This window comes from Podarcis bocagei (genome assembly GCF_964188305.1).
Source record: "Podarcis bocagei genome assembly, chromosome: 4".
Taxonomy (NCBI): Eukaryota; Metazoa; Chordata; class Lepidosauria; order Squamata; family Lacertidae; genus Podarcis; species Podarcis bocagei.
In genome coordinates this window covers 26061770-26350127 of record NC_138128.1, presented here as the reverse complement: position 1 = coordinate 26350127, position 288358 = coordinate 26061770, and the positions used below count along the sequence as shown (strand labels likewise).

The 288358-nt window shown below is 44.0% G+C and overlaps 8 protein-coding genes and 2 long non-coding RNA genes across 22 annotated transcripts in view; 5 read left to right on the top strand and 5 right to left on the bottom strand.

Moving 5' to 3' along the window:
• GYG1 (glycogenin 1) overlaps positions 1-18702 on the top strand; it is a 34420-nt gene extending 15718 nt beyond the window's left edge. For 2 of the 5 annotated variants that reach the window (XM_081190519.1, XM_081190516.1), the window contains exons 4-9: positions 855-1017; positions 1413-1466; positions 9656-9782; positions 15830-16049; positions 17585-17635; positions 17859-18702. In XM_081190519.1, coding sequence (XP_081046645.1) covers positions 855-1017; positions 1413-1466; positions 9656-9782; positions 15830-16049; positions 17585-17635; positions 17859-18044 — 801 coding nt within the window. In that variant the 3' untranslated portion in view covers positions 18045-18702. The remainder of the gene's footprint in view (positions 1-854; positions 1018-1412; positions 1467-9655; positions 9783-15829; positions 16050-17584; positions 17636-17858) is intronic. The other 3 variants (XM_081190518.1, XM_081190517.1, XM_081190520.1) reach the window with 3 other exon arrangements.
• A 4440-nt stretch (positions 18703-23142) lies between these two features.
• Positions 23143-51688, bottom strand: HLTF (helicase like transcription factor). Its single transcript, XM_081190091.1, has 25 exons — positions 51529-51688; positions 48801-48996; positions 47384-47550; positions 45918-46051; positions 45619-45716; positions 45433-45507; positions 45105-45296; positions 44215-44319; positions 42953-42986; positions 42498-42585; positions 42104-42180; positions 41958-42002; positions 41385-41468; positions 40795-40889; positions 39596-39739; positions 37191-37329; positions 35015-35150; positions 34586-34765; positions 32854-32978; positions 30549-30727; positions 28904-29023; positions 27970-28082; positions 27145-27325; positions 26104-26184; positions 23143-24569 (listed from the first exon to the last, which is right to left on the bottom strand). The coding sequence occupies exons 1-25, from the start codon at positions 51546-51548 to the stop codon at positions 24429-24431; spliced, it is 2949 nt and encodes a 982-aa protein (XP_081046217.1). The 5' UTR covers positions 51549-51688; the 3' UTR covers positions 23143-24428.
• Positions 51689-54082: 2394 nt separating this feature from the next.
• On the top strand, positions 54083-78083 carry HPS3 (HPS3 biogenesis of lysosomal organelles complex 2 subunit 1). Of its 2 annotated transcripts, XM_081190050.1 has the most exons (17): positions 54088-54378; positions 55164-55658; positions 56481-56655; positions 58148-58236; positions 60148-60340; positions 60938-61019; positions 62279-62433; positions 63602-63710; positions 63842-64023; positions 66064-66244; positions 67646-67876; positions 70499-70684; positions 71933-72121; positions 72949-73056; positions 74347-74553; positions 77415-77505; positions 77774-78083. In XM_081190050.1, exons 1-17 carry the CDS (start codon positions 54156-54158, stop codon positions 77899-77901), a joined length of 3024 nt encoding a protein of 1007 aa, XP_081046176.1. In that variant the 5' UTR covers positions 54088-54155; the 3' UTR covers positions 77902-78083. The 2 variants fall into 2 exon arrangements, with proteins under 2 accessions (XP_081046177.1, XP_081046176.1); XM_081190051.1 differs by lacking the exons at positions 74347-74553; positions 77415-77505; positions 77774-78083 and adding an exon at positions 73921-74338 and having other exon boundaries at positions 54083-54378.
• A 304-nt stretch (positions 78084-78387) lies between these two features.
• CP (ceruloplasmin) lies at positions 78388-107973 on the bottom strand. 4 transcript variants are annotated; one of them, XM_081190047.1, is made up of 19 exons: positions 107792-107973; positions 103671-103915; positions 100941-101153; positions 99172-99342; positions 97626-97880; positions 96284-96449; positions 94605-94744; positions 92828-92968; positions 92481-92692; positions 91011-91161; positions 88932-89144; positions 87433-87640; positions 85661-85800; positions 85065-85193; positions 83877-83983; positions 81770-81989; positions 81315-81454; positions 79866-80029; positions 78388-78511 (listed from the first exon to the last, which is right to left on the bottom strand). In XM_081190047.1, exons 1-19 carry the CDS (start codon positions 107944-107946, stop codon positions 78466-78468), a joined length of 3216 nt encoding a protein of 1071 aa, XP_081046173.1. In that variant the 5' UTR covers positions 107947-107973; the 3' UTR covers positions 78388-78465. The 4 variants fall into 4 exon arrangements, with proteins under 4 accessions (XP_081046173.1, XP_081046172.1, XP_081046174.1 ...); XM_081190046.1 differs by lacking the exon at positions 78388-78511 and adding an exon at positions 78959-79346; XM_081190048.1 differs by lacking the exon at positions 78388-78511 and adding an exon at positions 78959-79114.
• LOC308585222 lies at positions 106519-109438 on the top strand. Its single transcript, XR_014007168.1, has 3 exons — positions 106519-107272; positions 108155-108369; positions 108775-109438. It is a non-coding gene; the product is annotated as an uncharacterized lncRNA (long non-coding RNA).
• Positions 109439-112433: 2995 nt separating this feature from the next.
• LOC308586116 (uncharacterized protein) lies at positions 112434-134249 on the bottom strand. Its single transcript, XM_081192393.1, has 10 exons — positions 133795-134249; positions 130474-130566; positions 129942-130090; positions 128128-128284; positions 127717-127809; positions 121250-121495; positions 119743-119832; positions 118063-118205; positions 116509-116689; positions 112434-115376 (listed from the first exon to the last, which is right to left on the bottom strand). Exons 1-10 carry the CDS (start codon positions 133969-133971, stop codon positions 115362-115364), a joined length of 1344 nt encoding a protein of 447 aa, XP_081048519.1. The 5' UTR covers positions 133972-134249; the 3' UTR covers positions 112434-115361.
• Positions 134250-145644: 11395 nt separating this feature from the next.
• Positions 145645-173582, bottom strand: LOC308584917 (glutathione hydrolase-like YwrD proenzyme). 5 transcript variants are annotated; one of them, XM_081190234.1, is made up of 13 exons: positions 173289-173582; positions 171402-171507; positions 170317-170414; positions 169759-169912; positions 165277-165430; positions 164578-164784; positions 157748-157930; positions 152997-153084; positions 151885-152056; positions 149058-149220; positions 147729-147899; positions 146680-146764; positions 145645-146095 (listed from the first exon to the last, which is right to left on the bottom strand). In XM_081190234.1, the coding sequence occupies exons 1-13, from the start codon at positions 173509-173511 to the stop codon at positions 145857-145859; spliced, it is 2043 nt and encodes a 680-aa protein (XP_081046360.1). In that variant the 5' UTR covers positions 173512-173582; the 3' UTR covers positions 145645-145856. The 5 variants fall into 5 exon arrangements, with proteins under 5 accessions (XP_081046360.1, XP_081046361.1, XP_081046363.1 ...); XM_081190235.1 differs by having other exon boundaries at positions 157748-157900; positions 173289-173581; XM_081190237.1 differs by lacking the exon at positions 171402-171507 and having other exon boundaries at positions 173289-173391.
• Positions 173583-185224: 11642 nt separating this feature from the next.
• Positions 185225-192865, top strand: TM4SF4 (transmembrane 4 L six family member 4). Its single transcript, XM_081190691.1, has 5 exons — positions 185225-185467; positions 186524-186613; positions 187434-187570; positions 189094-189280; positions 191305-192865. The coding sequence occupies exons 1-5, from the start codon at positions 185297-185299 to the stop codon at positions 191320-191322; spliced, it is 603 nt and encodes a 200-aa protein (XP_081046817.1). The 5' UTR covers positions 185225-185296; the 3' UTR covers positions 191323-192865.
• An 8332-nt stretch (positions 192866-201197) lies between these two features.
• On the bottom strand, positions 201198-286476 carry WWTR1 (WW domain containing transcription regulator 1). The gene is made up of 6 exons (XM_081190526.1): positions 284941-286476; positions 231750-231886; positions 215274-215479; positions 204523-204659; positions 202651-202763; positions 201198-201569 (listed from the first exon to the last, which is right to left on the bottom strand). Exons 1-6 carry the CDS (start codon positions 285363-285365, stop codon positions 201385-201387), a joined length of 1203 nt encoding a protein of 400 aa, XP_081046652.1. The 5' UTR covers positions 285366-286476; the 3' UTR covers positions 201198-201384.
• LOC308585516 lies at positions 206302-209126 on the top strand. The gene is made up of 2 exons (XR_014007459.1): positions 206302-206843; positions 208849-209126. It is a non-coding gene; the product is annotated as an uncharacterized lncRNA (long non-coding RNA).
• Positions 286477-288358: the final 1882 nt, after the last annotated feature.

Here is a 288358-nt window from a genome sequence, read left to right as displayed (position 1 = left end):
TTGACTTGAGACCTGTGTGCTCGCCAGCATGCTGCAAGAGAAGCTAAACTTAACCCACAGCATTGAATGCTCCCAGCTCTTTTGTGCCAGCAACATCTCCTTCCTCTGCCAGTATATGGGCAGTGATGTCATCCTAAGAACAGAAGCTAGGTTGCATGAGAAATTCCTAATGTAAGCTGTGGGACAACCTCACAGAATCCCAGAAGGGTCTGCATTGTCTAGAAAGCAGTTTCTTCTCACGATTGCAAAGCTTGGGCAAGTAAGGGCAACATGGTATGTCTGCAGTTGCAAGGAAGAAGTTCTTGGAGCTTGACTGCGTAGAGTGAAATGTACCGTATTTTTCGCTCTATAGGATGCACGTTTTCCCCTCCAAAAATTAAGGGGAAGTGTGTGTGCGTCCTATGGAGCGAATGCAGGCTCCTTGGCTTCAGCGATAGCAACGCGAAGCCTCCAAAGCACAGAGGGAGCGCTCCCTCCGCGCTCCGGAGGCTTCGCGTTGCTTTCGCTGAAGCCTGGAGAGCAAGACTCTCCTGGCTTCAGCAGAGAGGGAGAGCTGCACAGCGCCCCTTCAGCCAAGTCGGAGGAGAAATGGAAGGGTCTTCATTTCTCCTGCCGCTTCACTAAAAGGGCGCTGAGCAGGGAGGGGGAGATTTTTTTCTCTTGTTCTCTCCCTCTAAAACAAGGTGTGTCCTATGGTTGGGTGCATCCTATAGAGCGAAAAATACGGTACTTTTCCCCAGGGAAAAACCATGCCCAGGTATCAAGTGCAGTACTCTGAGAAAGGGGACTTATATCATTGCATTCACGACCGGAATACTAAATTTGTACCCCCAAACTTTCTTCCTGTCTACTAGGTTTTGTCAAATATTGATGAACTTTTTGAAAGAGAAGAGCTTTCAGCAGCGCCAGATCCAGGCTGGCCAGACTGTTTCAATTCAGGAGTTTTTGTCTATCGGCCTTCCATTGAAACATTCAATCAGCTGTTACAACTTGCAACAGAGAAAGGCAGCTTTGATGGTATGTGCCTAACTGGTTCTGAGCAGTTGTGGGAAGAGCTTTCTTTAAAAAAATACTTTGTGAATGTTGTACTGTGACTCAAAAAAAACCACTATGTAGGAAATATTTAATGCTTGAACGACTCTGTGCTTTTTGAAAGCTTTCTATAGATTGGGGTTTTAGTTCAATGGATATATGAAACATTAATAAGATTTCCTTAAATTGACTGAAGTGCAGTCAGAGGGAAGTAGGTAATCTGTCGATAAATCGGCTGTCTGTATTTGATTGAAATAACTACAAGGAGAGAGTCTTTCAAAGCTTCAGATTTTTCCTTTAACTGCCAAGAGCTTTCATATATCTGATAGTGGTTCTTATGGTTCTGTTCCATGTAAAACCAACGCTGCTTTATTTCCTAGTTCTGCCAGCTTTCTTACCGGACATGGAACCCAAGTCATGGCGTGAGCCAACAAGTAAATAATTAAAACAGGAAAATTGATATTTTAAAGCATGGCTACTTTTGGATGGCTTTAACATATAAAAAGTCAGTCGCTCAATAGTCAAATAGGAAGTGTTGCAGATGCTTTGGCAAACAGAAGTAGAAGGGAAATCTCACTGGTTGCTCCTTTGCTGTGCAAGTGCCATTATATATCTGCTGGGAGAATAGCATAATCAAGGGAACCCTCTTTTGACCAGCGCAGAACAGTGTGGAAAAACCAGTTCCAAAACTAGCATGTAGAGAGTTGGGAGTGCCGTAGTGCCTTTTGCATAATGCACCCATAGCAGGAAGTGGGGTACCACATTTTCAAACCCTCTATAGTCACCCAGAATACATTCAGGGGGGAAAGTATTTGATCCCCTGCTAAATTTGCCCGTTTGCCCTCTGAGGAAGAAATGACCAGTCTATAATTTTAATGGTAGGTTTATTGTAGCTATGAGAGACAGAATAACAACTGGAAACCCCCAGAAACCCAGAAGACAAAAGTCAGAGATTGATGTGCACTATAATGAGTGAAATAAGTATTTGATCCCCTATCAACCAGCCAGATGTCAGGCTACTTGGTATCTTCACTATGTAACGAGCTGAGATTAGAAGCACCTGCTGTAAGCGAGAGGTCTTACCTGTAATCCCAGCTCGTTACAGTACCTGTACAAAAGACACCTGTCGACAGAAGCAATCAATCCAGCAGATTCCAAAGTAGCCACCATGAACAAGACCAAAGAGCTGTCCAAGGATGTCAGGGACAAGATTGTAGACCTGCACAAGGCTGGACTGGGCTACAAGACTATTGCCAAGCAGCTTGGTGAGAAGGTGACAACAGCTGGTGCAATAATTCGCAGATGGAAGAAACACAAAATAACTGTCAACCTCCCTCTGTCTGGGGCTCCATGCAAGATCTCATCTCGTGGAGTTGCAATTATCAGGAGAACAGTGATGAAGCAGCCCAGAACTACACGGGGGGAACTTGTCGATCTCAGGACAGCTGGGACCATAGTCACCATGAAAACAGTTGGTAACTGTGCCGTGAAAGACTGAGAGCCCGCAAGGTCCCTTTGCTCAATTCAGCACATGTCTGCAGTTTGCCAATGCACATCTGAATGACCCAGAGAACTGGGTGAAAGTGTTGTGGTCAGATGAGACCAAAATCTTTGGCATCAACTTCAATTCGCCGTGTTTAGAGGAGGAGGAATGCTGCTTACGACCCCAAGAACACAGTCTCCACCGTCAAACATGGAGGGGGGCATGTTATGCTTTGGGGTTGTTTTTCTGCTAAGATGACAGGACACCTTCACCACATCGAAGGGACGGTGGATGGGACCATGTATCGTCAAATCTTGGGTGAGCACCTCCTTCCCTCAGCCAGGGCATTGAAAATGGGTCGAGGATGAGTATTCCAGCATGACAATGACCCAAAACACACGGCCAAGGCAACAAAGGAGTGGCTGAAGAAGAAGCACATTAAGGTCTTAGAGTGGCCTAGCCAGACTCCAGACCTTCATTCCATCGAAAATCTGTGGAGGGAGCTGAAGGTTTGAGTAGCTACACATCAGCCTCGAAATCTTACTGACTTGGAGAGGATCTGCAAAGAGGAGTGAGACAAATCACCTCCTGAGATGTGTTCAAAGCTGGTGGCTACCCACAAGAAATGTCTGACCTCTGTAATTGCCAACAAGGGTTTTGCCACCAAGTAGTAAGTCATATTTTGCAAAGGGATCAAATACTTATTTCAATCATTATAATGCACATCAATCTCTTTTGTCTTCTGGGTTTCTGGGGGTTTTCCTGTTATTCTGTCTCTCACAGCTACAATAAACCTACCATTAAAATTATGGACTGGTCATTTCTTCGTCAAAAGGCAAACAGGCAAATTTATCAGGGGATCAAATACCTTTTTCCCCTCACTGTACCTGCTCATGGAGTTCTTTGCAGTGAATTGTCAGGATTAAGGCTGGAAGGCATTTATGCCAGGCTTCGTCAAACTCTGCCCTCCAGATGTTTTTGGCCTACAATTCCCATGATCCCTAGCTGGCAGGACCAGTGGTCAGACATGATGGGAATTGTAGTCTCAAAACATCTTAGGGGGCCGAGGATGAGGAAGCCTGATTTATGCCTTCCTTATCTCCAAAGATACAGATAAGGAGAAAGATGCAGCTGCCTTGTCAATGGAAGTTGAGCACTGCTGTCTGCAGCTACAACTCAGAGGGGTAGAGCTATGTTATATATAGCTTCAGACAGCTTATTTGAGCAGGGGGAGGTTGCGTTTCAAGTTCACTCCTGCCTTTTGAATACTTGCCCCCTCGTCCCTGGCTAATACATCTAACAAATCACCCGGGATTGACTTGTTGAATCCTGTTGCGGGAATAATATTTCACCATTATAAATACATCAGCCAAGCTTTTAAACAAAATGTTAAAATAGTTTCTGTTATGTGTTTATATCTCCCTTCTCATCATATTGCATGATATCCCATTTTCCTCCAAGAGATTCAAGGTAGCAAACATTGTCCCCACTCCCTATTTTTTTATCTTTACAACAAACCTGTTTAGTAGATTAGCCTGTGGGAAGGTGATGGGCCCAAGGAATCGCAACCAGCTTCCTGGGTGAGTGGAGATATGAATCATGGTCTCCACTGTCGTACTAAATCCCACTAACTCTCAGTGTACATAGTAAGAAGGTTAAAATAATATTCCAGGTCTTCAAAATGCTTCTAAAGGCTTCAGTCATTTATTTATTTATTTTGGAACCAATTCAATCCCTGGCAGAGAAGAGTGGTAGAGATGAAAATTTCCCATTCAGACCACTCTAAAACAAATATCTTCAGCCATGCTACTTAACACAAGGGTTCAAACATCTATTATAGGATTGGATGGACCAAAAGGTAATTACTGCTTCTAAGAGTGAACTTGGGTAGAGAAATGACTGGAGATAATGGGAAACAAGAGGGGAAAGTTACTATTTGTGTTGCCAAGTCAAACATTTGCACACTCCAGCCTTTTCCAGGCAGGTTGTGTTCCAGCTTGAAGTTGCCTCGAGTGCCGTTAGGCAGCCTCTACTGTAAGAGCTGATGGAGAAGGAAGCATAGTAGTAGCTCAAGCAAAGATGTTTGGAGCACCTTCAGGCAGCAGTGACCAAACAGAAAAGGCTGTCGGGGAAGATCAGCTGCCAGTTTCCAGCCCCCAGCTGCCTTGGTTCTGCAACCTTCCTCCCAGCTTTGGACATGGGGAGGTGACCAGGATCACCAAGCAATTGCTAGGACCATCCTTGCTAACTTCCACATTGTAAAGAGTAGGTGGGGAGAGGTTTGTTGTTCATCATGCTTGCCTGATGGTGGCTTCACAATTGCTGTAGTGAACAGAATTATTGTAGAAGGGCAACCCTGACATTTGCAAAAGTTAAAAAGAATGGGGGACCCCCAACGAAAGTCCAATGTGGACTGAGTATGCTCAGAAAGTATGGGATATTGAGTATTTGTTGGAAAAAAGAGAACCTGAACTTGGGGAAGCAGAAGGCTAGCTTAATGTGAAGGTGCACTAGGCTTGCTTGAACCTTGAAGGGAAACCCTTTTGCTAGGAGATAGGCTTATAAATAAATGCATCCTTTTCTAGGATTTTTCTTGCTTAGGCTGGCCACTTGCATGGGCACACCCAACAGGGCCATAATGTATTGCAAGCAAGATAGTGCAGTAGGAAACAGCCTTCAGGGCTCAAGAAGTCACACAAATTAGACATTCCACATTGGGTGACACCCCTGAGCTTGCTTGCTTGCTTGTTTGTATAGCATCATTTTCATTGTTAACAAGGCTAAACTCTGCTGCTTGTGATGGAATGCTTTTGTTCTTTAACAAAATTCTCTGTGTAGGTAATGGTGAAGATGATGGTTGTTCTTTGCTATGATATTGTCTGGTTCAAGTACATGGGAATTCTGCCCAGGGAAAGGCTATTTACACTACTTAGAAGCAAAAGCTTTGCTTCTGTTCATAGCTGCACAGTTGAATTGGCTTCAGTTTGCTATAAAATATACATGCAGACTAGATTCTGACACCACCATGAATGGATTACCATGGGAATGCAATCCTAGCTAGTCTGGAGCAGGGGGGAAAGCATTCTAGGGCTGCATTCTCATAGATTAAACTTGCTACTAAAGTTACTTTCTAACTTTCGGAATTGCTTGCATTGGTCAGTGGAAGCTAAGAGAAAGTCCTAAGAGGCAGTTCTTGTCCTGATTTCAGTTGCTTTCCACTAGATGCATTTGTTCCAATGAATGAAAAATAACAGGGAGTGCAAAATAAAGTACCCATGTCAAATAGCAAGAGTTATTTGGGACTATACTTTTGAATCACTTTACTGTCTGTGCTGTAACTTAAGCACTGGCACCAGTAGAGCTGGCATGGATACGAGAAGGCTTGTAGTAAGAAGAATAGTGATTTCATGGTGTTCTGTCTGGAACAAAACACAAGTAGAAGTGTTGTGTTCTTTCTGACTGTATTTCACTCATTTGGCTTTGGCATAATATAGTTTTGAATTTATCCAGGGGAGGGGGAGAGAGAGAGAAGCAAGTGTGTTGAATTTCATTCGAAGTGGAAACATTATAATGGGTAAACTCTGATTCTAACCATGGCACATTTGAAAGCAAACCTCGAGTGACATATTTCTGCTGTGGGAACTAGAATAGAAATGAAGATGTTATTTCCTTAGAAATGTGTGCAGCATCTGGGGGCTTTTCTTTCCTAGCTTTGTGAAATCCTTGCCAGCAAGTAGCCCTGAATCTAGATTACAAACTTGATACAGGAAAGACTGAACCAGAACTTCAGTAAGAATTTGATAACCTTGTATAAGTAGTAATCCTGAGTCTGTAGAAAGCAATCCTAGTATACTTCAATCTTCCTCTTTGAAAAGATGCATATGGAAAGAATTCCGTTTCACAAATCTTTCTCCTGCTAATGAGAAAGAACAATGCAATGCACCTCTTTAGAGGAATAGTTCAGCTACATAAAAGGGCACTGGGCTTAAAACTTGAAACACCAAACAGTAGGATATGCTTGCTACTACAGAGTTCAGAAATGACATTATTTCCAGCAGGCATACAGCTGACAAAGTCAGAATTTATGGGTTAAGTGTCCAGAACCAATATATCCAATAACTTATAGGTGGTGGTGGTGGTTCTTATTAAAAATTATATTCTGTCCTGCACCCAAGGATCACAAGGTGGTTTACAATATAAAAACACAAAAATACTTAGCAACAAACAAACAAAAAATACCCCCCCCCACACACACATACACACACAGAGAGAGAAAGTGAGTTTAAAACAAGGGTAGGCAACCTAAGGCCCATGGACCAGATGCGGCCCAATCGCCTTCTCAATCCAGCCCACAGATGGTCCGGGAATCAGCGTGTTTCTACATGAGTAGAATGTGTGCTTTTATTTAAAATGCATCTCTGGGTTATTTATGGGGTGTAGGAATTTGTTCATCCCCCCCCCAAAAAAAAATATTCGTCCGGCCCCTAACATGGTCTGAGGGATGGTGGACTGGCCCACAGCTGAAAAAGGTTGCTGGCCCCTGGTTTAAAAGGTCATAGATTGTCTGATTAGACAAAGGCCTGGGAGAAGAGGAATGTTTTTGCCTGGTGTCTAAAGATATGTAGTGAAGGCGTCAAGCAAGCCTCTCCCTATGGAGAACATTCCACAAAGGGGGAGCCATTGCAGAAAAGGCCCGTTCTTGTGTTGCCACCCTCCAGACCTCTTGTGAAGGAGGCACACGAAGAAGGGCCTCAGGTGATGATCGCAAGGTGCAGGTTGGTTCAGATGGAGAGAGGCAGTCCTTGAAGTATTGGAGTCCTGAGCTTCTAAGTAGTGTGGACAGTTTGTCTCTCCTTGTGTAAATGAAATGTTAAAAGCTACTATCAGTCTTATGTAATTGTTCCTACATTTAGTTATTGTAAAACACATGTTGAGAATGTTTTTGCTTATCTAGAATTCCTGCTGCCTTAAACTGAAATGGATCTGAGCAGTTGTCATTTGATGTGGAGTGGGGAACCTGTGGCCCTCCATAAGTCATTAGATTACAACTTTCATCATCCCTGACCATTGACTAATAATAATAATAATAATAATAATAATAATAATAATAATATTAATAATAATAGCTGTCTGCCAGTATATTATTGATCCAAATAGTCACAACTGTTGTAACGATTATGGATGCCTGAAGAGCCATGAACTTCATTTTTCCCAGGCTACACCTAAAACCCAGACGTTTCTGTTCTAGCTCTGTCTCAGGCATACAAAATCTGCTTGGGTCTGCCAAGTTTTGCTGTGGCTTTGGCTCTAGTTCTGAACACAGTCATTAATTGGGTCACTGGAGCAACTGCATTAAGTATTTGGGACCTGTTTACCTGAGGGACTGCTTGGTCCCATTTGTGCCTATCTGACAGCTTCTTTGATCTGTTGAACATGTGCTCTTTAGAAATGTCATATAATGCTCATTCTACGTTTGCAAAGAGTTGAGCTTTCAGCATGGTAACACCTATGTTTTGGAACTCTCTGCTTAGTAACATTATGTAGACGTCTCCAGGTGTTTTTTATGCCTGCTGGAATCTCTTTCCTTTCACCAGATCTCTGATTTGTATGTTTCTAAAAGTGTGTTTCTGACTTTTATCTGCTTTATTGATTTTCTTACATACTCCTCTTGAGATAGTGTTTCAATTAAAAAAAAATTATAGATTTTTCTAACTAATTAAAAGTTGGTGTCCATAACTCTTGTACAGCAATATGTCACACATGGAGCTGCCTCTGAAGACGGTTTGGAAACTTCAGCTGGTGCAAAATGCAATGGCCAGATTGCTCACCAGAATAAGACAGTTTGAGCATATAGCACCAATCCTGACACAACTGCACTGGCTGCCAATTAGTTTCTGGACTCAATTCAAAGTGCTGGTGTTGACCTATAAAGCCTTACAGAGCTCAGGACCTCAATATCTTAAGGATCACCTTGCCTTGTATGAACTGACCCAGACCCTGCACTTGTCATCTGAGGCCCATTTCTATGTCCCCCAACCTAGAGAGGTTCAGAGGGATACAACAATGGAACTGGCCTTTTCTGTGGTGGCTCCCAGATTGTGGAATGCTCTCCCCAGAGAGGCTCACCTGGTGCCATTACAACATGTCTGTATGTACCAGGCAAAAACATTCTCTTTACCCAGGCTATTAAATAATCAATGGCCTGGGGGGGGGGAGGACTGTTGTTATGACTATTTTATTATTAGACTGTCAGTATGTTTTTTATTACGTTTTTATCATTGATGTTCTGTGATGTGTTTATCAGAAGATCCCAGGGCGGTGTACAATATTATAAAGGGTGGCATATAAATTGAATGAATGAATACATAAATAAAACCCCTCACTTAAGGGCAATACACCACTTTGACAATACAGTGGTACCTTGGGTTACAAACACTTCAGGTTACAGACTCCGCTAACCTGGAAGTTGTACCTCGGGCTTTGCCCCAGGATGAGAACAGAAATCATGCGCTGGCGGGAGACCCCATTAGCTAAAGTGGTACCTCAGGTTAAGAACTGTTTCGGGTTGGCAGTCATTCTTTAATTGTTTTTATTTTTCTGTTTTTTATTGTGATGTATTGGTTTTGTAATTGTTATTGTTTAATTTGGTGTTTTTTCTTTTGTCTTTTTGTAAACTTAAAACTTTAATAAATACTATTTTTTAAAAAAATAATAAATCATATTTCTTAAAGCTAAAAAAAAAACTGTTTCGGGTTAAGAACGGACCTCTGGAACCAATTAAGTTCATAACCAGAGGTACCACCGTATCATAGTTGCTGCCTTGCTTCTCTCCAGAATTGGCTAGGCTGAGTTGCACAACACACAAGGCCCTGTGACATCTATCTATTGCTTTCCACACTGCAAAATAATGTGAAGGCGTACTGTATGACACACACAACCCCTTCTCAGGTCACTGAAGCAATTGCCTTGGGTAAAATGCCAGCAGTTTGGAGGCAAGAATACAAACTCATGAGTCACTGGTGCTTGCACACATCTTGATTAGACAAGGGGACAACTAGCACTTAAGAGTTGTTGTTATTGGGTTGCTCAATTATGCATTGTCATGGCCCCTGTTAAACTCTTATCATGTCTCTCTTTCAGGTGGGGACCAGGGTTTATTAAACACTTTCTTCAGCAGCTGGGCAACTACAGACATCAGCAAGCACCTGCCATTTATTTATAACTTAAGCAGTATTTCGATCTACTCCTATCTCCCAGCATTTAAAGCGTAAGTGGACAAAATGTATAAAATCAACTTACATAGGTGGTTTCTCCTGTTCATGTTATGTGAAGGCCATTTCCAAAGTGGAGACCAGTCTGGTCTGTGCTTTTTCTTGCAAGGTGCCACCAAGCAAGAGCAAATATAGTTGAAACAAGAGATTATGACCTGTTGATATGAAAGTGTTCATACCTCATTTAGGACAGGAAGTTATTTGTAAGTCTGACTTTGCTAGTAGACTTCAATCTGTTCTAAATTAAATACCTAAGCTATGTTGATTACAGCTGGGGGTGGATTGTGTGAGGTCTTTTCCACTCCTTTATCTTGCAACAGCCATCTGGGCCAACTGTGTTTACAACAAATATAATGTCTTAACTTTAAAGGCAGGACTGGGGAACCATTGGCCACAGCCAGCCTAGCCCAGTGGCCAGGAAGAACAGGAGTTGTAAGACGGCTTCACCTAGCTTCCTGATCTTTGTTCTGAGCACTTGTCCTGATGTTCCTCCATAGCATGGAGGTCCTGCAGTGTGGCTGCTTTACATCCATGACATGGAATGTTGAAACCCCTGGTCCATGTGGGAGGTGCCCGTGACCCTGCTCCTTCCAAAGCTGCTAATACCCATCCTAAAACTGCATCCCATGTGACCCAGGGATGGTCACCCCACCCATAGTATAGGAGCTCTCCTACTGTCGCAGTACAGAAAGGACCGCTAATGCAAGACATAAGCCCAATTGTCTAAAACCTCCACAAATGTAGTCCACATTTGCTTGAGAATGAGTGCCAACATGACTGTTGGAGAGGCCTGCTTTCAAACCCCCACCCCCACCCCAGCCACTGCTGGGAGAGAAATAGGCTAGAACAACAAATGGCTCTGTTCAGTTGCCACGTCTGATCGTGCGGGCAAGTGGGCATTGCAGTGTCCATGCAGAAATGCAATACGGGTACTCTGTAGAATCCTTTGGAAAAGGAATGAGAATGCCTTCTTAAAAAGGTAATATTAAGACAGTCTAGGACTTCAGGATATACAGTGGTATCTCTGGTTGCGGACAGGATCCATTCCAGAGCTCGGGTTGGATCCCGAGGTTTCCACAACCGGAGGAACTGTTTCTGCGCATACATGCACACACGGCGAAACCCGGAAAAATACTTCTGGGTTTGCTGTGTTCATATCCTGAAGGATATGCAACCGGAGATGTTCGTATCCAGAGGTACCACTGTATTGTGAGCTGTTGGACACTGAGGTACTGTGTGTGTGTGTGTTTCCTTTGAGTAGACATAATGCACAATACAGTCACATCCTACACTTGAAACTTACAGTGCCAGCCTCTATGGGTCTATTCAGAAGTAAGCCCTGTTAGTTCAATTGATTTACTCTCAGGTAAATGAGTATAGGATCGTAGCCTTAAGTCCCTTTGACGAGAGCCACAGACCATACAGTCTTAGTCAAAAACATATACAGCATAGTGTATCTATTTCCCAACCCTGATGTAGCCTAAATTATTTCTTTATGATGCCAGGCATCAAGAGTCCAGATTTAAATTCTCCCTGGAAATTGTTAGGTTTAAGTAAATATCTTAACCCATGCCACTCATATATCCAGAAGTTAATGAGCGATTTGTATGAGCAAGTCTCCAGGCAACATCAAGTAACTAGAGTTCTGTGGAGCAGCTAACGTAAGCAGTGTGTTCGGTGGCTCAGGTTCAAAATGTCTTGTGATCGCAGCATCATATGAAGCACTGTCAAGTTAAAATTAGAAGACTTATTCTTGGAAGTCCATGCAAACTGGAATGAATACATAGTACTGAGTGGATGGTGGAGAGAATATCTGGCTCAGTGTATGGTATTGTGGTGTTGTGTCTTTAAGCTGTTGACTTACTTGAATCATGTGATACCTGGTTCCTACGATTCACCTCCTTTCTGTTTTGAGGTCAGGTTTGTTGTCTCTGCTTTTGGTGGACCCAAGGCCATTCCTCTGCCCGTTCAAGTGACAGCTTGAAAGCCTGAGTCTCTGGGAAACTTGTGGCTTTCAGGGAGAATGAATCTGAACACAAGATGTCCCCACCCAGGGGATTCAAGCTGTGCCAAGCAGTTACAGCTCACGGAATGAATGACATTTTAAACCCTGTTATGATCACATCTAATCTGCTGGCTTTTTAGAATGGAAAAGGGGATTTATCAAAAACAGGTGCAAACCTCAGCCTCTTAAATAAAATCCTTCAAGCAGTGATGTCAGGGTTCCAAATAGGTTCAGGTAGCTAACTTAGCATTTTGCTCAGGCGAAAAGGCAGTTGGCAGTGGGCAAATGGGATCAAATTACTATACGGCAGGCCTAGAATGCATGTTAACTTGGCAAATGAGTTGCCCATTAGAATCCTACTAAGTTGACCTGATGTATTACCTAACAGCTCATTCAATCTTCCCACATACCCCAAATAGGCTGCCTTTCTAGTTCGGCCTCTGCCCCTCCATTGCTCTAAGCTTGACTTTGGCTAGTCAGTGTACACACACACAGAGAGAGAGACTGACAGACAGACAGATTGTCCAAATCATTCTATAACTCTGCTAGAAGTCAACAAGGGAGGGGATAATAATTTCATCCAGAATCTACAACCAGCTGCAGGCCTAACTCCCTATAGTAAAATTATTTAAGTATCTCCTAGACTAGTGAACTGTATAAATCACCCAGATGCAAACTGTCATGTGAAACGACCAAAGCAACTTAGAGATGAGAAGTCAAAATTGAAAAGCCTTTTTAAATAACATTTCTTTTCTTCTTTTTCGGTACTTTAACCTGGAAAAGGTGCCCTATATAGTACTGTACGGGGTTTGCAGAGGACATCTTTTCCCTTCCATCTAGCCTAAACCTTTCCTCATTATCCTTTAGAGCAAAAGCACTCAGGAACAAGCCTCTCAGCTTGTATTGTTGCTACATTGCTGAGGGAAAGAGTGTTAACCTTGGAATATGCATTCTTCTTCCCATGCTTGCCTCCCGTGATACTATAAGCAGTCATGGGCTCAAGCAGGCAAATTCCTTCCATTCTCTCTCCTTCTTTTTTTTTTTACGTTCAACCGAAAGCTTCAGCATTCAGTGGCTTAACTGCTCTTGACCCTAGACTTGACCTCCAGACTTGCTCTGCCTGACTTCAGTTCCATTGAACATCTTGTTTCCTTCCCAAAGGGCAGGCATCGGGATAGGTATTTTTGTACTTTTCTGCTGCTAACTGCTGTAAGATCTTCAGACACAAATTTATATGGATAAATACATTTGCTCACAAAAAATAGTATTTTTCTTACCTCCATATCCTCAATATTCTGTAGATCTTGGAAACTCTCCAAGCCCTATAAAACCTGTATTTTTGAACACCTAGGACGTCATCTGATTTTATGTAGAAATCATCACCTCTTTTCTGGGTGGCCTTGTTTTGCTTCCAAGCAGGCAATTTACCCACCCAGCTTTGCTAGTAGAAAGGAAAAGTTGGGGACCTCCGTCAGATCATTGCAATAATAGCAGTGACCATTTTGCGTGGGGGGTCCATTATTCCGTGTTCTATAAAAGGACCCATGTGTCGATGATCGTGTGTCAATGAGACACACCTAAAATTTCAGTCTGTAATGGGTGTTGCCTCTTTGGCCTGCAATAAAATAACAACATTTTAGAGGTCCCAGGTCGCAAGGTAGTTATATTGGTCTCAACTAGGGCCAGGGCCTTTTCAGTACTGGCCCCGACTTGATGGAATGCTCTGTCACAAGAGACTAGGGCCCTGCGGGACTTGACATCTTTCCGCAGGGCCTGCAAAACAGAGCTGTTCCGCCTGGCCTTTGCTTTGGACTCAGTCTGACCCTTATGTTTCCCTCCCCTTATGGTTTTGATCTATGGGCTACTTTTAAAATGAGGCTGCATTTTAAATTGCATTTTAACCTGTATTTTAAATTGGGTTTTTTTCCTATTATGTTTTTACTGTAATTTTACTGGTGTTAGCCGCCCTGAGCCCGGCTCTGGCCAGGGAGGGCGGGGTATAAATAAAAATTATTATTATTATTATTATTATTATTATTATTATTATTATTATTATTATTAACAATATTTAGAACTCATAGTGGATTGACAGGGAGAGACAAGACAGATCCATTCCCCCCCCCCCAATCTTCTATGAAGGCTTTGTCCTGTTGAGGACTTAGGTTTGGGACTGGCCGTCAGGATTTTGTATTACAGGCACGGGGATTGTGTTCTGGGTCATTGCGCACTGCGGTGGTCACACGTAAGCCCGTTTCACCCAACTTCTGGAGTCAAAAGTGGCACGCGCATCTGCAGCCCCCCAGAAAATAGTTGTTCCCTCTACATTGAAACCGGGAGGTTTTGAGAAAGAGGAAAAATATGGTTTTCCTTCCTTCCCTCTGAAACTTTCCCATTTAGATGGGAGGTTTCCTAGCTTGGTGGCACACATTTGTCGCCCAGTGTCTCCCAAGATACTTGCCGTAAAATTGCTTGAGCAAGCCAGTTGTCCTTTCAGCTGACACCTTCAGCAGGGCAAAATTCTAAAATGCTTTAAACCTGCCAGTAAATGCCAATAACTATCACGTACCCTCATATTGGAGGTTAGAGATGTGGCTAAACCTGGTTTGGATTTTTGCCCCCAAATCCACTTGTCAAGACTCTCTACCAGACCAAATTCAGCACTTGGTTGCATGCATGAGCTTTGTGCTATATTGGCTAGCATGCAGTTGCAGTGCTTGAACCTCTGTCTCAATGGACATGCTACTGTCCATTTAGCACAGTAACTGCTGTGCTAAAATGCTACATTCCTCCATTGTTTTTGATGGGCAGCTCTCACTTCCAACTTAGGGGAGGGGGAAAAATAAGTCTATAGGGACCGGGTATTTTCCACATCCTTACAATGGGGCATACAGTGGTACCTCGGGTTACATACGCTTGAGGTTACACACTCCCAGAAATAGTGCTTCAGGTTAAGAACTTTGCTTCAGGATAAGAACAGAAATCGGGCTCCAGTGGCGCGGCGGCAGCAGGAGGCCCCATTAGCTAAAGTGGTGCTTCAGGTTAAGAACAGACTTCTGGAACCAATTAAGTACTTAACCTGAGGTACCACTGTACTAGAATTCTCTCTAGTCTAAACCAAATGAAAATTGTGTTAAGTTCTGGAAGCTCACAGATAGATCCTTGCTGGTCCCCTTACACTTTAGTGTCTTTGAACTACTACTACCTAACTAGGGAGCCACAGACTTGCAAAAAAACAACCACCCAACCCATGTTATTTCAGGGTGTTTCAGTTTTGCTTATGAATAGATAAACTGTTAATCACTCATATATTTGTATATATGGTAAAGATGGAGTTCTATTGTGTAATGCTGTGGAAGCACAGGAACTGTGCAAAATTTGGCATAAAATCCAGCATTTTAGGGATTTAATGCTCTGGTTATTTAAAAAATGTTCTAGTCCTAAGGCTGCAAATCAGTATTGCCGTGCTATACGGTGTGAACACTAGCAAAATGTTTAGATGCTAGAATGGGGCCGATTGAAGGCTTGGTTGTCCAAGTTGTCCTAATGACTTGCATACCTCTTTGCTATTCACATGACAAATTGAAGCAGAATGAATTATGCAGACTAGGTGCTACTTAATACAGGGCATAGAACAGTGTTTCTATTGGCACTGAATTGTTGCCTCGGTGCAAAATTTCACGTTTCAAATGGTGATATGCAGCCTCTTGCTTCATATGGGGTTTCCTGCTGAGCAATTGCTCTAATACTTGTATGAAATCCCTGTAGTGGTGGCTTTCTGGTGTTCTTGCAACAGCTACTATTGTTTGTTGTATTTAATGCATACAAAATGAAGTTCTAGTCTTGGTATACTTTTTTAAAAAAAATCAAATCAGTTTAAAGCAGCTTACAAAGGTTAGTTGCTTTTTTGTAGAATGAATTAGGTATGCTTACTCCTGTGTGGAGGAGCCATGACAAAGTGCTCCCTTCTGCAGCCCACCCATCAAGCAGAGCTTCTCCAGACAGGTGCCTTCCAACTCTTAAAATACTATGATTTTGTAGGTTTGGGACAAATGCTAAAGTGGTTCACTTCCTGGGAAGACTGAAACCGTGGAACTACGCGTATGACTCCAAAGCAAAAAGTGTCAAAGAAGATGCTCAAGATCCCACAGCGATTCATCCAGAGTTTCTCAATATGTGGTGGGACATCTTCGTCACAAACATCTTGCCATTGCTACATCAACATGGTGTCGTTAAAGATACAGCTACTGGTGTAAAGGCGGTAGGTCTCCTTAATGTATTTAACCTGCCTTAACTGGAGAATTGTGTTGTGGGGGGTAGGAGGATCACGTTCTTTGCGCTTGTGAGAAAGCCATTACTTGGCCTGAAACTAGCATGGTTGCTACAAAAACAGCTTGCAGTCCTGCAATCACAAGGCTACTTAGGGATAATGACCTCAGCCGAAATGGGTTAGCTTTTTCCTTAATTAATGCAGCACACTGGCTTGGAGCTGCAACTGTTAACTAGTGGTTGGATACCAGAATAAGTTTAACACTTCTGGACTGTGCTAACGGGCAAACTAAACAGTAACTGGGCCAGGCCTAGCTATATTAAGAGATTAGTAACCAGATTCTTTAAACGTTTCTCCCATACATCCCTAAATTGTATTACTAGATATTACAGTTGAATACTAGTTTTTGCTAACACGGTTGTTAAAGTAAAGGGGGTCAGGAAGCATGCACATAAAGTAGATTGAATGTTAATATAGTAAGCCTTGAATCTTCAAAATTCAGCTGTATTATTTTTGGACTGTGTAGACAAATTGGTGTAGATCGGATGGCTGCAACCGCTGTCTTCACACTGCATTATTGCAATTTGGAGAGGTCTTATATGGTGACTGGCCTGAACCATATGAAACTCACTAGACTGAATTGTTTGGCATGGATCATTCCAAAATGCTTACTGAAAACTCTGTTAATCATACATGCACAGTGCTTGGTGGTAATACTTTCTAACTGCTACTTAACATCCTGTAAGCAAGTGGTCCAGAGCACTATGGGTTGTATCTAATTAGGTTGTACTCAATGGTAGACCCTTTGAAACAAATGGACCCAAGTTAAGTCATGGCCATTAATTTCAATAGGCATACCTGGAATGTGAATTAATGGTGGATACAGCCCTGCATCTCCAGTAGTCGTCATTTGATGCTGTATACCAATGGATTTTTCTCTTCAACTTCAGATCTAGCAGGTTTTCTGCCTCTTAACACTCATTTGTGTACTTTGGAAGTGAAATTAGTAGATACCCAAATTGCCATTTAAACATCCAGATTCGGCAAGATTCAAACTTAGACGGCTTAGGACTTGTGCGTGAAACCTCCAGACACTTCATGTTCTGTTTGCAGTGCTTGGCAGCACCACATATGCAAACTTGTCAAAAATTGATTTTCATGCGGATGTGCTTGCAATTTTTTATCAGCTCCCTTATGCAAACAGAAGTGGCAGTTGATCTGCTTATCTCTAATGGTGGGGTTGTACCTGCCATCTTGGATTTTTGTATTGTAAGAAAACTAGAAAGGTGTACCTACAGATTCTCGATAATGATAAGCCAGAACTGTCATGACTCTAGCCTTTCCCTGTCTTAGCTAGCCAAAACTACTTGGCTTTAGCTTCTCGTGCATGCAGTGCAGCTTTGAACACTTAAGCTTGGTATACAGAAAACATTAGTTAAGTGCAGTACCTTTGGGTTGCAGAAAGATCTGTTCTTTAGCTATGCTTTCTGTTTCCCCTATTTCACCTTTCTAATGAACTGTTGCAGCTATCGGGCTTGGTCTATACACTGGCTTTCTCTTGTGGCTTCTGCAGAGAGGTATGAAGAACTTACACCTGTTGCTAAACTACCCATCTGCTGTCTCGTTGACTTGGATATGCCCTTCATTATTTTACAGCTCCTTCATTGTGTAAATGGTGCTTGCTGCTTTGCATGGGAATCTCTCGTTGGTTTTCCTACTCGCTGCTCTGTCGCTTTACGCCTTACCCCTTCTTACAACAATGCAATGGTACCTCTCCCACTCATTCTTCTCTCTTTTCAGGAAGAGGTAGCGGAGGCCGTGTCCCACTTGTCACTTTCATCTGCAGCCGTGCCAAACTCGCCGCCGTCACCACCAGCTATATCCTCAGAAGAGCGCAAAGAGAGATGGGAGCAGGGACAGGCTGACTACATGGGAGCAGACAGCTTTGACAACATCAAGAAAAAACTTGACACCTACCTCCAGTAGAGACGCACTTGTATCTGCTCTACAGACAACAGCAATACAAGGACGTGTTTCACAGCTATAGCAACTAGGAAAGTCAGATAGGGTCAAATTAAACTTGCTAGCAGCTTTGCCCACTGCTCAGCTGAAGGCTGTTGGCAGTACCGCAGGTAAGAACTGAGCAAAAGCTGTTGTTCTAAGTATGAATCCTTATCCTTGTGCCAATCATGTGTCCAGTAGCCAGATCTTCTCCTCTTGCACAAAACCTGTAAAAGAACTTGTTGGGAACAGGACACTGGACTGGCGTGATACTCCAGGCTTACACCTATAGGACTGTTGTGCTTTACTCTTCCTTTCACCCCCCCCCCAAAAAAAAACCCCAACCACCATGTTTTGCTTGCTATGTAAAAATAAAGACTAGAGGTTAAGGCAGCTACAGTGAAAGGGGCCTTACAGTAAGGACATCAAAATAACATGCAGCAGCAATCTGTGTAAAAACATTGCTTTTCTGTCGATTCCAGCCTTATGGAAGACTTCTGACCAGACTTCTATGCACAGTACCTATAGCATGGCAGATACTTTTGTTCAGTTCTGTGTACTTCTGGGACTAGCAAACCTTTGAACTGTTAACCTGTAAAATGGCACTGAACATGCACAATAAAAGAAATCATGGTAAAACCTATAGCACTACTCAACTTTTGTCAAGTGGCAGTAAAAACTGCCCCCTCAAGCCTACTGCTCAACATCTGCAGGCTGTGACATCAGCATAAGCTTTCAGAGCAGAGCCTGTGAAAGAGATTTGCTCACATATTACTGAAAAGCATCTGCTGTAGGGGCTGTTCCAGCATTACATTTTTGCTGGGCTAAAACTGGTTCTGTGTTCCACTTAAGTATGGTAAAGAGTAATGGTAAGATCATAGGTGTGGCATATGGTACAAAGGAGAATGGGAAATGTATGTGTCTTCGAGTTCCATTGGGTTCTCTTCTGTAGTTCATCTAAAACGGAACTAAATTTCTGGTTTAAGAAAACAATAGCTGCCATAAAGGTGTGGTCAAAGTGCTTACACAAATGCTGTCGGACACCTAGCCAACGAAGGGCCTGTCTAACAGCCATCTTTTCATGAAAGTGACTATATTTCTCTCAGTATACTCCTCACCCATGTCAACAGAGTAGTGGTGCAAACAAGGCTTTATGAAGCATGTATATATAAATGAAACAGATTTGTTTCTGTTCTGTGGGCTGTTAGCCTGGGTTAATTTTAGTGCACCATTAAAATGCCTTATATAATTAAAAATAAGTGTTTAACTACATGAATGGCTCAGAAGGGTGATCATATGTAAAGCTGACTTTAGAACTCATATCTATTCAATAAAAATCAACCCTTGCCTGCTGCAGCACTCTGAACTACATTCATCCAGTTATAACATGTCCCTGTACATTATTGCAAAGTGCATAGTGTTTCCAGAAAGCTACTCTAATATAGATGAGTTGCCAAATACAGAAAAGTGCAAGTTATTTTATAGTACTTCCCACTAGCAGGCTGTTTGCTCATTCTGAAAGTGTTCAGGTTCAGAAATACCATACATTCCTGAGGTAGGAAGAAGCTCTCTCTCAATAGTGAGAAGCCATCAAGCACCATATTAAGGACTCGAGTTCTAATTTTGCTTTTTCTCCTAGTAGCATTATTCAAGAGGCATGTTGTTTTAAGGCAGGGAAGGAATCTGTTGAACTCCAGGACAAAACTATAACTACTATAAATACACGTTCAGGCATTTAAATGAAACAGGAACAGTACTCCCCTGTAACTGCCTTACCAGTTCAAATGTATTAAGTTTAGAAATACTTTTTGTTAGGAAAAAATGTCCTTGCTTGGGTTGGTATGAGTGACTCCTCAACAAAAACAAAATTGGAACTGGTTTCCCCTGCATTATGGTCCATGTGCATTTAGCAATTTCCTCATAGCTGTAGTGTGGTAAAGGTAAAGGGACCCCTGACCATTAGGTCCAGTCGTGGCTGACTCTGGGGTTGCGGCGCTCATCTCGCTTTATTGGCCGAGGGAGTCGGCGTACAGCTTCCGGGTCATGTGGCCAGCATGACTAAGCCGCTTCTGGTGAACCAGAGCAGCGCACGGAAACGCCATTTACCTTCCCGCTGGAGCAGTACCTATTTATCTACTTGCACTTTGACGTGCTTTCGAACTGCTAGGTAGTGTGGTAGGGCTATTCGAATGATGCCCGCAGCTGAAAGAGCAGAGATTGTTGTAGGTGGCTGCAGAAAAGGCAGTGTGTGTGTAGTCTACCTTTCTTTCAAATCAGAACCAGTGAAGGCGGTGACAGTCCTGTGTGAGTGTCTGGAGGCGGTTGGAGGATGGATGGCGGCAAACAGATTGAGATTGAATCCTGACAAGACAGAAGTACTGTTTCTGGGGGACAGGAGGCGGGCAGGTGTGGGGGATTCCCTGGTCCTGAATGGGGTAACCGTGCCCCTGAAGGACCAGGTGCGCAGCCTGGGAGTCATTTTGGACTCACAGCTGTCCATGGAGGCACAGGTTAAATCCGTGTCCAGGGCAGCTGTGTACCAGCTCCATCTGGTACGTAGGCTGAGACCCTATCTGCCCGCGGACTGCCTCGCCAGAGTGGTGCATGCTCTGGTTATCTCCCGCTTGGACTACTGCAATGCGCTCTACGTGGGGCTACCTTTGAAGGTGACCCGGAAACTACAACTAATCCAGAATGCAGCAGCCAGACTGGTGACTGGGAACGGCCGCCGAGACCATATAACACCGGTCTTGAAAGACTTACATTGGCTCCCAGTACGTTTCCGAGCACAATTCAAAGTGTTGGTGCTGACCTTTAAAGCCCTAAACGGCCTTGGTCCAGTATACCTGAAGGAGCGTCTCCACCTCCATCGTTCTACCCGGACACTGAGGTCCAGCACCGAGGGCCTTCTGGCGGTTCCCTCACTGCGAGAAGCCAAGTTACAGGGAACCAGGCAGAGGGCCTTCTCGGTAGTGGCGCCCTCCCTGTGGAACGCCCTCCCACCAGATGTCAAAGAGAACAATAACTACCAGACTTTTAGAAGACATCTGAAGGCAGCCCTGTTTAGGGAAGCTTTTAATGTGTGATGTATCATAGTATTTTAATATTCTTTTGGAAGCCGCCCAGAGTGGCTGGGGAAACCCAGCCAGATGGGCGGGGTATAAATAATAAATTATTATTATTATTATTATTATTATTATTATTATTATTATTATTATTATTATTATTGTGTTTAAGCAAGCAGACTGCAGGGTAACTCTGCCAAGCAGAGGGATGCAAACACCTTTGGTAAAAGAAGCAATGATTCAGTAAATAGGAGCTAAAAATAGCCTTTGAAGCTACCTTCTGTATTTAAGTAGTTTGAGAGTGATGTATGTCCAAACAGGGGCAAGCAAACTTGTCACAAAACTGTAAACAACCACTGCTATCCTTTATAGATTAAGAAGGCGGGAAGGTGGCTAATTCAATTTTTTAAACACAAATAGCAAAATCACAATGGATGGTGGTAGTTTTAAACTAGAAAGCACTTCCGAGCTCCTACTTCTACATTAAATCCTTTCAGAAGCGGCCTATTTCTGCCACACCTGCAATCACCGATGGTAAAAATAAAGCAGGAGAACTATGGTATTAGTAGTAGTTAGAAATCATGCAGCTAAACAACTGTTTGTGCCTGTTGCTTAAATGGGCTATCAAGTGCAGATTTACCGCTGCTCGTCACCTTTATATTGGATACTTGTTTCTGCCAGACCTCTGTTGTATATCTATACTAAGCTCTATTGACAGCCCATGTTTCTTCTCTACATTCATTAAAGTATTTGGTATTTATCTTAGGCCACCAACACCAAATCATTCTGCTTCATATTTAACTACCACTCCTACAGCCTAACTACTGTTGTGACACACTATAGTGTTCAGTCTTCAGTTTTCTCATTCCTAGCTTTTAGCAATGCTTCCTTTTTTTAATGAAAGCTTGGACCAGGCATAGGCAACCTCGGCCCTCCAGATGTTTTGGGACTACAACTCCCACGATCCCTAGCTAACAGGACCAGTGGTCAGGGATGATGGGAATTGTAGTCCCAAAAAAACATCTTGAGGGCTGAGGTTGCCTATGCCTGGCTTAGACAGAGCAAATTGAATGAGACGTACAGATTTGTAACATCCAATCGCCACATACAAGTTGTGAAAGTGAAGAATTCACAAGTTCTGGTCTATTGGGCCAAAACGTTTTCCCAGCTTACCTGAGGCCACTTAGTAAATTCAGGAGTAGGGGAGATGAGCCATGTCACTATGACAACACTAAATTATTTTGGCTACTTGCTGTATGCGTGCATATCCACTAGCATAGTTGAATTTCCCCATTTCTGTGGTGTCCATAGAAGACTGCCACAATAAACAACTGCCATCATAATTTAATAGTATCTCAGCAAGGGCAGGGGAGCTATAGAGATGCTGGTCTCAAGCTCCCATCTTCTCCACCCAGTAAGGCCAATGATCAGGGATGACAGGAGCTGTGGTCCAGTGATGATAACCTGCCTGATGTACTATCAAGGGAAAATTGTGTTCCTGTCTTGTTAAGACGCTACAGGGAAAACAGGGCAAAGTTACTTACTCTTAATTATAGTTAGTTCATGTTACCCTTTGTGCACTGAAAGCACTCATCCATCAAATGATATCCTACATGCTAATCCTTATGAAGCCAAACAAACAAAGCTTTAAGAAAAAATGAAAGGATGGAAAAATCTCAAATGGCACAATGATGAGAGGAAGTGAGTGGCTTGCTGGTTACAGAATACACCACACCTCAATGTGTTTTCTTCCTTGTTCCACTAGTTTTAACTACTTGCTAAGAGTGACCAGCATAGAATGGAGACAGCAGGGGAATGTTTATCAGCACTAGAGATTTTGATTTCTGATTAGCAGATAAACTAAGCGATGGGTGAGAAGCTCATGGATATAAAGTTTATTAGATTCTTGTGCATTTTTACAAGATCTGTCAGGAGCTTATGCCTCAGTTGCTGTTTACAGGTCATACTGTGTAGATAAACAAAAAGCATGATAAAATGTTATTGATTACAGGCATGAGTCTGCATAAGCCACAATTTTATTTACCTAGAAATAAAACTTCCACCGAATTACTGAGGTTTTACTATTTCAAACAATGCTATTTCTTGAATGACTTTGCAGCAAGAGAATGGAGGCAGAGTATCAACTCAGACAAAAGTTTACTTGTTTGCAGTAAACATGATTTCCTAAATCCGGATTCTAGCTGTACAAGATAGTAGAAAACTCAGTATATAGTGGACAACAATCTATAGACCGTTTAAAGTCATATCACTGTAAAATTAAGAGTGTGCAATTAACTAAAAATTATTTTACTTTTAGGAGTTAAGATTGTTTGGATATAGTCTAGCAAAAAATAAGAAGGAACTTAATTCTGGTCATACACATCCTCATTTTACAATCCTTTTCTACTGATGTAGATAGTTACAGGAGTACATGAACTAGGTTATCTAACTGGCATTCACCGCAGAGGCAAAAGCATGTTGGTGTTTGTCATTGTCAATCTGCCCAACACACAAATAAAATATGACACTGCTAGGTGGCTCATTTAACTCTAAAGAATAGTATTCTTTATTAGTAATATCTGCCCTTTGTACACTAAACACAATTCAATGAAATTTGATAAAAGGGCACCAGTACATTTAAAGAACATGGTGATAAAGAACTGTTTTAACGGTGTTTTGAAGCCCAGGTGATCAGGATAGTTACCATCTTAAATCCTATGCCTGCAGTCCCAGGCAATATAGGATACATTGGTTCTCCCCCTGTACTTCAGCAAAGGAGATCTGATGTTGGTCCCCCCACAACCACTGCTGCAGAAACTTCTGTGGCTATGGCCCTACCAATGTCAGTTCTGATGCCAAGTGGGGAAGATTTTGGGAGATTTGGGACATGCAGGAGAGGCTTGGATCCAAAGAATCCTGCTCCTACCCAGTCCCCCAACACTAGAAAAAAAAAATACTCCACCTGAGGAGCTAACAAAAATCTTTTTTTATTATTTCCCAGGGAAATGGTGGCCAGGAGGGAAGTGTGGATAGAAAGAAAAATGAAAGTAATTAAAGTTCTCATCTGTCCTAAAATTGAGAGCCAACGTGCCTTAGGAATGCAGCCTAAAATAAAATAAAATTAATAATAATAATAATAATAATAATAATAATAATAATAATAATGGTAGCTGCATCAGCCTGCTTGTTACATGGCACATCTTATGCCAATGATGATTTAACAGAGTAATTCTAAAGCTATGTACACACTGATTGAACAAGTAACATCAGGTCGACTGTCTTTAGCTGGGCCTAACATCTCAACTTATAAATCCATCAAAGTCTTGATTTCGTTAATTTTTGTTTCACTAGAAGATTTCTTGTTTCCAAAGGCTCCAGTCGCAAGTTCTTTCTTCTTCTCCTGGATTTTCAGCATGTTTTCCTCTACTGAGTTCTTCACAATGAACTAAATGTGGGTTTTTTAAAGAAAATGTCAAACAAAAGAAAAATGGAAATTCACTGCTATCGTATTACTTTTCCAAAGGTACTTTAAATATATTACTGAAAACGTGCTATCCTAAAGTGTGATTCATTTACTATGATGTGAAGAAGTAAAAATAGCAAGGAGACAAATACTAGAGCATGGGGAACGGGGGGGGGGCGGCTATGGCCCTCCAGATGTGAACTCTCAAATCCCATCTTCCACCCTTAGCCACGCTAATGAGACTTGGGAGTCCAACAAGAGCCGCAGGTCCATAGGTTCCCCATTCTAGGATAAAGGTTCTCAAACACTGGTTCACCAACAACAGTCAAACAGTATTTGTACTTGGCCCCATAGTGATTTAAAAACTGATACACTCAGCCTCACAGAACCATACTCACAAAACACATGCACATCCATTATCTAAATATCATTAATGTATGCTAGGATAGCTCAGTTGGTAGAGCATGAGACTCTGAATCTCAGGTTTGTGAGTGCAAGCCCCACGATGGGCAAGTTTCCTGCATTGCAGGGGTTTGGACTATACGATCCTCAAGGTCCTTCCAACTCTATGGTTCTATGTGCTTTGATTTGTAGAACAAAAACCATGATGTTAAGTGGTCCTCCATGAACTTTGGCAAACTAAGAGTTCAGGAAAAAATATTTATGGAAAGTACAGTCCTAGAACTTGCAGCAACAAGAAGAAAGTAGTGCCTTCATTTCTATTTGCAACTGCTCATATAACAAGGAGCCTTATGTGTTGGGAAGCTGTCTTACATTACAATACCGACTTAGACTGAAAACTATCTGCGGACCCCACTCAAACATCAGAGGCCATTTTACAAAACTGAAATCATGTCAGTGAGGGAAGCAAGATTCAGTCTGTTTCCCATCTTTGTGCCAAATAGTTAACTGGCAAAAGTTCATCTTTTTAACGCTCTTCACATACACCCTTAGCTACTCTATGCGCACTGTTGTTTCAAAGGCCACATGTTTGCAATACAGAAAATGCAATTTAATTCCTTGCTATAGGTAAAGGGACCCCTGACCATTAGGTCCAGTCATGACCGACTCTGGGGTTGCACGCTCATCTCGTTCTATAGGCTGTGGGAGCCGGCGTTTGTCCGCAGACAGCTTCCGGGTCATGTGGCCAGCATGACTTAAGCCGCTTCTGGCGAACCAGAGCAGCAGACGGAAACGCCGTTTACCTTCCCGCTGGAGTGGTACCTATTTATCTACTTGCACTCTGAAATGCTTTTGAACTGCTAGGTTGGCAGGAGCAGGGACCGAGCAACAGGAGCTCATCCCGTCATGGGGATTCGAACCGCCAACCTTCTGATCGGCAAGTCCTAGGCTCTGTGGTTTAACCCACAACGCCACCCACGTCCCTTAATTCCTTGCTAGTCCCTCTTTTATTATACTGCATCCCTAAGCACAACTGCAGACTCTGGGTTGAGGCGTGCTCGAATTAAAAGCAACTTCTTATAACTACAGGTGCTTAAGATAATCGCCAGCTCACCTTGGTGATGACAACATCCTGCTTCTGCCCAAGTCTGTGACATCTGTCAAAGCACTGGTCCTCTGCAGCAGGATTCCAAGCCTATCAGAGATATTCAGTAGTCATGCTAAGCCTTGCCAAAAGTAATGTCCTTTCACATTTCAGATTTCTAAGCTATGATCACTATAGCACCGTGGGACTTTAGTGTTTTACTAGTATGGCGTTGGAAGACTTGAGAATAACATATTCCATTTTCTATTAGTTATATACATGACACATCAAGTCCACCAGCCCATTTCTTGGTGACAAACTGCCTATCCCATCAAGCTGCCTGGACTAAAGAGTATTCTTGAAAAACGGATTTCTGATTATAGTTAAGCTAGAATACAAAGGCTCTCCAGGAGAGCACATTCATTTCCATAAAGCCTTTAAAGATAACTGGGGGAGGAATGAACTGATACAATTTCACTTTTTCTTATAAGGATGATAGCAGGCACACAAACTCCTGATCTTGAAGGGGTATGGATGGAACGATTATGTCCCCCTGCTCAGCCTCCACCAGCAAGGAGCACCTCAACATACATATCCCAAATGCCAGGTAGATAGCATTTCCGACAGCAGTAACCAGCAGAAATCCCTGAGAGGAGAGGCTGTACAAACCTGCTGTCATCATGTTAAAAGAGGCCCAATTTGGGCCTTTCCGCTGAACCAACTTTGGAGCTGGGACAGCAAAGGGACTTTTTTCCTCCCCGCTCCACAACTTCTACTCCTGAAAATGCACGCGCATCAAACCACACCTCTGCCAGCCAGAGGTTAGGATCGCTCCCTTAGCTTTTCAAGTTAACTTATGCACATTTGAAATCAGTAACTTTATTACAGGTTTTCTACCACAGCTAACCTGATGGGGGAAGACCTGTGTTTTTTGCTGCAGTTAACAGCACCATTATCACTTTCTTTTGCCATTATCTAGCTGCTAAAAATGAGTTTCTCATTCCTTCTTTTATTTCTAGGATGTGTTGCAGAGCCAGTAAATATCACACTGATTGACTTGTTTATACTTACTGGATCCATTAAAAATACTTGTGAAGCTGCTGTGAGATTCAAACCAACACCACCAGCTTTTAGAGATAAAAGCATTATAGTTGGGGACCCTTCTGCATTACTTTGGAACTGCTGAATTGCCTGTACTCTTTGTTTCCGTGTCATAGACCCATCCAAACGAGCAAAAGCAAACCCAGATTCCCTGAATCAGAAGAAGTACAACAGTTAGTCAATTTGAGAGTTCTGACCTCATATTGTGGCATGCTGAATTTTTCAACTTCCAAATTCCTAAAATGAAGGGTGCTAAAAAGTTATAACTTGACTTCGGTTATCAAAAGATATTTTGGTTAGTATTTTGCTGCTAAGTAAAACGTGTGTAAAATTGCATAGAAATCATTAAAAATGATTGCCAAGTACTTGCAGTTATATTATTAATTATAATTATTATCTGACACTTTCAGAAGGTAAAATTTAAAATTCTTTGGTTTTCCAAAAGCAGCTTATGTGCTTCTTCATCAAATGTACACTTATCAAGCTAAATGTTGTCCAGCCATAAAAATAATAGCAGATTTGATTTATTCACACCCAAAAACATCTTTTTAAGATGCCTCACTGAAGAAATTTGCAAAAACTAAGTTTCACACCCCCTAAAATGAAAAACCCTACTTTGATATGAAGTTTTGATTTTTTTCATGAGAAATTTTTGGTTTTTTTTGTTTTTTTTTTTTTTGTTTGTCTGTTTTTTGGAGGGGCAGGAATGCACGCAGCACAGCAGATTAGATAGCAAGTATTTACATTTTTCAGTTCTTTGTTGAAGAAACTTAGCAAGCACATATTTCTACTTACTTTAGTGGAATCTCTATTAGAGTCAGGAACTTTGTGAACTGAGAAACTATTAAACTCTTAACAGCAGGATTTTGCTTCCTTAGTTTTATCAAGGCATGCATCAATGCATTGACCTGAAACACAAAGTAGTTATTTTCAGTTTTACTAACAACGAATCTCTTCATTTTCCTGAGGTTAGTTTTATTGTTACAAAGGAAAGCATGCATGTTCTCAGAGTCCTGTGTGCTAGACTGACCAATTGTTTCTCTCATTTCTTACCACCACATACCAAAAATAATTGGCCTAACAGAAATGAAATAAAATCGGTGAATCTGGAACTAATATCACAGGTTACAAGAATTGGGAAGAAAACATAATTTCCTATATAAAATGTCATTACTTAGGAGACCTAGAATCTCAGTTTTGGAAAGCAACAGGAACTGTTAGCACATACATGAAAGTAATGTATGAATTTTAGGAAGTAGCAACCTAAGTCACATTGATAAATGGAATTAAATGTAGGAAGATATCAGGAATTCACAAATGTGCAAGCCATGTATTTTCCATAGGTAACAATTCTTTCCACTTATGGCCTCACCTCCCACTGCTTTCAGTGGCATAAAGCAGCGAAGATGGCTAAAGCCAAGGACAAGGTAATAGAAAATAATATGGAGAAAGCAGAGTTCTTGCAAAAGTCTAGATGAATTGCTTAAATCCTTAATGAGGGCACAGAGGAAAAAGACCAAAAATCAGTAAGGAAGAAGGAAGAAGTAGGACCAAGAAAACTGAACATAAAGAGTGGTTAACTCATGCCCTTTCCTGTTACTAAGCACAATCCATGTATCAAAATCTAGCCAGTGTGGTAAATATCTAAAGTGTAATATTTTGGTGCAAAAATGCAAAACAAATTAAGAACATATTTTGCATACCACAGAATAAAGACAATGACATTTACCTTTGAACTAGATACCCATTCTTGGCCAGGCTTTTTTTCACTATCCAGTTCCTCTGAAGGACATTCTAGTAAATTTTCTAATCCAACCTCTTTCCTGCAAAGAGGACATTTGGCATTTGTCTGAAAAAGACAACACAAGTTTATAGTTCTGAGAAATACACCGTTGTGATCTGCATGTTTAAAGGCTAGCTTTTGTATTATGCTTCGGTTAGTAGTTCAGCGGTTTTTTGAAGAGGGTAAGGTTTCACATAAAGCAATATACAAAGTGACTACTACAAAGAATTAAAGAACCCTAACCCTTTACAAAGTATTTGAAGACGCAACAAAGTGAACTGGACTCCTTGGCTGGCTTTGAATAAACATTCACAAACTTTTTATTGATAATAATCAGCTAAATAGTTTGAGGATCTATACAACTTTGTAACATGCAGAAATCAGCATTCTTAGAGAAATCAAAGAATGGAACTGAGGGAAGTCGGGGGTGGGGGTGGGTAGGTTTTGTGTGGGAGGGTGGGGGGAGGGAGGAAAAATGTGGGAAAAGTAAGGATGATATGTTTCTGGATATTATGTTTTGTTTTAATTTTGAATAAAAAAATAAAAAAGAATTAATCAGGTCTCTTTGGAGGTAACATTCTACCATGAACAAATTAAACAATACTGCCATACTGTGTACAGTACAATTGACATCGGAGTCCCCTTCCCTTTTTTCCTAGATACAGTTTGGCTTACTGGCACCATTAATTGTATTGCTGTGGGCTAGAGTCCTATTTAGATGAAGGTTGGTTTGACAGCGGCTTTATACAGCAGACGGGTTATTCAGATCAGGCTGAGTATGTGTCGGCTTAGCGCGTTAAGTTTCCACACATTGTTTTTCTTCCGTCATGAATATTCTTTGCTTGCCCACTGCTTGCCTCCACCCCAATGGGTGGAACTTGATGGAATGTACCTGGGCTGTGTCCCTCTCTGCAATCACTCGTCCCCAACCTCCACTGCCTTTTCCTGCTCCGGGCATTCATAGCTTTTCAAAACAAAATAATTTGCCAGAAGTGCGTAACAGCAAATATTACCAGCCCATAGTTACGTCTCACTACAGACAAAATGGAGATGGGAAGCAATGTGCATTTGGGTTTCTTAAAAAAAAAAAATAACGAGGTCTTGCACAGGAGTGATATTTACCAATTTTGATCTGCTATTTGGTTTGACATGATGTGGGTGGCAATACACCCCTATGAAAGAATTAAGAATGCCACGTAGGACCTGTTAACCATTATTAGCATAATTATGCATTTTCCCTCCTCTCACCAAAAAACATGCAACAGCAATGAAATTATGACAAAATGGTGTTGAGCAAAACCTTGAAATTAAACAAGTTAAAGTTGTCCAATGTACCATTTCAGTCTAATGTGAAGCCATCATAAACACATGCAAAAAAAAACACAAAAAAACCGTGCAGGTCAATACAATCAAAAGGTCAGAATCAAGAGGAATACATGCAGTAGAATGTAGAAAAGCCAGTAGATTAGTTTCGATGGCAATAAATTAAAATAAAATATAAGGAGTATTAACCAGTTTTCTCAAAACAGTAGCCCTACTGGCCACTGATATAAACTGCCTTCACTACAGTTTCGTAAAGGTAATAACTAACCTTCTCTCTCTGGATGACTTCACAGATACATGGTTTACAGAACACATGGGCACAGTGTGTTATCACAGGAAAGTTCAGGGACTCTAAGCAAATGGCACATTCTTCATCTGATCCAGAGCTGAGCACGAACTTCATTTTTTCTATTAATTTCTTACGCAATTCTTCAGGGGTACCATTAGCTGTCCAAACACATACACAAAAAAATTTAAAAGAGCAATGTTACACGGTTAAAGTATCACAGTGCACGATAACCACAAAAGTGCATCTATTTCAGCAGGATCTACAACAAAATGTTGCAGTGTATTTCATCTTCTAGTAGGATTTATCCTGTTGAAGGTTCCAGATAGCCATTCCCCTAACTAGCAGGTTATTTCATCTCTCTCTCCCAGCCTCCTGATTTTCCCTTTTTTATTTTCCAGTTGATTCTCAACATTCTGTGGGTGGTGACCATAGTTAGTCCTCACTGGGCTGGACTGGTGGCATTTAGGTTTTTTCGTGGAAGATGTCCCTAAAGGATTGGAATGTTTTGGAACTTTTATTATCCCCCAAGGATGTCAGTGCCCCTTTTATTTCACAATAGCAACATTTTGGTTCCACTTCTGTCAACCCCTAAGTTTGCTTTTAGATAATAGATACCATATCGCAATTCATATTGGAACAATATACTTATCCACTGTACTCAAATGCTTATTAGTTATCAGTATTTAAGGGGAAGAGCTACCACTACAGTGATATTTACTAGCATTTAAAAAGAATTATCTTTTCCCCATGAGATAACAAACGTCATTTTCCAAGTATCTGTTTTGAGACTATGCATTTGAACATTTCACATTCTAGTTGTCTCAGATAAGATATTTACAGAAATATCTTTTTACATACACAAAATTATTCTCGCCAAGCATGAAGCTAAAATTCTCCAACAGCTTACTCAGCAGATTCACTATGTAGACCACAAGTTCAAGTCCTGTGTAGTGCCCACTAGTCACAAACTGACTTTTTCTAGCAAATATTTTCTTTTTGACAACAAGTAGTTTGTTTTTCTTGTCAGACCGAAATATACTGTATTTTTCCATGTATAAGACACCCCCTATTTTTTTAAACCCGAAATTAAGTTGTTTAGCTTTTGGGGGGGTCACTTTCACCAATCACTCACCCGCCTGCCCTCCACTGCCAATCGCTTGCCACTGCCGATCACACACCTCGCCACAGCAACCAATCGCTGCTGCCAATCTCCGCTTGCTGCTGCCATTAATTGCACGCCCCCCCCCCAATTCACTATCCGTGTATAAGACGATACCCAATTTTTTGAAGCAAAAAGCATTGTCTTATACACGGGAAAATACGGTAAGTGTAGGCCCCTGCCTCCCTCATCTCGCTTCAACGATGGTCAAAGTAAGAGAGGCTAGGAGGCTAGGAGACCCAAAGAACAGATTGCAGGAAGAACTATTAGACCATGCAGTACATGAAGTTGTCCTATGTTGAGCCAACACTTATCAAGCAAAATGCATCTTGGGGGAAATCAGACTGTATTTCCCATCATCCCTGACAACCAGTCATGCTGACTGAAGCTGATGAAAGCTGTAGTCCAAAACATGTGGAGGGCAACTGGTTGGTACTCTAGCCATACCGGTCTCCTGAGTATTCACTTACCATATATACTCGAGTATAAGCCGACCCAAATATAAGCCGAGGCACCTAATTTTACCACAAAAAACTGGGAAAACCTATTGACTTGAGTATAAGCCGGTTCACCACACCACAAACCTCCTGGTGGGCCAGAGTGCGTGTGTGCGCATGCGTACACGGCAGAGGGGGCTTCTCTCTCCCCCCAGCCCCTCCCGTCCCCCTGCCTACCTAGGGTGCTGCCAAGAGGCAGAGGCTGGTGGCAGCAGTGGCGGAGGAAGAACAAGCAGCCCGAAAGGGTTGCTTTTGGGCTGCTCATTCCGCGGCCGCCGACAGCAGCAAAGGCAGAGGAGGAGGAAGGAGCAGCCCGAAAGGAGCCTCATTCGAGTATAAGGCGAGGGGGGCTTTTTCAGCATAAAAAATGTGCTAAAAAAGTCAGCTTATACTCAAGTATATACGGTACACAGATCTGAACACTAAACAACTGGCAGGTGTGCATTAATAGAAGCAAGGATGACACACAACTTTTTACTGTGGAGTTCTTTGCTCTCTTGCCTTCAGTCACGTGCAGAGAGATACTACCCAACCCATTTGGATCATCAGCAACCGCCGTAAACCAAGAAGTGTAAGCACCTGAGATTAAAGGTCTCCTATGTTTTTAAAAGAACATAGGAATACTTACCTTCTGTATCACTGGATGAGGACACACTTGTACAGAGCCATGGATGACAACACAACTGTCTCAGCCTGAGCAATACACCAAGAACATCTGCATAGTGGGTCAGGACACTTCTATCACTGAAATACCTGCAGGATAATTTTGACATTAAATAAATCAAGTGTTACAGTTTAAATACTTGAGCTGTGATCCACAAATCCTCCGAATTCTGGCCCAATTCTCTCTTGTGCCATAATTAGAGAACTTTGCAGGATCTGTTAGGTCATATTTACCATACCATTAGTGTTGGAAACAGTAACTTAACCAAGGATTACAATCCAGGCTATCAAATGAGGCACCTCAGTGTAAGGGGTGTGTAAATGTATGTGTATCCACTTTGCTTCCCATGTCATTTAACCCTCCATAATGGACTGAAAAACAATGGCATTATCAGGAGCCACTTAGTTAAAATCTCATGCCCTGTTTTGAGAACAGTATTCTGCCTGACAATGCAGTTTTATTTGTATATAACAGACCAAGCAGTCACTGAACAGTTGTAGAAAATGTTCCCGTTTTCTCAACCATCCTTTTAACAATCCATGTTGCGAGTGATGAGTACTAATCTGATTAGTTTGTTAGTACTATTCCAGCTGCAACAAAAACAGCTAATGTACTGGCCACTGAAGGAAGAATAGTTAAATTTCTACATAATCCAAAAACTTGGGAGTCTTAATATTGTGCACGCACGCACGCACGCACGCACACATATAAATAAAAGAGTGGGGATCATTTGTGTAATATTGGAAAAATCATGGCATGCAATTAAATGCATTAGTAGAGTTACCTTAAATCAAGCAGTTAAAAGCATTATCAAGATAATAACTTAAAAAAGGAGTAATGTGAAAAATGCAGTTAAAAAATTCAAGTAAGACACAAAAGGGGGGAAAGGGAAGTCTAATATGTATATGAAAACTGAAAATAAAATTTATAAAAATAAATATATAAATTTGGGAGTCTTAATATTGCATTGCATGGAGTTTTATTATAATGGAATCTACAGAGCTGCAATCCTATACAGTGGTACCTTGGTTTAACAACAGCTTAGTTTATGAACAACTTGGATTAAGAATGCTGCAAACCCAGAAGTAGGTGCTTTGGTTTGTGAACTTTTCTTTGGAATAAGAACATGTTTTGCTTTCTGTTGAGTGTGTTCCATTTGTAAATTGAGTCCCCCACTGCTATGGGAAAGCACGCCTCGGTTTAAGAATGCTTTGGTTTAAGAACGGACTTCCAGAACAGATTAAGTTCATAAACCAAGGTACCACTGTATACATTTACCTTGGAGTTACCGTATTTTTTGCTCTACAAGACTCACTTTTTCCCTCCTAAAAAGTAAGGGGAAATGTGTGTGCGTCTTATGGAGCGAATGCAGGCTGCACAGCTATCCCAGAAGCCAGAACAGCAAGAGGGATCGCTGCTTTCACTGTGCAGCGATCCCTCTTGCTGTTCTGGCTTCTGAGATTCAGAATATATTTTTTCTTGTTTTCCTCCTCCAAAAACTAGGTGCGTCTTGTGGTCTGGTGCGTCTTATAGAGCAAAAAATACGGTAAGTCCTACTGAATCCAACAGGGTTTATTTCTGAGTAGATGTATTTAGTATTGCATTATAAGACATGCAAGATAAAAAATCAGACTACAATTACTGAATGCAACCTAATGGAATTCTGTTCTTCCACTTAACAGCTGGCACTATTTACCTCTTAACAGCAGCAATGCTCTCGTTTTTCACAGAATGATACATTTGGCTCTCTTCATCTGTAAGTGTAATATGCTGAATGAATACTTTGCGTTCCGGGAGCTTCAAAACTGGCTTCCCTTTAACTTTGCTTGTTTTAGTTCTTCGAAGTGTAATGCTGTTAATTAGGGATTGTAAACGCCTAGCAAGACAAAAGAAGCACACGTGAGGCTTTAACATCAGATATATTTTATATCTCAGTCGCTCAGTCTTGTATACCCAGTGAAAACTGAAAATTTTCTGTATTTTACTAAAAGAACTTTAAATGAAGTCTATATTCTTCACACATCATTCAGTTTATGTATAATCCACTGATCTTTGTACTGATCTTTACAAAATGTACTTATCAAGAATATGTATTAGAAAACAAGAAACTAGAAATATTTTATACTTAAGCCCTCCTTGATCTCCCATAGTGACAGGACGCTGGATTGTTCTGTGCCACCAGTCTCTATCTGTAAAAGGCTTCAGCTTTAGAAAGGAAAGAAGAGACCACAAATCCTTTAAGGAATTCTGAATAGGTGTGCCTAAAAGGAAGAAGAAAGACAAAACAAAAACATGCTGCACATTATGATTACACCACATAAAATTCACTCAAAAACAAAAGTAAAGACTGGGTAAACAAAAAATATCCATGTACAAGTATAAAAAACTTGCCAAAAATTATTTTGGCATTTGTATCATTGTATCAGCTTGAATTCTTAGGTAAATATTATTATGTATTATTTAAAAAAAACACACCAAAATATTGCTAAGTACCACTCTACCATTAGTAGTTAGCTTCTGCTAGGCAAGTTTTTTAAAAATCAATTTCACATATTAAAACATTTGCTAATTTCCTATAAAGTTACATTTACATGAACCTGCCTTAAGATGATTGGCTGACTTGCAGGCTGATGGAAACCCACACATCGTTGAAAGACTGTATCATCGATTATTGTTTTGGATCAACACATTCTGGCACTAGATCCTGAGGATTTTATTTCATGAATTAAAAATGGTTTTTTAAAAGCAGTGCCTCCTGGTAAATAATGAAGTCCCTCACTACTGCAAAATGCAACAGTTCTGGCATCTACTTTGCTTAGCTTTCGAAACATCTTTAGTCAGGTACAGTCATTACCTAAAAGACATAGAGCCTGATCAAAATAAGAGTTTACACTGAAAATAAATATTCCTGGGCTTAAACTGCATTGATGCATTTGTTTACAACGCTGCATTTTCATTTTAATATTAATGTCAACCTCAGTACTCCACTATAATCAGCAAGTTAAAAATGGGCTGGATCTCTGGATCATCAGCCCATATAACAGGGCTGGCAGAAGCTGACTTTTCAGCCTACTGTTTTTCCCACCAGTCCCGGAGTCCTCAATAAATGCTTCCCCGAGGGTCGGAGACGCTGTGGCACAAGAAAAGGGTGTGATGGCCGGCATTTCTTAGCCTAGGTGTCCCGGTTCAAACTATTATTCAATTGTATAATTAAGTGAAAATTTAAACTTTAAGGCCAGGAACAATTGCTGTCCTGGGAGAGATGCTTTCTTTAATCTAAGTTTATGGGTTTGATCCCAGTAGTCCATTAAAACTAAACAGTGATAAGAGTTTGAATCTAGTCCAACCATGGCTTCAAATCGGGTTTTAACAGTAACACCATCAGTTCATGTACTAATTTCGTCCCTGTTTGATGAGCAATTGAACTGTTCAGAACAGGAAGCAGCCACTTCAGCTGCATTTTTGCAGCTGGAATTTATGACTGGAAAAGTAAAAGCAGTGCTGGAGGCAAGCAGAAAAATACAGTCGAAAAGGTGCTTGCTCTCAGAGAGTTATCAATCTGAAAGTGAGAAAATGTCTGCATATGCACTACAAATGCAGTTTTTTCCAGCAAAGACATTCATACCGCCCCCTGAGCAACATCAGGCACTCAAAGCAGAAACAGCACTTCCATTGGAATAGGACAGTAGTTTTGGCTGCTTCTCTGGGTGGCTCCAATGCCAAGCAGCTAGTATGATCAGAAGGGAAGCAAATACAGATGTTGCATCCCTAGCAGAACTGCTCTTGCATCTCTTACATGCTGCTAAATTCCACATGCTCAGGAGCAGCTTAGACAGGGTGCTGCTGCACTGCCACCCTTCCAAAAGTGGGGTCTCTACTGTTTGCCAGGATGGTGCAGGAGCAGTTCAGAGTGGCAGCCCAGGGTGCCACATTGGCTCTGCTGATCTGTCCATACAAGCCCTGACCTTGCTACTGCCCTGCCCCATCCTGCTAAGTAGAAGCAACAGTGCTGTCAATAGGGTGGTGCAGTACTATCCCACTGCACTGATTGCTCCTGCCTGGGCTGAAATTTGCTAACTGAATGCTCCCTGGAGGGAGGAGTGCATACACACATGCCCCAAAGCAAGTAGCAAGCTACAATCTTAACTAAAGCAATTTTACAGAGTGCAAAACAAACTAAGAGACATAATGCATCACAGTACTGTTGAAAAATCTTACTGAAATCAGTAAGCTGTTCAACAAGCATAACTCTTATAGTCAATTAACACATTGCTGCAGTGTTCTCCCTTTGGCATAATTACCTGTCAAAATCCATCTTCTTTGTGCATCTAGGTCCAGTACAGCTTTTGTCTGTTGAGCATTTGGATTTCGTATTGTGTGTCCTTCATCCAACACCACTCTCAGCCATTTTAATTTGTGTAAAGGGCTGTTACCTCTGGCCTAGAACAAAATTTTAATAATGGCTGTAGTACTTTAAGGATATAAGTAAACTCTGTAAAATAAGCAGTGACTTAAAAAAATTAAAAGAAACCATTTTCCTTTCATTCTCTATTCCAGAAGAATATATGTAACCTTTATGAAGATGAATAGAGGAAGTCAGCTACATCAAGCGTGCATGAAGGCCTCAAAGCCAAATCACTTTTGCAGCTTCACTGAAAATCCAACCCAATTAATGCAAGAGGCATTACAAGGACAATTTCAACCAATAAAAATACTCAAGGAAGGTGCAAGTGCAGAGGGTGTGTGGCCTAGAAAGAACCCCACGAGCCAGATAGAGGGACCTGGAGGGCCACACTTGCCCCCAGATCACAGGTGTGTATATGTACACACACACACACACACACACACAGTGTAAGATATGGGGAATTATTTGAATGGCTTAAATATAGCATGCTCTACTTACAGTTCACATCTAAAGCAGATACTACACAGATTTCTTAAATTTATTCCCATGACAGTCATCAGAACGTATCAATAGAACTGTTAGTCATATGATTTAAAATAAAGCAGCAGCTAAGCAACTGGAGTTTTGTCTTTAAGGGACAGAGAAAATGGAAGTGTAATACAGGCCCTATTTCACTCCAGAAAGAGCTTTTGTTTATTTAACAGGATTACAATCGCTAAACCTCTAAGCCGTTTACATAACATATAAAGTTGACCAAAAATAAAATCAAAACATAAACAGAATATGTAGTTTCAAATTTATATATATAACACACACATTACAAAATAAAATTGCATAATAAATTACACATCCAATTTACATGACTGGACATGCTTGCCTAAACAAAATCATTTTTAGCAGGTGCCAAAACAGCTCAGTATTTTACAAGTGTTTCCATTGGAGCTGTATGAGAAAAACCAAAGTTTTCTACTCTATTTCCAAGGGTGAGCACCCACATCAAGATGCAATTAATAACATCACCTAAGAAATGGGCAGAGGAAGGCAAGATTGTGTCAGCTGCTTAAACAGACAAAAAAGTCACAGCCAGCAGGCACTGCACCACCACACATAGTCCCAGTATTACTATCCAGTCTGAGCTGTATTCTCTCCACCGCAATCACCCCCACACTCCAAACATCAGTTGCAACTTAAAACTGCTGTAAAAGATTTGCTACTTGAGCATGTGCTTTTAAACCTCTATACTGCTACTTAAGGCATGCACACCCACTGCACAGTGGATCTGTTTTTAAATGCCCACACCTACATTTACAAAGATCAGTCTCCACTGAACATCCTTAAAAGGTATGCAATTCTCAGAACTGATATCATTTTCAAGCTCTAAGAGCAGGAACCAAATGTTTATCTTTCTGTTGCCCAGCTGGAAACATAAAAGCCTTGAGAGCTTCCAGGTACAGAATTTCACTTATTTTTACTACTCCTTCTGCAACAGCTGACTTAGAATAACATCCGAGTTATTTCCAAGCTATCCATTACAGTAATTTAAGCACTTAATGCCAGGTAGAACAAGACTCCAAGAGTTGTAGCCAGCTAAGTTGTACTCAGAGGAGACCCACTGAAATCAATGAACTCAAGTTAGTCACGTCCATCAATTTCAGTGGGTCTGCTCTGAATATGACTTAGTTGGATAGAATCCCAAAAAAACTTGCAGTATAATAAAATATAACAGCCTATATGAAAGTGCATCATAGTGCAGCTGGAGTATAATGAACACCTCAAATATACAACATTAAACTGTTTCAAGATAAAAGCATAGAAACCATTAGTGACTGGAAGCCATTAGAAACTAAAACACCTGGGCAGGAGTAAAAAAGAACATTTGCCATCTCATCCCACTTTCTACCAACTGGAGACACCAGAAAATATTAATGCCTATTTTCTCTGTGCATCTGCTTAGAACTGCAGATTCACAGAGGAACCCTGCCCCTGTAGCTGTCAGCGCTCATCTGGGGAAAGAGGTCATGGGTGATGATAGGAGATGAGCGACGGCAGTTTATGTTTGAGGACACCCTTCTACAAGACAAAAACCTCCTTCGTATATATATGCTTGTTCTTAACTAAAGACTCATACAATGGGAAAAGAAGATTACATGTTTTAAAAAAACAAAAGGAATACAATGGAGCATTTGGCATTGATTTGAAAAAAGCTTAAGACTACTAGGTTGTATTTTAGAACAAAAGTCAAATATTTGTGATGTATAAACTGCTTTTCTTTATCTTGCTGCAACTTTTCACCATACTTACTCCATAGTCACTAGCTAAAATGTTGTAAGTTGTTAATACAACATCCTGTCTTGAAAGTACCGCTGGATCTTTGCTCCGCTCCGAGCCATAGTAAACGTAAATGTTCAAGTGAACACCCGGATCCACATGTTGTTCAAACTGATCCTGAAATAAAAATTAACCAGATGGTTGCGATTAACTGATGGCTCAACAACTGACATCTGTCAAGAGATTTCTAAGCTATACTACAGTCAGGAACATAGGAATCATAACCCTTGGTGCATCTAAAAAAAGGTATAGGGACCCCTGACCATTAGGTCCAGTCGTGGCCGACTCTGGGGTTGCAGCGCTCATCTTGCTTCATTGGCCGAGGCAGCCGGCGTACAGCTTCCAGGTCATGTGGCCAGCATTACTAAGCCGCTTCTGGCGAACCAGAGCAGCACACGGAAACACCGTTTACCTTCCCGCCAGAGCTGTACCTATTTATCTACTTGCACTTTTTGATGTGCTTTCGAACTGCTAGGTTGGCAGGAGCAGGGACCGAGTAACGGGAGCTCACCCCATCGCGGGGATTCGAACCGCCGACCTTCTGATCAGCAAGTCCTAGGCTCTGTGGTTTAACCCACAGCGCCACCCGTGTCCCCTTGGGGCATCTAGCTCAGTACTATATTCACTGACTGGCAGTGGCTCTGCATCTTTCAGAAAGGAGGCACTCCCAGCTCTACCTGGAAATGCTAGGGATCGAACCTGAGACCTTCTGCAGGCAAAGCAGATGCTCTACCACTAAGCCATAGCCCTTCCTGATAAAGCACAGTAAGAGTAAGCCTAATTCAGATTTATTGTGACTACAATGGAAGTTGTTCTGCTGAAAAAAAATGGGAGCAACTTGCATACTATAGTTTCAAGGCTGGAGGCACAGTCAACATTAGAAATACCCAACCCATTCGGTTCATCATCAACCGTCTTAAATTATATTACTCTGGCTGCAATTCTATGTTTACCTTAGAATAAGCCCCAATGAATTCAATAGAATATATGAATAAATATGATTACGCTTTAAATCTTGGTTATGAACATTTAGGCTGTATTAAAATTCTAATCCCCATATATCTTCATTTTAACATTCTTTTTAGAAGTTAAGATGCCATATTTTTATCTTAGAAGTTAAGATGCCATATTTTTATCTTAGAAAAGCACAATTGTTTAAATTTAACACCTACAATCCAGTTACTTAGGACAGAAAGTGGACAAATGATCAGTGTTGTCCCCAGTGTCTCTTCACCTTCATTTTTCTTATGCTGAATAGTAACAACACCTTTGAAGAGGAAAAACAACAATTAGCAATGTAACTGCACAGTGATTACTTCCATGTAGTCCTCTTTAGATGTATCCAGTCAATTTGCAATTATTTACTATCATTTCTAATCCTAAGTTTGTATTATTCCCATTTTTGCTTTAACTACTGCATAGGAATCCAATCATTTACACCAGTAGTTCCCAATTAGCTAAGTATTGCAGACCCCCCTGTTTTTCAAAAGCCAAGCCATGGACCCCTTACTTCTGAAAATTTTGATACCTCTATGATAGTTTTTGTTATATTAATGGTGCCACAGAGCCCCTGGGTGGGTTACATAAAGCCCCTGGGGTCTGCATACCACCAGCTAGGAATCATTGCTTTACATGGTTCAATCAGTCCAGAAGTTTCAGGTGTCTTCCTTTCCTTCCCAACTATAGGCTTGTTAAAAAGTATACTGTGTAGCATTTCGTGTTAAGTGGCATTGTAAAAGGAAAAGCTTAATAGTTTGGATACCTTTTTTCTTTGTCTTTTTTGAAGAAATGGCTGGTTCCTCAAGAGCAGAAGCAAATGCTTTATCCTCTTGAATATCACAAGAAGCTGTGAAAATGTTTTATAACCAAATAGTCACATACATTTGAAAAATGAAAGTTCCTGTTTAAATTAGTTAAAATAATCTGTTTATACAATCACGTGAGAACTCATACACATACTATCCGTGCACTGTCTTCTAGGTATAAAGAAGATGAGACCTATAGGTTTAGCCACCACAATTAATACAGATATTACAGTTCATAGATCAAAGATTATTCTTCCTAGCTTAGAGCCAGTCCTGATTCAACTAGACCACAGGCCAGTTAATTCAAATACCTAAAGCAGCGCATCCATAAGAATGATGACAATGTGCAAACACACATTCACTTGCACCATGCCAACAACCATGTGTTATGCACATATGGTTAAGTTTTGCAAAAAGTCACACACACTCTCTGTTAGAAAGGTCTCATTAGGGTACTGTTATCAGGTTTTATTGGGAAGGGGGAACAATAAATTTTTGACAGTAGTATTTTTTAAGTACTAGCATCATACCTTTTCTTCTCTTTCTTGTTGCCGGAGGCATTTTTTGCACTTTGGCTGGGAAAACAAGAAAAGTGTTAACACAGTGTGGAAATCAATAAAGTTGTTAAAACAAATGTAATGACCCCCCCCCAAAAAAAATAATAAGTGAAGCTCACTTTCCATTATTTCTGTGTTCTGCTCTTCGGGCTCTGAGTCACTGCTTACTGTATACTTTGGCTTTTTGCCCATAGCTCTAAAGCATTTAGAAAGCAAAAGGATTACAATGAATAGAGGATTTCACAAGCGTTTAACTGATCATTTAGATTGATAGGGTATAGAGATAAATTTACCAAACAGTAGCATTGAAGAGAAATTACGCTAGTCACCAAATGGGCCAGAATAAAGATAACCTTGCAACATGTTTCGCACATCTAAAAAACTCATTTGATTTCACTCCAGAAAGCAACCTCTCTCCCAAGAAACACCTCCTCTCACACACAGGGGAGGGGGAAGAGAACAGCTCAGAAGTAGTTTGCAATTGACTTATAAGAACAGATAAAATCTGCTTACCTCTTTGGATGGGTTCTGGATGACTGAGATGGAAGAGACTCACTCTCCTTTGTATCAGAAGCATTCAGCTGCAGGCCAATTCTGGGTGCTTAACAATAAGTATTAAAAATCAAAACAAAAAAAACACTCCATGATTTCTCTAACAACTTATTATTAGTTAATTAATTTAATTAATTAATGTTGCATACCACCCTATTCACTAGATCTCAGGGCAGTTCACAACATTAAAATCATGGTGTAAGAAACAGAAAATACATAATAAAAATAATTACAAAATAAAAGCAAAGACAAAGGCAAGCCAATAATTCCCCCTTCCACAACACGTCATAAATTTAAGCTATTGGTGATCAATTAGGATATTTAATGTAAAAAAAAAAAATTAAATTAATTTGTACTGAAAGTTGTCATCTGACTGAATTCAAAACAAATGTGATTAGTTTCTAGATCAAAATTACCTTCTTGGTCTTTTTTCACAGCAGGAACACATTTCTAAAAGAAAAATAAACACACTGAAATGGCATCTAAAATTTAGTTTAAAAACAAAACAAATCTTATGGAAACATACTTGAAAGAACACGTGGCTAGCACAGCTCTTCAAAGTACCAGTTACTACATTTTCCACTACTTCAGACAGTTCCAGTTATTCAGATAATACACTCACCTCAATCAATCAATCTAGGTTTCCCAAAATTTACAACAATAAGCTGTAATTTCTAAAACACTGTATATTTTAGATCCTCCCTGTAAATTAAGAATACAGTTTGTTTGTTTGAATTTGTTCCTTGTTTTCTAATTGGCTGCTGTTGTCCCATCTTCTCCAGAAGATTGCAACATTCGGACCATTTTCTCTGAGATTTTAAGTCTCTTTCTTGTAGTACAGTACAGGGTTGGTACATGGTGTCTACTTAGGAAGCACCCTCTAGTGGCCTTATGGATTTATACTGAATGCATCAGACATGTTGCCCAGAAACATAGCATTTTTAGGGCATTACAATATTTTTTGTTCAGAAATGCAACAAAACAATTCCAATATGCCCCAAATGTTAACTAATCTAAGCCAACTAGCAACTAGGTAAATTTATACATCTATGTACTTTTGAGAACAACCTGTAAGAAAAAAGATTACTGAAGATGGCACTTGCTGCTAGAGACACTTTCTACTTTGCTAGAATTTCTGACAAAATGTGGCGCTTATCCTACAGAATAATTTAGGCTGCAATCCTATACTTGCTAAGTTGCACCGAAATCAGGACACACAGAATTGTGAGGCATGGCTATTTATATCTGCTCTCTCTTATTCTCGACAGAAGTGATCCATATCTACACAAATACCTCCTTCTGGAAAACTGCCAAATCCTGAACCTTCTGAAGAGCCTTTTCTTTGGGGCTGCTTTTGGTAGTCTGGATAAAACTTACTGCACAAGAGGTGATAGAACACATTTTATTTACAGTTTTTATTTTGGTATTTTTGTTTTTTTTAAGAAACTGAGTCATAGGGATGGCTTGGCTAAAAGTCCAAGTAACATGTAGAATTCAAATAAATTAAATTCACATATATACTGTATATAGAGAACAAGACCAAATATTCTACAAGAACATCAGTGACATATCATTCCTTCTTTCTTGCTTTACATATCTGCATTATTTTTGTCTTATAAATATGAGAAGTTGGAACTGATACAATTCAAGCAGGGGTCTGATATTAACAGTAAATTACCTTAATAGGAAATATCTTCAGTTGATCACTTTTCTGTCTAACAGGAAGAGGTTTGCCACCATGGAAGTTGCTAAGTATCACAGCTATCATAGTAAGTGTTTTACCCTAAAATACATTGAACAATTTATTAATATTGTTTCATATGATAAGTTTGTATTATTTATTTCTTTTTTATACTGCCTTCCTCAAAGGAGCTGAAGGAAGCATACATGCTTCTTCCCACTTTTATTGTCATAATAAACCTGTGAATTAGGTCAAGTGAGACGCAGTGACTGCCCCAAAGTCACCCACCGAGTTTTGCAGTTGAGTAGGGATTTGGATCCTGCCAACCTAGCAGTTCGAAAGCACGTCAAAGTGCAAGTAGATAAATAGGTACCGCTCCGGCGGGAAGGTAAACGGCATTTCCGTGTGCTGCTCTGGTTCGCCAGAGGCTTAGTCATGCTGGCCACATGACCCAGAAGCTTTATACGCCGGCTCCCTCGGCCAGTAAAGCGATACGAGTGCCGCAACCCCAGAGTCAGTCACGACGGGACCTAATTGTCAGGGGTCCCTTTACCTTTACCTAGGGATTTGAACCTGTATCTCCTCAGTTACAGTCTGACACTCTAGCCCAGGGGTAGGCAACCTAAGGCCCGGGGGCCGGATGTGGCCCAATCGCCTTCTTAATACAGCGTGTTTTTACATGAATAGAATGTGTCATTTTATTTAAAATGCATCTCTGGGTTATTTGTGGGGAAAAGGAATTCATTCTTTTTTTCTTAATATAACCTGACCCACCACATGGTCTGAGGGACGGTGGACCGGCCCACAGCTGAAAAAGGTTGCTGACCCCTGCTCTAACCACTACACCACACTGGCTCCCAGAGGCAACATTCTAATATGACAATTACCAAGCCCATGTCATCTGCCAATATTCCTCCAAGAACATTTTCTGGCCGCGTTTTTTCAGCAAAGTTGGTAATTGTATTGTAGAAGTAGTTTTCCCTCTCTTCCCAAAATGGAGGCAACTCCTTGTTGTTCTCACGTGAAATCATCCAAGCCAAAGCTTGCTTCTGATGTGGAAGTAATGGAGTTACAACAGCCTGAAAAATTAAGGTGTCATATTATACAAATTTTCGAAACAGAAACCACAACCTGTAGCTGAGAACTTACTAGCATTTTGCCAGTGTTTAACGTGTGCACTAACACACTATCAATGTGACATGCTGGATATATTACCTTTGCTGCTTCTACTTCACGTGTTTTATCACCTTCCTTCAGATCTTCAAAGAGTTTGTCAAATTCAGTCTTGAGCTAGAATTGTACAGAGAAGTTAGACGAGGTAATATACCCCAAAGCTCTACTCCTATTAAAAGGAGTTTAAAGTTCAGCAACTCAAATTCTAACAACAAACATGCATTGTACCTGTTCAGTTGTCATTTGTACAGCAGCATGGACCGGAGCACTGTAACTTCTTCCAGCTTTGCCATATTTCTTGCTAGTCCCAACGCTAAATTCTGAAACTGAGTATCATTTTTAAAAGGGGGGGGGGACTAATCAATGACTGCAAATGCTCTCCCATCATCAGTAGACCAAAACTGCTTTATATTTACAGAGATTGATGTGATCCAAAAGAAGAGAAGTTTAATAAGCTAAGAAATGCTTCATGTTTTGATTAAAGGAATTTCTATTAAGTATATGTATAAAATATTTATTTAACTTACTTTTTCCTGGAGGAGCTAATTTAAAGCCCTGCATTGTTAGTCGATCAAGAACCGCTTGCTTATTTTCTGCTTTCCCCCAAAAACTCAACTGTACTGGCATAGTGAAAGTATTCTTTGCTCCAGAAGGAACAACCCTAGACAAAAGGAAAAACATTACATTATTACATTTATACCCTGCCCTTCCTTTTAAAAAACCAAAACACTGGGACAGCATAAAGTGCGCACAAATAGCTGGGTTTTTTTTATCTTCACAACAAACGTGTGAGGTATGTTCGACTGAGACACTGACCAAAGTTGCCAAGTAAGCATCATACTTGGGTGGAATTTGAATCTCAGCCTCATCAGTTCTAGTTTTACCTATAACTACCACAATCCTAAAATGAACTATAAAAGGAGCCTAGAATGCAATGGAAAGGGAATGAAGGGGTAAGGGGGGGGGCTGATTTTAAGAGTGGAGAGAATTAAGCGAACCACCTGTTTCTACTATTTACATATACAATACTACTGCAGAATCAATATGTTAGTGTTGTTGTTGTTTAGTCGTGTCCGACTCTTCATGACCCCATGGACCAGAGCACGCCAGGCACTCCTGTCTTCCACTGCCTCCCGCAGTTTGGTCAAACTCATGTTCGTAGCTTTGAGAACACGGTCCAACCATCTCATCCTCTGTCGTCCCCTTCTTCTTTCCCAACATCAGGATCTTTTCCAGGGAGTCTTCTCTTCTCATGAGGTGGCCAAAGTATTGGAGCCTCAGCTTCAGGATGTGTCCTTCCAGTGAGCACTCAGGGCTGATTTCCTTAAGAATGGATAGGTTTGATCTTCTTGCAGTCCATGGGACCCTCAAAAGTCTCCTCCAGCACCATAATTCAAAAGCATCGATTCTTTGGTGATCAGCTTTCTTTATGGTCCAGTTCTCACTTCCATACATCACTACTGGGAAAGCCATGGCTTTAACTATAGGGACCTTTGTCGGCTTGTTAGTAGTACGCTTCAAAAAGGTATGGAAATTCAGTGGCAAAAATTAATTAAATTCAAAGGTAGGGAAAACCTTGGTCTTTAAAACCTAACCTTAATTCTGCAATGCTTCAAGAGATAGTAGAATAACTATTACTTATATATCTGGTCTCAGTTCTAAACCTCAATGAACTTATCAATCTGTGACAGATTCAGTAAACCACTTCATGTTTGCGAGTTTGTTTACACTATACTATACCTGTTCAACATAAGCCACCAGCACAACCAGCAATCAGATACTGAGACTTCTTAGTTTATAGAGTTTGCTTCCTGTAAATTGTGATTCTACTTCCAGATACCCCACTTTATTTATTAGAAACTAGTTTTAGTGGCACAATCAGAATGATTCACATCATGTAAACAGTAGCAAACATTTATTTTTACTAACTACTACCAATGGACTGCTGTTCAAGAAAACAACAGGGGAAATAGCCCTACATTTACATACTTACCCTTCCACCACTGCCAACTTGTTGTCCATGATGTATGCCAATGATGCTGCCAGCTCTTTTTTGATGTGGCCTACCTGGTCTCCATTCGCATTATTTACTTTTACAGCATTCTTGTCATATGCGTTGTTAGGCTCTCTCTGGAGTGCAACCATTTCATTATTATTGACCTGCAAAATTAGCCTTCACGTTATTTAAAATGTAGAAAATACACAATAAAATACACAAAATACAAAATACAACCAAAATATGTTTAAAACACTGTTAAGGCAGTTTTACCTTTACACCATATATTTTTTGCTTCCAATGTTTTTTACAGTAATATTAAACACAATGAAATTTCAAAGTAATAAAATCGTCCATATGCCATTGCTCAGAGAGCAGCTGAAATTTCTTTAACGTTGCAAAAGAATTTGAATATGACAGCCTGACTTGAAGTGAAGGTGGAAACTGTTCAATTCATTTTGGAGAAAAATGCAAAAGCCCTTGTTCTAACAGGAAGTTTTTACAGTACTAGAAACATTCTATATATAAGCTAAAGAAGGATTGAGGATTTCCCTCAACATTTCAGGTAGGTACATTAAACTTCAGAGCAGTCTTTAGCCTCAGTACCCAAGTGTATAATCAAAGTTGGAACATTATAATATGCTACAATGCTTCAACTTAAAGAAATACACTTCTTTGTACAATTAACACATTGGGAATCTGATATAAGATACACACACAGTGGAAGTGTGGATCTTGCTTGCAATACCAGTCACCTCGCAGAAGTAGAGTAAGGTCCAAATCTGTTGTAGAATAGGCTCAGTGAACAGCTCTGGATGAAGTTATACACACAAAAATAAGTTCCACCTTGAAGATTTTTATATTACAAACCACCCTGCAATCTACAGATGAAGGGTGCTATAGAAATTTAATTACCTCACCTCAACTGAATTTGAGACAGAGGGGAATTCCCTAATCAAGGCACCACCATCAAGAACATCTATTTACAGCCTTAACCCATCATATGATGTGACTACTTGCAATCATACTTTAAATTTGGGTTTGCCCAGTTCACATGTAAAACAGGAGTGGGGCTATTTAAAAGGCAAACAATATAAATACCCCCATCGGTGCCATCACTCTTCCCCTTTCCTACATAATCCTATTCACAAGTAATGGCTAATGGTCAGGGATGATGGGATTTGTGAGTCCAACAACCTTTGATGGACACTACATTGTCAAAGCTTAGCCATCCCTGAATTACCCCCCACCTCGGAATTACAATTAAAGTGCAAATTACTTAATGCTTCAGTCGCCTCTGCTCATTACTGGGAGTACAAACAACCTGGTTATCTAGAATTTATATAACATACCTAGTTTTTCCTTTCAAGCAATCTAGTTCTCAGTTACTAATTTGTATTCCTCCTGTACTTACCACTCCTGTATAATACCGCAATCCAACCACATTGCCTCTCAGAGTTCCAAATAAGATAGCTGAATCCGTATCTTCTTCAGTCACCATAGTAGCATCTGATCCCATAAGGTCTTCTAGGCTGGGATAAAATTCTCGAGTAAAAGCATTGTAATGCCGATCTCCATATATATCAGGATCCAATTCCCATTCAAAATTGCTGGGGGGGAAAAAGAATTTTTAAAGAACTTCATTTGGAATTGTTTGTTATTGGAGGCAGGGTGTTCAATTGATAGGTCACTTCCTAGTTCACACATATGAGCTCTTTTGAAATACCTTCATGGGCAGAAATGAAAGCTGCTCAAAGACATTGCTGGAGAAATGTTTTGATTCAGCTGGGATTAGGCTTAAATCTATTTCAACCTACCCCAAATGACTGGCTGTTGCAGGGTGAGGAATTAAGAAGGGGATATGGAGAGGCCAATACCCTGACCAGGAGCTGCACACTGTAACATTTTGTTGTTTAATCTGTACTACCTTTTGGTTTGTACATGTTTAGCAACGTTTAGCTACCTTTGGTTTGTGCACGTTTAACAACCAATACTGCAATCTTTGTTTGACATCTTTGAAGTTGGCACTTTTTAAGCAATTCAAAAAAAGGGGGGAAATCTCCCACACACATGCACACATGTGGGAGAAAGTGTCTAAGTGAGTTCAAAGTCTCCCCCCACCCCACCCCCAAATGTGGGGAGAACACAAATTAAACAGAACACAAAGAAACCTTTAGCACAAGCAGTTCAGATAACCACCATCGCTACTACTGTCTCAACAAGGTAAACTTGTCAACAGTTAGCCAACCCACTAGCAATTAACCTACCCATCAAACTTCCAATCAGTTATGAATTCAAAACGTGTAGACCTTAGGCAAATCTCTCTCGCCATCTGCTACCCATTTATGGAACAAAAATGTTAAAAAACCTAAAACATTTTTCGCCCTATAGGATGCACTTTTCCCCCTCCAAAAATGAAGGGGAAATGTGTGTGCGTCCTATGGGGCGAATGCAGGCTTTCGCTGAAGCCTGGAGAGCGAGAGGGGTCGGTGCGCACCGACCCCTCTCGCTCTCCAGGCTTCAGGAAGCTCTCCGCAAGCTGTGGGAGAGCTGCGCGACTTCGTGCAGCCCTCCCACGGCTTGTGGAGAGCTGCCTGTTCTGGGGGCTGAGGCCGGGGGAAACTTGGGCTTCCCCCGACCCAGCCCCGCGCCTGGGGGGGGGGGACTAGGTGCGCCCTATGGGCCGAAAAATACGGTACTTCAAGACAGTACTGAAAGAATGAGGAGTTCAAAGAAAGGAATATAATATGTTCCACATTAGACAATAATCTTGGGACTGTGAGACCAAATAAGCTTGTTACCGGAAATGGTGACTCTTTCCAAAAATTACACTATCCTATGCTTATGATCCCCTTTCTGAATGCCTTAAGTCTACTATACAGACCAAACTAGACATGACAAAGATATTCTATCCCAATTCAGTATAAAATGTGGGTCGCAATTCTTTTTAAAGCAAAAGGGGTGTGCATATGTGCAGTAAACACTTTTCTCCTCAGCTGAGTGTTGATACCAAGAAGCACACTTGGGAGAAATACACTGGATGATAGAGTAGCAGCAGCTATAAGAAGGTAAGTGCCAAGAATGTGATGAAGGGTTTGCTCCCTCTCATGTTCTGAAAATCAAACTACACACATCCTGCTTTTATAAGCAATTAGGGCAAACACAGGTATGAAGAAATGGGCCTGTCAGCGCTGAATCAATGTTACTTCCAAGATGTAGTTGCTGCAGCACCAAACATACTTGGACAAGGGTGCCAAGTTGAATAAAATATTGGGGGGCGGCAGGTAAGCACCACCCCATATTACTGACCACATGATGCGGCTCACCCACCCCATTTGAATGGCAAGGTCCACCAACTTGGGGGGGCAACCCTCTCAAATATTTTATTGGGGGAGCAAAGGGACCATGGCCCCTAGGAGTTGGCTCCTGTGTACTGTACTTGAAGAAGAAATGTGAGAAAGAAAGAAATTATTAGGCCAGAGCGAAGAGGTGGATCAAACCGGAAATGCAAGGGCCAGGAATGAGAACAAAGTCCTTGATGATATAAACAGAGTCCCGGGAAACACCATCCTTGCGCACATATATCGGTCGAGGTTAAGTTTCTGTGACACAGACCTTTCCTTTACCCTAGCTTAGTAACACAGCACTTAACCAAATTCATTTTCTTCCTTTTTCTTCTTTTTTAGGGGGAAGGCGGCTCTTGGACGCTTGTTAGCATTTTTGAAATATTTATTGCCCTGATTAGCAATATTATTATTAAATAATAATTAAACAATAATAATAATAATAATAATGCAAAACCAAATTACAGGCTAAGACCGCAGCACAAGGCACCGCTCCCAACACCCCGCCAGGCAGCCGAAGAGCTTCTCCACCAGTCCCCAACCAGCAGGACAAGTCTTGCCTAAAGAGGCAGAAGGAGCACGACCGGTCCCGGCCCCATAACCCGAGAGGCCTAGTGCAAAAGCGGCAGGGGAGGCGGAGGCAGAAACGGCTGGGAATTGCAGCCCCTTCAAGTCAAGGCCTCCTTTCGGGGAGTGGACGCGGGAAGACCCCCCCTCCCCTCCCCGCTTCGTACCATTTATAATTCTTCCCTGCCTAGGCCCTCAGGGACCCGCCCCCCCCCCCACAAAAAACCCCACCTCATGAACCTCCAAGCCATGACGCGGCCGCCGGACTCCTAAAAGCCGCTCTGGCAACGCCCCGCAACAGCGAGAGGACCGAAAAAGCCCGCCACGCGAACGTCGCCGAGAGAAGAACCTGCACATCCGCCTCAGAGCTTCCAGAGTCAGCCAACCCGGTTAAAGCGAGAAGCCGCAGCTCCCAATCCGCGAAGAAGCTGGGCGGGCCGACCTAGAACGCCCGCTGCCGAATGGCTGCTCTTACCCGTCACTCGCTTCCGCGCGTCCAATGAAGCAGGCCGGGAAGGATGGGCCCGCCGCGCGAGAGGGGTTATGGGGGCGGGGCAGCTCGGGTTTCCGAAACCAAAAGAGCATGCGCCCTGAAAGCATAATAAGGAACGCACGTGACTAAGTAATTGCCGAAGGATGGATTTCGCGCCTTCTGCGTCTTTTACTTTTGCTAAGGCGCTTGAGTTACTGCTTCTCATAGCATGCCCGGTTGTGTTGAATATGTTATATTTGGCATGGAAATCTGATGAGTGTTGTAGTTGTGTGCATGTTTTTTCAATATACAATGATAATCCACAAGTGTGTGTGATAGGAATCTTGAGGTCTTAGCTATATGTTCATAAGTGTACCAACCAATCACATACATAGATAAGCACAGGAAAACCGACCTGGAACCATTTTTGATTCCTACACTGTCCCAAACTGACCAAATGTTTTCTCTGCAAGGTCAAAGGAAAATGGAAAAGCCTCCCCATTGTCTTTTCCTTCAATGTCTTAAGGGTATGTCTGTGTTTGAATGGAGTGTGAGCCGGTGACATGGCCCAGGAACTAAGTATTTATCATTACAAAAGACTGGCCAGGCTCCCCAGGCAATCCAATCAAGTAACCTGCCAGACAGGACATAAACAACGACAGGAGAAAAACAACATTCAAATTTCTGTTTCAGACCGCCTTTTCTGTGATGTGGGTTTGACGTATGTGGGAGGGGTCTTAGGTTACACCCCTTCTGTGATGTATGTATGATGTTTCTGGGGGTGGTCTTGATCTACAGGGTGGCAATTTCAAAAGTCCATATAAGGCCTTGCGTGCCATTGTTCTCGGTTCCTCCTTTCCTGCGTGTGAGGGGAGCAACCTGTTGCAACAGATCAATAAAGATTAGGCTTACTAGCTGCTTTGCTTCTCAATATTCTCTGGTTGGCCTCTGTTATTTTCCCCTACCAATAAGGAACCTATGTAAGGACTCTATATCGGCTCTTGGATACCCCATAAGGGAAAAAGAGCAGATTTTTGTTTACAACATATGTATATACACACACTTTTTATATGTATAAAAAAGTGCGTGTGTCTGTCTGTCTCACACAAACATAAAAGCGTGTAACGGTAAAGGAGTCACTTATGGTTCATTTGGGCAGCATTCCTAATCCCATTTTGTTGGGACGACTAAACAACAACAACAAGCCCCATTGCCCCTTCACGGATCACTGCCTTGCCGTAGGTGAAGGGGCTTGAATAACTCAGAGAAGCTATGAACTATACTGAACAGGGCACCCAAGATGGACAGGTCATAGTGGAGAGTTTTGACCAAACGTGATCCACCTGGAGGAGGAACCGGCAAGCCATTCCAGTATCCCTGCCAAGAAAACTCCATGGACAAAGATTTGACCAAACTGCGGGAGGCAGTGGAAGACAGAAGTGCCTGGCATGCTTTGGTCCATGGGGTCACGAAGAGTCGGACACGACTAAACGACTAAACAACAACAAGCCCCATTGACCTCAACAGGGCAACACCGCTGGCCAGAATTGATTTGATCTCCTTTCTTGGTTGTTAGCTGTTTTGGGCACCAAAGGCATGGGCGTAGCCTGGAAGTGCCGGAGGGCAGCTCCGCCCCCCAATAAGTCAAGTAAATAAACAAAAATACATAACTAACTGACCAATCGCTTCGCAGAGCTCAGTTCTGTCTCTCTCCCCCCCCCCCCAGCATAAATTTTGGCTACGCCCATGACCAAAGGTGTTAAAATGTGAGATATAAATTTAAATAATACTGTAAACTGCAATTGGTTCGATGTAACTAACTTCTCCGTAAACACAGAAGAGTGGCGCGCGGGCAAATTTTAACCCTCTTTTGCTAAAACCATGCTGGTACTGCGTGTCTCTCGAGTTCTATCTTGCGTGTACAAAGCCTTTCCCACACTGCTGCTTAAGAGTCGTCTATTCACAAGTGCAGCCCGATCCCAGCTAAGTAACCGATGGAGCTGAAAAGCAAATATTCCTTGCAAGTATGTGCGCCTAGGGGCTCTGATCCTGCGGGTCTCGATGAAGAAAAGGGGGGGGGGGGTTTCTTCCAATGGTGCTTGTGTAAGATTGCGCTGCTTGGCACCAGAACCAGTGCTTTCCCCAGGTTTGGGACCCCGCACCTTTCTGCGTACGCGGACATTAACCACGGGTATAAATGGGCCTCCGCCCAGGGCCGCTGCACAGCGCTACGATGCTGCCTTTGTGGGAAGCCGTAGCAAGGATCGGGGGCGCGGCTGACGCCTCCTTCCAGCTGACCGACGTGGGGCGGTGCCTGCCGCGGAAGCTGCAGTTCTGCCAACAGCAGCGGCCGGAGGCGGAGAGGCGGCCTGGGCGATCGGGAGCCATGGTGCAGCTGTACAACTTGCACCCTTTCGGCTCGCAGCAAGTGGTGCCCGCCAAGCAGGAGCCGGCGCTCTTCTGCTGCGGCCGAGACACGCTGCTGGTGGCTTGTGCGCCGGGCGCCTGCAAGGTGGAGGTGTTCGCCGCCGGCCGGCCGGAGCTCTGCGAGCCCCTCGGCTCTTTCTGCACCCTGGGGCGGGTGCTGCGCATGGCGTACAGCGAAGTGGGTAAGTGTCAAGCTGGGCAAAGCGTCCGTGAAGAGGGCAGGATCTGCTTCGTTCGTTGTAGGCCAGCCCCTCTTCCTCTTTCTCCGGAAGAGCTCGAGGCTGCACGTGCAGGATCGTTTCCCCCGCCTCCCTAAGCCCATGCCAGTTTGTGCTCGCAACGATCCTGCGAGGTAGGATCGCCTAGTAAACCTTCGTGGACTAGATACGATTCTGTGCTGTTGCTTGTGTGGCGTGAGCATCCGATGACATTGCCGACTAATTCAAGAAGTGTACACATTTTATAATGCAAATGTAACTTCATTTGGAAATTCCCAAAGGTGTGCCCGTGTTAATCTCCAGCAAGATAAACAACAGTCCTTTGGCACCTTTTGAAGACTGAACAAATTCGTTATGGAGTACGCTTGCATGGACTACAATCTCTTGCGTATTTGCCACTCAGGGCAACAAATCAGATGAAGTTGCTCTTAAAGGTGACACCATACAGTGGTACCTCGGGTTAAGTACTTAATTCGTTCCGGAGGTCTGTTCTTAACCTGAAACTGTTCTTAACCTGAAGCACCACTTTAGCTAATGGGGCCTCCAGCTGCTGCCGCGCCTTCTGTTCTTAACCTGAGGTACTATTTCTGGGTTAGCAGAGTCTATAACCTGAAGCATATGTAACCTGAAACGTATGTAACCCGAGGTACCACTGTATTGCTATTTTTCACTTGGTAACTCCTCAGCTTATGTATGGTGTACATATTGATTCTGTGTTTCAAAAATGCTTCTGTTTTTTCCCTCCGCAGGAGACTACGTGGTCACCGTTGAGGAAAAAAACGAGAGCCTCTTCTTGCGAGCTTATGTAAACTGGAGATGCATGTCAACTGGGAACTCCCGCGTCTGTGTGCGGATGATAGGCCATAACCTGGAGGCATCCTATTCTGAAGCGTCTAAGAACCAAATTACAATTGTAGAATTGCCCCTTTCGGACCCCCCATTGTGTTTTTCCTGTTGTCCTTTAACTGGAGACCTGCTTGTTGGCTGTAAGAATAAATTGATCTTGTTCTCCCTGAAGCATCTTGTCAGGAGTCAGAATGTGACTGTGCTGGACTTCGAACGCTTGTTAATTTTGCACATTGATAACATCACTCCTTCAGAAGTTGTGTTTTGTGCTGGATATATAGCCATAACAACAGAACTAGAGGTCCTAATCCTTCACCTGGAAGCTGGTGTGGAAGCAGCAGGCAGCAGTAGACAGCAGGCCTGTGACTCTGTAGAGTCTGAAAGGTTGTTCAACAAAGGTTGGTACAGTACGGCACTTAAAATCTCCAGAGCAAGGCTTTGTAGTCCTTGACTTATGTTTGTTGGTGTTTTTAAAAAAAGTCTTTGGGATGGAAGCAGAGGCTGGACAAGCTGATAAAACGCTTCCTTCTGTGTAAAACTAGCCATCATGATAGTTGAGAAAAGATTTATTTTCAAAGGCACTGCAAGCTGTGGATAGTTAGAAAACACAAGAAGTTGAATTAATATTTTAAGGTTGGATCGAGAGCATGGAAGCTGCTATTGAATTTATGTGTAATGGCACATCACAAATCCTCTGGATCAAGTCTTTGCAGGTCAGCACAAACAAAACTTTAGTTCTCTCGATCCAGCCCAATGTTTGTGTATGTGTTTTAAAAAACCAAAAGAAAAACCAATCAGGTCATGCAAAAGAAAAAGTAAAATTGCACTTAACTTGAAATAGTTCCATCTTGGCATATGTTTATTATGCACAGATCAAAATGCTACAGTCTCTTTTCAGGCATGCTGAATCTTTTGAGAGCAGCAGGAACATTGGTTGCAAAAATTTGAATTTCCATTCATCTCAGTTGTTCGTTTTTTCGCCATCCGTGGTTAAAAATGCTTTTTAGGCTTTGCAATTCCAAATTCCTGAACTTGTTGTATAGTCCTAATTTTAATGCTTTCATGAATATGAACTTTTCTCCATACTGTTAGTTATACTGTAAGTAGCAGTTGTTTAAGTAAGGCTGCTTTTATTCTTAGGACACTGAGCATGTCATAAGTTCCTAACCATTCCCCCCCCCCCGGGTTGTAAACCTGATTCTTTGCTCCATTTATTAAAGGTGTAAAAGAAGAACCTGATTCAACTCCATTTGAGTCGGATGACTTTGTTATCTGTCAGCAGCCTGTGGAGCTCTTTGGGGAAGAAAGCAGGCAGTGTGGAATATCTGTTACTCTGGAGTCAACAGGCTTAGTCGGTGAAGAGTCAAACTTCCAGATGCAATATGTTCTGTACAGGTAGTCAATTTTATTTAAAAATTTAAACGAAGCCATATTTATCTATCTATCTCTATATCTAGATAGATAGATAGATAGATAGATAGATAGTTATTGTTGGCATCCATCTGTCTTGAGAGACGATGGAGTGTGGACTCTGGGGCGGAAGTCAAACCGCTACGTTAGCAACACCGAAGTGACCTTCATAGGCACAAGCCTGGGCAGAGTGTGTCACTGCCCAGACAAGACCCCCTCTCAGCCTCGTTGATGTGGTCCAAAGAAAAGCAGAGCAGTATATTTGGTACCAGTTTGGCTGCAGGACTTGCAAGAAAGAGGCATAACAAGCTGTCTTAAGGGCTCCATTCTGGATTTGTGTAGAGTTTACTCTTTAACATTTTCTTCTCCAGGATATATCTCCATGGCAGTGGAGATTTAGGATCAGAGTTTTCCTTCTCCTAGATGGGCTACATTCCCAGGTTGACAAGCCCCATCTGCCCCTTACTTCCCTCTACAGCATGTGCAGAAACTGCTTTCTTAACTATTAGTCCCACTATTGGATCCATATCCAATAGTACATATATAACTGTTAGATCATTGGTCATTGTTCCACTCTAGCTTAGAACAGAGACCAGTGAGACAGTTTGGACAATTACATTTTGACTTAATATGCTGAGAAATGAACAACTCTTTTCTCACTGAAACACAGCCTGTTCCTTTTTTTTTTTTTGCTTTGCATGAGGCATATTTAAACCAAGATGCCTTTAACCATACAGTCATACCTCTGGTTGCATTCGCTTCATGTTGCGGATATTTGGGTTGCGAACGCGGCAAACCCGGAAGTGTATATTTCTGGGTTTCGCCGCGCACGCACAGAAGTGATCTGCGTGCTTCACACATGCGCAGAAGAGATCTGCACGCTTTGCACATGCACAGAAGCGATCTATCTCGCACGCACAGTAGTGGCGCTCTACTTATGGACTTTTCTGGGTGCAAATGGATTGCGTACGTAAGTAGAGGTACCACTGTATATTCAATGTTTTGGTCCAACCGTGTAGCTATAGCTGTCATTTTGGCAAGCTCAGGGACAACTTGTCCCCTTGTCTTCAAGCTTAGAAAGTGGGACAGGACCATGGCAAGCAAAACAACCTTACATGAACTGGGCTGTACATGATGGAGCTGCATGTGGCAATAGAGATTATGTAGCCCAGCACCTTTGGCTCCCTAGGAGTTGTGCATATCATGCACACTTAGTAAGTGGGCTCAGTCATAGGACAATAGCCAGTTGTATCTCTGTTGGAGACCATTTTAGCTGTTGGATATTCATATTGTCGTCATTGCAACCTATTGCCTTGGTCCCATGGGTTTCTGTGTACTTGCCCATGCACTGAGATGCAAGTTTCTGCCTCACAGCAGTGCTTCAGAATATCCTTACAACATTCTGCCAGAAGTTTTGTGAGCAGCTCATGCCTATATGTTGGCTTGGAATTGTTTCACCCGCCATGTTTCTTTTTAGACGTTTTGCTCTAGACATATCCTCCTTTGCCTTCTCTGGCGACGATGCCAAGCTGCACTCTCTCCAGCTGCTGCCTGTGTATGTAACAGGTAGGTTTATGACATCTGCATTTCTTTGTGGGCATCCACCACAATCTTTCTGGGGGAAACGGCCAAGTAAAGCATTGGGAGCAAATGAAAACGGGAATATGGTTCACTGGGGAGCAGCCCCCCTCCCCCCCGAAAAAAACCCCATATTAATTATGCAAGGTGTGGGAAAGCTAGAGATTATGAATCTGGGTGTGAAATTTGTTTTTATATAAGTTGTCAATTTTTATTGTAGAATTGCTTTGAGCTCTTTCATGGGAGGTGACTTATAAATGAAATTAAAGGAATAAATAAAGGGGATTTCAATTAAATACATTCATTCAAAGCATAGCTCTCTAGAGTGTTTTACAGAACTTCTATGACATAAAAATCCTCTTCCTAAAAATCACATTGTCTTTAAATAACATTAGGAGTAATTTAATCACAAGAGTAGTAGCTGACTCTGATTAGATGTTTATATATAATCTTAAATGGCATAAATCTTTAAAAGTACATTATTTTGAATTTAGCTTTGAATGCCTAAATGTCAGAAGTAAAAGAGAGCTTTCTTCTGTATGGAATTAAGGATTGAATTTCCTTTATAAAATACTGGTATTATCTTAAAGTTTTCTCTTGGCTTTTAACACTTTTTATAATCTGCCGGTGCTTCACAACATTAATCATACTCTGAGTAGACTTTAGATCTATCACTGTCTCTTTTTCCTTTGCTTTTTTGTGGCGCTACTGTATGATCGAACAAGTCAGCATAGTCTATATTGCTGATGTATAAAGCAGGGGATGATGAAAATGGGACAGGAGGAGGGGGGCTTCTTGGATCTTATTGATGCTGGAATGGGTGTTAGGCAGGAAAGCAATTACATTGTAAGAAGAGTGTGCATTAGTAAAGGTAAAGGGACCCCTGACCATTAGGTCCAGTCGTGGCCGACTCTGGGGTTGTGGTGCTCATCTTGCTTTATTGGCCGAGGGAGCTGGCGTACAGCTTCCGGGTCATGTGGCCAGCATGACTAAGCCGCTTCTGGCGAACCAGAGCAGCGCACGGAAATGCCGTTTACCTATTTATCTACTTGCACTTTGATGTGCTTTTGAACTGCTAGGTTGGCAGGAGCAGGGACCGAGCAATGGGAGCTCACCCCGTTGCAGGGATTCGAACCACCAACCATCTGATCAGCAAGTCCTAGGCTCTGCGGTTTAACCCACAGCACCACCCACGTCCCTAGAGTGTGCATTAAATGTAGGCTAAAATTTAGTCAAATATTAAGTTTATAAATTTATTTATAGAAGAATTTATATACCACTAAGTCAGCAAACCTACCAAAGCTGTTTACAACAGTAAAAGGATAAAAAAAAACACACTTCATACTAAGGAGTAAGTGTAAGTGATGATTTCCTACGAATGCCAGCATTCCAACAGAGCACTGCCTCATAACCAAAATGGCTTAGGGTATCCCTCTTTATCCTTTGACAATTTGTCAGTAACCCCGAGAACTACTTGATCAAATCAAGAGTTAATAAACGTTCCCATTATTATTACGTTTTGGTTTGCTTTCACTCTTGCAGAATAATACTCTAGTTCAGGCATCCCCAAACTCAGCCCTCCAGATGTTTTGGGACTATAACTCCCATCATCCCTAGCTAAAAGGACCAAGTGGTCAGGGATGATGGGAATTGTAGTCCCAAAACATCTGGAGGGTCAAGTTTGGGGGTGCCTGCTCTAGTGCTTATAGGCTACAGAGTGAAATAGTTTTATCTCAGAATTCCTAACTCGAAAACAGAGACCCAAGTGAATGTAGCGTGGGCTGCTCTCTTCAATCACAGCTAAATATATTTCTAAAACATTCTGCAGGATGTCTGAGAGCTGATGCCTCCCTAAAGAAAGGGAGCCTGGGGAGTAATTGCTTTCTTCCTTTCATCTAGAGAATTCTGCAACAACTGGCAGAGCTGAACCAGCTAAGCGAGAACTGCTGAGTCTGTTCTGCTTTTTTTCTCTGCCTCACATTGGATACCTCTACACAGTGGGCAACTTAGTGGAGCTGATTTCCACCTACCAGTATTCAGAGAGATCCCAACAGGCGGTACTCACCCCGCAATTCCTACATGTTATCACAAGGTATTATAGCCATTGTTAAATTTAAATACTGCATTTTCCACACACAAAATTGTGCTCAAAGCAGTTTTTAAAAAAATCAGTTGAAATACAATAATAGCACAACACATTGTTGGCATTTGTCCATCTCGAGAAACAATGCAGTGTGCATCTGAGGGTGAAGCCAAACCACTGCGTTATCAGCGCCAAAGTGATCTCCCTGGGGCGCAAGCCTGGGCAGTGTTTGTGAGAATGTTCTGGGCTGGCCAGACACAAGGCCCTTCTCTTAGCCTTCCTGATGTGGTCCAAAGAAAAGGAGAGCAATACATTTGGCACCAGCTTGGCTGCAGTAGTTGCTGGAAGAAGGCACACAAGGTGCTTGGATAGGAACTCCACTCAGATTTGTTTACTCCTTTGCCTTCTCAAACATATCCCTAAAAGCAGCAGAGATTTAGGATCAGAGCTGTCATGCATAATGGGTGTTGTATCCATCACAGACCTGTTGAAATCAATGGGTTTAAGTTCAGTAAGCATCTAGATATTGCAGCATTGGCATGGGTACTTTATAACCACGGAGCGATGCAAAACCATCTATCCAATGGCTTTCTTTTTCTTCCCTAGCAACAACCTGCAGTGCTTTACTGTGAGATGCAGTGCAGCAGCAGCTCGTGATGAAGATCCATACATTGATACAACACTAAAAGTGAGTGGATTCAACCCTCAGATTGGCTCTTCATCCCCACAGGTCACATCTGCATCTTTGCAAAGCAGCGGCAAATGACTTGCAACAATCCTGAGTTTCCTTTTGTTTTAGTCCTTGTTGCTTCCATCTGGTCAGATAGTTTGGCAAGGGGATATTTTGCAGGAGTTGGGGATTACTGTCCTGTAGGCCTTAAGCCTAGGTTGGAGGACCCTGTTCACCTTTTCAGGTGCTGTTGGGCTCAACTCCCATCACCCACAGCCAGATAAACATGTGTGAAGGCATTGTAACAGTGGGATGTGGGTGGCGCTGTGGGTTGAACTACAGAGCCTAGGACTTGCCGATCAGAAGGTCGGCGGTTCAAATCCCCACGACGGGGTGAGCTCCCGTTGCTTGGTCCCTGCTCCTGCCAACCTAGCAGTTCGAAAGCACGTCAAAGTGCAAGTAGATAAATAGGTACCGCTCTGGCGGGAAGGTAAACGGCATTTCTGTGCGCTGCTCTGGTTCGCCAGAAGCGGCTTAGTCATGCTGGCCACATGACCCGGAAGCTGTACGCCGGCTCCCTCGGCCAATAAAGCGAGATGAGTGCACGACTCAACCTAATGGTTAGGGGTCCCTTTAAGAGTCACCAAATGAAAAGCAGGTATTAAAAACCTGTCTCAAATTTATGCTGGGCGGATTTCAGTAAACATACAGAGAAGCTTTACCTAGTTTTCTTCAGCACTCTGTTGGGACTAGAGGAGGAGATGGAAACCTTTCTCTTCCACTGAAGAGAATGGAGAAATTCTGAGCTGTTGCCAATTCCACGTTTCAGCATGTGAAAAAGATATGCAACTTACATACCTCTGTTAAACCTGTAGACCTTTAGTCCACATACCGCAGTGACTGAACCATGAAAGGGCTTATGTCAAATCAAATCAAAATAAGCTTTATTATACTAGCCAAAGGCCATGACAAAACCATACAAACTCTGTCAGGAAAAGTGGGGAGGGGGGACTTATATAACACTGTAACTATGTAAAAAGCAGAGCCACCGCCTGAACGCTCAAGATCATAAAATGCAGGTGCACATGTAGATTGAGAACTTCACACAGCATGCAATATTTTCCTATTTAGACCCCTGAATCTCCCTTACAGGGGGTTTATGTCCTTTTTTTATGTCAGTCAGCTTGGAAATGATCAGCATGCCACTCTGGACCCTGTAAGAAACTTGAACCTTTGATAAGCTTGCTCAAGATAACTAAAGAACCATTTCTTCACAGGCTTGCCCCCCTGTGTCCCTGGGTGTCTGTGCCTTGAGGATGCAGCTGTTTATAGGGCTGAAAGCTATTTCTCACTTCAAGAACCACGTCATAGTTTTGACAAAAGCAGAGACCGAAGACATTACGGAGAGAAAAAAGCCTTCAAGGAGACTCCTGTGAGTACGGTAGTTCATATGTTCAAACAGAGGCTAGCTTGGGACATGTCTGGTGGCATCAGTAGACGTGACGGGGGTACATGCACCCAACTTTACCCTATTGTAAACATTGTAAGCGTTACAATTGGGATGACATAAACATGTATGAAAGTGGATTTCAGGGACACCCTTTTCACTGTTCTTGTCACCTTTTGTATCTGTAGAAGCCCTCCATGCATCTTAGAGCCAGGATTTCTCAGGATCCTAAAATGCATGGAGATGCTTCATAGATGCAAAAGGCTCCCCCTTCAGACTTTGTCACCTTCCAACTCCAAGGAAGTCAGGGCTATCCCACTTGTCAGCCCCACCCTTAAAAAAAAAAGTTTACTTTAAACTAGTTTTAATGTCTCAAGAAGGCTCTTGATAGCATAAATACAGTGGTACCTCTGGATGCGAATGGAATCCGTTCCGGAGCCCCGTTCGCATCCTGAAGCGAACGCAACCCACGTCTGCACGTACGCGGGTAGCGATTTGCCGCTTCCGCGCATGCGTGTGATGTCATTTTGGGTGTCTGCGCATGTGCGAGTGGTGAAACCCGGAAGTAACGCGTTCCATTACTTCCGGGTCGCCGCCAAGCGTAACCTGAAAATGCTCAACCCGAAGCTACTTCAACCTGAGTCATGACTGTAACTGAAATACCTAAAAGACATAATTATGGGTACACGTGTATTTTAACAGCCAGTGTGGTATAGTGGTTTAGTGTGTTGGACTAGGGCCTGGGGGTGCCAGAGTTCAACTACCCTACTTTGCCATGAAGCTGACTGGGTCATCTTGGGCCAGTTACTACCTCTCAGCCTAACCTACCTCACAGGGTTGTTGGGTGTGTTAAACGAGGAGGGTGAGAACCATGTATACCACCTTGAACTCCTTGGAAGAAAAAGTGGGACATAAATGCAAAAACAAAGAAACATAGACTCAAGAGTTGGAAGGGACCTTGAGGGTCATCTGGTGCAGCCCTCTGCAATGGAGGAATCTCAACTAAAGCATCCATGGCAGGTGGCCGTCCAACCTCTGCTTCAAAACCACAATTGAAGGAGACTCCATAGCCTCTTACTGTCAGAAAGCTCTTCCTCATGTTTAGTAGGAATCGCCTTTCTTGTAACTTGAGTCTACGTCCTACTTCTTTCAGCTCCCGGAAGTCAGATAGCATCAAACCCAAGGTTTCTCCAGAATCTGAACCTGGCTGGAATTTATACATCGTGAACACAACTTCAACTCTCCTGCTTTACAGAGAAATGGTACTATACGCTGCTTTAGGGGTTTTTTATATATAGAAAATAGCATATTGTAACTTGAATGCGTTTGCTAACTTCACATAAGGTCTGCAAACGTTCCCCCCCCCTTATGGTGTGCCCTGTTTCTGCCCTAGGTAGAGTACAGCAAGACCTATGAAAATGTAAGAACGGAGAGTTGTATCCACCTTCTAAGTGAGGCTCACTTATTAGTCAGAGCAGCACTAATGGACCCTGATCTGAAGGAATCTGCAGAGAAGGAAGACCTCCTAGCAGCATTACAGGAAAGCTGTGCTCTCCTAGGAGACTGTTACAGCAGGTTTGAATTTCTTAGATGTCATATCCATAAATACTTACACTTGGATGACTCCTGATGTTTAAACATCTTTATATAATCTTCTTTCAGCCTTCATATATAAAACAAAGATGTATGCATGGAAAAGCAACAACGTGCTCTTTTTTTCCTGCTTCCATCAATGATGGACATGCAGTCTCTGCTTTCTGGCCCAGTCATAATTTACATAGGCTATAGATCAAAGCACTTCCATTGTCGGCTGCCTGCACTTCTGTAAAAGCAGGTGTGGTGAACCTTTGGCCTTCCAGATGTTCCTGAACTACAACTCCAATAATCACTGGCCATGCTTGCTGGGACTGATTGGAGTTGTAGTGCAATTTTGTTTTGACAAGCAGCTTTTACATACTCACTCCCAGTGAATGAAAGTGTAGCACTATTGTAATTTTGTTGGCTGCTTGCAGATGAATGGGATCATTAGCAGCTTTTCAGGGTCTACTGCATTGACACTATTCTGAAAAGGGGGGCGGGAATCCACCAAAGAATTGAGGGAATGAAGATTCCTTAGCTGCCATCCATCCATGCTCTTCATTGCTTGAAGAAGCGTGAAACAAGGTTTAATCCTGCAAATCTTGTTCCATATTTATTGGAGAGCTGCTTTGTGGTCTGTAGTGTACTGTTTGGATAATTCCAGTGTTTTCAACATTATGAAACTTCTCAGTTATTATATACAGGCGTGCCTTGTTTTTCGAACAGAATGCATTCCGGAAGTCCGCTTGACTTCTGAAACGTTTGGAAACCAAGGTGCAGCTTCCGATTGGCTTCCAATTGTGCAGGCATGCCGGAAACAATTGCAAAAGCCGCATCGGATGTTCGGCTTCCAAAAAAAGTTCGAAAACCGGAACACTCACTTCCAGGTTTCGATCATTCGGAAGCCAAAACATACAAGTACCAAGGTGTTTGACAACCAAGGTACGACTGTAGTTACCTTGGTATGTTTTGTTTGTTCCTTCCTTCCTCTACTCTATTCCAAACTTAAAAATGGAAAGGTAATGCTGGTGGTCAACAAAAGAGGTTTAAAGACTGTCTCAAGGCAAATCATAAAAAATGTAGTCTAAACACTGACAACTGGGAAACACTGGCCTACGAGCGCTCCAGTTGGAGAACAGCCTTTACCAAAGGTGCCATGGGCTTTAAAGACACTTGGACTCAGGACACAAGGGAGAAACGTGCTAAGAGGAAGGCACGCTTGGCAAATCCACACCGTGATCAACTCCCGCCCAGAAACCAATGTCCCCACTGTGGAAGGACATATAGATCCAGAATTGGGCTCCACAGTCACTTACGGACTCACTGTTAAACCGGTGTTTATGGAAGACAATCTTACTCAGCTACAAGTGATCGTAGAAGAAGAAGAAGAATGTTTTGTTTCTATTTGTTTGTTCACACAAAACAGCAACAGGTTCCTGTAACTCTTATTTGTTACTTTTTTTTAGAACCGCTCCTTGGTTTAATTCAGCAGCAGCTGGAGGGCCAAATGCCCCTTACACCTCTGTCATAGGGATCGTGTCCTACATGCGGAAGCAATACTCCATTGTGGGAACAGGTTGGCTTGCACAAAGTTGGATCTCACTTTGATAGTGGTCCTTCCTTGTGACTCTTCCTTGAACATTCCATGATGTATTCCCCCATCCAGGTTATTTCCTCCCCATCCATTAGGCTGTGCTTAGAAGTCATCTTGGTTTGGTTGCTACTCATTGAAAAAGATGAGCTAATATCAGCCTGTCAGTATTGGGAGTATAAACCTTACAAGTTGCAGACACAGCCTTAATCCTGAACATAACACTGAGACATGGCCTAATATGAAAAGCTTTTTATTGGAAGTATCTTGTTAATGCAAAGAGAGGGACTCTTCAGCTCTCTGGATGTTACTGGATGACAACTCATGTCATGCGAGGCGGAGTCCCAAAGGGAGCCAGGTTTTCCATCCCTATGCTGAAGTATTTCTGTTAAAATATATGACCCTTCATGTAGGTTTGTCGTGTTTAGTAGTTTCTGTACTTTCAGGTTTAACACCAAAGACTTCCACCTTGCTCTGCCTTACTACAAGATGTCTGGTCTGTCCGTGACAGATGTACTGAAGAGAGTAGACCCAACGTTTGAAGATAAAACTCATAAGTACGAAAAGGGGATTATTTTTTACTTGTATCATTCCCTTTGTGAAGACACAGACGAGGAGCTGAGTGAAGTAAGACTATGGTTCCTTTTGTTGTTGCTGTTTCTCTTTCTCTGTAGAAGATGGATTATTCTATGTTCATTTGTGACAGATCATTTGTGACCAACCTCCAGAATGTACCTTTTGATGTCATATCTGTATGCCACTTTTCTTTAAAGCAGCTCATAACCATTGATTGGGGAGAAAGCAAACAGTTCCATTAATGAAATTTCCTCTTGGCTTAGTCAATAAGCCTCTGGCTGGCTTGTCAAATGACTATCATGTGAATAACTTTCCTTTTATGAGAGTGAAAAGTATCCAAAAGTATAATGTGAGCCAGCCTTTGTAAAAGGAGCTGTTGTGAATCTCAGAAAGCTACACTGTTGCTTGCTTTTCTTTTATGAGATGTAAAAACTGTGTTGATATTTAGATCGATTTGGGGAAAGGTGTTACTGGTGGGGTATCTTCTTAATAAGAAGTTCCTTTTCTGGAAAAAAGAGGTGACTTGTTGTTTGTGCTTAGTTAAGTGGTATAATGCAGGTTGGAAGCTCTTTGCTCAAAATCTCTCTCCCTTGCACTGAGAGGCCTTAGGCTAGCCTCCCATCCTCAGTGGTCCTCTATATAAAATGGAATGATAATACAGTCGTAACTCAGAAGTCGAACGGAATCTGTTCCGGAAGTCCATTCGACTTCCAAAATGTTCAGAAACAAAGGCATGGCTTCCGATTGGCTGCAGGAAGTTCCTGCAGCCAATCAGAAGCCTCAGAACCTGCATCAGACATTCGGGTTCCAAAGAACGTTTGCAAACCGGAACACTCTCTTACAGGTTTGCGGCATTTGGGAGCCAAAGCGTTCAACTCGCAAGGCATTCAACTTCCGAAGTATGACTGTACTGTCCTGCTTTAACCATTATTGAGGAAATTATGCAAAGTTCTAGAAGCACTTAGAAAAAGCCGTATAACTATGTGAAACTTTAGCACGTTGCTATGCTAATTGGGATCTGGGGATGAATGAATACTACACACCTATAACTCCCTAGGATATACATCAGGGATAAGAAACCTGTGGTCCACCAGATATTGTTGGACTGCAACTTTCATCACCCCTGACCACTGACCATGCTGGAGGGCACACAGCAATTTGTGGAGGGCCACAGGCTGTACACGGTGGAAGTGGATTTGAAATGGATGTCCCAAACCAAGATGCTTGTGTGTGACCCTGAGATTACCTGCAACCTTCTCAGGAACGAAATAATGGCTTCAGCTGCTCTGCATTTAAAAACAAACAAACACTTGAAACAGATAAATTAGTACTTGTTCCCCTGGCACCCCTGATGATTTCTGGGCGAATTCATGGGTAGAAAGAGGCCTTGTATTAAAAACAAAGCACAGCTGTTGGTTTGCTTTTTAAAAACACGTATCTTTCATTTACCAGGAACTGGCAGCCAAGGTACTCCATATATTCCACCCTGCCGAGTCAAACCAAATACCCCAGGTACTCTGCAGCCCTTGCATGAGAAAAGTGTCTCCTGAGATAGCCATCGAATATCTGCAGAAAGTAGAAGAGGTTGTGCCGTCTGTTGTGGTGACGCTAACCAAAGCTTCTATGGCTCTGAAAATGGGAGACCGCGATGGATGTAAAAGTGAGCTGGACAGCTACGCGGAGGTACACCCTGCTGGCTATGTATCAACATTTGTGTCAAGGTTGTTGTCTTCCGTACCGTTATGTGCAGTGGGAGTGAGCAGAGAACCAGGGTTGTTGCGAATGTTCTGTTTCACCTTCAGATATACTAGGGGTGGCCAACTCCCAAGAGACTGCGATCTACTCACAGAGTTAAAAACTGGGGGTTCAGGTCAAAGTTGTTGGGAGCCAAAGTAGTTGGGGGGAGCCAGTGATTCACGAACTACTATACGACATGCTTCTAGGTGGCACGGGGTTGTGCATGCCTTGCTTCTCATGCATTCAGGGTTTTTTGCAGCATCCAGTCCATGTCATTGGCATCAAAATGGCAGTCCTATATCTCTACCCATCCACCCAATTTAATTCAGATTTTCTCTTTTATTGGCAAAATCCAATAATATATATTTTTTAAAGCAACAGCAACACCACCTGTTGCCAGTGGCATTTGCAATATCTCAGCAACCCATTAGCTACAGACTAGGAGCAACTACCGTTGGTTGTAGTTATCTGAAGCTTTTTTCCATGTGGACACGTGAACTTGTTCCCTGCTTTGGGGGAGAACAGAAAGTCAGCAGTAGAGCAGGTTTTATATGCAGGGGGTTCCAGCTTCAATTCCCAGCATCTTCATTTTGTTTTGTTTTTAAAGTGGAGCTAGTAGGTGATAGAGCGAAAAGCCGTTCCTGGGATCTGCTTCCTTTCAGAGCAAACATTTCGGGGCTGAATAGGCCAGTGAACTGACTGCAGTATAAGGCACCTTCCTGTGTTCTTGCTTGTGGCATTTGGGAAGGTGGAAGTGGTTAACATTAACTTCTGCTCTCCATTTGCTTGAATGGCAGGGATTTGGAGCCAATGGCTCTATGGTCCTTTCCACATCTATGTGTCCTTTTGGGACATGTGAACAGAGAGAAGGGAATGTGGCAAAGAAAGTAGACTAGTGGAGGCAGGGAAAATAGGCCTAGTGTTTATGGACAATTTGGTAGAAGATAGTCATTGTGGATCAACAGCATCTTTCTCTTACACAGGTATATGCATGCATTCCCCCTTCTCCTTAATCCAGTGTTCCTCAAACTTTGGTTCCTGCTAGCTAGGGATGATGGGAGTTGTAGTCCAACAACAGTGGGGGAAACCCAAATTTGAGAAACACTGCCTTAATCCCTCAGTTTCCTTGCATATTAAGTCAGTGTGTAGGAAGACAATTCAGAATTGATACATGTTTGTAATCCCATTTCCTATAATATTGTAGTGGCACCTCTCATATCCTGATCTGTTTTCACCTTCCCTTTGCATATAATTCTCCTCTGCATTATTGTGGCGTGATTCTAGTGTGTGGAACTCAAGGTTCTCTTCCTGTCTCATGACCGCTCCTGACGTTTTAGGACACGGGTAGGCAAACTAAAGCCAGGGGGCCAGATCCAGCCCAATCGCCTTCTAAATCGGGCCCACAGACGGTCTGGGAATCAGCATGTTTTTACATGAGTAGAATGTGTCCTTTTATTTAAAATGCATCTCTGGGTTATTTGTGGGGCCTGTCTGGTGATTTTACATGAGTAGAATGTGTGCTTTTATTTAAAATGCATCTCTGGGTGATTTGTGGGGCAAACAAATTCATTCATTTCCCCCCAAAAAATATAGTCCGGCCCCACACAAGGTCTGAGGGATAGTGGGCCGGCCCCCTGCTGAAAAAGTTAGCTGACCCGTGTTTTAGGAGAATAGTGCACCTATTTCCAGAGTTACCTGAAAGTTACAGGTAATAGGCTTCCTGCTAAACGACAAGGAACTGGCCCTGGGATCTTCCTCACCTTCCTCCTCTGAAATGGGAACTGTTTCCCACTGGGGATTATTAGTTAACCGTTATATTTGCACCAAGCTGTAAGTGGGAGAAACCAGCTTTTATTTCCTGGCTTCAGTGAGAGTCTAATTGGCTGTAAAGGTAAAGGTACCCCTGCCCGAACGGGCCAGTCTTGACAGACTCTGGGGTTTGTGCGCCCATCTCACTTTATCGGCCGTGGGCCAGCGCTGTCCGGAGACACTTCCGGGTCACGTGGCCAGCGTGACAAAGCTGCATCTGGCGAGCCAGCGCAGCACACGGAATGCCGTTTACCTTCCCGCTGGTAAGCGGTACCTATTTATCTACTTGCACCCAGGGGTGCTTTCAAACTGCTAGGTTGGCAGGCGCTGGGACCGAGCAGCGGGAGCGCACCCCGCCGCGGGGATTCGAACCGCCGACCTTTCGATCGGCAAGTCCTAGGCGCTGAGGCTTTTACCCACAGCGCCACCCGCGTCCCTGCTGTACGAGTTCTTAATATTGCTGCCAATGCAACAGTTAACCACAGTTAGACAACTTGTGCTCTGTAGGAGGGGGGCGGGGAGGACAAGGGAACATGCAGTCCTGTTGATTCCTCCTATGAGTAAGCCATCAAGAACATTATCTCTGCCCTGGTCTGTAGAGATGGGTAGGATTTAAATGTTCACCTTTGCCTTGGGCTGTGTTTGTACCAGAGCTCAAAAAAGTGAAACTGAATCAGCCCTCTTTCAGAGTAGAGTGGGGAGGAATGCCAACATCTAAATCTTCTCTCACCTTTTTTGTTGTTGTTTTTTGGTCTGCAGATGATGCTGGTGTGTGGTTTTATTGTGGAGCCGAGACTCCTGAGACAGCTAATTAAAGGGCAAGTTGTCCCGACTGAGCTTGCGGTTTATCTTAGGGAGACGAGGCCTGGATTCCTTGTGGCTTCAGTGTTGGCTTTACACGAGAATAGCAAAATTGAGCTGGAAGAAGCAGACGCATACATCAAGGTTTGACATTTAGCTTTTATTAATAGTTTGTTTATTTGGAACTTCCGGAGCAGTCTGTGTCCCATCATTAAACAAAGGAAGGACAAACTGAAACTTCAGTTCCCATCTGTGGGAAGAAAGTTAGAGTCAGACTTCTCATACAGCTCCATAAACAGCAAGAGGAGAGTACAGTGGTACCTCAGGTTAAGTACTTAATTCGTTCCGGAGGTCCGTTCTTAACCTGAAACTGTTCTTAAACTGAAGCACCACTTTGGCTAATGGGGCCTCCTGCTGCCACTGCACCGCCTCCGTACGATTTCTGTTCTCATCCTGAAGCAAAGTTCTTAACCTGAGGTAATATTTCTGAGTTAGCGGAGTCTGTAACCTGAAGCGTATGTAACTCTAGGTACCACTGTATAGTAAATTCAACAGCTCCCTTCCTCTTTGTTGGCTATGGGGCATAACCAAAGCAGCTGTTGTTGTTGATGATGATAATAATAAAAATTAATAAATAATTTATTATTTATACCCCGCCGATCTGGCTGGGTTTCCCCAGCCACTCTGGGTGGCTTCCAACCGAATATTAAAAACACAACACAGCACAAACATTAAAAAACTTCCCTAAACAGGGCTGCCTTCAGATGTCTTTTAAAAGTAAGATAGTTGCTTATTGCCTTGACATCTGGGGGGGCTGGGGGGGTGTTCCACAGGGTGGGTGCCACTGCCGAGAAGGCCCTATGCCTGGTTCCCTGTAACCTCACTTCTCTCAGGGAGGGAACCGCCGGAAGGCCCTCGGAGCTGGACCTCAGTGTCCGGGCTGAACGATGGGGGTGATTCTCTTGGGTACATCATTTTTTTGCATTGCACCCACACATTGAATACTGATGCATCTGGAGATGTCTCCCCCGCTTAACGTTTCTGATTATCCCTCCTTGCTTAAAGGATATTTGCTTAAATGACTGCTCCCCACATTAAATGGGGGGTGCCCTTTGCAGCCCCCTGGACCCTTTGCGGCACCATTAGCATAGGCTTGGCTTCGTCTTCCCCAGGTGGGATACCTGGAGGTCTCCGCCTACCTCAGCCAGTTGCCCAATCCCGCCTGGGGAGGCGTTGCCAAGGTGATCAGGCCAAGGTAGGGGGAGGGACCACCCTGCCCACACAATAGGGGGAGAATCTTACCTGGGAATCCTCAGTTAGCTCTGCATCAAATCGGCTACATTTTGTGTTTGTGTGTGAGTGGCTCTTTCCCTTAATATTTCGGAAGAACAGATGCTGAGTGCTGAGGAGGAAGATGCCATCCCCCAGCTCTTAGTGGACTTCTGGGAAGCCCTTCTTGTTGCATGCAGTCAGAAAGAAGTGGTTCAAGAGTTGCATTTCAAACTTGCTGAGCAGTATATTTGGCGGCTCTCCAGGAAGCAGTTGCCCCATACTAAGCCGCTGAAAACCACTGAAGATCTGGTAAACAGAGTTTGTACCCTACTCTCGTGTGTGTGTGTGTGTGTGAGGAGGGCTGCACCGAGGAAGAATGGCGGGAGCCACTCCCACCTCCTGATCCGGATCCTGAATCTTCCCAGGAGCAGGAGGACAGTATAGATTTGGAACAGTTTGCAGAGGGGCATAGTTCAGAAGGCAGAAGCTGGGAAATATTGGATGGGGAACAACTAGCAGAAGAAACACTAGAAGAGAGCAAGAGTTAACAGATTCACAGTCTCTGGATAGTACCTACACATACACACACCCTTCCCCAAAGTCACGGAGAGCTCAGAAAGTGTCAGAAAAGAAAGCACAGAGGCTACAAGCTCAGATTACAAGATGTAGGAGTGATGTAGATTAATAGGGACGGAAGAGGGAGCGACCCTTAATTGGGAGCACCGCCATTCTGGGAAGATGCTTTCTTTAGTTCTTCGCTGTGTTTATTAAAGAAACTAACTGGTAAGAATTCCCTTTTGTTTGATCTGCTCATTTACAGCCACGGGGGAGGAAGCTAATTCCCTGAAGCCTGACAGTATGTATGTGTACAAACACGTTTGAATGGAACTGCATCAGTTTGGTTCTAGATGAATTGGAGACTTTTATAATATCGGGGGGGGGATAATTCTTTCAGGAGTACTACATATTTCAAAACAAATGACTTACAACCGTAATTTAGTCTACAAATAAACTGGGAGTGTGCTTTTGTTTTCACCCCCTAAAATGAGGAAATCTTAAATGAGGACTTGGAAATTAGACATAAAAATACTTAGAATTCTAATGGCTTTTTCTTATTTATTTTTGCACTTGTTCAGATAAATTCCTGTGGTCATTATGGACTTATTTTTCCTTGGGTTACGTTCATGATGTCATTAATTCCTCCTTCTGACCAGAAGGCTTCTGATGACCTTTCAAAATTACAGGTATAAAATGTTTTCCCTCTCCTGCATCTATTCTTTCCTATAGCCCTATAGGGTAAATAACATGGTGCAGAGCTGTAGCTATGTGGGGGCTAGATGGGATTTATTGCCCCAGGTGAAGCCTCCAGAGGGGTGCCATTGAGACTCTCAGTGCGTGTGTGTGCTTGCTTGCTTGCTTGCACAAATGCACATGGTGTGTGTGCCAAACTGGGTCTTTGACCTGGGTGAATTAAAGCCTAGTTTCACCCCTGCATGATGCTTTCCAGATGTTGTGGGCTGCCATTCTCATCACCCTCAGCCAGCATGACCAAAGATCAGGAGCTGTATGAGTTGTAGTTCAAAACATCTGGAAGACACCCCACAGCAACCCTGGGCCCTAGCCTCTGTAGGTTAAAAACCACCTGTTGTTTGATCTCCTTTAAGGTGTGTGCAGGAACATGGTTTATTTTAAAGAGATGCAGTACACAAGGCTTTAGCTAGCTTAAAAGACGGAGAAGCTGTGGTGCTCAATATGCAGCCAGTTTCCAACTCCCGTCAGCTCCAGCCAGCATGGCAATTGGTCAGGAGTGATGGAACTTACAGTCAAACCATATCCGGAAAAATAAAATAAAAAAATTCCTTCCAGTAGCACCTTAAAGACCAACTAAGTTAGTTCTTGGTATGAGCTTTCGTGTGCATGCACACTTCTTCAGATACCAAGTATCTGAAGAAGTGTGCATGCACACGAAAGCTCATATCAAGAACTAACTTAGTTGGTCTTTAAGGTGCTACTGGAAGGAATTTTTTTATTTTGACTATGGCAGACCAACACGGCTACCTATCTGTAACCATATCCGGAAAGTCACAGGTTCCCCATTCCCGTCCTAGGCTTTTCTGAACCATTTCTTCAGCCTTGAAGACACTGGGGCTGAATAGAAGACCCACTGCCTACAGTTAGACTGAATGCCTTGAATGCACGTCTCAGGTCAGGCCGGAAATATCCCAATACGCAACAGAGGCATTGTTCGTTCAAAGCAAGAATGACTCCAAAAAAGGAATGGGCATACAAGTGAGGATAGCAAACATGGGTCTTAATCTAAATAAGGCAATTAAAAATTGCATTTGCTTCCGTTTTCCCTGGCTCACCTGGTCTGCCAAGCTGTTCTTAATGATGAAAACATTGGGGGTGAGAGGTTTTTTTTTTTTAATTTTAAAAATGGTTGGTGTCTTCCAGTCCATGCCTACATTGGTATGGCTTGGTTTTTTCATTGTGTCTTAAATTCTAGAGGTAATGTTTCTGCCCCCACCCTTCAGTCTCTCTTATGTAGTCCATACTTCAATATACCTTCCATTCTGCCACTGCTGGAGGCCCTTCCAGAAGAAACTCTTCCTGGCCTGAGCATCCACATTCTTTGCGATACTCGGTTAGGGCAGTATGAGAGATCCATTGACAAACTTCTGGAAAGATGCCCTCAAGCCGTCATACCCTACGCCCAACATGAATTGAAGCATGAATGTCGGGTGAGCTTTATTTATTACCTTCATTCAGTCTTAGCTCTGTTTTTTTTTCTCTCCTTTAAACCCATGAACAAAAAAAAAGCACTGCTAGAAAATCATACAAGTATTTGTACTGCTAACCTTTCCTTAACCAGATCAGCTTTCCATGCATTTGTTAAACGTGATTAACATAGCACAATTATTCAATACTTTGTTCAGGCATTCTTTTAAAAAACGCTCACAGTTGAAATGTACTTCAGTGGAGGAGTTTGGATTTGATATCCCGCTTTATCACTACCTGAAGGAGTCTCAAAGCGGCTAACATTCTCCTTTCCCTTCCTCCCCCACAACAAACACTCTGTGAGGTGAGCGGGGCTGAGAGACTTCAGAGAAGTGTGACTAGCCCAAGGTCACCCAGCAGCTGCATCTGGAGGAAGCGAACCCGGTTCCCCAGATTACGAGACTACCGCTCTTAACCACTACACCACACTGGCTCTTGTGTGAAATGCTTGTGAAGTGCTTGTGTGAAATGCTCACAAGGCTTGCTTTATTCTGCTGGATATAGAAAACTGGTGTTCTTTCGAGAAGACACACCTTGGAGGCTGTTTGTTGCTTTCCTGCTACGGTTTCCTCAGCTGCCTTTTCACCATCACACTTGGTGTTACAAAGCTTCTGCTGTCCTGAAATGTCATGTACGTTCTGATGGCGTGTACATTGTTATTGATGAGCATTGCTCCATCCACCATATAGTGATCCCATTAGTGCACAAATATAAAGCATGGTTAAACGCTGCGTTGCCAACATTCAGCAAGTCTAAGCAAAGCTTTGGGCTTGTGTATTGAACACACATTAGGGACGCGGGTGGCGCTGTGGGTAAAACCTCAGTGCCTAGGACTTGCTGATCGTATGGTCGGCAGTTCGAATCCCCGCGGCGGGGTGAGCTCCCGTCTTTCGGTCCCAGCTCCTGCCCACCTAGCAGTTTGAAAGCACTCTTAAGTGCAAGTAGATAAATAGGGACCGCTTTATAGCAGGAAGCTAAACGGCGTTTCCGTGTGCTGCGCCGGTGCTGGCTCGCCAGAGCAGCTTCGTCACGCTGGCCACGTGACCCGGAAGTGTCTTTGGACGGCACCGGCTCACGGCCTCTAGAGCGAGATGAGCACGCAACCCTAGAGTCGGACACGACTGGCCTGTACGGGCAGGGGTACCTTTACCTTACCTATTGAACACACACATATACATACATACATACATACATGTATACATGGTCCCCTGTGGAGATGGTAATCTGGAAAGAGTGGCTCATGTTCTCCTGTCCTGTCCCCTTAATAAAGATCTGAGGAATGAGATCATTACCCCACTCTTACTTACCATCCCAGGCCGCCCATCTGAGGCCACATTGTTCTTTCTTTTATCAGATCAAAATGATCAGACAACAGCAAAGGTTGCTAGGTTTATTGAGGGTGCAGTGAGATTAAGGGGCACGATCTGAACGATAATCTTGGTCATTTGATTGCCCTTTTTACCCATTGCTGTCTTTTTAATTTGTATGTATTTTATTTGTATATATTGCTTGTTTTATGTTGCTATGGCCGTTGGCTAATGCGAATAAAGTTTATCTTATCTTATCATGTATACATGAGGACTTTTACAAAGCTTAGTTTCTCTTTTATTAAATCTTGGATTAGCATTTGCATTCAAGCAAGGGAGCGTAGTTATAAAACTCTGGCCAGTCTCATAATAAGCCAGCTCACACCATGGGTTGTGAAGCTCAGTTGTATAACCGTTGCTGCAATTCATGATCCTAATGTGTACAATGTGCTAAACTGAGATTCCTAAAATGCAAGGCCAAACATGGTAGAAGTCCTCCTGGAGAGCAAGTCCAACACTTGGACTTGTTTGCATTGTGCTAAACCGTGGTTTGGTGTTACTTGCAAATACAGCTGTTATGTAAGTTACACCGATGTAATATTGTGGAAGTCAAGATTGTGTTGGGGTGCTAAATTGTGTGTGTGTGTGTGTGAGAGAGAGAGAGAGAGAGACAGAGAGAGAGACAGAGAGAGAGAATGAGAAAAAGCTTCTAGTCTGCAAAGAAAAGCTTCAAATACAGTGGTGCCCCGCAAGACGAATGCCTCACAAGACGGAAAACTCGCTAGACGAAAGAGTTTTCCGTTTTGGAGGTGCTTCGCAAAACGAATTTCCTATGGGCTTGCTTCGCAAGACGACAATGTCTTGCGAGTTCCTGCTGGTTTTTCCCCCCCCCTTTTTCTAAGCCGCTTATCAGCTGATCCGATCAGCAGATAAGCCGCTAAAAGCCGCTAATAGCGCTAATCCGCTAATCCTTCAATGGGCTTGCTTCGCAAGACGAAAAAACTGCTAGACGAAGAGAATCACAGAACGGATTCTTTTCGTCTTGCGAGGCACCACTGTATAATTTGAAAGTTATAGGCAATGCTTGCTTAAATCTGACACTTAGGAGTGGGGCAGCATTTTCAATGTCTTTCTTTCTTTCCCCTGTAACAGTGGAAGGGAACGCATTGTATAAAGTATATATAATTTTGTATGATTTCTGCAGGTCACAGAATGCAGCTTTCCTTGGCACTGTTAGGCATTTTATCACTTCTTTCATCTCGGCTTGTACTTTGCCCTGAATTCTTAGTATCACAAGAGGGAGCCATTGCTCTTGTTTGTTGATAAGTTTAAGAAGAACCCTGACAAGCTATACTTCACAGATATAAGAGTGACAAATATAAATATATATTGTATTTAAAGGTGCTCCTTTAAGACAGAAAGTGTGTGTGTGTGTTAAGAAACAAAGAGGTTGTATTCCATTAGGAACATCATAGCACTCTTGATATTTTTTCCCTCTCTCCTTGGGTCTTGCTTAGGCTCTGTGGTGGAACAAACTCCTTCCTGAGCTCTGTAAACGAATCAGAGATCCTGGAGACAACTATTCTGTACTCCTGTCATCCCTAACAGGTAAAGAAATGTGCTTCTTGTCAGTTTGTGGATGTGCAGAGTCTTTGCAGTGTGGGTTTTTTTTTAAGCTTTTAGATGCATAGATGGCTGCCATGGGGGGGGGCGGAGCTTTTAATGACTATATTAAAGAACTGGATTCAGAGCAGATGCTAAGTGAGCTCATTTCTGCACCAATCGCAACACTTTCAAGGCTAAACATAATTAGGCAAAGTAAGAATTGATGGCTAAAGAGGATCTTGTTTAAACATGGTGTATCTTCCCTGCCCAGAAACGTTATCTGTCATTGCCATGGAACTGGAATTGAGGGACTTCCTTAATGTCTTACCAGAGGATGGGAACGCAGCATTCTTCCTGCCACATCTGCTTCAGTGCAGCAGAAGGAAACTAGTGACCTAAGCACAAGAAAGAAGGGCTGGGTGATCTCTGAGAAACGTTTTGCAAGAGAAAGTACTCAAATGGACGAAAGCTCACTCTGCAACTATAAATTCAATACTGTAGATATGAGGGGCCTTTAGCATTTCCCTATGTGCGTGAGAAGATTGGTTGACACATTAAAATATAAATATTGGCACATTAAAGTAAGGCTGTGTGTGCAATTTTTAAGATTTTGCCTACTTCAGCTGTGGCCTGAAATCCTATCCTAACCATCTCACTCCCCTTTCTTGTGATAGTTTTATGATGCTAAACACTGGTGTTATAAGTGAGCTAGACATATACTATGTGGAGAAAGTTGGGCTAAATGCCAGTACATTCCAAGGATAGCTTTACTATGAGTATAATTCAGTTTTATTCTCCTTATAATCACCTGTGTCAGATGGGGTGTCCAGCAAACAGAACAGCTGAAAATCTCATGTGAATAATAATAAAATTCTCTGCACCAAAAGCCAGTTCTTGGATTTCCTTTTGGATCTGTAGTAGCCTCTTTGTTCAAGCAGCTTCTGTAACGGGACTTCACTGAAATCAGATGCTGGAGCTGTTCTTATAAGCTGGTCCTATCACGGATTTTCTGCACAAACAATAACACGTGCTATTTAATCTGCCTTGAGTTTCTCCCTGGTCTCTATTTACAACTGTCTGGAAGTACCAAAAAATACTAAGATTTATAAATGTGTAAAGGTAAAGGGACCCCTGACCATTAGGTCCAGTCGTGACCAACTCTGGGGTTGCGGCGCTCATCTCGCTTTACTGGCCGAGGGAGCCGGTGAACAGCTTCTGGGTCATGTGGCCAGTATGACTAAGCCGCTTCCCTTCCCGCCAGAGTGGTACCTATTTATCTACTTGCACTTGAAATGCAGCTGTCTAATAACAGCTGGGTGAGTGAGATGTACACGTCAACAGAAGTGAGATTCAAAATGACAGAGTGAATATAGCTTGGATTTTGTCCACCCCACCCCACCCCACCCCCTAAGGCTGGCAACACACATTATTCATAGAAAGAAGAACCGAAACAGTCTTGAGTAGATTGGCTGTCTTTTATTTAGTGTGTGTGTTGCTTAAATGTTGTTGCTGGCAGTTCCCCCTACCACGGTTTCATTTATAGCGGGAGGCAGTGGAAGACAGGCGTGCCTGGCGTGCTCTGGTCCATGGGGTCACGAAGAGTCAGACATGACTAAACAACAACAATAAGCATAGCACAGTGGAAGAGATTAGCAGGTGAATCCCTTCCTGATGTGGAAATAAGCAATAGAAAAATAGGCTCAGGGGATGTTAAAAGTCCAGGGGTAGGAACTTGAGTGGCGGATGGAAGCAGCAGTACTTGGTGGAATCATAGAAATGCTACACAAAACAACAGAATCATGGAGGTGAGGTAGAGGGTGGGATCCTTGCTGCTGGACTTATTTCTGAAAAGAGAGGAAGTAGGGCCACTTGAAGAATGCAACAGTTGGGTATATGTGGTCACTGTTAATGGGCAGGGAGCAGATCTTAAGCTTCGTCTGCTGTAGGTTGATATTCTTAGTTTGCCTCTTGTTATCCTTGGCTCCATCTATCATGATCTATCCTGCCTTACTTACCCAATGTTCTTAGCTGCCACTGAGTCAGCCTCAATTGTGCAACTGGCAGCAGATAACATCAGTTAGCTCTTCTGATGTGGGGAGCAGCACAAGATTGCTGTAGCTCAGGGATGTGGAATCTTTCTAGGCTGATGATTTCATTTCCCCACCCTTCACGGGCTAAGTTTTGACGGGTTATGATGGTGTCAGGTGAACTTCTGTTTTGCCCTGAGGTCTTCAGAAGAGCCCCTTCCCAAATTCTATTTTGCACATCCCTTCAGCCTCCTTCCCATTTCTTAAATCTCCCCAGTTAGTGGTAGGCCTTGCAAGTGCAACGTATTTCCTCGAACACATTTGGTGACTGCTTACCTTTCTTCTGGGAGCACAGTGTAGGTGGTCTCCATGCCAGCATGGATGTGGTCGGTCACATGACAGTGCAATAACCAAGTCCCAGGATACTTGGGCAACATTTCAACAGTTTGAAAAGTCCCAGGAAACAGATCAAAGACATCGGCCCGGTAGGTTCTGGTGTTCTTTTAGGGCAAGCATAAAAAAACAACCACCTTACATCAGTAAACATTTTTGCAGCGTCTTTGAAGTAATTAATTGGAAGACATAAAATGAGTTAAGAATATTGTGGCAGAACTTTGAATGTATTTGTGCTGGAAACCTAAACAATTGGAAGAAAAATGCAGGCAACTTAATTTTTTAAAAAATAAGTAAGAGCCATCTATGCCTACTTCCCCTTTATTGCATGAGGGAGAAATTGGTTTCAGCTTATAACTCTTTTGAATTTGCACTTCTCTGAATTTTGCAATGCAGTTCTTTACCCAAGTAATGTGTGCAAATATGTGTATATTAGGGTAAAGTGTGCATTAAAATGCATATACTGGTGAAAATAACAAGCAAAAATGCATTATATTATGGGGAATTGTTTTGTAAAAATGTGTATATTAGGCAACATTGCATACAAAAAGGAGAAATTTACACTAAATGCAAATTTTATTATAATTTTACTACTTATACCCCAACCATCTGACTGGGTTACCCCAGCCATTTCAACATATTGATGTCTAAATGTGAAGAACTAAACTTAACAATGGGAACGGAGAGAAACAAAAAACAACAGATTTGCCCACCCCTCATTTTATGTATTAGAAATAGCAACTTCGCCCAATCCGGTCCTGCTACTACCACCAGTTAAAACCAAAATCTGAAAAAACAGTGTGGGTTGTGGCAGTGGGGTAGCTGTTAGGACACTGGGCAGTGGAGCTGGGTACTGTAGCCCTTTTTGTATCGTTGCTTTCTTAAAGAGTTGCCTTTCCATTGAATTAGGATAGAAATTGCTGGTCTGTAATTATTTCCAGACCTGCCAGCTTGGAGACAGATAGGATGTTAAAGTAACTTATTGTAATCACAAAGTGCACATTTAAAAATTTCCCCTGCAAAAAAATCCTGAAAACTATAGTTTCCCCCTCGCACAGCTTCAATTTCAAGCATTCTTAATGAACTACAGTTTCCAGAATTCTTTTGGGGAAGTCATGTGCTTTAAATGCCTGCTGTGGATCTGCTCAAACCCTATTCCCAAACCACCCACCAAGGCGCCCTTGTTGTTTGCCACCAATAACATTACATCAGGTAGAAGATGGCAGGCAGTATTGTCAGCTGAAAGCTGTGCCAGTCAGAATAGAAAACACTGGGACAGTTGAGCATAAAGCAGGTTTGTATATTCAGTTGACTAAGAGCATTCTCCAAAAAACGCATTATCATTCCTCCAACACTAAGTTTAAAATTAAAGGCAGGAACCAATCATCTTACCTTATAGTCGAAGCTGTGGCCATGGAAGTGTGCTGTGTGCATATCCACTTCGTTCCCCATCCCCATTAAGTACCAGCTGACTTTATCTCCAACGTGCATTGTAAGGCCATGCAAGTTTCCAAACACCTTTCCGTTAATGGCTAAGGAAAGAGAAGTTTATCATGAACGCAGAAACTCTTTGATGGAACGTGAATTTAAATATAGTGAAGCCAATGGTAGGGCCGGTCCTCAAATGCGCTCTGCCTACTGAATTACAGGAGGCCAACTGTGAAGGAAACAAAGCGAGCAGGATGTTTGGAGCCCAGCTTCCAAAAGAGAAAAGGACCCAAGAGCTGCAATACAACCCTATGCCATACAGTTTGGCATGTATGTGGCAAATGTAATGAACACAGAATGTCTGATTAATGACTGGCAATTGTGGGTGTTGGAAATATCCCATCGCCATAGAAACGTACCGTGCATCTTATTGCTTTCAATAAACTCCTCGTCTTCTTTGTTCACGCCTTCTGGGTTGACAACATAAGTGTTGATATTTTCATCCAGGTACCAAGACAGGTTTTCGTCAAACACCAAAAAAAGAACATTAAATTGTATCGGCTGTGCAGATGTGGAAAGTAATTGTATATGCTCCCTGCGACAGACTAGCAGTGTCCCAATTAATCCACTGTAGAGGTCCTGAAAGCCAAAAAAAGGGATATAATTACCTATCGCCATTACTAAAATAATGGAGATGGGGAAATAGCATCTGACGAAATATTGTCCTATATTGAGTACTTGGGATTAAGTCTAAGCTTCTGGCCAAGGGGCTGCTGGATCCTGCAGATGCCCTTCACAGATGGAGACCTCTGGAAGTCTCCTTCTAGAGGCCTCCTACTTGCAGCAATGGAAAGCTCTGCTGCCACTGTTGCAAGGATTTTTAAAGTACCTGTGGCCCACTCAAATTGTGTCCAGGAATTGACAGATTCAGCAATGGAGAAAGAGAAAGTGGTATTTTATTGCTGAGCAATAATGACCCAGTGGAATGGTTTCCAAAGACTGGGCACCGAAGCTCTAGCGCCCTTAGGCTTTATACCTGAGTACATACGCCATAAAACATGAGATAATCGTATATAATCGCATATGGCAGCAAAAATCAAACCAGTGAGCGCATGCATAAACCTTGCCCCTGACCATGTAAAGAATCCTCCCCAACTTCTGCTTTCCTAACGGTACATCAGCCTGACCTTTCCCCTGAATTATAGTAAGAAAGGAGAAAAGAAACTTATTTGCCCGTTACAATGTTGGTAACCCTCCTACACGCCATCTGTTATAAACGGGGACATTGTGGTTAGCATTTTCCTGCTGAGGGGCTTCCTGGACGGAGGAAAGTGCCGGCACATCAGATTTCTTGCTTCCTACTATGTTGGCGAGCCATTGAGTGCATTAGAAGAACAAGGGGGAAGAAATGGGGCAGAGGTCATTTTGGATTTCTAAAATCTAAGCATTTAGCTCTGCAGAAGCCTTCATGATTCAAACACCCTTCGTATATATAGATATATAGAAATCATCATAAAGATATATGGTTATATATGGATAGATGATTATATAGAAATCATAAGGGTAAAATTCTTCCAGGTGGTCCTGCTTCACCACCTTAGTTATTGGTGCTGCAGTGGCAGTAAGCCACGGGAAAATCAGGTGTGGCACGGACAGATTGAGGGAGACCTTGGATCTAAAGCCGTCCCATTTCCCAGACAAGGGCAAAAAAATGATAATAAGCCAGTCCTGGAGCTGCCATAGTTATTTCCCCTCCCACTGAAACCAACGACAGGAAAAATAAAATCTGGAAACCAAGTACATAAAAGGAGAGGGGAATCTGCCCCACAACCTTCTAACCCTGGTTGGCAAGGCTTCAGAAATGGTAGCTCCACCACCATGACTCCGTATTTTTCTGGCCTATGTTTCTATATATTAGTCACATTTAGGTCCCATTGAGATCAATGAGATTTAAATCATGACTAAATTTTCAGATGGATTTAAATGGGACCTAACCTAGTCTGGATCCAACCCCTTCTATACACATCCATTATAGATGAAAGTTGGCTTGCCACTTCCAAAGTACTTTGAAAACAGATTCTGCCTCTACCTTTTCCTCCCCGCCGCTCTTAAAAGCTCTGCTTCCAGAAGAGTTTGAAGAAGAGGAGTTTGGATTTGATATCCTGCTTTATCACTACCCGAAGGAGTCTCAAAGCGGCTAACAATCTCCTTTCCCCTCCTCCCCCACAACAAACACTCTGTGGGGTGAGTGAGGCTGAGACACGTCAGAGAAGTCACCCAGCAGCTGCATGTGGAGGAGCGGAGACACGAACCCGGTTCACCAGATTACGAGTCTACCGCTCTCAACCACTACACCACACTACACCCAGATTACATGGGGCCAATCCCATTGTCTCCATCAAGATTTCAACAAAGTCAGATGACTCGTTGTTTAGTAAGGAATGAAGCCAATGTAGGGGGTCTGGTGAAGAAGTGTTCTGTGCCCAGGTAAGGGAACGGATTTGGTAACTGCCTTTAAAAACACACCTTAACTTTATCCACAGCTGAGTAATATGCCCAAGGGATACAGTCGGAATCCCCTTCAGCAGGACCAGATCTCTTTGGTATTTTCCAGACATACTCTCTGACTGCACCTGCATGAAACAGATATTTAAAATTGATAAAATCATGCATAGCATGGAGTAATAGTAATAATAATTTATTATTTATACCCCACCCATCTGGCTGGGTTTCCCCAGCCACTCTGGGCAGCTTCCAACAAATATTAAATACAATAGTCTGTTAAACATTAAAAGTTTCCCTAAACAGGGCTGCCTTCAGATGTCTTCTAAAAGTCTGATAGTTGTTCTTCTCTTTGACATCTGGTGGAAGGGCGTTCCACAGGGCGGGTGCCACTACCAAGAAGGCCCTCTGCCTGGTTCCCTGTAACTTGGCTTCTCGCAGTGAGGGAACTGCCAGAAGGCCCTTGGCGCTGGACCTCAGTGTCCAGCAGAACAATGGGGGTGGAGAAAGGGGAATAGAGGAAACTTTTTTCTCACTCTCTCATAACACTAAAACGCATGGGCATCTAGTGAAGCTGCCCCTCTGCCAACATTGGCAGGGAAGCCCTGACAGCGAGGAGCACCCCAATGCACCCATCCAAATCGCAAGTGGGTGGAAGCTACTACTGATGGCATCCCTGCTGGCAGGTGACAGGCAGAAAGCCCCGAAGAGCAGCATTTCATGGGCAGGACTCAATCCTGTGCTGACCCACCATGTGACAAGAATGCACCTCCTCTAGGCCTATGTAGTGCAGTGGCCTGAAAACTGGTGTAGCACAGGGATATTTTTTCTGCTCTCCACCTTCTGCCCTGGCTGGTGTGAGCAGTTGGGCTGTGGACGCAGAACTGCCTGCACTGGTGGCTTAGGGTAAAGGTCAATCCCTACCACTGGTGGCCTAGGGTTAGGATTGTGTCCTATGATAAGAGACACAAGATAGGCATTCTTGGTGGTTGCACGCCCTTCCCCTTCAGATTCACCAACACTAAATCGTATCATCTTCCAAACGTTTTTGCAAAAAACTGAACAGGAGGAATTAAGCCCTTGTGAATTTTCACCAGCTCCACATTCTCTGCTTCTTTTGTCCTTTTGTTATTATTATCCCCATTCTACAGACCTTGAGGCAAGGAAAACAAGATTTTAAAAAGTGAGAGAAATAATTAATGAGACTATTACCTGAACTGGTTTCGGCTGCGTCCGCAAAGTCAGTTTTCACTCCTTGTGCATGAATAGAATAAGGTCTGGAGGCCATGTTTTTAAAAATAATTGTGATTTTATCCCCAACATTTGCAACAAGTAGTGGACCTTGGAGAGATTAAAAACAAATATGTTCTCTAAGACACAGCATTAAAGGAAATTACAAAGTGCTTTGGAAAACAAAACTACAAAGATTAATCAGTGCAAAGGAAACCTACAGGCGCTTAAGGCTCAAATTAAATTGCTAGGGCTCTTAAGCACTTAACAGTGTACTTAAATTCAATTGACTTTAATTATATGTAAGCGGGTTTAATTTTCTCTGGATTAAATCCAGTGTTAAGTCTTAAACTTTATCTACAAGACATTGATCTGGTTCAAGCATAATGCTAACCCACAGTTTAATGCAGTGGTGAGGAACCTGTAGCCCTGCAGATGTAGCCCATCAAAAAAAGTGCTAATTGTGACATACAGAAGCTGCTGCCTCCTTTCATCCTTACTTGAGACCCACACAGCAAAATTCAGTTCATGCCAATATAACGTTCAATAGCTGTTCTTTCAGTTTATAAAGCCAGTACCTAGAATTCCCAGGTGCTCTTCTTCTTCCTTCCTTTTTTTGGCGGTGCTGAATGATTTGTCAGTATATTCTCGATAAACAACCTTCTTGTATTTTGACCCAATGAACTTATCATTTTTATTTAAGAATGAATTCCCTGGGCTGAAGGGGGGAAAGTGAAGGATACATTTGAATATGAGAACCAATAAAGTTAAGAGGCACTGGTCAAGAACTCCAGGTATCATTTATGTAACTGCAAATGTGAAAATGTGTTTTACACAAACACATAGACCATCCATCTTCCATCTTCCAACCAGGTAGGCAGAAGGCATTATCAGAGTTCAAGGACAAATTTCAGTCAGGCAAAAATGCTAAAGGAGAGTGCAAATTCCTGAGGACTAGATAGACAGGCTTCAAAAGGCACCTTTGGTCACTGGGCCTAAGATTCCCCACTCTTGAGTTAAAGGAAGGAACTAATGAGACACCATTCTGCTTATGGCTGGTTGACATCTCCATGTTATGGTTAGGAAAGTCACACACAGTGTGACTGTGTGTGAGGTGTCTTGCCCCATCTACTTTGGGGGTTGGCCCCATCCACTGCTGAAAAGTGGGCTGGGACAACTTTCCACTATGCCTGCAAACAAGACTGAAGCTCGGGAGGGAGCAAACACAGGGAAGAGGTGCTCCACGTCTGACTTTCCAAAGGCCCTGTCTACCTGAGAGGTCCCGATCTTGGCCTCCAGCAGGCCTACCTGACCTGTTAAATTGCAGCCACACTATCTCAGTAAGTCATGTTGGAAAAGTCCATAGCTATTCTGGAGCAACAATCCACCTGCCTGTGATGAGAGTTTAACCAGAGACTGGTAGAGATAAGTGCCTGCAGCCCCGTGCTTAAAAGCAAGGGTTGGGTTGCATGAGTCATTGCATGCCTTGCCAGGTTTAGCAGATCTTACAACTCCAACCATTTCTGACCACTGGTCATGTATCTGAGTTGTATCCAGTTGGAGAAGGCTGCTTTACAGAATGGCAGACCTTATCAGCAAAACAGTGGGTGGAAACTTAAACAGAGGAATAAAGGTAAACTTAAAATCCTGTTGCATCTTAAGCGCTTTGGCATTGTAAAACCCTAGGTCTGGAGTCAACAGTGCCCTTTACTACACTCTGTGAATGTGGCTTTGTGTTAATCAAAGGGTTTGCCTGTCCTCGGAGATGATATGGAGATGTGCCAGTCCTAAATATTTTTTGCACTCTACATAAAAAAGAAACTCATCCCTTGTGCATTCATAAAATAATCCACACAGGGAAGCCGGAAGCAGGGAAAAAATGCTCCCTATGAAATCTGCTACATGAAATGCATAATTCATAGTAGAATCAGGAACACAAGTAGATAAATAGGTACCACTGCGGTGGGAAGGTAAACAGCATTTCCTTGCGCTCTAGTATCACCACTAGTGATACTAGACACCACCTAATTATTGTTTGCCATGCATTCATTACATTTTACATTTAAATATGTCAGAGAAGTATTGTTTTATTTTTCCCACCATTCCTCCAAAGAGCTTAAGGATAGCTATGTGGTCCCCTGCCCCATCCTTGCACATTTTATTCTCACAACAAATTTGTGAGGTAGGTTAGGCTAATAGCTGGTGACTAGGCTGGTGAGGATTTTGACTTGGGTCTCACCGAGCCTAGACCAACCACTTGGGATCCATGTCTGCTACAAAAGGATGGAAAGGAAAAGTGAGCAATCTCAGATATGCTTTTCTAGGAATTTATTGTTTGATCTGGCCTTACCTTTCATCATGGAAGTGATGCCTCTCCTGCTCCCAGGTCCTGCTGGGGGAATAGTCCCATTCTATTTCTACTGCTGCAATGTAATAGGTCTTTTCATGGGTATATACCTCATTATCCTCTGGTGATGAAGCACACTTCCTCACTTCATAGTTTTGTCTCATACCCCCTGTGAAATGATCTGTAGTCATGCAGGCCACTTCAAATACCCCTGGAGAAACAAAGAGAGGGAGCAAACAAATGAATCCAAACCAAGCACACCCAGGAAATATGATGGCCTGGCCTGCGTTGCAGGAACTAAAATAATGGAGGAGCCTCATTAGACTACGTACACATCAAGCATTTGAAAAAGCAAAGGATCCTGGAAACCCTTCAGAGCTACGGTCCCTAACACCCTTAGTAAACTATAGTCTCTTGCAGCAAAAACAACAAAGTGCATTGTGGCGTGTTAAAGACTAAAACACTTATTATGGTATCAGCTTTCCTGAAGTGGGTGTCAGCTCACTTCTTCAAATGAAGGAAGTGTTATCCCGAGCTGCAGAGATGTGTAATATATAAATTGGTCAAGATGAAGAAGCAGGTCAAGTGGAATATTTTTCAATGTAACACACTGAGGATTCAGAGACAAGTACAATTTTAAAAAATAAATAAAAATAAACCAGCTATCTTTTTGTCCCAAGCAAAGGGGCAACTGAAGGGGTCAGCAAACTTTTTCAGCAGGGGGCCGGTCCACTGTCCCTCAGACCTGGGGGGGGGTGGACTATATTTGGGGGGGGGGGAATGAACGAATTCCTATGCCCCACAAATAACCCAGAGATGCATTTTAAATAAAAGGACACATTCCACTCATGTAAAAATACACTGATTCCCAGACCATTCATGGGCTGGATTTAGAAGACGATTGGGCCGGATCCGGCCCCCAGGCCTTAGTTTGCTTACCCATGGGTCACACTCAACAGAAAAGAGAAGGACCAGAATACTATTTACTCATTATGCAATTGAAGGTTCTCAAGAGAAGGATACAAGAGAGAAAAAACAACTCCACTAATTCTTAGCATTTCCAGCAGGAGTGCACACTAGACCACCTCCTAGACTTGAGCTAGAGCAGGGGTTTTCCAAGCTTTTTACACATATGGCTGACTTGAGAAGGCTGAAAATTACCAAGGCCCACCAGTCACAAAATGGTGCTGCAGGGGTAGAGCCAGCTACAGAACAGTGTCGGATGGAGGCAGAGTTTTGCATAATCAGCTAGCAGTTACTGGTATAATTTTCCATTGATATCTAACCTCGCTTTGAAAATTGCTCAACTCTGCCACAGAAATTTCATTGGGGTGCGAGTTCCATAGTTAAGTTTTCTTCAAACTAAGTACAGGACTAAGGAGAGATGGCGACTCAGTTTCCCCCTTTTAGAAATAATTTGCTGGTCCAGAGACTGTAAACTGAGAAGTTCATATAACCAAATGGATGGTTTAAAATTAGTAAGTACAATTGTCGTCATTCACCTTCTGAGTCAAGCTTCATAAGAGCTGTGAGAGAGCTATGTGGAAAGAGATTAGCTGTAGCCTTTGTTCCTCCTTTAGTCAAAAAGGTATTTCCTGAAAAATGTATTCCATGAATGTCAACCTCTGAACCCAAGCCAATCAAATGCCATGAAACTGTGTCTCCACTACACATCTCAAGGCCTTCCTGGCTTCCGTACATGTATCCATTTAAGGCTGCAAAAGAAAGGTGCAAATTGATGTTTAAACACATTCAGGTTCAAAATCCCACAACTAACATAATATAGTTCAATAGCAAAAAGGAAAGATGCATACTATGTGCTTACAGTTTTTGCAAATTAAACAAGCCATCATCTTCCATCTATTTGAAATATTTAATAACACATGTAGTCCAATCCTATGTATCTTTATTCAGACATAAATTTCACCCTGCTAATAGGGCTTACATCTAATTAAACATGCATCTATGCACATATTTGCTGTCTTATCTGGATTCTGCTCCAAGTCACACAGGAGTGAACTGTAGAATCTTAGGATCGGATTCAGCTAAGTCCTACTCAAACTCACTGGAATAAATGAATCTAACAAAGTAAGGAAAGCCAGTTGGATCAGGTCAGTTGCCCATGTGGTCCAGCATCATGTTCCACAGTGGCCACAGGAAACCCATAAGCAGGATCTGACCACAATAGCATTCTTCCTTCCTGGGGTTTCCAGCAACTAATATTCAGAAGTGTGGCTTCCTCTGACTGCAGCCATCATGGCTAGTATTCACTGATAGCTCTCTCCTCTGTGAATTTGCCTAATTCTCTGTTAAAGCCATCCAAGCTGGTGACCATCACTGCTTCCTGTGGGAGTGTGTGCCATAGTTTATGTGCTGAATGAATAATTATTTCATGGAACAGTGGCTTCTTGATTGAAAGCACCCAAGTCTCCGAAACTATTTCTCCTATTGCCCAAGGAATGAGAGAATGATAGACTGCAATCTCATTCCCCATTACTCGCTGAGAAACACAGAGCAATTCTTGTTAGGACATTTCCGTTCCACCTTAAAAGGGAGCAGGCTTTGTGAGTCACAGAGTCTGCGCATTTCCTGTTCACAGGATGTTTATGTTTTCTATTGCTTTCGTTTCTCTCTCTGTGTCAGAGACACTGAAGCAGGCAGTCATGTTTTTCTTTGTTCTGACCAACGCTGAATAAACTTGTAAATATGCTCTCCTGCGTGCAACTTCTGCTGTGAATTATCTGCTGATAGAGTGTGCATCAGCTCTGGAATGTCACAAGCTATTTTCTGGAGCTCGTGCCGCTAATTGCTGATACTGTATCTACGGGAGATCGATGGATCGTCCGGAGACGACGTGGGGGCCATGATGGGCTTTATCTCCCTGGCAGTATCCCAACAATTCTAACTATAGAAATTCTAACTAAGCTCCTTTCAGGAGGAATTTGACCCCACACTTTTGCTGGTTAAGTTCCTGGTGGCTGTATCATGTGACTGAGCATAAGGAAGTTTTGAATAGGCGTCGGTCTCTCCTTGTTCTGGGCATGCTCCCAGAATGTCTCTCCTTGTTCTGGGCATGCTCCCAGAATGCCCATTTTGGGGTCTTGAACCTATGTAAGTTCCAATTGCTTACGTTCTATGGGCTGATCCCCAGATGTAGGGCTGGGCCGCAGCTGCCTTGGGTGGCAGAACTTCAGTGGAGAATAGCCCCAGCCACCACTGCTGGAGAAGCAAAGAGAAGGGGCTGCAGCATTGGCTTCTGGGTACTGGCGGGATCTTGCCAGAAACTGGAAGCCATTGCCACATCTCATTGGGGGAGGGGGCACTGCCAGAACCTGGAAGCTGTACAACCCCAGTTAGCGAGGTGGGCAGGGGCAGCAGCTGGGGAAGACGGCACTTTACCATTTTGCCTCAGGCGGCAAAATGGGACAGGCCGCCCCTGCCCATCTGAGCCAGGGTGAAAGACCTTCCCCAGAGACCTTCTCTGAATAAGTGTTTGTTTGGGGAGGTGATTGGGGTGGGGGAGATGGGGTAAAGAATTTGGCATCGTCATTTCAATAAACAAAACAAAACAATAAACTTACAATGCATCTTGTTGGATTCCTGGAAATCTTCATCCTCCTTATTAATCTGCATAGGATTTCCTCCAGATAGCGCAATATTGTCATCCAGATACCAGCTCAGATTCTCATCGAATACTGTGGCGAGGAGGAAAAACTCCTTGTCTACATTTTTCTGTGGAAAAGAGCAAGTGTAAAAGTGTGGGGGTGGGGACACATGTGGGAAAACACTATTAAACTGGCTGGGGCTAGCTACAGTGGTACCTCGGGTTAAGAACTTAATTCATTCCAGAGGTCTGTTCTTAACTTGAAACTGTTCTTAACCTGAAGCACCACTTTAGCTAATGGGGCCTCCTGCTGCCACCGTGCCACCAGAGCACGATTTCTGTTCTCATCCTGAAGCAAAGTTCTTAACCAAGGTACTATTTCTGGGTTAGCAGAGTAAGTAACCTGAAGCGTCTGTAACCCGAGGTACCACTGTATCTGTAAAACAATGTGCAGCTCCTTATCCAACATCCTTACAAACGCCTTTCAGGTTCTGGGGTGCTTTTTTTCAAATCACCCAGCAAATGACTTCCTATGCTGCTGGAGATTAGAAAGTCAGGGCTCACCCACACCTCTGCTTGCCGCCTTCCCTCAGGAAAACTCACTGTTTACCGCTGAACTGGAGCAAACATCAATCGAGTCTTCTATGTAAAGGAGCCAACTCCTAGGGGCTGAGGTCCCTTTGCCCTGCCCCCAATAAAATATTTGAGGAGGCAGACGCCCCTAAGTTGATGGGCATTGTCATTCAAATGGTGTGCGTGTGTCACATCTTGTGATCTATTGGGGAGGGGGCTTCTCTGGGAGCCCCCAATATTTTGTCTAAGTTGGCACCCCTGATGTTTGCTCCAACATAGCACTAAAAAAAAAAAAAGGGTTTTCTGGAGGATAGCAGTGGGCAAAGGCCATAGCTGTCAACGTTTCCCTTTTTTAAGGGAAATTCCCTTATTCCGAATAGGATTCCTCGCAAGAAAAGGGAAAAGTTGACAGCTATGGTAAAGGCAATGAGTCAATGTGGTGCCCACAGGAACCAGTGTGCCCCCAGTATGGCAGCCAAGAAAAGATCTCAGTAAGTATCTTCTCAAAAATCAATAAATCCTTGCTCACCTCCTTTTTTCAGTCTCTACTACATTGAACACATCCCCTTAAAAATGACCACACCTCATTCGATGCCAGAATTTGACACCTATCCTCTCTTCTGCTCCTCTGTTCAGAACAGAAGCACTTCTATCTGTGAGGGTGGGTGGTGGTGGCTGATGTAGGTGCCGTTGGGGTGGGGAGAGGTATGCCCACACCATTTTGTCTTTAAGATGTGGCGGCCATTATGCTATGCCCCTGAAGCAGCCATTTTGTGACCAACACTCACCAGAGTTTCTCAAAATCCCAAATGTGCGGCTGGCACCAAAAAGGTAGGTGATACAAAGAGGAGGATTTCAATTATTCCTGCATTACCTGTTTCCCTGAAGGAAGCAGCGATCCTTTCCTGCACACCAAGAATGTGCCCACTAGGCCAGAGCTGCTGTCCTTGACTGAATCCGATGCTGAATAATAAATCCAAGTAAGGCAATCTGGATCGTCCGGAGTAGGACCCACGGTTTCAGGAACCTCCCACTCATAAGTGAATTTTTCTCCAGGATTCACATGCGAGGATGGGCTTGCAGGTCCTACATTAAGTTCATCATCAAGAAAGAAATGCCCCTAAGTAGTTGTATCATGGGAAGCATGTTAAGAAAGTTGGTTTACCTCGTCCAATGGATGCAACGGAAGATTTACATCATTCCCTTAAGATAAATATTCACCTCCAGAGATGGTGTTGTAGAAGGCACCCTCATTGCCTTTGTTGTAGCTCAGCCCATGCGGCTGAATGCTGAAAGGGTGTGTTGCCCTGTTAAGAAACGTCACCTGGATGGTCTCACCAACTTCTGCCCTCATGACAGGTCCTAGTTAAAAATCACACAAACCCAACAACACAAATTAAAACTATTATATCTTAATCACGGTTGCAGCTCAAACACACTTGCCTCTCAGCAAAAACACTTGAATAAGGTGTGGTACAAAGCTTGTATGGAGATGTGGCTTAGGAAGGGTCCCAAGCGTCAGCTGGCAAGCTGCTCTCATGACCCCCCATGGAAACATCTTGGTGGGAGTGGTCAGACGGGAAGGAAGAGGTCAAGGAACTGCAGGAATCTGGCCCATGGGAGGAGCCCAGTAGAGTGGGAGGTGATCCACAGGACCGGGTGGAGGACTTTGGCCCCAGGGAGAGGTCCAGCAGATCGGGAGGTGGGGACCTAGACCTGGGAGGAGGGCCAAATGGGTTGTCAGGAAAATGGCCTGCCTCAGTGTCATTGGATGGGGTATCCCAGCCAGTCAATGTGCTGCCCCTGGCAGCGCTCTCTGACAACATAGATCTACTGTCCTCAGGGGAGGCGTGGAGGGATAAACCTGACCGTGAGTCAGCCCTATCGTCTCTACCGCCATCACCAAAAATGCAGAAGTGACTGTACTGGTGTGAACAGACTCCACATGCCCAGCCTACTTGCTTTCCCAGAGTAGAAAAACACTATAGATAAGTGAGAACTTAGATCGTTTTTTAAAAAGGATAAAAAAATCCTGTGGGAAATGTCGTTTTAAACAATTCTTGCTCTCTGTCACCATCTAGTGTTACATGTTTAAAATACATTCAATTTGTTATTTCTTTACTAATGTAGCTGAGTCCCCAGTTTTGAGTCTTCATACCTCAGCCACATGAATGAAGGTGCCCACCCTGCTCTTCGAAGGGAATGCTCAGGTATAGGTTAAGGGACCCCTGACCATTAGGTCCAGTCGTGACCGACTCTGGGGTTGCGGCACTCATCTCACTTTATTGGCTGAGTGAGCCGGTGTACAGCTTCCGAGTCATGTGGCCAGCATGTCTAAGCCGCTTCTGGTGAACCAGAGCAGCGCACGGAAACACCGTTTACCTTCCCGCCAGAGCGGTACCTATTTATCTACTTGCACTTTGACATGCTTTCAAACTGCTAGGTTGGCAAGAGCAGGGACTGAGCAACGGGAGCTCACCCCGTCGCGGGGATTCGAACCGCCGACCTTCTGATCGGCAAGCCCTAGGCTCAGTAGTTTAACCCACAGCGCCACCCACGAGGGTGTGTCAAATGTTGTGTCAATGTCTTTTTTCTGCCTATCTGCCATGCTTCCTGACTTTGTAAGTCTACTTACGTTTGGGTGCTGTAGAGAATTTTGGAATAAAACTTTTAATGCCAACAACTGACTCAAGAGCCCGAGCACAGGGTGTGCTAGTGGGGGCCACAACAGTAACATTTTGACTCTGGGCATGATGTTCCCCACTCCTGTATTAAAGGACTGTTTTGGTTTCTTTAGTGTCAAGTCTCAGGCTCCTATCCACAGTCACTTTGGGTAAAACCACATTGCCAGACCCCTTTGCAGTACTCAGACACCAAACAAGTGACACCATTGCTTTTACCTCTCAGAAGGTGTATTGTCTTCAGCCTTGAAAGACTCAGCCTAGGAAACTGAAAATCTCCTCTGCTTTTGATTGCCAGAGGCTAAAAACAGTCTTACCTAAAAGCCCAAGATGTTCTTCACTAGGGAGCCTCTTCCGGCGCTGTGAAAATTCACTGCTGGTATACTCAACGAAAAGAGCTTTTTTGTAAGATCCACCAATCCTTTGTTCGCTTTTTTCAAAAAATGTCTTGGACTCCCTGTGCAGCAACACGAATTATTTTCAAGAGCTGCATTCAGTTAACGGCTAAGAGAAAGACCTTCTGCATCATACTAAAATTGTTTAGTCCTCATCTCATTCTAATTTCTTCTGTTGTTTGGCTTTGAATGGCATAACTTGGGATAAAAGTGATTTGGATAGTTGGACTCCACCTGGAGGCCCAAATGGTCAGTCTTACTGGCAGTATGGAAGAACTACAATGAAGGGATTTTAAAGGAGCAAAAGCTAACAACATTTGCTTCCACACTGGGAATTTGCTATGGACTATGTCCTCTTGTGCTGCTGTTCCAGCTAGTCATGACCTGTATCAATTGCTCTATTTCCTAGATTGCTGGTGACATTCCCTTCCCTGTCTCTCCTCTCTAGGAATCAATTCTATCACATTAACCTTCCTCTTTCCAAATCACATCACCTTTTCAGTCAGTGGCCTGAAGGAGAAGAAGGAGGAGGGCCGACCAGACTCTCACATTCCACACCCTCCAACAAGTCCAGGCCTAAAGCCAGGATGTGCGTCTTCTGGGTCACGTGACCCGCAAGAAAGCACAGAGCTCAAAAAACGGGGTGTCCTGATTTAATTGGGGCACTTGAGGGGTATGACGTTCCCATCCACCACTGAGGCAACTGATAGGTAAAGGTAAAGAACCTCTGGACAGTTAAGTCCAGTCAAAGGCGACTATGGGGTTGCGGCGCTCATCTCGCTTTCAGGCCGAGGGAGCCAGCATTTGTCCAGACAGCTTTCTGGGTCATGTGGCCAGCACAACTATACCGTTTCTGGCGCAACGAAACACTGTGACAGAAACGCACGGGAACACTGTTTACCTTCCCACCTATTTATCTACTTGCACTGGTGTGCTTTTGAACTGCTAGGTTGGCAGAAAGTGTGACAGAGCAATGGAAGCTCACCCCATCATGGGGATTCAAACCGCTGACCTTCTGACTGGCAAGCTCAAAAGGCTCAGTGGTTTAGACCATAGCGTCACCCGTGTCCCTGAGGCAACTGATATGCACAAGGCAAAGGGTAGGGCCAGGACAGTGACCCCTCTTACATTAATGGGCTTCCCCATAGCTGCAGCAATGGGAACCCAAGAACGCCTGGGAGCTGCCATTTTAATTTCCCACAATACCACAGAGTGCCTAATGTAGTGTCATGCCTTGTAGGTAATTGAAGCTCACAAGCCTAGCTGCACGATGTTGAGAACCCAAGGTAAGTATAAGCCCTGGTGGGTCCTTTGGGGGCACTGGGTCCCCAGCAGCTGCCCTAGGATGCCAGGGGCTGGTACCAGACCAGGTCCACATCTTCCTGTGCAGACTTGACTCTATACTTCCCTCCCTGCTAAAAAAAATCTGAACATACAAACAAAGGAAAGGCACTGCTGGATTGGATTGCTCCACACACCCCTCCCAGACAGCTGCTTATGAAGACTGAACAGCTCTGCTGGTGAGTGCATTGGAAGCACACATTTTTTTCATGCAATCATCTGGCTGCTGTTTGCTTGATAGCTTAAAAGGCAATACTTACTCATCCAGAATTAATGGTTCCCCTGTGAAGTTATTTATTCCAGATGGGCCATAGTTCCACACATGTTCCTCTGCTGCAATGTAATAGTGCCTTGCTATGGTGCTCTTCTTGGGAGAGGGGATATGGCTATTACAGTTTTTCACTTCAAAAATGGCCTGCATGCCGCCTGAAGAAAAGAAAGACAGAACACATGGCGTTAGGATACTTCAAATTCTGGGAATCTCTGCAAACAGATTGAAGACTCTTTAAAGTTAAAGGTTTGCTTTAATAAGCCCCAGGTCCATATTTCCTCATGAAGAATCACCTTAACATGAAGCACTATAAAAGCTATGAGCATTCACTTGCTTGTGTTGATCAGCAAGAATCTGCAGCAGCTTTCTACAACCTGGTGGTCTCCAGATTTTTTTGACTACAACTCCCAACATCCCCAGGAAGCAGCTGTGCTGGCTTAGACTAATGGGAGACGTAATCAAAAACATCTGGGAGCCACAAAATTGGAGAAGGGTGTCTTTCATGAGTTATCAGAACCTTATAATTTTATTCAGTATATCTGAGCGGCTCAGTTAAGCAAATTTGTTAGAGAAAGTGAAATGAATTGCTCCCTAGCGCAGACTTGTTTTCTCCTGTTCAATTCCCCCTGAAAGCAATGAAATATCATCAAGGCCCATCACTCTCAAGGGGACTTCCTATATTGAATTTAAAGAATGCAGCGACAAAGAGCCCCATTTGTGGAGCTTCACCTGCCAGCTGTTCCAGGCTCTGGGCAGCTGTATTGCCTGTTTTCCCCCCAAGAGGATTAAAAGCCAGAAACACCTTTTTCAGGAACAGAGGCAGCAACCTTGTAAAGGATTCTGCGGGGCTGTGGATTCTGTAGACCCCTGATCCAACCCAGCTCATGGTCTGCCCAGATCTGATTATTTGCAATTTGAGTTTGATGAATTCCTTCCCGATCCCCAACCACACCCACTGCTTGCATGTGGGCCCCAGTGGGTTGGTCAAGGATGAAGCTGGCCCATTTGACAAAAAAGGGAGCCACCCCAGATTTACAGGTGTGGGGAAACTTTGGGCTTCCAGATGTTGCTGAACTACAATGCACACCAGCTCTAGCAAGCATGGCTAATGCCCAGGGATAATGGGAGCCTGTAGTGCAGCAACATCTGGAAGGCCAGAGGTTCTCCAACCCTGATCTAAAGTCTCTGTCCTTTTGCCTGTCTCAATCTTATTACTTTCTTAAGGAGTGAACCCTGTGCTGTGAACTCTAGGCTTCAATAGAACACACCTTTCGGAACCTAGAAAATATTTATAATTCTTTGGTATGCAAAAAGAGACCCTTGGTTTGTACCTTCTATATGATCATTGACTTGACAGCTAAGCAGCCACTGCCCATCATTCTTTGGCACCATGAGAGCATCCACGAAGGTAGCCGGGAAGAGGCTGATCGTGTCAATTCGATGGTTCCTTTCTGTCAAGACTTGCCCATGGAAATAGGCTGAATGGATATCGGCTTCATTACCCATTCCAAAAAGATACCACTTCACATTTTCTTCCGCACACATTGTGACATTGGGAAGATACCCATACATATATCCATTGATTGCTTTAAAAGAAAAGTTAAAAGATTATTTCAAACTACCATGGTGCCCTCCCCCAAAAAACAGAGTACATTCAAATTAATATGTTAGCAATATCTATTTACGGATTGCAGCAGCACAAATTGAATTGAACCAGTGAAAGTTAATTAACCAAAGGCCTTTTTAAAAAGCCAAGTCTTCAATAACTGCCTGAAGAAACATGGTGATGGGGACCTCACTTAGGAAGGCCCTACCCCTGGTTAACACCATCCTCACCTCCTGAGACTGATGGCTTTGGAACAAATAGGTCATTCCAAAAGTATCCAGGTCTCAAACCATTCATGGCTTTAAAGATTAACACCAGCATCTTGGATTGAGCCCAAAAAAACCTATCGCCATCAATCATGATGAGGTGGAATCAACAAAACTCTACCTCTGAAACAGGCTTTCTTTTTGCAGAACCCACTTTAGATCTAGAACATGGATGTCGTAGATTTCACTTAATTGATTATTATACCTAATATCTTGACCCCAGGCATGACATCAGAAGTTAGTGTTGTTGCACACCTGCCAATAGTTCAGAGATTTATAAGGGCCCATCACCAATCTGCCATTGCTGGTCTGGGTCTGTTAGTGGAAACTTGCAAGAGACCCACTGAACTTTGATGCCCACTCTATATCTTGTACTTGTTTTTAGAATCTTCAGAGTGACTAACTTGGGGCATTTAAGCAGTCTGCCATTCAGCTACGGATCAGCTACTTAGCTTCTAAACAGGTGCTATATATATATATTTTTTTAAAAAAGTACAATCTAGAGTAACTCATACACCATATAGATATTTGTGTGGAGCAATATAAAAACGATTCACTATGGCAGAAACATCTATGTTCAGGGAGAATATATCTCTTGACTGCCTGCTGCTGTGGATAACTTTCAATATCTTGCCTAAGTTGTGAATATCTATGGAACTTACTTGTAATGTTATACGCACATATACCGTATTTTTTGCTCTATAAGACTCACTTTTTCCCTCCTAAAAAGTAAGGGGAAATGTGTGTGCGTCTTATGGAGCGAATGCAGGCTGCGCAGCTATCCCAGAAGCCAGAACAGCAAGAGGGATTGCTGCTTTCACTGCGTAGCGATCCCTCTTGCTGTTCTGGCTTCTGAGATTCAGAATATTTTTTTTCTTGTTTTCCTCCTCCCAAAACTAGGTGCGTCTTGTGGTCTGGTGCGTCTTATAGAGCGAAAAATACGGTACATGTTGCAAAGAAGTTTCTTAAAAGAATGAAACAATTTGTTCTGAAAGGTAATCTTACAGTGCATTTTATTGCTCTCTTGGAAGTCCTCATTCCTGTCAACTTTGTCAGGTTCAGAGCAGTATTTCTTGATATTATCATTTAAGTACCAGCTGAAGTTTTCGTCTACCACAGCAAACATCAGGATGAATTCTCGGTCGACATCCTTATCTTTTCCACCCTGCAGTGTACCTAAGGTAAACAAAGGACACATTTTGCACATTTACCTGCTGAAATTCTTGTCTCCCAGCTATTTGTTACCAGAAAAATGCCCACCAGTGGTGTATGATAGAGAGGCCAACCCATTTTCTGCTACAGTGTCTGAAAATGCAGCTCTTTTGTTTTTCTCCATGTGCATGAATAGTGGGCATTCACTCAGGCAGGAAAATGCCAAGAGAGACATTTGAGGTTATTTATTTGAAATACTTTATAGCAAACCCTTCAATGTGAAATAAAAATGCTCAAGGCAGCTAACACACACACACACACACACACACACACACACACACACACACACAACCATGTTAAAGATCATGGCTAAAACAGCAGCACACCCTGAATGGATCAGCAACATCAAACAAATCTAAAATCACAAAACTAGAACTTGAGGCCATCAAATGAACTGGAATGGTGGTGGAACTAGATGGGCTTTTCTGATCAAATAAGGCTCTTTTCCAGTTCTGAGATGCAGCCTTCTGTTGTTGGATGTGATGTTGCTATTGAAAAGGAATTTCCCCCAGTGGTCACCCACTCTCTTTATCTAAAGGTCTCCAAAGACAATCTCAACATTTGGGCAAGTTCACATGGGAGTGATGCTCCTTTAGATTCCCAGATCCTAAGCTTGAAAGGTCTTGAAAGGATTAAACCAAAACCTTTGAACTGTGATCAGAAACAGACCAGCAGACAGTACAGAGCAGACCAGAAGTCAGCTGTTTAAGAACCGGTGGGATGTGTTTTAGGGTTGCCATATTTTGGAGAGCAAAAAAGAGGACACTATGATGACCATTCAAAGCAAATAAATGCAATGTGTCCCAAATTTTATTGCTGAAAAAGAGGACACATGGCAACCCTAATGCGTTTGCTGGTCAACTATCTAGGAGTGTTGTTGTTGTTATTTTTTTAACCAATTAAAGTTTCCTAATAGTTCAAATAATCTCTAAAGGTAACTCCTCATGCAGTGCATAGCAGCTGAGTCATCTGGAGGTTCCTACAGTATGAATAACAGTGGTCAGTCTATTGCTATCCAGGACAGTTGTGTTGGGTGCAACACACACACACACACACACACACACACACACACACACCACACTGCAATTGTGAGAAAAAGGCTTGTGTAAGATGTTCGTGTGTTTGAAGAGCCATAAGAAGCAGCAGTTTGGGGACAGAGAGAAAGAGAAGCAGGAAGAAACAGAATTGGTTGATGGCTATAGAAACATCAGAGGATGCAGGGTGACTCAGTCTGCAGATCTCATGTGAAGCAGTGGTTTCCGTTTGGCAGGAACACACATCCTGTTTGCTTCCGTCTACTCTCTGCTTGTATATTCATAAATAAAGTCATGACCTTCCAGTGCTCTCTCCTTCAAAGGAAACCCAGACCTGTGCTGTATTTGCTCCTTGAAACTACTCACCTCTCAGAGAAATGAGGAGCACATGTGACTCACACAGATAAACTTCAGATAAATTCTCAAAAACACAACTCATGAACTGCAAACAGATAAGATTCTCTGACTCTCGTTTCTTGGGGGGTGGGGAAGGAAGCAGCACTCGGTCATTTTCCATATTCCCCTTACCTTTCTTGCAAATGAGCAGAGGTCCAACAAGCCCAGAAGCAACATCCTTTGGGGCATCTATATGTGAGTGATAAATTCTGGTCACACAGTTATTATCTCCTGCTGCTGGACCATGATCTTCAGTTACCTCCCATCTATACACATACTGTTCTCCTGGTTCCACGGCATCATCTTTCTTTTGCAAACCTGAGGTGTTGTCAGGATAAAGTGCACCTAGGAAATGCAACAAATAGTGAACGTGGTATTATATATCACAGTACTGGTACAAGTGCCTCTGTGTCCGGGGCAGCTGTCTACCAGCTCCATTGGGTAAGCCGGCTGAGACCCTATGTGCCCGCAGACTGTCTCACCAGAGTGGTGCATGCTCTGGTTATCTCCTGCTTGGACTACTGCAATGCACTCTATTTGGGGCTACCTTTGAAGGTGACCCGGAAGCTACAATTAATCCAGAATGTGGCAGCTTGACTGGTGACTCGGAGTGGCCACTGGAGACCATATAACACTGGTCCTGAAAGACCTACATTGGCTCCCAGTACGTTTCCGAGCACAATTAAAAGTGTTGGTGCAGACCTTTAAAGCCACTTCACTAACATATGCAGTTTGAGTCCACTTGCCCCTAATATATGCCTGTTTGCGTACATTTCTTGGTTGCAGAATTGTATTGCAAAATAATAATAATATAAGAATTTATTATTTATACCCCGCCCATCTGGCTGGATTTCTCCAGCCACTCTGGGCAGCTTCCAGCAGAATATTAAAAACATGATAAAACATCAAACATTAAAAACTTCCCTAAACAGGGCTGCCTTCAGATGTCTTCTAAAAGTCAGATAGTTGTTTATTTCTTTGACATCTGTTGGGAGGGCGTTCCACAGAGCGGGCACCACTACTGAGAAGGCCTTCTGCCTGGTTCCCTGTAACCTCACTTCTCGCAGTGAGGGAATCGCCAGAAGGCCCTCGGCGCTGGACCTCAGTGTCAGGGCTGAATGATGGGGATGGAGACGTTCCTTCAGGTATGCTGGGCCAAGGCCATTTAGGGCTTTCAAGGTCAGCATCAACATTTTCAATTGTGCTCAGAAATGTACTGGGAGACAGTTGCCCCTCAGTTCACATACTTATTTGTAGCCAATTAAGTTCAACCAATTGCAAGTATTGGACCTAAGGTAGTCATGTCCATTAATTTTGGTGGGTCTCCTCTGAGTATGACTATCATTGGGCACAATCCATTAGCTAGGGAAATGCAGTTTTGGACTCATTCACATTTCCTTTTGTGCCATGTTTCTAGACACAGGTTCAGATTTGGCACAACTACTCTATTCCGAACTTAAAAATGGCAAGCAAAATGCCGTTGGTCAACAAAAAGGGATTAAAGACTGTCTCAAGGCAAATCTTTAAAAATGTAGTTTAAACACTGACAACTGGGAAACACTGGCCTGCGAGCGCTCCAGTTGGAGAACAGCCTTTACCAAAGGTGTCATGGACTTTGAAGACACTCGAACTCAGGACGCAAGGGAGAAACGTGCTAAGAGGAAGGCACGCTTGGCAAATCCTCACTGTGATCAACTCCCGCCCGGAAACCAGTGTCCCCACTGTGGAAGGACATGTGGATCCAGAATTGGCCTCCACAGTCACTTACGGACTCATTGTTAAAACCCTGTTTATGGAAGACAATCTTACTCGGCTACGAGTGATCGCCAATGAAGAAGACAGATTTGAGTGGTGGGGTTTTTTTGTCCCATTGCTTTCCCTGGGAAAGCAAACATTTTACTGATGAATCGGAACAAACAGCAATTGGGTTTTCTGCAGATTGGCATTCGCTCTGATCCAGGGGTATAATCTGGGTTTCCCTGGGGAAAACTCTGGAGGAAAAAAAACAACTGCTCAGACACAGATTTGGGAAACTCAGAATTTTGCCTAGAAAGCACAGACCAAAGTTAAGTGTGGCTGAGCAGGTTGGGATTAAAATGTGAAGCAAACGAATTTCTCCTGCATCTCAAAATTGAAGGTGTTGGGGGGGCAGATTTCCTAGCTGCAGAAAAAGAACCCTACACCCATAGGTAAGGTAAAAGGTAAAGGACCCCTGGACAGTTAAGTCCAGTCAAAGACAACTATAGGGTTGCGGCGCTCTTCTTGCTTTCAGGCTGAGGGAGCCGGCTTTTGTCCACAGACAGCTTTCCTGGTCATGTGTCCAGCATGACTAAACCACTACTGGTGCACAGAGGACTGTGATGGAAACCAGAGCGAATGGAAACACCGTTTACCTTCCTGCCACAGCAGTACCTATTTATCTACTTGCATTGGCATGCTTTCGAACTGCTGGGTTGACAGGAGCTGGGACAGAGTAACGGGAGCTCACCCCATCACGGGGATTTGAACCGCTGACCTTCTCATCGGCAAACCCAAGAGGCTCAGTGGTTTAGACCACAGCGCTACCCGCATCCTATCCTACACGCATAGGGTTGTATGCCTGTGGGGAGTTGGATCGAGTCAGACATTAATATCAGCACAAAAATGTCAGAGATGCAGCTGCCCCCTCAGTCTTGCCAACTATACTAGATTTGTCCAGTTGATTTACCCAGTCAGTTGGCTACCCTGACTGTAATTCAAGGTGTTCATCACAGCACTAGGTGGGTGTCTACAGGCATAATGATGCAATTCTGTTACAAAACAGGAAAGGTATGGAATCAGTTGGTATTCCTGAAGACTGTTGAAACATGAATGGAAGTTTACCTTCGTTTTCTTTTGTGTATTTGACACCATGGGGGTGGAGTGTGTAGGCCCTTGTCGCAAAATTCTTTACATGGATGATGAGTGTGTCTCCAACTTCTGCTTTAAGAATGGGACCCAGGAAGCCCAGCCACGGTGGTTTTGCAATAATATGGCTGTATGAGTTGTCTGTGAACTGCATGTACACAGCTTTTTTGTATGTGCTTCCTATCCGGTCTGGGCCTTGTTGGAGAAAGACAGCAGCTTGTCTAAAGGATCAACACACAATCATGTTAGCGTAAGTCCATTAAAAAAATACTGGGTACACTGGGATAGCTCAGTCAGTAGAACATGAGACTCTTAAGCTCAGGCTTGTGGGGTTTTGCCCCACACTGGGCAAAAGATCCCTGCATTGCAGGGGGTCGTCCCCTCCACCTCTACAATTCTGCGGTCCTATGATTACTGCTTCTGCACAGCATATGTTTTGTCTCAAATTAACTATTATTATCATTCCTTCTATTTCCGAAGTTTGGAGGCGAGTGCCATTGCTTACATAGACAAAATGGCGTCATCCATGCACAAGAGGGAGATGTCATCTGGCTTGAGTAAATCCCAAGATTTACAGAGGTACAAGATGTTAAAAACAGCTAATGATATCAATAAATAATGATAATTAGAGCACCAGTCCTGGCCTGACTGCACTGGCTGCCAATTGGTTTCCGGGCCCAATTCAACGTGATGATTTTGACCTATAAAGCCTTAAATGGCTCAGGACCGCAATATCTCAAGGACTGCCTCTCCACATATGAACTGACACGGACCCTGTGATCATCATCTGAGGCCCTTCTTCATGTGCCTGCTCCATGAGAAGCTGGCAACATGAGAATGGGCTTTTTTCAGCAGGGTGCAGCAACAGAGGAGACCCACTGAAATGTCAACACACATTTGGCAAACTCCCCATCCAAGCTTCCCCACCTAGGACTGGTTGCCAATGTGCAACGGGTAGTTTCTCCTTATTGGGTTTTTCTCTGCAAGGAGGAGATTTCCAAAGGAGACCAGTGTTGCTGCAAAGGCTCAGGCTATGAGCCTGTTTACAAGAAGCTCTGTGAGTCACAAATTAAATCGGATGTGCATGTCATGGCTCTCCTTGGACTGTCCAAATAATTCATATTTAATTGGAAGGTCTCCTTCTCTTCCTCTGCAAAGATAATAGCTTTCATTAAAACTCCACCTCATAGCTAAGATTCCTGAGGGCTAAAGGGTTTAAGTAGAGGTTAAAAGTGAAACATCAAGCGTCATAGACCAAAAGCAACCCCACAGTGCAACTTCGCTGTTCTCAGTGAATTTACACCAAGAAAGAAATTGGACCCTATGCCTCTGTGCTTTGTCAGAGAGCTAATAGAGTTGCCGACACACCATGGCAGTGAAGGTCTGTTGTATGTCTCTTGTTGGTGTCGCCCAGCCTTTTCCCTTTGCTTTGCTCTTCAGAAATACTCTGTGTGTCTGGTTATTGCTAGCCCCTGAGAGGCACTGTTTCTCAGTCCTTTGAATTTCTTTCCTCATTCTTGCCCAGCTGCTTTCAACAAAGACAAGGAGACTGGTGTTGGTAAGATGCCTAGATTAAGCAAAGGGAGGGGCAAAGGCCAGGATCAGCTTTGTTGATTTTGAGTGCTCATTGTGTCATGTCATTGTCCTCAAACGCATCTCACATGAGAGCCCTTGAGGAAGGATTAACAGATTTTTCTCTTTGACCATCTTCTGCTTTTGCTTCCTGTTTCAACACTTCTCCAGCAGAGATTACCATCTCTGCATTTCCACATCCATCTCGAACACAGAACCCGTGGCCACAACCTCACTTCTTATCAAACCACTCCTCTCTCCTCAGAATGACTGTTTGTTTATAACTGGTTTATTTTAAACCACAAGAACCACTGCACACAATGGGGCATGCATCTGAGTAGACATGAATAGGATTGCACTGTAAAAATAACTCTAAATTAATTTAGATGTATAGACTGTCTCACCACAACATTTTGGGGTGCCTCCAGAGCGCCAGTATTTTGTGGGAGGGAATCAAAACTCAGGGAAACTTTAGATTCATGCAGTGACGGCAGCTTAAAAGGATCTGTCGGCTTTAAGAAAATATTTGGACCGTTTATGATTTGGAAAGTGACAGTGAAATGCATTGAAAAGTGTGAGGTGGAGGTAGGGCTGTCTTAAGCGTATGCGGTGCTGGGGTGCAAAGATCCGGCCTGTGCCCCCCTCCCCAGGTTGCCCAGTCCCAGGCGCGCAGGAGGGCGGAGCCAGCCGGTCACCTCAGCGCCTCACTGTCTCGGTCACTCCCAAACTCGCAGCTCAGAACCGCCCACAACAGAAGAGCCAGCCGTGGCACTCAAACCGACAGGCGGGCTCTTCCCCGGACTCAACTCTCAGGCCCCAGACTCTCGGCCTGGCGCCCCTGAGAGCCTGGCGCCCGGGGGCCCCGCGCCCCTAGCGCCTATGGGTAAGGTGGCCCTGGGTGGAGGAATTGCCCACATGAACACATATAAACATATCACAAGCAAATCAGGATGGGTGCAGGAGGTTCAGTGTTGTGTAACCACCGCACAAACAAATCAGAACAAGCGCTCAATAGACACAGGACATTAGCTAAACTCCTCATAAGCCAAGTAAATTAAGCTGAACGCTCAGGCTGGTTGGAGGAGAACATAAGATGACCCTGCTGAATCATCTAGTCCATCATCCTGTTCTCACAGTAGCCAGCCAGACGCCTGTGGGAAGCCTACAAGCAGTAACAAAGAGCACTCTCCCCTCCTGTGGTATTCAGAAGTATTACTGCCTCTGAATGGAGGCAGAGCATAGACATCATGGCTAGTGGCCTTCGACATCCCTCTTCTCCATGAATTTGTTGATTCCTCTTTTAAAGCCACCTAGGTTAGTGGCCATCGCTGCATTCCTGTAGGAACCGCATGAGCCACTTTTCCTTTCCATACAAATCAACTTTTTTTCTTAAGTAGTCCTTAAGCAGCCAGTATACTTCGATAGAAGCAAATCTGTACAGTGGTACCTCGGGTTACAGACGCTTCAGGTTACAGATGCTTCAGGTTAAAGCATAGCTGTCAAGTGTCCCTTATTTGAAGGGACAGTCCCTTATTCCAGCGCCATGTCCCGCTGCTGTCCCTTATTGATAGATGTCCCTTAAATGTCCCTTAAATGATGTCCCTTAAATTTCAAAGGAAACAGCTCCTCTCCCTCCCTCCCTGCCGGCCAGGGAGGAGGGAGGCTCCAACTGTGTTGCTTGGCTGTGTTGCTCACCCAATAAGAAGTCTAAGAACGACTGGCGGGTGGAGCTTGCATGCCTTGTGTGTGGCTAGTTAATGCAAGCTGAGGGGGGTTTTGAATGCTGGGCGCCATTTTGTTGCACGTGCTGCTGCAAACTTTACAGTGCAAAGCCAGGCCGGGGAGCCATCTTAAGTTGAGGCTGCATAGGCCTTGTGGTGCGTGTGATTCAGATTCTATTCAGTTGAACCTCTGGTTACAAAGTTGGTTGGACAGTGTTCTCGAAGCTACCAGCATGAGTTTGACCAGACTGCAGAAGGACAGGAAGACTGGAGTGCCTGGAACAGGTGAGGCTGCAGGTCCCTTATTTTGGCTGCTGGTCCCTTATTTTCAAGGCTGCTGGTCCCTTATTTTCAAATCTGTAAGTTGACAGCTATGGGTTAAAGACTCCGCTAACCCAGAAGTAGTACCTCAGGATAAGAACTTTGCTTCAGGATGAGAACAGAAATCGTGTAGCGGCAGCGGGAGGCCCCATTAGCTAAAGTGGTACCTCAGGTTAAGAACAGTTTCAGGTTAAGAACAGACCTCCAGAACAAATTACGTTCTTAACCCAAGGTACCACTGTATACTAATGTGACAATAAAGAAAAGAAGCCACGTATACAATTTTTGCAGGCATAGCTTGAAGAAAACTGCATCGGCTGAAATTTGTTGTTGCAAGTACCAGAGTCTCATCCTTCTTTGCATCAGGCTGTACTACAACATGCATTTACTGAGCACCCATTAAAATCAACAGAGATAAATCGTCTATACTAAAAGGCGAAAGCTTGTTTTCAATACAGTTAGCCCAAAGCGAGTATCACTTACTCATCTTCTGAAAACGGATTTCCAGATATGATGTTCTTTGTCCCGGGAGCATAATTCCAATCCGTTTCTGTAATCCCAATGTAATATTCCCTATCTGCTGCCCAGGCCTGTAAGAAGCAGCAAGCCAGCAAGTGGCTTAGTACGAACAGCTCCATTTTCTGTTGCTGCCAGTGTAATAGAAGATTGTGTTCCCTTTATAAGATCAGGATTTCCCCTACGCACCCGCCCCCATGGTTGCTGTTGCATAGTTCAGTAGACTAAAAGATTGCACAATGCTTGCTAGAATAAACAGCCAGATTTGATGCCAGTAACTCGGGCAGCTGACGGATTAGTATTTTTAGAAAAACTTCCTTTTGATTTCAGCCAACCTCCTTCAAATGCAAATAAGACCTTCTGTAAAAGAAACTTTCCCCCATCAAAAGGGTTTAAAGGATTAAAGCTCCCCGTGATTTTTTTTTGGAGTTTCCCCGGTGTGAAAGCAATGCCCATCTACTTTCTTGGACATGGTCCTAGTGGATTTTCCTGCATTCTACGACATAAGGTTTCAAGCAGCAAGACAGTGACGTGGATTCCATGTGGTCAGTAATATTAAAGTTGTCAAATTTCGAAAGAGGTCTCCTTTTCTTTTTCTTTATTCACCCTAGTAAGTACTGAGGGATTTTACAAATGGTTTGTTCGACATTCATGCTTGTTTGGTCTTCCTCATTGCTCATCCAGTTGATAAAGTCCATATAAATTTAGCAGCCTGATAGCAGAGTGCCAAAGACTAAATTCAATGCCTTTTAGTATAGGAAGAGTCATGCGCAATTTTAAGAATGACTAGTTTTTTATGCACGCAGATGAATCTGTCTATTCAGTCAGTTCCGCTACTCTCTCCAAATTTTATCTGTTAAAAAGACTGATACATCGCAGAATAGGAAAATAATTTTTGGGAAGCACAGACATTTTAATTATATTTATTAAATTATATTTATCCCTTCCAGGTTTCAAGTCAGACCAACATTTCCTGCCTGATTTTTTTCTCTCCACCCAAGGCCGCCTTTTTATCTAACCATGTGGTTACTTATTAGGTATGGAATGCAAATAGGATCTAACAGTCTATCATCAACCACTCAGTAGTGGTGCCCTCCCTGTAGAACGCCCTCCTTTCAGATGTCAAGGAGATAAAGAACTACATAACTTTTATTCGTCATCTGAAGGCAGCCCTGTATCAGGAGGTAAGCAATGACAAACCTAGACAGCATCTTAAAAAGTAGAGACATCACCTTGCCAACAAAGGTCCGTATAGTAAAAGCTATGGTTTTCCCAGTAGTGATGTATGGAAGTGAGAGCTGGACCATAAAGAAGGCTGATCACCAAAGAATTGATGCTTTTGAATTATGGTGCTGGAGGAGACTCTTGAGAGTCCCATGGACTGCAAGAAGATCAAACCTATCCATTCTTAAGGAAATCAGCCCTGAGTGCTCACTGGAAGGACAGATCGTGAAGCTGAGGCTCCAATACTTTGGCCACCTCATGAGAAGAGAAGACTCCCTGGAAAAGACCCTGATGTTGGGAAAGATGGAGGGCACAAGGAGAAGGGGATGACAGAGGACGAGATGGTTGGACAGTGTTCTCGAAGCTATCAGCATGAGTTTGACCAAACTGCGGGAGGCAGTGGAAGACAGAAGTGCCTGGCGTGCTCTGTGTTCATAGGCGCCGACTCCATGGGGCTTGAGGGGGCTCGAGCCCCCTCAAAAAAATTTTTGGGGGGGCTCAGCCCCCCCAATAATCTCGGGCGGGCGCCCTTCCAGCAGAGCGCCGCCGCCGTCCCCCGCCTCCTCCCCACCTGCTCCTTCGTCAGCCAGCCAGCCGCGCGCCCTAATCGGAGAGCCCCGGCCGTCCCCCGCGAGATTAGGGAATCCCCGGGGGCGGGGGCTCCTGCCTCGCTGCTTCGCAGCACCACCGCCACTGCCAAGGCACTGCCGGAAATCCCGCGAGAACAGGGGAATCCCGACTGGCCACACCTCCCAGCCAGCCAATCGGCTGGCTGGGGGGCGTGGCTTGCCCTATTTAGGGCCGGAGCCACTTTATTTGCATATTCATGAGCTTATTTATTATTCATGAGCTTTCCCGGCCCCCCCCCCCAATATTTTTTCTAAGTCCGCGTCCCTGTCTGTGTTAGTTTATTCAGCTCCGGTCCATCTGGAGCTGATATGGCTCATTTTGTCCTGAGCCCAGCAGTGTGTAATCTCGTAGTCCGCAACGAAAGGATGAGGAAGGTATGGCTACATTGCTATTTTATTTCGCTATACGGAGAAACACACAAATTTACATCTTTCCTCTGTGAGAGCAGAGAGCAACTCTCTCAACAAAGAAACGACAGAACAAAGAAACAGGAAACCAGTCTGCATCACATCCAGTCTCCCTTACCCGTGGGAACCCAACAGTAACTTGAACTGTGGAATGAAAACATAGTCTTGTGACTACCAGCTGCAGCTCAGTGAGGGTAACAGAAACCAACACTCTGGTCCATGGGGTCACGAAGAGTCGGACACGACTAAACGACTAAACAACAACAACAATGTTTGATGTTTTACTATGGGCTAGGGTGCTAGGGGAGGGACCTTCTGGTTGCATGGGAAAGAACGGATTGGAAAACTTTCCTTTTGTGAACTTCCTTAGGTGATCTTGCAGTACAATCCCAACACCCTGATCTTTGCTGTTGAAGGGGGTAGGATAAGGACTCCACTGCAGAAACCCCATCTGCACAGAGTGAGAGAAGAAGCTTCTGGGAGTGGTAAGTCCCCATATGGGGCATTTGGGGTTGGGGCCAGCAGTTTGGATCTGCTGATCCCTCAAGATCATCCTCGGAGTCCTCATTTGCAGCCACCTGGACCTGGAACTGGCACGGCAAAAAGTAAAACAAACAGCATCCCTACCTTCTGCCCTGGTTAGCACGAGGGGCAGGGCTTCAGATGTCGCAATGTGTCCAGCCAGATGTTAGGATTGCTCTGCCCAGATCTAAACCCATGTCTCAAAATAACAGTTTGCTGAAAATAATGTCTGCATGATCCAAATGACATTTTCAGTGGTTTCTGCTCTCTTCCTATAGCTGCACAACTGGGTTTGTGTTGATTGCCATAATCAACTGGCCTGCTGCAAAGATGTTGTTGTTGTTTAGTCGTTTAGTCGTTTAGTCATGTCCAACTCTTCGTGACCCCATGGACCAGAGCACGCCAGGCACTCCTGTCTTCCACTGCCTCCCGCAGTTTGGTCAAACTCTTGCTGGTAGCTTCGAGAACACTGTCCAGCCATCTCGTCCTCTGTCATCCCCTTCTCCTTGTGCCCTCCATCTTTCCCAACATCAGGGTCTTTTCCAGGGAGTCTTCTCTTCTCAAGAGGTGGCCAAAGTACTGGAGCCTCAGCTTCACGATCTGTCCTTGCAGTGAGCACTCAGGGCTGATTTCCTTAAGAATGGATAGTTTTGATCTTCTTGCAGTCCATGGGACTCTCAAGAGTCTCCTCCAGCACCATAATTCAAAAGCATCAATTCTTCGGTGATCAGCCTTCTTTATGTTCCAGCTCTCACTTCCATACATCACTACTGGGAAAACCATGCATTAACTATACGGACCTTTGTTGGCAAGGTGATGTCTCTGCTCTGCTGCAAAGATATCTGAAGCTTTTAGATAGTTGACATAAGACTATAAGAAGAGGGCTCTGCTGGATCAGGCCAAAGGCTCATCTAGTCTAGCAGCTTGTTCTCATGATGGCCAATGAGATGCCTATGAAAGGCATATTTTCACTGGGGACATCCTGTTGACTGCATAAAACTCCCTTTTCAAAAACAGCATCTGCCTAAATTACCTCACAGAACATCTTGAACTTCATGTAATTATAGCTTATTCTGATATATGGCTTCATCTTTTGTTTTAGAATTGACCACAGAACAATACAGTTGGCCTAATCTGGGTTTTCTATTTTAAAAAACACACATTTAAAGGCACTATTAATATGTGTTTCCTGCAATGTAAGAACATTTTTCTTCTGTAATTTGACAAGAAAAATTGTGCTTAATTGCTTCATTAAGTTCATTTGCATTCACTGAAATGCAATTAATAAAAGTCTTATTAAATTTTACAAGCCATTGTGCAGGAAACAAAAAGAAGGATATGCAATTAATCCCAGAATTAAGTTTACACAGTAGGATTGCTATTATTGAGTTTTTATTACAGTAGTTTGTAAAACTTCGCCTATGACTAATGTGTGTAGGTTCATTATTAGAACTAAAATTCCCTACAGGCAAAGCATGTCAAGATTAGGGTCCTGATGCCCCCAAGCGCTACGATTCTCCAGCAGTTTGATTTCAAACCCGGTGACACTCCATTGTCTCTCAAGGCAGATAGATCCCAAGAATACATATGGTCAAAAGTTCTGCTTCAACCTTAGCTAAGCCACTTCCTTTATGCATATATTAGTGTCTGGTTTTTCTTATGTAGCTTCTACTGTTTTTTGTATTTGCTTTATTTCAGTTAGATATTAGCAATTTCATCCAATTTTGCTCTCAGTTGACCTTCAGTAGCAATACCATTTCTAGGGAGAGGAAAATTTATGAAATATAGGGGGTAAAGACAGATAAGATACAGACTGAATCAAGCCACACTCTGCATTGCTTTATTTGATAACCAGAATCTTGAAACAACAGTGGCTTAGTTTCAAAATATGGCTGTGCACTCAGTTATCGTCTGTAAACAACTCTTCGAAGTCTGTCGTTATAGTCAAATAATTTTTTCGCTGTGGCTGTTGAGATGTCTCTTCCATGCTTACCCAAGCTGATGCCTGAACAAAAACTGATGTTTTCCGCCTTCCTGTCCCTCCCCAATCCCCTGCCCCTGAAGCCTGAGACAAAGAAGCCATTCACTAAACAGAGGCTGTGAAATTCTGAAAGTCTTTTTCTTTCTTTTATTTTTGTTTCTTGGACACAAATTGGAAATGTGACCTTGCTTCTCCCCGCCTCCCCAAATAATTGCTAATGTACAGTTTCAGAGCTAGGAATCCTAACGATAAAGGCACTGGTCAATTAAGCAGGCGCTCCACTTCACTCTGCCACTTAAAACTAATGATAGGCGTCGCCTCCATAGGGCAACAAGTTGGGGGAATGACAAGAGATCAGTCAGCAGAGAAAATATCTAGGTCAATTTAGAGCGCTGTGTGAGTGTAACTTGAGAAAAGAGCACTGAGTCTGCAGTGAAATGATATGTGGAATGTGAGCAAATGCCAGTGTGGTGTAGTGGTTAAGAGCAGTGGACTCGTAATCTGGGGAACCGGGTCCGCGTCTCCGCTCCTCCACCTGCAGCTGCTGGGTGACCTTGGGCCAGTCACACTTCTCTGAAGTCTCTCAGCCCCACTCACCTCACAGAGTGTTTGTTGTGGGGGAGGAAGGGAAAGGAGAATGTTAGCCGCTTTGAGACTCCTTCGGGTAGTGATAAAGCGGGATATCAAATCCAAACTCCTCCACTGAAGTACATTTCAACTGTGAGCGTTTTTTAAAAGAATGCCTGAGCAAAGTATTGAATAATTGTGCTATGTTAATCACGTTTAACAAATGCATGGAAAGCTGATCAGCTTAAGGAAAGGTTAGCAGTACAAATACTTGTACGATTTTCTAGCAGCACTTTTTTTGTTCATGGGTTTAAAGGAGAGGGGGGAAAACCAGAGCTAAGACTCAATGAAGGTAATAAATAAAGCTCACCCGACATTCATGCTTCAATTCATGTTGGGCGTAGGGTAAGACGGCTTGAGGGCATCTTTCCAGAAGTTTGTCAATGGATCTCTCATACTGCCCTAACCGAGTATCGCAAAGAATGTGGATGCTCAGGCCAGGAAGAGTCTCTTCTGGAAGGGCCTCCAGCAGTGGCAGAATGGGAGGTATATTGAAGTGTGGACTACATAAGAGAGACTGAAGGGTGGGGGCAGAAACTTTGAGACTCCTTAAGGGGAGTGAAAGGCGGGATATCAAATCCAAACTCTTCTTCTTCTTCTACTTACTAGGCAGCATTTGTGAGGGGGTGGGAGGCTTATTCTCCCCCCCCCCCATCCCACTGCAGCAGCCTCCCTCTCCTCTGCTTTCTGCCTTGGCACCTGCAGCAATTTTTTCTTTAAAAAGAGCCACTCCTTAGAATTATACGGAACCACAAGGCCCATCTCGTCCAACCCCTTGCAACGCAGGAATATTTTGCCCAACGGAGGGCTCAAACCCATGACCCTGAGAATAAGTGTCTTGTGCTCTACTGACTGAGCTATCCACCAATTCTCCAGCAAAATAGCAAACCAGTTTGACTACCCAGGAAAAATCGAACCCTATGCCACTCACCACCAATGGGGTGTGTCAGTACATAACAGGGTGGCTGAGCGAGATACAGTCAATTTGATGCAGCCCCAAAGTGAACATAACCTCAACAGGACATAATTTCTCAGAAAGTTTCCTACACAGTGGTACCTCGGGTTACATACGCTTCAGGTTACATACGCTTCAGGTTACAGACTCCATTAACCCAGAAATAGTACCTCGGGTTAAGAACTTTGCTTCAGGATGAAAACAGAAATCGTGTTCCTGCGGCACGGCAGCAGCAGGAGGCCCCATTAGCTAAAGTGGTGCTTCAGGTTAAGAACAGTTTCAGGTTAAGAACGGACCTCCAGAACGAATTAAGTTCTTAACCCAAGGTACCTCTGTACAGGGTATCTTTGGCACCCTTTTGCAGTTCTCTCTCTCAATCTCTCTCTCTCTCTATCTCTGCTGACTTGGATCCATATATAATTCACATATAAGGCCGATCTGATGGAGTCGCCATGTAAATATTCTGTTGCACTTCCTCTTCAGTTATTTCAGCAAGTGTCCCTCAAGTTAAGCTGATATTTCACTCCAAGAGCACAGCACACTTGCGCTTCCTGTTGCCTGACCGAAAGTCCACTTGTATATGCAAATACAAAGGGGGGCTTGAAAGGTAAACAGATTAGAAAAGGAGGAGGAAGGGATGAAAACAGGGAGCAAGAACATGTGGATATGCCAAACATTGCACACCTGCAAAGAAGGGTGTGCCGCATCATAAATCACATGCTGGGGAAATAGGGAGTTGAACCCCATGTAACATATAAATATTTAGTTTGTTTCATACAGGCTTCTTCGAGGGCAAGTGTCTAAATGAATCCGGTTGTAGAATGTGACATTATATCCATAGATTTCTGAATGCATTCACTACAGGTTAGTGTCACTTTTTTAAAAGTAATGAGTTTATCACGGCAGAAAAGGGGGGGAGATGTACTTTGAGTATACGGTATTGTTGCTGTCTGGATGGGTTTTTTTTCTTGTTTGGGGTTCTTTTCTTTGTGTTGTTAATTGATAATTTCATGTATCAATATTTTGAAAAGGAATAAAAATAATGATTAAGGCATGGAAACGTGCGTGTGTGTGTAAAAAAAGGAATGCAGCAAAACAGAAGGAGCACTCCAAGACATTATCAAGCAAGTCAAAAGGTGTGATCAAAGACATGATGACATGCTAGCGTCTGTGCTTCTTTTCTCATGAATGTTAGATCAGTGCAGGCTGTGGGAAAGAACAGAAAGAGGTCAAATTTTAACTTACAAGTTAAACCAGAACTTGGAAGTTTTCACTTATATCCTATGCAGCTTCGCAGACAAGCGCTATTTATTCATTTACCATACTTACCATATTCATAAAAGGTAAAGGTAAAGGTACCCCTTCCCATACGGGCCAGTCGTGTCCGACTCTAGGGTTGTGCGCTCATCTCACTTAAGAGGCTGGGAGCCAGCGCTGTCCGAAGACACTTCCGGGTCACGTGGCCAGCGTGACGAAGTTGCTCTGGCAAGCCAGCACCAGCGCAGCACACGGAAACGCTATTTACCTTCCCACTATAAAGCGGTACCTATTTATCTACTTGCACTTAGGGGTGCTTTCGAACTGCTAGGTGGGCAGGATCTGGGACCGAAAGACGGGAGCTCACCCCGCTGCGGGGATTCGAACCGCCGACCATACGATTGGCAAGTCCTAGGCACTGAGGTTTTACCCACAGCGCCACCCGCGACCATATTCATAGCCCTGCCTATACCACAGAGCCTATACCACAAAGCCAATCAGAAGGTCAGCAGTTCGAATCCCCGCAATGGGGTGAGCTCCCGTTGCTTGGTCCCTGCTCCTGCCCACCTAGCAGTTCGAAAGCACCTCAAAGTGCAAGTAGCACCTTCCGGCGGGAAGGTAAACGGCGTTTCCGTGCGCTGCTCTGGTTCACCAGAAGCGGCTTAGTCATGCTGGCCAGATGACCCGGAAGCTGTACGCTGGCTCCCTCGGCCAGTAAAGCGAAATGAGCGCCGCAACCCCAGAGTCGTCCGCGACTGGACCTAACAGTCAGGGGTCCCTTTACCTTTATACCCAAATATTCCAGGGCAGAAACGCATAGTGGGAGCACTGCATTTTCCCCCAGGGGGTACTCAAGACTAGGGGTTACCTAGTTTCTGGCACCTCTGTTTTTTTGTCAAAAAGTGTGGCACTTAGTGTAACAACTTCATAGTGAGTACCGGCACCTACTTTTCTACAAAAGGAAGCACTGGGTGGAACTCAAATCCTTCACAGAAGAGCATTTAGCCATAGAGCTATGACTATAAGAACGGGTTTGTTTCTTTGCTGTTTTTTAAAGCAGCTTCTGGAATGATTCTCTTACCTGAACAAAGACAGAATAGGTCCCACAAAGTATCCTCTTTAGCTCCGCAATCACTTTCAGAAAGCAGATCAACATTTGGAGGCCGCTAAGAGCTATCAGAATAGAAAACAAAATGATGTTCCACTCCACTACATAGGCAGGTTCGGAGCATTCGGACCAGGAGGCGTGATCCGTGAGGTAGCTATCAGAGAAACAGCAGCATAAAGAAGTTAGAAGCTATTATTGTAGATTTACCTCAAGGCCTGTCGAGTTTGGCAGGCAGGGGAAGTTTCGGTCCCCATTCAGAGCTATAGCCACATGACTCCTCATCTTCTCATCCATCTTTGAGGCTATTTCAAAGAAGGAAACTGAGCCAGACTTCCTTTTCTAAATCTAACCATGCTTCTAGCCCTGTGAACTAGCCATGGTGACAATACTGCTTCCTTCCGCCTCAGTTCCTCTCCCAAATATGGCTCCTGTGAAACATGTTGCCTTTGTCCCCTGCATTTCTGGAGCTGCTTTCTAGAGATGTGAGGGATGTTACTCCCCATTAGAGTTTCTGCATCAATATTGAGTGGTCAGGGCCAGCTCTAGCATTAGGCAGAATGTGGGCAATTGCCTAAGGTGGCAGTTGCTGGGGAGTCAATCTGCTCTGTTGGAGATCAGAGCTATGTGTGGTACAGGCTTGGCCTACACTCCTCAAACTAGCCTGCTGATCTCAGGTGCACTGGAAGTCATTATCCCATTGCTGGTGATGAAGTAGGATTCAACTACCAGCTTTTGTCCATGGGAAGGGAGGTACCATCTCCTTTGCCTCAGGCAGCCAGACGTCTTGCACTGACTCTGTGGATGGGCTACCAGGGACAGAAGTGTCCCCATTGTAATGTTGCCTCAAAGCACAGTTTCTCCCCATGTGACCAGATAGCAGCCATTCATTTCTATGGGAAGACATGCAGGCATGCACTAAGGGCACCATTAGTGCATGGGCTAAACCCCCACATGCACTGAAGGAGAAGTAGGTTTTGCCTTTTCAGATTGTCTTCACCTCATTCCATCAAACTCCATGGGACATACTGAAAACTAACCTGGATCCTAACTGCAGGCCCCTACACCTCGTGCAAAGGCACCAGCATTTTACTGCGAATTTCTACTAAGATACACGTTTTTGCAAGCAATTTGCCCTAGTAGAAGGCATATTCCTTTGTTACTTTTACTAATATATATGCACATTTGACTCTATATTTCAAAAGATGGGTGTTTGGATTTGATATCCCGCTTTATCACTACCCGAAGGAGTCTCAAAGCGGCTAACATTCTCCTTTCCCTTCGTCCCCCACAACAAACACTCTGTGAGGTGAGTGGGGCTGAGAGACTTCAGAGAAGTGTGACTGGCCCAAGGTCACCCAGCAGCTGCATGTGGAGGAGTGGGGACGCGAACCCGGTTCACCAGATTACGAGTCCACCACTCTTAACCACTACACCACACTGGCTCTCTCTGTGTTTTGTTCTGGTGTTTTGGAGGCTGGTTCAAAGCTGTCCCTTAGAGACCGCAATCTTTCTTTCTTTCTTTCTTACCGTCCTGCAGTGTCTTTGAAGGCATACTCCCAGCCAGCGGAGGTTCTGCAGTATGGGCCCTGCACTAAACCCAAAGTAGATATGATCAGGCTGTATCCAGAGAAAGCGATGCCTAGCAGGGCAAGCACAACTGAAATGAAGCGCTGCATTAAAGAGAGCACAGTGTTATCTTTATGACAGTGAAGGAATTCCATCACTTCCTTTATGACAGTGAAGGAATTCCATCGCAATAATTTTTAGCACAGATTAAGAATGAATGTTGTTGGCAGGCAATGTCTCAAAATAGCATAGTCTGTTATAATAATACACTTCTACTTTGTTGGAACTGGTGGAGGAATGCTATCGCTACAATAGAAGCAAGCTGCAAGAAAGGGGGCATTGTCTGAACAAAGTTTGCTGGGGGGGAGTTACGCTGATAGCCTCTGTAATAAACAAATTAAGGTCATATATATATATATATATATATATATATATATATATATATATATATATATATATATATATAATGTTCATAAATGTGCCAACCAAGCACGTACATAGATATGTGGACCACATGTCTGGAGCAGCACAGGAAGACCGTCCTGAAACCGTTTTGACTCCCAAACTGACCAAATATTTTCTCTGCAAGGAGGGAGGGGGTGAGGGAACCTTCCCATTGCCTCAGGAATTGGGTAATCACCATTACAAAGGAATGGCCAGACTACCAGGAAAGGCAATCAGATAAGACATTATCAGTTAACCTGGCAGATAGGAAAAACAACAACATTCAGATTTCTGTTGTAGACCACCTTTTCTATGATATAGGTATGATGTTTGTGGGGGGTGGTCTTGGGTTACACCCCTTCTGTGATGTATGTATGGAGGGGTGGTCTTGAGCTCCAGGGCAGGGAATTTAAAATGTCTATATAAGGGCAGGCACACCTTTGTTCTGGGTCCTCCTTCTGCGTGTGAGGGGAGCACCCTGTTGCAACAGCTTTAATAAAAATCAGGCTTACTAGCTGCTTTGCTTCTCAATATTCTCTGGTTGGCCCCTGTTATTTTCTCCTACCAATGGAGAACCTACAAAGGATTCTATAAAGGGCTCTTGTATGCCCCATAAGGGAATAAGGGCAGATTTTGTTTGCAACACCTCTCAGTTGGATTCGCTGTCAACATTCTCAATATGGGTGCTGGTTTTAGGGGGGGAGCAGGAGTGTAGCGTGGGGGGGGGAGACAGCTGCCAGGCCAATTGCTGGGCTGGGATCAAAGGGCGCATGGCTGCTGCATCCAGCTCACTCTGCCCTCCCCACAGCCTCGCAGATCAGAATGAATGCTCAATAAATATCCAATGCCATCTAATCTCCCAGCAAGCTTTGTGCAAACAAGTCAGGATGAATGCTCAATAAAACAGGTTGTCTGGAAGCAACGTGTGATTCACCCCACAGTGATGAGCGTTTGAGGCAGGAAGAAATTGGCCGGAATCCCAGAGTATCTCATACAAAAACAGAAAACGTTTCCGTCAATTTGAGAGCAGTGGGAGCACTTCTTCCTGTTGTTGTTTTTCACCCCAGGAGGAGCTGTGGAGATCAGAGGTAGCCTCTTTCTTTTCCTCTCCGGTACAGAATAAGGAAGGAGATGGGAGCAGAAGGGGTCAAAGGAAGTTTGCGGCACAAATGCCATGTGTGGAAGCAAGATACGCACCCTGTAGGTCCTGGTGCAGCTTTCACTTGGGCAGCATTTTTGGAAGGTGTCTCGGTCCAGGAATATTAAAAGTGCTGCCAGCATAAGCATCTGGAAAGGCAGGAGTGGAAGTCACAGAGGATACGGGATCCAATAATATCACATTCTTATAGACTCTATAAAGAGGGACGCAGGTGGCACTGTGGGTTAAATCACAGAGCCTAGGACTTGCCGATCAGAAGGTCAGCGGTTTGAATCCCCGTGACAGGGTGAGCTCCCATTCCTCGGTCCCTGCTCCTGCCAACCTAGCAGTTCAAAAGCACGTCAAGTGCAAGTAGATAAATAGGTAGATAAAAAGGGTAAACGGTGTTCCCTTGCGCTGCTCTGGTTCGCCAGAAGCGGCTTAGTCATGCTGGCCACATGACCCAGAAGCTGTACGCCAGCTCCCTTGGCCAGTAAAGTGAGATGAGCGCCGCAACCCCAGAGTCGGCCACGACTGGACCTAATAGTCAGGAGTCCTTTTACCTTTTACCTCCTCTATATTGAGGGGAATACAAAGGATAGTCACCATGAAGTCCCATTGAAATCCATTTGACTTAATTTAACAACCTAACTCCTGATCTTACTTACTTAGAAGGCAGTCCTGCTAATTTCAAAGGGGCGTGTTTTCCAATAAGCACAGTTGCCTTATGTAACTCTACACTGAGCTACTCTGATTTTGAATTCAATGGTATAAACACTTTGAAATACATAAATGAATAAAGGAAGCACTTTGTTTGGTATTCAGTCCAACAAACAGTGGCTACCATAGTCATATCACCTGCTAGTTCTCATTAGTTCAAGCCCATGTCATACATATTGAGATCACACTTATATTACTCTAGAGTAGGATGGAAGGCTCTGCCAATTTTGGTTTTCTCAGTTTTCCATTTTTTCCCCAGTTTAAAGTTAAATTCTCCACATTTCTGCCACCATTCGCAGAGTGATGGTGGTTTTTCCTTTTTTTGTTTTTAAAAATCCTTATAAAAATGATCAGCATTTTAACATACCCTTTTTTGCAAGCAATTTCCCCTGATATAATGCATTTTGTAAGTTATGTTCACTGACATATGCACACTTTCCCCTAATATATTTGTAAAAATATTAGTTTACAAATGTTTCACAAAATTCAAATAAGTGAGAATTTTGGAAGGCTTTCGGTTTCGGTTCTCATATTGTTCTAGAAAATGCAGATTTGATCGATTCGGCTTTAAATGTGAAATGAATCCCCCCCCATCCCTCCTCTGTAGTAAATGCTTTTGTATGTTGTTGGCAAACAAGCCTATATTAAAAAGCACTTTCTTTTGGGTGGCTGTCGCCCTTGATTTCAGGCTCCCAATTACATTTCCTGTCTCTAAAATAAAGTCACTTCTCTTTTCTTCCCCCCATCTGCCCCTTCTGACATTGCAAGATCACACAGCAGATTATCACCTTGTTGCAGGCATCCCTAGAGAAGCGATGGAAAAAAGAAAGCAGAAACCGCACTTACCATAATACCAGAGAAACAGATTCCTTCAAAATACCACACATAGTTGGTGAGATTGTTGCTGGAAGCATACAGAGCTTTCCCATCAGGAAAATAGAGCAGGATATTTATAACAATGCTCCAAAGTGCTAGGGGGATTAACAGGCAACTGAGGCAGCCCCCACACTTTTGTAACCCCATCTCAAAAGGGCAGAGAAGGTGGTGGCCAATCCTTCCTGCCAAGCTGTCAAACATCTCAACTTTCTTGTTTCAACTGAGTCATTTCGCATTGACAAGAACCCGGTTGCTGGGATATGATTCTTCTCAAACAAGCTCAGTGCCCAGCAAATAAAAACTTTGCGGTTCGTAGAACAAAAGGCAAGGGCCACTGGCTGGAGTTCTTGTCATATCCTTGAGAGGAGGGGAGGGTGTTCCTCTGAGGAAATTCACCTCTAAAGGGAATTCCGACTCAAACCTCAGTCGCTCTTCGGAAGACTCAGTAAAGAAAAAGTGCTTTATATGAATTATAACACTATGACACCAGATGGTGCTGTGGAGTCCTGTCTTTCGCCAATGGGATTTCCCTTTACAGTGGTACCTCAGGTTACATACGCTTCAGGTTACAGACTCCACTAACCCAGAAATAGTACCTCGGGTTAAAAACTTTGCTTCAGGATGAGAACAGAAATCGTGCAGCGGCAGTGGGAGGCCCCATTAGCTAAAGTGGTGCTTCAGGTTAAGAACAGTTTCAGGTTAAGAACAGACCTCCGGAACAAATTAAGTACTTAACCTGAGGTACCACTGTATGAAGTTTACAATGCATTTAACTGAATCGCTTTTTTTGATGTGTCTAGATCCAGCCAGGGGCATAGGAAGGGGGGTGCGGGGCGGTACGACCCTGGTGTCATCCTTGAGAGGGGGTGACAAAATCTCCTCTGGGCACTGATCGCCTTGCCGATCACACACACACATCCCGGCAGCTCACCCCACCCCCTGGGTGCATGGCATGTGCACCGCTCTGGGCATAGCTGTCAACATTTCCCTTTTTTTTAAGGGAAATACCCTTATTCCGATTAGGATTCCTCGCAAGAAAAGGGAAAAGTTGACAGCTATGGCTCTGGGTGCCCCATTGGCTAGTTCCACCGCTGGATCCAGCCAGGGTTTCTCCAAAAATAAAAGAAAAACAAGACAGGGTTATGTAGGTATGACCAATTGACTGCCTGCTTTTTATTTTCCATAAAGGTAAAGGTAAAGGTACCCCTGCCCGTACGGGCCAGTCTTGCCAGACTCTAGGGTTGTGTGCCCATCTCACTCAAGAGGCCGGGGGCCAGCGCTGTCCGCAGACACTTCCGGGTCACGTGGCCAGCGTGACATCGCTGCTCTGGCGAACCAGAGCCGCACACGGAAACACCGTTTACCTTCCCGCTTGTAAGCGGTCCCTATTTATCTACTTGCACCCGGGGGTGCTTTCGAACTGCTAGGTTGGCAGGCGCTGGGACCGAACGACGGGAGCGCACCCCGCCGCAGGGATTCGAACCGCCGACCTTTCAATCGGCAAGCCCTAGGTGCTGAGGCTTTTACCCACAGCGCCACCTGCGTCCCAGTTTTCCATAGCAGCATACAATTGAGTTGGCATTTAACTGAGTTTGGAGTCTCAAGCTCACCCGGAAAACATGCCCTCTTGCCAGATGCGCCAACGCTGTATGAGGTACAGTTGATTAGGACGCCAAACCAATTCTCTTCTTTACCTTGGTGCTGCTTTGCGAGGATGAGGCTCCAAGTTGGCTCCAAGTTTCCAGAGAGCTGGATGAGCACCCGGAATAAGGAGTTGATGTTTACATGCCTCTGCATCCCAAAAGAAGTCTTAGCCCATCCCCAATCATTCGCTCACCTTCCCACTCGAAGTGACTGTCCCAGTTAAGATGCAGTAGAATTTGTCTCCATTTCAAAGAGGTTTGGGTTTTTTTGTACTTTAATATGTGATACCCATAAGAACAAACAGGCATAACTGTTAAAAGCAGGTGATGGGTAATACTGTATTGGTCTGAATATAGGCTGCACTCCCCCCCCCCAAAAAAAAAATCTGGCTTGTATAAAACCTGAGTGAGGTTTATAATCATGTACTTCTAGGTAGATATTTAAAATGAGATATGGGACCCACGTAGGGCTTTGGGATACTTCAGAAGGGGTTTTTTTGTAAAAGGATCACCTATCCTTCTCAACAGGTATCACTCGTTGCTTTGGTGAGTTATTTCATTGCTGGACAGGACTACAGGCTGAATGTACTGTACCTTTTAGATTGTAAAAAAGCACTGGGTGGTATCAGACATAGCTGTCAACGTTTCCCTTTTTTAAAAGGAAATTCCCTTATTCTGAATAGGATTTCCCTTTAAAAAAGGGAAAAGTTGGCAGCTATGATGCCAGAGCTTTATGGTACATGTTTTCCTTTCAAAAAGATCTTGTTTTGGGGGGTGCAGCCTATATTTGGACGTGGCTTATATTTGGACCAATTTGGTCCCTCTTCCTGAAACCCTGTCATTCAGAGCCAAATAGACAACACTAGGTTAGGTGAACAACTAGTTTGACCAAAGGCTGGGTCTTCCATGCACCAGGGTGTGGCAACCTGTTTCAGGTGGCATCATGAGGAAAGGATAGCTGCAGACAAGAATTCGTGTGTGAAAAGTACAACAAGACTTTTTACTGGCTCCAGCATTTGGGCTCAACTTTAGGCAACAAAAATTATCTCATACCTGGTAGAAAGCATCTTTCTATGTTCTTCCTAACCTGTTTTCACAAAAACGTAGAACAATTTCAATTCCAGTATCGAAATATAGGATGAACTTTTTTTCTTGAAAACAACAACAACAGAATTCAGTGTATACTGCAGTTCTAAATGCAGATGTGTGGGAATAAGTTGAGGGAGGGCTATCATTTAACTGAGTAAGTTCCTTTTCTTAGTGGGGATTCAGTTTTGTTTGTTGAAATGTGACTACTGATTTCAGACTGCATGCAGGCGCTAGTAACATTATGTTTATCAAATAGGATTATGGTATATACAACTCTCTGGCAGGGCTCTAAATGTAGGCCTGCAGCAGGGTTTCTCCCACCCCAGAAAGAAGTTGTAAGGAGGGAGTTTGGGTTGTACTTGGTATGCAATGTCTGAAGACCACACCATTTGTGTGCTGTTTTTCCACAGCTCAAAGTGGCTTTCCACAGGCAAAAAATTTTAATCATAGATTGTGCATGCCAAACAGAAGAAATGTCTTCTGCTTTTGTTGGATTGCTAATTAACAGACAGTTTCTCAACTGTTGCTTAGTGTTGCAATAGTTACAGCTACATTCCCATAAATGACAAGTTTCCTAGTTGTTGTTGCTTGCCGAGAGAGTTGAATAACCTACCTGCCGACTAAAACCAAATTTGATCAAAAGCAATTCATTTGCCAGACATAAGGTTTTTGTTCTGAAAGGATTTAGAACTCATCGGTAGGCGTTATGTCATTGCCATCATTTCATGTTAGTCTCTGCTTGCATAAGAAAGCCGAAAAGATTTTTGTCATGAGTGTAAAGATCACTTCCAGTTTTGCACTAAGTGCAAATCAAGTGTGCAAGAGGATATCTTCTTACAATGAGGAGAGATGAAAGACAAGGGACACATGTACACTACAAGCATAAGATGGTTTTATACCACTTAACTACAAAGGTTTCTTCAAAGAATGCTGGGAGTTGTAGTTTGGTAGTTATTTCAGAAGTGGAACCGTCCCCCTCGGGAGGTTGTGGGCTCTCCTTTCTTGGAGGCGTTTGATGGTCATCTGTCATGGATGCTTTAGTTGAGATTCCTGCGTTGCAGGGGGTTGGACTAGATGACCCGCAAGGTCCCCTTCCAACTCTGCAGTTCTTTTTTATTTCACTTACTACAGAGATGCAATAGCTTCTAATTTTAGCGCACGAGTTTCCTTTCTCTTTAGCGATTTCCTTGCAGCGCTTCATGTGGTCTATTTCCGGTGCCAATTCATTCATAACCTTCTCAGATCTGTATATTTAACTGTGAATTTTGTTCGGCAGTGAAATGAATCTCTATGAAAGACGTGAAAAGAAAGAAAACACACGTGGGGGTTGTGGGGGTTTTTTATTGTTACTGTTATGGATTACCGTCATCTTAATTTTCAACCCAATCTTTTTTAAGTCGAATCTCCTTCACTCCTTCCCACCTTGACGTCATCTTACTTCCTTCTTCTATAGGAGGATACAATGTTCAAGGAAGCAGCCTCTCTGCTCCTTAGGTATGCACTTCCCAAATATATCTATATATCCAGAAAGGATAAATAATACAACTCCAGCCCTAATCAGGCATTCCATGGAATGTGTGAAGACAGAGACTGAGGGAGGAAGGTGGAGAATGCACACCAGCCCTGACCTCAACTCCACTTCTGACTTCAACACACCAAGCGCAAAGGTCTGAAGTTTATTCTAAGTGCATTTGGCTAAACATACTCAGAATCTTCCCCATGCTTGAGAATGCAAGCAAGGCAAGGGTCTCAATCTCAGGAAGACTTCTATGTGGGTTCAGCTTAGAATCACACTTCAAGACCTTTGCATCTGAAATTTGCTCCCATGGTGGTGGGATGTGGAGCTAATGTACTCAACTCTGCTCCCTCCCCAGGTACATTCAAACACCTGAAGGAGGAGATATATGACGCGCCCCTAACATGGGCATAGGCAAGGGGGCAGGGGGGCACTTGCCCCCCTCCTAAATGAAGTAAATAAATAAAAATACTTTACTAAAAATAGAAACCGTAGAAAGATTGACAGGTTTTTCTGAGCACTTGGGGTAAAAACAAAAAGTAATTTAAAACAACATTTCATTCCGAATCTGCTAGACAGAGCCAGACAGAGGACGGTGACAGGTGTCCTGCCCCTCCCTAATATAAATCCTGGTTACGCCCATGATCCCTAATAAAATGAGTCCAAGCTTTTACTGGTACCATTACTCAGCTACAGCTCCTAGTGCTGTCATTTGAAGCAATAAACATCTTGTTGGGGAAAATCAATTTATGCATGAAAAATAGAACATTGAAAATCATCCGATTAACGATGGAAAACTGTATAATATATGCTAACAACGCAATCCTATACATGTCTACTCAGATGTAAATTTCACTGAGTTCAGTAGGGCTTACTCCCAGTTACGTGGGTTCAAGGTTGCAGCCTAAATGATCCATCGGTCTGTGCTTACACAGCTAACAATATAGTTACATTTCTGTAACATAAGAGAGCTCAAAGGGGATCTGACGCAATATACTTTTTTTAATTGCTGAGCTACGTGCTAGAAGTTTTTAAACAATGCTATTCGGGAACAATGTATGTGACATGAACAGAGTACATATGCTATATAAAACGAGTGCTAAGAATATGAGTTTTGTCTCAGTTCAAAAAAATACAGGAATAATTACAGTGAAGTATGAGAAGTTTTCAACCCATTTCCAAGTCCAAGCGCTTTAGCAAGGGCAGGTCTGTAAAAGATTAAAAACACACATTTGATAAATACATGAGAGCAATAGCCCAGAATCCAAAACCCTTATCCATTTATACAATATAGGCAGCCCAATGCAGAGTTCACTGAATTCAAGGTCAATTTCAATGGATCATGACTCATTTTCAGAGCTGATGCACTGATCTGAATGGGGGAAACTCCCCTTTGCTAGATCGCCTGTTGTGATACCAATTTTAGTGTTGGCATCCTTTGGTAGAGTCTGTCATTCACACAGAAAATACTGGGGCTTCTTCCTTGTGTGATGTTTCTCACTCCTATACAACAAGATTTCAGTTGACTGACCATCCGATGTTCCCATGACAAAGAGAAAATGATAGTCACTCAAGGACCAAAGGAACAATGTTTGGAAGTAAAATGGTTGGTAGATACTCCTTATGAGACCAGAAGATTATAAAACTAAATATGGCACCAGTAAAAGCTCTGGTGGTCAAATCATTTAGAAAGTTTGGGAGGAAATTAACACCATGGGACACTTGCACACATTCTCATATTTTCATATGAGCAAATCCCACTGATGTAACATTATGCAACATTTGGGAAAGGCATACTGTCATGCAGTGTTCTCCAACCTTGGGTCCCCAGATGTTCTTTGACTACAACTCCCATCATCACCAGCCAGCTTGGACCAGAGATCAGGGATGATGGGAATTGTAGTCCAACAACATCTGGGGACCTAAGGTTGAAGAACACTGCTCTAATGCCAAAGCTAAGAGCCACAATCCAAGATAGCACTGAAAATACATCATTGCGCTGAAATCTATGGGTTGTGTCCAGATATGTCACACTCAGAGTAGAGTCATTGGTACAAATGGTCATGACCGACAGAAGTCAATTGTATTCAGTGTGTCTACTCCAAACATCATTTATTCAGATGCAACCCTATAAACATGAATGCACTCACCTCTATTTTGGATTGTGGCCAAGCATTTTTAAGTCACACTGAAGCCGCTTGGGAGTGTTTTAAGCACATGCCCAGCTCTCTTGAGCAGCAACACTCATTTGGTTGGGGCCCACAAGTTGGATCGATTCTGTGCTGCAAAACCAATTAGTAGTGTTTGGTTCTTTTTGATGTCTGTTTCGCTGCGTTGTAATTGCTAACATTTTATTGGATTTACATTTTTATGGTACGGCTGCTTTGAGGGCATTGCCCAAAAGGGACCTATAAATGCAATAAATATAGAAATATACTTTGTATTCGCTTGTCCAGGCACGAATTTCCTAATGACACAGACATAATGGCCATCCTTGGCTTGCTGAATCAGCTCGTAAAGCGTCATGGGCAGTTTCTGTGTGATCAAATAACCCCAAAAATACTTGTTGAAAGCTTTGGGTAGCCTTTAAACACACTTACCTCTTTGTGAACGTGGCACACGGCACATGCACCTCCGAGACAGCCCCTTATTATGTGAATGGTACAGATAATTATTTCGATCCCACTCAGAACAAGCAGGATGGCAAACAGGGTCACGTTCCAGGTAACAATGTGCCTTGGCTCATGGCACAGGTACCTATTGAAAACAATCACAAATATTAATTTGTAGCTGTGGACGTGGGGGGAAGGTGTCACAAGAACAACAACAAATTGTTCTAATAAATTTAATAGCCTTTGTCCCCGCTTAATATTTTGAAGATATTTGCTCCCTATTCCTGCGCTGCCGTGAATATACGCTGCTTTTTCAGACAGGGAGGAAGGGAGAGAGAAAAACAGCAGTCAGAAAATCTCCTCACAACACGGTTTTTCCTCCCTGGAGAGGGACTGTCTGCATCTAGAAATAGACAAATCTGTCACTTTTTATTTCTTTCCGTTTCTTATTTTTTCAGACTTAAGTTCAGTTCTTCACATTTCTGCATCAGTTTGCAATTTCTAAGAAAAGTCCTCCTGAAAATTCATCCGAATTTTAGTACTCAAACAGTGGCACCTTGGTACTTGAACGGCTTGGCTCCCGAACAAATCGGCTCCCAAATGCCACAAACCCGGAAGTAAGTGTTCCAATTTGTGAATGTTTTTCGGAAGCCGAATGTCCGACACGGCTTCTGCGGCTTCCGATTGAGTGCAGGAAGCTCCTTCAGCCAATCAGAAGCCGCACCTTGGTTTTCAAACAGTTTCAGGAGTCGAACGGACTCCTGGAATGGATTAAGTTTGAGAACCAAGGTACCACTTGGTATATACATTTTTGTAGGCTCCCCCCCCCCCGATACACATTCTTGGAAGCAATCTTCCCCAATGCATTCTCGTACCCAAGTTTATTCATTTGTGTGCACCAGGGTTTCCCAAACTTGGGTCTCCAGCTGTTTGGGGACTACAAGTCCCATCATCCCTAGCTAGCAGGACCAGTGGTCAGGGATGGTGATGAATGACAGGATGTAATATATACTACTTCAGTGGTTCTCAAAGGGTGTGGCAGGAGAATATGGCAAGAGGGGTGGGAAGATTCAAGGGCAATCACAGAAACACTTAAACAATTCATTTGTGTTGATGAGGATATGAAAGTTTGTTTATCTCAAATTAGACTTAATATAAAAGATTACCCAGCAAAAGCCAAGTCACATCTCTCATTGAATCTGTATGCATACTTAAAGCATGCATACACACACACACACACACACACACACACACACACACACACACACACACACCGTATTTTCCTGTGAATAAGACGCCCCCTATTTTTTGGGACTCGAAATTAAGAAAATACACTATGCACTATCCGTGTATAAGACAATCGCTTATTTTAAGCTTCAAAAATTTAGGAAAATATATATTCTTATACACGGAAAAATATGGTGTGGAAACAGAAAGAGATTTTCCTTTTTCAGTGTATTTCTCATCAATAAAAATTTCAGTGTGGCGCAAGCAAATTTTCATTCTGAAAGTGTGGCTCAGGAAAAAAAACTTTGAGAATCACTGTACTACTTAATAATCAAAACCTCCAGGCAGTTTACATAAAATATACCTTTAAAATGCCAATATAATCAGACAAGATAGTCTTAAAAAATCAAAATAAAACCAGCAACAGAGACATAATAGACTCTGATGCCTGGGCAGTATGCAAAGGTGTTTGAGCTCATCATTCTCAGTCCACACGGCTGGTTGCCCAAGATGATGAGTGTTGCAGTCAAAAAGGCACCCTGCCCCTGCAGTCTGCCACAGGAAAGCTTACATACCCTCCATGAGTGTTTAAGAACGGATAGCACCCGCTGTGGTCATCAGTGCAATAACAGTAAGGTCTTTCGGCCAAAGCCAAAGCTGAAATGATGAAGCAGTATCCAGCACCGAGAATCCCAACAGCGGCCACCACGACTGATGCCAGCAGCTACAATAAGAAAGTAGAAAGAATGGAGTCAGGGGAGGCTGGTCTGTTAAGGCAAATGGGGTATTGCCCCACCACTCCAGTCTGCCCTCAGCCAGTCCCATCTCCTTGCCTTCTTGCTTAAGAAATAGTCTGGGGTGTGGTTCTGGTTGTCAGGTTCCTCCTAATCAGTCCAAGTGTAGAACTCAGTAGGGAAGAGGACAACATTAGAAATGGTTGGCTCTGCCTGCCATTGGCTCTGGCGCCACCTAGTGTTGGCCTCCCTGCCTTCCACCCAACCAGCTGCGATGGGTACCCACCACCAACGAAAGGAATGCACAGCCTCCTCTGAGTTTCTGATTAGGTCTTATATTTAAATGGCTGGCAAAGGGAAAAGGCTCACTTACTGCGCAGTTTCTCCCATAGTGCTCATGGGGAAAGCATCCATGGAAACACCCCTCATTTTCGAGTCCAATGAGCACAAATGCCGGGATCAACACCTAGGTTTAATTTAAAAACAAACAGTTGTATTGCAAACAATTATATTAGATCAGTGATTGTACAGTGGTACATCGGGTTAAGAACTTAATTCGTTCTGGAGGTCCGTTCTTAACCTGAAACTGTTCTCAACCTTTAGCTAATGGGGCCTCCCGCTGCTGCCGTGATGCCGCTGTGCGATTTCTGTTCTCATCCTGAAGCAAAGTTCTTAACCTGAGGTACTATTTCTGGGTGAGCGGAGTCTGTAACCTGAAGTGTCTGTAACCCAAGGTACCACTGTAACTGCACCCCACATCTCAGTATGAGTTTCTGATTAGTTTCGATCATGCCTACTGATGTGCCTCAGCTTACATCTTGTATCACATTTATGTCCAATTTCTTCTAGCTAATTAAACCGAAAGATTTTCTTGCAGTTACCCAATATCAGACCACCATAATTAATGGATTAGACTTCATCTCCTGAGTCAAACCATTGGTCCATCTAGTTCAGTGCTGTCAACACTGACCGGCAGCTGCGCTCCAAGGCTTCAGGCAGAAGTTTCTCCCAGCCCTACCTGAAGCTCCCAGCGATTGAATTTTGGACCTGCTGCCAAGGCTTTGCCACCAAGCTGCAACCCTCCCTGTGTCATGTATAGTACTTCTGTTTCCATTGTAAAGACAGGTAACCGGTTGTATTTATTTAAAAGTGCCAACGTACCAATTCAAGCTTGTTAGCCAATGGGCTACAGGCTAAATCAAATCTGGCCTAATTTGAAATTAAACTATGCCACTTCTTCCACCTCCTTCATTTGCCCCTCCCCATCGCTGCACAAGGGAGAGGTGGCTGCTGAAAAAACTATCAGCCTGAATCAGATGAGGGGATGTTTAGGTCTTGTCATAATGATGTCATGAACCACAGTAGGAGAAGGGATTATTAGCCGACACCTTCCTAGGCACCTATAATTCTAGGACTGGCCAGCAGGGAGGGGTGCCACCACAGACCTGGCATCTTGGCAGCAGCGTCACCACCAGGGACAGTGGGAGGGCAAGGTCAGGGAGGTTCAGGTAGATCAACAGGAGCATTGGTTTGCCTCTTTTTTTTGCCATGCCCAAACAGCCTTGACCTTGCTACTGCCCCATTCCCTGACTGCTCGAGCCCGCAGCAGCTACACAGCTGCCCAGAGGCCATATCTGCAGGTGTATTCTTCCCCATTGCCAGCTCCTATAGCAAACGAAGGTGGCATATCCTCCTCCAAGCATCCCGATTTTCCAGGAACAGAACAGTCCCAGAATGGTGAAAGCTTCCATTTTGATCCTGGAATGTCCCTATTTCCCCCGGCTGTGCTGCCGCATTCGAGCTCAGGCTGGTGTTTGCCCTGAATGGCAGCAGCAGTGGCAGTGGCAGCTGCGAGGGAGTGCCCCACTGCCTCTCCATGGCCGCTGCGGCCGGCCTCCTCCCTTGGGTAGCTGGTAGCTGCTGCCACCAAGATGTGCCAGCTCTGAGGGGCAGGCAGAGGGCAGGGTCTTCCTGGGTGGGAAGAAAGGGGGAGCGGAACAAAGGGGGAGAAAGGAGTCTTGATTTATTTATTTTTAATGCTTTTAATAAATAATAATAATAATAATAATAATAATAATAATAATAATAATAATAATACTACAGTGGTACCTCAGGTTAAGAACTTAATTCGTTCTGGAGGTCCGTTCTTAACCTGAAACTGTTCTTAACCTGAAGCACCACTTTAGCTAATGGGGCCTCCTGCTGCTGCCGTGCCACTGCCGCACAATTTCTGTTCTCATCCTGAAGCAAAGTTCTTAACCCGAGGTACTATTTCTGGGCTAGCGGAGTCTGTAACCTGAAGCGTCTGTAACCTGAGGTACCACTGTAATTTCTTACTTATACCCCACCCATCTGGCTGGGTTTCTCCAGCCACTCTGGGCGGCTTCCAACAAGAGATTAAAAATACATTTTTTAAAAAATGCTTTGTCTGTCTGCATCTAATCTCGCCCCTTTCTAAAATTTCATTATTGGTGTGTGGTTTGTCTTTTTGTAAATTTACCAAAGAAGAAAATAAAATAAAATCAGGATTAAGGGGTTTCCTCAGGACAGTGTGTTGTGTCCTGTTCGTGTAATGACGGTGGCACTTATTCTTTCTCTGATAGGAAATGTTCTGTGGTGGGGCGGAGAAGCAACAAAAAATGGGGGGTTGAGGTGGGTCAGTTGTGGAGGGAGAGAGAAAAATGCCCCAATTTTCACCTGAGGAAAGTTGGAGGATATGAGATGGTTGAGGACTGATCAGTTTTGAAGTGAAACAGAGACACCCGAAACCAAGGTAATGGCTTCTACTGTTCAGGAGGCACCCTCAGTAACACACACATTTGTAAATTTTAAAATAATGCCATATTTGAAACCAAGAAACTGCCCGACATGAAACTATGATCGTTTAGGAAATTGTTGACAATTGACTCTAGAAAGGCACTGTGTGTGTGTGTGTGTGTGTGTGTGTGTGTGTGTGTCTAAAAGACATCACTTTTGAGATTTGGAATATTTACGTGTCAGTTTTGAAAGCGAAATGAAAGCAGGGGGGAAATGGGAGAACAGAGGAAAAGAGCAACTTAATCTTCTCAATACTCTGACAATATATAGTAAGTATATAGTAAGTTTTACTATATCACCATAAAATAGAATTCGTGCTCAGCAGGAGAAGGTGGGTGAAATATCTTTTATTCCATTCCTTATTTCTGAATCTCCCACAACCACCTCACAGAGGCCTTCAAGGATCCTGTTCTAGGCTGTCTGGAGCTCTGAATAAGAGTGCTCCTCTCAGGAGGTGGGGATATACTGCAACATTTTGTTGCAGGCCCCACTAGTATCATTCTGGTTAAACTTTCTGGTTTAACTTCAATTCTTCAGCAGATGTCTTGGTGGCTTCCAAGGGATGCCAGCCAAGACACTTTGGTCTTGACTAGAGCAACATCAGTTTAGGACTCTGAAAGGACAGATCGTCCCACAAGGTCAATTTTGAAAAGGGAAAAAAAACCTTGCAGTTCATTTTGTTGGCTTTTTGTTCTGCACAACTCTGAATTTTTGAAACTTAAAAAAGTAAACATAAACAATAAAAATATGGCAAAGATTCCAAATCCAGTGAGGCCATGTGGAAATTTTTCTGAAACATGAAATTCAGCAGCTGAGGGAAGAGAAACATAAGAACACCCATTGTGAGAAAGGAAACATACAGTGATTTGTTACTCACCAAAATACCTCCTCCTACAATGCCATGAAGACAGCCAACGTATCTGCTGAGGTGGTTGTGCGAAGCGTATCCTATTTCTCCATTGGGAAAATAAAGCAGGATGTTTGCTACGATGCAGAGCACAGCAAGAATCAACAGCTTGTACCCAACATATTTAATGCATCTCCCGTAACACATGTTGCTTGCAGTTTTGTAAATGTTCTGTCAGTCGGTAGAGCCAAGGATCTGCCTGCATGTACCTATCCAAGAGCGAAAAGGGGGAGAGAGAGCTGTGCTCATTCCTTCTTAAATACCTTGGGCTACCTAGTTACCTGGATGATTATTACACATAAGCGATGAATGGACTGAAGAATGTAGGACCTGGGAGAAGCACAGTCTCATTGGCCATTTCCAATCAAGCAGTTGCCAAATTGCTACAGCGCTTCAGCTGGCCTGAATTTTAACCTTATAGGAATGAATAATGGCATAGGCAATCCCACATGAAGAACAGGTTTCTAGACATAAAGGCAGCTAAAAAAATAATGGAAAGGGATGAGAGGAATACAGAAGAAATGCAATGCTCTGCCAGGAATAATATAAAATGGTTGCTTTTCCAAATATGTCAAAGTGGTTTACGCAGTGCTTTTTTCTGGGGAGATGCAGACCCCTAAACATTTTGTGAATCTAAGTGTGGCCTCATTGAGGGGCAGTATTTCAATACGAGTAGAAAAATGAGAGTACCCATAAACATATTTTTTTTAAAAAAAAAAAAAAGCACTGGGTTTACGACACAAAGAGGCTGGAATTGTAAAAATGCCACCAAATAAACCCGTTGCTGAATTTTAAAACTACAGGTGAGTGAGAAACCTTTCAGAAGGAGGACATTTATAGAGCATTGGATAACTAAATTTAAATGAAGACTAATCACATTGATTTCAGCTGGGTTTATGCTGTCAAAGAGTTAAGGACCACAGGTTGCCTTGCTTGGATCAGACCAAAGGTCAAGCACTCTGGCTCCTACAGTTGCTACTATTCCCCTTGGAAACCCGAGCAGAACATAGTGAATAATGTCATCTGCTGTCGTTTCTCTCAAACATTATTTTATTAGATTTTTTTAGTCTACCCTTCATCACTAGGTTACAGTAAATAAAAGTTATTGTCAGACGATGGAGTCCTGTCATTATTACACTTAAGATTTTGCCTTTCCTTCAAGGAGCTCAGGGGTGGCATACATTGCTCTCCTCCTCTCCATTTTATCTTCATAACAAAGTTTTCATTTGGTCAGGTTGAAACAGACTGTGACTGACCTAAGGCCACCTGGTAGCTTCATGGCTGAGTGGGGGATTTGAACTCTGGTCTCCCAAGTCCTAATCTAGAGCTCCAACCATTATATCACACTGGGTTTAGGCAGAGGAGGCCCAGAATGACTACAAACGTTCTGTCGTGGCAGCAAAGCTTCCAGGCTCACCTTCTGCTAAAGAAGTGACAAGAAAATGACCCAAGAAGGCTTGCCAATGACTCATCCTTATGCCCACGGCGGCAGCCAGAGAGCGGGCAGGAAACTAGGTGCGAGTGGGAAAACAAGAGAAGCATTTTAGGACTTTGTAGTCACGAAATAGGCAGCTTTAGTTTGTACTAAAATAAATTTATGGCTTTAATTAAAGGTAAATGGGCTCTTGTAATGGGGAACACCAGGACATGAAAAAAAAGCCAATGGCCCATCTACTCCAGCATCTTCCTCTCACAGTGGCCAACCAGTGGAAACCCCCAAGCAGACCATGAATGCAACAGAAATCTCCCCACTTGGGATTTTCAGCAAGTGGCCTTCCAATGACATAGGTAGGAGATAGTCACCATGTCTAGTAGCCATGAACAGCCTTATGCTCTGTGAATTAGTCTAAGCTTGCTTAAAGCCATCCAAGTTGGCCATCTCTACATCTTATGGGGGTCAATGCTGTAGTTTAACCATGCACTGCATAAAGAAGTCCTTTCTTTTGTAGGTCCTGAATCTTCCAACATTCAGCTTCATTCAGTATTCGGAGTTGCTCCATCCCCCTGATCATTTTAGCTGCTCTTTTCTGAAACCTTTTTTAAAACTCCGCAATATCCTGTTTTGGGATGAGGCAACCAGAACTGTGCAGGAAGAGTTGTAGGCCAACGGCCAAAAAAGACAACCTAACTACCCAAACCAATGGAACCATTTGAAGTAAAAGTGTGGTAAGGAACCTGTGACCCTCTAGCCTTGTTGGACTACAGCTCCCATCATCCCTGACTTGTTGACCGCACTGGCTGGGGCTGATGGGAGTTGGGGGTCCAGCAATATCTGCTGAGAACACAGTTTCTCCCTTCTCTGAAGTTAAAAAAAAACAACCTCAAAAGAAATACAGGCAGAACAATCCTTTGCAGGGTGCGGCAGGGTGTGGGTGTGCGATCAATGATGGATCAAATGCCAGCTCCCAAGCCAGCTGGCTGCATCCTGGTGGGAAGGTAGAATGCACTGGCTTTTAAAATAATCATTCCCCCCCCCCCTTCTGCTTTAGTTTCTTCTACCGTACCCGACCACTCCCATAGATTGTATCGGGGGGGGGGGGGGCTACACCAGCTCCAGGACAGGCATGGCACTCAAGTTCTTTCAAAATCACTAATATCATAGCTGTTGGGTGGGGGCACTGTCTAGAAAAGACCCTGAAAACCTGCAGCCAGACTAGTAAGACAGAACTAGATGGACCAATGATCTGACTCATTATAAAGCCTCTTTGCATGAATATACATCCTCACCTCTTTAGTATGAGCCATCATTGTGAGTCAATATAGGCTTGCCCTATATAGCCCTGATATATTGTTCTGCAGTCTGATTTACATTTACTCAAGTACAAGCTCAACTACAGTGGTACCTCAGTTACAGACGCTTCAAGTTACAGACTCCACTAACCCAGAAATAGAACTTCGGGTTAAGAACTTTGCTTCAGGATGAGAACAGAATTCGTGCAGCGGCAGCAGGAGGCCCCATTGGCTAAAGTGGTGCTTCAGGTTAAGAACAGTTTCAGGTTAAGAACAGACTTCCAGAATGAATTAAGTTCTTAACCCGAGGTACCACTGTACGTTTAAAGGACTGCCATTTTTAAGTTTGGCAGAACTTTAAAAATGGAAAGCATAATGCTGGTGGTCAACAAAAGAAGTTTAAAGACTCTCTCAAGGCAAATCAAAAAAATGTAGTATAAACACTGACAACTGGGAAACACTGGCCTGCGAGTGCTCCAATTGGAGAACAGCCTTTACCAAAGGTGTCGTGGGCTTTGAAGATGTTCAAACTCAGCGTGAAAGGGGAAAATGCACTAAGAGGAAGGCACGGTTGACGAATCCTCACCGTGATCAACTCCCACCCGGAAACCTTTGTCCCCACTGTGGAAGGACGTGTGGATCCAGAATTGGGCTCCACAGTCACTTACGGACTCACTGTTAAAACTGTGTTTATGGAAGACAATCTTACTCGGCTACGAGTGAAAAGAAAAGCTCCGCCTTCCAAAATGTGCTTAGAATGGCAGCCTTCATTGGAAAAGGGTTTATTTTATTTGAAGTCAGGTTTTGATCTTTCACCAAATGTTACAACAACACTTAGGAACATTTGTGCAGGGCCCTCCCGAGTTCTGTAGCTGTTGGCCTCGGCGATTTCCTCCAGAACATGACCATATCCTCCCAACCTTATCTGATTAAGCAGGATTTAAGTGACAGGGTTTGGGCTTTGATGAATTTAAGTCAAATGTAAACATAGCCACCGAGTTTCCTCCACAGAAGTGGAAGCTGATATCCTATCCAGCTGAACATCCAATTGGCGAGAATTTCCTTTATTATATTGTTTGTGTGCATTTTTTTAAAAAAAACAATCCCTTCAATAGCTGACATCAGAAATAACTTGCTTCAGTATAAGATTTCAGTGACGTCTAAACATCAGAACTGGTTTTGTTTAGCTAGGCCATCAGCTATAACAAGATCTGACTTCAGTTACGTTGAATGAGGTGAAAACAGTGAAATGATTAGTTGTAAAAACAGATGAGAAACTGCAAGTTTTTGGTGGCTACCTACCTCTCATCCACTGCAAAGACAATGCATGGTGAAATTTCAGGATGCTATGTGGGAAGGGAATTCTGAGCGGGATTTCTAATATGCAGGGCTTCTACATATAAGTAGCAGAAACTATAAATCATGCTCAATAAGAAAAATATATGGAAATAATTTATACAGGTTGCAGACTCTTGCATTTCTTGGTTAACAATTAAAAGTATAATGTACTGTGCTATATTGTTTTCATTGGGACTTACTTTCAGGTACGGTGTGCATAGAAGTTCAGCCTAGATCATGGGTAGTCAAACTAAGGCCCGGGGGCTTCATCCGGCCCAATGGCCTTCTAAATCCAGCCCGCGGAAAGCCCAGGAATCGGCATGTTTTTACATGAGTAGAATGTGTCCTTTTATTTAAAATGTATCTCTGGGTTATTTGTGGGGCATAGGGATTGTTCACTTTCCTTCCTCAAAATATGGTCCCGTCCCCCCAAGGTCTGAGGGACAGTGGACCGGCCCCCTGCTGAAAAAGTTTGCTGACCCCTGGCCTAAATGTATAATATTGTTAGGCATTCGGCAGTAGCTGCCTGTTTTGTAAATCTTACTTTTACTTTGTGACAGCAGAGGGCACTCAGTCTGTGTAAAAAAATAAAAGTCCTATAGACTCATTGCAGCATCACAAAATAAAAGCCAGAGCCAAGAAAAAAAAGATCGATTGGAAAATGCAAGTAATAATAATAGTTCATTTTCTTGGCTAATTGGACATTAAAATCTCAATAGGACTATTTATTTATTGCAAGGTATTTTGAAGCCACTTTTCTGGGCAAGCCCATCCAAAGAGACTTACAATATTTAAACCCTCCTACAAAGGGACACGGGTGGCGCTGTGGGTTAAACCACAGAGCCTAGGACTTGCCTATCAGAAGGTCGGCGGTTCAAATCCCTGCAACGGGGTGAGCTCCCGTTGCTCGGTCCCGGCTCCTGCCAACCTAGCAGTTCAAAAGCACATCAAAGTGCAAGTAGATAAATAGGTACCACTCCGGCGGGAAGGTAAACGGCGTTTCCGTGCACTGCTCTGGTTCGCCAGAAGCGGCTTAGTCATGCTGGCCACATGACCCGGAAGCTGTATGCCAGCTCCTCGGCCAGTAAAGCGAGATGAGCGCCGCAACCCCAGAGTTGGTCACGACTGGACATAACGGTCAGGGGTCCCTTTACCTTTACCTTTTTACAACCTAAGCGTAGGATGGAAGGGTTGCCTCCCTGTTAGGTTTCTCAGTGAAGCTCCAAACTCAGCTTTGGCTTCACCAAAGAGCAAGACATGTCTCTTGTCTTTCTGGCTTCCAGCATCAGCAAAAACGCCCATACAAAACTCCCTGGCTATTGTTCTGCTACCTTGCAAGTTGATGTTGCTTCCAACTGGGCGAGTGGAGGTACCCTCACTTGCTTCTATTGCAACAGGGCCACTTCTTTCTAATGTAAATGTCAGTAATTAAGTGGCCAGCTAAGGCCATTACCTTAGTAAAGGAACTGGTTTGTCTGGTTTCCTCTTACCGTATTTTTCGCCCTATAGGATGCACTTTTCCCCCTCCAAAAATGAAGAGGAAATGTGTGTGTGTCCTATGGGGCGAATGCAGGCTTCAGGAGAGCCCCAGCACCAGCCCCACAAGGTTGGGGGACAGAGGGAGGCGGAACGCCGCCATCCCGCTGTCTCCCGAAGTGGTTTTTAGGCTGACGGCGGGGAGACCCCACCGCCAGCCCCGCAAGCTCTGGGGACAGTGGGGAGGCGCAGCGCGTCTTCCCGCTGTCCCCGTACCTGATCTGAAGGCGGGCGGCGGGGAGAAGAACGCTTCTCCCTGCTGCCAGCCCCACAAGCACCTGGGGGGGAAATAAAATATTTTTTATTTATTTCCCCCCAAAAAAACTTGGTGCGTCCTATGAGCCGGTGCATCCTATGGGGTGAAAAATACGGTATATATTGTGTCTTCACCTACAGAGGATCATGGAAGGGACTCCTGTGTATCATCCAGACCAGCCCCCCCCCCCATATTTTGACAGCATAACCCCCTTTTTTGTTTTCTGGGTTTGACAACAACCAGCACCAAGTTAATGGAGTCAAAAGAAAACCAGGGTGCTGTGATGAAGAACATTTTATCTGGACCATAGAAACCTGGGTTTGAATTCCTGCACAGCGCTACTGTATTTTTGCATGTGTTTGCACATCTCCATACAAACCCTGGGTCCAGCGCATCCCAACTCTAAGGAAACAATGTTTTATCCAGTTGTGAATAATGGCTTGGGAATTGTCAGTGCTGTTGTGGGAAGAGGATCTTTGCTACTGCTCAAACATCTGTTTTACTTTTTTTATAAAAAAGCTGGATGGTTGCTCTCCAGCAGACAAGAAGCCCATCGTTCATTTGCCAAATGAGATTTGCACAGGAGATGGAAATTAATTAGTGTCAAGGCAGTCTGGAATAGTTCCTTTCCAGTTCCTTCTTGGCAGCAACCTCTACTAAAGTGTGGAGTCCTATGAGCCTGGTACCATGTCTGCAATGCACCCGATAACCAAACAATAGCTCAAACAATCAAGGTTCCTTCAGAGACTTCAGCCATGTAATAGACGGATGTAGCAGTCAATACAGATTTTTTTTTTTTAATAAATACAATAAAATAAAAATACTAGTTTCTCCCATGACACATCTTAAGGAGTTTTTGACAGAGTTGTTCATATTTTGCAGTTCTGCGCAAGCAGCAATATTAGACTTGGAGGCATAATTCAGCATCCTGAGAACCTCATGTTTCATTATTTACTTGTTGTTGTTGTTTAGTTGTTTAGTTGTGTCCAACTCTTCGTGACCCCATGGACCAGAGCACGCCAGGCACTCCTGTCTTCCACTGCCTCCCGCAGTTTGGTCAAACTCATGCTGGTAGCTTTGAGAACACTGTCCAACCATCTCGTCCTCTGTCGTCCCCTTCTCCTTATGCCCTCCATCTTTCCCAACATCAGGGTCTTTTCCAGGGAGTCTTCTCTTCTCATGAGGTGGCCAAAGTATTGGAGCCTCAGCTTCACGATCTGTCCTTCCAGTGAGCACTCAGGGCTGATTTCCTTAAGAATGGGTAGGTTTGATCTTCTTGCAGTCCATGGGGCTCTCAAGAGTCTCCTCCAGCACCATAATTCAAAAGCATCAATTCTTCGGCGGTCAGCCTTCTTTATGGTCCAGCTCTCACTTCCATACATCACTACTGGGAAAACCATAGCTTTGACTATACGGACCTTTGTTGGCAAGGTGATGTCTCTGCTTTTTAAGATGCTGTCTAGATTATTTACTTACATTAAATTAGTTTCTAGCTCTTCATAAACCACATTCCCTTGGAGATAACGTGTTGGGGGCCTGCACCGTCATGGGCAGGGCCAGGGTTATGCTAATCATAATTTAGAGCACCAGTAGTAATAGTCATAGTTCTTGCAGCAGCGTAGCATTGGTTGCTGTTGCCCAGAACAGACCAGCTGCCAATGCCACCAGAGCCACACACCCCTGAGTCAAGCAGGGCCATGCTGTGCTGTGTTGCCTTCCTGGATAGGGGGGGGAGCCTGGCTGGCTGACGCAGTCCTTAGCAAGTGATTTCCCGCAGTGCCTGCACTGGGGTCACCCTTTGTTTCCTTCCCTCCCTGCCCACTCACTGTGCACCCGAACTGCTCTGCCACCTTCACCAGGGCAGAGTGGGGATCCTGTGGAAGCCAGCTCCTGCCTGGGGGCACCTGGTTGAACCCCCTCAGAATTTTGTGCCTGGAGCCATGCCCGACTGCCCCCCATGATACCCCATTATGTCCTTGCTCTCTTTCCATCCTCCCCACTCCTGAAAGCCTTTTGGCAATGCCTGCTTTTTGCTGCTGTGCTTTGACTTTATATGGATTTATTTATTTCCCTAGCTGTTCCATGATTTTGCCTTCTGGTGTTAATGGCTAACTGCGATCTACCTTAAGTTTCAGAAAGGTGCTGTAGAAATAGTTTACATAAACAAATGGAACCCTATGCAAATAGTATGGGCAGGAGGTGGGGCTCAATAGCAACTGATGCTCTTCGGTGACTGCAGCAGTCTTATCATCTGGACCACCTGGGGTTGGATGCTGTACATGCCACATCTGGGCATAGAAAAGAAGGAGGATCAGGCAAATTAGTGGCAAATCCAGAATATGGTCCATTGAAATAGACAACTCCTCAGCCCCAAATTCTTGGGAGCGTGCTACTCATTGCTCAATAAGATATTATTGAGGTCAAAAACATAAGCAAGAAGTAATTATAATAACAGGTCAAATGAATAAGCAGCTCTCTCTAGTTCATAGAGAGAGCCTATACCCCCTATAAAAAAGGGAAGAAGCTAAATATAACCAATTCAGCAATTGACTAATTATTCCACAATTGCCCATCATAATACCAGCCTTTTAAGCATCTTTAAGTATGGACTAGCACCTATAAAACAATGATAGGATAATGATCGTGGGACTCAGTTGCTGACAGCTTGCAGTGGCTGGATGAATTTTGATCCTGAAAAAGTAATTGATGCAGCCTAGGTGTAAACAGAAACAGAAAACAGAAACCAATACTGTGCAGCGAAGCCAATAAATCAAACTCCCTATAAACCTGATGCACTCACCTTTATTATTGATCGTTTTTCACCACTGGCCTGCCCAATGGGAGTTAAGGCTACATTTCCGCGTACATGTATTTGGTGTACACATAATTACAGTGAAACATATTTCCATGTAAACAAACATAGGACCAGTTTGCAGATGTGTTTAGGAGGGTTCCCCCACCGCACCACACCAGGATCTGTTTCCTAAAAAGCTCCTAATGAAAATGTTAAAATGACTGGCTTGTACTATGCGTTAAAAAAGGAGATCCTGTTGCAGCTGCAGGCTAGCTACCTCAGTCAAGAGCTGAAATGCCACAATAATGGCCACAAAGGGCTCTGAAACCAGATTGACTTTCCCATATACAGCGGTACCTCGGCTTACAGATGCTTCAGGTTACAGACACTTCGGGTTACAAACTCCACTAACCAGAAAGTGGTTGCTACAGATTAAGAACTTTGCCCCAGGATAAGAACGGAAATCACACGACAGCAGTGCAGCAGCAGCGGAAGGCCCCATTAGCGAAAGCGCGCCTCAGGTTAAGAACCGTTTCAGGTTAAGAATGGACCTCTAGAACAAATTAAGTTCTTAACCCATGGTACCACTGTATATTCAAATAATCTCCATTATGGATCCATTAGATCACTGAGATATTGGAGCAAGCCTTCTTAGTTGTGCCATGAGACCAGCAAAAAGCTACCAGTTAAATGTGCACTAATAACATTTTACACCTGTATCCAGAGACATTCATTTTTGCACACTTGTGGGGAAGTTATACATCACATTGAACAGTTGTTATCCCACACTTTCCAGCTAATTGTCCCATCACTTTCCTTGATGGAAAAAGTCCCATTTTTTGAGGGAGTTACATTTATTGTACAAGTGCACCAAATCAACTGTAATTTCACAACCTGAATTTGTCAGGTGACTGAATACCACTCAAAAGTACTGACAATCTGGAAGCACCCTCTGATATAGTGTAGCTCAGAGAGAGAGAGAGAGAGAGAGAGAGAGAGAGAGAGAGAGAGAGAGAGAGAGAGAGAGATTCTTTCAGGCTAATGCAACACTGTATTTTTTCCATGCACTTACACCGATTTAAATAAATCTGTTCTTTTATTTCAATGTTTTTGTCTAGCCACAGTATCTGCAACCTAGCCATTTTCCCAGGCTCACAACTGAAAAGGAAATGACAGTTGGACAGTTATAAACAAGTAGTTGTTTACAAAGACTCTTTCCACTCTTGTATATTGCGAAGGCAAAAATGAAATAAATAAATGTACAAATAAGGTGCTTTTAAAAGGGGAAGTGGTGGTGTCACTACCTAGGTGTAAATCATTTGAAAGGTTCCCTCCCAGCTTCAACTTCCTCAAAAGCAGCCCACAGTTGTTGATTTTAAAAATAAATAAAACTGGATTTTAACCCTACTGGTGCCAAAGGCAGATAATTTCTGTGTCCATTAGTTTATTAAATTTATATCTCACCTTTTGTGGAGCTCTAGGGGGCATACACCTCATGAGAAGAGAAGACTCCCTGGAAAAGACCCTGATGTTGGGAAAGATGGAGGGCACAAGGAGAAGGGGACAACAGAGAATGAGATGGTTGGATGGTGTTCTTGAAGCTACCAGCATGAGTTTGATCAAACTGCGGGAGGCAGTGGAGGACAGAAGTGCCTGGCGTGCTCTGGTCCATGGGGTCACGAAGAGTGAGACACGACTAAATGACTAAACAACAACAACTGGGGGCATACATAAAGTTCCCAGGCAATTTCCCATCTTGACACTGCTTAGTTTCAACAAAATTGTTGCACCGTGTGCCTTCAGACATGGGAATACTTAATTATATTAAGTATTATATAATTAATTATTTATTATTTACTTAATTATATTATTATTATTATGGTTTGGGGGAAGGTTCCTACTGTGGATGGTTGCTGCTCGAGAATTTCAGGCCCCACACTCCTGTGGGTGCACAAAGCTGGTTAAGCCATTCCGTTGTCGTCATCCACACAAGGCCAATAAACTGCTTATTGCAATAATAACTAGATACACGCAGCACTATTAATAGAACGTTCTTTATTAGGAAACAATTGTACCAAAATATGCTATGAAACAGAAAGGTTACATTAAGAATCATGGACAAATCAATGCAGAAAGGTTTTGTAGCAGATTCATTAGTATTATTTTTTGACTGATTGGATGTTCCTTAGATATTAAAATTCATTAAATTCATTAGGTTAAAGCAGAACAAAACAAGGAGGGCTGTGTAATAATCAACAATACCAAAATTGTCTCAAAATGCAATAGAAGTGCATGAGCTGTTCAACCGTGTAATGGACTCGCTCAGGAGGTTGGGGACTGTCCTTCAATGGAGAGGCTGGATGGCCATCTGTCATGGACGCTTTAGCTGAGATCCCTGCATTGCAGGGGGTTGGACTAGATGACCCTTGGGGTCCCTTCCAACTCTGATTCTATGAAATACATACAAGCTGTAAACATGATTTTTAAAAGTTTAAGAGGTCGGGGGAAGAAATTGCCAGTCAGTATTAATAATGTTGGTATCGGTTGCCCTTCCTCCTGTCTTTATTAAAAAGTTTACACATTTGCCACGATGGCAAAAACTCGGGACTATTGTAAAAAAAAAACAAAAAAAACATTAAACTTTCTGCCCTAATTTTAGGCATCCTTTTTAGCTGCCAGAGCAAACCGTGCCAGAACAGGCACTTTCATAGCCTGCCTGCCCAAAGTACTTTGTTCTGCAGGAAGGTCAATCTTTTGGCCCTTCCTGGAGCTAGGGAGAAGGTGGGCAGGCAGCAGAACAGCCGGGTGATGGGAGGGCTGGGGGGGGGGGTGTCAGCAATTCACTGCCACCCATGCCAACCATCGGACTGCCTCTGTTTGCCTAATGGTAGGAGCAGCCCTGGTTCCAGAGCTGTGTGACTGAGAGCCGGAATATAGACACCTGTAGTTGTCCCATCCATAGCACCTTCACCTCTGGCCAATCAGCTCCCCTGGAAGGCTGCCTATAAGGGAATGCAGACCTTGGCTACATCCCCCACCCTTCATCCAACTTGATTGGCAGCTGAACCCTCTTCCACAGTCACAGGTATAGATGCCTCTGACTATCCCTGAGATTCACCAGATTACAAATCTGGTTCACCAGATTACACCAGACTACAAATTCACCAGATTACAAGTCTACCACTCCTAACCACCACACCACACTGGCTCTCTACATGCAAAGAATTTGCTCTATTACCAAGCTATGGCTCAAGCAGATTTTGATCCGTTTCCCCCTTACCCATATTGTCATTGTTTATACCCTTTCAGATTTGAGTTTCGATTTGGACGTTGATTTTTTTTAACCCACTTAAAACACAGCCAATTCTTTCTTCCGTGCTAATATCCTAATGCACAGCCATCACCTCGGGGATCAGACCCTGCCCAGAATACATTGCTAGAAGAAGGCAGGATTCTCCAGTTCCTCCACCAGTCTCCTTTGGTGATAATTTGGCCCCGTCCAAACATGCTCCTGTTGTGCCCAGTTACGGGTGCCATGACCCTATGACCCTTGGCTATCAGTGCTTCCGTGATGTGCTGAGGGATGCCATCTTCCAAGGACACGAGCCATGCGTCCACTGTATAAAAGAAATGCATTCAAGCAATTGGGCAAGCAATACTGCAGGAATACTAATCAATTTCACAAATGCCATTCAACCCAAAAGACTTGGATTGAACGAAAGCATTAATTCATAGCTCTAAATCAGGCTTCCTCAACCTCGGCCCTCCAGATGTTTTTGGCCTACAACTCCCATCATCCCTAGCTAGCAGGACCAGTGGTCAGGGATGATGGGAATTGTAGTCTCAAAACATCTGGAGGGCCGAGTCTGAGGAAGACTGCTCTAAATCATGACCCCTTGAAAGGCAAAGAGAATATTCCAACCCATTTCCACAGGATGCAAAAAAATAAATAAATGTATCTATGTGTGAGAAAGAAAGAAAGAAAGAAAGAAAGAAAGAAAGAAAGAAAGACCTTAGTGTGGCATTTGTTATTTGTTGCATCTCTGTCAATGTGTGTACCAAACTTGATGCAGAATAAGGCACTTCCCTGTGTTCCTGCATCTGATGAACTACATATTTTAGATTTCCCACAGCTATTAAAATAAGATGAGGTTGTACGGTGTCTGTATGCTCATTATGTGCGTTTAAAAGCATGTCTTACCCTTTTTGTCATATTCGACACAGAAACGAGGCACATCCAAAGCCTGTTGTGGATTCATTCCAAATTCCAACATGTTGAGCAGTACCTACAAGGGGTACAGAATGGGGTAAGATGAACAAGGAAAGACAAGTTTCTTACATAAATTTGATACATCCTTAGGAAGTCATCAATTCACAGAGCAGCAACAGCCTGGGCAAAATAGGGGTTTTTTTAATGTCTTCACATAAATGGTGGAAATCACAACATGACTGACAAAGCAACTGAAGATGAGTAATATTTTAGCTTCATTATGAAAAACAAAGACGGTTTCACCGTACTGAAGCAGCACTGCAAGCTGGATCAGATGATACATACCCAATCATGGGGGAAGACAGCAACAGAACACTTGCCTTCTTCAACATGACAGATGCCCATTCATTGGCATAACATTTCAGTAGGGCACAATTGCATGAAATCAAACATGAGTACACCCAGATAGAATCATAGAATCATAGAGTTGGAAGAGACCACAAGGGCCATCGAGTCCAACCCCCTGCCAAGCAGGAAACACCATCAGAGCACTCCTGACATATGGTTGTCAAGCCTCTGCTTAAAGACCTCCAAAAAAGGAGACTCCACCACACTCCTTGGCAGCAAATTCCACTGTCGAACAGCTCTTACTGTCAGGAAGTTCTTCCTAATGTTTAGGTGGAATCTTCTTTCTTGTAGTTTGGATCCATTGCTCCGTGTCCGCTTCTCTGGAGCAGCTGACTTCATCTAGGATGTCGATTGTGAAGTTCACTGGATTTTATGCCAGATATGCTGTATTCAGGTATTACTGCATACCCACGTACGGGTCTCAGAGGTGAGACAGGTGTGCCAAGTGGAAAGGAAGGCATGCAGTCAGGCAAGCCGACAACAACAACCAAGCAAATCCCAAACCCTGAAACAGCCTCAAACACATGAATTCTAAATGTTTGCAAACACGCGTCTTAGACTGCAAAGGATCTTCTGTAGGGTTTGCAAATGACACGCTTACAGAGAAGTAGTTGAAAGATGCAGAGGCTCACCTGAACATGCCCTTGTGGCTGCATGAATCCACCCATTACTCCAAAGGAGCACAGAAGCTCCCCTGAATCAGCATCAGTAGCCAGAGCGGGTATAATTGTGTGATATGGCCTCTTCCTAGGTGCCAAGCAGTTTGGGTGACCAGGCTGTAGTGAAAAATTGGCTCCTCTGTTCTAAAAAACAAGTCAGTACAGTAAAAGGCAGAGGTTGGCAAAACTGCCCTGTGGGCATTAACAGGACAATTCCCTAACAATTTATGTAGTTACCTAAGGCTGTTAATAATGGCAATAGCAAAACAAACCCACATACACTGCTAAAATAGCAGCCAGTTACAAATTATGAAGACGCTACTGCAAAATGTACCAAATATACAGTTTTAAAATTAAGGTGAAAAATTGCCAAACTCTGAACCACCTCCCTAGTGTAACCTCCTAGGTAAATATACCTCCCCAAACTACTGCACAGCAAATAAATAAATGACTCCCTCCATTAATGTAGGGACAACCCTTCCCATATTCAACTTATTGTAACAAGATCTGATCTGATTTGATTTAATTTAATGTAAATAACATTTTAAAGGATATGAAATAGCATACTGGATAGCACTGTGTGCCAATTAATATTAAAGCAATCTTCTCTCTCTCTCCACTATGGATGGAGGAGAAATTCATTTCAATATGTATCTCAAGATGAATCTATCTACTTTGTACTTTCTGAAACAATGTGCAAACCGAAACATAGCTATTGTTTGATATTTGTACTCATCTCTATTTTTCAATGCAGCTCTCCATTTAATGCAGCTCTATTTAAAATGCATATACAGTGGTACCTTACAAACGTTTTGGGTTATGAACTCCACAAACCCGTAAGTAAGTGTCCCGGGTTGCGAACTTTGCCCCGGGATACGAACGCAATCTGCTTCCGGGGCCACGGGAGGCCGGTGTAGGCAATGCGCGCCTCAGGTTAAGAACGCTTCAGGTTAAGAACAGACTTCCGGAACAAATTAAGTTCATAACCCGAGGTACCACTGCATCAGGGGCAAATGTGTATTAGTAAAAATTACATACAAAGTGCATGGTATTAGGGGGAATTGCTTGTAAACATGTGTACATTAGACAAAACAGCATATAAAAATATGTTTATTATGAGAAATTCACGTTAAAATGCTCATGAACTTTCATGAGGATCGTTAAAAAAAAATATTTGCAGTTTGCTGCAAAATGTGGAGAACTGAATTTAAGAGGGGGAGAAGCAAAAGTGACAGATCTTTCTATTCCTGCTCTCCACACGTGTGTACATGCATGCACACACGCTTGAAAGTATTTTCTCACTTGTAATGTAAATCCACAGCCATCTGGTACCAGCCCTGTGCCAAATCCCATATAGTTGCTGTTAATGAAAGAGCAGGCATTGCCTTGGGTATCCACCACTGTGAAGTAAACAGTGTCACTTCCAACCGGGAAAGGATTTCCTTGATTATATTTGGCAGTTGCCCTGAAGGAAACAATAACAACTCAATAACTTCACACAGAAAAAAAGTCATAAACCCAAATATCTGATTTCATAGGGGGTTTTTTCTGAGAAGACCCTCCCCAGAGCCCAAAGAGGATGTCAGTGAGGGTGGAGGAAGCCCCAAAAAGACGGGAGGCGCAGCGGGGCTTTGTTTCAGTTGCTCAGCCTCCCCACCTAACAGCTGACACGTGGGGTAGCGCAGCCGCAGCCGCAGCCGCCGCCGCCACTTCCTTGTGCTGCCTCCAGCTGGCCACAGAGCTTCCATTTTGGTTTGGATTGAAGACACAGCAGCAGGGGACGTGTTTAGAGGGTGCTCCCCATTTCACATAATTTTACTTATGCGTACGGGGGCCAGAACATTAACCCCTGCACAAGTGGGGAGTTTGCCTGTAAGCCGGGTTAAACAAGGTGTGCTTATTTATCAAGTGTACATTGCATCCCGTTGTGCTCATGTCGTGTTTGTGGGCTTCACTTTCGAGCATCTTGTTGGCCTTTGTGAGAACAGAGGATGCTTCTCCTTACTTTCTTAATGAGCCCAGATGCAGTAATGCCTGCGACCGTGCAAGTTTTACGTTAGTAGGATAGAGATTGTAGCTTCACGCACAAGCAGGCTTGCAGCAAGTTCTTAGCAAAGTTCCCTGCTCCCTCCCCCTGGAAACAGCAATTGGCATGTCACAGAAAGATAAGGCAAAAGCGACACAGGAAAGGAACAGTGCCTGTAAGTCTTTTTATGGTCAGGTAATACCCGATCTAATAAGGGGTTACCGCATTATTTTATGAGGTGAAACCCAAACACAACGCTGCCAACAAATTTAAACAAACATTTTTATCTAAAGTACACAATAGGAGGCTAACACACATGGGTACTTTAAAAATGCCACATACATATAATCAGGTATGCCCTACTCTAGGTACTTAGTTCCTTGGGTTTTCAAGGCCTGTTGTTTTCTAAGTATATGACTGAAGACATGGCGGGACTTAGCTATACAGCTGCAAATAAAACGTTTTAAGTGTGTTTTAAGTGCAATATACAATGTGACACTAGACGGCAATGGTGAGCCTTATGGAAAATTCAATGTATTTTTTAAATCACTATATATATATATATATATATATATATATATATATATATATATCACTATTTTGCTTTCGTAGATTTTCACGGGTACAGGAATGCAGGTTTTGGTGTCTTCGGGTGTCTTCCCGTGTAAGAGTTGGGGTGTCTAGGCGACGTTTCGACGAGGTCTCACTCGTCATCTTCAGGCTGGTGCTTTCGGCTTCTTGTTACTAGAACTAGTAACAAGAAGCCGAAAGCACCAGCCTGAAGATGACGAGTGAGACCTCGTCGAAACGTCGCCTAGACACCCCAACTCTTACACGGGAAGACACCCGAAGACACCAAAACCTGCATATCACTATTTTATATATATATATATAAATAAAAGCATTTTCTGAACTTTTTTATATGTGTGTAGATTCCACCTTGGTGTTGTGGGCATGAAGGCTCACCAGTTTACAACTGTGAGAAGTTTGTTTATCTAACATTAATCTCAGGGTCGTGGGTTTGAGCCCTGTCTTGGAATACCATCCTAGCAACATTTTTTGCATGGATTTCTCAATAGGCATTCCTGCTTACAACAGCATACTCAAGTGGTGAGTGCCAATATTTATGTAGCCAGGGTCACTGAGAAGCAAGAAGTAGGTTTTAGTATGCTTCATGGAAGAAGTAAAGAAAACGAAAAGAAATGACCTAGAAGAGGCATAAAACCCCAAACAGCCCAATGAAGATAGTGCATGTGCAATAACTCTGTGAAATAACCACAGAACGTTGAGTGTTGGTTGGAAAGGGAAAATGGTGGTATTTAGAGTGGAATGCACAAGTTGGGAGGTAATAAATAGCAGGCTTGAACCCTGATCAGAAGCAATTCTCCCCTCACACGTACATACACACTTCCACTTGCTTCCATACAAATAAACAAATGCGCACAAGCATTCTGCAGTTTTTGTCAGGCTCTCCTATAATAATTTATCTTTCGCCTGAATGCCTCACCCGAACTAGGTAATCCATGGCCATGACTTCATAGGCTGGGGTCCAAAGAACTGTGCAACTATTTCTGGATGCTTACAAAAGTTTGGGCTCGAGTTCCCCATTCCACAAAAGCCACTTTCAAACTGAACGGGTTTTCAAAAGCAAGCTTTTGATATTGTGTTGCAGCCTGCTGTTCAAAGAAAAATGTCAAAAATCCCATTGGGCATGCCCAAATGCCTGAACTAACTCTTTGGATCCTGGCCACTGCAAATAAAAGAGGGCTATAATCTGATGTGTAAACATCAAGAAGACAGCAGCTACTTTGAAAGAAAGCCAAGGCCAAAGAAAACAACTGTTCCATATTTCAGGATCAGAACACTATAGAAGTATACAGATTAGAGCTTCGGTTTCTGACCGTGGAGACCAGTGTTCAAATCCCCGCTCAGTCATGAAGCTCACTGGATAACACTGGGCCAGTCACCAACCCTCAGCTGAAGTTACCTCACTGAGTAGCTGTGAGGGTAGAGCCATTTAAGTCATCTTGAATGCCTTGGAGGGGAGGTGGAAGATCAGTGCAATAAGAAATAAATACAAGCAGTCAAGAGATGACCCCTTACCTCTGTAAATCTATCAGCTTCAAACGGTCTCTGGCATAAGGTTTGGAAAGGAGCTTTGTTGTGGGTACAGCTACCTTTTCTGGGTCTGCACAGAACCATAAAGTATCGGCAAAGCTAACTTTGACAGCTTCGATGAGGATGTGCAAATAGTGAGCAGTATTATGGCCCATTTCTAGAAAAGTAAATCAGGTCAAAAGAATCACTCACCCATGAAAACTACAATTGACTACACAAGTAATAATTGCACTGAATTCATTCACAGATTATGTTCTAGATATAGGGGCCTAAGAGAAATTGCAGTATGTGGAGTGCGCCAAAGGGAGAAATATAACTTTTTTCCCCCTCCCTCTGTTCTCTTCCTCCTTCATCATCCACATTTGGCTATGTACACATTATTGGTTTAAAGCGCAGTGAGGCAATTTTTTCACCTGTGTTTCTAATCACTTTTGCACATTGTTGTGCATATTTGGCTGGATGTGCCTCCAAGTCGTCCACTGTCTGTTCATGTGGGTTTTGAAATCTAATAGAACACACCAAAACGCAGTATTCCTCAAGAAACTGCAGGATAGATGTGGATTGTGGCAAATGTCATGTGCAAAGTAAATGTGAGTGTGTACACAACCGCTGCCTTGCCCTCCCTCCCCCTGCCCCCCCCCCCACTCCTTTTCCTCCCCTAGCCAGTCTCCTTTCTGCACCCTGAACATGTTTCATCTCATGTGCTCCTGAGCAATGCCACCTCCAAGGCACTGCCAGCAGCCAGCGCTTCAAGCTAGAGGGCATGCACTGGAACAATTGTTTGAGGGCTATTGTGTGACAAGTTTGCAGAGTTTGGATTGCTTGGCTAAAAGTGTCTTGAGACAAAATGGTGATGCAGAGTGAACACAAAACATTCACACTTCCTACCCTGTTATTTATTTTGGTACATAAAAAAGGTAAAGTCACCTGCAATTTAAAAAACAACAACAATTAACAATTAGTGCAGTGACTAACAGTAGCTTTAGTTTCGAATGGAGGCTTTTCTTCACCTAAAGCTGAAACAATTGGAAAGTTTCTTCCCTATTCTTCCCCCCCCCCCAAATAAGTAATAGGACTTTTTAAGATGCTGGTCATACCTTTCAAGTTGAAATTTTCTAAAATGTTCAGGGCTAATAGCGCTGTTATTCCTTGCCCATTCGGAGGGATCTCCCATACATTCAGACCCTGGAGAAGAAATAGTGGTCACTTCCCACATACTGTACCCCAGAAAAGGAACAATAAAGAAAAGGAAAACTTTCCACGCAAGACACTGATGATTTTCAGTATAAAAGTCTTTCCTGCGTTGCTGAATCAAGACCAAGACTGTGTACACACAAAACATTTAAAGCACCGTACATTTAAAGTTTGTTAAGGGTGCTGGGAGTTGTAGCTCTGTGAGGGGTCAGTGACTGTTCTCAGAATTCTTTTTTGGGGGTTATGATTTAAAAGTTAAAGGGACCCCTGACCATTAGGTCCAGTTGTGGCCGACTCTGGGGTTACGGCGCTCATCTCGCTTTATTGGCAGAGGGAGCCGGCGTACAGCTTCCGGGTCATGTGGCCTGCATGACTAAGCCGCTTCTGGTGAACCAGAGCAGCGCACGGAAACGCCGTTTACCTTCCCGCTGGAGTAGTACCAATTTATCTACTTGCACTTTGATGTGCTTTCGAACTGCTAGGTTGGCAGGAGCAGGGACCGAGCAACAGGAGCTCACCCCGTTGCAGGGATTCAAACTGCCTACCTTCTGATCGGCAAGTCCTAGGCTCTGTGGTTTAACCCACAGCGCCACCTGCGTCCCTTGGGGTATGATTTCAATGCATGTAAATGAAGTAGCATATAGCAGAGGTGACTTCTGTAATTTGGCAAGCAACTTCACTTAAGTATGCAGTCGTTCAAACCTCGATTCCCGAATGCCTTCGTTATTGTATGTTTCGGCTCCCGAATGCTGAAAACCCGGAAGTAAATGCTCCGGTTTTCAACCATTTTTCGGAACCCGAACATCTGACACGGCTTCCGCTTGAGTGCAAGAAGCTCTTGCAACCAATGAGAAGCCGTGTCTCGGTTGTCGAACATTTTGGAAGCTGAATGGCCTTCCAGAACAGATTATGTTCGGCAACCGAGGTTTGACTATATGCTATTTTAAATAAGTTTGATTTGCTCCCATATCTTCACCACACAAATGCTTTCTTATAACAACTGCCCTCATCTACATCCAATTCTTAAAGCTAAAAAAACAATTCCAGACCATTTCATATGCATAGTATATTTGCTGGTGGGAAACAATAAGGGAAAAGTCATAGTTCAGTGATCAGGCATCTGTTTTGCATAAAGAAGAGACCCAGGTTCAAATCCTGCCCCAGAACTGAAATCTACTGCTGCCAGTCACGGTTGACAAAGGCAGATCAATGGCCTGACTCAGCATATGGCAGCTTCCTAAATTCCTAATATATCTTTCAAAAAACGTTTCAGAAATACTTAACTAGAGTGAAAACAATGACACAAGATTTTCAGAGGACTATGGGTCTGAGTGAAGATACATAAATAACGCATGTATATTTAACTTTTGCTTCTTTGTTTAAACACATTACTCATTGTTCTCTTTGTGTGTGTGTACACATCCAACATGACTAATAGGTTTATTAGTAAGTATGGGCTTAGAAAGGTACTATTATTGGCAGTACTGGAATGGCACGAGTGCAAAACATGACACACCTTCACTAATAATATGGTATCTGAGCTTCTCCTTTTCTTGTGTGGGAACTCTGGCATCACAAGTTCCTCAGGCACAGACACTCTCAGAACTGCCCTGAGATTATTTGACACTCATGAGTGTCACACAGGTATCCATACCTGATGACGTTTTACTTGCAGTGTGATGAGCTTTGACCAGGCTATATAAATGCTGGATTGAAATCTCTCTCCTTTCCCCGCTACCCAGTCAGAAAGGGGTTCCAGAGCTTTTGCCACTCAGTGATGTATGTCTATATGCAAACATCTCTTGTTTGATTCATGCTCTCTTTCCATACCGCCGCTCACCTGTACTGTGTGTTAAGAGATGGACTTCTTAACAACCAGGTGGAGGCTTGATGAGGGTTAAACACCAGCTTCTGAATACTATGGGAGTTTTAGACTGCAATCATCTGCTACAAACCTATCGGGAAGTAAAGACCCATTGAACTCAACATTTCACTTAAGTGGGTTGCCTTGGACTATACCAATTTTCTGAGCCCTGGGTCATGTGGCAGTGCTCTATTTACAGTGGTACCTCGGGTTAAGTACTTAATTAGTCCCAGAGGTCCGTTATTAACCTGAAACTGTTCTTAACCTGAAGCACCACTTTAGCTAATGGGACCTCCTGCTGCTGCCGCGCTGCCAGAGCATGATTTCTGTTCTCAGCCTGAAGCAAAGTTCTTAACCCGAGGTACTATTTCTGGGTTAGCGGAGTCTGTAACCTGAAGCATATGTAACCTGAAGCGTATGTAACCCGAGGTACCACTGTATTTCAATTTCAACAGCAAGCATCAACCAGTTTTCCACATTTCTGCAGCAATTTGGTGTTTGTTTTTTTTAAAAAAATTCATTGGCATTTTGGTGCATTTTTCTCATAATAAACACATTTCTGTCTGCAGTTTTAACTAATATACATTTAGTATATCTGTCTGTAGTTTTAACTAATATACAACTAATTTCACATTTTTGGAAGCAATTTTCCAAATACTGTAGAATGCTTTTTTGTATATTATTTCCCCCAATATTTACATTTTATGTGCATTTCCCTTTAATATATGATTTTTTTGTAAACACTGCTTGGTTGGAGAACTGCATCGCAAAATCTGAATAAGTGAAAATTTCAAAGGATAGATTTGCATCTTCTTTTGGAAAGTGTGGGTTTGACTTTAAATGTGAACAGAACTGAAATTCTCCCTCCCTCCTAGTGCAGAGTATCTACAGAACTAACTAATTAAGCTTGTATTGGGGAAGCACATGTTTCTATTGGTAGAAGCTACTGAAATTTGGCAATCTCCCAAATCAAGCAGCTAGCAAGGGGTTTTTTTTTGGGGGGGGGGGACGATAATTGCCAGAGGAAAAGTTAAGCATTGGTTTCCTTTCTCTATTCCAATTCAGCTTGTCTTCTCCTTCCCACCCTCTCTCCAGTGCAAATGGCTCCCTTTCAAAGGAGTTTTGCAATAGTGAAAGGGCTTCGGTATAATGTGAACTTGTTTCCTTTGCATTTTAGGATGTACAGATGTAAAATAATCCAAAACTTTCTTTTTTGTAATTGGGGTGCCTTGGACCATGATCGCTCCCAGACAGTATTTTGTGGCAAGGATTCACACAAGTACTGGAAATTTAGGTTTGTGCAACTTAAGTGGATCTGTTGCCCTTGCACAGCAGCAAATCCCCTTTTTTAAAAATGAACTCTTTGCAGTTAGGAAAGTGATGGGAAAATGCGCTGAAAAGCAGGAGATGAACAGATGATTAACAGGGGGGTGTATAACTACTGCACAAGCAAATCAAGATGTATTCAAGATGAACATTCTTATCATATAACTCCCTGAAAAGAAATCAGAACAAATGCTTAATAAGGACAGGACATAGTCCACATAAGCAAATCGAGAAAAAGGTTGCCTGTATGAACCAAATTTCAGAGGCCTAGCTCTCTGGGAAATATCATGAATTTTAATAGACCTGTGATTCAGTCAACAAGTCCTAGGTGCCTTCATATTACCTACTGACTAGAAAAAAGAGGGGCAAAATTCACATGGTATGCCACCAGATTATACGGCACTTAAATTGAATTTGTTGAGGGTACACATAAAGAAAGTAACCACCTCATCAGATATTTCAATCGTGAGCCCAATATGTTAGAAACACAAATTAGTGTTTAAGTCCACCTCTCACGAACACTTCAATTGACCTCTTCTCTCTCGCTCTCTGCACACATTCCCTCAAAAAACTGGACACCCCTCAATGTATTTCCCATTATTTTCAAAGGAAACAACCACAGCCAAGTTCAGTTTTGATGGCATGGGTGGGTCTGGGAGGAAGGTAAGAGTCTGCCAGGCAATTTTATTACCGTATGAAAATTACAGGATGAAAAACAGAGGCTTCAAAACAAAGGGGAGGGGGGAAATCCCAAGAATGACCTGGCAAGGAAACCCCATTTTCTTTCCAACCTTGGCTGTGCCACTGGAAAGTACCGCTTTGAAGTATAAAGAGAAACACATTAAGTAAAAAGGCATTCCTGTTCACAGAAAATTCTGTGGGAGGGACAGAGAATGCAAAAGCTGGAACACCATTGTAGTGGATACTCCCAATTCTTCCATTACTGGAAGAATTCAGCTGTGCGGCTGGACATGTGTCCAATTTTTAATATAAGCATTAGATATCAAAGGCTCAAAGCTTGTTAAAAGGTACTTTCAGAGGCACTGGGGAATGGAACAGAGGCTTCTCAGCCATTGTTCGCTAGTTATGGGATGCTTTGTTATGAAGGCTGCTGGAGCCTGGTTCTTTTTTTAAATAAGGAGACTTAGGCTCAAGTAGCAGTTGTAAGGTGTGTGTGTGTGTGTTGTTTCTTTTTAAGGTGGGCATTTCCAGTGTGAGGTTGGACAGCAAGACAGGAATACTTCTATGGTTCAGATTGAAACTCAGAGAAGAATTCAGAGTTCCTAATTATCACACTGAGGTGAGCATTACAAACCTCGGAGGCTCTGAGCTCTCTGTATCTAGGTACCGTGTACCCAAGTTTCACCAATATCTCTGTTAGTGACTCACGAGACTGTGCTCTAGTTGCCCGTGATTAATTCTACAAACGCCATTCATTTTGGAACATTGCTATCACCGCCTTACCTTGTAATTTGTGACAATAGGTTTGACTTCTTCAGTGGCGTGGCTTTTCAGGTCCTCCAAATCCATCACTCCACCATTGCTCTGAATAACATCCACAACAGCTTTGGCCACACGGCCTTCATAGAAGCCTTGTTTGCCAAGTTCTGCCAACTCCTGGAAGAAGAAAATAATCTGGATTGGAAACTGCAAAAAAAGAAAAGTGTGTTTTTGGTGGGGGCAGAAATACTATGCAATGTGACCTTGGATTCTGACAGTGACGCTTGCTTGCCTGGGTGGAGGGCAGAGCGGGGACGGGGCGTCTATGAGTGTATATATAAACCAGGAAACATGAACAAAGATAAAATTTACATTAGTTGTACTGTGCCATTTGCTGGTTGTTAGCTGGGTAATTTGGCTCTCAGGTGTCTGGTTTGCTGAAGGAATGCACTACAGACCTGAACATCATCTTAGGTCACAGTTCAGTAGCGGAGGTTAATCAAAATAGTCGAGGCTTAGAAGAAATTCTGACGAAAGAAAAATGGCAGACAAAATTAATAAACTGTGCAGAATTAGATAAAATGACAGGAAGGATTTGAAACCTGTGGGACCAGAGATTTACAGAAGATTGGAAGAAATATACGAACTATTTGGAGAGCAACTGCAATCAACAAATTACGCTAGTAGGACTACAAGAAGTTTTGTAAGGAGAAATGTATGAAGCATTGCAAAGTAGAGAAAGAATAGAGATATTAGTTATGAGTTAAATGTAATTGTGGAAGTAAGAAATGTATATTTAGTGAATAGATTGGAAAATTTTCAGATGTGATTGATGGAAGTCAAAAAAATGGTATAAGATATGAAAGTATGTTTAATTACTGTTGAAAATGATATGTTGAAAAACTACTAAAAAAATTATATAAAAAAAACAAAAACACAAACAAAATAGTTGAGGCTTGAATCCACAAATAATTTGAGCCATTATTTAAGTAACCGAATGGAAAGCTTTGGTAGTTAAGAACATAAGAGTAGCCTGCTGGATCAGGCCAAGGGCCCATCTAGTCCAGAATCCTGTTCTCACAGTGGTCAACCAGATGCCCGAGGGAAACCAGGACAACAGAACATGAGGACAAGAGCCCTGTCCCCTCCCAGGACTTCCAGCCACTGTCTTTCAGAAGCATCGATGCATCCAGTTGTAGATACAGATAGGTAGCCGTGTTGGTCTGCCATAGTCAAAATAAAAAAATTCCTTCCAGTAGCACCTTAAAGACCAACTAAGTTAGTTCTTGGTATGAGCTTTCGTGTGCATGCACACTTCTTCAGATACACTGAAACAGAAGTTGCCAGATCCTTCTATATAGTGAGAAGGTGGGGAGGGGTATTACTCAGAAGGGTGGTGGGAATGGGAGATTGGCAGATAGCTGAGATGAGCCTGTTGATGACTCTTAACGACTGTAATAGGTCTTACAGGAAAAGGCAAGGGGTGAGATTGTAGAGGTAGAGCACAGTCATCATGGCTAGTAGCCAGGTTTTTTTTAAAAGCAATGTAGAAATAAGCAGAGGAATAAATAAGCCTCAAAATATTGCTTATGCACTCCTTTGTAGTCTTTTGGCAAAAGACAGCAAGAAGTTAACGGTGGTAGTATTGGTATCATAATTATTTCAAGAGTGTTTTCTGAAAAATCAATTGGTTTCATTAAAAGAGGGCAATGACTAACCAAGAATCTATGTAGATGGAAGCGGGAATTAGTAATCCTGATAGTGGAAAGGAGGGAGAAATCATTTTTCTCGATCCTTGTGCATTGTGTGTGTGTGTGTGCACGCACATGTACGGCTGTTTCAGTTAGGCGCTTAAATAACTATGGCTACCAAAATGAGATGTTCAAAAAGGGTGCCATGACTGTCTCAGCAAAGCCTTGGTCACTTGTAACACACATCAGCTGCACATTACACTCACAGACTGCAAGTATATTCCTGCATTGTAGGGGATTGGACTAGAGGGCCCTCAGGGTTAAGCAATTTGCACACCATGGAGCTACAATTCTCAGAGTTGTTTACCAATCAACCCCTCTTCCCAGGAAACCCTGGAAACCGAGAATAGAAGCTCTGTGAGGGGAATAGGGGTCTCCAAACAACTCTCAGCACCCTTAACAGCTTCCAGAAATCTTTGGGAGAAGCCGTAACTACAAAAGTAGTATCTCAGGGTGGAATTCAACGCCACGTTATTATGGAAGTTCCATCTGCACAAGTGTTACAGACTGCCAGACAGAACAATCATCCTCCCCACCCTGTTCTCCCTCCCACAAGCTGATCCTGGCCACCCCACCCCACCCCCACCCCCACAATTTGGAGGGGCACAGGGAACATGGCAGAGGAGAAGGGCGAAGTCTTTGAGGTGATGGGCTGCATTAAATGAATGCTGCCCATTGTGCTCTGAACGTTTGCTGCAGTGGTGGTCCAAGCCATAGCTGGTAAGACCAACTATTCCAGAACCGTCTTTTCATGTGGCGGTAAAATGTAGTAACTTTATTAAATATTACAGCATTTTTATATTTGTTTGAAGGGTGTATGTAGAAAGCAAGGGTGAGCTGTCGCTTTAAAATTATAGCATGCACAGTAAATGAGTAGCTTCAGAAGTAAAGAGAGCACAATTAGGCACTTATGTACACAAAAGGAAACTGCCTGTCACTCCTGACGCGATTTCAAAGAAGAGCAACTTCAACGCCAGTCACTCAAAGGGGATATTAAGTTGTTGGTACCAGGCACCAACAAGACAAAAGGGCATGTGTCATTCCCCGTGTTTAAGCAAATAGTGTACCATCCTCTACGTACCAGGTTACCACCTGGCACCAATTTGTTAAATATTAACAGATTAAATTGGCAGGTCAAGAAAGGCTCATTCCTCAAGTGAGATAAATCATGTAGGAGAAGGATCTCTCTCATCTAACACACTAACTCTTGAAAGTCATATATCCTTTGTTGTTTACGTGTCATTTGTGCACTTATTAAAGGTTTGTCTTTCGTTGTACTCAAGAGCCATGGTTTCCAAAATTCACAACAACAACATTGCTTATGTAGCAAAGAAATGCACTGTATTCCCTGCTGCACTTTTGAAACATCACCTCCTGCGACAGAAAGTAGATGCCTAAGACATTGTTGTTTACGCACACAACACCCCCTAGGGAAACAGAAATACCTGAAGTTATTGGCTGGAAACAAAGAGTTCTCTGCAGACTGCTTTGTATAATTATCTATTTCAGCATGCATAGACAATATGTTCAACACACATCACAATGCACAGTTTGTGTACTCCCAGCTTCATTTGGGAGGAAATTATCTCATGTGAAGTGTATCCAACAGAGGCTAATTTCATCATTTCTATACAGTTCTCTGTAAGAGATCCAAAATCGGCCTCGAAGATATTCAACAACAAGGATGGAGGCCTGGACTCCCTTAGGTGACAGCTGACTTTTTCAGATGAAAACAGGGTTGTATACCAGGTTGCTCACTGTTCACAGCTTTCATCCTTTTGTGAGTGAATAGCAATTCTGAATTCAAGCAGTATCAAGCACCGCACACATCGATCTAAGCAAATGTGACCAAGGCAAACAAGAAGCTCACAATTCATTTGCCATGGCAACAGCAATGTTGAACTTCTAGTTCACATTTAGTTTCCAAAGGAGACTGTAACATGGAATTCTATTCGAAGAGAAAATATCCCCCCCCCCAAAAAAAAAAAATCTCACTGGACATGCTCTTTGGATCTATGTCAATTCTCTTCACACATTCACTGTTTTAGGGTCATACATCTGTGGGATTTGAGTTTTTATTGAGCATAAGATTTCATCTATCTGCTGGGTGACTCTGCTCACTGTAAGGCTCTGCAATGAACTGGAATATTTGTACCAAGAACAAATAATTCAAGGCCCATATGCGGTTTAAATCTGCTGAACGTAGAATTTAAATGCTAAGATCTTTTCATTTCCCCTTTGTGTTCAGCTACCTGCCCCAGATCCCTCCCACTTCTCCATGCCATCACAGCAGCTAAGTCAATAACAGCTACTGGGGCCATTTGCTATCACCAGTGAAAGCCCAAGGCGACATCACAGTAGCTCAGCCAATGGCATCAAGAGATACAGAAAGACAGAGGGGACTGTCTTTTGAAGGAGTGAACAGTTTTGAGAAGAGGACCAAATATACCTGCAACCCATGGTCTGTGCATATGTTAATCGTATATTAAATTATATTTGCATGTTTTAAATGCGGATAAATGTTATCCACAACTCTTGAGTGTAGGGAAATGAATACATGTGGGTGGAGGAAACAACCCAAATTGGTTATGAAGAATAGGTTAAATGTGTTACATTAATCCAAGATGAACAATGAATTAAGCATGACAAGGAATTAGTTTGAATCCATCTTCTCAGCCTATAGTGTTCTGTTTACTGATTTCTGTGAGATTGGACTCTGAACAGCTTCTCAGCCTTACATTAGCTCCTCAGTAAGGTTAAGAGGCAGTATTTGTTAGCCTGCAACATACTGACATTTATAACTATCAGAAAAAATGAAAAAGGGAGATGTGTTGCTGAAGAATATTCAGATACAGCCTCCAAATCCCTTATGCTTAGTGGAAACCAAGTTAACCTGGAAGCAAATTCAATTGCTGCAGAAATAAAATTAAATTTGATGTACATTACTGTCATTCCCCACTAACTTCCTTACACAGCATGAAACATTTCTCTTCGGATAAATACCAGCCTTCATCATTCCCATGGACAAAACATCTCACTTCCTCTCTAAAAGCACAGATGGAGCCGGGGGGGCAGGGGAAGGAGTATGGGGTCTAATTCCACAATGACTGCTGCCCTGATCTGATCCTTTCTCTGTTCAACATGTCAGCAAAATACCACTTCCTAGATGGCATGCTCCCAACATCCCTTCAAGATCAGAGCAGGAAAAGGATATGAGTCAATTACCTGCACCAGGGCAGAAACGAAGGGTCAAAGAAGACACAACATGAAATGCATCATTAGAAAGATTGTATAGAATCATAGATACGTACAGTTAGAAGGGACCAACGAGGGTCATCTAGTCCAACCCCCTGCAATGAAGGAATCCTTTTGTCCTCGAACCCACAACCCTGAGATGAAGAGCCTCATGCGCTACCAACTGAGCTATCACATTAGGATTTAAAAAGAAAAATAGTAATAGGTGCCAGAAGAGACTGGTTCTTATTGGGGATGCAAGGTATGAGGAAGGGAGAATTAAACATCAATTTAACTGAGACCACAGAATGCACGGAGGGGAGATTTAGTCCTTCCCTCACCCCCTTACTGCTCTTACCCATTCTAGTGGGGAGGCCCCACCAGTGTCAGCTACAGCTTTCTTTCTAAGGCTAATAGCAGCGTGGGTGGGGTGGTTTTCCCCTTAGAATCATGGTTGGAGAAGAAAGGGTTGAATCTCACCTTGTGTGTTGCAGTCCCAATAAAACTGGCCCCTTTGCGCCAATCATATATATATATGGTGTTTTCTAATTATAAACCACTTTTAGGTGTTTTTTGTTTTTACAATCAATCAGTAGATGCATTTGGTATAACACCTAGTTTGACCCTTGATTCTCTCCTCCTTTTTTGAACCAATCGTGCACTGAAAATACTGAGATTTGAGGCAGCGCACCTTTTGGCTTAAGTACCACGACACCAAACAGCTTTATTCCCTCTACACCACACTGAATTATATGGAATTTAAATTGCCATACAGTAAAAAAAAAGTATATGTGAAACAGAAGAAGGAGTAATGATACAATTAGAATTCATACGGCATCTAGCAAAGCACATTTTCAAAAGATCTGGGGTGGGGAGGAGGCAGTTTGGAAATCACTGTTCTAGAAGAGCTTTGAAGAAAAGCTTCTTCGTGAGCCCTGAAATCTGTCAAGAGATTGACCAAGAAATACTTCAGGCACCAAGAGTTCATCCACCAGCAGTTCCACACTTGCAAAGGGTTGCCAGTATAGTATCGTAATATCAGCCAGCCAGCACTGACATCAGAAGTTTCCACACTGCATGGCACCTGATACAGTGGTACCTCAGGTTAAGTACTTAATTCGTTCCGGAGGTCCGTTCTTAACCTGAAACTATTCTTAACCTGAAGCACCACTTTAGCTAATGGGGCCTCCCACTGCTGCCGCACCGCTGGAGCACAATTTCTGTTCTCATCCTGAAGCAAAGTTCTTAACCCGAGGTAGTATTTCTGGGTTAGCGGAGTCTGTAACCTGAAGCGTATGTAAGCTGAAGCTTATGTAACCCGAGGTACAACTGTATCTCCTTAGAACACATTTGCAGGAAGTACAGCAATACGCATCCCATCTCATCCATGGATGCAGAGTCACCTGAAAACAATTCCTGAGATTGCAAAAGCTGTAAAAATGGGCTGCTGCCATTGCATTGGTTGCTACCAGGATTTCTGCGATTATGGCACTCAGGCTACATGTACACAGCCATTTATTCCATTTCCCTGACATTTCCCTACCTGTTAATTTCTGAATTATATTTGAGTTTCTGCACGACGTTAAAAACGACTTCTGGAAATATAGTGGAACATAGGTCTGGCTTGGAACTCGTTTCCATGTTATTTGTGAACAGATCTTTTTCTGGAAGCAAATAACATGAAAACGAACGCTGAATTTGTGCTACATTCCGCTGTATTTCTATAAGCAGCTTTTACACCGTGCGAAAGCTCAAATATAATGCAGAAATGAACGGCTGGGGAAATGTCGAGGAAACTAAATAAACTGCTGTTTGAATGCAGCCATAGTTCTGAGCTGAGGACACTGGGCTCAAGACAGTTCAGCTCACCTTAAAAGTGTCTGCCAAAAGGGGATTGCAGAAGACTTGTCCGTGATCAGGTGCTTGGCCATCTATCAGCAGGTCCTTCCCGTGTGGGTTGCCAGGCGTCTGAAGAGCATGAGCATTTTTCTTCCAGCAGTAGGAAGCAATCTCTGAGACTGGAAAGCCCTTCTCAGCCAGGTCTATAGCTGGCTGCATAATTTGCCGCATGGAAAGCTGGACCGGGAAAGATCGCGCAATTACTTTTCCATCTAGATGCAACATTTGAAATGTACGTGTGTCTGATTAAAAACATTCCCAAGGCCCTCCTCTTTACAAAAATTAACCCTATGAACCAAGACGTTCAATAGACTATCAATAAATGGTAAAGTGGGAGAAAATATTAAGCGACCAAAACACTCCCAGGTCTCTATGACTGTGAATATACGCTTGAAAATAAGCTGACAATCTGGCGAAATCTCAGAAGTCAGGTGGGGTAACATTTCTAGTGGAAGGAGATTCCGTGGCCTGTATTTCTCCTTGCATTTCCGTATATCTGGAAGGAGGGGAAGAAACTGTGCATAATAAACTAAATTAGCAAATTCAGATTTATTTGTTGTTTTTTTAAAGTGCAAAATATAGTTGCTTTAAAAGAACAAAAAATCTGCCAAAAATAAACAGTTTTGGTTATGCTATATTCCTGAATCTGCATGTTCATTTGGGGTTCACCTTTTTGCTTCCATGCAGAGCAACGGCATCGCACCAGCCAGCTGCCGCACCAGGTACAGTGACATTGTGTGCATGTAGTGGAGGGGGACGATTTGCCTCGCTGAAGCCATGCTCTTTTAGCAGCTCAAGGGTCAGGGCCTGCGGAGACCGACCGCTGCAAAGCAAACAGAGATCCACATGGAAACCGAATTACAAGCATACTAAATAGATAAAAGGGGGAAAAGAGCATCCATTTGACCTTATTTAAAAAAAAAAGTTTGATGATGGTGCTACAGTTTCTCGGCACGGCACTGTAACAGTGCTTAGAAGCCTCCTGGCAACAACCTGAAATAATGTTGAACATTTTCCATGGCATTTTCACAGAAATGATTCATCAAAGGCTGAAATTCTGCCATCTTTATTTCCAGAAACTCTTCTTAGATACACCAACCAATTGCTCTTCTTAAAATGGTCTGTTTCAAACCACTATTCTCAACATATTACATTAATTCAGCAACACAGAAACAGATGTTCTTAACCCATACGATGCTCTTAACCCTATGAACTAGAATTGTTAGGTCCAAACCTTCGAAGAGCTTCTGTACCAGTAATATACGGGTCAGGAACTGCCAGCCTGTGGGCCAGACATTGCCCCTGGGACCTCCCAGTGTCCCCTCTAGACTTGAAAAAAGAAGTCTTTGGCTGGAGCCAATAGATATTTTTAAGCGCATGGAGGCATTTTCAGATTGTGTGTCACAGCTGGAAGGGGGAAAGGTAATCCTCTCCATATTACTCACGCTGCCAACAATGCCCCACCAAGTCCACAAATGCCCTGTTGGCCTGAAAACAAATCTATTGGCTCCGATGGGCGGCTGCCTCCCCATGCCTCATTGTTGTGGGTTATGGGTGGTTAAGTCTCCCTTCCGCAGCTACAGTCTCCAGGAAGACCACCCCTTCCCCATGAAATAAGACTTGGGAATGAAACAAAACGACTTTCCCCCAAAACCTAATTGCTGGGGGAGAAACGGTATTTACTTATGTATGCATGTGAGTTAAAGTGCAATGTGTATGCCCACCACTTGCATGAGGCTCCCAGAAGGTTGGTCAAGATAGAATGCAGCCCTTGAGCTGACCTGCTTTAAAAGCTACTCAAAAGGGAACACTCTGCCAATGGTAGTATCTTCTGTCATCGTAGTCCTTTGATCTGGCAACTGTGGCTATTGGCTGACTATTCCTGTGTTAGGCACATAGCCCAGTTTCGATGGCTGATAGAAGGCGGTTTGCTGATAAGTGGGAAATCTCTCCCATGTGTTTGAATGAGAAGACTTGGCAATACACATACACACACACACTCCAGCTAGCAGAGAGGAAGAGTATGTATGAGCTTTGAATAGAAAATGTGTCTGCCCCTGATGCACAGATCCCCACAAGGCTTCTCTGCCCTTCACTGCCCCACCTTATGGCTCCTGTATACATTCAAAAAGCCACAATATGGCTTGTTGCACTACCCAAAGCCAGATCGTGGTTTGTTTCAAACAAATCATGAGCAATAAGCCAGAAATAAACCAAGAAACGAACCTTCAGTTGAAGGTTCAGTTGAAACAAACAAGCCATGGTCTGGGTTCGGACAACATGACAAGCCAAACTATGGCTTGTTTGAGGTGCGTGAGTGCTGTGGGAGGAGGGAGAATTTGCATAGGGCCTGTGCGGCAGCAGTGAGACACACTCATATTTGAAACATGGCTTAATACAGAAACTGTCACAGCACACAAACCAAGGGTGGGAGTCAACTAAGTTATTGCATTTGCAAAATGAGGTCCACTCACGCAACAAGACTTCTCCCTGCACCACCTAAATCTGTTCTGCAAGTTTGAGGGAACCACCAGAACAGGTTTAGGGGTCATGTGGGGGAGAAGAGGGTGGAAAAGTCTTGTTGCACAAGTTGACCTTGTTCCCCACATGCATGCGCCACTTAGTGCAATGTTGCTCTAAGGAGTTTCCTGTTTTTTGTGAAAGGTTCCTGGGAGGAAAAAAATAATCAGAGGAATTTCAGCATGTCCTGCTCTCTGCCCTTGGACTACAGCAACAGGAACTAAAGAGCACCTGGACCCGATGCTATCCTTTTATAGCATCTTCCTATTAATATTCAACTTAGACCTAAAGGGCAGCTATTCCTCTGCAGCGGCGAAAAGTAGAATAGCATATGAATGTAGGAAAATCAGAACAAAACGAAAAGGAAATGAGGTGCAAAGCTGGATTCTGACCTCCTGGTTAAAATGAAAGTCTTCCCCATATGAAACCAGAACTGCAGACACTCTGTCCACCAGGATGTTTGCACAAAATCATTATCAAGTTCAGCTTAAAAACAAAGTGACATTATGCACACAAGCCTGAAGGCACACACTAAAACTGGACAAACACCATTTGTATACATTGCAAACAGGCTCGTGATAAGTGTGGCAAGCCTGAACAAAACCACTAAACTGAGCCCCGTTATATACGTGGAATTCCATTGAGAAATTCTGTCCAAGTAATCTGTATCTGCTTATTTTACAGCAGTCGAGCTAGTAGCAACAAGCTGGTTTGCTGTGCTTTAATGGCTCTCCATTTGCCGCAGTTTCCAGCCACTCCCCTTCCCAAGCTTCCCATCGTTGCCAGTGTGATCCAGAAGATAGAAGGTTGAGCTTCAGTCCGGAAAACCTGAATTCAGACCTGTGCTTTGAATTCATTGTGTGTCATGAAGCAAGTCACATAATCTTGGCTGGCCAACTATCCTACTTCAGTGGGACGTAACCCCAGGAAAGAGTACACAGGACTGCAGGCCTAGTCTAGCATTCTGTTTCCTGTAGTAGTATCACCTACAATAAAATGTATGATGTCAGAAAAGGAAGTGGCATCTCTTCACTCAACAACCTGGCTGCCATTCACAGAGGAGTTTTCTTAGGACAGTGATGGTGTACCTTTTAGAGACCGAGTGCCCAAACTGCAACCCAAAACTTACTTCTTCATCACAAAGTGCCAACAGAGCAATTTTACCTGTATATCTCATTTTTTCCTGTGTGTTTCACGCTTCTTCTTTACGACTAATGTTGTAATAAATAATCCTTCAAAAAAGTTATTGCATTACATTGTTCATTAAATTATCTTTCCATTGATATATAATTTTATGGTATAACTCAGTGCTTTTTTCTAAAAAAAAAAATGTTTAGGGATACTCTCATTTTGACTCAAGAAAATCACCACCGGGGGGGGAAATAAATACAGTTCAAACTGGGAAAAATAAATACAGTAAATTTCTTCTCCCGTTAACTTCACAAAATGTTTAGGAGTATGCGTCCCACTGCATCCCCACAGAAAAAAAGGACTAGTATTACTCCAAAACAAAGTGGTGTTATGAGCCATCAAACCTCGGAAATACATTTTTTTCTAGAAGGTTCCATAATTTTGGGCACTAGTGTACACTGGAGGGCTATACTAAGAGCCACACTCTCCCAATTTTTAATATGAGAAAATAATGGTTGTCTGCATGTGCACATACAAATAAATAAATAAACCCAGCCAGATGGGCAGGGTATAAATTATTATTATTATTATTATTATTATTATATTTTGCCTTTTCTTCGGATGCCGTTTGATTGCAGTCTCCACAGAATGAATTTCTCTGTTGGCTTCTGTGGGAAAGCCCAGCAAACATGTAAACCCAGCAGCCCCTTCTTTAGGCTGCCGTCTTTATATGCTTACTGACCCAGGGAATTAAGCCCTGCTGAACTCAAGGCGGCTTACTCCCGAGTAGGAAAAACAGACTGGCGGGAGGCCCGGGCGCATCAAGAGTCAATGTCTGCTTAGCCCCTCACTCACTTGCCAGGCCCTGGTGCCGCAGACTTTGAATGGTGCGAGCCTATTCTCCTCCTCCCCCCGCTCTGGCACAGAAGCTATGGCCCTGGTGCCACAGGCTTTGGACAGTGCGCATAAGCCCTCCTCTCCTCCTCCTCCCCTACCCCCGGCACAGAAGCGACGGCCCTGCATGCCCAGAGAGAGGGCTCTGAGTGTCCTCTCTGGCACACATGCCATAGGTTCGCCACCACTGTCTTAGGACTCAGCTACGTTAGGGGTGTTTTTTAAGCATTTTAAATACTGTATGTCATAACACTGTTGACACCAGATGGCGCTGTGGAGTTCCATCTTTTGGCAATTATGAGGTTACAACACGTTTTCCTGAAATGTTTTTTTGATGCGTCTAGATCCAGCCTTAGTCCTCTCATTTCTCGGCCCCTACTCTCAAACCAGCAGCAAAAAGGTGGTTTCGGAGGGTGGGTGGGGGAGCAGAAATTACAAAGAGAGAAATCCTAGATACACAGCTTACCCCAGCATGTAACTGAATACAACTATATTTTCTAATACGTAACAGAATACAACAACTCTCTGCCCTAGTACATAGCAGAATACAACAACTGCTCATGTGCGTGCTCTCTCTCGCTCTCTCTTTCTCTCTCTGGTACTTACCTTCCATTGAGACCATGTACCTGTTTTGTGCTTGCGTCATAATAGAGGCAGAAGCAGTCTCCACCTATGCCAGTACTGCATGGTTCAGTCACGTTTAAAGCAGCTGCTACTGCTACAGCAGCATCTGCCGCATTGCCACCATTCTTTAAGATATCTGCAACAGAGATACGCTCATTAAAAAGAACAACCAACAACAACAACAACTCTAAACTAATAGTGACATGCAAACCGAATCAGGGAATGCCACTTTAGGAAGCGTTAGAACCACAGGATCCTAAGAATTAAAGAAAGACATGGCAATGCTGATTTTCAACTGTAATTGAAATGATTTGAGAATGGTTTTGTAAGCCAGAAGAGAGGAAGCACGAGTGAGTTACACTTCCTAAATTGTGGAAACCTCAGCCAGGAGATCTTCAGTATAGCGCTGCACCCCAGATTAGTCACAGGGGTCTAAAGAGGCACTGACTTAAGTCTGGAGCCAACCCACTGAATGTCATATACGACCCACAAAGGAAAAACCAACATTTCACCCATTAAAATAACAGCGGAACTAATTACCGAGGCCTATATTTGTTGCGAGAGTCTGGCTTGACGCAACGCAAGCGCTACTGCAAACCACCGGGGACCTCCGAGAACAGAAATTAAGATGTGGCATCCTTTTCGGAAGAATATACAACACACACAAAAAGAAATGCGTATTAAAAGGAAAATCTGAACTAATGTACAAAAATTAATGCGAACCCCAAAATAAAATGGATGTAAATGGACCCATATAAAACTTCACAGAGTTCTGCAAAACTCAAATTGTTGTGTCCAATATAGCTTACACTTATATATACTGAAGTTACATCATGTTACCATATTTTATGTAAATCTCTCGTTTTCATTTGGCAAGTGAAATGGAACTCCCCAAAAAATATCATTCTTACTCCCAAATTCCCTTGTCTTCAACAATAAAACAACTGTTAATTAAATGTGTGTAATTTTTCCCCCAGGTTCAAAATTCAAGTTGAGGAACAAACTTGATCCACAATTTCACACACACGATTTTCACCAACCGAAGTTAGGCTGTGTAAGATTCAAAGCCATCCTGATGGCTTCTTATTCAAACCTGAGAACTCCGAATACGGGAATGCTGTGTTCCGTCTACCTAAATTGGGCTTTAGCAGTAACACAGTGCAAACACAGTTGCTTATATGTGCTGACCCAAAGGCTCGGATTGTGGTTCTGTTGCTTGATATAGTGCAGCACAATCTGTCCATGCAGAGGGAAAGCTCAGTGGGTACAGGATGAGACTCTTAATCTCAGGGTCAGCGTTTTGAGCCCCATGTTGGGTAGAAGATTTCTATATTCCAAGGGGTTGGCTTAGATGACCCTCATCGTCCCTTCCAACTCTACACTTCTACAATTCTGATTCTATGCAAATGATAATAACAACAACAACTCCCATTGCAACAGTTTGTTAGAGCAGGCCCCACTTGTTCTGTAATAATGTGTGTATCCAAAGTGCCTTTCTTTCAGGGAACCACAGGGATCCAGCAGAAAGGTGCAGGTACTTGTTGAGAAGCAATTGCAACCCCACCACTCCAAAAATCATTCATTTCAGGACAAGGAAGGTATCAGTGGTGCCATAAGGACAGGACCTTGGGGGCAGATGTCCACAGTCCCACTCAGCAGAATAAGGAAGGGGTCCCAAACACAGCACGGAGGATTGAACACATTTTGAAGTGACGTAATGCACATTATTACCTAAAGAGGAGAGAGGAGAATTATTATTATTATTATTATTATTATTATTATTATTATTAAAAAAAAATTTATTATTTATACCCCACTCATCTGGCTGGGTTTCCCCAGCCACTCTGGGTGGCTCCCAACAGAACACGAAAAACAGAATAAAACTTCAAACATTAAAAACTTCCCTAAACAGGGCTGCCTTCAGATGTCTTTTAAAAGTAGGTTAGTTGTTTATTTCCTTGACATCTGATGGGAGGGTGTTCCACAGGGCAGGCCCCACTACTGAGAAGGCCCTCTGCCTGGTTCCCTGTAGCTTTGCTTCTTGCAGCGAGGGAACTGCCAGAAGGCCCTTGGAGCTGGACCTCAGTGTCCGGGTAGAACAATGGGGGTGGAGACGCTCCTTTAGGTATACTGGACCGAGGCAGTTTAGGGCTTTCAAGGTCAGCACCAACACTTTGAATTGTGCTCGGAAATGTACTGGGAAATGTACTGGGAGCCAATGTACTGGGAGCCAACGTTGGTTATGTGGTCTCGGCAGCCACTCCCAGTCACCAGTCTAGCTGTCGCATTCTGGATTAATTGCAGTTTCCGAGTCACCTTCAAAGGTAGCCCCACACAAAGTGAATTGCAGTAGTCCAAGCAGGAGGTAACCAGAGCATGCACCACTCTGGCAAGACAGTCTGCAGGCAGGTAGGGTCTCAGCCTGTGTACCAGATGGTCCAGAGTCTACACACCACTCTTAGAAATTAGTCACTAGTGATTACGCTCACAGGTGTGGGGAACCTTTGGTCCTCCAGATGTTGCTCAATAGAAACTCTAATCATCCCTAACCCTTGACTCATGGGAGTTGTAGCCTGGCAGCATCTGTGGCACCAAAGCTTCTCTTGCCCTGAAACAGTACCGCCTCCCTACTAGACAGTTCAGCAGCTCAGTTGGACGGTACAACATGAATACAGTGGTACTTCAGGTTAAGTACTTAATTCGTTCTGGAGGTCTGTTTTTAACCTGAAACTATTCTTAACCTGAAGCACCACTTTAACTAATGGGGTCTCCCACTGCTGCCACGCCGCCGGAGCACTATTTCTGTTCTCATCCTGAAGCAAAGTTCTTAACCCGAGGTACTATTTGTGGGTTAGCGGAGTCTGTAACCTGAAGCGTATGTAACCCGACGTACCACTGTACTCTTAATCTCAGGGTCATGGGTTGAAGCCCCACGTTGGGCAAAATATATATATATTAAAAACATCCTATACATTGCAGGAAGTTGATGATCTTCGTGATCCTTTCCAACTCTGCAATTCTGCAAAGCGTTTTCGTTTTTGAAACTTCTCCGGCTTAAATAGCAGCTGCCCATCGCCTTGCGGGCACAGATGGGGGGGGGCGCGAAGGCAGCATCCCCCCACAGGCTATATACTCAGTTGGGTATGTTTTCCCGTCAGGGAAGGGAGGTGCTGCTTTGGGGTTTTCTTTCTGGAGCTGAGGAGAAGCCTCAGGAACGGGGCGGCGAGGAAGCGGAGGCGAGCAGCGCTCGGGTTTCCAAGGCGTGGCTCAGCCGAGCCCTGCCAGCTGCTGCCGCGGCTTAGCCGCTTCTCGCGCCCCGAGGGCAAAGGTTGCCCCTCCTTCTGTGCCTCGACGCCCAGGCAGCCCCAGCCACGCGCCCGTCTCCTTTAACTTCTCCAGCAGGAGACAGAAAACAGAAGGGGGTGAAAACAAAAACAAAAACGGAGCCAGCCGCTAGGGGTGCCTTTCATGCGCGCGCGCGCTCTCCTCGCCCTCCCAGACGCCCCTCCTACCTGGCGCGCGCTTGGAGAGGAGCAGCAGCAGCAACGTTGTTCTTAGGGAGCCGAAGAAGCAGCGCTTTGGGTTCGCCTCACGTGACCGCGGAGCACGTGACTCAGAAGCCAAGGTCCCTTCGCACCTATGGTACCCTACGAGGAGAGGAGTGACGTTCTGAATCCCTTTGGTCCCTTCGCTAGATATGATTTGGGCGCAGGAATAAACGCTGCTTTGCAACATTTAGGGCTATTTGTGGGGTGGGGGCAGGGCCGGATTTAGATGAAGAAAGGCCCAAGGTAGGCTGCTCCACTTGTGAGGCCTCTCCCAATCCCCCACCCTCACGACTCCAAGTAAATGAAACAAAGCCAGAGATGATGATGGGTATTTAAAATTCTACGATTCTCAATTTCTCCTCTAAAGGACGTAAGATGTTATTGTTAAATACCATGGTGATTTTAAAAAATGCATAAAATTAACACTGAGAAACTTTTGCAATAACTGAGCTTTGTAAACCTTTTGTGGAATAAGCATTACTTTTTAGGGGAATGAAGTTGTAATGTTATTCTTTAAAAAAAAAAACCCACACATTGAGTTTACAAATTATATTGCCTGGGAAGTGTAAATAACATGACCATGATTACCTGGCAGTGTGGCACTTTTAGAATCTACGCTGTCATTAAAAAGTCAGTTTTAAAATACATATTAAGAAGTAAACTACAACCATCAAATACAATACAGTGGTACCTCGCAAGACAAATGCCTCGCAAGACGGAAAACTCGCTAGACGAAAGGGTTTTTGGTTTTTTGAGTTGCTTCGCAAGACGATTTTCCCTATGGGCTTGCTTCGCAAGACGGAAACGTCTTGCAAGTTTGTTTCTTTTTTTAAAAAACCGTTAATACAGTTGCGACTTGACTTCGAGGAGCAACTCATAGCACGCGGTGTGGTAGCCTTTTTTGAGTTTTTTGAAGACTTTGGTATTTTTGAAGCTTTTCCAAAACTTTTCCAACACCGTGCTTCGCAAGACGACAAAACTCGCGGAACGAATTAATTTCGTCTTGCGAGGCACCACTGTAAGGCTAAAATGTTTTGTTTTCCTAGCCTTCCTCATATCAAAATCATCCACAGCTTCATCACAATTCGTTTGTCTCAGTTTGTCACTTTCAGTGTACAGAATGCTCAGTGCAGACAACCTCTCTTGAGACATTGTGGCCCTTAATTCATTTTTAATTCTTTTGAGTCTTGAAAAACTCCTCTCTCCGAGCAGTTAGTGACCATAAGACTATGGGGTGTGGCGCTCATCTCATATTTCAGGCCAAGGGAGCCGGTGTTTGTCCATGTTCAGGTTGTGTGGCCAGCATGACTAAACTGCTTCTGGTGCACAGAGGACCATAATACATCTCTACAGTTCTATGATCAGTCCAGAGTGTGTGCTTGTGGCAGGGAGAGGGTGTCTGAAAGGAGCATAGTTAAAAGGCACAGCTATGGCAATGGCTAACCTCTCCAAAAGCATACGGGTGAATGTGATGTTAACATCCAAGAACAAGATGAAGGTCTACCAGGCTTTCATGTTGAGCACACTACTTAGTCATGGGCAGCTTGCAGCTGTCAAGAGTAACACCTCAATGCCTTCCACTTGTTCTATATCATGTGGGCATCGCATGACAGGACAGTCTCAAACAAAGATATGCTCTCCCAAGCCCACATTCCATGTTCACACTCCTGTCTCAGCGAAGTCTACGATGACTTGCTGATGTCCACAGAATGGAAGATGACAGGATCCCCAAGGATGTGTTCTTTGGGATGATGGCTTCAGGCACCAGGCCCGTTGGCAGACCAACTCTGCATTACAAAGACGTGTGCAAACGTGACATGAAGGCTGGCAACATCAACCCCACCATGTGGGAATCGCTTGCAGACAACCACATCACCTGGAGACAATGCGTCAGGTTGTGTATCTACAGCAGTGGCCAGAGGAGGAACAATGGCTGGGAAGAGTGCAGAAAGAAGTAACGTCACGGTACACCTACATCAGCACAACTGGATGCCTTCATTTACCCCAGCTGCAATGAAACACGCCTCTCCTTTATTGGTCTCTACAACCATGGCAGGCGCTGCAACTCTCCCAACTGCTTGACTTCACCCCCAAAGGCGCACTCTTCCACTGTCTCCTGAGACAGATGGATACCAACCAAGTATAAGAAGCAGGGGCCTGAGAAGAAGAATGGACAGGAGAGACAGAGAAAAGGGTGGTGAAGTAAAAGAGGATCTAAAGAGAACGTAGGAATAAGGGTTCACACAGGAGCAAAGAACAGAGGACAATGTGTTCTTTTGGCAGCTTTGCCGTGAGTTTGTGGGGAGGACCACTCCCCCTGGAAGCCCATTTTCCACCTTGGGCCTGGGGGCGGACCCCATACTCCACCACAGCATATAAGGCTCCAAGGAAGCCCAGGACATTGCTGCTGCCACTCTGCCTATGGGTCTTGGGGAGGACCCCTCCCCCTGGAAGCCCTTTTTCCACCTTGGGCCTGGGGGTGGGCCCCATACTCCCCTCTGCAGCCTATGGGGCTCCAGGGAGGCCTCGGGTGTGTGGGGTGGGGTGCGTGTTCAGTTGGGTGTGGGAATTTGTTTAATTTAATTATGTTGTGTTTGTAACTTTGTTTTTTGTTTTTATAGTTTTATTGTTCTGTTAGTTTGTTTTTTGTATAGGCTTTAATTTGATTTTAAGGGGAGGGGTCAGGGGTGCCTGGTAGTGGGTCCCAGCAAACAAAATGGCTGGGGCAGGTTCCACAGGGGGGGATGCACTGGGACAACCGATCTCAGTGATCATGGGTAGGAGGAGGAGTTACGCTAAGACCAGACCATGTCATTACCGAGGAAGCAGGCTTATTCGTTGTCTGAGGACTATCCCTGCCTCCAGGTCTGGTCCTGACCGGAAGAATACTGGAATCAGCAAGGGAAACCCACATGACCTGAAAGTGTTGCTGTGCAATGCCAGGTCAATGATGAATAAAACCACTGCCATCCACGACTTGATCGTGGATGGAGGATTTGACCTGGCATGTGTGACAGAGACCTGGTTGGATGAAGCAGATGGGCCTGTCCTTGCCGCTGCTTGTCCACCAGGTTTCTCTTACGCACAGCAACCCAGGCCTTGTGGGCGGGGAGGGGGGGTTGCAGTGATTTTTAAGAAGTCATTAGTTTGCACCAGGCGTCCTATTGGAAAGACCCAGTTCTCTGAGTGCATGTTCTGGAAGTTGGGCAATAGGGGCAGTACAGGATTCCTATTGGTGTACCGACCTCCCCGCTGCACCAAGGATTCCCTGCCCGAGCTGCTTCAGGTCGTGGCGGATGTCCTCCTGGAGACACCTAGTTTGGTTGTCCTAGGGGATTTTAACATCCATGCCGACACGACCTTACAAGGGACCGCTCGGACTACGTAGAAAGCATGGCCTCCATGGGGCTGTCCCTGAATAAGTCTGGCCCAACTCATAGCCACGGGCATGCCTTAGACCTGGTGTTCACCTCTATGGATGTTGGTGATCTGACACTAAGTAAAAGCGAAACCAAAGAAGTGCCATGGTCAGATCACTTCCTGGTGCAACTGGACTTCTCTGCGACCCTTCCCCTCTGCAGGGAGGTGGGACCGATTCAGATGGTCCGCCCCCGCCACTTAATGGATCCAAATGGTTTCCAGAGAGTGGTAGGGGATGTTTTATCCCATGTTGATGGCCTTTCAGCTGATTCCCTGGTGGTGCGCTGGAATGTGGAGTTAACCAGGGCTATTGACTGTTTGGCTCCAAAGCGCCCTCTCCGATTGCATGGAGCCTGGACGGCCCCGTGGTTTTCCACGGATCTGAGGGCAATGAAACAATCGTTGAGACTGCTAGAGCGCCGGTGGCGGATAACCCATTCTGAATCTGACCGGACACGGGTTAGAGCTCAATGTCGAGCCTACCAAGTGGCGATAGCGACAGCGAAGAAGACTTTCTTCACCGCCTCTATTGCATCTGCGGAAAACAGCAGCAGGAGACTCTTTCAGGTGGTTTGCAATTTAGCGGAACCACCTGCTCCATCAGGGCCCAGTAGGGGCCACATGATCTCCTGCAATGACTTTGCAAATTTTTTTGCAGATAGTCGCTCAGATTCGAGAAGAGTTAGACTCCATTGTGGGAGCAGGGCCGGGGCGGGAGAGTGCTAGAGTCCTGTCTAGTCAAGTTGTGTGGGATCAATTCCAATCTGTTACCCCCGAGGATGTGGACAGGCTGCTTGGACGAGTGAAACCAACCACTGTTACCATAAAGCACCAATGCTGCAGCAAGCAAAGGCTCCAGCAGCTCAGTCAGCTGCTTGTGGCTGGAAAGCCAGACAGGATGTTTGTGACTGTTGCCATGGGAACAAAGGGGCAGTTCATTCTGTACTGAGCACCGGATGTTAGCTCAGTGTGTGTGTCATATGACCTGTACTGGAAGTACATGGGTGGAGTTTCTTCTTGCTGTTGTCGAGTGCAGACGTGTTTCTCTGTACTGATATGAGAGACAGAAATAAAAGATGTAAATAGTTTTCTGTCTGCTTCTTTCCCCTCTTGGGGGACACCAAAGGGGAGAGAGGGTGATCGGTGTGTTCCTCTCACACATCTGAGATGAATCGCCGGGACCTCGCCTGCTTATCAGCAGAGTGCAGACGCGGGGAGGTCGACAGGAATATCTGCCGGTGCCTACGCTGTGGCACATTCCTCTGACCCAGGCAGAATTCCAACAACCACTTGTCTCCTTGATCCTTGCCCATCCTGGCTTATAAAAGCTAGCCGGGAAGGACTGGGCTTCGTGGGGTGGTGAATGCTTCCCTCCATGAGGGAGCCTTCCCAGACCCGCTGAAAGAGGCGGTTATTAAACCGCTTCTTAAAAAACCATCTTTAGATGCGGCCACGATAGCCATTTATTGCCCATTCTCAAATCTTCCATTCTTGGGCAAGGTGATTGAGCGAGTGGTTGCTGAACAACTCCAGGCACGCCTGGAAGAAGCGGACCATTTGGATCCCTTCCAGTTGGGATTCAGGCCTCATCGTGGGACTAAAACTGCCTTGGTCGGGCATGAGACCCTCCTGGACAGCAGAGTTATGGAGCTTTTCTTTACGGTGCATCGAAAAATTAGAGAAGACACAGATATGGCACAAGACTCGCTGCAGTGCCTAGCTCAGCTAGCCTCTCTCCATGGGCCAGTTTTTCCAGACGAAAGTTCTCAAGTCGATTACTTAGCTCACTTCATTGAGGGATTGCTCAACACTATCAATGGAATTGAGATAGAGGACTCTGAAGCAGTGGGAATATCAAGTATAATCAGCAACTTGATCACTGTATTTCCTCGCAATATACTAACAGCCATTCCAAATGAACTTTTTTCTTCGTTCGTTAACTGCCTCACACACCTCACTTGCTCTTTTGGGAGAAGTGCTGCCTTGGAAGAAGTGCTTGACAAAGACGACATGGTATACATGGAGGCATATGACAAGCTCTTGGAATCCTGGCTTACGTTGGTACAAGATGACAAACATTTCCATAAAGGCTTCTTTACCCAACATGCTGTTCAAGTTTTTAATTCTTACATCCAGTGCCACTTAGCTGCTCCTGATGGTACAAGGAATTTGACTGCCAATGGTGTTGCCTCCAGAGAAGAGGAAGAAATAAGTGAGCTTCAGGAGGATGACAGAGAGCAGTTCTGTGACCAGCTGGCCAGTGTAGGCATGTTAGGAAGAATTGCTGCCGAACACTGTATACCTCTTCTTACAAGCTTATTAGAAGACAGAGTGACGAGGCTTCATGGCCAGTTGCAAAGGCATCAGCAGTTAATTGGCTCAGCCGGGTCAGCCTCTATTGACAATAAAGCGCTTGATGACCTATACGAGGACATTCATTGGCTCATCCTAGTCACAGGTCCTTCAACCGCTTCAGCAGCAATGGATGGACTATATGGAACTGGCCGAAATGACTGGCAGAATCCGTGATTTGGGAGAAGAGACAATGGAGGAGGACTGGAAAAAATTCAAGGACTATTTACAAAAATATTATAAGTTATATGAATGCTAATAATTTGCATGAATTGAAAAATTAAGCTCCAGCAATAAGATTTTGTATATTGGAAATTAAGATATGACTATGAAAGGACTAACGTTTAAAATAATATGGTGTTTATTTTAGGGCAAAAGTAAATTGATAATAAGTATTTTGAACCCAAAAGAGAATTATTTGAAAGTATTAATAACACATGAAACAAGCTATTAATTTGCTGATATTTTTATTGTAAAGAAAGCAGGGTGAGGGAGACGTGGGGAAGTCCAGTTGGTTATGGAAAGATGTAATGGAAAGTTGGATTTCTTTTGTTTTTCTTTTCTTCTTTTTTCTTTCGTTATCTGACTTTATATTTATATCTGGAAAAAAGCAATAAAAATATTTTTAAAAAAAAAAAAAAACTGCCTTGGTCGCACTGGTTGATGATCTCCGGCAGGCTAGGGACAAAGGTGAGAGCTGTTTCCTAGTTCTGCTGGATCTCTCAGCGGCGTTTGGTACCATCGACCATAACATCCTTCTGGACCGTTTTGAGGGGCTGGGAGCTGGGGGCACTGTTATACAGTGGTTCCGCTCCTTCCTCCTGGGCCGTGTTCAGAAAGTGGTGGTGGGGGATGAGTGCTCAGACCCCTGGGCTCTCACTTGTGGGGTGCCTCAGGGTTCTGTCCTCTCCCCCATGCTTTTCAACATCTACATGAAGCCGCTGGGAGAGATCATCAGGGGATTTGGGCTGGGTGTTCATCAGTATGCGGATGATACCCAGCTCTACCTCTCTTTCAAATCAGAACCAGTGAAGGTCCTGTGTGAGTGCCTGGAGGCGGTTGGAGGTTGGATGGCGGCTAACAGATTGAGGTTGAATCCTGACAAGACAGAAGTACTGTTTTGGGGGGACAGGAGGCAGGCAGGTGTGGAGGATTTCCTGGTCCTGAATGGGGTAACTGTGCCCCTGAAGGACCAGGTGCGCAGCCTGGGAGTCATTTTGGACTCACAGCTGTCCATGGAGGCACAGGTCAAATCTGTGTCCAGGGCAGCTGTTTACCAGCTCCATCTGGTAGGCAGGCTGAGACCCTATCTGCCTGCGGACTCCCTCACCAGAGTGGTGCATGCTCTGGTTATCTCCTGCTTGGATTACTGCAATGCGCTCTACGTGGGGCTACCTTTGAAGGTGACCCAGAAACTGCAATTAATCCAGAACGCGGCAGCTAGACTGGTGACTGGGAGCAGCCGCAGAGACCACATAACACCGGTCTTGAAAGAACTACATTGGCTCCCAGTACGTTTCCGAGCACAATTCAAAGTGTTGGTGCTGACCTTTAAAGCCCTAAACGGCCTTGGTCCAGTATATCTGAAGGAGCGTCTCCACCCCCATTGTTCTACCTGGACACTGAGGTCCAGCACTGAGGGCCTTCTGGCGGTTCCCTCACTGTGAGAAGCCAAGTTACAGGGAACCAGGCAGAGGGCCTTCTCGGTAGTGGCGCCTTCCCTGTGGAACACCCTCCCACCAGATGTTAAAGAGAACAACAACTACCAGGCTTTCAGAAGACATCTGAAGGCAGCCCTGTCTCGGGAAGCTTTTAATGTTTGATGTATTATAGTATTTTAATATTCTTTTGGAAGCTGCCCAGAGTGGCTAGGGAAGCCCAGCCAGATGGGCGGGGTATAAATAAATTATTATTATTATTATTATTATTATTATTATTATTATTATTATTATTATTAGAAATTGTGAGCCATAGGGATGAAGAAAGCCACCATTATAACATAACCCACATTGGTGGTGTGGCTACTACCCTAGATAAAAGGTAAAGGGACCCCTGACCATTAGGTCCAGTTGTGGCCGACTCTGGGGTTGCAGCACTCATCTTGCTTTATTGGCCGAGGGAGCCGGCGTACAGCTTCCAGGTCATGTGGCCAGCATGACTAAGCCGCTTCTGGCGAAGCAGAGCAGCGCATGGAAATGCTGTTTACCTTACGCCTAGGACTTGCCGATCAGAAGGTTGGTGGTTCGAATCCCCGCAACGGGGTGAGCTCCTGTTGCTCGGTCCCTGCTCCTGCCAACCTAGCAGTTTGAAAGCACGTCAAAGTGCAAGTAGATAAATAGGTATCGCTCCGGCGGGAAGGTAAACGGTGTTTCCATGTGCTGCTCTGGTTTCACCAGAAACGGCTTAGTCATGCTGGCCACATGACCTGGAAGCTGTACGCCAGCTCCCTCGGCCAATAAAGCGAGATGAGCACCGCAACCCCAGAGTCGGTCACGACTGGACCTAATGGTCAGGGGTCCCCTTACCTTTATCTTTAACGTTTTTAGTATAAACGTATCTGCTAATCTACTTTCCAAACCTCAGGAAAGTCTCCTGGGGCTTTGTTGCAGTGAGGCCTGTGACCTTAAAAAAATGGTTGTATTCTTGGGAGCAAACACAATAAAATGGGAATCAACCGATGATATTTCCCTGTACATTAAAGTACATTTCCCCCATGTGTGTAAACATTGGTTGGAGTACTGCATCACAAAATTCGGATATGTGCAAATTTCAAAGGATAACTCTTGTTTCTGCATGCAGTTTTGGAAAGTGCAAGTCTGATAAATTTGCTTTTAAACACGAACTGGAACAAATTTCTCCCCCATCTCAACCAGCACAGCCATTGGTGAAAGGTGACTTAGAAAGTTCACCCAACCATTATTTAATGTTACCTAAAGAGCACTGATCTTCGACTTTCACTGGCGCTTGTTTGCTATCTTTTGAAGATACCTTTCTGCTTTATCAGAAAGCACTTATCCTTATCAGAGTATATATGCTTCATGCATTAATCAGTGGGTGTTTTCCATTTTGTCCTTATCTAATGTTTATAGTGGGTCACTATCCAGTATCATGTAACAAGGCCTTGGGTTTTAATATTCCACACATTTCATACAGCCAGTGGAATTGATTCCCAAGTACATGCAAGCGGTGCTTTTTTTTCTAAAAAAAAATGTTTAGGAGTACTCTCATTTTCCTACTCACATTGAAATACTGCCCCTCAATGAGGCCAAACTTAGATTCACAAAATGTTAAGAGGTATGCATACCCCTGCGTCATTGTCCCCTCCCCAGAAAAAAACACTGCATGCAAGAGATAAAACCTTGCATAGATTGAAACAACACATTGTTACCTCCCAATAATCACATTATGATTATGATTTACAGCAGACCCTTCCCCACACTGTTCCGAGACAGCAGAACTGATCGATATTGTCAGCTAGTATACAAAAAGGGAGACCTCTAACTTAAGGTTACCAGATGTCCCCATTTCCCGGGGACAGTCCCCAGATTTACAAATCAGGCCCCATACAAAATCCATTGAAGTTGAAAAGTGTCCCTGGATTCATTGAAAAAAATCTGGCAACCTTACTCTAACTACCGTATATATGGTGATGTTTTGCTCTTTTCACATATCAAGGTGGTGAGAACAGCATTGAGGGAGGGTGTGAAAGATAGGATGCAATTTGCTACTTTTGCCCCCAGAGAATTGAAGCATGTATGAAATGGCCATCATTTTTCATGGGGTGTATGCATTCAACCAGCCCTCATCTCTAGAAAACAGGTTTCACAGATCTCTGTATTGCTTCAAACACCTGTGGAACCCTTGACGAGGTGGCAGTGGAACAAAGTAATGTAGCATGTACGCCGCAGGTGGTGATTTTTCTGTCTTTGCCCCATCAAGTCTGCTAAAAGCTATCATCTGAAAGATTCACTACAGATTAGTCCACAGAATACCATGTCATGTCATGGGTGGGCAGCCTGTGGCCAGATGCAAAAGAGAGCAAGGTCTCTACACCTTTAATTTCAGCAGGTGTCATTTGTGAAGGTGCCCCATGCTTCCATCCTATCATAGAATCATAGAATCGTAGAGTTGGAAGGGTCCCTGGGGGTCATCTAGTCCAATCCCCTACAATGCAGGAATCTCAGCTATAGCATCCATGACAGAAGGCCATCCAACCTCTGCTTAAAAATAATCAATGAAGGAGAGTCCACCACCTTACAAGGGAATCTGTTCCACAGTCAAACAGCTCTTCCTGATGTTTAATCGGAATCTCCTTTCTTGTAATCATACCCCCCAGAGCAGAAGAAAACAAGCTGGTTCCATCTGACAACACTTCAGAGTTTTTAAGAGGGCTATCATATCCCCTCTCAGTCTCCTCTTTTTCAAGCTGAACATACCCAACTCCCTCAACTGTTCCTCATAAGGTATGATTTCCAGACCCTTGATCAATTTGGTCGCCCTCCTCGGCACACATCCCAGCTTGTCAATGTCCATCTTAAGTTGTGGTGTCCAGAACTGGACACAGCACTTCAGGTGTAGTCTGACCAAGGCAGAAACAAGTGGGACTATGACTTCCATTGATCAGGTCACGATACTTCTGTTGATGGAGCCTAGAATAGCATTAGCTTTTTTGCTGTTGCATCACATTGTTGATGCATATGTAAATTTGATTAGCATTTCCTCAATTCCTCCATCCAAGTTGTTTCTAAAGTCTGAACAACAACAGGCCTGGGGCAGAACTCTGTGGCACCCCACTTGTCACTTTTTCCAGGATGATGAGGAACCATTAATGAGCACTCTTTGGGTTCAGTCAACCAGTTACAAATCAATCTAACACTTACCTCATCCACCCCACATTTTGCCAGCTTCTTCCCAAGAATATAGGGACGCGGGTAGCACTGTGGGTTAAACCACAGAGCCCAGGACTTGCCGATCAGAAGGTCAGCGGTTCAAATCCCAGTGATGGGGTGAGCTCCTGTTGCTCAGTCCCTGCTGCTGCCAACCTAGCAGTTCGAAAGCACGTCAAAGTGCAAGTAAATTAATAAGTACCACTCTGGCGGGAAGGTAAATGGCGTCTCCATGCACTGCTCTGGTTTGCCAGAAGCAGCTTAGTCATGCTGGCCACATGACCCGGAAGCTGTACGCCGGCTCCCTCGGCCAATAAAGCGAGATGAGCGCCGCAACCCCAGAGTTGGTCACGACTGGACCTAATGGTCAGGGGTCCCTTTACCTTTACCTCCCAATAATATAATGGGTGACTTTGGCAAAAGCCTTGCTGAAATCAAGATACACTACATCTGCAGCATTCCCCTGATCCACCAAGCATGTAACCCTATCCCTATCAAAAAAAAGAAACTTGGCATGACTTTTTTTTGAGAAACCTATGCTGGGTTTTAGTAATCACAGCATCCTTTTCTGAATTAGTTATACCAGAATAGTGTTGTGCCTGGTTCTATCCATTGCCCCTAGCAGGTTGCCCTTGAGCGAATCCGTTCCAATAGAAAATGGCTATTGTACCCTGCAGAGATGATGATGACCAAACTTTGCTCTGCTTACACAGTTTCCATGGTTCATCTGAAAGTCATGCATTGTTTGATTTACAGCTTTTATCTTGTTTTTACTTTCAAGGTAGCATAGATTCATTATCAGGGCACTCACCCATGCAAACTTATTGGGGACTCCCTATGAAATCACCTAGGCTGGGTGATGCAATGAAACACCGATGAATTGTTCGTTTTATTTCTGCCATGACTAGGCATTTAAAGGAGGGGGCGGAGGGTCAAAGTACATCACCCAAAATAAGTCTGCATCCCTGGAAAGGGCATTTTCCAATAATCAAGCTCCAAACCACTGGCTGTCTTGTCCATGCTAGTAAAATATTAACAGAGGTATCTGGTTGTCATGGCAAGATGAGAGGTGGTTCTGGACGTAATCTCATTTGGGGGGTGGAGGGGAGATGCAGAAAAATGAGATCATGACAATGTCAGCATATAAATGATCAGAGCACGAGTTAGCTGGCAGACTGCAACCTCTGTGAAGGAGACCGTACCAAGTGGGAATTGGAGACACAAGCGGATTGGGTTAAAATAAAGGGATCCGGGGAAAGTTTTATTTCTTTGCTCATTCTTCCCTAGTGGTGCCTGCGCTATAGTTTTGGAAACATGTGTTGTGGAGGGTGTGCAAAGTGCCTTGGAGGTACTCTCATTCCTCTGGCCGTGCTATGTACCCTTGCTAATATTTTGCTGTTTTTCCCCGGAGGAGAGGTCGAAACCAGTGACCATATTTCAGATGAAGTTTGGTACTTTGGAGGGATCTTGGGTTCTGGTGTACTGGTGAGTAGGACAACGCACTATGTTCTTCTCCTTTTTATTATTGCCTTGAGCTTTACAGTGAGCAGAAATCCGACTACACTATAGGTGTGGTGGACAGTCTGTGTTGGAAATTAGATTGCCAATGCGTTGACTATGCAAGCTGGAAATTCAAACAGATTAACTTGAAAACGAATTGAATGGTCTATTACGAAAGTAGACCACTTGCCTATTATGTTAAAAACAAGACAGACATGTACTGCTGGATTGTCTCTGATAAGTCCATAAGCATTGCTCTGTGAGATTAGACCAGTGTTTCGATTGATGAATGGATATTGATTGATTGATTGATTGATTGATTGATTGAAAGCTTTTATATGCTAATATTTTAAAGATCTTTCTAAGTGATGGAAAACATAAAAAACAATAAACAATATCATTAAAAGAAAAATACAAAATAAAACCAGTAAAAGAGTAGTATAACAGCACATGAAAATAAATAAAAGCAAGAAATTGGGGTATTCAAATGCAAATATCAGGGTCTGATCTTATGGGTCAGACAAAAATATATGTCTTTCCTAGAGGTTTGAAGCAACGAATGGTTGTTTCTTTGTCTATGGCAGAGGGAAGGGCATTCCATAGTACAGGGACAATGACAGAAAATGCCTGTTTTTGGGTCACCACCCTACAATATTCTTGGGCACAGAGTTGAATTTCCTGAGACAGTCTTTCAGGTGACCTGGTCTTACATTCCTACCAGTCCACTAGCATTACTTAGTTTACAGCAGTAGCCAATACAGCTGAGGTTTCTTAATTAAAATTACTTCTTTGGGTGCTAGGAGACATTTGCAGCTGAGCTTTGTACCTTGTAAAATTTGGAAGTAAGTCCCATGGCACCAATACCTAAATGAAATTTGGTGAGGATTCCACTGTTGCGCGACAGTGATCCTGCTGCTGCCTCTGAGAGTAGACCTGCCAGATGCAAATGCTGGGTCTGGAAAAAGAAGGTAGACATTTTAGAAGAAATACAGGGATCTTAGGAACGACCGAGCCTCAAAGTGCATTTTCTGTTGTCATCAGATGGTATTTCCTGCTTTAGTCTTCCTGGGTCTTAAGAATAACGATTGCTGCGGGTGCTGTGGTAATGAAGGTTGTGGAAAGAGGTTTGCGGTAAGTATAAAAGCAATGCCCTCCAACATCTCGCTGTCATTCCTCACCCCACCCCTAGCATTTGCCTCCTGAGGCGGCTGCCTTACTCTTATCTAATGATAGGGCTGGCCCTTAGAGAGCCAGTGTGGTGTAGTGGTTAAGAGCGGTAGATTCGTAATCTGGGGAACCGGGTTCGCGCCTCCGCTCCTCCACATGCAGCTGCTGGGTCACCTTGGGCTAGTCACACTTCTCTGAAGTCTCTCAGCCTCACTCACCTCACAGAGTGTTTGTTGTGGGGGAGGAAGGGAAAGGAGAATGTTAGCCGCTTTGAGACTCCTTCGGGTAGTGATAAAGCGGGATATCAAATCCAAACTCTTAACATCACTGAAGCGACTCTCTCAAGGCCAAAGGGTTGAGAACCTCACTTGTGACTTCTGCCAGTGTAGGATTCGCAAGGGGCAGAAGGTGGTCTGGTGAGGTGGAAACACACAGCAACAGGACTGGCACAAATGCCACTTACTGAGGGGGTGGGGGGAGCAGGGGTAAGTTCAGGGTTGTGCGTGTGCACAGGTGGTGCCAGTCCTTTCATTCCACTCGCATAGTCCTGGCCCCGACACCATTTATCTCCTGATAAGCAGGAGAGACGTTGGTGTTCCTGGTGCCAGGAGGTTGGTGCTTCAGCCACTCCTGCCCACAGGATTAGGAGAAGTCTGTGGATTTGGATAAGGTGACTCTCTGATGCACTTCCCTGTGCGCCATCTGTGAGTCATCGAAACTGCAAACATGCCAGATGGATTTTTAGGATGGACTTTGGCTTTGACCTTTTGCTCGTTCTTGGCAGATGTTTACTTCCGTAATATTTGCGGCAGTTGGAGTTGTGGGGGCTGGATACAGCTTTGTTGTGTCGGCTGTCGCCATGAACAGAGGCCCTAAGTGTCAGGTAGCAAACAGCACCTGGATGTATCCCTTTGAGAACGGGTAAGATTTTTTTTCAACCTCTGGATAGATTCTCCATCTCTACTGGAAGGGTTGTTGCTTTCTCGTCTTGATCTATAAATTCTGCAGCAAAGTGCTTACCAAATATTATGAGCCGCTGGATGGCCTCCGACCATCAGTGTTTCAAAGAGCAACTTGTAAGGCTGAGCAATCACATTTCTGACTGGCGGTAGGAGTTTTCCTCATAGTCTGGGTGGATAAAGTCAGCAGAGCCTTTTCAGTGGTGGCACTCAAGATTATGAAATGCCTTGCAGCTGGCCCCCACCTTCACTTCTCCCCACACCGGTTAGTTACTAAAGACTATTTTATTCCACCTGGCTTGTATTTTAAGAAGCAGACAATGGGCGGCATCCATAAAATGGTTCCACTAGATGTTTACTTGCACAGTGGAACTTCTCCTCTCCTGTCCCCATCTGCCCTCTTTTCCCCCTCCCCATCAGTCTGCTCCAGAAGGTTGAGGAACATACTGAAAGGGCACATGAGGAGAGGAAGGGAAAGTTCTGTCATGGGCTACTTTGTTAGAGACCACCCAATGCTTTTAAACATTTTAAGACAGCAAAACCTGTGTTTCTTCCATCCTTGTTTCATAAATTGTAGTGTTTGAAGTTGTAAGGCACCTTGAGTGGCGTTTTTACAGTGCAAGGGTGAAACGAGCCATTCCTACAGGTGGCAAGGAGTTCCAGAGGAGCACAGCTTACCCAGCTTTGGATACCTATGAGAGGAAATCATTGGAGCATTACTCCCAATTAATATATATATATTGTTTTCATTTACAAGTGTACTGCTTGAGTATAGTTGAGGCACAGCTTAAACAGCCAAAGTTCACTGCTCCCATGTCAGAGAGAGACAGCCAGCACCCCAAATCCTTCCAGAATCCAGAACTCACTTATTTGCATGTCTCTCAGTCTCCGTTAGAAGTGCAACCTGCCTCTTATTTCCTTTAACCTACCTGAGACACGTGACACACCACTGAATATTACAGGATAACAATTTGCTTGTATTTTAATGAGAAACTACTTAATTCTGCATTTCCTGAAACAATATGCAAACTTCAAAATTCGCACTTCTCTCTCTCTCTTTTTGCAGCACACTTCTCCAAGGCAAACAATGTGTACAAAAATGCATATTTTACAGGGAAGCGTGCATAAAAAGCATACGTGCTTGAAAATAGCATATAGGAATGCATTATGGTACGGAAAGCGTATTGCCAAAATGTGTATGTTAGGAGAAACTGAATACTGTACAAAGATGTGTTTATCAGGGAAAATTTGCACTGAAACGCTGAAGGAGTTTCATGGGGATTAAGAAAAAATTGCTGCAGAAATGTGGAGTGCTGAATTAAAGATTGACCGGGGGGGGGGCAGGGGCGGGGAATATGAGAAACTGGCAGTTAAATTGAGAGGTTTGTCCATTTCTGAAAGTGCTGGCCAGGTGTTCCCTCACAATGATAGCCTTACTGACAGAAATATAATAGAAAATCAATAAAGCTTCTTTTTCGGGCACAGGGAGTATCTGACGAACCATAAGTTATGGGAAGACTGCACATTTCCAGAGTCCATCGTGCCCTGGAACTTGACTCTGTTCTCTCTACTGCTGATAATGAGCGGAGCTCAACTGGTGCTGTGTGGCATCCAAGTTATCAACGGACTCCTCGGAACGCTGTGCGGCGACTGTAAATGCGGGTGCTGTGGGGTAAGATGCTTTCGTTGGTAGCAACATGTATGAGCATTCCTGGTTCCTTTCCCCCTTTGCCAATTGGGTTAACCAGCTGCTTACAGTCAAGGCCATCCTAAGACATTTTGCTGCCCGAGGCAAAGTAGACATACTGAAGCTGACCCAACCAACCGTTTGACCTTACTTCGCACTTCCCCCGAGGTAGGGAAACTCTAGCTTGCAGGCCAGTCTTGACCCACACGGATCCCAGTTTCACCTGCAGTGCCTTTCCCCCCTTCAAAACATCACCCACTTGTCAATCAGCTGGCATCACTCTGAATGATGACAGTCAACGGGCAGAGGATGAGATTCAATTCTTAAGTTGTGCATGCCAGTTCCACACAAGGAATTGACTCATGCAGCCAAGGCACCAGGATTTAACTCCCCCCCCCCTTAGCAGCTGATGAATGGGGGGATTAAATCCTGCTTCCTGGTTGGGGTGGTGGTGGTTTACATCCTGCTCAGTTCAACCAGGATTTAGTGAAACCCTTTTCCTGAAGCAGGACGTTGTTTAATTCAGAGCCCGTGATAAAACAATTTTCCTTCCTCCATTTTAGTGACATGTGATTGATGGCCCTGCGAAACTGTCCAATATGGCCCGCAAGGCCAATCTTGATTAAAATATGGATCATGGAGCAAAAAATAAAATAAAATAAAATGGGGTTTCCCCACCCCTTTCTACTAATGATAGAGCCGGCCCTACCTATGGTGTTTGTTAGTATTAACCATGCATTTTCCAATACAAACAAATGCACAAAATGTTCCCCATACGTCCCCCATTGCCTTGAAATTGCAAGGAAGAAGGGGATGAACAAGCTGTTCTCTAATACCCAGCATACTGTGGACCTTTATATGGGAAGCAGACTTATCCGTCATTTAACAGTTGGAGGGGGTCTTGTCTATGTAGTCCAACCCCTTGTTTGATGGAGAAAACCCAGAGCTAGAGCCTCCCTAAGAGGCATTTGCCTGTCCTGTGCTTGAAGACCTCAAGCAACCACCTTGCTAGGAAATTTGTTCCAGTGTCACACGGCTCTTACTGTCGAGATGTTTCTCCCTTGATGAAGTCAATATGCATTCAGATAGAGGTCATCCATTAGATACACTGTATACTTAAGATTTGGGCTGTGTACACATGGCTGGCTGGTTTAGGGGGAAACTCATCAAAATACAGAATTTTCATAAGGAACAACAGAAAAGATACGGAATAAATATGCACCAATGTCATGTGTACACCACTTTCCAAATTAACTATGGGAGCATAGAGTAACCCCCACCCAAAGAAAGCTTTAAATTAAAAAGCTATAAATTTTAAGGCAACCTAGCATAAGAGCCCAAACTATGGACAAGCTGGGAGCTTCAGCTGATGGATTCTCATCCTGAGTAAACTTAGCAGTCATGGAATAAGAAGCAAGGTCCTCTTATGGAGCAGTAAGTGGTTAAAGATCAAGAAGCAGAGAGCAGGAACATATGGGAAAGTTCTCCCAAAGGAGAGAAGTGGGGTCCTCCAAGGATCAGTATTTGCAGCCATGCTTTTTCACCTTGTTTCTAAATGACTTGGTGCTAGGGGTGAGCATTGAGATGGCCCCTGTTTGCTAATGGCACTAAAGTGTCCCAAGGTGGTAAGGACTAAAAAGGGATTGCAAGGAGCTCCAAAAGGATCTTTCTAAAACGGTTGAATAGGCATTAAAATGCAAGTGTGGTTTAGTCTCACTGTAAGCAAGCATAAAGTGTAAGCTGGGGAGGAATAGCAAATATGCACAAGCAGATTTGTTGCAAACTCTCAACGGTCATTTAAACAAAAAACAAAACTCTGCCGGAAGACTTAACAGCATGGGAGCATAGCTGGAGGCTGACTGAGAAGTGTCAAAATAAGGCTCCTTCTAGCTTTGCCAAATAGAGGATGAAAGATATGACCAAATATCATGATGAGGATGAGGATGATTAGCCTTTACTCTTGTCAACCAATGTATAAGAATTCATTTCCCTCTTATCTTTTCTTTTAGGGAGATGGAGCAGTTTAAATATACAGAGACTGCAAAAATCACCTCTTACAAGGCCGAAAATGCCCTGCCAGACCTTGATATGATGGGCCAAGCCAAGTACACACTAAGCACATCTAGAATGAAGGGTGTTAGAAAGAGCCCTGATGGCATTTTCCCTTCACATCTCCCAATGAGTTTTGCAACTGTTTGGGCTATATAGCAGGGGTGAGAAGAAAATGTCCAGCCCAAGGACCTCGTTCCCTCTTGGCCAACCCTACCAAACCACACACACATGCATGCAGACACATCAGTTGTCCGCCTGACCCTAAAAAGACATTTTAGCCTGTTCCAGTTCTCATTGCTGGACCCGTGGTAGAAATCTTCCTGGAGACCGCAGCTGGGGAAAGAGGTTTAATCTTTCCCAGCTGCCCCCAACTATGCCCTCCATACTGCAAGAAGGCTTTGTCCAAGCCTAACTGCAGTGAGGGAGAGGCAGTGGGAACGGGGGGGGGGGCTGGGGGGGCTTGCAAGAGCAGTGGCCTAATTAGGGTTGCCGTGTAAGGACCTGGGCAGCCTTTTTAAAAAATGAAAAGCCAGCCAGTTGATTTTTGTCTACTTCAATACAACCCCAAAATTAGAATTTCTGGCCTTGAAATGTTGGCAACCCAGAAGCATCTCCCTGTTCCTCTTTCTCCCCAGCTGGGGGAGTTACTTTTACATGAATACTGACCTCCCTATCACCACTTATAATATAAATCTGGGATGGGGAACATTGTTCAGCCTGAGGGCCATGTGTAACCTTTGTGAGGGCCAAACGACAGTGGATTGAGGGCCAGAGGCAAAAGTGGGTGGGGTCAAGAATGTAAATGTCATCTTTGTACAGTTTCTACAGCCACCCCTCTGTCCTCTACTCAGGCGAGTAAGAGGCCTTGTCAAAGGTCCAGGGCACGTTCCAGCCAGGCACAAACAGTAAAGGAGAGTGTGAAGCTGGCCCAGTGAAGGTTGTGGCCTGCAGAGTCCCAAGGGCCAGAGAAAGAGGTCTGAAGGGTCATGTTTGCCTCCTAGATCTGAGATTTCCCACCTCTGCTATAATTATGCTGAGTCTTGTTTGCCATGTGGAAAGATGACAACCCCCATGCTTCCAGAACTGAAGCATAACTGTAGACTTCCTGACTGGACTTGGGGTGGCCAAGAGAGCCAATATTTGTATACACCGCATCCCAATGAGGCTTTTGTGCTCCTGATTGCTACATGTCAGGAGAAGTTTAGCAGAGGCAGCTGTATTGCAGTGAGAAAAGCTGCTGCTGCTCCTCCCTTCTTTTGGACATGTCTGTTATAGGCACAGAACCTTCCTTTGAATTGATTTTTTGCTCATAAGGGTTGCCAGATAATTTCTGGGTTTGCTCCTGGGCTTTTAAAAGCAGCGTTGCAAAGAACTTCTAGAAATAGCACAGGGATTGGAAAGCTATGGTCCTTTGTTGTCTTCCCTGGTCATGGTCCATGCTGCCAGAAGTTGATGGGAGTAGCAGTCCAACAACATCTGGAGGGTCATAGGTTCCCCAATCCTAAAGCAGAGGTCTTCTTTGGCATGAGGGTTTAAGTGCTGAAGGACACGGGAGCAAAACCAAGGGGGAAAGCTGTCAGCTCTGGCCAAGCATATCTGTGAGCTTCTGCTGATTATTAGCAGCTAATACAAATTCTGGTGTTATTTTCATGATTGCCCCTGATTTATTTTATGCTCATGGAATTACAATTCTGTGACACAAATATTTCACTGTATATATTAAGACCTTTGTGCTGGGGTGGGGTTGTGTGCATGATATGCAAATAATTAAAGTGTTTTCCAATTTTCTTTTTCGGTATAAACTTTGTGTGTGTTCTGAATGTTGCGACTCGGGTTTCTTTTTCGCTGACATTCGGTATCCGTCTTTCTGAGAGCACCCCATACCTATGCATGTTTACTTGCAAGTCCCAGTGTCTTCATGGGATGATGACTTTGAGTCTGAAGTTCCATCAACCCTGGTTTCCCATTCAAATTGGTCAGTGTAGACAATACAGAACTAGCTGGTCCAATGATCTGAATCAGTGTAAGGTAGCTGCCTCTGTTCCTGGGTCCCTAATTTTGTTGGCACCACAGGCTCACTGAGCATGGAAAGTTCAATACAGATGTATTGCCAGCTCTGTTTCTCTCCATGGTAGGTCCCCAAACTGGCTGATCTTGGAGTAGATTGGAGGTGGCCTTGCTGGATCTGAAGCCCCTTCATTCACTCAAAAGGCTCCAGGGCTGAACCCACCATCTATGCCAAACCAGAGCTGGGATAGTTACTTTCCTCACACTGGTTTCATTGGGGGGTGTAGTGTTTAAAACAAGTATCTGCTAGACCTTTTCCTGGGACAACACACACACACACACACACACACAATATTCTTGCCCTGCCTGGTGCATGGATGGATGGGAGCATGGATTTGGGAGTAATGGGACTCTCTGTCACTTCACGCACATCCCCCCAACATGGGATTGCTCAGCCTAACATCAAAGTGGACCACAGAGATCTGATATCTGGAGAAAGCCCATCCTCCTTGTCTAGGGCTCAAGCATGAATATCCAACATCTTCTACAGAAGAATGGGGAAAAGCAACCCATTTTTTAATCTGTTCCAGCATTCGTGTTATTTGGGCAGCTATCCAAGTTGGCAAGCAAAGCACAGAAACAGACCTGAACAGGAAGGTGAAAGCCCGTTGCCTTCAAAAGCAGATTCCGTCAGGTCTCAGGTTTTCTTTGCATGGTTAAGAACCGGGTTATCTGAGGCCACGAACGTCTGTAGTCAGAGACTTCTGTCAAGTTCTCAAATCACAAAGGCAGCTAGCAAAACCATTTACAACAACAGTGCCACAAGGCAAATAACCTAGAGCCACCGATATGCTCTCAGAAATATCATCTGAGCAACAATGATCTCAGAAATGCCATATTTTGAACATTTAATTGCAATACAGCTGGGAAGGAAGAAATGTACTGCCCTCTTGTGATAAATAAAAATGAAGTCAATTTTAGCTTGGCAGCATCTTCTGGTGCTTTTTGCTTTCCTGAGTGTTTTACCGCTGGGAATGTACCTTGTTGAGGGCACACGGAAGTCGTTCCAGCTTGAACAAAGCCATCTCCAGGCATGTCTTGATGCATTAGGGAAACAGAAAATAGTATGAACAAGTTCTTTAAGTACATATTAGGTTGCCAACTCTCCTCTCCCAGTCCCATTTTCTGTGCCTTTATAATAGCAACCCATCACGTACAAATTAACGAGATGCTTTCCCCCTCTGCCAGGAGAAACTTCAGACAATTGTTTTAATCGTCATGCTCTTGTTGCTAAAACAGAGGTAGCAGACCTAGCTTCATGCCAAATGAAAGAACCATTATCTTCGTCTTCTTTCTAGTCACAATATACAAGCTCAATTAGAGGAAGGAAGGACTGGACCTCGTTGGCTTTGCATGCCGGACATCTCTGGTAGGCATCGCTAGGTAGTTAAGAAATAAACCTGCCTGTAGCAATAGACAGCAGCAGCTGCCGGTCAGGGTAGGGCAATACCAAGATAAATGAGCCAATGGTCTGATTTGATAGAAGGGAGTTTCCTATGAAGTTCTACCCCCATCCCCAAGAGTGACTGGACGCCATTACATTAACAAGTACATAGATTGGAATTTTAAATCCATTTCTATTTTATTTTATTTTTTTTCTTGTACAATATTAAAAGAAATATTTTTTTTTTTAAAAAAAGAAAAACCAGAACCAAACTCTGGATACAACCGTTTGATCTGATTGAATTTTGAAGCATACGCTATGTATGCAAATAATTCTACATTGAAAAACAAATGCTCACACAAGATGGCATATAGCATAACAAACTGATGTAAATAAAATAAAAAAGTATTAAAGTATTAGCACATAACATGGATGTAGTGTATTAAGAAAACCGAAACGTGTTTCACCACCCATTTCCCTTACTGAAAACAGAGACTTAGTCCCTCCCACCCAACTCTTAAAAAAACAACACAAAAAACCGCATTTGTTTTCATGAAGCCTTCTTTCCCAATAGTTACCTTCTAGTACAGCGGTTTTCAAACTTCTGCCTTTAGGGAATCCTTTTTACGTTGGCTGAGGGACTCTGGCAAACCTGCTACATAACCCCTAGTTGCTGCAGAGGATTTTGGGGAAACATTCTAGGGTGTAAACTCAGTGAACACGGGGCACAGACTAGGCCTGTTGGACCTCATTGCCACTTAACATGACCTGAGAACAAACCCTAGAACTCATCCAATACCCCTCTGTTACAGGGGGAGGGAAACGGAGGATTGAATTTTTGACTACCCTTCCATCCCAGTTGTCTTTCAAGAAGCTTCCCTCATAATGACCCTGAGATGTAGGTTAGGCTGGCCTAAGGCCACCCATGGTGCTTCACAGCTCACCAAAGACTCCTGAGCAAGCTTAGCAGTCAAGGAATAAGACGGAAAATCCCCTTGTGGATCAGGAATTGGTTAAGTAACAGGAAGCTACTAGCCATGATGTCTGGGCTTTCTATCTGCACAGTCGGGAGGCAGCAATGCTTCTGAATACCAGTTGTCGGAAACCACAGGAAAGGAGAAGGCTCTTGTTCTACTCCCTGGTTTCTCATAAGCACCTGGTCGGCCACTGTGAGAACAAGATGCTGGACTAGATGGGCCACTGACCCGATCCAGATGGCTATTATTAAGCTCTTATGAAGCAGGGAGAAAGAATAGATGGACAAGTTTTCCATATGGAAGGATGTAGGAAGTGGTGTCCTCCAAAGATCATATACAATCTAGAGTTAGGAGTGAGCAAGGGAGATGGCCTAGTTTGCTGATGATATTTAAGTGTTCAGGGTGGTTAAAAAAGGTGTGTGTGTGAAGAACTCCAAAAGGACCACTCCACACCAGTGTGGTGTAGTGGTTAAGAGCGGTAGACTCGTAATCTGGTGAACCAGGTTTGGGTCTCCGCTCCTCCACATTCAGCTGCTGGGTGACCTTGGGCTAGTCACACTTCTCTGAAGTCTCTCAGCCCCACTCACCTCACAGAGTGTTTGTTGTGGGGGAGGAAGGGAAAGGAGAATGTTAGCCGCTTTGAGACTCCTTCGGGTAGTGATAAGGTGGGATATCAGATCCAAACTCCTCCTCTGTGGTAAGATGCCAAATGCAATTCAATGTAAACAAGTGGAAAGGCATAAAAACGTATTAATTTCACGCATTTCCTCATAGGGTCTGAACTGGAGCAGGACTATGGATTCATAGTGCATAGCTCCATGAAAATGTTGACCCAGTGTGTGACAGCTGTGAAGAAAGCAAATTCCATGCCAATAGGTCAATAGGAAATGAAATGAGACCTGCCATTATAATAGTGCTGCTACCTCAAAAAGGTTGGGAAAAGTTCGAAAGCCTTGGAAAAAGTTCAGAAAAGGGCAGCCGGTATGATCAAGATGATGGAGCAACGTCCCACCAGGAAAGGTTACAGCATTAGAGACTTTTTAGTTTGCAAGTAAGAGGTGACATGATAGAAGTGCGCAGTATGGAGAAAGTAGATGGGGTCAAGGGTTTCTCCCTGTCTCCTAACACTTGTGGACATACAACAAAGATGAATGTTGAAAGATAAGAGAAAGTTAAAACTATAAAACCCGCTCCCACATGAGGCAGTGATATCCATCAACGTGGATGGCTTTAAAAATTTAGGCAAATTCATGGATAAAACTATCAGTGGCTACAAACCCCGATGTTCTGCCTCCGAATACCAGTTGCTGGAAATCGCTGGAGGGGAGAGTACTGTTGCTCTCAAGATTTTGCTTTCCTGTGGACATCTGGTTGGCCACTGTGAAAACAGCTTTCTGGACAACATGGTCAACTGGCCTGATCCAGTAGGACAATTCTTCAGTTCTTATGGCTGAGTGGGGGTTTGAACCTTGGTCTCCCGAGTCCTAGTCCAACACTCTAACCTCTACGCTGCGTTGGCTCTACACGCAAGGTGGCAGGCCTTCTCTCTTTCATGCTGGGTCATCCACCATTACTTATGGTCTCATTGAGGAGCTCCCCAGGCTTCCCTTTAGCGCCGTTTGAAAACCACTGCTTTTAATAGCACAACTGGGTGACAAATTATAATCAGCACCTCACAATCTGCATATAAATCAGCATTTACATATGAAGTCACTCGACCTTTCGGATCGACTCGGTGCCACTCGCATATCCGTTCATTGTCGATACAAGTAGTGTAGCGTAAAAAAAATTTAAAATTGGGTTTCACAAGCCAAAAGTCACATGTCAACGTTTTGTCAAATAATTAACAATAGATTCCCCTAGAAACAAGGCTGCCTGTGTCTGCAAGCCTTTTTTAAAGTTAAAAAAAAAGTATTTGAAAAGAGGGCTTCAATGAAAGCCCCTGTTCTCTCCCCCATCCCTAAAACACACACACACACACACTTCTCTGAATATTAGAACAACACCGCCCTCAAAATCTTCACTATCGTTTGGTTCGTTACTTAATTTTTTTTTAAAAAAAACAAGTTTCTGGCAGTTGTTTTACAATAGTAGTTAATGTTTTAACTGCAGCTTTCACCATAGCATAACACACACTGCCTTTTTAAATCACAGTCACAGGAAACCAGAGGTTGTAGAAGCCCAGAAGGTCCCCCTCTCAGGCCTGATTCTCAGCTCTCACAGTATAGCTCTGAATGAGACTCCCCCACCCACTGGTGGCCTCCAGACATTGCAGGTCTCCAGCTCCCATCAGCCTCAACCAGCCTGGCTGATGCTCAGGGATGACTGGAACAAACATCTGGCAGCCCCGAGGATGGAGAAGGTTGCTCTAAACTCTCCAGTGGAGATACTCCTTATTCTACAATCCTAAGCGTGTCTACTGGAAAGTAAATAAGCCCCACTGAGTTCCACAGGACTTGCTTCCAGGTAAGTGTGCTTAGAACTGCAAACTTAAACCAAGCATACTTTCCTAATCAAAATGTGCCCCTCTTCACTTTCAGCTGCTTCAGACAAGAGGGAAGTGGAGCAAAGAACAGCATAATTCCTTTCTCCCAGGTTTTCCCATGTTCACAGCCCCCTGTCCAAAGATCTGGAGGTGCTCCAATAATAAAATGAACATCTCCATCGACTTCTATGGAGGAGTTCGCTCTGCTGGGTCAAAGGGATGCAGGGATGGAGATGTCCCTTCCACAGAAATGAATGGGAAAGACCTTGGTGCATACCATGTGATTCACATACAGGATATGCTGCTTTTAAATGAGGTTTGTTCTAGAAATGGCACCACTTGTCCTGAATTTTGCCTCCCTTATAATCTTTGGGATGGTATCCATGGCACAAAGCAATACATTAATTATCCTTGCTGTTGCAACCTCTGACCCGGAATTTCTTGAGGACCTCCTCTGCCACCAAGTTCCTTCTCTAACCTGACCCCCGCTTTATACAGATGTGAACACTTTCTGGGAAATGAGCGAAGGGGATTTCCATAGCTTGTACTCCCTGAAACAAATTGTCGGTGGGTATTTTGGATGTACAAACCGGCACGTGAAGTCCTTTCCCCTTTTCCTATGGCCAATGAAAATTTGGAGCTGGTCTTTCAAGTCTAAACATATGTGGTCAGATCCCCACCCCCATGGATAAGCCAGCCCCCAGATCTTATCTTGGATGCAGCAGGGAACCATGGGGTTGTTTTCACATATTGTAAGTGAGCACGAAGCCCCTAACTGGAGAACAATGATTTACATTAGATTTGGAGCTTGCCCTGGATATTGTCTGCTTTCTGAGCATTTTTAGCCCCCCCCAAAAAAAAATACTAAGAGAATAAACACCTTAGGACTGCCTGATTTGCATTTTATGGCCGATATCTATAAATAATAGGAAAACCCAGGGTCAGTGTTTGAAGATGTGCTTTCTACTTTGTTAATAACCAACTATATATGGTTAGCCAGCCAAGGAGAGAAAAGCCCTTTGAAAGAAGGGCACAGGGAATGCCCATTACCTGAAAATATACTCTGTGGGTGCAACGATCTGCTAAAAGGAACGAAACTCACAAATGCCTATCTTTCTACCTGTCTTCTCACCCACCCTGGCTCTATGAGTCAAATAATGAACTTTTTACCTTTCATCATCCACATCTTAAAATATTTATAATAATAATAATAGTAATAATAAACCTAACCAGCCTGGTGCTGTCAGATCAGCTACCTTCAAGCAACAATTCTCCCATAAGGTAGTATTCACAGGTATTGATTTGATCAGTGGTGGTTCCACATATAGTCAGTTTCCCCGACCTGCACTTCTAAACACTCCAGCACTGCTATTTCCCGTTACAACCATTCTCCTTCCAAGCCCAAATTCTGACGACTTCAACCTCCCCACCCATTTCACCTGCCTTTTTTCTTCAACTAGTCCAAAGAGAGGGGTGGGCAGAGGGGACCCATCCACTGTCCAACGTTGTGCTATAGCATCCCTTCGCCAAGCCGGTGCCCGCCAGGTGTTTTAGACTAGAATTCCCATCGGCCTCAGACAGCATGAGCTGGCAAAGGTTAGTATGCTACAGCAATGGTTTCTTACTCTTAAAACTAATGCACAGCAAAGTGCTATGCCTCTTGCCTGCCCTGCCTATTGCGTATTAAGAGGCTTGCACGAATTATAATGCCTTCTATAAAAAGATGATTTTTTTTCAATATAAAAAAAGCTTAAAATTCATAATTATAAATAATATCAGTTAAAAATACTTAAGGATCTCAGGACGTCATTTGCATTTCAGGGGAAGTGGAGATTGAAGTCCTTGATGCATTCTCAGTCCCACATATCAAGCTGTTTTTAATAAAGCAACCCTATATATGAATATTATAGGTATGGAGTACAACATGTATAGTGCCTTGTGTCCCATTAAGTCAAGAATAAAAAAAGCCATTGGGTAAAGAATCCTCAGCAACTTTGCCAGGCTGACAAATAGATGCTGACTTATCACCTATGTGATAACGTGAGACTCCTGTTTCTAGCTTCTTTAAAATTTCAACGACAAAATAATTACTAAAAATAAAGAGAAGATAATGAGGCTTTACAAAATTAATTCTTACTGCATCCAGAAGTGTCAAACTTGTGCCGTATTTTTGTCCTGAATTTTGGAGGGGGAGAGGGAAGGTGTTCTGTTGAGTGTCCGCTTTGTGCAGACTAAAAGCTGCAAGAAAACCATGTTCTGTTGCAGAATTGTAGTGAATATTAAGTAGCTACATATAAAGTGTACTTCTTAGGAGGGAAAACACTTTCATAATCACATTTTTAGTGTTATATATATATATATATGTCTGTGCGTGTGTATATATAAAATGGCAGCAATTAGTACCAAACTGGTCTATTTTACAATATTGTAGTAGTGTAAAAAAAAATTGTAATTAAAACATTTCACCTACAAACCATTCAATAATATATTGTGGGGGTGAGGTGGGGAGGAAATGCAAATAGTACTGTTTGTGTATTTGCAAAAAAAAATAAAAATGTTTTCCATACAGCACAAGTTCACTTTTAAAAATGCAATGATTTTTAAAGCTCAAGTTATATAAGATGAGAAGCATTTGGTAGTATTGTCATAAATACAGCTGTAGCACTGCACTCAACTTGATAACGTGCAGGATTTTTGGAACTAAGCTGCCTTCTTACAATCTAAAGCTTCTTCTGGTCAGATTTATTTTCTTTTCTTATTATTTGCTAAACTTTGTTGTGTGTAACTGATGGCTGTTAAGTTCAGCTATGCGCCAAAAGACAAAGAGAACCGCTCATATGTAACTAAAGAGGAAAGGTTATAGATGCGTATATAAGCAGCTCTACATATATATATATATTTTATATATATATATATATATATATATATATATATATATATATATATATATATATATATATATCATACTTAAGTTACTGTCAGTGAAATCTAGACCGAGATTCACTGATTAAAAGGGTCTCGCAGACGTCGGTAAGGCACCAAGGATGGTTAACTGAGAGGCTTGAAGATGCTCTGGCCTTATTTTTTGTTTTGCTAGGAGGAAAAGAAAACGTTGCATTATCAGTTACAGCCAGGTGAGAAAGGGCTCGTTTTTGTTGAGGACCGATTCTACATCGTTGAGGATGGGGATCAGGTCTTCAGATTCCAATGTCCCAAGGTCAACGTTTGTTCCTGGAAGACAGTCAAGGAAGTCGGGGAAACGGGTCTGTGGTGGGTTGATATTCAGGGGAGTCTGTGCTACATTATCTCCTGCAAAAGAAGAGAAGGAATCAGTGAGGTGGGAGCTTCTTAACCAGGAAATTATTCGGCCTTTGATGCCAAATCAGCCGCTGTTAGCTACTGGTAGACTTTGTTGCTCTCTCAGCTTCCATCTCCTAATCCAGACTCCCTGGGGACTTTAGTGTGGCTTAGTGGTCACAGTGTACGACCTGGGAGACCTCTGCTCAAATCCCCACTAGGCCATGAAGCTCACTGGGTGATCATGTAGCTCAGACGACCTCACAGGGTTGTTGTGAGGATAAAATGGGGAGGGGGAGAACCATGTATGTCACCTTGAGTTCTTTGGAGAAAAGGTGAAGTGGCAATGTAATAATAATAATAATAATGAAATATTTGGCGGGGCTCAACTTTCAAAACAATATAGCTCACACCCTAATCAGTGCTTGGATGGCAAAACCACACTTCACTTCTCACAAACACCAAATGTAACTACAGGACAGAGGTTTCCCTGTGTCGGTATCTGTGAAGACCCGTCTGGGATCACATTTCCGTAAGACCATCACAACTTTTGATTTCTAGTAGGCTGGAAAATACCTTCCAGAGGCAAACCCTCAAATCTGTTTCAGAAGTTCTTGTTGAACATGGAATCAGGTTCTCTCATGTAAACGACCAGCTGGAGAAGAGAGCACCTCTGATCATGTGCAGACTACCTGTTCTGCACTCCTGTGTCGCCAGTGCCACCCCACCCATGCCAAGGGGTTAATGGAAGGACTGATAGCTCGAATTACAGGTGGGGTCAGAATAGGGTTCCTTCACCTTTGCAATGGGCCCCTTTGCTCTCAGTTTTAGAAGGGTGTAGGGAGCTATGGTTTGGTTAAAACTGGAGGGAGTCAAGGAGGGACACTTGTGGGTTTTATTAAGGGCCTCCCTACCTCCCCCCCAATAATGTATAGGAAAGTTTGAACCCCAGAACCCCACTCTTCTTGTGCCCACACAAAAGCATGTGCTCTGCGCAAATGCAAAAGTAACATTGACAGTCAAGCGGATCTCTTAGGGCGTTACTAAGAAGTATATTTTTTCCCCAAAACATCAAAATGCTTCTCATTCCTACCTGTGTCCATCTCATCTACATTGCTGAGGTAGTCTTCAGGTGTAGTTGGTATGCTGTAACATCCTAAGCCTAGGCCACTGTCTGTGCTCTGCTCCCTGGAATGGTATGGCCCACTATGAATCGAAACATGAAGAAACCTCAGTCAAGGATGCGCTCATCAGATATATGTCACCAGAATGGCTTTAGGGAAGGACAGCCTGCAGCTAGGCCTGAATGCCCTAGATAGGCTTGAATGTACTCCCATTTGTTTGTGGGTTCCAGCTTACCAGCCTAAAATCTGCTACCTAGCGCAGAATAGGGCGATAAAAGCAAAGCTTCTAACCCCTGTGGTTTAGGCAGGTGAGCAGAACGTGGCGAGAGCTCAAAAGCCAAAAGGAGCTACTGTAAGTATGCGTTAAGGAGAAGGGTCGTAACTCGGTGCTTTGCATGCAAAAGGTTCCAGGTCTGATCCCTGAAATCTCTCTCGTTCCCGGCTCTCATCAGCCTTTGCCAGCACGGTCAAAGGTCAGGGATGATGGGAGAGGCAGCCCAACGATGTCTGGAGTGCCACGGGAGAGCCCCATCTCTGCAGTAGGCCATTCTGGGCCAGATGGACCTATATCCTGACCTGGCATAAGGAAGCTTCATATATTCATATACTGTACTCTGTGCACTGCACAGCTCCCTCTCCATACCTGCACTGTCCCAATTGCTCTGGCCAGGCTCCCTCCTTCCCATCTGACCCCCCTCCACCCCACTCTTTGCCAAGAATTCCAAATTCATCAATAGCCAGATTCTTGGGAGAAAGCTTATGCACCAAATAAGTAGGCATTGCAAGCAGAAGTGCATGGTGATTTGCAAATAACCAAATCTGTTCCCAGCCATTCTCCTCTTGGCAGCAACAAAGGATTTTTTTTTTGGGGGGGGGAATGTCACACCCAGTACTTTAACTGGGAGTCAATAGCAATGATTTCCATGCTAGGGAATCACACCTCCACAAATACAAAATGATGCCAACTGTTGGTCTGCCATGTTGGTCTGCTAAAGCAAAGTTCCCAGCAAGCTTATTAGGACCAGGCAAGGTTCTTAATACGATGTACATGCTCCCCAGTTACATCAAAGTTGTCATCAGAACGGATACCAGTCCTGTCCTGCCACACTGGAATGTACCCAGATCACAAGGATCTTTGGCCAGTTTCCATCTGATATACATTTATAAGGTGCGAGTCATATACAGTAAGATCAGAATTGGTCATAGAGGCCTGGTTTGTACGTAACGTTAAACCATAGTTAAAACTAAACTATGGTTTATTGTGAATGTGCAGCATGGTTGTAGACGCTGCTGAAAAGATCTCGCACACTCCTCCCTTGCTGCTGGGGAAAATGTCAGCCTGGCATCTTGTGATGCCAAAACGGTGGCTCATGGTTTGTATATTTCCAAACAAACCTTAAGTACTAAGCCAAGAACAAACCTTAGCTACTGCTTGTGATTTGTTTGGAGAAGAACAGACCACAAACCCAGGTTTGAATGTCATGACACAAGCCGGACTCTGGCTTGCTTCTCAGTGGCGTGGCTGCAACAGGAGCGGGGAAGGATTAGAGCGGGAACTTTTCAGCACTGAGCACGAGCACACTGCACTGCCACATTAAACCATGGTTTGCTTTTAACTATGGCTTAATGTGGCGTGGGAACTGGATCAGAAGGATCAAACACCTGCTTTATTAAAGGGTTTGCATCTTACAAGCAAAGCTGGTGGCTTCTGTCTCAGTCTACAACCCGAAAAGCTAAATGCCTTTGCTTAGAAATCACATGCCTTAGCAGGTATGAGAATTTCAAATGCGGCCTACACTGCAGAATATAAAAAAATGTTTGTGAGCAAACAGTGTACTTGCCTGTTCAGGAAGGGATCCGACCCATTATTTGTAACAGACCTCATGTCTTGTGTCATGTTAGGAGGTGTGCTCACAGCAGTCTGAACTGGAGCCATGTTCTCAGACTCCATGGGAAGTTGTCTGTACAAATCAGCTTCCTAAAGTAGAAAACGAATACATAACTGTCAGTGCTGGGGCCGGGGGGGCCTGGAAAACAGGTTTCTAGAGGTATGAGTCCCACGTATGCCCCATCCATCCCTATTTACCAGGGATGGTGCCTATTTCCTGCAGCCTGGTCTGGTTTGCTTTGGGGAGACATTTTGTGCATGTCTTTAAACAAAAAAATTTAAAAACCGCAGGCAGACACACATGTGCCGTAGAATTCTGTAGGGTTCGGCTTGCCCCACATCTCCAACCTCTAGATGATAAAATGTCTAAGTCAGGAACCAAGGCATCTTAGCTCTAGCGCAGGTGGTCTGTGGATCACCAGTGGTCCACAAACTTCTTTCAGGTGTTCAGTGGCATTGTCTGCAAAAGCACCATTTAAAATCATACAGGATCTAGCACTGCACCTTGCAATTGCTACAACAGGCAAAAAAAAAAATCAGTAAGTGGTCCATTAGAAATGTTCCAAGTGATCTGTGGGGACAGGGGGAGTTTGGGAACGACCACTCAAGTGTATAAGGCATACACATGCATAGACACAAAATTGCAGTGACTTACTAACAGCCTGCAGATCACAAATGTTACAAGGCGTTGCAAATATTTTAAGCGGCGATCTTAACAGAATTTAATGGGCCCACTGAATTCAATGGGCCTTAATCCCACATAAACTGTGTTTAATGTTGCATTTTAAATCGTTGTGACCTTCCCTGGGACGGTGTGGCAAAAGGCGGGTAATATATCAAATTAATAACAACAAACAAACATGCAACAACAAAATGAGGTTAGGATTGCTGGATCTGCCCTGTTTCTTTTTCCAAACCCTGGCCCCTTTTGCTGGAAACAAATACCCTCCGTTATTTCACAGACTAGAAAAGGAAGGCAGAGGGGTTGGGGAAAGAGGTGATTCATTACATTACAGAATTTCACTAACACAGACATAAGCTTCTCAGCAGGCAGTCCCAAAGTAGCCATTAAAAAATGTCCACATACTGATCTCAGTAGGTGCATCATTATTTCCTGGAGCGACTTCTGATTTGCAGTGATGCAAGACAATGCAGGAAGCCCATGATACGAAAGTTAAGACAGCATGCATGCATCAATTGATTCAATACGTGGAGTTTGCCGCTCATACCCAGGAGCTAGCAAGTGGGTACAATTTGTGCCAGGATGACCTACAGTTAATGTGCAGCAGCACACCTTGTTTCCTTTCCTTTATTCGGAATATAATAACTGACTAAGGAGGAAGTAAGGATGCAAAACTTCTATACAGGAAGTACATGAGAGAATGCCAGGAATGTCTGTGTTGTTGTTGTTTTCTGTAGTGTGACAGTGACACCAAGTGGGCGAAAAGATGATGACACAGGGTGTGTTCCCATTTGTACTTGTATTCCCTAAGGAAAAATACAAAAGGAACTTCTATTACAGTGGTACCTCAGGTTAAGTACTTAATTCGTTCTGGAGGTCCGTTCTTAACCTGAAACTGTTCTTAACCTGAAGCACCACTTTAGCTAATGGGGCCTCCTGCTGCCGCTGCGCTGCAGCAGCACGATTTCTGTTCTCATCCTGAAGCAAAGTTCTTAACCTGAGGTAATATTTCTGGGTTAGCGGAGTCTGTAACCTGAAGCATGTATGTAACCCGAGGTACCACTGTAATAGGAAAGAGCAGAGAATCCCTATTTCTCTTGAGAGTCATCTACACAACTGATTGCATACTGATCCAACTACAGATTGTAGCAAAAAAAATATGAAAAGTTAAAAAATATAGCACATTGCAATTCTAAATTTACAGGTCTGCAAGTATGTCTGTGGGCATAATCCACTGGGAATTTCTCCTGCATAAACTCACAGGGCAACAATTCCCAGAGTTCCCTGTGAATGTATGATGGGAATGTGGGCAATTGAATACTTGTTATTGCTTCACTCCATATATAATCTTACGCTTGCACCCGTTGACTAACAGCAGCAACAGTCATGTAATAACACAAAACCTGCCATGGGGTGGGGGGCGTTGCATGTGTCTCTGTACCTTTACATTCAAGCTCTTTGCCACTTCAGGACAAGGTAACTATCAAACAATTAAAACCCGCTTCCCCCTTCTTTTCTCCCAGCACAAATGAATATCAGACGGCTCACATTTGCTCAAACCTGCTGTGTGTACTACACCTAAGTGGCAGTAAGTATCACAGTATGTATATGAAATATAATATCACTGGCTATTTCCTGTTGTCCAGCCGGGCAGATTTAATTACCTCTCACCCTGGAAATCTAATGACGCTGCTTCTGGAATGCAAATGGGAACCAAACCTAGTTTGGGATGCTGACGCGGTACATCTGGCACCCTCCTCTCGGATTGCTAAATTCAAACTGTGCCTTTGAGACCTCAGAGAAACCTGTCGTTTTCATGCTTTCACCAAAATCACTTAATGTATGTCAATAAGTGCTTGTGTTTTAATGGAAGGGCACTAGGTAATATATCTGCTTTTGAATTATGGTGCTGGAGGAGACTCTTGAGAGTCCCATGGACTGCAAGAAGATCAAACCTATCCATTTTTAAGGAAATCAGCCCTGAGTGCTCACTGGAAGGACAGATCCTGAAGCTGAGGCTCCAATACTTTGGCCACCTCATGAGAAGCCTTGACTCCCTGGAAAAGACCCTGATGTTGGGAAAGATGGAGGGCACAAGGAGAAGGGGACGACAGAGGATGTGATGGTTGGACAGTGTTCTCGAAGCTACCAGCATGAGTTTGACCAAACTGCGGGAGGCAGTGGAAGACAGGAGTGCCTGGCGTGCTCTGGTCCATGGGGTCACAAAGAGTCGGACACGACTAAACGACTAAACAACAACATCCAAACTGGTTTGAAGTCCATATCATGATATCGGTTTCATATTTTTTTGACCTGGCAATATATTGCAAATCATGGTGTGTGTGTGTGCACGTGCTATGCAAAAATTGCAATGTGGGAAAAACCATGAAGCCAGCCAATGCCTCTCCCCGCCACCCCCAACCCACACATTGATTTTCCCTTCCTTTGCTCTTCTCAGCTCTTGGGGAAGCTGTGGCCTAGGATCTATGAGCAGGGCTGTTGCCTCCGTTGCGCAGATTTGCAAAATTGGAGAACACACAAATAATTTGCAACTGAACACGTGGAATGTGGTGTAGGGCTGGGTTACTCGCTTGCATCGCTGGCAAGGCTAGTCTGCTTGCCTGAGGCTGCTTCACACAATGATGTTCAAAGGCTGCCACCTAAATTTCAGCTGGCAGACTTCCTTATTACGTGCTCCCCATTTAAAGTAAGGGTGGGAAACCTTTTTCCCTGCCAGTGGCCGCATTCTCTCAGGCGGTGATGTTTCAGGGGGTGGGCACATGCCGGAGATGGGTGGGGGCAGAGGAGAAAATAGGGCAGGGCAGCCCCCTTCTGCTAACCTTTCCCCCCTCCTCAACTGCCCACATGGAATTAGGTCATGGGCCACAGGTTGCCCACCCCCGTGGCTATAAAGCTCAGGTACCTTCTGTAATACAAGCAGTGGAAGCTTTGTGGCACTCTTGAACTAGGCCGAAAGCCTTGCCTTATAGTAGCATCCTTCAATCTTCTGCCTCCAGATGTTGTTGGACTACCTTTCATCATCCGCTGGCTATGCAGGCTGGTGCTGGTGGGGGTCAGAGTCCAGCAACATCTGGGGAGCCAAGGTCGAAGAACTCTGGCCACAGGGCAACTTTTGTCATTCCAGAGGTTGCTGGACTACAACTCCCATCAGCCTGAGCAAACGCAACCAACAGCGAGGGATTGTGGGAGTTGTAGTCCAAAGCATCTTGTTGGGAGAAGGGTGAGTTAGACTAGGATTCAAGTGACCAGACTTCGAAATTCCCAGTTTGTTAAGGAGTTGTTAGGAGACCCCAGGATTCTTTGGGGGAAGTTGTGGTGGTACGATGCTCCTTTAAATGCAAGGCCTCACTCTGCCTCGTGGTAGGGCTAGTCAACATCAGAGTTTACAGCACGTATGGGAAAACCTCAAGCCTTCAAGAGTGTTTCTCTGCCTGTGTGGACTGTACACCTGAAGTCTGATTCAGGAGAGAGAGAGATTGAGAGAGAGAGAGAGAGAGAGAGAGAGAGAGAAGAAACTAGCCTACTGTACAGAAGGTAGAACTCAAATTCATTCCTCTACCCTCTTTTGCACCGCAGGAATGTGTCCCACCTACTATTCTGGAAGGGAATGTGTCCCTCAGGTGAAAAGCCTTCTTCACTCCTGCTTTGCAGCAAATGAGGGGTGTTTCAGGTCTGCTACGGCAGTGCCAAGCAGATGACAGGTCTGTGAGCACACAGAACCAGACATGACACTTCTGGGAGAGCAGCAAGTCATCTGGCAAAAGGAGTCCCTCCTGCAGGCCAATCATGACATGCTCAATCATTGACACCTTCTTTTCTTTCTTTCTTTTTTTAAAAAATGACCTTTGGCAGCCGCTGCAGTCTGTTCTCTTTGGTGGTGGTGCTGTGAGTACAACCATCTTCCAGAAAGCAAAGGGGAGAGGAGTCAGGAAAAAAAGAGAAAGGGGAGATCAAGGCAGCTGTGTGATATTGCTGCAGCATGCTCAAATGTTCACTGTCTCTACACACACACACACACACACACACACACACACACACACACACACACACACAACTATTTCTTTAGACACACACACACAGAGAGAGAGAAGGAACAGGTGCCTTATACTGAGTTAGACCATTGGGCCATGTAGTTTAGTATTGTCTACACTGGCAGAGACGTGGGTGGCGCTGTGGGTTAAACCACAGAGCCTAGGGCTTGCCGATCAGAAGGTCGGCGGTTCAAATCCCCGTGACAGGGGTGAGCTCCCATTGCTCGGTCCCTGCTCCTGCCAACCTAGCAGTTCGAAAGCACGTCAAGTGCAAGTAGATAAATAGGTACCACTCTGGCGGGAAGGTAAACTGCGTTTCCATGCGCTGCTCTGGTTCGCCAGAAGCGGCTTAGTCATGCTGGCCACATGACCCGGAAGATGTACGCCGGCTCCCTCGGCCAATAAAGCGAGATGAGCATCGCAACCCCAGAGTCGGTCACAACTGGACCTAATGGTCAGGGGTCCCTTTAGCTTTACTACACTGACTGGCAGCAGTTCTCCAGGTTTTCATGCAGGATTCTCTCCCAACCCTGTCTGAAGATGCCAGGGATTGAACCTGGGACCTTCTGCTTGCAAGACAAGATGCTCTACCCCTGAGCTACAGCCCTTCCCTGGCATAATTTACTCTGTGCAAAATGATTCTGGAAATCTCCAGCCACATTTCCTGTAACCTTTCCCTGCAGAAATAGCTGCAGATGCGCCAGCCGCTGAATTGCCCCTTTGAGAATGTGGGAAGAGTCTGGTTTCATGCTGCTCCTCACTGTACTTCCGTCTCACCCGGTCCTCTGATGGAGGGCAACAACAAAAAATATCCAGATTACACCCCACCTCCCCTGGCATTTCTATTCCTCAAATTCCCCTGTTCTGTAGTGCAGCACTCTAAGTCACACCCACATCCTACATTTGAAACTCATTCAGCACATATTTATAGCAAATGGCTTACCCCAAAGAATGCTGGGAGGTGTAGTTTGCATGGGGTGCTGGGAACTGCTGCTCTGTTATGAAGTAAACTACAGTCCCCAGGATTCTTTTTTGTGAGGGTATGTGCTTTAACTGCAAACCATTCTTATGCTGCAATCCTACAGTCCCTGGACAGGGTCTGGGGAGCCCTAAGATAAACCAGATCTTTGATGCCAGAGAAAGAGAGACTGGATACCATTTTCCCCCTCCTTGCCTGCTACTACAAAAATATTTGATGCTCTGACCTAGCCAACATTGGAGCTGCGATAGCTGTACAGATGAAAGTGGTGGTGGTGTGGATTGTCAGGGTAGTATTGGGAAACTGATTGGAGCCAAAGGATGCAAACTATTTATGGTCCAGCAACACCCCACCATTACCACCACTGAACTGGGGAGAAAATTATACCAGCTGAGGAGCTGATCTGAATGTCTCCCTCAGATTTCCCTCCTGTTACTCCTAATGGGAGGGGGAAAGTCATTTAATATTAGAAACCCTGATGGGTTTTGGCTGGGTGGTTAAGCCATCCTTCTGATTTACTCCAGACTTAGGACTGCATGGTGAGATGACGATCTAGGAACATAGGAAGCTGCCTTATACCGAGCCAGACCATTGGTCCCTCGAGCTCAGTATTGTCCACACTGGTTGGCAGGGACTCTCCAGGGCTTCAAGCAGGGGGCATTCTGGGAATCACACCTGAGATCTTTGGCATGCAAAGGAAGCAGACGCTCTTCCCATTGCGAGCTTCATCAAGGAAACTGTTTGAAGCCCGTTTGCCCATTTTAGATCATATTGGCTGCTGTCCTCAATGTACTTACTAGGGAGTAAACCCCATGAAATAAAGGAAGTCTTAAAATTCAGGGTAGACGTTCATGGGATGACACTGTTCATTTCCGAAACAGACAGGGGGAGCGCAGAAATCAAATTAAGTTACAACTATGCACATGAAATATGAATCACATGCTAACTGACGAAACTAAGGCAGCTCTCTCAGCTCACCAAACCTCTTTAGCTGACAGGGTTTCCCAAACTTGTTTTTGGACTACAACTCCCATCACCCTTAGCTAGCAGGACCAGTGGTCAGGGATGATGGGAATTGTATTTTAGTGTTTTGTTGGAAGCCGCCCAGAGTGGCTGGGGAAACCCAGCCAGATGGGCGGGGTATAAATAATAAATTATTATTATTAGTCCAAAAAACAGCGGAGACCCAAGTTTGGGAAACGCTACTTGAACACATAAGAAGAGCCCGAGAGGTCAGGTCAGTGGGCCACCTAGTCCCAACATCCTGTTCTCACAGTGGCCAACCAAATGCCTATGGCAACCCTGCAAACAAGACCTGAGCACAGCAGTGCCCTACCAACTTGTTACTCCCAGCCAGAAGGCATTCCAAGGCATACTGTCTCCGACAGGTGAGGTAGTCCATAGCCACTGTGGCTAGCAGACATCCCTTTCCCTCTGTGAATTTGTGCGATCCTCTTTTAATGCCATCCAAGTTGGCGGCTGTCACTGCTCTTCGGTAGAAACAAATTCCATAGTTTAACAATTAAGTGATTAGTGATCAAACATCGTCCCAACCTTCTAAAACTGAAGCAGGATATGGGGAAGGAGAAACCCCATCAGCTCCAAAGAGCTGCTGGGCGTATCCTTCCAGGCAGGGCAGCTGCCGAGTCGGAAATTTCTGCAGAGCAAGCCTGCTGTAAGATAGCCAGGCAACAGCAGCTGCTGTCAAGTTGGGGACTCGGTACTGGAGGAGAAATAATTCCACTCCCTTTCACCCAAACCCTTCCCCCCCCCTTTCAGTCGCCTAGCAGCCAGCCCACCCGCCCCCCAACACACATCATTTTCCCTCCCCTTAAATGGGTTGCATAATACTATGATTCTATGAAAAGAAAAGGCAACAGTAAAGGATTCCGGCAGTTGGGTGGGGTCTGCTACCTTGAGTCGACCATCAGTACCGCCCAGACTGCAGACAGGAAGTTCATAAAAGTTCCTGCTGATTAAAGGCTGCGGGCTAAGGATTGCACCACAATTTCTTTTTTTAAAGCTGCTGGCGGGAGCAAAAAAAAATCTGCTCCTCATTAAAATTAGCACGCACAACTGCGACATGGCAGAGCTCGTAAGGTTTGAACAGCTCCGTCCTCCCAAGACCAAGTGACTTGCCTTGCACGGCTCGGCTAAGGATTTTTCAGGGTCCAAAAGCGGGGCCTCCATCCAACAAGTGACTGAACGTGGCACAGACCAGGGAGTAACAAAGAAACACAATGTTGGGTTACAGGAAGCAGTCTTGCCGAGCCAATCATCTAAGGCTTCCGAAGTCACATCCGTGCCATGCATTTAAAGCACACAGCTTCCCCCAAAGCATCCTGGGAACTGTAGCTTGTTCAGTGCACTGGAAACCGTGGCTCTGGGAGGCATAAACAGCAGTTCCCAGTGTTTTCTGGGGCAAGCCGTATGCTCCATAAACCATGGTTACAGCAACCAAAACTTGCCATTTGAGGCCAGATGGCTCCAAAGTTGTATTTTTCAATACAGTCGTGCCTTGGAACTCGAATGCCTTGCAAGACGAGCGTTTCAGCTCCCGAACGCCGCAATTGTTCCGGTTTGTGAATGTTCTTTGGAACCCGAACGTTCGTTGCGACTTTTGCGGCTTCCAATTGGAAGCCGTGCCTTGGTTCCCAAATGTTTTGGAAGTCAAACGGACTCCCGGAACAGATTCCGTTCGACTTCCAAGGTACGACTTTTTGGTTCCTGAAATTCATTCTGATTGTTCAGATAAATATAATGGATGGACTTCTACAGGATGCGTTGCTAGCGTGTGAAAACAGCCAAGACCCAAGGATTCCCACGCATGCTCCTCCAGATGGTGGAGACGTCTGGCGCCATCCTGGTGCCCAGGTATCTTCACTTGGTCACAAGTGGCCGGAAGCCAGGAACAAAATGCGCCTGGAGAATTTCAAACGCTGATATGAAGGGTACCCGGTTAGAGACTATGCCCTGCATCCTTTTTGCCATCTTGTGCATAATTTCATAAACAAAGAAGATGTTTATATCAAAATGTAAGAGAGGCTCAGTGTAAACTGATCAGGGGCAAATAACTTCTCAACAGCAACAAAAAGACTGAGAAAGCCGCTCCATTAGGATAACTGCCTACAGAAGAACCTAACGCCGCCAGCTTGCATTCATGTCAATGGAGATAAAACGGAATCCATTTTTATATTTCATTTTACTATTATTGGTCTTTGAATGGACACAGCTTTCCGATGAGGGAGATTTGACATAAACAGCTACATATATCTTTGGATAGTTATTTTAAAAGCAAAAAAGATGGGGCTGTGCAGGGGAGGGGGGAGGGGAATTTTGCAGCACACGCTTTGATATGTCCTGATAGGGTCAGTGGCATCCTTGGTACATCTGACGGAGCGTTAATAACCCGCCAGAAGCGACATGCCAACTGGTGTCGCTGCACAAATAGAAACCATACCTCTGTTTGCTGCCAAGAAATTCGATACCGCCTTACTAAATACAGTATAAACAAATGTTACCCTGGAATAGCCAAAGGGGGTTAAGGCAGAAATCCCAAAGGCAAAAGGACACTGTAGGCAGGAGAATTCCAGCCCCACCCCCATTCTAGATCTTTTGCATCCCAGTCCAATGCATATTTACCCGGAAATAAACCCTGTCGAGTTCATTAGGATGAGCTCCTAAGAAAATGAGCACAGAATAGCAACCTAAGCTGGGGGTTTTTAAAGTGTAGACAGATCACCATGGGGACTTGGTGTGATGTGTTTGTAACTTCGCTTAACTGTGTATGCTGTTAGGGCAGGCAGCAATGTGGGTTTTCAATTTTTTAAAAAAATGAATCGGAAAAATTTTCCAGAATGTTTTGCCTATGCAAATAGGATAATTTGGCTTGACCCTCCAGATGTTACTGAACTGCAACTGCAATCATCGTTAGGCACTGGGCATGCTAGCTGGTTATTGGAAGCTGTAGATCATCACCCTTGCCCTAGAGAGCGATCTAAATTCTTACGTTTATTATTTTGCTTGTATTTAGTAAGCAAAGCTAAAAACTTTGAAACTGCCAAGCTTATCTAATACTGTGTATTTACAGTTGGCATTCTTTCATTCTTAGAAATGGACCTGTGGAACTGCAGGGAAATAAAGCACTGAAGAACATATGCAGAAAACTTGCACTGAATGCCGAAATCGCCTTCATAAAACTGGACTATATTTAATTCCTACCCACATTGCTCCTTGGAATAAGTGGTTAAGTGTGTTATCTAGGGAAACGGATTAATATTTGGGGCAAAGCACAGTATCTTCTAAAGGGAGATACTCCCCAGTTTGTGAAAAGCATCATTTGCAATGGTTCAGAATGCTTTCTTCCTTTGATTGTGTATTTTGTGTTTTTATGTTGTGATTTTATCTTGTGAACCGCCCTAGGACCTGTGGATATAGGGCTATATACGAGTTTAGTTAATAATAATAATAGTAGTAGTAGTAGTAGTAATTCCTTAAAGTCATATAAATGAAGCACCAGATGTGAGGCATTATAAAAGCCAAATCTTATATCATAAGTGAAGTCCAAAGTTGTGCAACACATACATGATGAGGAAAGTCTCCAGGCAGTGTATAATTGCTAATGACATTAAGTCTAAGATATCTGTAAATGCAAAATGACATCAGTTTCACAGCTGGCCGCAAACTGCTGAAACAGACTTAAGAACTAGCCCTTGGGAGTATTTGTAGCCTTTGTCATAGGGAAGCTCTCCATGTGATGGTCATGTGGGCACTAGCCACCAATAGGAGCAAAGCACATGAGAATATTAGTGCCCCATATACATCCTGCCCCCTCCCTTCCTCTGAGTATGTTCATACGCCATTTGGAGAAGCTAGGAACAAGTATGCATGCTCCCTCACTGTGTGAAGGAGTGAACACCCAAACCAGGACCTCTTTAATCTTCCAAAGATCCAACAGCACTAACAGGGTTTGCCTAAAAACATAGCAATACCTGACGCATGAGTTCCTCCTGGCGCATGCGAATCCTCTCTCGTTCCATCTGGATCCTCTGAAGCCTCAGCTTCTGTTGCTGCTGCTGCTGGGAAGTCAAGGCATTCGGCATGTTCAATAAGGCGGCTTGAGGGTTTGGGGTAGGGTGGTTCTGCTGGGATATAGTTGTACTGGGTGTCATTTGCGGTTGGTGCTGGTGATTCATTACTAAGGAGAAAACACAGTTTAGAAAACAATTTGTAGATTATTATTATTATTATTATTATTATTAGCACCTGCCCTTCAACAGAGTATTAATTACAGCTTTAAAAACAGTCCAAAATAAATTACAGGCCAAGGCAAAGAGGTATGTCTTCAGCATACAACCCCCTTCTAATCTAGGCATTTAAACACCAGTGTTAACACTTTGAATTTGGCCCAGAAACACGCTGGAAAGCAATGAAGCTGTTTTAAAATCTGCAGCTTTGGAACGACACTGACAGGTCCTTACTACTGTATGAGTGACACTTCCCCATGCATTGTTCTGAAGATAGGAACAGAAGAATGGTTTCCTGGATCAGGCCAATAGCCCATCCAGCCCAACATCCTGTTCTCACCCAGATGCCAGTGGGATGGCAAGCAGGACCTGACCTCAAGAGCACAGTTCTCTTCCCGTGGTTTCCAGAAACTGGTGTTCGGAAGCATCACTGTATCTGACAATGGAGGCTGAGAATAGCCAACGTGGCAAGTAGCCATTGATAACCTTATGCTCCATGAATTTGTCCTTTAAAGCCCTCCAAGTTGCTGAGACCATCGCTGCCTCCTGTGGGAGTGAGTGTCATGGTTTAACTTGGTGGATCAGTGCCAGTGGATTTGCCCCGAGCTATCCCTTCGGATTCATAACTGAACTACGACTTCAAACCACGTTGAAAGCCAACGCTTTGTGAAAGCCGTATTAAAAGTCATTGACAAGTTTTCAGCGGGGTGTTACAATCACCACAAACTTAAGTGACTCGGTCTTTTAATTGAAAGTCCCCCAAAGTGGTTAATTAAATCTGACGAACAATGTCCAAGCCAAAAACCCACTGTGTTCAAGAACTCCTAATTTAATAGTTTAACAAAAAAACTGAACATATTTTGCTCTCAGAGCTCAGGAATGCCCCTTTCTGAGGACCTCCATGCTCCCCTTTCATGCTCAGCTGCCTCTTAGATCCAACCGCAACATAAGAACAACAGTCTTGCAGGTAGGGGTGTGTGTCTTCAGCAAAATGCAATCACAGAATTTCAGAGTTGGAAGGGATCTTAAGGACCATCTAAGTCCAATCCCCTGCAATGCAGGAATATGCAGCTGTCCCATACAGGGACTGAACTTGCAACCTTGGTATTATCAGCACCACGCTCTAGCCAACTGAGCAATCCAGGCAACTGAGTTTGTAGACACCTGGCTGATGGGCTTGCTTGGTGGGTGGTAGCAGTAAGCAGAACAGGCAGAAAGAACAGGGGACAGATTGCAAGAGTTAGGAGGTTCAAGGAGAACAAGCAGAGAATGGAAACATAGGCATCCATACCAGAAGGCGACAGGTAAACTAAGTGTGTTGGAGAAAGCTAGACATCTTTTCCATGCTTCTGTTTAATCTCTCTTACAGTTGACATATCAAAGCGGGTAAAACAATAATGAACGCGGAGTGAGGAAGTGACTCGGAATCTAGAGGGCTTTCACAAATAACAAAAGAAGAAAAGGAAGCAAAGCAAAAGAAAGGAAAATCAACACAAGCTCTGTGGCTGACTCTTGCCAACTTTCCCCCGAGAAACTTGTCTATACCATCTGAACAAAGAGCGCCTTCCCCTCCAAATAGTCTCTACAAGGTTTACTTTGGGTTGCAGTCGGTGAAAATCTGCCCATCTGCTATTACAGCATGCAAACTGCATGAATAGCAGAATGGTGCGTTTGACAAACTGCTGGTATGCCATACCAATTCCTTTTCAGTAATGTCAGCAATTCCTTAGGTATCCTACTATTCCCCACCCACTCGTGTTAAAAGGTAAGTTTAGGCTGGTCAATTTCCAGAGCCATCAGAGACATCAGTTATAACAGCTGCAGATCTATGTGCCTACTGTGAAAGATTTGGCGCGGTTTTAAAATTTAGCTTAAAGTGTGGGATATTTGGCTGGTTTCTGTAACAGAACTGTGGGACACGAGAGCGGTCTGAAGTCACCCAGTGCAATTCAGTTTCTTAAGCTAAGCCGCAACCCGGATAGACCATCTGATATGAGCCACCCTGATCACCTTTGGAGGACAGACGAGATGCAAATATTACCCCTCGAAAGCAACCATTCGTGAGTTATCTTACCACTATGTATCCTATTTTTGCAGCAGCTCAGACATTGCCCCAGGAGCAATTGGCTGAAGCAGTGCTGCTAATAATGAACAGAAGTCCTAGAGTGTTCCCTCTGATAATCATTCCATCTGGAAGGAGCAGAGAGCAGTTGAGGCCTTCATACAGTGAGAACAGCCTTCTTCTTTTTTAAAAAAGGGCCACATTGCCCCACAACCCACAGATGTGTGCCTTATTATGAAATGGCCCAGATACACTCTGTGTGATACCATACGTGTACTGCAGGGATATCCAACGTGGTGCTCTCTAGATGTCGAACTGCAACTCCCCTGAGCCATAGCCGGCATGGCCAATTGTTAATAGGTGATGGAGGGCATCTCGCTGGCTGGCTACCAATGTCCTCCCCTTGCCTTTCCCCAGGCTACGAGGTGGAAGTCGTCCTCAGGGCAGGACCCACCATTCATACTGTGGGAAGTCTGGTGCATTCAGCAAATCTGCCCACATTTTTGCCCTTGTTTCTTGCTGGCTATGAAGCAGCACAGATGGCTTTAAACCCAATTTGAGACTTACAGGGGCTCAAAAGCCCCATGAGTTTCAAGTGTATTTTAAGAACGTCAGGAGATCCTGCAGGATCAGGCCAGTCACAGTGGCCCATCTTGTCCAGCATCCTGTTCTCGCAGTGGCTAACCAGGTGCCGGTTGAAAATCAGCAATCAGGACCCATGAGCACCTTCCTTCCTGTGACTTCCAGCAATTGGTTTTCAGAAGCATTAACTGCCTCTGACCTTCCTGGCCCCCTGACTCATGAGCAAGGAAAAGAAACAGGGAAGTGATCTCATTTGGCACCAGCTGGAAAGCGACCTCACTTGGGCCACTTTCAGATAAGCTATTTATTTAGCATTCGTTCTGACTTGCTTACACAAAGCTTGTGGGGAAGTCAGACAACGTTGGCTATTTATCAGGCATTCGTTCCCATTGATTCGCAGGGAGAGTTGCACAATGTACGGAGCCTTTCCGGTGTGTTTTCTCATCACCTTCCTTATTGCAAAAAGTCCAGCTTTAGGATTCAAACCCTACTTGAACAATGGAAGAGTGGAGGAAAGGAAAAGTAAGAGGAACCTGAGCATTCAAAGGCATTCAGCCCCATCAGCAAATGAGATCACAAGGCCACAACCACCTCCACACGAGACAACCTTGACCTCTCTAAGTCCCAGGATTTGTGACCATATGTGTTTTCGTTTTGCACTTTTGCACTGTAAACTGAAGAAAGGTGATTTTTCTTCACTCCACTGGGAAACTCAGCTACGCTTACTTTCCAACTAGGCCTCGCACAGGCCCTTGCTATATATTCTTTGTAAGTTTAATGGACAAATTTACCACAGAGCAGGGTTAACAACTATTAGCAAGAATGGTCCTTTGGCAGCGGAAAGGGGCGATTTATTTGCTGGACATACGCAAAGCGGAGGCTACAGGCGGAGGAGGCACCCATCAGCACAGGTGTAAAACGTCAATGACGCATTTGTTAAAATGGCTGGCGCAGTTTTTATTCTTTTGGCCTCGGCAGAGTCTAAGTACAGTTGTGGGTTAGCCCCCATAGAAAAGGTACTCCACCCCACCCCCAGAATAGTTCATTACGAACTGGCCAGCGTCAAGTGTCATGCAGAGCTGTCTGATGAAAAACACATGTCTGCAGAAGCAAAACCCAGCCACATTACACTTTTGACTTAGTCACGACATTGGGGGGGGGGGAGTCTCTCTCTCTCTCTCTCTCTCTCTCTCTCTCTCTCTGCTCTTGCCAACAAAGAACTGCCTGTTTCGTTTACTTCCCAGAAACAGCATTAGCCTTCCAACAAGGTCAGCAAAAATACTGCTTTTCAGTTTGGAGCATGCCATGGTCCAAAAATCTGTAAAGTATTAAATAAAAACACACTGCACTGTCCTACGTGCACAGAGAACCTTCTCCTTGGGAGTTCTGGGTGGAGAATAATAGCCAGGCAGAAAACTCCTGGCCATTAGGAGCAGATACCTAGAGAGGTGTAGGGAAGCAAACACTCAGCATCCATTTCCTATCCTCATTGGTTGGTTGTTAAAACGATGCCGGTGCAATGCCACTCATTTGGATTAATTGCAAAACAGTTTTAACCAGGTGGTTTTTAGAGACTGTGGCCGTATTACCTTTCTTGGGTGGTCAGCAGGCCACATCAAGGACTGGATGGATCCTATCAGAGTGCAAGTATGCACCTTGGAGTTGCCCTTCTGCAGTACACCTGCTTCCTGCATATAGCAAACTGTGGTCTGACAGCAAAATCCTACACGTTTACTTAGATGTAACTTCCAGGGTGCTCAATCGGGCTTATAACAAGCACAGCATTTTTAGGATTGTGGTCTTCATTGCACAGGTGAAGCTGTGGGATGTGTGGGTGGGGCGTAGAGACTAAGACACTGGCATGCAGTTTTATGAATAGTATTTTTGTACTCTTAAAGGTTTTCTCTGGATTGAACTTCGCAAACCCTATATAAGAGTCTGCATTGTGAGACAAGGTGACCTAGATTCTGTGCCAAACAAAGCTAAGTTTTGGAGCATGCACATCTTTTGAAAACCTAGATAATTCTGCTCATACTGCACAACTTATTTTGCCTCCACTAGCCATGGTGAAGATGGAGCCATAGAGGGTGTTGGAGCCCCACTCACAAAAAAAACCACACCACTCAGGCCATTTCCCACCCTGGCTTCTAAATTTTCACCAGGCATTGGCCACATGCTGTCATGCCTCTCTTTTCAGACTTATGGATCAACAGCCTGCCTTTAATATGTATTTCTAAAACCAAGGTGCTCAGGATGCTAAATGTCTCCCCAAAGAGCTTGAGGTCCAGCTGCAGAGTCACAGAATGTACATAGCCCTTCCAAGAGAAAACATGATTCTCCACATCAAGGTACGTGCAGCATATATAGCTTTAAATGACTCAAGTAAATGAGCCAAGCAGGAAGAGGGAAGCAGGAATTCCCTTCCAAACCTGAATGTGGCAGACACTAGAAATTACTAAACAAAATTACTCTAGACCTTGCTTTGCCAAATTAGTGCCACCCAAAAACCTGTTCCCCACAGAAGTGGTGTAATGTTCAATTCCTCCTTCCAACAGGGGCTGGTAGACGTTTAGGGTTTTTTTTGCAGAATCCACTGGTACATTTCTGGGAGATCTGAAGATCAGTAAAAATTATTTAATACACAAAATTGAAAGGAGGGGAGGATTATCCATCATGGCCTTCTGCCAATCATTTACCTGTCAGCTTCTATGGCCCTCACCTGCAAAATATGCATATTAATATATCTTTTGGCTAGGTCTGTGTAGTGCTCTGATGGTTGGCTTTAAGATTTGCGTTTTAAGTTGTGTTGTGTTGAGTTTTCAGGTGCAGATCTGTATTTGTAGATTGGTATTTGTAGATTTGTATGGCTCACTGAAGTGGGGTAGATAATTGGCTCTGTCCCCCGGGAGACCTTTTCTCGCCTGGTTCGTTGTTGGTGAATCTCAGAATTTCTAGTAATCAAGAAGGAAGTTCCCACAAGTCTAAAGTCTGTCCATCTCTGTTTTAACCTTCTAATTGAGTACACATTTGCACACCAGTTCTGGCCTGTCTCTAGTGACAGTTCTGACATGGATAGGCTTCATGTAATTGCTTGATGCTTACAGTATGGTGTGTTCAAATTTATCAAATTTGTTCTAGCTCAAGGTGTCTCCACCCTGAGATGGGGTTAGGTCAAGAGAAAAGACGACTGGTCCAAGATAACTGAATGGGGATTTGAACTCAGGCCTTTTTCTCTCGGTCTGACTCCACCCAGTAAACATCACACATATATTACCGCTTACATCTGGAGGATCACATTTGAGAAAGCAGGTATGTCTAAAACCAACCCTCTGATTGTGAAGCAAAATCTTTTAAGCCTGGTCTTCCATCAACTGGGTGAAAGGAAACACATTTCTACAATGGTCTCGTAAGGTAGCAAAAGCATACTGGGAAATGATATATAGTAAGTTTTAAAAAATGTTGAAAATAACATTTGTTTTAAAACAACAGCAACCCAGAAGCTTTTCTCTTAGATTTGGAGATATCCAAAGAACAAAGGAAATTATTTATGGAACAAAGAAACAGTTCCAACTAAGGAAGACTGGCAACAAAAACTGATGGTATATGCAGAAATGGCATATGCAGAAGATTAAGAAACCAAGAAGAGAGATGTTTTAATATAGAATGGGGAAAATTTATTGCTTATCTGGAGAATTACTGTAAACAACTGAAATCACTAGCAGGACTGATATAAAAATGTGCAGTGAGAATAACTAAAATAGAACATAAAGGATGATTAGTGGTTAAGATATGAACTGGATAAGCAGTGGGGAAAGATGTAACAAAATTAACCACAGAAAGGGGGGTCATCGATGACTGGATATTTCAATTGGGTCTGCTAACTCAGATGTGTGATTATATTGTAAAATGTGAAAATGAAAAATATAACATTTTTGAAAAGGAAAAACATTTCTACAAAATGGGGCAGAAGTTGATTCAGGTGCCTCAGAAATTATACATCCATCACCTGAAAACTGTATTATTCATCACAATCCCCATCTGGCACCTGCCAGTTCATTTCAGGATCTTCAGTGCTCAAACACAGCTTGAAACCGGAAGAGCTTTCACAGCGCAGGTGAAGCAATGATAGTGCTGAGGCTGGGGCTTTGCTCTCTCAAAATCTCAGGTCTGTTGTAGCGAACACCAGCTTTGGCAAAGGTAACTTCATTCTCCTTATTTCTGGAAGTTCCACATGACTAATGTACCCAGATCTGAACAATCGCCACCTCTGAAGGTCACATCCCACATTATCACAGCAGGATATGGAAAGTGTGGTTCACGCACTCATTGTTGTTAACAGAGGTTTGCACTATGCTTTTATCTGTAGGATTTCCTGGTGACTTGAAGAAAGAGAAAAAAATAAGTCAGAATGGATGGAAAGTATTGATGGAGCCAAGCCTGAGAAAGCCTGCCCTATCTCCTCCACTTGAGGTGGGCACGTTCAAGGCAGTTTGGAGGGGCACTAGCAGAAGCTTGTGTTTTCCCTGCCTCTCCTTTTTCCCCACCCGCTGTGAAAAATACAGCATAGGCAATTGTAAAGTGTGCCTATGTGAAGCAATGATTCTTCAACATCAACTTCGCTGGACTGGTCATGTTGTGTGGATGCCTGATGATCGTCTTCCAAAGCAACTACTCTATTCCGAACTTAAAAATGGAAAGTGGTCAACGAAAGAGGTTTAAAGACTGTCTCAAGGCAAATCTTAAAAAATGTAGTATAAACACCAACAACTGGGAAACACTGGCCTGCGAGCGCTCCAGTTGGAGAAGAGCCTTTACCAAAGGTGTCATGGGCTTTGAAGACACTCGAATTCAGGACGTAAGGGAGAAACATGCTAAGAGGAAGGCATGCTTGGCAAATCCACACCGTGATCAGCTCCCACCCGGAAACCAGTGTCCCCACTGTGGAAGGACGTGTGGATCCAGAATTGGCCTCCACAGTCACTTACACACTCAGTGTTAAAACCGTGTTTATGGAAGACAATCTTACTCGGCTATGAGTGATCGCCAAGGAAAAAGAAGAAGATCTATATCACATCATACATGCACACACACACACAAATATATAGCACACATATCTTGCACATGTGCACGTGTACACACACACACACACACACACACACAGCCTAATGTGAGCATGCTGCCTCCCAGAGAGGAGATGGCAGGAGTAGCGTTCTTCCTCCACTTCTCCTCCTGCTGTGCTGCTGCAAACCTGGTAATGGAGAGACTTCCATTTGTCTGCATTCATAAGAATGCTTTTTTTTTGCAAATTCAGTTCTTATTTATCAGCCAAGAATCGAGCACATCAAATCGTAATCCTAGCTGGGGGGGAAACCTCATACATGAATAGCAGTGTGGGTGGCCACTTGAAATGCAGCTGCATGGAGGCAGATCTATGTCATGATTGCATTTATGTGTGAAGCAGCGCCATGTGCGCCGATTCTCATTAAGATAATGCAAGCCATTTTTAATGCAGTTTGCGCTAGCATGACGCAGTTGCTTGAAAACACTGCTGCAGGGAGCTGTCACAGAGGGTGCCCTTTGCATTTCATGGACTTCTGATTCCACTTACCCCACACACCTGTGTGTGTGTGTGATTATGTGTATATAGGGTTGCCATATTTCAAAAAGGGACAGAAAATCTCAAATAATAATAATAATGAGGTTTTGAGCTTTTTTTTTTATAAAAAAAAAAAACGAAATTCACCCAAGTCTACACTTTCTACATGGGCTGCCATACGTCCAGATTTTCATGGCCATTTCAGCGATTTCCACCCAGATGCTGTTTACAAGGGCCAAAAACCGGCTATTTCTGGGAAACTCGGAACGCATGCCAACCCTAGTGTATATCTATCTATCTCCATTCACAAACAGTTTGGGCTGTATCCACAGAGTTGTGTCTTTCATGCAAGGACTTCAGCTTGCTCAATGAAACCTTTTTTTCTCTCTCCTTCCTCCGCATGTCCCCTGATCTGTTCTGGGAGTTCACCCAACACTCTGGAGCAGATTTTGCAGGGAAGTACCATAGTGCTGGAACGCGGGTGGCACTGTGGGTTAAACCACAGAGCCTAGAACTTGCAGATCAGAAGGTCGGCAGTTCGAATCCCTGCGACAGGGTGAGCTCCCGTTGCTCAGTCCCTGCTCCTGCCAACCTAGCAGTTCGAAAGCACATCAAAGTGCAAGTAGATAAATAGGTACCGCTCCAGCGGGAAGGTAAACGGCGTTTCCGTGCGCTGCTCTGGTTCGCCAGAAGCGGCTTAGTCATGCTGGCCACATGACCTGGAAGCTGTACACCGGCTCCCTCGGCCAATAAAGCGAGATGAGCGCCGCAACCCCAGAGTCGGTCATGACTGGACCTAATGGTCAGGGGTTCCTTTACCTTTAGCTTTTATGCAGCGTGGGGGGGGGGGAGTGTACTAGACGTTGAGCTAAACAGGCTTAGTGTGGGAAAATGGGAAACCTGAATTAACAGGTGAATGAAGCAATTAACTTTTCAACAGCAGGATTTACTGTAGCCATTTCTCTACTTTGGGAACCATAAGAAGAACCTGCTGTGGGACCTTCTGATCAGCAAGCCCATAGTGCTAGAAGGTGTCCTTGCATGAATAGAACGACTTTATTGGTTACCACCCTTACTGTGTGTGTATGCAATCTGCCAACAGAGGGGAACACTTCATGCAACTGATACAGTGGGCTCTAGTCCATGGAAACTTATGCCGCTAGTCCTGAAGATACTATAAGACTTTTCTTTTTAAAGGGGAGCTCACCAACCAGAGCTCTCTCCAAGTGGCTGCACTTCAAAGAGCCACTCTGCTGTCATTTGCACATGAGAACCAGGCCAAAAATCCTACTCTGCTGTGCCAAGAAGGCTGACAGAGAAAGAGTGGCCGATACATTAGTTCAACACTGCCGGCGGAAGCCAAAGGATAAAATACCTCGGATATGGAAAGCTGTCCCAGAGAACCAGTGTGGCATGGTTCTCGACTCCACGGCAACTCATTGGACCTTTTTTTCCTTTGACACTTCTACCCCTTGCATCCAGCTCAAACACCAGACCAGCTTTTCTACTTGCCGCCCATCAATCACGTCACAACAGCAATTGAAGAGGCCTACAGCCTGTCTGGCAAGCCAATGATGCAGGCTGCCAAGTAGGAAGGTCAGATCGGAATTCCTTTTCGGGTGGAAAGGATAGAAAGGGGGAGGGAGCACTTTCTTCTTATTTTCTTGCGGAATTGCCAACTGGAAGGGAAGGCAAAGTAGCATTAACGGGAACATTTTTGTGTCAGCAAGGCCTCTAGGAAAAGAAACCAGGAGGTACACAGGCCATGGCTCAGTGGCAGAGAATCTGCTCTGCATTCCAAAGGTCTGCTTGGAGGATACAACGTAAAGGTAAAGGTAAAGGACCCCTGGACAGTTAAGTCCAGTCAAAGGTGGTCTCATCTCACTTTTCAGGCCGAGGGAGCCAGCAATTGTCTACAGAAAGCTTTCCGTGTCATGTGGCCAGCATGACGAAACTGCTACTGGCCATTTACCTTCCTGCCACAGTGGTACCTATTTATCTACTTGACGTGCTTTCAAACTGCTAGGTTGGCAGAAGCTGGGACAGAGCAACGGGAGCTTACCACCTTCGTGCGGATTTGAACCGCCAACCTTCTTTTTTTTTTTTTTTTTAAAAAATTTTTTTATTGCGTTTCTTTTCATAGATTTACAAAATTGTTTACATGGCAAGATACAAGAAACATTTTTGTATATATGTATAAGAAAGAATAAGAACAAGAAAAAATGTTATGAAACTTTCCTTAACATCCTTCAGCATTTCACTTTTGGACCTCCTCACATCCTCTCAGCATTGCGTTCATTATTCTAACCAGTTCAGCAATTTGTTATCTTGTTTCCCATCTTATTGTACCTTTAAATATATTATGTTACCAATTTCAAAAATTTGTAATTTAATTTTAAGACTCTTAATAAACATAATATTTTGTTTCAAATATGTCTCGTTTTTTCCATCAATGCTTACTTTATCATTTGCTTAAAATAAAATGCAGAAGCATAGTATTTCTTAATCGTGCGCTATCTTAACATTCAAACAACTTATAATGTTTTTGCAAATAGTCCTTAAATTTTTTCCAGTCCTCCTCCATTGTTTCTTCGCTCAGATCTCGGATTCTGCCAGTCATTTCTGCCAACTCCATGTAGTCCATCAACTGCGTCTGCCAGTCCTCCAGTGTGGGTAAATCTGGTGTTTTCCAGAACTTAGCGATGAGAATCCTAGCTGCTGTGGTTGCATACATAAACAAGGTTCTGTCCTTCTTTGGCACCTTCCGATCCACCATGCCCAATGAACCGCCAACCTTCTGATCAGCAAGCCCAAGAGGCTCAGTGGTTTAGACCACAGCGCCACCCGTGTCCTGGAGGATACAGAGGTGCATGTGGGTAGAAACTAGCTTATTGCACTAAGTTAACATTTAAACTATTGGTTCCACCCACTTTAACCACTGGCGCCATCCACCATTGACACATGGCCATTGGAAGGCTCTGTCATGGATTGGCTGGAGGCAGAGGAGCGGTGGGAGGCACCCAGGGGAACCCCCAGGGGAAGAAGGCTCAGAGCCAGGGGATTGTTGGTGGGAAGACAATGAATGGTCAGAGGGAGAGGAGTTAGCAGACTGGGAGGAGAAGGTGTCAGCAGAAGCTGAAGGCACAAGAGGGTTTGGTGAGCAGGAAGAGGCTGTGGCAGAGAGCAGTCCAGAATCAGAGGCAGAAGTAGAAGCTGGAGAGAAGGGGGGGGGCAAGAGACACAGATATGGCAGGCTGCTGAAGGTGCCAAGGAGTCTCCTTCTCCTGCTGCAACCAGCTCCCCTCCCACGAGATCTCCTAGAACATGCAGAGAAATGAAAAGAGCAGGACAGAGATGGGTTGTGTGCAAACACAGTTTGTGACTATTTGGGAAAGGCCCTGGGGGGGAGGAGCCGAGGAGAGAGTGGTGGGAAGGTGGGGACCTTCATCGCTTGCAACTGTTTCATTGGGGCAAGACCTACTGGGAAGAGTTGCTGGGATCACCAGGCCTGCACTGTTGTGTTTCTCTGCATCAGGAGTCATTGCGGACTTGTAAAGTTTGTTCTCGTTTTCAAAGGAACAGATCATTCCATAGAGAAACCATGGAATTTGCTCCCATAGGAAGTAGTGAGTGCCGCCATTTTGGATGGCTTTAAAAGAGGTTGAGACAAGTTCAAGGAGGGTAAGTATCAATGGCTACCAGCTAGTGTTCTCCCTTCACAGTCAGAGGTAGTAGGCCTCAGGCTTCCCATAGTCCTTTGCCTGGCGATTGTGAGAACAGGATGCTGGAGAAGATGGGCCACTGATCTGATCTGGCAACCTCTTCTGGTGTTCTTATACCATTTTTCTCTTTAAGAAGGAATACTTTCACCACACAGGTGGTTTTTTCTTGTAGTCTGGGAAACTGTTCTTTGCATATAACCATATTAGGAGAAGGAATCAATCTAGTCCCAATGTAAGACAGTGCCAGTATCATTATGGATTGTAAATTGAATGCACGCAGTTAAGAAGATGGTCCTGCCATAAGCACTAGACGTCAATACATCACGAAGAAACACAAGAAATAAACACACACCGGCAGCGATCTCAGAAATATTGAGCTGGGAATATGAGATCTTTAGCTCATAAATCTACGGCATGAGTCAGAGACTAGAAAGCAATGGGAGAAGCAAAACCAGGCAGAACAACTGTTGATTTCAATCATTTTTTACCTCAAGACTTATCTACGGTGTTACTACCGGTTAGTTGCTTTATTGTTGAAAGACCCTCCACAGGTACTTTTGTGTGCTTCCCTGCAAACATAGATGCAGGGGAGATATAAAGCAAAAGCAACACGCCATACAGGAAGAGCCAAACTTTCCATCTCATCATCGGAAGCAGTGCAAGATAAACACACACAGACACACGTGTTTGTAATTGGAAGTGCAGGCCAGGACACAGACCTGGAAAAAAACTAGGCCCCCACCTTGTTCATGGCACAACTTCAAAAGAATTTTTTAATTCCTCTGGTGCTGAATAACGCGAGGGCAACAGACAGAGGTGTAGCCTGCTTTCACTAAAAGGTTTTGAACCAGCTATTGCCAGAAGGGTGGTTTTGACTTCTTATCCAGTTTCCATTCTGCTTGTGTTGTCTGGTGGGATGTTGGCACAAGAGAACTGGCTCCGGGGCTCAAGCAGCGTTCCAAAAAATCTGCTTGCTTAAATACCTGACATGAACTCAACGAAACAGATTTTACAGCATTGGGATACGGCCGGGGGGAAATGGGTCTTACTGCCACTGAACTGCAAACACCGGTTCTCTGAAAACCAGAATTTGCAAATTAGGAGACAAAACATAATTCAGCAGTAGAGCACAGGTTCTGCATACACAAGGCCACAGGCTCAATTCTGGCATCTCCAGCTAGAGCTGGAAGTGTCCCCTTTCTGTAGAGCCACCACCACTGAGAGTAAACAAATGGACCAATGGTCTGATTCAGTATAAGATACTGAAGAAGTGTGCATGCACACGAAAGCTCATACCAAGAACTAACTTAGTTGGTCTTTAAGGTGCTACTGGAAGGAATTTTTTTATTTCTCCTCTTCCCTTGTCAGCTTTATCTCTGCCTTAGTAGTCACATCCATGTAGGTATTAACCATGGTTAATGCTAATCAGGTTCCCTCTTAATCGGGTTTTAAAAATCCAGTTCAGATCCTGATTTTACATAGAATTACGATTCCCGAAAGAAAGGCGTGCAGTGCAATTATATGCATATCTACTCAAAGAAGCTCCAACTGAATTCAACTGGACTTACTCTGGGTAAATGTGAACAGGGTTGTAACTGCTATGATTAATAAAGAGAAAGTCACTTCTTTTTTCAAATAAGCACGCTCATGTGATGAAATGCCGTTGCACTCAGAAATGGCTTCTGGGCTTCCCATAGGCATTTGGTTGACCACTGGGAGATCATGATGCTGAACTAGATGGGCCATTGGCTAATCCAGTAGGTTCTTCTCACATTCTCAATGACTACATTGGCCCAGGCTGCAATACAACAGGCAAACCATTCAGGAAGCATTCTCCATCAGGCTTCCTGTGCACTTGGAATCGCAGTTTGTAATTGCATTGTCTAACCTGAGTATACATGGGACTATACATGCAACTAACCAACCAACCAACCAACCAGAGCCCTATGTGAATTACAGCCTAGTCTTCCCCAATCTCATTTACTCAGATGCTGCATTGATATTCACTAATTCAAAATATGCATTTGTCTAAAAACTTGAATACATCCTCATCTGCTTAGTTTGGTTAGTTTTGGCTCATATAATCTGAAGCATATTGCATTCCACTTGCTAAAAAATACCCTGCGATTTTCTGTCATAATCTCTTAAAATGGTCTTAACACTTCGGTCAGTATTATTTATTTATTAAAACAATCTCTGTACTGCTTTTCCTGTAAACATCACAAGGCAATGTACAAAAAACATTAAAAGTATGTTAAGACTTAAAGAATAAACACAATAGCAGCCAACATTAGGCCCAAATACCTGGCCACACCTAGGTTACAGCTCGTGGTTTGTCTGGAGAGAGGTAAACCATGAGCCTGAATTCAGATGATATACTGAGCCAAACCATGGCTTCACTCAGCATAGCACAGCAAGAAAACCACTAAAGAAAAGAAAAACAGCTGCAATCTTCTTTCCACGAGTCTGTATATTTGCTAATTCATACTAAACCATGGTCTGGCTTAGGGTTACATATGAGCAGGAGAATTATTACAGTCAACTGTAATATGAAATGAAAAATTCATTTTTAGCAGACACCACAGTGCCATCAGTCTAATTCAAAGGGGAGGTGATTCTAAAGAGACCCACTTTGCAAAGAAGTATGCAAGTAGTATCTTAAGTACATACACTAATCTGTTCAGGGAGGCCGAGAGGTGCATCTCAGGGGTGAGGGTCTGTCAATTATGGGCTTTCTCTTCCACTGGGGGCTTACCATTTTTACTATGTTTTATTAGGCCAATTAAAACCTCTGTATAGGCAACTATGTCATGACTGGCGTTAAGCAAGAAGCGTGTTAATTTCAGTTTTTAACAATGTATTACTCACTCTGATCCTTAGGATATTGCAGGAAGCAGGCTCACTATTACCATTTGGTATGACTCACTTAATTGTCCCCTAGCCTTCGGGGGGTTACTCAGGTTTATTCTTTATATTTAATTCTCATGATGCATTTGCCACTGTCCAGTGACTCAGAGAGCAATCCCACACTCCCCCTTTATGCTCCAGATAAAAGTTGCTGAGATAGTTGCCAGGAGAAAGCAAAAAGAAAGGAAGTTTATCGTAGCACAAATAACACTCATTTGGTTCGGCGTTGCAAATCCAAACACAGATCCACAAAGTGAACTTGAAGAACTCCCAAGTTATCTGCATATGGTTATGCATACCATCCATTCACAAGTTAATGTGGTTTCTCTATCGAAGTAAAACATAGCAGAAACTCAGACCCTCCAAGTGTCCCTATTTTCCAGGGACATGTCTGATTTATAGAAGCCGGGGCAGTTTCTGATTTGATCCTGGAATGCCTCACTTTCCCTTAAAGGTAAAGGGACCCCTGACCTTTAGGTCCAGTTGTGACCGACTCTGGGGTTGCGGCGCTCATCTCGCTTTATTGGCCGAGGGAGCCGGCGTACAGCTTCTGGGTCATGTGGCCAGCATGACTAAGACACTTCTGGTGAACAAGAGGAGCACGGAAACACCATTTACCTTCCTGGCGGAGCAGTACCTATTTATCTACTTGCACTCTGACGTGCTTTCGAACTGCTAGGTTGGCAGGAGCAGGGACCGAACAACAGGAGCTCACCCCGTCACGGGGATTCGAACCGCTGAGCTTCTGATCAGCATGTCCTAGGCTCTGTGGTTTAACCCACAGCACCACCCGCGTCCCTTCCACTTTCCCTTAGGCCATCCCTATTTTCATTGAAGAAATGTTGGAGTGTATGGAGTTATCTCACCCCCTGAGCCATCTGAGCAGCCCTGTATAGGAAAGTTTTTTTAATGTTTATGTTTTATTATGCTTTTTTATATGTTGGAACCTGCCCAGAAATGGCAACCCAGTCTGATGGGTGAGGTATAAATAGTTTATAATAATAATAATAATAATAATAATAATAATAATAATAATAATTAGATAGGTTGTCCCTATTTTCATCAGAAACCTGTTGGAGGGTGTGCATATTTACTATGACCTGATACCAAGAAAGACTTCCAGGAACAGCTATCAAGGGGAGGTGGGCCCTCTGATATCACCCTCACTGCCTCCCAATGAAGGCCTTAACCCAGAAGGGAAAATACATCAGTTTATGAATCACAAGAAGTTAGGCAACATTCCCCCCACCTGTCATACTGAGTGTCCATCAAAGCGGAAGCTTTTCATTATTTGGAATCGTGCTGCTGTTTGCACAGAGTCCAATGCCCTTTCTGAACATCCTGTTACTCACCCAGGTTGGGCTGTGACATTGCCATGGATCTCTGCGATACAGGGGTAGAAGCGGCTGAAGGATGATGGCTCATGTGGTTCAATGGCTGGGTCATGGTCTTTCGAGGATCTTGCCACGTCGTAATCTTCTCTATATGGCTGCAAAACAGAAACGCAGGCATTTTAGGCTGAGAGGAACTGGGGAGATTTCAGTCACAAATATGACCCAGAGCTCCGATTGTCCATCTGTGCATGACAGCCATTCCCCCTAACTTTTGCTAGGTCTTACAACTGTAATATTTATCAGTATCCAAAAAATTCCCATCATCCCTGACCACTGGTCCTGCTACCTTGGGATGATGGGAGTTGTAGTCCAAAAATAGCTGGAGAGAGACCCAAGTTTGGGAAACCCCAGTTTAAACAATATGCCTTTGTACTCTGATCATTCTTCCCCCACTATCCTTCTCTCGTGTTATCTTCATTTCCCCTAATATCATTTCCCCCTAATATTATGTTGGGTTGCTTTGTGTAAATGTAAATACCTTATGAATAATAATAATAATAATGTAAATGTAAATGCCTTATGAATAATAATAATAAAAATAGAAGTCATTCGAATATGACTTCTCGGATATACACTCGAATATGAAAAGATATACACTTTGTCACAACTTTTACAAGTAATTTGAAGCTTGGTTTCACCTTTACCCTACATTTTCAAACTTTGCAGCTCCAGGTCACTTTCACTTTGTACGTCTCACATGCCCTTCCTTCCAGCGACTGACTCACTTCCTCACTTCAAGGTTTCCTTCAATACTAATTCATTCTCCCTTTGTATGACACCATGCAATGTTTGCCTTTCCTATATTCTTTAGCTTCCCAAGCTGCCGCCCCCTTCCCTCTGATTTTGACTCATTTCAGAATAAAGACTTGAATAATATATTGGGCTGAAAGAGTTCCCTTGTGAAAATAACCTGTGAGCGATTCTTTCAGTGCAGTCATACCTTGGATCGCGAACGCCTTGCAAGTCGAACGTTTTGGCTCCCAATCGCCGCAAACCCGGAAGCGAGTGTTCCGGTTTGCAAACGTTCTTTGGAACTCGAATGTCTGATGCAGCTTCCGATTGGCTGCAGGAGCTTCCTGCAGCCAATCGGCAGCTGTGCCTTCGTTTCCGAACGTTTTGGAAGTCGAATGGACTTCCGGAACAGATTCCATTCGACTTCCAAGGTGCGACTGTATTAGGTAAAGGTAAAGGGACCCCTGACCATTAGGTCTAGCTGTGACCGACTCTGGGGTTGCAGCACTTATCTCGTTTTATTGGCTGAGGGAGCCGGCGTACAGCTTCCAGGTCATGTGGCCAGCATGACTAAGCCGCTTCTGGCAAACCAGAGCAGCGCATGGAAACGCCGTTTACTTTCCTGCCGGAGCCGTACCTATTTATATACTTGCACTTTGACATGCTTTCGAACTGCTAGGTTGGCAGGAGCAGGGACCGAGCAATGGGAGCTCACCCCGTCGCAGGGATTCGAACCGCCGACCTTCTGATCAGCACGTCCTAGGCTCTGTGGTTTAACCCACAGCGCCACCCACATTATGACCTTAAATGAGAATGCTTCTAGCAGAAATGAGAGTAGGTTAATATCTATTTGACTGCTGGATAAAGTTTACAAGTTTGGCAAAGGATAGGTTCCCAAAGGCATGTTTATGAGAATGATTGCGATGAAGCTCTCCTTGGTTGCCCATTTGGTCTTAGTGCCTTAAATGAGCCATGCCCATATTTTCCCCACAAACTATTTCTTAGAATCAGAAATCCAACTGTTAAATCAGAATGCGCATGCACACACAGACTTTATCATCTAGCTCAGCAATGACTGACTGGCAGAAGCTCTTTTGATTCTTGAGAGGAGATCTTGCTCATATTTAAGTGTTTGCCCCCAAAACGGGAACCTGGGAGCTCCTATCCAAAAACCAAATTCTGAAATGATTGGATAAACTGGTAGTTTCAAAACGTAAAGACAGGTTTACACTTAAATTCCATTCATTGAGGGCTGATGCACATACAACAGTCTCCATATTGCAGTGTTTCACCATATTCTTTTGCCATACTAGTTTTAGCCAGTAATTAAGCAGATATAAGTGTACTCTCCTTTCTCCTGCATAAAAAAGATAAAAGCTGCAGGTGGTGACACGCTTGGGATTTTAGGAGAAATCAGGAACGTTACTGAAAACATACAACTTGCCTGCAAGTTGTAAATCACCAAACTCAGTTAGGGAAGCTGTTTAAAATCCAACTTAGCACCTCCATTCAAAACTCAACTTTCTTCCTGAGGTCCAAAATGTAGCTGAACCTTTTACCACAAGGGTGCCCGTGTGCACAATGGTACCCTTGACGTCTTCCCATGGTGCCCGCAAAGGATCTGAATGCCCCCGTCCCCCCAAGAAAAGCACATAGAAATTAAGGAGGAAGCTGGAAGAGCAATGCTTTCCCTACTTCCTCGTTCAGCTCTACCTGTTCCCCAAGGCTTAGATTAATTCTAGTAGATTTTACTTTCACCCCAATCCCTAGGGGGAAATAATGTGAGTATGCACATACTTTCTCTCTGTCATTCGGTATGGGGCTGATCTGAAGGGATAACTGGCCAGAGGGTGTGGTGCCTAAAACCCAAATATGCTGATGGGCCTTCAAAAACGGTGAGCACTGTTTTACTATTCACCTGCATATTTGCAATAAGACCTGCACCAGCTGTTGGTACTTCCAGGAGGCTGCGGAAAAGACTTGCCATCATTGCCCACCCTGCCATTTGAATTTTGCTGCAAATGGAGGAGAAATGTGAGAGCCTATGTCATCTAGCCTGTATGCCAGCTGTATGGCATCTACTCCTCCCCACTGAACTGCATTTATGAAACTTTATTTCATTTTTGCCTTGTATTTATGCAATTTAAGCCTAGATTTTTGTTGTTGTTGTTGTTGTTGTTGTTGTTGTTGTTGTAATACTGGATTTATTCTGTGTTTGCTAAATGGCTGATTTTTGTTATTTTGAATTTACTAACATGCTCTGTGTTTTGTATATACAGTATGTATTTCCAGTGTTCTGATGTATTGAATGTTTGCTGTAGCACAGCTTGTTGTGGGAAAGCGACATACAGTATAAGTAAAATCAATCAATATTTGGGCAAGGTCCAAAATACTAGACCTACCTCCAATAAATGCTAGAGGGAGCAAACGCGAAGGCTTATTTTAACAACGCTGCCACTTTAAAAGCAGCCATTGTTTTCGGCAATAGCCTCTTCCTGCCCCCACCCCTGGTTGCTGGCATGCTGTAAATGTCACAGCGCCAAGTGATATCTACTCTTTTGGGAAACACATTTGTCACACAGCACTCCCTTGCTGCAGCATTTGCTTTCTTGCTCACCAATTGAGAATGAAAAGAACCACAAAGCCTGGTGTTTTGTTTTGCTCCTCTTTGCCAGCCAATACTCTAACCCTTCATGTAATCTGGACCAAACCCACTGGAAATGCCCTTGTTTTCTGCGAAGGGATTTGAAAGGCTGAGCCCTGCCAGCTGCTTCCTGTCCCTCCTTAGCTACTGGGGGTGGGGGGAATAAGGAAGCAAAACAGCACAAAGTACAGTGGTACCTCGGGTTGCGAACGGGATCCATTCCGGAGGCCCATTCGCAACCTGAAAAGAACGCAACCCGTGTCTGCGCACGCGTGGGTCGCAATTCGCCGCTTCTGCGCATGATGTCATTTTGCGCATCTGCGCATGCGCGAGGAGCGAAACACGTAAGTAACCCATTCCGTTACTTCCAGGTTGCCGCGGGACACAACCTGAAAACATGAGGTATGACTCTACAGTGGTACCTCAGGTTACAGACTCCACTAACCCAGAAATAGTACCTCGGGCTAAGAACTTTGCTTCAGGATGAGAACAGAAATCATGCGGTGGCGGCACGACAGCAGCAGGAGGCCCCATTAACTAAAGCGGTACCTCAGGTTAAGAACAGTTTCAGGTTAAGAACGGACCTCCAGAACGAATTAAGTTCTTAACCCGAGGTACCACTGTACTGAAGCTGAGGTCACACAGAAAGGAAAAAGCAAGAGCGGACCCATGAAACACAGTGATAGATTTCAGGTTGTTGGAATGAGAGATGTTCCAACTGTCATGGCTTCCCCCCAAAGACTCCTAGGAACTGTAGATGGTTAAGGCTGTTGAGTGGTTCCTTGACAAAATACAGTTCCTGGGATTCTTTGAGAGAAGCCATGCCTGTTAAAGTGGTGGGAGAAGGCTTTAAATGTGTGGTTTGGATGTGACCAACGCCACCCAGTGATCTTCGACACTGATTGGGGATTTGAACCCTCATCTCCCAGCTTCTTGTCCAACACTCTCTGTCAGGTATACTGGGCTCCTCAGAACTTTAGCTTTCAAACACCCCACCTCGAACACGTAATTGCCGAGCTTCCAGTGGCCTCGTGAAAAGTTTGAAAGCGTGTAAGCAATGATTCTTGAAGTTTCACATGCACAGGCATCGCTCAATCTCTCCTCACTCGATTAGTCAACAGAGTGACTCATAGTTAAGCACATAAACTGCCCTCTCTGAAAAGTCCTGGGAGGTGAAGAAAACTATCTGTAGTGTGGTGTTTGCACCACAGTGCCTCTTCCCAATGTGAGAGTCATTACCTGGCGTTGCAGTCAATCAATCAATGACCACGCTTGCATCCACAGAGCGCTCACTTCCAACAGATTTGCACAACAGACAGAAACAAGTAACTGGGCATTGCTGCAGAGATTTCCCAGATACGATGCAGAGCTCAACTCGAGGGAACAGGGACTCAAATATGCCAAACGATGCAAGAGAAGGTATTCGACGCTGCCTGAAAAACTGATCAAAAGGTGCAGGGTGCATAAATCTGAAACTCTGCAGCTGCACAAGAGAGAGAGGAATGTTCTATGCAAACATGAGATGTTCAAACTGCCTGAAGCTAGAAGCCAGGGAGTGCCCTGGATTGCCCTTCGGGTGCCATCCTGGCGAAGGAAAAGCATTTCAACTTCATTCAAGAGCATGGAGGTGGAATCTATTTGGAGGGGCGGCCTCACTCTGAGATACATCTAAATGTGCTCCTAGTTCAAGGAATTCAAGGGAAAGCTGCACTTAGCAAACATGGCTTAACTTCATAAGGTGCGGAAAGCTGCTTATTTATTTTTAAAGACTGGTTTATAATTAGCCCCCAAATTTCAGCTATCCCTGGAAAAAAACGTCTAAGGCTTTTTATAGGCCAAGAAAGCTGAGGCAAGTATGAAAAAAAGGAGAGAGAGTCTTTTTATACTTGGATTCAAGAGAGCCATTCACTATCCATGTATTCAGACACGTAGAATAATTGCTCCTTGCTTTCTTTGGCGAAAGTAAGCATTCTATACACGGTTATAATCAAAATCGGTACATCGGGTAAAACCAACTTCAGTTTGTGAATGTACAGATTTTGACCCAAAATCTGACCATTATCATGCACACACCCTGAGTATTTCTGCCTAGCTGGAATATGTCCTTAAAAGCTGAAAACGCTTATTGCTTGCCTGGATATGCGAGTGCAAGGTCTACTGTACCAAGCTAAAATTCACATTTGTAGCTCTGGCCACTTTTGCCTCTTATCCCTACAGCTACAGGAATGCGGCCCCTGTTAGCCTGCTCAGAGGGGAATGTGGCCCCAGGGCTGAGAAAGGTTCCCCACTCCTGATTCAAAGTCTGCTGGAACCAGGACATGCCAGTGTCTCTGAAAAAGAGAGGTCACTGAAGCAATACGAAACTGCCACATTATTGATGGAAAAAGAAGGCAAACATTTGTAGGGATTAAATCCTTTAGAGGGGTAAAAACAGGGAGGGGGGAGTACAAACCCAGCATAATTCATGGCAAACTTTAAGAGAGAACAAAATATTCGCATAAGCTTACGGAAAGCTTAAGACAGGTAAATCCTGAAGTTTGGTCGGTGACAGCAATCCACAAGCATTGTGTCAGCAGCAGGTTGGGCAAACCTGCTCTGCAGGTGTGTCAGGCTTCTGTCAGAGTTCCTGGTTGCAAACAGGAGCGTGTGGTTCTCAAAAAGGGGCTTCTAGGCCAGGTAAGTGAAGGCCAGTAGATGGGTCTCAAAACAACAATGACAGGATGCAAGAGTACCTTACTGCAAAGTTATTTGCAGCTTCTGACATCCTTAAACTAGAATGCAGATTCTGAAAAACATCCTATTGTCATTTTATTCGTCACAAAAGAATATTCGGCGCTCCCTCTATTAGTGAATTCATTCATTTATTTATCAAAACATTTCTGTACTACTCTTCATCCTATTTGGATTTCAGGGTAGCATACAACACAATTTTGCAAACTAAATTGCACTGTAATGAAATGTAGTAATAATAATAATAATAATAATAATAATAATAATAATAATAATAATAATAATAATAATAATACCACCTCAGCAGACCAGGATTTGTAGAAGATGGGTTAAATTAGAAAAATAAAAAATAAAATTTGGCCTGACTCCAAAAAACTTGCACCATAGGCAGGCCTCTCCTTGGTAGTGGCGCCCGCCCTGTGGAACGCCCTCCCATCAGATGTCAAGGAAATAACTACCTGACTTTTAGAAGACCTCTGAAGGCAACCGTCTTTAGGGAAGTTTTTAATGTTTTGTGTTTTGTCATGTTTTTAATATTCTGTTGGGAGCCGCCCAGGGTGGCTGGGGAAACCCAGACAGATGGGCAGGGTATGTATGTAATAAATAAATAAATATCACCGTCGTCGTCTTTGGGAAGGACATTCCCTGATGAGGGGGTCACTACTGAAAAGGCCCTGCCTCTTGTACAACTTGCCGCTGATAAAGAAAGCATCTGGAGAAGAGCCTGAGCAGATCTTAAAGCATATATTATTATTATTATTATTATTATTATTATTATTATTATTATTATTATTATTATTATTATTATTATTATTTGTATATACTGCCCTACACCTGGAGATCTCAGGGCGGTTACTGTTGTGCCAACAGGACCAGAACCCAAACCGGGCCGCTGAAACCTGACAGTAGTTGTAGTATACCAATGTACTTTAATGGTCCATATAACTGGTGATAAAGGGGAGGTGGTGGAGACATGCCAAAACAGACTGAAGAAGATTGAGCTATGTTCAACATAGCTGGGAGGGGGGCGTGGAGCAACAGCAGCACCCCTCTTTCTCTCTCTCACACAATGGGGAGAGGCGAAGCTGCCCGGTCCCCCAATGCTTGGCTGAACAGCTGAGGGTTAGGTAAGTGAAAGGCTAAATCTCTGTCACCTCTCCCCCCCCCTCCCATAGCCCTTCAACCAAACAGCTACAGCGACAGCTGTAAGGAGGGAAGGGGCAGCAATGATGGCTGACACTGCCTCTTGCAGGATGAGAATTTTTTCTCCGCCCTTCGACTCTGGTTAGTGCAAGTTAAGAGCAAGGGATCTCCTGGTTGGACCACTTTGCAGAGCGAGCCTGAGAATCAGAATCGAGGCAGTTTGGGGCCAAACACTACATTCCCCCGCGGGGTTACGTTTCCTTTTGGAACTTCCCACTTGAAAAGATCGCATGTCCTCCAGCATTTTGTACTAATGACATACACAAGATATTTTAAAAGAGGGACTAGCTTCTAATCCCTCACTTCCACTGCATCCTAGCCAAGAGAGGAAGAAAAAGAACCGGGGTGGTGGTTTCTCTCCCCACAACCAGCAGGCAGCAGCATGAAAAATATTGTCGGTCCTTTTCTACTACTCGCCAGCTGTAATGATCCATCTCTCTGCACCAGTCTCTGCTTCCTGGATTTAATATTATACAGGCTCATGAAACCAGATTGGAATACTTACTCAACACCTAAGCATTAATTGTTTTATAATAATATTAAAAGCAAAAGAAGAAGAAGGGGAGGAGGAAGAAAGGAAATGCAGAGATTTGCAAAAATCTCCTATTTTTGTTTAAGGGGCTATTATAAACGTACATATTGTACAGAGCTACCACACGGGGTTCCTTTATCAGGGCTCTGCCGTGTGTTCCTGGGACGGAAGGGAGAGTGGATTTTGCGGCTGGGCTACATCAAAGGAAGGCGGCTTTAGAGCAAGTGGGAAGTTGATGACTCATCAACTTCAGCAACCCACATGTTTTCACTCATTTACTGCTCTTCACAGGGTGACAGCTTACATTGTCCTGCACAATAACCCCGTCAAACAGCTTCCACCTCTACAGAGCCATTACTAAACATTGGGACATCTGTTTACAGAAAACCATTGCTCAACTGCTTTTGTTGTTCTTGTTGCCTTCTGAAAAAAAAAGAGGTGTTCGTCCCCCCCACTATTTCTCCCTCAGAATCATCAACACAAGCTTTCCTTTCTTCTATAGCAGGGGTGGCCAACTCCCAAGAGACTGCGATCTACTCACAGCCTTATAAATTGGCAGTGATCTACTCCCTTTTGGGGGGTTCAGGTCAAAATGTTGAGCTTTTTTTAGGAGAGACTAAGTTGTTGAGTGATCTACCTGTTGGATGTGCCTGTTCTATGGTATTACTATGGTGATGGTTGGCAGGCAATTAAAGGCAACATCTCTGGAGCAGGTAATTGACCTTAAGGCCAAATGCTGTGAGTCAAAGGCCTCAACTCTCTATCAGACTATCCAGCACTTGACAGATATATTAGGCAGAGTTGTGAGAAAAGCAAGAGGGAACAAGCTGGGATGAGAGAGGGAAGAAGAGGAGGGATCTTGTGGAACGGCCTTCCCTGGAAAATAGCATTAAGAAACACTTACTTTTCTGCATGCACAAGTCCACGTGAATATCGTTGTCACCCAGCCTCCCATTCTCAAAAAATACTTTTAACGAAACAGCGGCATCAAATGAGGAAACATCTGGGGCCTTTCTTTTGGTGGCGCTGTGGTCTATACCACTGAGCCTCTTGGGCTTGCCGATCAGAAGGTCAGCGGTTCGAATCCCCGCAACAGGGTGAGCTCCCGTTGCTCGGTCCCTGCTCCTGCCAACCTAGCAGTTCAAAAGCACATCAAAGTGCAAGTAGATAAATAGGTACCACTCCGGCGGGAAGGTAAACGGCGTTTCTGTGCACTGCTCTGGTTTTGCCAGAAGCGGCTTAGTCATGCTGGCCATATGACCTGGAAAAACTGTCTGAGGACAAATGCCGGCTCCCTCGGCCAGTAAAGCGAGATGAGCGCCGCAACCCCAGAGCCGTCTGTGACTGGACTTAACTGTCAGGGGTCCTTTACCTTTACCTTTTTTAACATATCCTTCTGACCCTCTCTTTTCCCCCCAGGACTTTGTGATGAAAGACAAAGATGATGGTGAGGAAAGTGGTATTATCTTGCTTACTGCTGTTCTCCGTTTTGCAAGGCAAGCTCCAGCCTGCTCTGTATACAATGCCCTCCAGCCCTTGTGACCACTCCCTTGACTGAAAGGCATACAAACTCGCTCACCTCAAGTGCTAATCTCTGCCTCTTCACCTGCATATATATCAGTGCCTCACTGGGCAGAAAAATGCAGCAATAGCCCCCCTCCAAGTACCTCAGGAAAAAGACCAGCCCTTTTGCATTTGCAGCTCCACTAGAATTCTATTCGCTGCATTCTGAAATGCATGTTAAGTGGTTGCTTCTTTGTTGTTGTTGTTTTAACAGCACTTCAGAGAGGTATATAGTATCACAGAAGGAAGTGAGACTGGAAATATATGTACATTGTTATTGGGACCAGTTCAGGTTACTTGCAGTGGTGGCATGCCCTCCAACATTTCTCCGGTGAAAATAGGGATGTCCCATTCCATAATGATAATTTCACTATTTATATCCCACACATCTTACTGGGTTGCCCCAACTACTCTGGGTGGCTTCCAACATACATAAAGTGGTACCTCTGGTTACATACTTAATTCGTTCCGGAGGTCTGTTCTTAACCTGAAACCATTCTTAACCTGAGGTACCACTTTAGCTAATGGGGCCTCCCACTGTTGCCGTGCACCGCCGCATGATTTCTGTTCTCATCCTGAGGTAAAGTTATTAACCCGACATACTACTTCCGGGTTAGTGGAGTCTGTAACCCGAGGTGTTTGTAACCCGAGGTACCACTGTAAAAACATAATAAAACATTAAACATTTTAAAAAAAAAATCCCTGTACAGGATTGCCTTCAGACGACTCGGGGGTCGGATAACTCCATACCCTCCAACATTTCTCCAGTGAAAATGGGGACATCCTAAGGAAAAGCGGGACATTCTGGGATCAAAACAGAAACCAGGACGGCTCCTCTAAATCAGGGATGCCCCTGGAAAATAGGGACACTTGGAGGGACTGTGGTGGAAGGGTGCAGTAGATGACACAGCATAAGGGGCACTGTGGGAAATTTAAATGGTGGCTTGAAGGGCAGGTATCTGGGCCAGTGGGCAGTGTCTGGGAGGTGGGGTCCCAGCAACTATCTAAGAGCAGAGATGGGGAACCTGTTGCCCCTCAGATGTTGTTGGGACTACAGCTCCCATCCTCCCTAACCATTGGCCATGCTGGCTGGGGCTGGTGGGACTTAGAAGCAAGCACCATTGGGAGGGTCACATGCTCCTCGCCCCTGTGTTATATCCCTACATCTACAGTTCCCAAGATTCAGTGGGGAGAGGAAATGAATGTTCCGTGTGTTTAAAGCACTGGTGCAGATATTCCCTGAGAAAACTGGCTTTCCCAACGCCAGCTAGCGTGCATGTAGATGAACTGGGGGTTCTCTAAAAGCGGAGGAAAGGGCACTAGTGACAATATAGTCAAGCAGTAAGACGGCACATCAGCCCTTTGAGAACAGATAGAAAAAATTGCCAGAAAGACCAAGATCTATAGGATCCTAAGCCAACTCATCCCAGAATATTGCTGCACCTTATACCACACAGTTAAAACTTATTTAACGAAACTATGAACATGAGTTTGACCAAACTGTGGAAGGCAGTGGAAGACAGGAGTGCCTGGTGTGCTCTGGTCCATGGGGTCACAAAGAGTCAGACACGACTAAACGACAACAAAACTTATTTATTACCACATTTAAGAGGCCTTTGACACCGCAGAACCAGCAATTTCTCTAAGACAGGCAAATAGCTTTCATGGTCTGTATCTGTATTGGAACTGTTTTTCAGATGTTTTTATTGTTTTATTGTTTGTTTTTTTGCTATCCTGGGCTCCTTTGGGAGGAAGGTTAGGATAGAAACTATACTACTACTACTACTAATACAAATACAAATTTGCTGCCTGCTGCTATGAATACATAACCTCGATTCATTCATTACAAAAGCGGTGTTGGCTATAGAATGGGGTGGTTGGTGTGGAAATAAAAATCCACCAAGGAAGTGGAAATAATAGAATTTTCTGCATTTCATTTAATCCAATCAGGGAAAGCATTCTGAGCCAATTTCACAATCGTACCCTTTTTGACAGCTGTTGAAACCAGCATAAGGCTCAAGTGGGTGGGGGCTTCCACTTTGGCTCAGAACGCTCCCCCAGACCGGATCAAATTCAGCCTATCACTCTTCAGAACAGTCCCTGCTTCTCCAGCATTTGCAGGGACATTTTATATCCTACACCTGTCTCTTTAAATCCACAGACTCTGGTCGGCACATCCATTATTGTCGTCATCGTCTTAATCCAGGCAGGGCCAAGACTGTCTTATGTTCGTTTGAAAATATTTGTATTGTAAAAGTAGCTCTGTGATGATGGCGGTGGCGCACATCCAAGAATTATCAAGTTTTCCCGGGTATCAAGATCTGCTTCTTTCTTATCCGTGATCGAAAAACACAGTTCATTAGGCACGCAGTCTGACAAGAAAGTCTTCTGTGAAGGTGCCGCTGAAATAAACAGGGATGATGGAGGTGCACAGTCCATAAAAGAGCTGCAATTGTCCATAAATGAACACAAAGAGGAACCTTCATCCATGCATTCCTCCTATGTGAACTGGTCCAGCTCTCATTTGCATCCAACACCCTCCTCTGGGTGCTGCTGCCTTCAGAGATTAGGCAGCTGGCAACAGAGAGGAGTCTTTCAATGGCAATGCCTTGCTTCTGAAATGCCCTTGCCAGACAAACATGGGAGATGCCAAGACTAGCAACATTTAGATGTCAAGTCGTGACTCTTTTGCTCTCTGGGGATTTTAATCGTTAGCGACGATGACTCGCTTCGTAAATGAGTTTTTACTATTTTGATTGGCTGCTTAATTGCTCATTGACTGTTGCTTCTGTTTGTGTTTGGTTGGTTGGTTGTGCTATGTTTTATAGCTAGGTTTGTAAAACAAGTGGGTTTTTTGGACATGGATTTTTATGGCTTTCGCTTCCTGTGAGCTGCTTCACGCGCTGGAAAATGGGACAGTGGCAAATAAGAGGGGTTGTATAGGCGAATTTCGCTGGTCAACTTCCACCAGCAAGTCACAGCTTCTATTCTTGTCCTGCTTCTCAAGAGTGCTCGTGAGCTATTTCAATCGGGCCAGAGCGCTTGAGTTTTGGTAAAGTGACGATTTAGAATGCAATATGGAACAAAGAAAATAAGGGGCCTGGAGAGGTCCAGGTTTCAGGTATTGGTTGATAAGGACAACTAAGAACAAAACGAATGAAGTCAACACATCTTGGTTTGAGCATTTCCAAATCAGAGTATAAATTTAAGAGAAAATACTTGCTTAAAGCTGAAATCCTAAAGCTGGCCAAGGGGCAGCTGGGAGGGGCTTAGGAAGAGGGCCATTCTGTGGACAGAAAGGAAAGGACTGGGGAAGCTCCATGTGTAGAGAGATATTGCCTGTTGCTGGCAATAGGTCTTGGAAGAAGGTGTGTTGGGGTGAGTCATAGGAGACTTTGGGTCCACTGGAAAATTGGCCAGAGTGAGTTGGGAAGACTTGGGAAGTGGGGGCTCTTCTGCCACACCCACCAATCCTACAAAACCTTGGCATTGCTTGGTAAGTAATGTGACAACAGGTTGGTGTAACTGTCACATCTTTGATCTGGGAGACGAGGGTTCGAATTCTACTCTGGCCATGAAGCTTACAGAGCAACCTTAGGCCAGGCACCATCACTCAGCACAACTTACTTCATAGGGTGATTGTGAAGAGAGAAAAAACAGAGAAAGGGAGAAGCATTTATGCCACCCTGAGCTCCTTGGGGAAAAGGTGCAATATAAAATAAGATAAAAATAATCTCCAAAATGGGAAGAAAGATTGTTATGAAGGCTGGCTTGGCCTTATCATTATGTCCGGCAAAAGAATGCTAATGACTTCTTTAATGGCTCAAGAGCTTGCCCCCCAGCAAAAACCAGCAAAAAACAAAACAAAACAAAAAAACAGCTAATGGTTGAGGTGTACGAAGAATGCATGGAATGTGAGAGCCATTTTGAAGAAGGCTCTCATTCCCTCTCTTCTTCCCTTCCCCTCTCATCTCACAGGAGCTGAGTGGTTGGGCTTGTCCGGTGTCTGGTCTTACAAACCTGTTAGAGTTCTTTGGGAGTATCAACAAGCACACATGCGTGTGTGTGTGTGTGTGTGTGTGTGTGTGTGTGTGTGTGTGTAGTTGCAGTATTAGAAATAAAGATGTAAAAGCCAAATGGCACCTTAAGCCTAGGTTACAGTCGCCACAATGATATGTCTAGCCACTTTTTTTACACGATTACAAAGCAAATGAAGACAAGAGGGGAGGGGATTTAGCTGAAGATGGGATAAACGCTGTGCACAAAAGACAAGTTTAAAAAAAAAAAAAAACAAAGACAAAATCAAGTGGAAACGTAGCCTAGAAGAGATGTGGCTGCAGTTTCATTCTAGCCAAAGTAAAAACAAACAAACCCAAACCTCTTTTACTCAATTAGAGGGGATAGTTTGCCAAAACCTGTAAGTTTATAAATTTGTGAACAACTTTGCATAGAGAATTTATTTGGTTGTTTTTGCAATTTGTGGTATTTGGAGGGTTGTAATCACAGGCCTTCAAACTGCCCACACACATTTCGCTATCACCTAATAGTTATCTCCAACCAAGTCATTCCATTTGCACAAGGACTTTCACTTGTGCAATGAAATTGCTCTCCCTTTCCTCCTCCTTATGTGCACCCCCCAAATCTATTCTGGGGGTTCCCACAACCCCCAAGAGCTGATCTGGGGGTGTATGGAAATGAAAGGAAAGGGAAGGGAAGGCAAGTTCCATCGTACAATCAAGAGTCCTTGCACTAATGGAACCACATCATTAGATACAATCTTAGGAATCTCTTCATGCAACATCATAGAATCATGGAATCTTAAGAGCTGGAAAGGACCCACGGGTCATCTAGTCCAACCCCCCCTACAATGCAGGAATCTCAACTAAAGCATCTGTGAGATAGCTACCCAACCTCAGCTTAAAAACCACCAAGGACTAGAGGCCACAACCTCACGAGCAGGATGGTTCCACTGTCAAATAACCTTTGACAGTGAGACCTCAACTCCAGTCTCACATCCCTATGAATTCCTGGTCACAGAGGAACACCGGTTTGCCCTTCTGTACATGCCTGGAGCTTCCTTGCCCCTTAAAGGAGCTGTCTGATTATGTCTGTCCTTAACACATGCCCACAAAATACTTGTCGGCCCCAGACAGGGTGTTATAGCAGACAGAGGACCGAGTTCAAATCCCTGCCCATCCTTAAAGCTCGCTGTGGGCACCACATCAGACTAATCCGTGGCTGCTTTGAGTTCTTTGGAGGAAGGTCAAGATAACAAATGTGATAATAAATACACACACACCAACGCTAACTACCTTCTCGTGGTGCATAGTCACAGCTGCGGCAAAGCACTGTGGGTGGCTTGACTCAATACCGCAGAACAACTGATGGGAAACCAAGTCCCAAGCATTGGAAAAAAAGAAGACAGCTGCTAGTTCTTATTATTTGCTAACTTTAGCCAGCTATTCATCTCCTGGTAACACATCACTCACAGTTAGGAGTACAAGCTAGATCTTCCCAAAATAACAGTGCAATCCTATATGTGTCTACTCTGAATTAAGTCCCGTTCAGCTTTGTGAGCCTTACTCCCAAGTAAGCGGGTAAAGGATTTCAGGCAAAGACAAATGCTGTGGGGATGTGGCGTCTGTTATATCGAGTTTGATTAAACGATTGCGTTCCGTGACAGGTTCTGCCCTTTATGCTTTTAGGAATTTGATCGTGAGCCGGTTGACTGTATGGCCTTCCAAACAAGGGCCATCTGTCAAAATTATTCACATAGATAAATGGGAGAAAACTCAAAAGGAGCAGAAAATACTATTTATGTATGCAACCATGGCTGTACAGATGTTACTAGCCCAGAGATGAAAAGAAGATAAAGTTCCTACCAGAGAAGAACAGCAGATGAATTTAATGGACTATGCTAAAATGACAAAAATGACCAGAAGGGTCAGAAATCAGGAAGACCAAAATTTTAATAAGGAATGGGGAAAATTTATAACTTAAAGACCACTGTAAACACTTGAAATCATTAGTAGGATTGGAATAGAACTTGTAGTTTGATTTTGGACAAAATGGAAGAAGTAAAGGGTTTGGATTATCATAAAAGATGCAGGAGGAACTGATTAATAATAGGACCCACATAGGGGAGGATGGAAGTCTAGGAGATTCCTCCGAATCTCGTTTTTGTGATTTATGCTTGAGATATCTCTGTAAAATTTGAAGTTGAAAAATCAAATAAATATATTTTTTAAGAAAAGAAAACTCAAAGCAATTCAAAAAGAAAATATAACTGTATTTTACTGAAATTCATTGCTATTTAAGCAGAATAGAGAAAGGTGCCTGAGGAGAAACAGTTGAACTTTTGGTATTTTCTGTCAGGAGCTGGTTGGACACAGAGGAACGGTGAGAGGAACCAGCCGGGGAACCCCCAAGGAAAGAAGGATTAAAGCCAGGGGATTGGGGGTGGGATGACTGTGAGTGGCCACAGGAAGGAGAGGCGGTGTGAGAAGCTGAAGAGGTAACAGGGCTCAGTGAGAAGGGAGAGTCTGTGGCAGAGAGAAGTCCAGAAGCTGAAGCAGGAGAGGGCAATGAGGGAGGTCAAGAGGCAGAGATGGGTCAGCTGGTGAACAAATGCAGGTGTCTCCTCCTTCTGCTGTGTGATAAGCTCTTCTCTCCCCTGGTCTGCCAGGACCAGGAGAGGCATGAAATGGGAGGAGAAAATACAGGCACACCGGTGTAGTCTCCAATTGCTTGGGAGGAAATCCTGGAGAAGAGACATAGGCAACTGTGGGGAGATGGGGACCTTTAGTCTCAGCAACTGCTTCACAGGGGCAAGAACATGGAAATGAGTTGCTGTGCTCATTAGGCCTCACGCTCCTTTCTGGACCCCGTTTTGCTAATAAAGAGTTAACTATAACTCACTCAGAGCGATTTGCTGCTGCTCGCTCCTGCCATCTTTGCACTATGAACGTCAGAGCCCCTTTTGTGTCACAAGCTGCTGGGCCTATTTAACCAACTGTGTCACAAGTCCAATTTCTCACTCAATTAACTGTCATGACAAGTTCTTATTTTGAAGTGGAAAATTACTGAATTACTTCAGCATCTATTCTCCTACACGGAGTACTAATTAAAACCATTGCTTTTCTGAAAGAATTGCTCTTTTCCTGAGCTAATTTTAAGAGCATCTGCAATTATGAACTTTTAAAGAATGCCTCAGTAATTTACTGGTTTCATTGTTAGTCAATGCTGTGGACTTAAAAACATTAAACTAGTTATACAAATGGAAACAAAACATTCTTTGAGTTCTATTGACAACTTAACCTTTAAAGTTTGGATGAAATCCCAATTTTTCAGAGAAGAGGAGGAAAAGGGTATTGAATGACACTATATAGCATTGTAGCAGGGGGGTTAAAAGTTAAATGCTCACAGCACATAAGTTTAATACATTTCTTTGGCCCACTGCTTTTTGTGTAATACATGATGAATGAAGCTTTATTACCATCATTAGAGCTGTCACTTGATTGACTGATTAATCAATTAAAACTCATATAATTAATCCACACACATTATAGAAACCTAAAAAAAATCCATCTTGTGTACTCAAGTGTTCAGCGGCCTCTGATATTTCTTTATCTGGTTTCAGCCGTCCTTAGATCATTCCACTATTTATTGAAAAATATTATCAAAAGTATATTTGCAGTTCACTATGAGCCTTTTTCAAACAGTAAATAAAATAATAATTTGCGTGTGAACAAAACAATTGTTCTGAGGTGAAGGGAAGCTGCGCTCTTTGTCTTTATAGCATGCATTCACATCTCGCAGCAAGAACCAGATTAAAAGATGGACCAATTGTGTGAAACCGACAAAGCACATGGCATACCCCCCAAAGAATCCTGGAAACTGTAATTTGATCATTGTAGCTCTGTGGTAGGTAAACTACATTTCCCAGGATTGGGGGGGGGGGTCATATGCTTTATATGTATGGTACACACAGAGCTTTGATATAAGCCTTCTTATGTCCCTGCTGCACATGAGAGAATCAGTAACGCCTCTTCTTTTTGTAAGGACAGTGGTACCTCGGTTTTCGAATGTCTCAGTTGATGAACATTTCGATTTTGAACGCCGTAAATGCTTCAGTTTTCGAACACACCTCAGAAGTCGAACATGCCACACGGCTTCCGCTGAGTGCAAGATCCTGAGGCCTAGCTGTCGGCTACAGTGGAACCTCGGTTTACAAGCGTTTCGGAAGCTGGGAATTTTGGTTTTCGAACTCCGAAAACCGGAAAGTAATTTCTTCCGTTTTCGAACACGCCTCGGAAGTCGGACGGCTTCCGAGGCACGTTTCTCCATTTTTTCAATGGATTTTGCCGACCTCCCATTGCGCCTTGGTTGTTACGCCCATAGGGAGGGGGGAAGGTAACCCCCCCACCTCCTGACTAAGGGTGCAGTGAGTCAGGAGGGGTTGTAGGTGGGCCCATTGCACCTAAAGGTTGATGACGCCATGTAGACATTAACACAATCCTATGTTTATCAAATTCAGACTTCCGAATTTGCAGTACAGTGGTACCTCTGGATGCAAACGGGATCCATTCCGGAGTAGAATGCAACCTGCATCTGCGCGTCACAATTCTCTGCTTCTGCGCATGCGCGTGACGTCATTTAACCCGAGGAATGACTGTACAGTGGTACCTCGGGTTACAAACACCTCGGGTTACAGACTCCGCTAACCCAGAGGTAGTACCTCGGGTTGAGAACTTTACCTCAGGATGAGAACAGAAATCGTGCGTCGGCAGTGGGAGGCTCCATTAGCTAAAGTGGTACCTCAGGTTAAGAACGGTTTCAGGTTAAGAACGGACCTCCGGAACGAATTAAGTTCATAACCAGAGGTACCACTGTATTTTTCGATTATTCCTGCAAAACCAAGGTTTGGAATGGAGGCATGACCTGCAAAAGTCTGTTTAAAGCTTCATCCTGAGGGAACATTTATCTTCACTTTGTTAGGAAAGCCACAGAGCAGGCTTGCTATACAACTTGTGAAGCAGCACCAAGCTCATGGCTGGTGGCAGCAACTTTCCTCTCCGGGCAGCTGCGAGGGTCCTCTTGCCCTTTTTAACTGTGTGGGCTTTGGAGGAGGCTGCTTTTGTCAAGTCTTTGACAATACGTGACTTTGTTACTTGGATCACAGGCTGCGCAGGCCTGGTCAGAGAGGGGCAATGACGAAACAGACTCCGGAGGATTCCACAACGCCGTTTCTGCAAGAAGTCTGCAGAGCGCTGCTCAGACTTTCCTGTGACAAAATCCTCCTTTCCTCCCCATTCTACTCAGATTTTCCAAATGCCAACACAATGGGCTTTCAGGAATTCCATTTCTTTAACAAACAGTTTTGCTTCCTTAGATGATCAGCATGATGGCTCCAGAGCCGTAGCAGCTGTGCAAAACAGGTCTTGGTACTAACCAGAGCTCCGCTTTTGCCAGCAACTCCTTCTCATGCAGCTCCAGATTTCAGGATAATTAACTGAGAAAATGTGGGGCAAGGAGAAGGGGAGAGACCGCACTTCTACTCTGGATTGCTCTGAACTAGAAAAGCATTTTTCATGAGCTCTAACAGTGGTGTCAGCAAGAGAGTTAGGCATTTAAAAAAAACTGAGCTGTGAAGTGTGCCTCCTTCCCCGACAAAATATATATTTTGCAATATGTTGACCTTTAGCAATTTACACAGCAGTATTTAAACCAAGAGTGGGGAGCCTCTTTTCTATGAAGGGTTGTTGATCCATGGCAAGGGTGGGAAACGTTTTTTTCCCATCTGAGATCCACACTCCCTTCTGAGCAAGGTCACATGCCAGAGGAGCTGGGCAGAGGCAAAAAGCAAATGGAGAAATTGAAGTAGTTTTTTGTTTTTTTTTAGCTTTGAACAGTTTACGCTCTCTGTCTTCCATAAGGGCAAGTGAAAGGTATTATCAGAGTCCAAGGAGGCTGTGAGAAAAGCAATGACAAACCTAGACAGCATCTTAAAAAGCAGAGACATCACCTTGTCATCAAAGGTCCGTATAGTAAAAGCTATGGTTTTCCCAGTAGTGATGTATGGAAGTGAGAGCTGGACCATAAAGAAGGCTGATCGCCGAAGAATTGATGCTTTTGAATTCTGGTGCTGGAGTCCCATGGACCTATCCATTCTTAATCAGCCCTGAGTGCTCACTGGAAGGACAGATCGTGAAGCTGAGGCTCCAATATTTTGGCCACCTCATGAGAAGAGAAGACTCCCTGAAAAAGACCCTGATGTTGGGAAAGATGGAGGGCACAAGGAGAAGGGACGACAGAGGACGAGATGGTTGGATAGTGTTCTCGAAGCTACCAGCATGAGTTTGACCAAATTGCGGGAGGCAGTGGAAGACAGGAGTGCCTGGCGTGCTCTGGTCTATGGGATCACGAAGAGTCGGACATGGCTCAACGACCAAACAACAACAACAAAAGGAGGCTGTGAAACAGACCTCATGAAGAAGGGCATAGCCTGGGGACATGGTATAGGGAGCGTCTCAAGAGTCAGATTGGGGGGGCTATGTACCGGCAGGTAAAGGAAGTGCACACCTGGCACATCCAGGTTGGGAATGGAGAAGCTGGAACTGCTCAACCTGGGAAATGGAAAGAGAGATGGGGTTGGCTCCAAAGTCTACCCTGCAAGCTGGCAAAGTGAGAGGACCTGGCTGAGGGTTGCAGCTGCCAAGGAGGTGGCTGAGTTGGCAGAAGCAGCCCAAGCAACCAGTTTTTGCAAGGGGTAATGGGTCTAGTTCCCCATGGAAGAAGCTGTGATGGCAGCTAGCGAAGAAGGGTGCAAAGTAGCCCTAGGCTTTTCCTTGCATTACACATCTGCCTGATTCCCATGTGGGGTGGGGTTGGGGGGAGAGAGAAGAGGGAGTACAAATAGCTAGACTAATCTGCGAAGTTCAGAATGTTAGCCTTTCACAATCTCAAAAACTACTGTGTATCCAGGAAATCCTGCCAGACAGTCACTGTTTGCAAACGGCTGGGAAATATGGTCTCTTGCCATCGAAAACAGATGAAAGGCAGGCTCTGGTTAAACGACCAAGCCTTTGCCCAAATGAAGCCTTTCCAAAATAAAGAGAGTGTCTGCTGGCTGCTAGCTGACCTCAAATGAAGGAGGGTGACGGGTCTGTGCCAACACGGAGCCTTACCTAATTAAAGTGTGCAGAGAAGGAGCTGAAGCAAGGCTTGTACCAAAGAGACGAGGACGCTCTTGCCAGCTTTGACACTGCGGTGGAGACCCAGCCCTAAACTGCCTCCTTCTAAAGAAGGGTTGGTGAATTCCCCCACCAGTCTCTCTAGCCGACTACCACCCTTGTTCTAAAGCAAAGCCGTCTTTTACAGTGGTACCTCAGGTTACATACGCTTCAGGTTACATACGCTTCAGATTACAGACTCCGCTAACCCAGAAATATTATCTTGGGTAAAGAACTTTGCTTCAGGATGAGAACAGAAATTGTGCTCCGGCGGCGCAACAGCAGTGGGAGGCCCCATTAGCTAAAGTGGTGCTTCAGGTTAAGAACCGTTTCAGGTTAAGAACGGACCTCCAGAACGAATTAAGTTCTTAACATGAGGTACCACTGTATTCTTATAAGGCAGGGTTTCCTAAGCCTGGGTCTCCAGCTGTTTTATGGACTACAAGTTCCATCATCCCTGACCACTGTTCCTGCTAGCTAGGGATGATGGGAGTTGTAGTTAACAACATAAGGGACCCCACAAGCCTGAAATCTGCCCAGCCCCCACCCCCCGAACTAAATTTTAATGGTTGTACAGGGGTACCACCAGAAAATCTAAGCTTGAGAAGTTTCAAAATGTCATGCTATGAAGGAAGATGGGAACAATCTTCTGAAGAGCAACGTGGCAGGTTACAGGCCTGTGGGTGGGGGCACAGACTGCAGTTTCTCAGTGGAGGAGGGAAAGTGCTTTGTATATTGTTCTATATTTTTCATGACAAAAGTTGGAAAGCAGCACCATCAAGGGCCCTCCCAAAAACCCAACAGAACATGGACATACACAATATGGAAGCCAGTAAGTCACACTGGGGCTGTGTACACTCTCCTCCCCACCTCTCTCACACACTTGGAGCACACTCCTTCCCTCAAAGAATTCTGGGTACTGTAGTTTGTTAAGGGTTACTGGGAACTCTGAGGGGCAATATTAGAACGCCCAGAATTCTTTGAGGGAAAGAATGTGCTTAAAAGGTTATAGTGGGTGTGTACATAGCCTAGGTAACAGTGAATTCGTTTCAGTTTTTCAAAATCAAAGCAAACACTTGGTGGAAAAGGAAAACACAACAGTCCGTTCCATTGAAATGATGCATCGGTTAGGGGGAGCTTCGACTGCTTGCGCATCCTGATGGCAGAACTAAAAAAAAAGTTTTGCTTTTCTCAATTTTCTCTTTAAAATGCCAGCTATATGCCATGTTAATTGAGGGCAGGATCCAAAAGACTGACCTGGTTTAAATCTCACCTCTGTCATTTGGAGGTCAGTCTCTCTCTTTCCCATCACATCTCACCTCCTGCAATCTATAGTCACACTGGCCTGGTTATATACATATTGCTGAGATAATAATGTATGTGAAGTTCTGCGAATGCTCTAAAGGAGGGATGGAGGAGTTCGTGCCTGAGGGCCAAAGGCCTATGTGACCCGTGGGTCTCTCCCTAGAGACCTCAGGCTGCACCTTTCCCCCCACCCCCAACCAAACTTACTCCATGCCCTGCTTAAGAGCTTTCGCCTGGCTGAAATGTGCCTAACTGCAATAGCACCCCTTGCTTCCTTGGCTGGAGGATGGAGAGGCCGTTTGAGGGTGCATGTGAGGAAACCTGAGTTGTCCCCACCTACTTTTACCTCAGCTCACCTCTGCTCATCAGCATTATGTCAATACTAAATAATAAATGTGATACTTCTGCCCTGGTATCCGTATAAATGAACATCAGGTTATAAATTACTTTTAATAACAATTTCTAACAGAGCAGCACAGAGCAGCCATTCTACAAGCCATTCTGCTATTGGTTTTGTTTGTTTGTTTAAAGGAAGGGCAATTTGCCTTTGCCAAGCAGGGTTAAGAATATAAAGTCTCTCTTTTTCAAGCTGTTAAAGTGCCATGACCTTCAATCTATATCATTTCTGTGCCTTGGAGGCCATGACCTACATTACAGATGAAGTCAGAAGTGAACTTTTATTTAAAACATATTCCACACAGGCAGCATTATATTATGCAGTTTTTCTGGTTTACTTTGTCAGGGGTGTGGAACAATAACTGGCATTTTATGCGTATGTTAAGAGATAAAATATCTATCTATAACATCTCTCGTCTCTCTCGTCTCTCTCTCTCTCTCTCTCTCTCTCTCTCTCTCTCTCTCTCTCTCTTACACACACACACACACACAGTCCACAGCTGCAGATTTGGACATATTTAAGGCATTTTTTGAAATACAGAGACTTGTTCACATGCTATTTTAAACAATTTCAATAACCCATGGCAACAACCACCCAAATATTTGTGCTTTCAAGTAGGTATAGTTAATTACTGCCCATGTCTTGTTGCACATGTACTGCATTGGTCTTTAGGAACTGGACTTTCCAAAGATTCAGTTTAAGTTGGAACATTATTTCCTGTATCCTGTTTTGTTCACTTAGAACAGCCTTGCCCAACTTGGTGCTAAGTATTTTTGAACTACAAGTACCATCAGCTCCAGGCTTCCCTGTGAGTCAACCCAATTTCACGCAGGCACAGAGGACCTTGCCTTGCTACTATCCCACCTGGAAATGCACCCTGGCGATCATTTGCTTGGAAAAGTGGCCACATCAAGATCTTCTTGCATACATAAAGCTTGTACACCAGCAGGAAAACATGTGTGGCCGTGTCTTCCAGGTAAAATTGCCAGCATTTGCTGGCAAGAAATGAAGTAAAAAAATATAGCAACGAAAGCATTCTTCCATTAGTTGGTGTGTCTTTTTTTATAGCTCCTTTGCAGTTGGGTCTGGAAGCTGCAGTACAACTGCAAACAGCATATTAGACTTCTGAACAAAGATCTGTACTGGCTGTCATTTTCCCATCAGGCCAAGTCGAAGGTTTCTTGTTGGCACTTAAATCCCTTAACACCCTGGAACCAGTTGATGTGCAGGATCACTTTGCCCTATATGGGCCAATCTGACTGTTTCAACACACAGAGCTTGCACTCCTGCAAACACCCTATGACGTTCGCTCCACATCTGTGAGACATCAAGCTTTCCGTGTGCTTTGGAACTCCCTGTCTATTAACATTAGGGAGGCACCCTTGTGGTGCCGTTCCAGGAGCCTAAAAATCGTTTCATTCTAGCAGGCCCGTAAACATGTAAACCAGTGATGCATTCTCTGTTTTTAAACACAGCTGATTTTATTTGTGTGTCAATAATTGTTTTATATTGCTCCACATATGCCATGGAACTGCTACCCTCCCTCTGTGCACCCCACTAAATCTGTTCTGGGGTTTCCCCCCAACACTCCAGAGCATATACGGGGTGGGCACAGGGTGTGCACAAAGGGAGGAGAGGGTGGGGAATTTCTGTAGCCAAAGCATAAATCTTTGGGCTAACGGAGCAGTAGCATTGGCTACCGCTGCCTGCAATTAAGTGGCTTGTGCAATCTTCTTAATACAGTAAGTATTACTACAGAAGGATGCACTGAGGCAATAATGGTGTTTCCCTGCCACAACTGGGTGTGAAAGTGCTTTGACATCGGACCAATAGTTGCCTAATTGCAAAATATTTAGTGCTTTAAGCACAAACCAGCAAAGAATCATCAGGGGTTTGCAAACTCTCAAGATTCTACAACGAACTTTACAATTCTAGGATGATTCAAGAATTTCACCCAATCTTTTATATTCAGTAGTCTTATTCTCTGGAAGCAGCATGGCAACTGCCTATACTGTACACCACATCTAAAAAAGAACATTAAAAACTTTATTTAAATGAGAAAGCTTCAGATTTCCCAGATTTCCTGCTTCTTCCCCAGTATCACCTTAAAGGTGGCTTGTATTTGTATCCAGGGCAGCTGCTCCTGATGCTGCCGCTCAAATTACACCACACCACCTTGCATTGCACTGGAAGAATGTTTGCTGAAAACAGTAAATCTGCCCTCAGTTCAAATGCTAGCTAGAGATGTGCAAACTCCCAAAGACTAAATGGATAAAGAGAGTTTCTTCACATCTCCGACAACAGGCTGTTTGAAACAGGGAAACGCAACATCTTTAGATGTTAGAAGAGTCTTTTCCATGTACAGACTTATCCGATCTGTATTTTTCCAGAAGGAATCCCACCAAGTGCAGGGGGGCTGTCAGCAGTCGGAGTCAGGAGCAGGTCAGCAATAAAACACCCAGTGTCCGTGAAGTGAACTCTTTATTCAAAGAAACCCTAGCGATCACAGCAACTCTTCCCAGTAGGTCTTGCCCCCATGAGGCAGTTTGAAGGCCTAAGGTCCCTGTCTTCCACTGCTCTCCTTCCCTGGCAGCCTAATGCTCTGTGCCTTATCTCTCTTTGCTCCACCTTCTTCATTTCTGTGTTTGTTCTGGGAGATCAGGGGAGAGGACAGCTGGTCGCAGCAGGAGGGAGAAATTCCCTGGCTTCTTCAGCAGCCTGCCTCATCTCTGCCTCCTGGCCTGCCTCCTCTCCTGCCTCTGCGTCTGGACAGCCCTCTGCCACAGCCTCTTCCTGCTCACTAAATCCTGTTGCCTCTTCAGCTTCTGACAGCTCCTCCTCCCAGTCTTCTCCCTCTCATCATGGTCCCACCACCAATTCCCTGGCTCTGAGCCTTCTTCCCCTGGGGGTTCCACAGCTGGTACCCCACCACCACCACTCCTCTGCATCCAGCCAGTCCATGACAGGGACTTGCCTCCAAAGGAGGGCATTTGTGGGTTGTATATAAAATGAAGGCATCCTAGAAGTTCAAGGACTTCTGCTTGCACAATGGATGTCCCTCTCTGTCTTCTCTCCCCGTGTGCTCACCCCCAAAATATTTTCTGGGTTTAACCCAAACTTTCTGGAGCAGATGGGGCGGGCAGCGTGAGGAGAGGAGAGGGAGGGGAAACACTGCTGTGCGAATGAGACTGTTTCATTGGATACAACCTTGGTGAGGGTGTAGATTGTGTGTGTGTGTGTGTGTGTGTGTGTGTGTGTGCATGATACTATTTGAGACCAAAATGTATAACACTATTCATATTGAGAGCACCTGTGGAGAAGCACATCGATACACAGCTGTGAAAAACCAAGCACACAACTGATTTGAGACTGCCTATTCTGAAGCACCAATAAGACTTTGGCTAAGACGAGAGCCAGTGTGGTGTAGTGGTTAAGAGCGGTAGTCTCGTAATCTGGTGAACCGGGTTCGTGTCTCCGCTCCTCCACATGCAGCTGCTGGGTGACCTTGGGCCAGTCACACTTCTTTGAAGTCTCTCAGCCCCACTCACCTCACAGAGTGTTTGTTGTGGGGGAGGGAGGGAAAGGAGAATGTTAGCCGCTTTGAGACTCCTGAAGGGGAGTGAAAGGCGGGATATCAAATCCAAACTCTTCTTCTTCTCTTCTAAGACGCATGTCTTTGCACCGCAGTAAGGAAACACTCTGTGTGTATTGATGTTTACTCAACAACACACAAATACACACAAAGCATCCACAGAGCTACAGAATGGCATTTCAATTCCTGCGCAAATCTGACAAACCTTAAAAAGGTGGCTTCAAATTTTAGATTCAGTGGCAGAAACCAACTGGTTAAACAATTTGCAATGCCATTACTTAGTGCCAACACAAACATCTGATGGATGTCCCTGGGTATTCTCACTAAAGGGTGGGCAGTAGGTAGGTCTGGATCTGCTGGCATATCTCCAGGTGGTTTGCAGTAGATCAGCAAGGCTTTCCTCACTTTGAACAATGGTGGCAGGTAAATAACCCTCCTTGCCAAAATTAAGAAAGCTCAGGGGAATAACCAGGAGAGTGTTTTTGTGTGTGGAAGAACTGTGAACTCATGTCACTCAAAAAGTCTAATTCCTGGACTTGTTGTTGTTGTTTAGTCATTTAGTCGTGTCCTACTCTTTGTGACCCCATGGACCAGAGCACACCAGGCAAGGTAAGCCTTTTCCAGCAGGTGCTAGTTGTGAAACAAAGTAGACCTCACAAGCCTGAAATTTCCCCGACTCATACTCTACATAGGCACAACTTAGAATCTGGCTTGTTAGCTCAATGGATCTTCAACGTCATTCCTTCAGGTAGGACCTCCCTGACCTTCTGTCCCTTAGCCTTGCCTTACCTGTCTCACCTGCTCTACACTCAAAGCACATGACACTTCCTGCTTCTAGCTCTGTGAGGGGCTTTCCCACAGCTCCTGTTTTCCATTAGCCCTTGCTTTCCTCAGTTCTCTGTTTCCTCTGTTTGTCTTTATATCGGCCCTCTGCCTGCTTTACCTCTATTCCCACTGGGCCAGTGCTAGTCAAGACTATTGTTGGTTTTGCCCAGCACTTCAGCCCTCCCCGTTTCCTCAGCCCTGAGCCCTCATCCTTGTCAACATCTCTGCCTGCTTCCAATTCCTGTCAGTAGCTTACAGCCATTCTTTCCCAGAAACTCTGTGTGGCATTCAATTAAGTTTTACTCAAGAGTAGATCCATTAAAATTCACAGGCACATCTAAGTTAGGTCCATTAATTTCAGTGGGTCTGCTCTGAGTAAAATTTAGTTACATACCATCCATCTCCAGCCAAACAGACCTTTCCCCTTCCCTAACAGAACCTGCACTGTCTGTCAACATTCCGTCCACACGGCTGTCCCTTCAGAATATTCATGGGCAAACCATACTATCGACACAGCTTAGCCAATGATAGAGCAGAAAACTTGTTCCAAGGCAGGCAAAACAGGCCTCCCTTCTTAGCTGTGGCCAAGCCGAGATCAGCCACATTTCAAAGACAGAACTGCATCAGGAACCACAAGTATATTTCATTTTCACCCATTTGATGCTAGTTCTTATTGCCTTTGTGCAATACATTTTAAAGCGGAACAAAACCGGAGAATTGCACCGAGGATAAATATTTGCATTTTAAGTTGTTCTAATGATGTGTTTTAATATCCAAGTTGTGTTTTAATTGTTGTTACCTGCCCTGAGGCCTTAGCACATGGGTAGGCAAACTAAGGCCCGGTGGCCAGATCTGGCCCAATCGCCTTCCAAATCCGGCCCGCGGATGGTCCAGGAATCAGTGTGTTTTTACATGAGTAGAATGTGTCCTTTTATTTAAAATGCATCTCTGGGTTATTTGTGGGGCCTGCCTGGTGTTTTTACATGAGTAGAAGGTGTGCTTTTATTTGAAATTCATTTCTGGGTTATTTGTGGGGCCTGCCTGGTGCTTTTACATGAGTGGAATGTGTCCTTTTATTTAAAATGCATCTCTGGGTTATTTGTGGGGCATAAGAATTCGTTCATTTCCCCCAAAAAAATATAGCCTGGCCCCCCACAAGGTCTGAGGGGCAGTGGACCGGCCCCCTGATGAAAAAGTTTGCTGACCCCTGCCTTAGGTGTGAAGGGCGGCTAATAAATTTTAATAATAACAAGTGTTCAGAAAACACATGGAGAAAAAGGAGGCCACGGCATCGTTGCGTATTATGATTAGGCTACTTTAATTCCCTCATTGTTTGGTACTTTTAGAAATATTACTGTCAGTAACAGCCATTGTCACTTGGGGTGCTTTACAGCATCCTGTTTTTCCTAGGAAAATGAACCAGACATCTGTGTTTCGCGGAGATAAAGAGAGAGAAGCCCGATAACAATATTGTTATAATAGCAGCCATCCTGATACAAAGAGGAAATGTATATGAGACAACATCCTCAGCGGGCAAGACGTCCACTTAGAATTGGCCGCTTTTGCTAGAACTGCCCATATATATGCAGAACACACTGATCTGTGTGCATGTTCTTTGAGTGGGTAAAAATGACAACCTTGTAGGCATTCCGTGCATTTTTATTTTAAACCACGTATTCTTTTTGCGGTGCCTTCGCTGCAGAAGCTTCCACCAAGTTTGTTCCATCAATACAGCAGAGGCCAAACTTGTACAAGAACATTGGCTAAGAAAGGAGCAGGGAACTCGCAAGAGATCACCTGCTCCCTTTGGAAAACCAGCCAGTGTGGTGTGTGGTGGTTGGGCAGCTATTATACGTTAAGTGGGCTCATATGTTGTTGTTGTTTAGTCATGTCTGACTCTTCGTGACCCCATGGACCAGAGCACGCCAGGTGTCTTTTAATTTCGTGACTGCTGTCACCATCTGCAGTGATCATGGAGCCCAAGAAAGTAAAATCTCTCATTGCCTTCATTTCTTCCCCTTCTATTTGCCAGGTGGTGATGGGACCAGAGGCCATGGTCTTAGTTTTTTGATGTTGAGCTTCAGACCATATTTTGTGCTCTCCTCTTTCACCCTCATTAAGAGGTTCTTTAATTCCCCCTCACTTTCTGCCATCAAAGTTGTGTCATCTGCATATCTTAGGTTGTTGATATTTCTTCCGGTAATCTTAATTCTGGCTTGGGATTCATCCAGTCCAGCCTTTCGCATATAAGTTAAATACAGTGGTACCCCGCAAGACGAACGCCTCGCGAGACGAAAAACTCGCAAAACGAAAGGTTTTTTCGTTTTCGAGTTGCCTCGCAAGACGAATTTCCCTATGGGCTTGCTTCGCAAAACGAAGCTTGCCCCGCAAGCTCCGGGGACAGCGGGTCTTCCCGCTATCCCCGGACCTCTTTTGAAGCAAGGGGCGGCGTGGAGAAGTGATCTCCCCTCAGCCCCTTTGCTTCCAAAGAGGTCTGGGGACAGCGGGGAAGAAGCGATCTTCTCCCCGCAGCCCCAGGTCCGGGGACAGCGGGAAGCGCTTCTTCCCACTGTCCCCAGACCTCTTTTGAAGCAAGGGGCGGCGGGGAGAAGCGATCTTCTCCCCACAGCCCCAGGTCCGGGGACAGCAGGAAGCTTCTTCCCCGCTGTCCCCGGACTTCTTTTGAAGCAAGGGGCTGCGGGGAGATCGCTTCTCCACGCCGCCCCTTGCTTCAAAAGAGGTCCGGGGACAGCGGGAAGCGCTTCCCGCTGTCCCCGGACCTGGGGCTGCAGGGAGAAGATCGCTTCTTCCCCGCTGTCCCCGGACTTCTTTTGAAGCAGGGGGCTGCGGGGAGATCGCTTGTCTGCGGGGAGACCTGCCTGTCCCGGAGGGCTTTTGAAGGCAGGCGGGGGGGAGCAAAGACTTTCCTATGGGAAACCGTGCATCGCAAGATGAAAAACTCGCAAGACGAAGAGACTTGCGGAATGAATTAATTTCGTCTTGCGAGGCACCACTGTAAGCAGGGAGACAATATACAGCCTTGTCGTATACTCCTTTCCCAATTTTGAACCAATCAGTTGTTCCATATCCAGTTCTAACTGTAGCTTCTTGTCTCACATCGAGATTTCTCAGGAGACAGATGAGGTGATCAGGCACTCCCATTTCTTTAAGAACTTGCCATAGTTTGCTATGGTCGACACAGTCAAAGGCTTTTGCATAGTCAATGAAGCAGATGTAGATGTTTTTCTGGAACTCTCTAGCTTTCTCGCTCATATGTTAGATATGCACAAATCCTTGGGTTCTATCCAGTGGTGTCTCCTCCACAGTGGGAAGACTTTTGGGTGTAGCAGAGGCTTCCATTTGGGAAAGAAAATGAGACAATCTTCATCACTTCCCCCTTTCCCCACCCAAACCAACTTCCATGCTGTTTTCAAAAGGTCCTCCAACCCCTTTCAGTATAATTGGAGGAGGGGGGTGAGGGGCAGAGAGAGTCAAAATTCTCTCCCTATTTCACTGACAGAAGCTTCCACTAGAGATCATGGCACTTTCCATTGGCTGAGGAGCACCACCAAATTCTGCTTAAGAGAAGTGTGCTTCATTATCTTGCACTGGAAACACTGCTTCTGGCAACCCTGTTATCATTGCATGGAGTAATGTTTTCCAGTGAAAGTGCTTTTGGAATGTTCTTCACTGTTTCAGAATGTTTTTAAAGTTGTGGGTCTGCTTGCTGTTTGGGGCTCCTTAGGGGAGAAGGGCAGAGAATAAATTCCACAAACCAATTCAACAAAAAAATAATAATTACCAAGCACAGAAGCACATAAAAATGCTTTTTAAAATTATGAGTGGCCATGTGTCCTGCTTTACAGAGGACAGTCCTCTGTCTGAAGGACTGCCTAGCACAAGTCCTGTTTAAACATATGCATAAGAGAAAGAGGCAAAGGCCTTGCCTATCGAGCACAGTAGACAGAGCAGCACGTTGCCTACTAATACACAGTATTCCCCATTATGGTGGTGAGATGCATCATCTTTCTAATTAAATCCTAATAATGTTTCGCCTGCACATTTTAGATTTAGCACACACACGCTTTATGCAAATCTGTGCCCTCTTTTGCTCTCTTGCTTGGCAATGCAAAAGCGGCTGCCCTATTGAAAATCCATTGTTTTTTGAGTTCCACATGTTAACTATTAATGTATTATATGGCTGACTTCTCTCCTCCCTCCTTGCCTCCATTATTTGAAATGAGACTCTTGGTCTCTGAACGCACTCCAGCTTGAAATGCACAGCAAAACTGTTGGAGAAACGTCTTGTTTGCTGTACACAGTGCAGCTTCGCCTATCAAACACTTAATCTAGACTTCATGTTATGACTCAAGCGTTCCCTCTCGTATTCCCTGCACGTTGCCGACACGAGATTTGCAGAACACTTTGGTAATGGTTATGAAATGGGGCAAGGGGATAGCTTTCCAACAAGTTTCAGTTCAAACGTACTTTAGTGTTTTATAAGTATGTGGACAATTTATCTTGGGATCAGTCGAATCCGCCACTCAAGGGGATTTGCTATCACAACAGCAACCTGGTCTTTGTTCATTGGGGTTCCGTGTGAAATCAGAAGAATTTTAAAGATCTCCTCTTCTTCCCCGACCACACAACACACACACACACACACACACACACACACACACACACACAGCATCCAAATTTGCAGGGGCACTCACAGATTATAATGCGCTAAGAGCTAGTGGCCTGCCATTAAACTCTCCACATTCCTGGACTTCTGTTTCAACATGCTGTTGGCACGAATCCAGCACCTCTCTTCACCATTCCTCCACAGTGCTATGATGATTACAGGGAACCTGGCAAACAGAAACCTTATACATAATGCAGCGTCTCGTTTACATGCACGTTTTAACCAGTCGATCCCCAGTTCCCAGGAAGAGCACTGCAGGTCTCAATAGACTAGCATACGCATCTTGTGGCTTCCATCTGGCAACCAATGCATACTTTGGTTACAGATAGTACATGGGTAAAGGGACTCCTGACCATTAGGTCCAGTCGTGACTGGCTCTGGGGTTGCGGCGCTCATCTCGCTTTATTGGCCGAGGGAGCTGGCGTACAGCTTCCGGGTCATGTGGCCAGCATGACTAAGCCGCTTCTGGCGAACCAGAGTAGTGCACGGAAACGCTGTTTACCTCCCCGTCGGAGTGGTACCTATTTATCTACTTGCACTTGACATGCTTTCGAACTGCTAGGTTGGCAGGAGCAGGGACCGAGCAACAGGAGCTCACCCCGTTGCAGGGATTTGAACCGCCAACCTTCTGATCGACAAGTCCTAGGCTAGACGAGTCTAAAAAGCCCAGGGCAAAAAAATTCACATCCCTCTTGCGACAATGGTGGCTCAGATACCAGAAGTAATGTATTCAGTGTTAACTCTGGAAGTGTGCACTCGATTCTGACCAAACTAAGCCTCCTGGTGTATATTTTGCTCAAGGAGGCTTAATTTGGTCAGAATCGAGTATACACTTCCAGAGTTAACACTAAACACATTACTTCTGGTAAATGAGCCACCATAGTCACTAGAGGGCCATGAAAATTTGTGTCCCGGACTATTTAGACTTGTCTACCCATGTACTATCTGAAACCCAAGCGGCACATTGGTTGCCAAATGTGAAATATATTGACATTATTTTCAGCTCTCCTGCCTTATCAACAAGGTCCACTTCTATGATATCTCAGGCCCCTGCCATACCTCGGCTTCATGTGGACTGCAAATCTCTTGTGCCTTCTTTAATTTCCCCTCATCCTGAATAGGAGAGCTATTGAGTCATTATTTACACACGGAATCTTTCTTCCCAATACATTTTCAGCAAACACAACTGCTGCTTTGCAGATTATGCTAAGCAAGTGTTGCAGGTCAGCGTCACACATGTTCCGTGAGGCAAGCTTTAAAGTTATTCAATTCAGGTGCCTTAAATAGATCTCTTGACCTTCAGGTCTTCTTTTCTAAGGCCTTGTTACTTGAGTTGCAGGAGCAACTGCTGAGCATCCATTCCCCCACAGTTAAATCCAATTGTTCCCTAGTTTGTTGCAGTATATTTAAAGGGGCTAGGCTGAGATACCTTGCAAATAATTTCTCAAAGAGCAGAATCTTCTAGGAAAGGTAAAGCACTCTACAACCAGTTTTAGACTGGTTGCCTACATATATCTTCACCCTTAAATACACATCTTGGTTTTTGTTCTGACCCAACATTTTCACAGGGTGGGTCTTTTAAAAGGAACATGTATACTCTGTATGCACGGGGGCCCTTTTAAAGGACTCTCCCTGTATATGGGAATTCCTCTTAAGAATGTGCCCAAGTCTTCCAAACTTAACAAGCGGTCCTCATTCACACTCATGATTTACACCAGCCTCCTCCAGCTGGTGCCCTCCAGATGTTTTGGACTTGAACTCTCATCCGGCTCAACCCACCCTTTTGCAATTACGTTTCTGAAGAAGACTGGCTTATCTAAAAAGAGAATATCAGCCAAGAGAATACAGATAGGATGGAATGTAGCACACACATGCATTTAAAAAGATAAATTAAAAAGAGGAAGACTGTGCGCAGAAGACTATAAAACTTCATCCTTTTTTTAAAACAACACAATCCTTTTATAATTAATATTAATCCTCCTTTGTACCAGGAAATTCTCCAGCAGAGCTTTTAGCAGTACTTTCATAAGATTGTAGGTATGATAAATGAAAGTTTAAAGCCTACGCAAGTAATTTGTCAGGCAGTATATTTTATTGCATGCTTTTGCTATTTTCCAGTGCCTTTTTGAACCACCAACAACTGGGGGAATTAAACCACTGAGCTAACAAAGAACCCCTACTGACATTTATTTTTTTTAATCAGTTCTGCACATTTGTTCTGGCATACTGTATTTGCCTGTAGTGTTATCATAATGCCATTGCAGTGCTAATGCAGTATTTTTCACTGTGACGTTGGGCTGGCAACAGTTAAGACTTGCTCTCTGTAAGTGCTTATTTACTTGGTGGAGCCAATCTAAGAAATGGCCCAAAAACATTCTCAGTTTAACTTGTTTTGAAAAGTAAGTCGTCTTGCTAATGAATAAGTGAGAAGCCAGTAAAGGTTTCAGAAACTCGCTTTATCACGTGATGCCTTAAACATATCACATATCCTGACAGTATATTTAAATTTAAGGCAAGGAACAATAAAGAACAACTCCTCAGGGTATAATATGGCAGTTATCTTGCTGTACACAATATTCTTACTGATTCAGATGCAACAGACTCTCTTGTTGGGGTGACGTCAATGCTCCTTGAGCTTACAATTCTCTGAGAAGGCCTTGACGGAAAAAAATCAGAATGGCTTTCAAACCAAGACTCTCAGACTTAACTCTAAACTTTCTGAAGGTATCTTTTAAAAAGCTGCTCACAAGTACTGAGGAATACATACAGTGGCATGCATGGGGGGAAATTAATGAAAAGTTCTAAGCAATGATAAGTAATAGAAACTCACAGCTTTAAAGAAGATTGCTTAGAAAGGTTTTGTGGGTGTTTGGGGGGGCTTAAATTGGATCTGCATGCAGACCTTTTTGGAAAAAATATATTAGCAAGAGATTCTTTCTGAATCTTCACCCTGAAAACATTGGGAATCACAAATACGATCTCCTGCTTTTCTTAGGGATAATGTTTCATTTTTTCCAACTGAACATTCCAGTAGATTTATTGTGTAGCAAACATTACCAAAACTAAACAAGAGGCAGTAAAAACTGTTAAAAGCTTATCTCTGTTTGGCAGCCATTGTTTTAAAGACAGAAACTGCATTATAACGTACAGGTTTTTCAAGGTTGGCAAAGCTACAAGATTCTGTCAGAGATCTATTTTCCCCGCCTGCTTTATTTTTTTAAAAAGCATTTTAATATTACTTTTAACAGCAACAAGAGACACAACAAGAATGCATATTGAGAAGTGTTCTGCGGTAGTAAAAGATCTGCATTTGACACAGTTGATGTTTCGTATGCTATTTCAAAGCCTATCATTCACAGTGTCTTAATGAGTATGCATATGGTTAAAAGGTTTACATTACTGTCCAATACATGTCTGTTCAGAAGTAAGTCCATCTGTTAGTCCTGGAAGACCTGCTCCCCGCCTTGTGTATCTTTATCCACCTGGCCTAAGAAGGAGGGGCCCTCACTGACTCCAACTACAAAAGTTGAGACTACAAAAGTTGAACAAAATCTTGGACTGGGGTATTGATTAGTGGGGGTTTGTTGGGGAGGGGGAGTTGTTGATATTACTTTTTTGTATCATGATTTATGTGGAAATTGTTCTATTTTGTTGTGTACTAGCTGATGTTTTGTTTATGACTACTTTTGTAATATTGTTGTAAGCCACTTTGAGCATGGTTTTAACTTGGGAAAGGTGGCATACAAATAAAATGATTGATTGATTGATTGAAGTCCCATTGTGTAAATGAATCAGGATAGCCGCCTAAAACCACAACTCTGTGTCAAGACAAGCCTGATCCTGTACAACAGTGGTGGGGGAACCTTGACGTTTGATGGCCTTTTACAAATTGTCCTAACACAAAGGATTTGTAAAACGTATCTTTACTGGGATTGCCTTTTGCAGAGCCTTGGTCTCTCGCATTACTTACGTAAAACTTCTAATGGAAGACAGAGCTGGCCTCACCAGCAATAAATGAACTTACAACATTGCATAGCCGGTGCTGAATGGTTTGAACTGTGAACCGTTGTCTGAGAATATTGTTAAAGGTCAACATTTCCAAGCCAAGAGGACCAGAAATCTAGTGTGGGAGTTTCTGTACAAAAGATCTTATTCTTCACAGTGCTAATTGTTTCTGAGGTTCCACTTACCCTGTTGCCTCCTTATTGAAAGCAAGTACGATTTAGCCCAGTGGAGTCAATTTCAGAGTAAAACACACTTAGGATTCTTCCTTTGGGTGAATCATGCAAACTCTTTAACACTTGCAGGAGCCAGCAATTCCCAACATGTGGGCTACAGCAGCTGCGGCTAATCTGAAGCCCTCTTAGCCTTTCTGCAGACCCTCACAGCCTCTTTCCCCACTAACTCAAACATGGCTGGAGACAGAGGCCATCTTGCAACAGTGCAGCCATGATGCAACATCATTGTCCCAACTCTAACCAAACAGAAGGGCTTGTGGGAAATTACAATTAATTTTCTGGCGTCAATACTTCGTCCAAAAAGCAAAACCAGTACAGTCGTACATTGGTTCTCGAACACCTTGGTGGTTCAAATGTTTTGGCTCCTGAACGTTGCAAACCCAGAAGTGTTCTGGTTTGTGAATGTTTTTTGGAAGCCGAACGTCCGACGCAGCTTCCGCTGCTTCTGATTGAGTGCAGGAAGGTCCTGCAGCCAATCGAAAGCCGCGCCTTGGTTTTTGAACATTTTTGGAAGTCGAACAGACTTCCAGAATGGATTCCGTTCAAGAACCAAGGAACAACTGTACAGTACTAGAGAAGTTTATCCAGAGATTAAAGCCTCGAGTTCAATATGGGATCAACTTCCTGGAACTCTGGGACTCACTCTCTCTTGCTCTCCACTAACCCACACCCACACACAGCATATTATACACAGTCTTAGCTCTTCAGAGGTCTCAGGTTGCCATTGCATGCAGATTTGTTTTTCTTAAATAAGACTGGGTAGTTGCTTCCTTTACCAATTCCAGTTGTACAAGTTCATGCTCTAATATAAGTCTGTCAAAACTAGAGCATCAAAACTCCTTCATCCGAGGGCACAGGTATTTGCTGATCCACTGGGGGTAAAGAATGAACGGAATCATAAATCGCTTTGAAACCAAAACAAGAGATGACTTGGGAGCGAGGTGCATTAGTTGACCACAAGGTTACAGTTCTATTATTCTCTCTGTCCAACTCCAGGTCGTGCCTCCCCTTCAGCTCTGCTCCCCTTTGAGAACTTTGCCTGGCTGAAACGTGTCTTCAAACTGTGATAACACACTTTGCTTGCCGGGATGGAGAGATGTGCATGAGTCTAGGTGCCTAGAAATCTCTGAGTTTTGCGTGGCTAGAATGTAGTCCATTCTGCAAAGGTAAGAGTATTGCTCTGCCCCACTTTGCCTCTGGGGCTCACCTACCCCTGGCATGCCACCCCAGGAAGGGAGCCCATGAGGTAATGCAGTCCTCTGACTCCTTTAAAAGCAGCCTCCCCAGTATGTAAAAGCAAAGTAAAAATGGAATCAGGATCTGACCTAGGCTTGAAGAATATAACAAGGAATTCTGTGAGAATTCCCTATAGCTGCTCGGCTGAAGGACTTTTCCCTCTTCTTGTTATTTTCTTCAAAGATTCCTCCCTCCCTCTTTTTACTCTTTCTATTGCCATTCTTCATTCATTTCAGGATAAATATAATCGCTCCAGGGAATTATCTTACTGGATATTGTATGAGAACGGCAAAATATTTGATCAGTTTGGATGGAACATTTTAAAAAAAATAGTCATTATCTCTTTCTATAAAAACGAGGAGGGAGGGAATCAATGCCACAAGCCTGTACATTTAAATTCCGCCTGTATGACATTTCCTTCTACTTTAATTGCTTCCATACAGTTTATATCTGCTAGTCACGCTAGGCCTCAGAGTGCTCCATGCACCCTGCTACAAAGGCGCTCTTGTCCTATAATAACCTCGGCAATCAAAGTGAAGGAATTGTGGGTAAGGCAGAACAGCCAGAGTTATTGAAATAAACAGGTTTCCAACTGCATTCAAAAGCACATTTCTGTCAGGAAGCAAGTCCGCCCTAACAGCTAGTTCTTCTGTCAGGATCTAGAGAGAAGTTAGAAGAAAACTGGGTAACAGCGTTAACTGCACACTGTCTAGTCTACATCCGCCTTTGGCAAACCTGGCTCCCCTCCTCATGTTTTGGACTACAACTCCCATCAGCCCCAGCTAAGCTGGGCAAAACAAACGAAGACTTAATTAATTTTACTCCATGCCTTCCTAACTTCATTTCAACTGCTGTTATCACATCAGGCAGGTTGCTAAGAAAGCCTTCTGAAACTTTTTTAAAAAACTACCATGTTTCTTTAAGGAAACAGAAACAAAAGCAACAACACCACCTGTATTATCTAGTCAGCCCACTTACTTGTCTATTTCTCAAGTGAATAAAACTGATTCTGAAATTACCTGTTCCAGGTTTCTCCTGAGGACCTAGTATTTTAATGGAACTGAGCATTGTTACACATATTCCTCACTCCGCCACCCTAGCCGCCTTTCATTTTACTCTAAAATTGTAATTATGTTTTAAGCCTCACACTTGGCAGACCTCCTTCTTCATATACAAAACAGACATTGTTAAAACAGCCCGTTGGAAATCATCATAAACACGATCTATCGTTTCAGCTGCAGCAGCTCGAGAGAATCGGTTTACAACACACCAACTTAGAAGCGCCTACTCTGCTCTTTTCAGCCCCTCTCAAGCCAAGGCCCGAAATAGATACCTATCAGTCCAAGCAGGTCTCGAATGGGCCTTCTCAGAACTCCAGAAATTGTTTCTTCACTTCCAGCCCAGTTTCTGCTGGATAAGAATAGCCACCCTAATTAAAACTCTCCTACTTATCTGGGCTCACAGATAACCCTCCGCAGGCTGCCAAAAACTATATAATACTTCCCTACCCCGTCAAAAACAAACAAACAAAAAACCCACCCCCAAAACTCTATGCCATTTCATTCACCATGTAAAATATGGTCACCAACTTGGATGGCTTAAAAAGAGGATTAGACAAGAAAAACGTATTCCTCTATGCAACAGCAGCAGCCAGAATATTGATTGCAAGGAATTGGAAGGGGGAGAAAATCCCATCATTATTAGAATGGCAAAACAAACTCTGTGAGTTTGTAGAAATGGCAAAATTGACGGCAATTTTTAGAGGCCACTCACAACAGAGAATAATTAAAGAGTGGGATGGAGTGAAGGAATACATGAAAAAATATGGTTCCGGAATTGAAATACAAATAGATGTGTAAAACGTGCAGGGGTAAGCAAGAAAATAACAACAGAATTAATTGGACAATTATTAAATTATAACAACACAACAAGACAGAAGAAGTAAAAATGGAGATCACACATGGGTGAAGGGAGTGGGGGGTATAGGGGAATTTATAATATTATCTATAATATCAATTTTCCAGTTGCATTGTATTTATATACAGCAAAGGGAAGTTTAGAGCAATTAGGTATATTTCAATTTAGGTAATTTATGTAATAGGTTTATGTTGGAAAACGAATATGGATTTTGAATTGATGCTTGTAATTCTCTTTGGTTTTGAAAGAAAAAAGTAAAAGAAGAGAGGATTAGACAAATTCATAAAGCTATCAATGGCTACTAGCCAGGATGACTGTGTTCTACCTCCACTGTCAGATTGTACCATGCCTCTGTATGTCATCAATTAGCGAGAATCACAAATGGAGAGGGTGCTCTCTAACTCTAGTCTTGCTTGCGGGCTTCCCACAGGCATCTGAATGGCCACTTTGAGAACAGGATGCTGAACTAGACATGCCTTTTGTCTGCTGCAGCAGGGATCTTCATATGTACTTACTGTTCTGTTTTGCACAATTGATTTGACTGTTCTTCCACATAGCTACCCCTTGGCAGCAACTGGAAGTAACAAGAAGTCCCTAAGCCAACAAGTCTGTGCTTTGCTCCTCCCACTGTTGAGCCCAGAAACAAACCATGGAGTAGCTCAGTGAGGGGTTGCCGTTACATCTGACCCTGGGGCCATCGTTTGTTTCTCCCAAACAAACAGGAAGCCAAGAACGAACCAAAGTATTTGTAGGGCACCGGTTGGAGAAAGCTAACCCAAACCTTCCCTCCCACACTCCTCTCTGGGTACCTTAATGCTGTGGCTGGGCTGTGTTCCACAGCGGGTAACAGTTTAATTGAAAAAGGAGAGCTACTTTTAAAAATTAGCAGTGCAAAATGAGCATTCATTAATAAGGCATTCTTGGTCTGCGGAAATTCTTTTGATCTCTTCCATCCATGTTGAGCAGTGCAATGAGAAGGCAACATTTACACAGATAGAGAAATGCTAATCTTACAACCCAGCAATAGTCTCTTGTCACAAGGCATATAAACCTGGAAGTCAGGAGCCTACAGTCCATGTGTCATTTCTGCACAGAAACTATGGAACTGCTACAATGGCTGCTATTAATGGGGTGTAAATGAGCTCTATCCAAGTTTCAGAAAAATCCTACAAAGTTTTCTCCAAAGTTCTCCAAATGGAGCCATTCATAGAGGATAAATTCATAGAGGATTTATCTATGAAGGCTATATCGAGGGCTACTAGTCATCTAAATACTTGCCATGGAGGGCTTGTGGGCTACCCATAGGTATCTGAGTGGCCAGTATGAGATCAGAAAGCTGACTGGATCGGCCCTTAGTTTCATTCAGTAAGTTTCTCCTTATGTTTAGGATATATATATCCCCCATTTTCCATTAGGGTTGACATATTTCAAAAAGTACAAATCTAGACACAAAAAGTTGTTGAGCTTTTGTAGGGCAATCGCCTGATAGCCCCGCAGCCACCGCCGAGCCCACGCCAGACCCAGAGCCTGAACCGAGCTGCTCACGCCCCCCCCCCAAATATTATTTAACCCAAAATCCAGGACATTTGCTTTAAAATGTACAATCCCCCCCAGATGGGCATGTAGGACCCCCAAAAGAGGACATGTCCAGGAATTCCTGGACGTATGGCAACCCTGTTTTCCATACCGTCTTCCATACATTCCTACCCACGGTCATGAATGCCACCATTCAATCTGTTGCCAGGCACAAAGCAGCTTAAGTTAATAATCACCCATAATCAATGATTACTTAAGTATAAGTGAAAAGCAAATACAAAACACAATTGCTTTACTATACGAAGTCCTGATTATATCTGCCTCAACACGTTGCTGCATATACAGCTTTTCCCAAGGTTCTCATGTATGACTGGATGCTGGGAGATGCCCTGTACTGTATTATCGCAACATGTCCAAGCGCTGGCAGTTGGATTTAGCAAGAGCCTCGAGAGAAATTGGAAGCATCTCATTTTATGGAGTCTTCATCAGGATCAGGTGAAGCCTACTTTGTAGTAGTAATAATAATAATAATAATAACCTTTTACCGTTTTACATTGTGCACATTCAAACTGCTTCACACGTTATCTGCTCCATACAACCCTTACAACAGCTTTCAAACACAGGGCAATGTTATTATCCCTCTATTGCAGCAGATTGTGGATTGAGGTAAAAAGAATAGTCACTTGCCTAGGAGCAATAAGTGGGGAATTCCAGTGCTTTTTTTCTGGGGAGACGCAGGGCACGCATACCCCTAAACATTTTGTGAATCTAAGTTTGGCCTCATTGAGGCGCAGTATTTCAATATGAGTAGGAAAATGAGAGTACCCCTAAAAATTTTTAATTTTTTTAGAAAAAAAGCACTGGGAAATCCTATGCACAAGAAGCTGGGATAACGCATGTAAATTAAGCCAAAGTAAAGTTGTTGTTCTTCTTCTTTGGCGATCACTCGTAGCCAAATAAAATTGTCTTCCATAAATACTGTTTTAACAATGAATCCGTAAATGATTGTGGAGGCCAATTCTGGATCCACACATCCTTCCACAGTGGGGACATTGGTTTCCGGGCGGGAGTTAATCACGGTGTGGATTTGCCAAGCGTGCCTTCTTCTTAGCACGTTTCTCCCTTGCGTCCTGAGTTTGAGTGTCTTCAAAGCCCATGACACCTTTGGTAAAGGCTGTTCTCCAACTGGAGTGCTCACAGGTGTCAGTGTTTATACTACATTTTTTTATATTTGCCTTGAGACAGTCTTTAAACCTCTTTTGTTGACCACCAGCATTACGTTTTGCATTTTTAAGCTCGGAATAGAGTAGTTGCTTTGGAAGACGATAGTCGGGCATCCGCACAACATGACCAGTCCAACGAATACAGCAGAACCAAACCCTGTTCAGAAATGTGAGCTGCTGCTGTTTTGCCTAAAGCCTGGAAACATGCCTTTAAAATACTGCTGTGCCAGGTTGCCAGGTCACAGGACCAAGCTGAACAGGCTTGGGATCCCGCCTAATCCTCTGCCCCTGCCCCACCAAACCCTGCCACTGCCACCCCCCAGAAGAATCTTGCCATATGATTGCCCCCTACTGAGTGTGCATGGCTCGTATCAATTCTGCAGAGGTATACTTTGAAGGCTGTCGAGAGAAGGCTGCAATACCATACACGTTTATTTAGACGTAATGGGAGCTCACTACGTCTCAGAATAGAAGCTTTGATCCTTTTCTCTAAGTGGCAGACAGAAAGTGAGCGCTACAGAAAGGTTGTTTTTACTCCTGTGTTCTGGTGCTGCAAAATCAGGAGGTTAGGGAGTCTACTCAGAAGTCACGTTCCTGTGAAGCTGCAAGTCTCCCTATATTATACTGTAATATTTTAATAACCATTTGGGGTACCTCTGTCATAAAATCCATGCCCTTTTTTGAGCATACTCTTCGGTTTCATTAATTTAAGTCCTTTACAGCAGATGTTGCTGGACTACAGCTCCTATCAGTCCCAGGCAGTATAGGCAATGGTGAAGGATGATGGGAATTGCAGTCCAACGTCTGCAGGACACCACTTTGGGCTACATCTACTCTGCACCAGGGTTCAAAATCAGCAGGGTGTCGGGCGCATTTTGCTCCTAAAGGTTCTCCATTTGCAAGCACCTCAAAAAGTTGGGCACCATTTTTTTGCGCCTGGCTGACACTCAAGGATCACTGAAATGTATGTGCTCTGAAGACTCAAAGTACTGGTATATGTTAAGGATAGACAATATACATCTGGGGACCCAAGGCTGAGAAACACTTTGTTAAAGGGTTTAACAATAAAGAGCAGAGTGTTTTGAAAACTGAAGTACGGTACCAATATTTTTATTGTAAACACCAAATTAAACATGTGTGAACCATGTCTGTTAAAAATGTGATATTAACAACATGTCACTTATGTGTATTGTGGATTAATTCATGCTTATCAAAATAATAAATAAAAAGTGTTGCTGACCACCCCAACACCCCCTGTGACGGCCTGGCATTCTGTTTTGGCGCCCACAACCCAGGTCCCAGAAGCCATTTGGCTCCTAGCTTTTCTATCCCAGTTGCTAATACTGCTTTGCACATACCTTAAAAAAAATAGAATAAATCACATTTATCAAAAATTGGCCTCTTTAGGGCAACACTCAATAGCAAATGTGCAGTGCAACCCCACACACAGCTACACAGGACGCAATGGGGCTTACTTGTGAGTAAACATACAGAAATGCTGTACACTGTTTCAAAGACTTGCCTTGGGATTTGCAGGCAAAGCAAAGGAAATGAGATGAGGCAGTTAAAAGTTGTGCGTTTGCTCACCCTCAGTATTACAACCGCTACCCCAAGTTAAAACATGCCTTTAGGAAACCGAGCTAAGCTGAATTAGTGCCTCATCTGCTCTATTATTCTTGACCACTCCTGCTGAAGCTACATGTTTATACAAGCCCTGAATGCAACCAAGGCAATGTACTCCTGCTAGTTTGCAAGATATATCAAGATGACCTTTAAACGCCAGTGTAAGATGGGAAGAGTACGTACTCAGGCCTACCAGAAAAGCAGCTTTTCAGGGACAAAATACTTTTAAAGTACCAGAAAGTCAACTTTTCTTTAAGGTGCAATAACAAGAAGTTCAAGTAAAAAAATTCCTTCCAGTAGCACCTTAAAGACCAACTAAGTTAGTTCTTGTTATGAGCTTTCGTGTGCATGCACACTTCTTCAGATACACTGAAACAGAAGTTGCCAGATCCTTCTATATAGTGAGAAGGTGGGGAGGGGTATTACTCAGAAGGGTGGTGGGAATGGGAGATTGGCAGATAGCTGAGATGAGCCTGTTGACGACTCTTAACGACTGCAATAGGTCTTACAGGAAAAGGCAAGGGGTGAGAAGGTGAAAAATGGCTTAGTCGTGTATAATGAGATAAGAATCCAATGTCTTTGTTCAAACCAGGTCTCTCCATGGTTTTAAGTTTGGTAATGAGTTGCAATTCAGCAGCTTCTCTTTCCAGTCTATTTCTGAAATTCCTTTGTAGTAAAACAGCTACTTTGAGATCTTGTATAGAATGTCCTGGGAGATTGAAGTGTTCTCCTACTGGTTTCTCTGTTTTGTGATTGATGTCAGATTTATGTCCGTTTATTCTTTGGCGTAAACAACAACAACTCAATTGGCCTGTTTGTCCAATATAGAGAGCTGAAGGACACTGTTGGCATTTGATGGCATACACAATGTTAGACGATGAGCAATTAAATAGTCCCGAGATGGTATGTGTGATGTTGTTGGGGCCAGTAATGGTGTTGTCCGGGTGTATGTGGCAGCAAAGTTGGCATCTGGGTTTATTGCAGACTCTGGTGCCAGTGTCCGTGTTAAGTCTGGTTGTAGTATTATTGTGGGTTAGGAGTTGTTTAAGATTGGGTGGCTGTCTGTAGGCAATGAAAGGTCTGGGAGGAAGACCTTCAATAAACCCAGATGCCAACTTTGCTGTTAAGAACATTGCTTCAGGATGAGAACACAAATCGTGCTCCAGCGGCGCGGCGGCAGTAGGAGGCCCCATTAGCTAAAGTGGTGCTTCAGGTTAAGAACAGTTTCAGCTTAAGAGCGGACCTCCGGAACGAATTAAGTACTTAACCCGAGGTACCACTGTAGATCTGCAGTACAGACTGACTAAAGATCTTGTATAAGGGAGACTGGCAGAATTTAAGCAAACAGGCCGAGTCTCTGAACTGCAACCAAAGGCCATTTCCAGACTTTATACTGGCACGCATTTCTGCAGTTCCGGCGGTCATACCAAGCTCTACATTCACAGGAGCAACACAGCAGCGGGCAAGCTACTCAGTCACAAAACTCAGCTGCCAACATTTCCAGAAGCATGGAAGCCGCTGTGGCAGAAATCCACAAGCCACGGACTCCTTTGCCAAGCAGCCCTGCAGATTCAGACAGAGGGACAACTCCCAACCACAGGAGCAGCAATGTCTGGAAACTGCTTGAGGCAAAACCGGGACATTTCTGCTGCTTCACACCCTTCCTTGTCACAGAAAGGTAAAATTGGGGGGGGGGGGGAGAGAACAAACTCCTACACGGACCCACAGAAAAAGATTTCAAGCATGCAAAAGGGGAATAAAAAGTCGCCTCCCCGCTTCTTGCAATATTATGTTCCTTCTTGCAACGTTATGAATATATTTTCGTCGGTTATTAAACACATGCGTTTTTAAAAAGTAAATAGCTGTCCATCAATAAGTATCCCCGGGCATCTTACAAACAAAAGAATATTAAAAGCACAGTGCATGATCATTAAACCAATATGCAGTCCTTGGAAGTGGGGAAGGGCTTTCTTTGCACAGAGGCAGCAAAACAGTTTACAGATCAGATTAGGCTACTTTAAATTCACCTCTGGCTGCTGTGGCCTAACATACAATTAGAAGGCGGGGGTGAAGAAAAAGGTATTCGAATGGTGCCCCAAAGATCAGAGAGAAACACTAGGTGCAGCGGCAGAGCAAGCCGATTGGGTGCCTGGGCCGGCGTGTGTCCAGGGGCGGGGCCAGCTGCCCGTAGGGGCGGCGCCACCGGCCTGTGGGGCCTCAGAGGAATCTGCCTGGCTCCTCCCACTCAGCCGCCCTACAGCTGAGGGGGAGGCGGCGGGCGGACAGTTTGGGACAACGCGGAGCCTGCACACACCCGAGCCAGGAGAGTTGTGTGGCTCGGGTGCGCTGCAGGTCCTGCAGTGAGTGCTGCCCAGCATTTTGTCATCCCCCTCGGTGGTGACACCCGGAGTGAACCCCCCCCGTGCACCCCCCTTCCTCCGCCCCTGACTAGGTGAGCCTCTCTGGGGTATTCCATTGTTAGGGGTGCCACTAGCCAGACTATGCAGAGCTAGATAAATTAACAGGAAGGATTCGAAACCTGCGGGACCAGAGTTTCTCAGAAGACTGGAGTAAATATACAACCTATTTGAAAAGTAATTGTAAGGAACAGATTACGCTAGTAGGATTGCAAGAAGTTTTGTAAGGAGGATTATTTGAAATATTGCAAAAAAGACAATGAAGAAAATGATTAGTTAATGATAATTAAGAGTAATAGAAAAATTAGGAAATGCAGAATAAACAGAAAATCACCAGAGGAGCTGACAGAAGTAAAAAATATTGTATAAGATAAGAAATTATGTTATATGAATGTTGGAAACGATATGTTAAAAAAACTAATAAAAATATATATTTTTGTTCGGGAACCAAGTTGTTCGAGTACCAAGGTATCTCAGTACTTCAAACCAAAACAGATTAAGCAAAACAACGTTAAAAGAAACTGTGTTCAATTTGCAACATTTATATGGGCCACAAAATCTGGGTAAGATGTCATTCTGAGGCTATTCTAATGTATACATGTTTACTGTAACTTGAGACTAACTATACAATGATGTTTTTGTTTTATTGACTGGCAAACATTCTGATGAAATGCACACATAGTATTCAAATAAAATACAGAGGTGCACTATCAATTTCTTTTTTCGCTGTAGAAGACTGCTTTCACACTCTTACGAACTAGAAACTTGCTTTAAAAAAATGAAAACTGAGATTCTCAGGAAGCAAAAATTCGGTGACCTTTGCAGAATTATAGATAGATAGATAGATAGATAGATAGATAGATAGATAGATAGATAGATAGATAGATATAGATATAGATATAGATATAGATATAGATATAGATATAGATATAGATATAGATATAGATATAGATAGTTATAATACACTCTGACAGTGATTTCCTTCTACTGAAAACTTGTGTAAATATTTTCAGCTGGCAGAAGAAAGCATCTGGATCAATTATGTCTTTAATAAAGTTGGGAATGGGAAATTTTAATTCAACCATTCCTAGATCTTCCGGGTCTCCTTTCTTCAGGTGTGTTAACCACCCCTTTCCAAGTTTCCCATGTTCGAAAGGGGGGCAGAGGCAATACTGAGCTCCCAGCCCTCGAATGTAAAACAAGTTGCACCTTTTGGAGTTGCGCCAGGTAAGCCAAACGTAATGCCAATCTTGTTTTCCTCCAGTTCTTGCCGGTCACTATTGTTTTACCAGTGACTGTTCAAGGTTTGTTAAATATCTAAACATCTCCAGCCAAGTCCAGCCAATACCAATGGAGAATTGTTCCTGGTAAACACACGCAGCTTTGTTGTCAGTCTGTTTTCCACCCCCCACTTTTGAGACCCGCTGTTGCGTTACAGTTTAGGGTGGTCCTGGGGCTACTTAAGTTTCTTACAGTCATCGCCAAAAAATCTCCACAGGAACCGACATGCAAAACTGTGATTTCTATAAGTCACAGCTGGTCCTGGGTAAACAAAGCAAAGCAAGACTTATTGTCAGTACAAAGTTCCAGCTCCACTTTCTTCTATTTGCAAGTGGAAATATATACCATTTGAGAACTAACCAGTGTCCTAATATAAACACAAATTGCTTTACAAGCCTTTAAAACCTTTGTCAAGGCCAATGGGTTGGATCTTATGCACACAGACTTGAGAAAAGGTCCCACGGGACACAATGGAGCTTACTTCTGAGTAGACCTGCACTGGTTTGCACTGGTGAGTTCAGCAAAATTGACGCCTATAGATTTCAGAGGGGACCGAGACTGCGAACCTAACCCCACTTGATGGAGCCAGCCTCAATGAATTCAATGGGACCTACTTCTGAGTAGACACAGTTAGGACTGTGCTGTTAGTCAGACCTAGCTTGATTCATTCATTTCACCTAACTTAGGCTCAAGTCCTAAACACACTTACTAGGAAGTCAGATTCATTAAACACAGAGGAATCAGTGGCGTAGCGTGGGTTGTCAGTACCCGGGGCAAGGCAAGTAATTTGCACCCCCTAACCTGTGGATTTGCGCCCCCTAACCCTAACCCCCAGATGTTGCGCCCGGTGCGGCCGGCCCCCCCTGCACCCCCCACGCTACGCCACTGAGAGGAATTTACTACTGAGTAAGCATGCAAATGATTATGCTGCACCGCTGGATCTACCCCAATGTGTTGTACGCCGACCATTTCAAACAGCATGAGTTCATGTTTTATATGTTGGAGGCCGTCCAGAATGGCTGATATTGTTATTGTTGTTGTTTCCACCACTTCTTGATTCTTCCAGTGGGAGCTTGTCTCCCGTTGGAGAAAACATCCAGAGTGGTAGCAGAATTATTCTATTGCAACAAAAATAAGCAGGAGTCTTGCAGCACCTTAAAGACTAACACATTTATGATGGTACAAACCCACTTCGTTAGATGCCTGACGCCTTATTCTCAGCTGGAAGAAATTTATATATACAGTGGTGCTAGGGCATGGGGGGAAGTGAACAGGGAAGTCGAATGCTCTCTGTGCTTTATTTTGCAAACTTTTTGTGCTCTGATAGATACCATGTACTTTTTGGATTTCATTACCATCTGATGAAGCAGCCACTGGTCCATGCCACAATAAATTTCTTACTGTACAGTCATATACGTATTTGAACCAATGACGCTTACTCTCGGGAAAGTGCATATACTTCACTTACCAGGGAGTAAGCTGTGTGGAAGTCAATAGGAGAAACATTTGTTGAATGACACTATGAATATTATTTTTTGGAGAGAAAACAACAATAACCAATGAATCCTCCTTATTTTACTTGGAAGTGAATCCCACTGTGCACAATGGCCCTAATTTCCAGGTAACAATGCACAGGATTGCATCTTAGCCAACACTTTCTACTCAAGAGGCCAGACGTCATTGTATTCTACTCCCACACGGGTCTTTCAAGCACCCAATGCAGCCCTGGAGGACAAGGTGTGGCTGTTACATGGAGCCAACACAACATTAAACATGCATTTTAATTGAATGTGCACTTAAAATGCAAATGGCAGCTGCACAGAGGGGAGATTTCTCAATGCAAATAGCAGCTCCGGAGAGGCAATTTCTTCCAGGACCACAGCAGGGGAGGGAATAGTTAAACTTCATCTCCCTGCCAGCTGAAACTTTGATCATCATCTCATCATCAGTTCCCCAGTGGCTGCCATTTGTATTTTTAAAAATATGCACAGTAAATGCAAAAGACACTTTTAACGTTGCAATCCAGTTTGGGAGATACAACGAGAAAACACTCTCGACGGCACACTTGGGAGTTAGCAAATGTGTTCTTGAAATATCACGCTCAGGATATTTGTTTCCAGAGTTTGAAATCATCCCCTCGCAAAGCGCTGATGAATGCTGACAGACTACCACAAATGCCCACCATCTGGCAAGAGCGATGCACAGGCGGAAAGCAGATTTCCTTAACACATCCTCTGCTTGGAAAGGAGCTGCACAAGTAAAAATAAAAGCACACTGCGTGGTACAGGGTATGTATCTGGGTCACTTAGAAATGCACACACAGATCCCAGCACAAATCTGGGACCATGTAAAAAGGTAAAGAGACCCCAGACTGTTAGGTCCAGTCACAGAGCCTAGGACTTGCCAATCAGAAGGTCCTGCCCACCTAGCAGTTCGAAAGCACATCAAGGTGCAAGTAGATAAATAGGTACCACGCCGGCGGGAAGGTAAACGGCATTTCCGTGCGCTACTCTGGTTCACCAGAAGCGGCTTAGTCATGCTGGCCACATGACCCGGAAGCTGTCTCTGGACAAACACCGGCTCCCTTGGCCAATAAAGCGAGATGAGTGCCGCAACCCTAGAGTTGGCCACAACTGGACCTAATGGTCAAGGGTCCCTTTACCTTTACCTTTTAAAGCCATCCAAGTTGGCGGCCATCATTACAACTTGCAAGTGAGCTCCATATCTTTACATGTGGAGCGGGGACTAGCTCAGACTAGCAGTGGCTCTCCAGCCTTTCCCACCATTGGCTTCCCAATGTCCTTTGAACTGGGAAGGCCAGCGACAGAACTGGGACCCACCGCATACAAAGCATGGGCTCTACCGCTGATTGATGGTGTGCATCCCCCTAGCCCAGAATTCACAAGGATCCTGTGATTCTTCTGCAGCATTCATCCACAGTCTGTTGTTCCATGATGGAATTCAAAGCAACTTCCTTCTGAGCAACATGTGAGCATCGAGGGTGTAATTCAAGCTGTGCTCCTCTCATCCCTTCCCTATCTCACCCTTCTTTTCCCTCACTGCAGCATAGCGATGCTCTCTATAAACATGTTCCTCCCATGTTTGTTTATCTCAATGTGTAAACTGACTTTGGGGCCCACACAGGCCCTGAAGGCCATACAGATTGCCCGTGTTTTAGATTCCTGTTTCTCTACCCACACACAGATGGCTTTGGGAAAGGCCCCTTTCATCCGTTTTCCCATCACACTGTGGCCTTGTTTGCAGGTGATGCTAAGGGAAAACTGCAGGCATACAGTCTCTGGGAGAGCAGGTTGCAGCTGTTTTGCTCTACCCTGGTTATTTTGGTGCTGTGCTGAGCCAAGCCGTGGATTGGCCTAGCCTGTCATCCAAACCTGGGCTGGTGGAAGAAGTGGCTGTCCAGGTGGGAAAGAGCCATCACACTAGCATCCAGACAGGTGGGTCGCTGTTGCTTACTGGCACAGAGAGCAGCAAGGAAATGGGATGGTTGGTGCAGCACAAATGCACCAGCAGAGCCAACCCAGTGCTCCTGCCAGTGCCGCTGCACTGCACTGACCTCCCTCCCCCTCCCTCCTGATAAGCAACATCAACTCTCCTGTCAGAAAGCTAGCATAGCAACTCCACCAAGCGAGCCAATTCTAGCTGATGGGTTAACTCTCTCCGGACTAACCACACACTATAGTCAAGGTATGCCCTATGGTTAACAGCTTGTGGTTTGTCCAGGTTGCACTAAACCATGGCTTAGCACACAGTTAGAAACAGGCCAGGAGTTCCTAGGGTTAACCTTCGCCCCTTCTTTGGTATATTTCGGGATATATTTTAAAGCCTCTTCTCCTTTATCAAAAATAATTTATCTGGAATAACATCAATAGTGTTGTTCTCTCTTTACTCCTTTTTTTTAAATACACAGATTAAAAAAAATCCTTTTAAATATTATTTTTGCAATCTTCCTGGTTGCCTTTACAAAGTAGTGGAGAACCTGTACTGCGCAAAGAATTCTTTCTATTTAATAATACTGATTTGAGCCTTCTGGTGTTCATGTAAGGAAGACTCGACAATTTATGCAAAAGTGACAGTTATCAGCAGACTGAAGATAACCCCGAAATGCATATGAGAAAATTTGCAAGGGGGGGAAACAAATCCATAACAACTGTAGCATAGACTTTTGAGAGACAGGAGGTTGCAGGGTGGGAAGGAAAACATCCCTGCCAGCTGGGTGGGGAGTGAGAACAGAATAGAGTGTCTGGAACAGGAAGACAGGGACACAAACATATATATAAACACATATAAAGTGTAAAATAAAACCATTGTCTGCATAGGCCACTTCCTGTTTCACTCTGAGAAGCTATTTTTAAGACATTCCCAGGAGCAGAAGGAGTTGCCCATCGACATCAACAGGGAAATTAAAGAATTGAACAAGCTTGTCCACCATCACCCCACTCCCCCAAACAGCAACGGCAGTGGTGGGGGAGGGAGGAGGAAACCCCACTCAAAAAAGAAGTCTAGTGAGAACTGAACAACTCATGGAATGCTGGCTTGACTGCTGGGAGGCAGGGCAAGGAAATAACATGAGAGGAAGGGGAATGGAGTAGAGTGGAGCCACTGGAGACATCAACGTGGACATGCCACACCTCAAGATTTTGTTGCAGCACCTCAACTTATATTGGCGGTAAAGTCAAATGTACCGTTTCCGTTGACTTGCTTCCAAAGAGGTTAAACTCCAGTGGGCTACACTGCGGCTTTCGATTTGTTCCAGGACTCACCCCCAAGGACTTAAGCCCAGAATTAATTTTCAGTGGTACAACTCAGCCAAATCAAAGTGTCCCTAAACATGCACTAAGCAGCAGCATCTAGTCCTAGTCCTCACACACCTGAGACTTCCTAGCAGGGAAAGAGGCCTTCGCTTCCACATCACATCCCAGCAGGGGCTACCAGTGCTGATGCCCACCTGAGCTGTGGCCGTTGTAAAGCCATTATTTTCATGTTCCCACAATGCCCCCGAGGCACATTACACAAGGACATGAAAATGGAAGCTGACTCACAAGCACCCATCACAGATGCTGCCTCTTGCTTGCTCCGAGTAAACCCGCCATAAGAATGGCCCTGCAGGCAACGGAGGGGGCTCACAGGAGGGCATTTTCTCAGGGGGTCCTTCACTCCCAGTTTCAACTTTGCATACCTGCTCAAGTTTACGTGTGCAGAGGAATTAAAAGAAGCATTAAGAGGTTCATGAAGAGTTGATTCAAGTCTGGCCCTAGGGGGGTGAGCCCTGTTTTCTGTGCCAAAGTTGAGGTATCAAAGATATCGCTCTGAGAACCAGGGCAGTGTAGCAGTCAGCATGTCAAACTTGGCCCGGAGAAACCCGGGTTCAAATTCCCACTCAGCCATGAAGCTCACTGGGTGACCTGGGGCCAGTTATACCATTGTAGCCTAACCTATCACACAGGGCTGTAGCTTGGATAAAATTGGGAGGTGTTTGAATGAGACTGGGTGGTGGAAAAATGATGCACACTACCTTGAGCTCCTTGAAGGAAAGGAAGGGAAATAAATGATAAAGGTAAGCTCCTCTGAGCAGATGCAAACTCCTTCACCAACAATGGTCACTTTCGTGTATTTTTATTTTTATTTTAAATTGAGGTTATATCCCACCTTCTTCCCCATAGAGCTCAGGATCGCTTGCATAGTTCTCCCCCTCCTCATTTAATCCCTACAATAACCCTGTGAGGTAGGTCAGGCTGAGAGTGAGTGACTGGCCCAGTGAGCTACATGGCGGAGTGGGGATTCGAATCCTGGTCTCCAAAGTCCTAGTCCATGAAACACACATGGATTTGTGTGAGGTAATTTCCATGTAGGAAATAGCACCAAACTCTACACCAGATGTACTGTTTCATCTTTGTATATCTTAACAGACCCACCTGTATTTCTCAACACTGGACTACACACAGAAACTGCCTTATACCAAGTCAAAGCTTTGGCCCCACTTAGGTCAGTACTGCCTGCTCGGACTGGCAGCAACTCTCTGGGGCTTCGGGCTGAGGGGGGGGGGTCCTCTTCTCCCAGGCCCGTCCTTCTCTCCACCACTGATCTTACACGTCCCAGCCAGGCCTAGCGTTGCCCCTGACTCTTTTGAGTCGCCTCCCTGCACTCAAGAGCAGCCCCCAAGCCTTCACTCTGCCCGCTTCGCTGCCCCCCCCCAAGCTATTTCCTCCCCAGACTTACTTGAGGAAGTATCTCTGGCCCGTGTGCGTGAGTGCCATCTCCCAGCCGGGAGGCAGCGGCAGCTCGTCCGTCACGTCGTAGGATTGCTGGCGAAGGTGCGCATGTTGCTGGGCCTGGCTCGGGGTGGCCCCGGCCCCGGCGCCCAGCTGCAGGGAGGCGGGCGACGAGTGCGAGCGGACGTGGTGGGCTCCGACGGCAGCGCTGCTGAGCCGCGGCGGGTGGCTGCCTGAGTCGGTGCTGGACTGCCGGGAGTGGGAGCCCGAGTCGGGCTCCTTGAAGAAGGACTCCGGCAGGATCTTTTTCCTCCACGAGCTGGGCTTGGGGTTCATGACCGAGTTGAAGAGAGCCTCCAGGTCGGTGTCCAGATCCTGCGTGACATGGATCACCTGCTGCCCCGGCGGGGGAGGGACGCCAGCAGGGTTCATTTTCGCCACCTTTCCCCGAACTTTTCTTTCCCGAACTTGGGGCGGGGAAGTCGAGTCTCTGGAGCAGATCTCTGGGGTTTCGCCCTCTTAAATCGCCAGTTTCCAACCCCCGTCGCACAAAATAAGTATTTTGCAGTGAGGGTCCAAAAGAGACCCGAAAGTCATCCGAGACACGAGATGCAAATAATGATGAAGATGATGATAAGCTTCTTCAAATCCTTCCAAAGCAAAACTTATCCGAGCGCCCTTTTTTTTCCCCCTTTCCCCTTCTCCCCAGAGGCCCCGGCGGCTCCAAGGCAGCCGTCCCCTCCCTCCCAAAACTTTTTATCTCGCAGGATCTTCCAGAGTACACATGAAGCACGTCCAAGTCAGGCCCCGGCGGAAAGTTATGCAACTTTTTCTTTTCTTTGCTGTCCCTCCCCGCTGCAACTGCAGAGATTTGTTACAATTCCCTCTTAAGAAAGCAGCTCCTTTAAAGGACTAGTTGGTGTGTGTTGGGGAGGTGGGGGGAAGATCTGCAGCCGCGGCTGTCACGGGAGGGAGGAAAGGAGGGCTCAGCCTCGCCGCCCGGAATTCCAGAGGAGGCCTGAGGCTCGAGTGAAAGCTTCCGAGGGGCTCGAACGTTCTGATTTGGAACGCTGGCGCTCCCGCGGACGTTCCGATTTCGAACGCCGGGGTTTCCCGAGGGTCTCGCCAGCGTTCGGTTCCCAGGCCTGACCGAAGATTCCTCCCTTTCCCTGGCCGAGCGCAAAAAAAAAAGTTTTTGATTTTTCTTAAAGGGCGGGTGGGCAGAAAAGCGATCTTTTGCGGGGGAGAAAGAGGGGAAGGGGGTCCCCTTTCCCGTTCACATACCCATGGTCCGGATCTTGAAGAGCCTGAGTACTTCCCGCCGTGGTAGTGGCGGCAGCGGCGGCTGCTTTCGGACTATCCCAAACAAAGTTACCCAAAACTCTCAGGGCGGCGCAGAAAGTTTGGCAGCTGCATTATTCATGAGCTCAGTGTCTGGGACCAGCCCGATTACACGGTACACCCACTGAGAGTCCTCCCACGGCTCAGCTGAGAGCCGGACCCTGCTGGATTATTTTTTCCCCCAGCTGGGCTAGAGGAGCCTCCTGGGGGTGGGTTTAGGGAGTTTTACGGGGATCTTGGACGGAAATCCAGCGGGGTTATGACTAATACATCGGGCGAAGGAAGCGTGCCACCGCTTCCTGCGGGACTCTCCCTAATAAGGAATCGTACAAGGGGGGGAGGGGGGTACCGTGCAGAAAACCAGTCCGTCCCTGTCGCTCGTTTGGGGGCGGCCTCGCCTTTATCAGCCTGGCCGAAACTACCATTAAATACTTCCCTGGAGCACTTGGCCGCTTTTTCCTCAGATATTCAGTGGGGCTTTCATATGCAAAAAGGAGTTTGAGCACAGCTCAGGGTTAGGCTTTGACAGATCCTCCATTGAGAGTCGCATCGCAATCGGCATGGTAGGAATGTGTCCGTGTCCGTCCGTCCCCCCCGTGTCCCCCCCCGGTGCAGGTTCCCGCAGGTGCTTGGTGAGTGTAAGAGGAAAAGATATGTGAAAAGTTTCTGTAGCTCGTCAGTGCTGATGCTTCGATTGGGAGCCTCTCCCCTTCTTTCCCCTGCCCATTGCAAAGATACTGCCGTGCTTAATCAGTCCATTGGATTTCATCTACTAAAACTGTAATCCAAACCCCATTTACCTGGGAGTAAACGCCATTGAATTAAATAGGGCATTGAATGGTTAAGATTGTGCCTTTTAAAAACTGCAATGGTAAGCACTCTCTCAAGTCCAAAATAGCTGTGTTGGCCCATGAAACATATTCTTTTATTTATTTGACTCAAGTCTATCATGTTACCTGTGGTGCCGGTCTTAACACAAAGAGCAAAGTCATACAACCCACAATACACAATATAATGCAGTACAGCTTCTGCTTATTTTCCTCTAGAGCTCTTGCATATTACAGTAGTACCTCGGGTTACAGACGCTTCAGGTTACAGACGCTTCAGGTTACAGACTCCGCTAACCCAGAAATAGTACCTCGGGTTAAGAACTTTGCTTCAGGATGAGAACAGAAATCATGCAGCGACGGCGCAGTGACAGCGGGAGGCCCCATTAGCTAAAGTGGTGCTTCAGGTTAAGAACAGTTTCAGGTTAAGAACGGACCTCCGGAACGAATCAAGTACGTAACCCGAGGTACCACTGTACTTATTAAGCTGATGTTCAATTGACACCTCTTTCCTGTTCATGACAGAAAGGAAGTCAGAAGTGAAACCTGTCATCCACTTTGGTAACGAATGGGACCTGGCTTGGGAAATAAAATGCAACAATGGCATACAGGCCTTTTCAAAACAGCAAAGTATGCTAACCAAGAAGAATTCTGAGAAAGCCATGCGTGGCAAAAAAGACCTGCCAAAGATAGCTTTCTGCAGGGATCAAGCATTGTGTAAGCAGCTCAGATTTTAACACCTCTATAGAGAATTTGCCTTTGGTATGTCGTTCCCTATATCCAGTTTTCGTTTTGTTCAGGTTGTGCAGTAACTGGTAGCTGCTTCAGTATTAACAACTGGGATGTTCTCATGCCCCACCCCTGCTTGTACGTACCTAGATATTTTCTTTCTCTTTTGAAGCAAACGGATTGGGTACTACAGTGGTACCTTGGGTTACAGACACTTCGAGTTACAAACTCCACTAACTAGGAAGTGATTGCTCCAGGTTAAGAACTTTGCCCCAGGATAAGAAATCACCCGCCAGCAGCGCAGCAGCAGCAGGAGGCCCCATTAGCAAAAGCGTGCCTCAGGTTAAGAACCATTTCAGGTTAAGAATGGACCTCCGGAACGATTTAAGTTCTTAACCCGAGGTACCACTGTACTTGCACAACCTCCAATGATCTCTTGAATCTTCAGTATGGGGCTGAGGGTTGCTAGCTGCCTTCTGCTTTTTTAAGTACAGTAGTACCTCGGGTTACATACACTTCAGGTTACAG

Bases quoted from the DNA above. Each gene is read 5' to 3' on its own strand.
- HLTF (XM_081190091.1), bottom strand. From the start codon at position 51,548: ATGGCTTGGAGGTTCATGAG. The intron at 29,024-30,548 runs GTTAGTTATTAC...TGTCTTTTTCAG, and splicing joins AAGTCATCCAGAGAGAGAAG to ACAAATGCCAAATGTCCTCT. The intron at 24,570-26,103 runs GTGAGCTGGCGA...ACCCACATTTAG, and splicing joins AGGATGTTGTCATCACCAAG to TTCATTGTGAAGAACTCAGT.
- HPS3 (XM_081190050.1), top strand. From the start codon at position 54,156: ATGGTGCAGCTGTACAACTTGCACCCTTTCGGCTCGCAGCAAGTGGTG. The intron at 62,434-63,601 runs GTGAGTACGGTA...TACTTCTTTCAG, and splicing joins AAGCCTTCAAGGAGACTCCT to CTCCCGGAAGTCAGATAGCA. The intron at 74,554-77,414 runs GTGAGCTTTATT...GGTCTTGCTTAG, and splicing joins AATTGAAGCATGAATGTCGG to GCTCTGTGGTGGAACAAACT.
- CP (XM_081190046.1), bottom strand. From the start codon at position 107,946: ATGGAGCTGTTCGTACTAAGCCACTTGCTGGCTTGCTGCTTCTTACAG. The intron at 85,801-87,432 runs GTAAGGCCAGAT...TCCCCCCTTCAG, and splicing joins CATCACTTCCATGATGAAAG to CCCAGGGAATTCATTCTTAA. The intron at 85,194-85,660 runs GTACTGGCTTTA...AATCTCTCCAAG, and splicing joins AGAGCACCTGGGAATTCTAG to GTCCACTACTTGTTGCAAAT.
- LOC308586116 (XM_081192393.1), bottom strand. From the start codon at position 133,971: ATGTGTTACGGGAGATGCATTAAATATGTTGGGTACAAGCTGTTGATT. The intron at 130,567-133,794 runs GTGAGTAACAAA...AATTAAACCTAG, and splicing joins TTGTAGGAGGAGGTATTTTG to GTGTTGATCCCGGCATTTGT. The intron at 130,091-130,473 runs GTAAGTGAGCCT...TTCTTATTGTAG, and splicing joins ACTATGGGAGAAACTGCGCA to CTGCTGGCATCAGTCGTGGT.
- LOC308584917 (XM_081190234.1), bottom strand. From the start codon at position 173,511: ATGTTGCAAAGCAGCGTTTATTCCTGCGCCCAAATCATATCTAGCGAA. The intron at 170,415-171,401 runs GTCCTGTCCTTA...TCTTCCGAAAAG, and splicing joins TGTGGACATCTGCCCCCAAG to GATGCCACATCTTAATTTCT. The intron at 149,221-151,884 runs GTAAGGGGTCAT...TGTTTCCTTCAG, and splicing joins AAGCTGATAGATTTACAGAG to GGCAACTGCCAAATATAATC.
- TM4SF4 (XM_081190691.1), top strand. From the start codon at position 185,297: ATGTGTTGTGGAGGGTGTGCAAAGTGCCTTGGAGGTACTCTCATTCCT. The intron at 186,614-187,433 runs GTAAGTATAAAA...CGTTCTTGGCAG, and splicing joins GTTGTGGAAAGAGGTTTGCG to ATGTTTACTTCCGTAATATT. The intron at 187,571-189,093 runs GTAAGATTTTTT...TTTCGGGCACAG, and splicing joins ATGTATCCCTTTGAGAACGG to GGAGTATCTGACGAACCATA.
- WWTR1 (XM_081190526.1), bottom strand. From the start codon at position 285,365: ATGAACCCTGCTGGCGTCCCTCCCCCGCCGGGGCAGCAGGTGATCCAT. The intron at 215,480-231,749 runs GTGAGTAACAGG...TTTTCTCCTTAG, and splicing joins AATGTCACAGCCCAACCTGG to TAATGAATCACCAGCACCAA. The intron at 204,660-215,273 runs GTATTGCTATGT...TTTCTACTTTAG, and splicing joins AGGAGGAACTCATGCGTCAG to GAAGCTGATTTGTACAGACA.